Source organism: Acipenser ruthenus, chromosome 12, assembly GCF_902713425.1.
Source record: "Acipenser ruthenus chromosome 12, fAciRut3.2 maternal haplotype, whole genome shotgun sequence".
Lineage (NCBI taxonomy): Eukaryota > Metazoa > Chordata > Actinopteri > Acipenseriformes > Acipenseridae > Acipenser > Acipenser ruthenus.
Window position 1 is genome coordinate 30,064,243 of NC_081200.1, and position 267,738 is coordinate 30,331,980.

The window sequence follows — 267,738 nt, forward strand, 5'->3', positions numbered from 1 at the left end:
TAAATTATCAAGTGCATTATGAAGAAATAAAGAAGATTCTCCTAATGCACCTAAGGGACACAAATATTTATATATACACCAGCACCATCTGCTGGACAGTTATCAAATACAGCACAGTTAAGATAAATGAAATTCATAGAGTACTTCAGATAAGTTTGTAAATTGTAAATGGGCCCATACCTTGTGTTGTCTTGCTTAGATAAGAACTGGAGTGAGTAGATACATTTGAACAATTGCAACAATTGGCTTCTGGCTACAAATACTTCAGCCTTCACTCTGCTCATTTGAAAATGTAATCTGCCCTATTGAACCCCTGTTGCAGCTTGTCAAACCCATGGAAGTCAAACCAATGTCATGAGTGACAGAATAAGAAGGAAAGCAATAGGTCACTGATATGACTGTATAACAAGCATAGCTTTTGCTATTTAACTATCTTCTTGTTTTTAGCCACGTTATTGCCAAATTAAATTATTATGTGTGAACATGTTTTACTTTTCTCAGTACATAATAACTGCCAATAAAATTGTATCATTTATTTAAGGCGTATCACTAATAACGGTTGGTAACACACACCGGCACTATCCAAATGGTACAATTAAATGAAACACCTTTAGACTAACAGTGCATGGGTTTGATTCCCAGCTGTCTCTGATTTTGCCTTGACAAAGGTATCAAATATAATAAGCTGCAGAAGAGTCCTGTGTGGATTTATTTCCTTCGACTGGTGTTTTACTGGCTTTCAACATGGACAACAACTAGCAGAGGTGGTTGCCATTTTGACCTTTTGAGAAACAGCTTTTTGTGAAACAGCCTGATAAAGTTATTACTGCTTTTAATACTTGTACATAAAAGGGCCTGAAAACGAAAACAGTAAATAATGTACTGTACTATAAGGATATACAATGAATATAATACACTTGCCAATTGTGGTATTACATTCTGTCTTGTCATGTAGGAAGAACGGGCTTGGATTTTCTCAGTTCATTGTATATACATTGAGTGTACAAAACATTAGGAACACCTACTCTTTCCATGAAATAGACTGACGAGGTGAATCCAGGTGAAAGCTATGATCCCTTCTTGATGTAACCTGTTAAATCCACTTCAATCAGTATAGATGAAGGGGAGACAGGTTAAAGAAGGATTTTTAAGCCTTGACACAATTGAGAAATGGATTGTGTATGTGTGCCATTCAGAGGGTAAATGGGCAAGACAAAAGAATTACAGTAAGTGCCTTTGAACAGGGTATGGTAGTAGGTGCCAGGTGCGCCGGTTTGAGTGTGTCAAGAACTGCAATGCTGCTGGGGTTTTCACGCTCAACCGTTTCCCGTGTGTATCAAGGATGGTCCACCAGCCAAAGGACATCCAGCCAACGGCAGGCCAGTGGTCGAAAACGGCTCATTGATGAAAGAGGCCAAAGGAGCCTGACACGAATTGTGCAGAGCAACAGTTAGTCAACTGACAGTCCAGTACAAAATTGGTGCCGAAAGACCAATAAAATAATGCACAACTCGTCGTACCTTGACACGAATGGGGTATGGCAGCCGACGACCTAACAGAGTTCCACTTCTTTCAGCAAAACACAAGAAACTGCGGTTGCAGTGGGCTAAGGAACGAAAACACTGGACACTGGAGGATTGGAAAAACATTGCCTGGTCTGATGAATCCCAGTTCCTGCTGTTTCACGCTGATGGGAAGACTAGGGTATGGAGAAAACCACATGAGTACATGCATCCATCATGCCGCGTGTCAACATTGCAGGCTGGTGGTGGTGGTATGATGGTGTGGGGTGTGTTTTCATGGCGCACATTGGGCCCCTTGATAAAAGGGGAGCAACGTTTGAATGCCACAGGATATCAGAACATCATTGCCAATCAGGTGCATCCCTTCATGGCAGCAGTGTATCCATCTGCTAATGGATTTTTTCAGCAGGATAATGCCGCATGCCACAAGGCTAGGATTGTCCAGTAATGGTTCCACGAACATGACAGTGAATTCAGTGAATTCAGATCTCAATCCAATTGATCATCTGTGGGATGAGATGGAACAAGCTATTCGGAGTAGAGATCCACTACCAGCCAACTTGACACAACTGTGGGAAGCATTGGAGTCAACATGGGCCAGCATCCCTGTGGAACACTTTCGACACCTTGTAGTCCATGCCCCGACGAATTGAGGCTGTTCTGAGGGCAAAAGGGGGTGCAACTCAATATTAGGAAGGTGTTCCTAATGTTTTGTACACTCAGTGTATAATCGCCTGCATTTCACTTCCAGTTTCTCTTACTCAGTCGTTGGGCATCCTCACTACATTAAAAAAAAAAAAATCCACAAAACATCTGCAAGTAACACATGATGCAGTATCCTTTCAACTCTGGTGACCCCAACAGAAACAGACCATTTCATTTATTGTAAGTCCACGAAAGTAGTCGGCAACATGGATTCCAAAGGCACTGATAATACCAGGTAAATTCTGTTACAACTCGTTCTTCCAAAAGATGGTGCTCCATCACATGAGCAGTGGAAAGCACTTTGAAAGGAGTTTACAGAGGAATGCAAGAATCTGGAGACATCACAATAAGAAAACATGTGGTATCTTCTCCCCAATAGTGCAGTTATCATAGCTGCCTTAGTTCTAATCTATAGTTTATAAGTTTAGCATAGTTATTTGCAGCATACACTTTTCTAATGACAGGCAACATTTTTATGGTTAAAAATAAAGTTGCCAGCAGCCACACTGACAAGGAAACGGCAGACAAACAAAAGAAATGTGGGTGTGCGTGGTTCTGCTTTTTCTAATCGTATTACGGCGGCCCTGAAATGCAAAACACAAACAATAAAAAATTGCATGCAACAAAATAGGACTAGAGATTTCATACAGTTATCCCCCTCTATAAAAGATTTTGAATTAACAACGATTTCTTCTGGATATTTTAAACATTTAAAATGATCATTTTTCCGCAAACTGACTTAAAAAAAAAATCTAGGTCTTTGCACTTCAGACCGTTTTTAAAAAATCATGTTTTATAAAGTTTGGCTGTATAAAGTGGATCAGGCTCGGATTCCACTTACCCGTCTTGGCATCAACAGTAGTGCTGTATGCACCGTAGCAAGGCAAATTGACCAATGAAAATCAACTACATCAACGTCATTCAGTTGCTGTTTTTCAAACTGTTATTTTTTTTATTATCATCGGAAGAACATACTATACTAAAGAAAAAAGAAATGAAGACAGAACATTGAAAATCCATCGTAGCTTTTTTAAACAGCCCCCGAGCCAAAGACTGGAACTTTTACCCCCAGAGTCACCCGCTGAGCAGAGTGGAAAAAAGGCCAAGATAAACAACAATGAACTCCTGCTGATTAAGCTGTTAAAATACCTATGTTGTATTATTGTTCTTACACTGCAGTTATCAATTAGGTTATGTGTAGCAATGCAAGTACTTGTCATTAGTGCATTTTAAAATTATTTTAGTTGCTGTAATGTAGGTAGTTCCCTTTCAATTCAAAGATGACCGCCAAACAATACTTTCGGGATATGTCTGCTTGTCAGGTATTTGCTGAGCATTTTATATCAAAGCTGCCGATAGGCCCCTCCATGAAGTGACGTCCTCGGTCCCGCCTCCCGAGGTAATAAATATTACCTGCACGGAGCCTTCGATCTCTTTTGTCTTTCACCAAGTTAGGTAGGGTGGGTTTAAAATTAACTTCTTCTAGTTGTTTACGAGCTTTCTCTCGAGTTTTTTTCTGTAGTTCCCTTGCAATTTTATTGCTGGAAGTAAGCTTGCCGGAATCAGAAACTCGGCAGCTGAAGGCTGAGCTAACGCTTCGCAACTGCGTTTCGTTTTTTTTTTTTTTTTAAATCTCTTCAACAGCCTACATCGCATACGATCGTAGTCTGCTTTTCTAACCTTGCCGCTTGCTGCGTGAGTTTTTCTGTATTTTCCTCTGCTTTTTGCAGCTGTAAAAAAAGAAAAAAGAGAAGGGAGAACACCACCGAGTCCAGCCCCGCTCCACGCCGCTGTTGTCTTGAGGGCTCTGGGTGACCTCGGCACACCCACTCGCTTTGCGCGGCCTAGTGCCCCTACAGGTTGTTAGTTACTACTGTTTTTTGGTTACTGCTTACAGTAAAAAAAAAAAGAAAACCTCACACTCCCGTTCACTGTCAAGTGTTTCTTTGTACTACTGCCTTGCAGTTTAAATCATAAATAATAACAACCGCGTGCTTCCTCCATTAGGGACGATATTTGCCCCGCTGCTCCGGAGCCTCGGTACCTCTGTGCTTAGACACCCTCTGTGCCTCGAGGACTCCCAGCCTCGACGCCTTTGAGGCTTATAAGCCCTGTGCATCAGTGCCCCATAGCCTCGGTACTTCGGTGCCTCAACACCCTTGGTGCATTGAGGGCTAAATGCCTCAGCACTTTGATGCCTTTGAGGCTTATAAGCTCTGCAGATCGGTACCCTAGGAGCCCAAACGCCCCATAGCCTCTGTACGTTGGTGCTTCGACACCATCGGTGCATCAAGGATGATACGCCTCAGCGCTTTGACGCCTTTGGTGCCTTGAGGACTCGTCGACTCAGCGCTCAACGCCTGCGACACTACAAAGCTCCCTACAGTGGTGTCTTTCAGCACCCCCCACCCCTGTACCCCGGAGCCTCAGTGTTTTGACACCCTTGGTGCCCCAGGGCTCAGACGCCTCGGTGCATCGACACCCTCGGTCACAAGTCATATATTGTACCAGCGCACTCGATCCCCTCAAGGGTTTAGGTGCCACAGTGCTTATAGCCTCGACTCTTCAGTGTTTTGGCTCCGTCGATGCTCAAGAGCTTCGACACCTCAATGCTTCGGCGTTCGGTGGCAGAATTTGCCCCCGCAGGACAAACACACCCTGTGTGAGAAAACCTTGCAAAATAGAATGATGCAATTCACAGACAAGACCCTTGCGGCTAGCCTTAGAGAGACGTCTTCAGCCTCGGGAACTCAGGTCTCCCCCCTGCGCCAGCCCTCGAGCCCAGCGCACAGCATACCTTGCACACAGACTCCAGCCCGTTCGTCCCTCGAGGAGTAGAAAGAGAGCGAGGAATGCAGATCAGGCGAGGGACATTGCTGAGTTAAAGGGCCAGATGGCCCAAATACTCGAGCACTTAATTATTATTATTATTTATGTATTTCTTCGCCGACGCCCTTATCCAGGGCGACTTACAATTGTTACAACATATCACATTATTTTTAAATACAATTACCCATTTATACAGCTGGGTTTTTACTGGAGCAATCTAGGTAAAGTACCTTGCTCAAGGGTACAGCAGCAGTGTCCCCCACCTGGGATTGAACCCACGACCCTCCGGTCAAGAGTCCAGAGCCCTAACCACTACTCCACACTGCTGCCCACACTACTCCACAATGCTGCAGGAAGCAAGCTCCCCCTGTGCCTGATTAAGAACTAAGCTTGGAGAAACAAACCAAGCCTAGGTTTTCGGATATGGTGTTACCTGAATCCTGTAAAGTGCCTCATTCTTTTTCATTGACCAGAATGCCTTAGCCCTAACACTACATCCATTCTCCTGCCTCTTAACTGTATTTAGAAAACAATTAACACATGCTTATACCAAACCAATAAACCTGAAACAATACAGAGGCTTGATATCAACATCAATATTAATTAAAGTAAACGTTCTCTAACTAAAACTGAGAGATCTAAACATATTTTACGAATCTAGTATAGGTTAGTAGCTTATTCACTTTCCGATCACAAATACGCTTGCTAATTTATCTTCTACTTCATGAATATAACCCTCGATCCAATTGCTGTACCTTTTCTACTGTATGTTTTTTTGGAATCCTCGCATTATTATCTGCCCAATTATCAATTTCTTCAACTTTTATTTGAGGAACACATATTAAAGATTTCGTCCACATAGTGATATTATCAGTTGCTGCGGCGGCCATGACAGTTGCTCGCACACCAAGCCTCGTTCTCAACCAAACATGGTTGCTGCGTGAATAAGGCGTATAGCGGCTTCCTAGGATGAGGAATCTTTCCTACGGGGAGAGACTCAAGACCCAGACCTGACCCAGGTAATGGTCCCCAGCTCTGAGCTTGCCTCAGAGCCTGAGGTTCCAGCGCCGCCAATTTCCTCCAGGTCCCCTGGAATGCAATCTCCGAACAGCGCAGGTCTGTATTCAGACCAGCGCAGACATTGACCCCCCAGCCCTTTCCAGTGTTCCTGGACTTTCTGGAGGAGGTCAAATCCTCCTCGCAACACCCGGCCTCAGTGCCCAGTGTATCCAAGAGCGCTGCCGCACTTGCCTCCATGGAAGGTGCAGAGGCAGAAGGGCTGGCACAGTTCCCTCTGGTGGACTCCACCATAGTGGCCCTAGTGCGAGTCCCCCCAGTAGGAGGTCTGTCCAAGGATCCTGTATGCCCTAACGACGAGGGTCCCGGATACGGACAAGTCCCCCTTACTGGATGCGCCTATCTCCCCTGGCCATACCTTTGGACCAGCGGTAGAGGAGATACTGCAACACTCTCATAGAGAACGAGAGGAGTCCCAGTAGGTGGCTGTAATGCTCCCCTCCCATGCCCAGGCAGGGGGAAGGGGGAGTTGATGGCGTCCGGCAGTCACTACGGTAAACCGGACGATTCCAATCCCTATGGCGCCACGGGGTGACCTGAGGCACTGCCTCCAGGCCTCCGCAGGAAGGAGTCGTCAGCAAGGACAGGGAAACGCTGGACGTGGGGCCCCAGCGCACCAGCGCCCAAGGATACAGTTCCAACAGAACCACCCCAAGGCACCTGTGGTCAGGTGCAGTGGTACAGTGAATAAATCAGGTCCAAACAGCGTTTCTCCCAAAACAGTCTGTGTGTTTAATAATAAAAATAATAACAATAACACAAATAATTCCATCCCTTTACCAACGATGGTATTGGGGGGTACACGGCAGTTCTCTCAGTCCACAAAACAAAAGTAAACAAAACGGGACTTTGTTTGTCCCCGCTCTCTCCGTGCACGGCAGTGCGCTCGGCTCCTGGGAAGCGTGGTGCCCGTGAGTGGTGCGGTGTGGTGCGGTGCGGTGCTGTGCTGTGCAGGGAAGTGCTTTGTATTTGCCGGTCTGCGGCTCACTCCTCCTCTGCAATAAAACACAACAAAGTGAAAACAGTACAGGCTCCGGCCATCTGTACACGTCAGCGCAAGGCGGTGTATTGACGTAGCTGCTTCCCCTTTGTATCCACAAAGCCCTCCCTGCAATCAATCCATTGCCATGGTTTCTCCAATAGAGGGCCGTCCCGCAGCTGATTGCAATGGAGTCTTTCCGGCTACATGCAACTACGCGCTCACCCTAATATGGTCACCTTCCGGTTTCCGCCTACCGTCCAGGCAGTCCATCTAGGAGGCAGCATACCACCGTCCTTTCCAACATCGACTCTTTCTCTCTTTATCACACACCCCAACACCATCTACAATACTGGCGCAATTGCACCTCAGACTCCTGGGTGCTTGCCACCATGCACACCAGCTACGCACTGCAATTCCACTCGGGACCTCGTCCCTTTCGAGAGATCACGGTTACATCCGTGAACGACCCTCTCTAGGTCTTGGCTCTCAGACAAGAGGTAGAAACACTACTTCAAACACAAGCCATCCGTCTCGTAGAACATATCTCTCAAAGAGAGGGGTTCTACTTGAGATACTTCTTGGTGCCAAAAAAGGACGACGGCCTTCACCCCATCCTAGACCTGAGACACCTCAACGGGTTCTTGAGGGAGAGGAGGTTCCAGATGGTCATACATTGCCACAGGACGCGTGTTTTCACATTCCCATCCATCCAGCGCACAGGAAATATCTCTGCTTCGCTTTTTGTGGAAGCATCTTTGAGTTTTCAGTGCTGCCATTTGGAATCTCCTGAGACCCCCCGCACATGTGGTACTTGCAGCTGCAAGGGATCAGGGCGATGAACTACCTGGACGACTGGTTAATTTGTTCCCAGTCCCAGGAAGAAGCAGTGGCCCACACAGCGACTGTGACGGAGCATATGGGTCTCATCCTCAACGTTGCAAAAAGCCAATTAATACCGGTGCAGTGTACGGTCTACTTGGGTCTCTGGCTGGATTCCCTCATGATGCGAGCCTACCTGTCGGACGACAGAGTAGCTGCCATTCGCAAATGTCTGGCCCTGTTTCAACAAGGGTCCACGTCCACATTGCAATTGGTGTTGTGCCAAAAGTTCTGATGGGTCTGATTATTATTATTATTATTATTATTATTATTATTATTTATTTCTTAGCAGACGCCCTTATCCAGGGCGACTTACATTTGTTACAAGATATCACATTATTTTTTTACATACAATTACATTTTTTTTTTTTTTTTTTTTACATTATTTTTACATACAATTACCCATTTATAGAGTTGGGTTTTTACAACAGCAGTGTTCTCCACCTGGGATTGAACCCACGACTCTCCAGTAAAGAGTCCAGAGGCCAGAGCCCTAACCACTACTCCACACTGCTGCCCCCTAATTGCCGCATTTGTCTGATTGCCGCAGCTTCGTCAGCCATCCAACTGGGGTTACTTCACATGCGCCCACTTCAAGCGTGACAGTCGGCTGACAGTGTCTCGCCTATGTTGGAGAGTGCTATGCTGGTGGAGGCAAGCCCCTCACCTGAGCGAAGGCGTAAGGATGGGAATGATTTACAACCAAGTGGTGACGACAGATGCATCTAACTCTGTTTGTGGGGCGGTCTGGGCAGGCAGAGGACAGTGGTCGGGTCGCTGAACATTCCTGCACATATAAACGCGCTAGAGCTGAAAGCGGTTCACCTCGTGCTGTAACATTTCCTCCCTGTGCTCCGCAGCCAACATGTCCTTGTCCGCACGGACAATGTGTCAGTAGTTGCGTACGTGAACCACCAGGGAGGGCTTTGGTCTCTGGGGTTACACCGCATAGCCTTTCGGCTACTGATCTGGGCACAGAGATACTTCCTGTCCCTCCAGGCTGTACACCTCCCAGGAGTGGTGAACTGGGCGACGGACCTCCTCTCCAGGGAGGGTCCTCACCCGACAGAATGGCGACTGCACCCTCAGGTGGTGCAGTGCATTTGGGAATGCTTCGGGAAGCCCAGGTCGATCTCTTTGCCACGGCAGAGATGACCCATTGCCCCTGTGGTTCTCCCTCCGCAGCTGCGGAGGTCCACTAGGCATCGATGCCCTAGCCCATGAATGGCCCAAAGTGTTTTTGTACGCTTTCCCGCCTATACCGCAACTCCCTGCTTTCCTCGAGAAGGTCAGGAGAGACAAGGCGACATTTCTCTTGGTGGCCCCCAGGTGGCCCAGGATAATCTGGTTTTCGAACCTCTGCCAGCTGCTATGAGGCCAGCCCTGGGAGATCCCGCTGCGCATGGATCTCCTCAGTCAGGCGAAAGGCACCCTCTGGCACCCAGAACTGGGCAGACTAAGCTGCGGGTGTGTGATATATATATATATATATATATATATATATATATATATATATATATATATATATATATATATATATATATATATACACACACACACACACACACAGAATATTTTGTTAATTGAATTCTAGACCATGGAAATGGAAGTACCCTGATTTTCCATTTTCCTTGATATGTTAGTTTAATAGTAGTACTAGTGCGAAAAGGCATCTCTGCCACTCTTAATGGAGAACCCATTCTGGAGAACCCATGCAGATGACTGCAAAAGCGGTGTAACATCAAACGTTTTTCGGCGTCATACACTGTCTTATTATTTACTTCCCAGCTGTTGTCCCCAATGAAACACTTTTTTTCCAGACTAACTCTTAGGCATTTCAACCAAATGCATTCCAAGGGTGACATCTAGCTATCTGTATTTTAACTGCATGTGAAAATACAGTCTTGGTTATGTTTTTGGCTAATCGTATCATTCACACATACATTCTGATTTTTATTTCACTGGCAGTACATTCTAGTCACACACAAGGCGGTGCTGCTGCCTGTGACATCTTTTCATATTTTGTCGCAACATCTAGGCCTAACTGTATGTCTATGGTATTAGCTGCAGGTTTCCCCAGTGGAGGTGACACAGGCCCGGTTTTTGGGATGGAACCGCATAACAGTCTCGCGTTTTGATTGGTTCATGTCTGTCACTTGAATATGTCGTCACACGAGTGGAAAAGCTTGCAGGCATACTACCTTTTCTGTCAAGTAGCATATATCTATAATTGTTTTTGCGATATATTTTAATATAAAATGTACACACTATTGCAGTTTTGTTACAGGATACATTAGTTTATCTCAAATGTAATCACAGTTTTACATATAGACTGCTCCTGTTTTCATTTACGTCGCAAATTCTGGGCCGCTTTGCTTTTCAGATAATGTCCCAAATTCTGGGCCAATTTGGTTTGCAGATAACATCCCAAATTCTGGGCTGCTCTGGTTTTTAGATAACATCCCAAATTCTGCATTTTCGAATTCAGGCCAGTTTTTGAGATATTCTGCTTAGCTGACAGCCGAGTTTCTAAGTCATGCATGCACAGTTTACCATAAACTGGACCGTTAATTCATTTAAGAGTAAGCCTTAGTACATGAATCAAAGTTAATGTATTTTTTACACTCCCAGAAAACATTTAGGAACATGGTATACCAAAAAAAAGGACATCTCATTTGCTTATGTAATGTCCATCAATAGATAGTGAGGCGTAGGGGTTTATCAGAACTTCTGGGTTTAAGAGACCAGTGCCCTTCAACAACTTCAAATAAATCCTATTGTATTGTATTAGTCAACATTTCCCTTATCTATTCCTGATAGTTTATACTGTAGGTCAGGGGTTTTCAACCTTTTTTTGAAACTGTACCCCTTCTATCTGGAGGTTTCAGCTCGAGTACCCCTTTACAATTTTTGCTCAACTGAACAGTATCTCAGTTACAATAAAATGGAGAATAATCTAATGACCCCCCCCCCCCCCCCCCGTTTATTTAATAAATTTGGGTGACAAACTGCTGGTTTAGGACAGAACAACAAACAGTAGGCTTAATTCTTAAAACTTTTAACTACAAGTATTTGGATGCACAGAATTAAAAAGACAAGTATTGGGTTAGAGGCACACCTATTTTTTTGTAACTTTGACTGCCTTTTTAAAATTTTGACAGCCTTTTGTAAAAGTGAAGGCCTTTTGATAACCAGCATACACTGCAATACCCAGCAAAGTTATACACTGATATTCTGATAGCATAGCAATTCAAATGAAGTTTGTAATTGGTTGTGTTCCTCAAGTACACAATAAAAAGTGATATTTATAGGGTATACAGTGATGCTGTGGTTTCGGACATCTAAGAACAGGTACTGCGTGCTGGATTCATACCCTGAGGTACTCTGTAGGCTCCTAGGACATTCACAGCTTGTATGACACCCTCTTGTAGTTGCCCGTTTCTGCATATAAAGCAAAATGCTGTTTGTCAATCTCTCTTTTTTCTTATAAATCAGTCTTTGCAAGAATCATTCCAAAAAACACTTGAATCAGTTAGGGACTACCAGTCTGACACTACAGGCCTTTAAATTGCAGTACCAATTTGCAAGTTGCTAAGTGGTTGCATTCCTCAAATTTGCACTGCAAAGTGATATTTTAAAGAATAGGGTATATAGTGCTTTTTTTCGCCTCTGCTTGCTTTTGGTGCAAAACTATGCTCCGATACACTCAATACTGTGATACTGTGATCACAAAACACTTGGAATGGACTTAAATTGGTGCTTCTGTTGCATAAATACACTACAAAATGTGCACATTTCAGGTCTTATATATAATGGACATTTTTTGTATGTATTTTGCTATAGGAAATCGCGGTCGGGGGGGGCGGGGGGGAGTCCTCCTGTCGTAACCCATGAGTCCACAAATCCTGGGCCAACAAACTCGCTAGTACTCTCTTTAGATGCACAACAGTCTTAGCTAAAGAAAATGGGCTCCTTCGAGTTCGTACGTCCCACGACCGCCATTGGCCGAGCCTTACCCCGATGGTGTTTTTATAATGGGATTTGCCATAGGGAAGGGGGTGGTCTCTTATCGTACTCGTATCTCCACGACCCCTGGGCCAACGAACTCAGGGCACTCTTTGCGTGCACAAGAGTCTTAGCTAAAGAAAGACATCGGCCACGGGTTCATACGCCACCCCACCGCCAGATGGTGGGCGTTGCCCCAAAGGGGTTTTATAATGGGGTTTCCCATAGACATTTTTCAGGGTGCTATATCTCGGGTTCCGGGGGTCCCCGAGAATTGAAAATCGGTATGGAGGTCCACCTCGGGGCCCCTGTCGATCCCTCCAAGCGACATGTCCCCAGCTAGAAAGGACACCAGTTTAGACTTTTTTTTGCCAACCTGGAGCTCAAAAGCTATTGGAAATGCAACCTTGACATGCCATCATGCTGAAAATGTGTAAATTTGTTGAAAATGTAGGATTTGAAAACGGGTGGCTCCCTGTGAAAGAGGGCCCCCAGACATGACCCTAGGAAGTTCAACACGGTTTCTAGGCCCCGGGGTCATGGAGATATGACCCCGAAAAGGGTAGTTTTTGGACATTTTTGACAGGGCGTATCTCGGGTTCTGTGGGAGTTAGGAACTTGATTTTTTTTTTGCGGCGGGGGCCCCATGGGGCCCTGCACAAGGAGTCACCATTTTCATGGTTCAGATGCCAGGACGGCTTGGCAAAGTGAATTTTTTCGTCATGACATGAGTTTTTGGGTGAACCACCACACTGTTTTAGGGGGTGGTTTGGGGTGCTCCCCTGAGTCTATATCACTTTGAATGGTGGTTCTACGTACTCGAGTTCGAGAGATATGCCTGAAATGTGTTTTTCAACCCTGCCATAGACATGAGTGAGGCTTAACCCCTGAACGCCCTAAAAATATATTTTGCAAAGAATTGCTACGGTGGGTGTATGCGTGCAGGGGTTGCATGGTGGTGTGTGCGTACAGGGGTTGCATGGTGGTGTGTGCGTGTAGGGGTTGCATGGTAGTGTGTGCATGTAGGGGTTGCATGGTGGTGTGTGCACGCAGGGATTGCTTGGTGGTGTGCATGCAGGGGTTGCATATTGGTGTTTGCATGCAGGGGTTGCATATTGGTGTGTGCATGTAGGGGTTGCATGGTGGTGTGTGCATGTAGGGGTTGCATGGTGATGTGTGTGTGCAAGGGTCTTATGGTGGTGTGTGTGTGCAGGGGTTGCATGGTGGGTGTATGCGTGCAGGGGTTGCATGGTGGTGTGTATGCGTGTGTGCGTGCTGGGGTTGCATGGTGGTACACGTGTGTGGAGGGGAATTGGAGTTCAGGTTTTGCGCAAAAGAAGGGCGGGGAAAAGACTGGGAAGGGTAGGGTAAAAGAAAAATTACTACAATCATTTATTTTCACTTTCGACTCCCAGTCTCTTTTCCCTCACTTTATGATTTTATTTTGTGATTATTTAATTATTGTCAAAATAAACGACCTTCATCTACTCACAGTTGCAGTCTCATTTCTGTCCAAAAAGAACCTGAAACACTACAATATATTGATGGACGTTACATAAGAAAATGAGATGTCCTTTTTTCGGAATACCATGCTCCTTCCCAAAAATGTGTTTTAATATTAGCCTTTAATAAAGGAAAACGACTGCTTTAATTAATTTTCATGTATCTATTTCAGTGCAATGTAGTTTCTTCACATAATAAGAAATACGTTTTTTTTTAACATTTACATTTTATTTCTGTTTTTCATAAAAAAAAAAAAAAAGATTTCTGGGGAGAGTAAAAAATACATTAACTTTGATCCATGTACTAAGGGTTACTCTCAAATGAATTCACGATCCAGTTTATGGTAAACTGTGCATGGATGACTTAGAAACTCGCTGTCAGCTGAGTCCCCAAAACTGGGCTGAATTGCAAATGCAAATGAAAAGCGGCGAAGAATTTGGGGCGTTATCTAAAAACCAAGGCGGCCCAGAATTTGGGACGTTATGTAAAAACCAAAGCGGCCCAGAATTTGGGACGTTATCTGCAAACCAAATCGGCCCAGAATTTGGGACATTATCTGAAAAGCAAAGCGGCCCAGAATTTGCGACGTAAATGAAAACAGGGGCAGTCTATATGTAAAACTGTGATTAAATTAGAGATAAACTAATGTATCCTGTAACAAAACTGCAATAGTGTGTACATTTTATATTAAAATAAATCGCAAAAACTATTATAGATATATGCTACTTGAAAGAAAAAAGTACACCACCACAGAAAGCCAATTCTTACATTCGTGCATAACATGATAATTCATATAAAGTAATTACTCATATTGTTATATCAGTACAGCGTAATACCACATTATATTTTAATGGTAAGGTTGTGGAAAGCAGATCACTCTCTCTGATTACAATGTTAAAAATGCCTGCAAGCTTTTCCACTCGTGTGACAACATATTCATGTGACAGACATGGACCAATCAAAACGCGAGACTCTTATGCGGTTCCATCCCAAAAACCGGGGCTGTGTCATACCTCCCCCCCCCCGTGGGTCTGAGACACACAGAGGGCGGGGAGGACACGGTTTATAAGGATATGAAACTGCTCCCTATGTTCGCCATATTGGCTCCATTTGTGCAGTGGTTTACGACACGAGGTTAACTGACGTATCCAAAATGAAGTCAGTTTCATAATCACTTATACTATAGAAACCTGGAGGAGGAGAGCGGGACTAGCAGCTGCCCGTTAGTAACCTAGAAGACCGTGTTGTTAATGTTATTGACCGGGAGCGCGAGAGTAAGCGCGAGCCTTTAAACGCTCCTTCCTTGAAGCCGAAACGTTAAAACAAAACAAACAAACAAAAAAAAAACAACAAGTAAACGTTTTCGTTTTCTCTAATTATAAGATGGTTCTGACAGTCTGTAAATAAGAGACTTGTCTGTTCTCAGTTTCTCTCTGTGCTGGTGCCTGGTTTTGTTTCAAATTCCCCTCCCCTCCTCAGAGCCCGGAGATAAGTTTCTCTGCTCTGGCCGCTGCTAGTGACGGAGAGAGGAACAATATGGCGCCGGGAGTTGCTGCTGCTTCTGGTCCAGTCCTAGACTGAAGCCGGGGATGTTACACGATGAACCTCTGCACACAATATTTACGGTAAATGGCGATTTAAATGTTTTATTTCAAAACATGGTTGTTTGTTTTCAGTCTAAGGGCAGTATTTGGATGTTTTCCCGGGTAAAAATTAGCATATATTTCCGCTAAGATGAATTGTCATACTATGCGATGCACTGACAGGTAATAAATAGCATGATTATCGTATTTAAATATATAACGTAATGTAAGAACCTTTCATTTCAAATTCATTCTGTGAATTTGTTATTGGAGTGTATTTGGTTGACTTGAACCAAATTAACTGAACTACAGCCGGTCCCAAGTTTGAGCTGCAAAACACGCAAATCCAGGTACTGTGTTCTGTTATGTCTGTGTGTATTCTATTCTCTTCCTTTACTTTCCATTGTGCAGCCAGCCAGTACTGACTGTACGTGTCAGTGTATAGTACTAGTAGGACACAGTACAATCATTGAGGGATCCATTTCTTGAAAGTGATTTTTGGCAGGTTTTATATTTAAAAAAAAAAAAAAAAATGCCATAAATGCATTACTGTGTGTAGTGTTTCTTTTTAAACCCTGGACCTGAATGTAAATGTGTATGATATAATATATAACCAGCACACGCTATTGTGCAGTAGTTATAAATTTATTTTTGTTTATTGATTGTTATATCTTTTCTCCAGTACCAATTTAACCAAACTGATATGTATAATTGTTACCGGTATAACTTAATTTAGAGGTGGGAAATGATAACAATTGCCGATTGGCCAGGTTGCTGCCGTAAGTCTATTTTAATTAGGGAATACTGTCATTTTTGTACTGGTTCGTTTTTTTTTCTTTCCGTTGTTTGTTTTGTTTTACAACCCTGTGTTTCACCTATACATACGAAACCATTACAGTCCAGCGACACAGAGAAAAATAAATAAACACCGTCGCAGAACACACATGCAAAAAAAAACAAAAAAACACATTATTTGTATCTGCAGTATGGTGAAATCCGACAGGTACTTCAAGAGTGTACCGACGTGTATTGATTTCGCTTGATTTGACCCACACGTTTAATATTGCATGGAATATAGTAAGTAGTGATTTGGGAGGTTTGCACAGGAATCGTGATTTCCTCTGTGGCCTAGTGTGACTGGTGGAATGTGAGTTAAGTCACCGTGGTTTTGGGCGATTTGCCTTTTAAAATGAAGTAAAGTGAATTGGCGAAGAAACAAACAAACTATTATCTTACACGTTTGAGAAATAGACTACCATGACAGTGTAACATCAATGACTATACACGTATGTACAACAACATACAGGGCTGTGATGCATGGCTGTACACGGTTAAGGCCTGAGTGATATGGAGGAGTATGTTTATTTTCATTTTGTAAATTGTGTGTGTGTGTGTGTGTGATATATACTTTGACATGTTAGTGTTGTTTTCTTTGGAGAAAATGGTTACATTAAACATGGCATTAGGGATGCATAGCGTTCAGTTTAGCAGTAAGAAACTGCCGCAGTGGTCTGTTGCTAAAAAGTGAGACTGTAGTCGAGTTACGACTAGGAGCTTCCTGTCAAATAGTGTGCTAGTTCTATTCTGCTTGCAGGTGATTGTTTTATGCCGATTTATTTTATCTTCTGTTTATATAACTATCGAAAAGAAGGAATGTGCTGCTCAAAACCACCTTATTGCTTTTTATTTTAAATGTCAAATTGAAACTAGCAAATTGGCTAACTTAAACTTTTTTTATTTTATTTTTTTTATATATAAATCATTTCACCGTCAGGTTTTTTTTGATAAGAGCAAAGCCAGTAATCATAAATGCATATAAAGAACATACCCTCCACCATTTGTTTGAAATTTGAATAACTGCTATATTTATGTATTCATTTAGACTGTGTTCAGGTTGGCAACAACTAGCCTAATATTTCATAAAAATGTTTGCTTATGAAGCTGGATTTTAAACACAATGTGCTACAGAAGTTGGCAAGGTATTGTATCATACACCAGTGGATGTTTTCACAGGCATTCCACACTTCAGTTAATTAACAAATGTGTAAACTTGGTCCAGCTGATTTTTAAAAAGTTTCCTTTTTAACCACCATTTTGTTTAAGTGAAAAGTACATTTGGTGGCTTTCAGACATATTTGGTATTCAAGAGGAGATTATGAGCAGCTAGTGATAACTGCTTTTATATATTTTTGTCTAGAAAGGTTGGTTGTAACATGCTCGCCATATGTATTAAAGCTTCATAAGGTAATGTTTTGTTTTGTACTGTGCTGCAGGTTGTGTAAATGTAGCCCAGTAGAGTTATTCCACATCAAATGGACCAAGGATCCCCACCCAGGGTTAAAAACTCCCGCTCACCTGCTTGCCAGAGGTGAATTAAATCTGATGAGGACTAGCTGATGGCTGTGCCTCTAGTCCTCTGGGCGAGTACTTAAAACAAATGTACAGATATACTCTCACGTTCAGTCTTGCTTTAAAAAAATGCAGGCAAGTCAATTTTCTAACGGTGTAGCAGTGGTGAATAAGCATTCTCAATTAATGCTTAGAAAACAGCCACTCGGAACAGAAACCTCCTTTCATTTCCCCTGCAATGCTAGCCCCATGTAATGATGTTTTACATTTGTGTTCTCCCTCTGCGCGCGATGCGAAGTTTATCATCTGAATTTACTGAAACACGTTGCATCTTTTGAAGTAAGTGTAAAGTCATTTTACAAAAATGTGTTGATTTACACTGGGTTACGACCTTGACTGAAGATGTCATTAGCAAAGGGGGGCGGTTGTACTAACAAGGTCAAATAGGTCAATAGGTAAACATTTTAAAACTAATAAACAATGACCATAATGAACATTATTGTAGTATGTTGCTTAAAAGCTAATAACACAATATATTCATAATAAAGTTGGGTTCTTATCTATAAACAGTAACACGTTTAAAGCTTAGGACTCACTGTCTGTAGCTTGGTATTTACATTGTCAGCATATTTTAAGTGATTGGAAGCTGAAATTACTTTTTTAAAACCCACTTTTCTTAAACAAATACAGTAGTGGTGAGCGATAATCAGTTTGTTCAAAAACCAGACTTTAATCACTGATAGGTGCACAGGTGGGAAAGTAAAGGGGAAAATGAGGTCCCGCATTGTGCAAATAAATCACCTGTTATGTTAAATTATAGTGTGGATGCTTCACAATGAGAACTTACTGCAGCGTTTAAAAATATAAAAATCCATTTATACAAAGTCTCCCAGCTTTCTTCAAAAGATCTGCATTTTTTTATGCTCATTAGTATCTAAACCTAGTAGATACAGCGTCTGTCAGTTCTGGCAGATTCTACTGTACTTGCTGAAGCGTTTTTCTCCCACTGCTAATTAAAAAAAAAAAAAAAAAGCCACCTAGCTAACAATATTCAATATTATCCCGAGGGCTACAGTGAAATGTACTCTCGTTAAATTGGGACTTTAATGAAGACTGCATGTGTACGTGAGTACATTAATTATAGTAGATAGTAATTCATAGCCAGCCAGCTATTTTTGTAAATAGCAACATGTAATATACAATAAAATAAACATTTTACATTATAAACATTGACGGTGTCAATTTCATACAGAGCTTCATGGTCAGCAAGGTGACACAGCTGACAGAATCTTTTCCTCTGTCATCCCGTCTGGTGCTGTCGGTGTCAGTTTCTCAGCACACAGTACAGTAGTCGCTCAGTAATGATCTGTATGAGCGTTTACAAAGGTGCCTTGTAAAAAATAAATAAATAAATCTAAAATTTATTTATTTCGCAAAATAAAATCTAAGCCTATTTTTAGGGACCCCAACTGTTGTTGATTCCAACTTAGGCACTTCCACGTAAGGACTAGAAAGTTTGCATCAGGACTAGCAAGTTTCAAAAGGTACTAGTAGCACAATATTGTTACTTTTCTAACCCTGTCCCCACCTCACCATCTCGGTTTCTATTAACATTGCATAAGAATGTAACTGGAAGTGTTTTGGGAGGAATACTAAATATTAACCCTCATCTCTCATTATTTTTTTAAGTTATTGGCCTGTGTTGGGAGGGTGCTCGTGATGTAACGGATGAAAACGAGCACTGAGAAGGGGCCGTGTTTGAGTGATCAGATCTTCTTCAAGATATCATCTTTATTTGTTGCACACAGGGCTGCTCTTCTAGTTATTTATGAAATTGGAATTCCAATATTCACACCTTCCTTTTATTATCGCACAGTCATGACCACTCTTTAATTTGCGGGTTTCTGTCTGTCCAGTAAGAACCGTGGTTGTCGTACTTAAATTCAGTTTTGAGCTTTTCTCTGAGAAGCACCACACGAGGACAGAGCTATGGTTAATAATTTGTGTCCCTTTTGAATTTAGGTTTGGCAGTCCTGGGTGTTGAGTGTTACTGTTTCTACCTTGTGCATTGTTTACAGCAGGGTTTACTGTGTATTTCACCCAAAATGGTTTTTGTAGAAATTGAAGTGTTGCTTCTGAAAGACAGATTTTTTTGGACATCCCTCGAATATCCATTAAGAGCTTAGAAGGAAAAAAAAAGGAAAGATGGAGAAAGTCAAAACATCAGTAGTATGTTAACTAGGGCTGCAACGAAGGGTATATTTTGACCTTCAAAGGTGCGGAACACATTACCGAAAAAATTGTGCTAATTTGCATAATTTGCATAATCTACTGGTGATATCATCATAGCTACTTGTTTATATTTGATTGAAAATCCTATTTTACAGGTAATCCATATGAATGGAATAAAACATTCACATGCATTTTAAAAATACATTGTATAGAACAGTAATCAGATTTTTATAATTTAAATAAAAATACACATTGTTTATTTACATGTAATTGATATATAGAGTAAGCTTACATTGCAGTAGCACCAACTGCAGTTGACTTAAGCAAAACAAAGCTATATTTAGCAGTCGCTGTTCCAAGCAGGTTACCAGTCACATTTTACTACTACTAAAAATATTAATATGAGTTTACGCTTGCCAAGTGACCCCGGAGATTGGTTGTGCATTTAACAAAAAAAATATCCCAAACTGGGTTTTGAGACATTTCTTTCAATACATTTAACACTATACAACGCATTGCTGTCAGCATCAGTGGTGCCTCCCACTGCAGCCTCTCGAACTGGTGCCTGTTGCTTAAGAGGAACCTAACTGGTCTCCTTTCATGTAGGCCAGCAACATGCAGTCTGTTCCTCACAGTTTTTGATGTCACCTTTGACTTGTGCGTAGCTGAGTAGCCAGAAATATTGTTTGATTCCATCTCTGGCTCGTGGAAGAGATGACCTGATCAGGGCCCTCAGTAGTACAGGGTTCTCCCAAGGCCTTTTCAGCTAGACAGTGCCCGGCTGAAAAACTCTGATCCGCCCGTCATGCAGATGCTACTGTGCCTTTAACAATAAGGATTGATTGCGCTTCTCGCAGACTAGATCAATTGCGCATTGCTGGGTGAAAAAAATATTAATCTTGGAACCACATGACAGCTGTGTTACGTCTTGACACAACATTTAATCAATCAGAGAGTTGAAGGGGTGGGTTTTCTGTGTTAAGCGCTTCGAGAGGCTAAAATGTTTAAAAAAAATAAAAAAAATAACCAATTATTTTCAAAGCAAAGTGACAATGAATGCAGGCAATCCACCGCCTAATACTATATTTGTGCCGGCTACTTTATTAAAAAAAATTAAGATTATTTTCGGGTATTATCATTTTGTCATATTGTACTGTAAGGTGATATACAGACGTGCTCAAATTTGTTGGTACCCTTACAGCTCATTGAAATAATGCTTCATTCCTCCTGAAAAGTGATGAAATTAAAAGCTATTTTATCATGTATACTTGCATGCCTTTGATATGTCATAGAATAAAGCAAAGAATCTGTGAAAAGAGATGAATTATTGCTTATTCTACAAAGATATTCTAAAATGGCCTGGACACATTTGTTGGTACCCCTTAGAAAAGATAATAAATAATTGATTTATAGTGATATTTCAAACTAATTCGTTTCTTTAATTAGTATCACATATGTCTCCAATCTTGTAATCAGTCATTCAGCCTATTTAAATGGAGAAAAGTAGTTACTGTGCTGTTTGGTATCATTGTGTACACCACACTGAACATGGACCAGAGAAAGCAAAGGAGAGAGTTGTCTGAGGAGATCAGAAAGAAAATAATAGACAAGCATGGTAAAGGTAAAGGCTACAAGACCATCTCCAAGCAGCTTGATGTTCCTGTGACAACAGTTGCAAATATTATTAAGAAGTTTAAGGTCCATGGAACTGTAGCCAACCTCCCTGGGCGCGGCCGCAAGAGGAAAATCGACCCCAGATTGAACAGAAGGATAGTGCGAATGGTAGAAAAAGAACCAAGGATAACTGCCAAAGAGATACAAGCTGAACTCCAAGGTGAAGGTACGTCAGTTTCTGATCGCACCATCCGTCGCTTTTTGAGCGAAAGTGGGCTCCATGGAAGAAGACCCAGGAGGACTCCACTTTTGACAGAAAAACATAAAAAAGCCAGACTGGAATTTGCTAAAATGCATATTGACAAGCCACAATCCTTCTGGGAGAATGTCCTTTGGACAGATGAGTCAAAACTGGAGCTTTTTGGCAAGTCACATCAGCTCTATGTTCACAGACGAAAAAATGAAGCTTTCAAAGAAAAGAACACCATACCTACAGTGAAACATGGAGGAGGCTCGGTTATGTTTTGGGGCTGCTTTGCTGCGCCTGGCACAGGGTGCCTTGAATCTGTGCAGGGCACAATGAAATCTCAAGACTATCAAGGCATTCTGGAGCGAAACGTACTGCCCAGTGTCAGAAAGCTCTGTCTCAGTCGCAGGTCATGGGTCCTCCAACAGGATAATGACCCAAAACACATAGCTAAAAGCACCCAAGAATGGATAAGAACAAAACATTGGACTATTCTGAAGTGACCTTCTATGAGTCCTGATCTGAATCCTATCGAACATCTATGGAAAGAGCTGAAACTTGCAGTCTGGAGAAGGCAGCCATCAAACCTGAGACAGCTGGAGCAGTTTGCTCAGGAAGAGTGGGCCAAACTACCTGTTAACAGGTGCAGAAGTCTCATTGAGAGCTACAGAAAACGTTTGATTGCAGTGATTGCCTCTAAAGGTTGTACAACAAAATATTAGGTTAGCGGTCCCATCATTTTTGTCCATGCCATTTTCATTTGTTTTCTTATTTACAATATTATGTTGAATAAAAAATCAAAAGCAAAGTCTGATTTCTATTAAATATGGAATAAACAATGGTGGATGCCAATTACTTTAGTCAGTTTCAAGTTATTTCAGAGAAAATTGTGCATTCTTCGTTTTTTGTGGAGGGGTACCAACAAATTTGAGCACGTCTGTATAGTACATAATACATATGCACCAAAAAAAAAGCATATTCCTTTTGTTGTGATATCGTAACAATATGTACCCAGGTGCTTGTGAGAGATATTGGGGGTTCATTTATAGAGGCTGTATGCCTTTAAGAAGAAAGGTGTAATGAGATATCAGCTGTTGTCAGCTGACATACTAGTGCTTAAGTGCAGAGGTGCTGGGTTATTACACTGCTGTTTCATGGAACAGTTGTGATGGTGACCAAACGTGTGTCAGAACTGTTGTGTTAAAAAATGGTTAAAATGAACAGTTGCATTAAAAAATGTAGAACAGCGAAAAACTTAGACGTGCATTAACAAAATGCCCTGAAAGCTTAACATAGAACAATTTAAATGAAGCAGTAAGGTCAATAATTAAGCTAAAAAGGAAGTGAAAAGGTTATGTTTTTTTTTTGTTTTTTTTTTGTGAATTCCAATAACCCCACGTTATCTTTCCCCAGTCAAGTCGTAGAGTGCCTAAATAAGCATGGTAATTTACTGGAAATGTAGAACATTAAAAACAGCAACTAGATAGTCAACGAAAGACAACACATTATTTAAGTTCTTTGTCGTATTATATATTTAAGGTAAGGCAAGTTTATTTTTCCGTTTAAAAGCTCCCGGCTATAATGTTCTGCCGCACGGCTGTACAGAATTCCTGGGGAGAACCCTGTAGTAGCTCTGGTTAGATGATGGCCGGATTGAGCATGATCACCAAATTGACAAGTGGCTTTGTAGCACTGCTGCGCCTTGTCGTTGTGCTGCAGTAAACATCCAAACGTTCTACAACAGTGCGAGTGGGTCCTGGCTACTGAAACCTGTGAATTCTCGGCTTGTACTCGTGGGGTTCCTGGCACCCATTTCAGAAAGGTTATGCGATTTACAATGTGCTTGCTAAGATGCGGAGGTTGTTGATGTGAGCGTTTCATAAAACACATTGCAAGTGCTGCCACTTTCGACCACTCTTGCGATTTGCTTTGAGAAAAATCAGTAACTCGGTAATCAACTTTAAAGCCCAGTGACCAAATTACAATGGCAGGTGTGCCAAGGAAAGCCCATTTTTCAAAAGAATACATTGATACAGTTATTGAAATGGTTGGTCAAAACAAATCTGTTCTATTTGGCAAGTTGTTGTCGGGAAGTTTAGTCACAAAGAAAAGAAAAAAAAAAGGGCAGATGATCACGGATGCTGTAAACACAGTTGGTGTTGAGCAGAGAACAGTATAGAAATAAATGGATAGATCCAGTGAGCAGAACAAAATTAAAAGGGAGATGAAAAATACCTCAAAGGAGGAAAAAAAGGTCAATGTAATTGGTTAAGTTGTAGTTGCTGGTATAGAGAGAGGATTGGATACAAGCCAAAAAAGAGAAGCAGATAGCGAAGCTCTTCCTTCTGCCTTTGCCCCAATGTAAGTTATTTGTTATCCATCTAAGTAAGCAATAATAAAAATAGAAAATATATACTGATACACAAGGAAAACACAACAGTCTATAACTCATTGGGCACATATATAATGTCATTTGCATTTTAAATAGTGAGCAGATTATTATTGATTGGTTGAGTAGTGTTGTTCCTTGGGATAACAAAATACTGAGCTCTAGTCATGTGATTTCATAAAAACGGCAGGTGCTCAGTGTTTGGTATTTGAGTGGAGTTAAAATTGCCAAAATGAGTTGATTTAAGAATCTGTATAAATAGCCATTCAAAGACATGATTTTAATAAATGCAAGAACAGCGAAAGAAGGCAGAGGGTCACCACACTGGCCCAAAAACCTCACGTCCGACTGATCCATCTGCGTAATTGCGTAAAGACAACCGCGACCAGTCAACCTTCAACAGCAGTCTATCCTGAGGCTGATCAGGTCTGTGCGTCACGCTGCCAGGATTGTGTTAATGTTCAGGTAGGTCATACCCAATACTAACTTTGTAATGTTTTCATTTTAACAGTGCGTCACATTTCATACTAAAAACTTATGATTCTTTGATCTGTATTTTTGTTAACATTTTCTGTGATTGTTTTGATATCCTGTGTTTAAAATATTTGATTAAATCCATTAGACCCCAGTGTTGCGTTTCTTTTGTGCATCAGTATAGTTATATTACACAACTTGTTAATAAAATGTATTATTATTAAATATCAATAATAATATCTTACCCACTGTCTCCCAAAAGCCATCCATCACCAGTATCTCCACTCGCAAAGCGATCGGCGATACAGTAGTCTCCGGCTAAGATAACACCCATCGGGAAGCAAGCAAAGTGTTCTCTTAGTCGAAGTGTTTTTTAAGATGGAGTTGACCACCAGACACTATCAATAAATATATAAATAAATAAATAAATAAATAAATAAATAAAATAAATAAATATTTATTACTTGTCATGACTAGTGTTCCACGTTATTGATACGTACTGGGTGGTGTGTTTTTTTTTTTTTCTTTGCGTTTTTAAAACAAAACTCTTGTGTACTTTTAAAAACAATAAACTAAACTTACTCATTTTCGCTTAGTGGAAGTGACCAACTACTCTGCGCATTCAGGGATTTAAATTACTGCAGCAGTCATGGCGAATGCTGGAGAGAAGCTTCATGTGGAACTATTTTGGACTTCAGCCAGATGACGACAGCAATCTGGTTGAAGGTGGACAGTCAAAATGTGTGTAAGTGAAAAACAAAAGAGGAAATGCCTCCAATTTATTGAAACATCTTTTAGATAGCCACCCAAATCTCTTTGCTGAAGTTTACTTTTACTGTTGTTTCTTCCTTTCTTTTAGTTTAAGTGAATCCCAGTGCGTATTACTTATCAAAGTCAAAGCAAAGATAACACATAAAACAGGAGTGCGCTAGAAGCTGATCAAAAGGGAGTTCATTGATGCTTTTTTGTTTCGTCATTACACTGCATTTGTTAGAAGCTGCAAAAATATAATTTGCCAACATATGTCATTAAAACTCTACCGCGTCAAAAATGTTAGCGATGTTTGTATGTTCTTTGGATTTTGTGGTAATCCATATTTCATGTGCATGTAATGTGATAGCTGTGAAAATCCTGTGTTTTGAATTGGATGCATGAGTGGTGGAAAGACCAGAATGAATACAGACTTCTTTGCCAGCATATCAGTTTCCCTAACAGGATCAATGTGACGCTTCACCAGCAGAGGAAAGCACAGGACCAATAAAGCTTCCGAGTCGCACTGCAAAAGTCCGCCAATGCAGACGGCTACAGGTTCAGCATGAAAGCAATACAAAGTACTTAGTTTATTATAGTAGCCAAAGTGGTTGTCTTTTGTTTAATTTACTTTCTTTGCAAGATTAACAACCAAACGAGCGTGGTGTGCCGAATGGCCTCCTCTCTCTAGTAAAATGTCTTATGTTCTTATTTAAGGTGCTCTGGGGAGTTGTTTTGACGGAGACATTTGGCTTGAATACGCTTGCAACAGAATTCTAATGGCACGTAAGAGGAAGGCAACTACATTAGTGGCCCGTTTGTTTTCGAAATGTAGCATTAAGTATAATTTCACGATTTGAATTGCGTATGTTAGCAGTGTTTTTAGTAAAGCAGTTCTTTGCCAGAAATACTTTTTATCCGCTGAAAGTGGTGATTTTCAAACCCTATAACATTGTATCAGCTACAGAGTCACTTACAATTACATCTCACCCGAAAGATGGAGCACAAGGAGGTTAAGTGACTTGCTCAGGGTCACCCAATGAGTCAGTGGCTGAGGTGGGATTTGAACCGGGGACCTCCTGGTTACAAGCCCTTTTCTTTAACCACTGGACCTCACAGGTTAGATTCATGGAGGTGTTCTGTTGTATCTGACTTTAAGAACATATGAAATGTTACAAACAAAAGGAGGTTCATTTGGCCCGTCTTGCTTGGGTCAATAAACAACCAAATGAGCAAGAACTTCATCAAGCGATTTCTTGAAATAACCGTGTAAGTCAGCTTCCACAACAGTGCTTCATTGCTTACTCACATTTTTAGGGCACTTCTAAGATACCCCTGTATTTAAAACACCTGTCCTAGTTATAAAAAGTCTGCTTCGAGGAAAGTATTTCTGTGTTATTTTGATATATATAAGAATTGAGAGATACCTTGTAATTGGAGTATTTGAAGCCGGCCGAAATGCCAGTTTTCTTTTTATTTGTAACTTGCAAAGAAAGGAATTTGGCAGCCATTTAACATGTATTGGACATAAGATCCAAAAGTATTGTGATAGTATTGAATATCATATCTTTGTTGAAACTGATTTAATAAAAGCCATTTAGGTGTTCTGTTTTAAATCTAGACTACATTTGACCACCCTTAGATTTAGTTATTTCCATTCTTGGCAATTGGTACTTTGATATTAATTGATATTAGACTGCATACGCGTCAAGACGGGTGCCTAAATACTTTTTCACTTCTGATTTCTTTGCCATGTCGACAGCCAGCTAGTTGTATTAGCTACATGGTATATCCTAAAACGGGATTTGTGATGAAAATTGCTACTTGTGGTTGCTTTCTGGTTGTCGCAAATTTCAGTCAAAATCAGCGATGTCACAGCACTTAGTTTTATTCAACCCAAATTTTAACTGCGAGGTGTCTGTGACTGCGATTCAGTGCAAATCGCTTTTATGAACAGGGCTTGAATTTCACTGCAGGAATTGCGCATTTTCCAAGTTGCTCCTGCATATCTGCAACTTTCAGTGCAGGAAAATCCCACAGAGATATTTTAAGACTCCAAGTCTTAAAATGAAGTTTTGAAAAAAAAAAGACGATATTAAATTATTAAATCTATCTAGGTGTTTTGCAAGCAATGACTAGCTTTTAAAAAAAAAAAAAACGAAATGGAGCGCTGTTTAAGAATAAGGTTAAGGCAAAAAAGATCAGTTTCAGCTAAACTGGCTGAAGATTTACCCATGGCTGGAGTTTAATAACGATGAAATGAGCTGTTCAGTCTGCAGTCTCTATGCAATTGTAAAGTTTACTAGCCTTTGTTACAAAACATCTACATTATTGAGACATTCTAGTGGCAGTACACACAACGTAGCTTTGAAAAAGAAACAAAGTAGAAACTGCACGTCAGGCAATGGCAAAAGCAATGGAGAGTGCTCTGTCTCACAGTGATGAATGGCTGTTGGGTCTCCTGAAAGCAGCTTATTTTTAAAGCAACATCAGTCTGAATGATGCAGTAAAATATACATAGTTGTTTATATGCAAAAGTGCCTTTTTTTGCCATTTCCCCCCTAAAATCCCTCCAGCACACACAAAAACAGGCCACTGATCAGTAGGTGTTGCTAAAGCGCAAAGGCCAATGCAGAGCGCCCTGTTGGACCCCAGCCAAGATCTGCAACTCAACACAACAAACCAAGTTTTGAATCAAGAAGCTCCTGACTAGGACACACTGCATTCTTATCATTGCTAATATGTGTACTTAACTTTGAAAGGCTCTAGTAAGCATGGGGGTAATTTTAAGGAATGTGGAACATGTAAAAAAGGGCTATTCTTTACTGTTCTACCTTCAACTGCACAATAATTGCAGTAAAGTGAACATGATAGTGAAGTTAAGGAGAAATAACCCCCCATGTTTCAGTCCAATTTTTTCTCATGAGAACAGGTGTAATAAGTCATCAGTTTCTACTATTATCTTTTTTTTTTTTTTTTTTTTTTAGTATAGTAAGAATGTACCATCTCCACACGAGTCCTCCATCTTTTAAAATAAGTAAATAATAATGAATTAAATTAACACGCATAAACAGACACAGTCAGCGCCGCTTTATCAGGACGCGACCGTCCCAATTAAACAAGATGCATCTGAGACGACCTTAGTCACACTTTTTTGTTTATAAATGAAAAGAAAAAGAATGGAATTACATAACATTATGATTAAATGTTAAATACATAATTTACAATACGAGTCCCTTTTTTTTATTCCTAAACAAAATGAATCACTTTTTTTATTTCTACATGAAATGGAAAAGAATGAAATCCTATCACAAGGCGAGGCACCTGCAATGTTGAAACGCCAACTTTCTTTGCCACAGCAGCGTGAGACTCCAGCTCTTTCAAGAGTTCAACATGGTTTACGCAATTCACAGCATAATCATGTACTCTCTGCACTGTGCTACGCGAACCTGTCTTGCTCTGAAAAGTGATCTCTGTTTATCATTTGAAAATACTGTATCCCAATTGAATGAAGTCACATCCCAATTAAACAACATAAATAGCACTGGGAAGAACCATCTCCCAGAGTTGCATCTCATTTAAGCAGATATCCTGATTAGGATATATATATATATATATATATATATATATATATATATATATATATATATATATATATATATATATATATATAATAAATTGCACAGTGCCTTGCATAAGTATTCAGCCCCTCGGACTTTTCCACATTTTGTAGTGTTACAACCTGGAATTAAAATGGATTTAATTAGGATTTTTTGTCACTGATCTACATAATAGTCCATAATGTCGAAGTGGGGAAAAATATTTACATATTTTTCAAGATTATTTACAAATAAACTGAAAAGTCTTGATTGCATAAGTATTCACCTCCTTTGCAGTGACACCCCTAAATAAGCGGTGGTGCAACCATTTGCCTTCAGAAGTCACATATTTAGTTGAATGGAGTCCACCTGTGTGTAATTAAAGTGTCACATGATCTCAGATTAAATACACCTGTTTCTGGAAGGCCCCAGAGTTTGTTAGAGCATATCTAAACAAACAGCATCATGAAGACCAAGGAGCTATCAAAACAAGTCTGGGATAAAGTTCTGGAGAAGCACCAATCAGGGTTGGGTTATAAAAAAAATACCCTAAACTTTGAACATCCCCCGGAGCACTGTTAAATCCATTATTAAAAAATGTAAAGAATATGGCACAACCGCGACTCTGCCTAGTGAAGGCCGTCCACCGAAACTCAGTAACCAGGTAAGGAGGGCATTAGTGAGATGGGAGAAACCATCCATGGGACAACTATAACCCGGACGCTCCACAAAGCTGGGCTTTATGGAAGAGTGGTGAGAAGAAAGCCATTGCTGAAAAAAACCCATATCAAATCCTGTTTGGATTTTGCCAAAAGGCATGTGGGAGACACAGCAAACATGTGGAAAAAGGTTCTCTGGTCTGATGAGACCAAAATTGAACTTTTTGGCCTTAGCGCAAAACGCTATGTGTGGCGCAAAGCCAACACTGCTCATTACCCTGAGAGCACCATTCCCACAGTGAAGCATGGTGGTGGCAGCATCATGTTATGGAGATGCTTTTCATCGGCAGGGACTGGGAAACTGGTCAGGATTGAGGGCAAGATGGATAGAGCCAAATACAGGGAAATTCTAGAGGAAAACCTAGATTTTCAAAATAAGCCGCCGACCGGTGTGATCCACCATCTTTAAGCTGCATCCACACTGGACACGAGCGACGTGAGCGAATAATTTAGAAGTCACTGCAGTCAAATGGAATATCCACACCAGACGTGAGCGACGTCGCTTTGAGAATTGTGCGTCGCTAAAATAGAACCTGTTTCTATTTATCTTTTCTTTGTGTGGCTGGAAACTGACCAATCAGAAGCAAGGTTAACACCCTTGACACACGCCTCAAAACAAGTTAATCATGGATGAAGAAAAGTTAATTTATGTGCAGCAGTATCCATTATTATATGATTGCAAATTGAATGACTACAAAGATATCCAGAAGAAAGACAATGACTGGGTGGCTTGCAGGTGGTGCATTTAGCATCACCAAGATCAAAGAAGGAATTTGTAAAGAAACACAACTGAGATTGTAGTAAGTTGTATATGAATGTATAACATTAAAGTAATATTATTGAAAGTATCGGTGAACTATACTACTATTGTCCAGCTGTCTTCTGACAGATGTACCGGGCTTAAAATCAAACTACTACTACTGCTGCTACCACAAAAAAAAAGAATACTATGACTACAACATAATAAAAGTTTATTTTATTATGAAAAACAATTTTATTGAGGTTTAATATTTGGTATGTTAGACAAACCATGTGTTATTTTTTTACTTTTAAGTATATTTAAAAATCTTGACAAACGGTGCACATGTCATGAAAAGAAAAAAAAAAAATATAACAATCGCCAAAGTTTTTATTTTATTGCGTCTTTGTAATACTGGCTTTATGCAGGATTCTGTTTAACTGCATATTCCACATTGGTGTCCAACATTTACATCGGCTGGATATTTTTTTTTTTTTTTTTAAAGTCTATTGTCTTAGTTATATTCACAAATTGTTATAAATATTGCTTTTGATTTATTTTTACGAAAGACAAGATACCTTTGCAGGGCATGAAGTTACGGTCATGAAAGGCAAGGCAGTATTGCCTTCGTTGGGCTTAAATTCAGGGGCACGAAGGCAGTTCTAGGGGGCAGAAAGGCAAAATATAAATCCAATCCAAGAGCACCAAGGTAATTTTCATAAAACAACAAAAATAAATACATAGAGCCTGTTATGTTGATGAAATGTTAATTGAAACAAACACAAATCATCAATGTTTTCTGGGTGATTCACACACTAATTGTTACAAAAATAAAATATAGGTCACTTTTCCATTGTAAAAAAAATGCTATAAAAATATCCAATTTAAAAAAAAAAAAAAATGAAAAAGTAAAGGTAAACATTCAAGGTATTTTTTACTAAAGTCTGTCACACTGTTAACAAGAGTTAAATATAGCGCTTGTCTGTATCCTGTAATTAAAGCTTTTTTAAAACCCTCTGACTTATAATTTAGGGTAAGCAAGTTCAACTGGATTTCATATAACAAGTTGTCGTCTGGTGAAACGAATGTTTAATCAGTGCATTTTTAAATGCTAAAAATAGTATTTTTCCGAAATTGAGATTTTCATGGAGAATTGTATATTATTACATGGCACTGGTTCGAATTCATGGAAATTGTGAAATCCATGCTCACCATGAAAAATACAGACTTATACAACAGCGCAAATAAGCGATGTCAGTGAAGGGAAAGTTAGGAGATTTACCCATGGCTGCAGTGTAATAATGATAGTGGTCAAGTGAGTTGTTTGGTCTGCAGTGTGTCTGCACAACTGTAGTTTGCTAACTGCTGTAACCTGTACAACTTGTACAAACAACGCGGCTTTGAAAATGAACAGCTGGACGTACAAATGTTTAATGTTTACATTTGAGAGACTGTTTATAGCTTCACAGTTCTTTGAAATTTACAGTTGCAAAGAATTTACAGTTTTGTTATGGTGCATTGCTGGACACGCGATTCAGGGTGAAAATAATGCTGTTTTAAAGCATTCAAACCCCTTTCATGAAAGCACACGTTTTACTAGTTAAAAAGCAGTACTACGTGAGATAGTTAAGGTATTGCACAAAAATAAATAAACAGAAATCGATCCACTTCTCTGTCGTGTTTCATTCACTATTATGTTCTCTCCTACTTGTTAAATGCAGGGAGCTGCTACTTGACCCATTTGTTTTTTTGTGTAAGGATTTGAGCAAAACTAACAATTATCTACCTGTTTGTGTATTTTTAGCGTTTGATGTTTTGGGGGGGGATAACACCGAATTACAAAACAGCAACAGTCATTGAAATGTCTATATAAATTCAATGTATACACTGAAGACATGGAAGGAGTCAGAATGTGTATTGCACAGTTGCATTTTAAAGTGTTGCAATTTTAAGCATAGAATCAGATCTCCTTATACCATATATGATCATAGAATATGTGATTATGTATAATGTGGTATACATTATATGTGTGTTTTTTAGGAAGCTTTAAATTTAAAAGGAAATTTTAAATATACAGTAGGTCTACATTATTTGAAGGATAGTCATGTGTATGTGAAATAGCGGACAGCGAAGCATCAAACAAATTAAATTGCAGCTGCTAAAGAAATGGCCTGAAAACCCTCTCCTGTTTTAATATTTTTTGTGAAATGCCTAAATGATCCAAACGGTGTAATGTAAATTGTGCAAGTGGCTCTTAACATATGAAGGCACAACCAATTTCTGCAGTACTTGATGTAAGTTCACTTATTATTATTTATTGTTGTTGTTGTCAGGGACAAATTGTTGTGCACCCATTTCTTACCTGAACGTAAGTTGTGGTTTTTTATATTTTTATTTATTTATTTATTTATTTATTTATTTATTTTTAATTGAGAGGCATTGCAACAAGTGGCTTGGGCACTGAGGCAATTGCTGCCGGTGCTGTCGGTTATTTTGCGCCCTGCCTTTGTACCTACAGATTTTTTTCAGAAGCAGCTTTAGCTACTTGCTTTCTATACAGTATTGTTTTGTGTTTCATTCCATTCATATTCAAATAGCTTAAGCCTTAATTCCCTGTGTGTTGTATAAATCCAACGTTGCAAATATTATTGTCTATGTATTTACATATTGGGTTATTGAAGCAAAATAAATAATAATCAATAAATAGATGGAGGCAGCTAAATAAATAATACAGTAATATGTTGTCAAGTTACCCATTAACAGTATGCGTTGAAAGTAATATTCAACTAAATTCAGGAATATTAACTTATTTATGAATGGCTTCAGTATCGAACGATAATAAATTAAATCACGGATAATCTCTGAAAAGACTATTTAAACTATTGATTTATATATAGATGGTTTCTGCATTCTTCCGTAGTCCTGCTATCTGTGCACTCGACTTCATTAGAATGCAGACTTTTACTTGCATTCCAGTTTGTTTATAGCTTCCAAAGGTAATTTTTAGTGCGGTGGTCCCAAAGTTGTGCACACTACTCTGTATAACGTGTGTGATTCAAAGCAGTAGGGGTATATTTAAGTTGAGTGAAAGAGAATATTTTGCATCAGATTATTCATTGATTTTCTTAGCAAATGCCAGTTTTTTTCAGCCAGTCTTGTCTTGCAGGGATCTTGATGATCCTAAAGTAAATGTTTTGTTCTTGTTGATATTGTCTTGCTGTGAGCAGTGCTGACATAAAGCTTCTTCAAGCATCAAGCCGAGTCTGATTTTCATCCTGTGTTTGACGAGAAAGAGAATGGGGGTCATCCATGGTTGGAAAGTGTGTTACACCTCAACTCCGACGTTGTAGCATACTGGGCTAAAAGACGAGTTACTGTATCGTAAGTGGGAGGTTCCCTCGGGTGGGCGCTGCAGGTATCCACTGTTAGTTCCAGGGTCCCTGTGAAGTGAAGTGCTAACCATGGCTCACAGCCCCCGAGCCGGTGGGCACTTTGGGGTAGACAAAACCCTGGGGAAGGGGAGTGCTTCTGTTGGATGAAGTATCAGAAGGACTGTGAGAGGTGGTGTAGGAAATATACATACTGCGCCGCGAGGAAGGATCCCCGGAGGCGGGGCCATGCTCCAAAGCAGCAATTTGTTGTGGACCAACTCCAGCGTGTGGCGGTCAACATCGCAGGCCCACTTCCAAGGTCTGAGTCTGGCAATAGTATCTGCTGGTTGCTATGGACTACCTAACTAAGTGGCTGGAATCGTTCCCCATTCCTACCCAGGATGCCAACACAGTGGCCCAGACAGTGGTCTCTTCAGATGTTTACTCAGTGTGGCATGCCCGGTGAACTGCATTCAGACCAGGGCCGCAATTTCGTGTCAGATTTTCTCCAGGGTGTGTCAGCTGATGGGTGTGCAGAAGACACGCACCTGTCCTCTATGAGGCCTCTATCTGATGGTGTGGTGAAGAGGTACATCTGCACTCTCAAAAACCAGTTAGCCATGTTTGTAGAGCAGAACCAGCGGGATTGGGGAAACTCCCATCCCCTTACTGCTGTTCGCCTGTAGAACTGCTAAACATGCAATGAGTGTACACCTGCACTACTGATTTTTGGAGAGGCGCTCCATTCACTAATGAGGCTGGTTTATGGAACCCCTGACGCTTCTCTTAGCTTTGAGGATCCCCTGAACTATGCTGACCTGCCTGCAGCAGTCTCTTGAGCGGGTACACCGGTTTGTAAGGGAAAACTTAATCTGCTGCTGACCAGGTAAAGCAGTGGTATGATGCAAGAGCTGTGACTGACACTTATAAAGTGGGAGACAAAGTGTGGTTTTATAATCCACGCAGGTACAAGGGCAGGTTACATAAATTACAAAAAGATTGGGAAGGGCCCTGTACAGTGTGTAAGAAGGTAAACGAGGTGGTGTATGGCATTAGGAAAGGTAACAGGCCCACCCCTAAAGTTATTCAATAAGACTGCCTTTGGAGATACAATGGGGATTAGCCCTGTATGTTAAAATAAATAAATAAATACATATCGGAGCAATGTGGTGTTAATTCCATTGGAGTCATCGGGACGATTGACCCTTAAGAAGGAGGTATGGTTATACTAGTGGGGTCTAGTGTATGTAAAAAGTCTCCCTCCTCCTCAGAGTCTCTTACATTTGTTTTTTTTTTTGGCGGGAAGGAGTCCTGCTTAAAAACCCAGAGTATTTGTGCTCTTGATTTCCCAGTTGCGGTAGGGAGAGGTACTACTGGACTGTGCTACCGTTGGAGTGGACTACATAGAGGGCCGTAGTCATAGGGACAGGCCTTGCAGTGCTGATTACAACCTCTGTATTTTTGTTTTATTCTGTTAATAAACCGCACTATTTGTTTAATATAAACTGGCTGAGTCAGTGCAGTATTTCCCACCATGGAATAAAGCAGGCCTTTGGTCTCCAGCCACCCTTTGATGATCTGCGCAGCAAGGGCCTTATTGCATTTATAGTCCAGGTCAAGCAATGGATTGGAGGGGGGAGGGGGGAGCAGAAGTAACTTTTTTTACAGCAAATAATTGTTTTTTACTAAATATCCTTGTGCCAAGAAAGGGACCACAACAGTAGTCCCATTTATAACTTTGAACTGCACACTAAGTTAAGCTGAGTAAATTGATTTAAGTAAATATTTATAGTAAGTAAATAATTATTTTTGTTGAATTTTGTTGCCATTGAAAAGATCCACCAGGAGGTGGAGTTGAGATGGCACTGGATTTTTTTTCTACGAGTGCAAGATGCTGTTCTTTCAGCAGAATGGGAGTAGAAAAAAATAACGTCTCCGAATTCAGTAATTTTTCAAGATCTGTCAGAGGGGTTGATAATGTGCAGAAATGTCTGTAGCGTTGAAGTGACAAAGTCTGGCTGAGAGTATAAAGATGTGTGTGGTGTGTTTTTTTTTGTTTGTTTTGTTTTCTGTTTTGCTATCTTCCAGTTCATTCAATTATTCTTCATCCAAATCGGCATGTCTACTTACTACTTTTAGGATTTTTGCTTGTAAGTAGTTTTATAGTTACTGTACATCCTGTAACTGTAAACAAGATGACTACCGGTACTTAAAATTCTGTGAGACGGCACAGTGATTTTGATTATGTAACAAATCGACCAATCACATTGCTTGTTTTACGTTCCATTGCCAGTCCTGCATTTTTATATAAATATAATATAAAAAAGGGGGGGTGGGATTGTTCTATGGGTATGTGGGGGATACATACATAACAATTTGTTGTACTTAAACTTCCTTATGATGTTCACTTACCTGCCAACAGTTTCAATAGCAAGATATCCTGTCACTCGCATGTTAAGTGATTTTTGTTTTCCACAGAAATGGTCAATCTGTTTTTAGCCAAGGAATAAACATGTAAATGTAGGGATACTGTGAGTTCTGTAGAACATGAAAATGTAAAAATGTCACAGAGTAACGTAGATGTTTTTATTTGTGGATTCTAATGAATAAATCTGACTTTATTTTAATAGGCAGGCAGAGGCCCTGAAGGCAGACATGACAGGTACGGTTTCTTCTACCACACCTATTAATACAAAAACACAAAGCAAGCCTTACTAGCTCTTTTAATTGCTTTTTTGGCAACAGTAATATATGACAACTGGTTGTTGGCACTGCACTTGTAATGGTAGTGAGAGTATTATTGTAATGAATGGTTTTTCTGCATTGTCTGTTACACTCTAGACCAGGGGTGGGCAATCCTGGTCCTGGAGGGCCGGTGTCCCTCCTGGCTTTTGTTCCAACTGTGCTCTAAATTACTTAATTGTACTGATTATTACCAATTATTGGTCTAATTAAGTAATTTAGAGCACAGTTGGAACAAAAGCCAGGAGGGACACCGGCCCTCCAGGACCAGGATTGCCCACCCCTGCTCTAGACAGTCTTTCTTGTCATTCTCGAACAGTGGTCCTGCCAACTTCTCCAAAACCTTGTAAAAGTATGCATTGATGTAACTTAATTGAAATGCAAAGCATTGTTTACAAATCAATGAAAATATATAAATGTGTTTATAAATGTGTAAATACAGTACCATTTGCTGAAGGTAAAGTCATGTCATGTCTTTTCTTTCATAATATGACACAGGGATTGACAGCTGGTGTTTACATGTCTATCTTAAAGGAGATCAAACTTTTTTTATTTATTTTTTAAAATTAGATTCAAAGTTAGGTCCAGCAGAGGTCTGGACATCAAGGCAAGCACTGCAGGACCTTTACCAGAAAATGTTGGTGACTGACCTGGAGTACGCTCTGGACAAGAAAGTGGAGCAAGATCTGTAAGCAGTATTTATTTAAGAATGCAATAAAGAAGCCACTGTGCATTTAAAAAAAGAGTCCTCGTTTGTATGTATTAAAATTTACTGTCACTAGAAAACTTTGATCATGTCTACACCTTCTAGTGATCTTCCTGTTTTTGTTTACAACTGATATCCCTGTAGTCCCAGCAGTGGCTGTCCTTGCCTTGTGCAAGATACAGTTGTGGGTCAGGTGTCTTGCAGTACCACAGTGTGTACCAATGTATCTGTCATATAGATAATAAATTAACCTTTTACATTTACCTTTTTTACTGTAAAAAAACAAAAAAAAAACAACAAACATTTAATGTCTAAAGAACCAACTCATCTACCTACATAGCAAAGTGCAATACATTATTTTTTTGCTAATATTGTAAACCACTTGTATAAATCTGTCTTTACAGCTGGAACCATGCTTTTAAAAATCAAATAACAACACTACAGAGTCAAGCAAAAAACAGGGCGAATCCCAACAGGAGTGAAGTGCAGGCCAATTTGTCACTTTTCCTTGAGGCAGCTAGTGGCTTCTACACACAGGTAAGTAAAGTGGATGATGACTAAATATTTTCATTTACAGAAAAATTATCTTGCATGATAGTAATTTAGTCAACTAAAGGGCATTAGAAGCGCAATTTGTGTTTAAACTGCATTTTGTACTGTTATTGTGAAAATATCTTTATTAAAAGATTAAAGTGGGAGGAAAGGTCATTGTTAGTTGGGCTAATTATGTGTGTTTTGTTAGTTGTTACAGGAGCTGTGTACAGTGTTTAACGTGGATCTGCCTTGTCGGGTGAAATCTTCACAACTTGGAATAATAAGCAATAAACAGACTAACACCAGCGCCATCGTAAAGCCACAACCTAGTTCATGCTCTTACATCTGCCAGCATTGCCTTGTCCACCTAGGGGACATTGGTAAGTCAAATACTGTTTTAAATATAAGATGCACTAAAATATGTGGAATAGAAGTGTGGTTTTGCAGGACAAGTTTACAATTTTAATGATCTTAAAATATTTGTAAATTCTACAGTAATATCAATAATGTACCTTTTTGTATTTTTATTTATTTATTTTTTACAGCACGCTACCGTAACCAAACCAGCCAGGCAGAGTCATATTACAGGCATGCAGCTCAACTTGTACCTTCAAATGGTGAGTACAGCTAACAAAAATCTGTCCTCATACAAACATGTTGATATTTTAAATGTACTTTTCAGATGGTTTGGACAAACAGATGTATTTGAATATCTAAAGTTTTGAAATATAGCCTTTTAAAAAGTGGATAGGGCTTTTGTGTTATAAAATTGCAAATTTTTAATATTGTTATTGCCTTCATTCATTAAGGTCAACCTTACAATCAGCTAGCTATTTTAGCTTCCTCGAAAGGAGACCACCTCACAACAATTTTCTACTACTGCAGAAGTATTGCAGTCAAGTTTCCTTTTCCAGCTGCTTCTACCAACCTAGAGAAGGCTCTGTCTAAGGCTCTTGAGAGGTAAGAGAAACCATACAGCAGTAATATCGAGCACATAGCATGAAACTAATTTATACAGTTGTATCATAATATCTAAATGTTTTTTTTGAATATATTTTAAAGAGTTTTTATTTACTATTCCATACCTCCCATGTTAATAGTAAATCAAGATTTTCAAAAACCCACAGATGCATAGAACCTGTACATTTTAACTTATTCAAGAAATTAATATCTTCCTGATCCATAAACCACTGAAATCTTTTTGTTGTAGCCGGGATGAAATAAAGACCAAGTGGAGCGTATCAGACTTTGTCAAAGCCTTTGTTAAGTTTCACGGTCATGTGTATTTGAGCAAGAGCCTAGAAAAACTGAACCCCCTGAGAGAGAAGCTGGAGGAGCAATTTCAGGTATGATGACCATTTACAAAGAAGCTCTTTGAGTTGTGTGCTGGTTTTGTTATGTGGATTACTCTTCAGTAAGGGCTAAAGTGAACAGCTTGTGCATTTAACCATAGTGACATCTATTATTGTTATGATTTTCTTCAGAAAAAAGGCATCTTATTAGCTTTATTAACGCTGCTAGTCCTGTTTATTAATGTAAATATTCTAGATACAATGCTATAGATACATTTATGAATCCTGGTATCTTTTCTGAAGATGCCATTGTCTGATGGCAGCTAGGCCAGTGGCTCCCAACCTGTGGTCTGCGGCAAGTTGTCCGTGAGTAAACTCCAGGTGGTCCACAAACTCCCAAAAGTTACGCAGTTCATGCAAAAACCCATTTCTACACAATCACACGTTGTGCTACTATTATTACTAAGCAACACAACAAACAGCTTTAACCTCGTGATTATATAATTAAGATTGTATGTAGTCTGCATTTTCCCCTTTATCTGTTTTCTTGTATTATGGGTGTTTTTATAAATCAATATATATTACAGCTTCAATTGATGCAATACCAAGCATGGCCTTCAAAGCCGCCATTAACTGAAACCGCTTTCTAATGTGAAACAAATACTAACTAAATAACTTGCACATTATGAAGGTACATTTGTCTTGTCAAAATTAGACTCTTTTTTTTTTTTTAGCCAGCATTTATTTATTTATTTATTTTTATTTATTTTTTACATCTAGCATTCATGTAAATGCACATTTTTCTACTGTGCTCATTCTACTGCTTGTATTCGCTGTTCAGGGGGAAAAAAAAACGTAATCTGCATGTCCAAACCTTTTCGCTCCAAGTAGAAGTAGCGCACTGGATTTAAAGTGGATTTTTTGTCTGAATGACAAAAAAAAAAAAAAACTAAACATCAAAACCACAGTTTTAGTACTTTTAATTTTCAACAATATAAAATATGTGCTGCACAGTGTTTCCAGGGATATAAGAATGTACCTATTTCCAAACGTTTTTTGGAGCGGCTTGCTGCATATAGTAACAGATGTTAATGTGAAACAAAAAGAGGCTATATTTGTAGCTTGACTAGTGAACTGTACCTTGGTGTGAATGATCGATTTCAGCTCCATGCTGTTATATGGGTTTATTCTGCCAGGTTTAATCTCACAAGACTATGTCAAAAGCAAATGTTATTAACACTACTTCTGGAAATAATGTGTACAGTATGTTCTTTACGCTGTCATATTTAACAAACATGCAATAATGCTGTGTGCCACCAATCCTGTCAAAACACTAAATAGTACAACGAACAGAGAAACAATCGGATGTAATTTTTTAATTTTTATTGAGTGTTACATAAACATCTGAAAAACTGAAGTATGCATATATTATATATATATATATATATATATATATATATATATATATATATATATATATATATATATATATATATATATATATATATATAATGTAATATACTGTATGTATGTGTGTATGTATATATGTATATATATATATATATACTGTATATACAAAGATAAGCGGTAAACTGCCAGAGGTTAAAAAAAGTTTAGGTTACCAAAAACTGAAAAATAATGTACATTTCAGAGTTATACAAAAAGGCCTTTTTCAGGGAACAAGTAATGGGTTAACAACTTACAGCTGTTCTGCAGCAATGGAAGTAAATTAAGCCTTGAAAGTTGATGCTAACAATTCCTACAGGTGTCCCAACTTTTGTTGATTACTTACAAACCCTCTGTCTGTATAAAAGCAGTGTTGGAACAGACTGTGTTACTACACCCTCTTAAGCATTATTTGGACAGTATTGTACTGCAGGAAGTAGTATATTGCTCTCATAATAGCGAGAAAAAGGCAATTAACAAAGGAAGACAGACAGACCATTATAACCCTTAAGTGTAGGTCTTTCCTTTAGAGAAATTGCAAAGAAAGCCAAGGTGTCAGTGAGTACAGTTTCCTACACCATCAAAAGGCACTTGGAAACTAGAGGAAACTCTGACAGGAAGCCACAACAGAATCAGAGTCAACAGCTTGCGTGATAGGCGACTCACAGGACAACAGCTTCAAGCACAGTTTAACACTGGTCGAAGTAAGCAAGTCTCAGTTTCAACTGTGAAGAGAAGACTTCGAGCTGCAGGTTTGACAGGTCGAGTGGCAGTAAGAAAGCCATTGTTAAGATGGCAAAATAAGAAAAAGAGGCTTGCCTGGGCCATGAAGCACCGCCAGTGGACTACTGAAAACTGGAAGAAGGTCTTATGGACCGATGAATCAAAATTTGAAATCTTCGGTTCATCACGCAGGGTTTTTGTACGCCGTCGAGTAGGCGAAAGGATGGTTCCTCGGTGTGTGACACCAACTGTCAAACATGGAGGAGGAAGCGTGATGGTCTGGGGCTCTTTTGCTGGATCCAGAGTCGGCGACTTGCACAGAGTGAGTGGCACCCTGAACCAAAACTGCTACCACAGCATTTTGCAGCGCCATGCAATACCCTCTGGTATATGCCTAGTTGGTCAGGGGTTCATCCTACAGCAAGATAATGACCCAAAACATACCTCCAGGCTATGTCAGTACTACCTTAGAAGAAAAGAACAAGACGGTAGGCTTCAAATCATGGAATGGCCAGCACAGTCTCCAGACTTAAACCCCATTGAGCTGGTTTGGGATGAACTGGACAGAAAGGTGAAAGCAAAGCAACCTACAAGTGCAACACATTTGTGGGAACTTCTGCAACAGTGTTGGGAAGAACTTTCCGAAAAATATTTGATTTCCATTGTAGAAAGAATGCCACGAGTGAGTTCGGCAGTTATATCTGCAATAGGTGGCTACTTTGAGTCAAAAATTTAGATTAAATTTTGTTAAACAAAATGATTCCATGATTTCTTTTTTATCTCCAATTGTTTATTTGTTCTATGCTTTAATTTCAGAGTACATTGAGACGTTAAACTGCGTAAATTTCAATAAAAACTGGAAAAATTGAGGTGTTCTAAAACTTTTGACCGGTAGTGTATATATAGGAAGCTAGCTTTCACGGAGTACTTCTGTGCCATCTGATCCAAAACATCCACACCATATTTTGTTGCGTTGTAATAGTCCACGGTCTCTGGTATTTATTTTCACTAGTCCTGATGCTAATTGACTGACCCAAAGCAGCGCAGCTGGCAAGCAGGCGCCAGCCTTCAAAAGGCTGATTGAAAAACAATAGACTGTCAGTCATTCTCTCAGGCAGAGTAGAGACTAATCTAATTACAGCTAAACACATTGCGGATTGGTAAATAAAAATAATAAAGTAGAATACCGTTCTGTATAATGAAAATACAGTTGTTTTATGTGTGGCCGTCAATGTGACTGCTCCCGGGGCTTTTAGGTATAATGTAATATATCCTTTATTTCTGCACTCCCGTGTTTCATACTTTGTGAGAATATTTAATACATACAGACAGAGGTACACGAACGCACAGCCCCATATATGTTACATGAATGGAGAAAATTACATTTTAAAACCAAAAACTGGCAAAATGACCGCCGCGGGGCTTGCAGTGTTAATTTTGCACATCACCCACAAGACGTGGTAAACATCCTATACCCTCTCCAATCAGTTTAGTTTTTCAAATTGCTTCCCATCCAGCTAGTCTTCATAATCGGGTGTTTTTTTTTTTTTTTGTCATATGTACATCGAGCGAAGTTGGCGAATAATAAATTTCATTAGAAATGGATAGATTTAATTTTCTACACGAGGTAACTGTTGCAGGGACCAGCACTGGTATTTACATTTACTGGATCTGAGGACGACCCAAGCCCCAGTGCATTATTTTATTTATTATTTATTTCTTAGCAGACTCCCTTACCCAGGGCAATTTACAGTTGTATACAAAAAATACATATCAAGAATTACAGTACAATTAAGAGCAAGATACAAAATACAATGACTAATAAGAGCATTTGTCAAACAAAACTCTTAAACCTGCAACATTCATGGGGTTTCCATGTAGGTAAATTTACATGTAAAATGGCGATATGCAAGCACGTTTGGGAGAATTACTCGTGTAAATCAGGTTTGTGACCGAAAAAACGTCCAAAGAGAGGGATAGGGAAAATCTCATTTACTCGTGTAAATGACGAAAAGCACGGGAAAATCATGCCCAGTTTCGCACGGAAACCTGCATTTCACGTGTAAATGTTAATGAGTGTGTTTATCCTTAACTATACATATTGCAAGGGAGCAGGTCAGTTGTTACTGTGGATTCCAAGACTGCAGAAAGTAGTGGCTGATGGGCGATTTTTATGGTTAGCAGTGGTGTAGTTCACCTTGATAATGCAGACAGCTTTTTTTTTTTTTTATAGTTTTTTGCTGTGTTTGGTCTGGTCATGTTGTATATGTCTTGTGGGTTTACAGTTCTGTATAAAACCACTTGCCATGAACAGTGTTATGCCCTTGTTATAGTATTAAAGCAGCTGTCTGAGAATACCCTTGCTGTAAAAAATGTTAAACACTAGAGCAAGTGAGCTGCTTAAATGTCTAACTGAATTAATTCCCATCCTTTTTCTGATCCCAGCTATGTCTCAAGACAACGCGTGTCTGCCCTCCACATTAATAAATATAGTTGGTGGACTTGATGTCATGAGCCAGCTCGATCGCCCAAAACAGCGCAACAACATCCAACAAGTTGTTGATGCCCTCTCAGAACTGACCAAATAAAATTGCAAATCAATGTTTTGATTGTTTCATTTGTTTGCATCATTAATATTTAACACAACAGTAAATCCAACACAACTTAAAAGAAAGGAGAGAATCTCTGACAGCACGAGCCTCCTCAGATTGCTGCTGTCCATTTGAAACTGGCGGCTGAGGTAACCTGCACAGTTGCCAAGACCGCTTATAGTAAGCGGTATTGGGCTTGTTGTTTGAGAATCGCGGGTTGCAATTTGCATTAACACCCATACTCTAACATGGATTTGCTTGTTTTGAAAGGCAGTGCTGCGCTTCAGCCTGTTTCCGTCCGTTTCAAGTGCCCACTACCCGTATTTGCCGAAGTGTGGTGTTGAATGCTTCTTCAGGAGCTGTCAGCCGTCTGGACGGGTAGGGTTTCTAAGCCAGGGTAGTATACGCAGCATCACCTGATCCCCTATATGCTGTATTGCCTGAAATGGAAATAGTATAGAATGCCTCCGCCAGTTTTCAGCCATGGTGATCTGCAGTACCTGTTGGTCAGTTTCATTTTATACTTGAGTTCATTTTTAATTAATGAGTCGCAAGATAAATTAGTATTTATTACTAATCACATGGCACCCCACTAATGACATTTGAAAAACAATGTGGGCAAGAGCACATTATTAACCAACCAAGCACAAGGTATTTTTGCTTTATTACAGCAGTTTAGATTCACTCGTGTACTAGTTTTCTGCGCATGGAAACCACATTTTCACAAAATTTTACTAGTTATCTTCAAAAACAGCACGAGTACTTTACGCATAGCTAATTTACATATCAACCTCCACCTTTCCCATTAATTTGAATGACGTTGGGTGAAAAGCCCGGTTTACTTGAGTAAAATAAACTGAGCAACTGGAAACCCAAAAATGCATTTTACACAAGACATTTTTTTTGAGCAAATGTCTCAAGCTAAAAAAAAAAAACATGCATGGAAACCCCGTGATTGAGATGCCATTTATCTACAAAGATTTCAGAATGTGAAAAAAAAAAAAAAATGTAAACAAAAGAAACAGGAACTTTGCCATCCGCAACTTTCAATGCTCAGAATGACAACATACCTTGCTGCTCTGGTAGCGAATATAAATACTTTACTTTCTACATGTACTTATACATATACACAAACATTAATTTCAAAATGCTGTTGTGAAAAAATGCACAAGTGGTCCATGGGAAAAATCCATACACCAAGGAAAAAGGTTGGGAACCACCGAGCTAGAACATTGGACTGAGTTTGAACTACAATGTCTTTCAAATTTGAAGAATAAAATACAAGCGAAGAACCAACATACTATACATTTTTTTTTTTTTTTTTTTAATTTGTATTTCTTAATGCATCAAAATACAGATATTGAATGCTATATCCTGACATGGATTGACTCAAGTTTATTACACAAGATATTACATATGTATGCTACATGTATATAAAATCTGCAGTATTTAATTTATTTTATAATGTTTTTTGCTTATTTTCATTTTTTTTTTTTTTTTTGTATCCTATTTATTGCAGAAACTTATTCTTCAGAAGGCGTTCAGCTCACAGCAACTTGTTCACATCACTGTAATTAACCTGTTTGAACTGCATCACTTGCGAGACTTCAGCAGTGAGACTGATGATCATAGCTATAGTCAGGATGAACAGCTCAGCTGGATCCAGCTATTGGCACTTTTTAGTAAGTAATTTTATCATAATAAATATATTAAAAAATCTTGCTGGTAAGTTCAGGTTTTGGTACTAAATTGCACTAATCAATTTCCCTGCTTTATCTTTACTTTTAAGTTAAATCGCTACTCACTGGAAATGTTCATATGGTTTCAATGAGCTAGATGTGTTAACATTGAGAGGGGGAGTGGGAGTGGTGTTAGACATTCACCCTGCATGTTTCTAGTTTATTTCTAGCAAATTAACATTTGGTTTGTTTGTTTGTTTGTTTGTTTGTTTGTTTTTTATTTTATTTATTTTTGTATTATAAAGTGTCTTTCCTTGGAGTCATGTGCAGTCGAGCATTGCTGAATAAGAATCTGGAGGAAACATTAGGTGAATGTCCTCTCCCAGCTATCAAGGTTTCCTTGGATTGGATGAAGCTTAGACCTGTGTTCCATGAGAGTTCTGTAAATGAAAGACAGCAGTAAGTATTTAAAAATTTGACTGACAGGAGTAGTAGTGTGTTTATTATTTTTTTTAATTTATTTTTTTTAATAGACAATGCAAGTGTATTAGCATGTTAAAGTATTTTTTTTTTTCTTTTAATATAGTATTTGGCCATGGCTGGTTTCTCTCTTGAACAGTTTTCAGCCAAAGGAAGATGATGTTTCTGGGACCTCAGGTATACAACTGCTTTATTATTATTATTATTATTATTATTATTATTATTATTTAGACGTGACTTAACATCAGATTATGACACTAGAAAATAAATATTTCAATGCATATTTTCAGATAATTCAAGAGAGATTTTGCAGTTGTTAAACATGTTTTAACTTTTTAAAAAATGTTTTTCAGAAACCCCTCTCCCAGAAGAATTTGAGCTGCAGGGGTTCTTGGCCCTCAGACCTGCACTCAGGTGAGTGCCTTAAAACTCATGTTTTGAACGGGGGAATTTAAAGGGGCCATACACTACGGAGCAAATAGCATTTGAAATTTCCAATTTGGTGTATAAAGTTAATTTATGCCTTTTTTTCAATCTGCCACTGGGAATAAATTGAATGTGATTTACAATCAATCCCACTGGTTTTCAGTGGAAGAATGGTGATTTGAAATTGGACATTATGAGTTTGTAATGTCGTCTGAGATGTTTTGTGCCGGCCCTGTCCCTCTGATAGAGGATGTGACATTCTAATGCTAATGGCGCACCTATGACATGGCTAGACTCTGACCAAAAATATAGTTGGGAGAACAGTGTATATGGTTTCTACCAGCAGAAATGTATTGTAACATATTGCATTATGTCTTCATTTGACATACCTGCATGACTCTGAATGTCTGTTATCTTTGGTGATCCAAGTTCATAAAGGGAGAGCACAGTCAATGTGACCTTTGCCAGATATGTTTGGGACCAGGTTGAATCCTTCTCTTCTGATGAAAACCGTGCCAGTCTGACTGGCCACAGATAGCTGAGACGGAGTTGTTTCTAGTGCCAGATGGAAACAAGGCATTATAACCTGCTCCTCTTTTTTATTAACCCTTTAAGGACAAGAAACAAGTATTTGTATTTGGCCTTAAGTAGGTCAGGAGGACTGGAAGGACTAATCTGAGTATAAAATCAATAACTATGTACCCCAGCCTACAGCTGTAGTAGGGTATAATTAACTTGAATGCTGTTGCTAATCACCCAAGACCACATATAATTGGTCAATAGAAACCAAATGGTAGCAACTTCCAGACACGCAATAATGACTGATTTTCTATGCTCTGGAGAAAATAGAATACTGTAGTTTCTTTTTATTTTAATTAATTCTCAACAAATACAATGTGTTAAGTAACTTATGTTTTATTATTTCTTGTGAGTAGTTGCATAGATAGGAGAAAATATACATATTAGTATTAAATCCTGTATGAAAGTACAGTAGATAATGGCTGGTGTATATGCGTTCGTCTCAGGTTTTCTTTTTAATTTAACAGGTATTTTTTGGAATTCCCATTGTCAATTTCACTTCGTGCCAGGTAAGATAATAGCGTTTAACTAGTGCTGCTGCTTTTCTGACTGCTGTCAAAAAACTGGTATTAAAGTACAGGATGACTGCTTCAGTTTAAGGTATGACTCGAGTTGACATGTTGAAGTATATGGAAGTTTGCTATATGGGCTTTACCATTTTAAAAAGTAACAGCAGTCCCAAGTCAACTTGTTTTTCTGTAGTGCTGTGATGGGCATGTACAGCTATGGCCAAAAGTTTAGCATCACCAAGAATTTTAGGATTGAGACAAACTTAAAAATATATATATATATATATATATATATATATATACCCCCTTTCACCTTTTGTTGCCTTATAGCCTGGAATTAAAAGTTTTTTTTTATTTATTTATCTACACATCCTACCCCACGACTTCCAAGTGAAAAAAAATATTCTAGAAATTTGTAGAAAATTAATTAAAAATAAAAAGTGTCCACCCCCCTTGTAATAGCAATCCTAAATTAGCTCAGGTGTAACCAATCGCCTTCAAAATCACACACCAAGTTAAGTGGCCTCCACCTGTGTTAAATTGTAGTGATTCACATAAATTCAACAGTCCCTGTATGTTCCCTCTGCTGGTTAGTGCATTTCAAAGCAAAGACTCAACCATTAGTACCAAGGCGCTTTCAAAAGAAGTCCGGGACAAAGTTGTTGAAAAGAACAGATCAGGGGATGGATATAAAAAAAATATCAAAGGCCTTGAATATCCCTTGGAGCACAGTCAAGACGATTATTAAGAAGTGGAAGGTGTATGGCATCACCAAGACCCTGCCTAGATCAGACCGTCCCTCCAAACTGGGTGACCGAGCAAGAAGGAGACTGATCAGAGAGGCTGCCAAGAGGCCAATGGCAGCTTTGCAAGAGCTACAGGCTTTTCTGGCCAAGACTGGTCAAAGTGTGCATGTGACAGCAATATCCCAAGCATGTCACAAATCTGGCCTGTATGGTAGGGTGGCAAGAAGGAAACCATTACTCCAGAAAGCCCACCTTGAATCCCGTTTTGAAGTATGCAAAAAACACTCGGGTGATTCTGTAGCCATGTGGCAAAGTTTTGTGGTCTGACGAAACTAAAATGGAACTTTTTGGCCTAAATGCAAAGCGTTATGTTTGGCGCAAACCCAACACAGTGCATCACCCAAAGAACACCACCCCTACTGTGAAGCATGGTGGTGGCAGCATCATGTTATGGGGATGTTTCTCGTCGTCAGGGACTGAGGCACTTGTCAGGATAGAAGGGGAAATGAATGGAGCAAAGTACAGGGAAGTCCTTGAGGAAAACCTGCTTCCCTCTGCAAGAAAGCTGAAACTGGGACGGAAGTTCACCTTTCAGCATGACAATGACCCAAAGCACACAGCCAAAGCTACACTGGAGTGGCTAAGGAACAAAAAGGTAAATGTCCTTGAGTGGCCCAGTCAGAGCCCTGCCCTAAATCCAATCGAAAATTTGTGGCATGACTTGAAGATATCTGTCCATCAGCGCTTCCCAAGGAACTTGACAGAGCTTGAACAGTTTTGTAAAGAAGAATGATCAAATATTGCCAAATCTAGGTGTGCAAAGTTGGTAGAGACCTATCCCAACAGACTCACAGCTGTAATTGCTGCCAAAGGTGCTTCCACCAAGTATTAACTCGGGGGTGGAGATCTTTCAGTTTTGTATTTAATATATAATTTTTTCTCAAACTTTTTTCCCCTTAACATTGTGGAGTATTGTGTGTAGATAAGTGGAAAAAAATCCTCATTTAAATGCATGAAACTCTGAGGCACTGACACAACAAAATGTGAAAAATTTAAAGGGAGTGTAGACTTTCTATAGGCACTGTGTGTGTGTGTCTATATATATATATATATATATATATATATATATATATATATATATATATATATATATATATATATATATATATATATACAGATGTGCTCAAATTTGTTGGTACCCCTCCACAAAAATCGAAGAATGCACAATTTTCTCTGAAATAACTTGAAACTGACAAAAGTAATTGGCATCCACCATTGTTTATTCCATATTTAATAGAAATCAGACTTTGCTTTTGATTTTTTATTCAACATAATATTGTAAATAATAAAACAAATGAAAATGGCATGGACAAAAATGATGGGACCCTTAACCTAATATTTTGTTGCACAACCTTTAGAGGCAATCACTGCAATCAAATGTTTTCTGTAGCTCTCAATGAGACTTCTGCACCTGTTAACAGGTAGTTTGGCCCACTCTTCCTGAGCAAACTGCTCCAGCTGTCTCAGGTTTGATGGGTGCCTTCTCCAGACTGCAAGTTTCAGCTCTTTCCATAGATGTTCGATAGGATTCAGATCAGGACTCATAGAAGGCCACTTCAGAATAGTCCAATGTTTTGTTCTTATCCATTCTTGGGTGCTTTTAGCTGTGTGTTTTGGGTCATTATCCTGTTGGAGGACCCATGACCTGCGACTGAGACAGAGCTTTCTGACACTGGGCAGTACGTTTCGCTCCAGAATGCCTTGATAGTCTTGAGATTTCATTGTGCCCTGCACAGATTCAAGGCACCTTGTGCCAGGCGCAGCAAAGCAGCCCCAAAACATAACCGAGCCTCCATATTTCACTGTAGGTATGGTGTTCTTTTCATTTTTTCATCTGTGAACATAGAGCTGATGTGACTTGCCAAAATGCTCCAGTTTTGACTCATCTGTCCAAAGGACATTCTCCCAGAAGGATTGTGGCTTGTCAATATGCATTTTAGCAAATTCCAGTCTGGCTTTTTTATGTTTTTCTTTCAAAAGTGGAGTCCTCCTGGGTCTTCTTCCATGGAGCCCACTTTTCCTCAAAAAGCAACGGATGGTGCGATCAGAAACTGACGTACCTTCCCTTTGGAGTTCAGCTTGTATCTCTTTGGCAGTTATCCTTGGTTCTTTTTCTACCATTCGCACTATCCTTCTGTTCAATCTGGGGTCGATTTTCCTCTTGCGGCTGCGCCCAGGGAGGTTGGCTACAGTTCCATGGACCTTAAACTTCTTAATAATATTTGCAACTGTTGTCACAGGAACATCAAGCTGCTTGGAGATGGTCTTGTAGCCTTTACCTTTACCATGCTTGTCTATTATTTTCTTTCTGATCTCCTCAGACAACTCTCTCCTTTGCTTTCTCTGGTCCATGTTCAGTGTGGTGCACACAATGATACCAAACAGCACAGTGACTACTTTTCTCCATTTAAATAGGCTGAATGACTGATTACAAGATTGGAGACATGTGTGATACTAATTAAAGAAACTAATTTAGTTTGAAATATCACTATAATCCAGTTATTTATTATCTTTTCTAAGGGGTACCAACAAATGTGTCCAGGCCATTTTAGAACACACACACACATACAGTTGTAGTTCAATGTTTACGTAAAATTTATAATTTCTAGAAATTTCTTGAAAACAAATTATTTATAGGTAAAATCTTTTGTAGCAAAAGTTTTGCTTTTCTGGATGAGGAAAAAGTTAGACATAGATGTGTGAAATTTATTTCAGCAATTTTCTAGCAAAACTCCAAAAATGTCAAAAGTATGAAATGAATAGCTAGTTGAGGCACCTTTAGCAATAATAACCTATTTTTTAAACGATTAGGATATTTGCCAATGACTTTTTGGCATGATTATTTAGTTATTATTAACTTTTTTCTCACAATTCTTCTACTTGTTCTTGGTGAAAGAACCTTCTTTCTTCCAGACCGAGGGAGTGTTGTGACAGTATCATGAGTCTTGTACTTCTTGATAATAGAAACAATAGTTGAAATTCGGATTCTCAAATGCTTGGAAATCTTCTCGTATCTTTCTCCAGCTTTATGACAATACATTTTCTGCCTAAGGTCTTCAGATAGCGCTTTACTTTTTCCCATGTTGACTTATTGGTAATTACAGCAACCATCCTATGCTTAACTCTTTTATACTCTCTAGGAATGTTCACCTGCAATCCCAGCATTTTCTAGAATTAGGTTCTGCATTATCATATTGAAATTTGTAGGACCTTCTAGACAATAATATCATAGCATCAAAGGGTATGAAATACTTTTGAATGAGCATTTTTGGAGATTTCTTATTTTTTTTTTTAAATAAAATAATAAATTCTCATCCATAAAAGCAAAACTTTTGCTACACAAGATTTTTTTTCTAAAACTCTTTGTTTTTGAGATTTCTACAAATTACAAACATCCATTGGGGTATGTAAACCTTTCACTTTAAGTGTGTGTGTAATATTAATATATATATATATATATATATATATATATATATATATATATATATATATATATATTCATTTATAATTAAATGAAAGTAATTTAGATATTTTAACATCATGTAATCCAAGAAAGTACAAAATCATATTGTAAACGTCTACCAGAAGCCATAATAGTAGTACATTATTGCATGTTTTATATTTCAAATTGTCAAATTTTGTTTTAATACTTGTTAAAGACAATACGAGTATGAGAAGCTAGTATTCTGCACACCCCCTATTAGAGATGTTTTCAGTACTGCATACAAATTGTAAAGCTCATTAACAAGGAGCAATTCATTGCCCACCATTGATCAACATAGATGCACCACAAAAAAAAATCAATTCAGTCCACCTGACCTAGTGGCACAACCTTCAGTCCGCAAAGGGTTAATTTATTTATTATTTCTTTCTTAGCAGACGCCCTTATCCAAGGCGACTTACAGTCGTAAACAAAAAATACATTTCAAGAATCGCAGTACATGTGACAAACTGGTTAATGTTAGTTATGACTGACCAATTTTTTTAAATTGTTTCACATAGCTTGTCTCCCAGTTTGGGCAAGAATTATTATATATTTTTTTTTAGATTTCCAGTGGCAAAATGTGTCTTCGATTTCCTGTAATGTGTGTTTGTTACTTTTGCTCACGATAGGAACCTGGATTTCTTGAAGGGGCACCAAGGCATTGTAGTAGACAAGGAAGGTCAACAATTGAGGACACGTCACCAGAGACTGATCTGTCTAGGAAAATGGGTGGCAGAAAATCACCCCAGGTACTGTGCTAGCTATGACTAACTTCTGTTAATCAGTGTTTTGGCATTAGTAGAAATGGTTGCCACTTGATGCATCGCCTTTTTAGCATGAGAGTTGGCTGTATGGGACTCACACTTGACTCTCTATCCTATTGCTCTCCTTCCAGACTGCTTCAGTGCAGAAGTGAGGAGGATAGACTTGTTTTTGTAACTGACATCCCAGAACTAGTCATTGAAGAGCTGCCTGAGAACAAAGATGGTCCAGTCTTGCAGGAATCTTCCAATGCAGAGCAAACTTCCAACGAGGGCAACCAAGGACTTAAATCAGTACTTTCTATTGGCAAGACCCAGAACTGCAGTTTAGAGAGTGGAGAGAAACCTGTTGTGACATTCAAAGAAAATATTAAGCCCAGGGAGCAGTCCAGGGATCCGACAAGAAACCACCATCCTAAAGAAGGGATGAAGGAAAGGAGGGACTATAATAAAGGCAATATTATGTCAAGCAAAACTGATTTAAAGAAAGACAAGAGAAAGAGTGAACCTAAGAAAAACGGCAATGAGAAGACAACAGAGCTAGGAAAGCAGAACGTGGCGGTGCAGGTAAAGAGTTTCCTTCTAATTTACTATGAAAGCAAGCGTAATTATCCAGATGGAAGAACAGTTAACATATATGAATATGTATGCATGTAAATACATTAGATTAAACAGTGTTATTTTTTTTTAGGTAAAGGCACAATCTGAAGTGAGGAAGACTCCAGTTACTCAGACTCTGACACAGACTAGCAGCTCCTCACAGTTCATCCCAATTCACCACCCAGGAGCTTTCCCCCCTCTTCCCAGCAGACCAGGTGCACTGAAAACTGTACTATGGATTATCAACAATTAGACTTAGAATTAGATAAGCTAAATAAAAATGTCTTTTAGGACTTGGACAGAAACTCATTTTATCTTGATTGACTGGTTTATTCTAACCAAGTCGTCTTCTTCCATCAAGTCAAGTGTAAAATTCATGATTTAATAATATACCGTATTCCATCAAAATTAAGACCGCTTTTTAAACCAATTTTTCCTTCTAAAAAATGACCTGCATCTTAAATTGGAGTGCAGTATAGTGATGCGTGTATTAAAATCGCCAACAAAAGATGAGACTGCCCGAGCACACACACAGCAATGTGACTGACTCCGTAGTAGTTATTCTGCGAAGCGGACACTCTCCTCCTCAATATAAACAAAGCAAGCTTTCACTGAGTGCCTGTCTATGTAGAGGCCTTGCAGTAGCTTCGAACTGGCACTGCTGCCTTCTTAAACAGGTGTAGGCTCCCCAGCCAATCAGGACCTCTGCTCAGCTAAGCTCAGCTCCGGGCAAGCCTTCCTGTTTACCACAGCAACAGCACAGTTGAACCAGCGACAGGGTCCTCCCTGTCACAGTGTCATTGCTTCCTGAGGAATTCGGAGAGAAGCTTTTACAATTCCAACATTTCGTTATTAGGCTCAGTGCTAATCAGACCCCCGTATTTTTCTATTTGCCAAACAATACTGCAGTTCACAAAAAGGGAGAAAAACAAGTGCGAGTAATCCTGACTGGAAATGAGAAATTGTGCATACCTGTAATGCTCTATAGGCAGAAAACTTGTATGAATAAATGCATCTTTTTTTTTTTTTCCCCTGGGTGGGAAATTTGGGCAGCGTCTTAAATTCGAAGGAGTACAGTAATTGTTTGTTATTTGACAAATTAATCTGTATATTTTTAATGTTAAGGGACCTATAGTATTGTAATTTGTTTTTAATGTCATTTGACTTTAGTTAAACCTAGGGAGGATAGGATTTTTCTTTTCTATAAAGTTTTTGTGATGTAGCCTTGTTTGAAAAATATGTAAGTTAAATAGATTTTTTTTTGTTTTAAAAAGCAAAATACTATTTATTTATTCTATTCCTATTTATCATGCTCTTCCAGGATTCCCCCCACCTGGGTATGTTATACCTCCACCAGTTGCTTTTTCAATGAGCCCTGGTTACACGTTCTCAACTGGGGTATCTGTACCAGGACCTTTCCTCCAGTCTGCCACCCATTCCCAGACAGGTAATCCCGTCCAATCTGGGAAGCAATCGCACATTCCCTACAGTCAGCAGAGGCCATCGGGGCCAGGGGCTTTGAATCAAGGACCTCAGCAGCAACAGGGTCAACAGCAACCACACACAGCACCACCACCACAACAAGGGCAGCCTCCAGCTCAGCTTCAGGTTCAGTCTATGTTACAGCAACAGCAATCGCCAACTAAACTAGTGCAGCAGCTTGGGAAAAGCCCCCCTTATCCTGGGATGCAGCAGGTAAAGCAAAGCTTTTTTACATTTTACAATTAAAATGACAAAAGGTGTCTTACAACCTGCAGTAATATTGGAAAGCCACTATGTACTTGTATGTCACCGTTCAAGAACAGTTTAACCCTATGCAGTGTATATGTTGAATGGATAGATAAAGGGAAATGTTATCAAATCTGTTTCTCTGCAGTACATGCAAGCTGACCAATCCAACCAGCTGTGGAATCAGCACCAGACACAGCCTCCAATCCAAAAGTTGCCATTACAGATGCCTGTAAAACAGCCATTTTACATGCAGACTCAGGATCCACTAAAGCTGTTTGAGCAGTCTCTTCAAACCATACAAGTGCAGCAACAACAGCAGGTTAATATGGAGAAGAAACTGAGGCAGTTCCCTGTGGAACCCTTCCCCCAGAGCACTTCGGATGTTAAAGCACAGGATTTTTACTGGGATTCTCCATACCGCATGACTGAGAACAGGCAGATGATTGGACAACAAGTAAACAATGAGCGCTTGGTCAAGAGGCAACAGGGGGTCTTCTGCCCAGACCAGGACAGTGTACCAAGGGTGCCATCCTTTGAGGTAAAAGCCTCCTTTTATACTCTCTCCTTTACTTAATTGCAGGGTTGGCTGATTTTTAAATCAAGTCGATTTGTAAATCACTTGATTTTTTTTTAATCATTGATTTTAAATCATTTTTTCATTTACTACATATTTTATATAGTTTCTCAAGGAAAAGACATGAAAAGTATGTTTTAAAAACCTTTTCTTAACACCAGCATCTTAAACTCTTACTGTCCTATAAAATAAAACTTAGTTTTTAAGGTACAGAACTTTTTGTATAGTTTCTGTTTGTCACATCCGGGTGACTTAAGTTTAAATCATGCCTAATCTCTAATTACATAAGGTACACCAGTGTGTGACCATAGACCTGTCCCCCTGCAGCACTCTATGGCTTTGTGTGCTTAGTTTAGACATGATTTTGAGAACTCCAGAAGTCAACAAGGTGTGATGACTGAAAAAGTCAATATAAACAAGAATAATGCACACGTGCAGTTTATTTTAGACGCGCTGTTTAAAAGTATTTTTTTTCACAGTAAAACAGGTTTAAAAGGCCCTGCATATCAACAGGACACTCAGTACTGCATCTCCAGCCCTGCCCCACCCCTCGTTCGCTGTTTTTTTCACATACCTCTTGATAGTAGTGCATACCAATAAATCATCTCCTGATCACTCGTTTTATCACCAAACTTCTCAATAATGCAAACCAAGTCATTATTTTATTACTATAACATCTAAAAAAGCTCTGCAAATGTCTGTGATATTCTTTGAGCGCTGAATGCAGAAGCAGCTATGTTTGTTTTATGTCCGTGTTATCTATGTGATGCCGGGGCTATCTGTATTAATGAGATACGCCCCCTTTTTTCCGGCTTCTCTCAGCTCCTATCGATCTCACTCGGCCATTGAATGGTTTTCTCGGCTTTTTCCGGAGAAAAAATGACTAGAGACTTGTTTTTTGCGTCTTTTTGATGATGTCGGACCGGGTCCGACATAGGACTGCAAAGGGTTAATGAGTTGTGTGTGGTGGTTTGTGTGGGTGTGTTTTTTTTTTTTAATTATTCATCAAGGCAGTATTATTGGTTTGTACAATCTTTTTATTTTTTTGTATCTGAGTGTGAAGGCATTTCTCAGAATTGGTACTGTTTTTTTCTTCTGAATAAAACCTTGTTATATCTACCCTGTTCAACTCCTCCAGCCTTTCTACTTGTCTGATTCCAGTTCTCTGTTTTTTCTTCCTACTGTTCTATCACTCTCTTTTTGTAGGACACCAAGAGCTCCCCTCTTCTACCTCCCGATCTGTTAAAAAGTTTAGCTGATTTTGAGGAGGAAGAGCTGGCCTTTACTAAACCTCATGATTTTTACCAGGCCTTGGCCGGCCCTCTAGGCACTGCTCCCGGAAGAAACCTATTTGTATGTAGTCTTCCTGCCTTGCCGGTTTTATTCTGTGTCCTCCTCCTCCTCCTTTTTTTTGACTCCTGAGTTACTATTCATATGCTGTCTTTACATGTTCATTTCAGCAGCCTCTCCAGGATAAAATGTTGAGGGCAGTACTGAATAATGTTTCTGGCAATGGGCATTCTTTTGTATTTTGTTTATGCCATTTTCAACTTCCATGTTCCATGTTTTGAGTATTTAGAATTCATAACTCCAGGCTCATTGTCTCTCCTTTTTTTTTTTTGTTATATTTTTTTCTTTAGTAAAGCTATTAATATACATTTGTCTCTTTCTAAAGAATGGCAGCATAATTTGTAGAGTTAATTTGTTTTTAGTATTTACTGTTTTTGTTATGGCAAAAGATCCACTTTTTTATGATTTTTTTTTTTTTGGTTTGTTTTTTGCAGCAGTAATTGTATACTTTCTCTCTCCTTGTAGTTGCCAAACCAGTCAAGGCTGGAAAGACCATCAGAGCTGATAGCACAGCCTTCATCACTTCTCTCCTTGTCTGGGTTTTCGATTCAGGTCAGTTAAAGATGCTTACAGAAGTCTTTACAAGCAGTGAAAGCAACTGCCATGTGAACCAGACATGGGTTTCATGCTGGGAAGAATTAGTTGCTCTAAACTGGTGACATGAATTAAAGGGGGGGGGGGGAGAACCTAAGAAGACAGTTGATTATAATGAGAGTTAACTGTTCAAAAAGTTGCAAGTGCAATGTATGAACTATGAATTTCTTATATAAAATGTAATGCATACATACTTTTTTATGCATACTTTGTATACACTTTTTGTTCCTGTTATCTCCTGTAGGAGAACATCTATCAAAATAACAGCATTTTCAGTGAAGCCTATGGTAAGAACATGGCAACCAGCACAAAGCCGGAGGCAACCTGTTCCCTGTCACACCAGGAGCCTTCACTGTACTCCCTTTTTGAAGGAACTCCATGGTCTCCATCCCTTCCTGCCAGCTCAGGTACAGGCCAGTTGACTTTTGATCCTGTTTGTGCATCTGTGTAGACACTAAATGAAGGAATCTTGTTGAAAAATACTGACCAGCAAAAGTAACGCACCATTAATAAATACAATTTGCTCATGATATTTTGTAATGTGAGCTGCTGCTTCAAAATCAAATTCCCAGTAATGCATAAATGTTGGGCAGACATGGGTGAAATAAAGTTTGTTTTGATCTGAATCTGAATTGAGCCATTATATATTAATGGGCAGTTTAGTTTGACTGGAGCACACAAGAGTTCAATGTTGAAGTTAGCATTTTTATTTGACAAAATAAATAATGCCCTGTCTGTCACAGGGAGAGACATCCCAGACAATTTGGATATTGAGGTGGCATGAGTTCTCGTCAAGTTTCTACTACAATTGTACTCCACAATTTGTAGGGCTCCAACAACAGGAAGCACAGACCAGATGTGTAGATGACAGACCCAGAGCAAGCCATCCTAGAGTGATTTCCCCTGTCCAGGACCAGCACATCCACCTGCATCCCCTGAGAGATCGTTTTAGAACAGCAGAACAAACGGCCCGAGAAACAACTGATTATCCGCACAGGCGCATCAGCAGTGATACAATATGCTGCCGAGGTAATATGATGAAACCTCCTAGAAGAGCAAGATTTTTTTCTGTGAGCCCAATAGCACAACTCGTGGATACCTTGTCAAGAGGTCCTTTTTATTGATGTGTTTCTGCTTCCACTGCCCAGACAACAGATTCTCGAGAAGGCACAGTGAGTGATACAGGGACCCCTGTGGTGTTGGCTCATAATTTACATTTTTGCCACTATTTAAATATACAGGTTTTATTACAGCAGAAAAAAGATATGTTCTTACCTGTGTTCATCTGAAATTTAAACCCCACTGAGCACACCTGGAAGGAATTAGGACAGAGACTTCCGTGCTGCTAAAGACAACACCATGAGAAGTAGAATAACATTCCACAACCTTGAGATTGATCGGTCAGTTTCATGAGACACAGTCTCAATACTGACTTGGATTTTGTGTTTGATGAATTTAAGTGTACTACAGTTAACACTGCACATATTTAAATTTATTTTTAAAATTTACAAATAGCAGTTAGTTTACATTTCATATCTCTTTTGTAATAGACAGGAGTGAAATATCTGGTGCGCTACTTTTGCTGGTCAGGAAAGCCTAATGTTCTTTCAACTTGTGTAGGATCAAGATTTAATTGACTGTTTTACATTATTCTGTTGAGCGGTATTAGGTTTTCCTAGTAAGCATGCATTGTCTAATTTGTCTGTTGTATTTTAGGTAGTTTTAAACTTTTAATTTTTAATTGGTTAAAATAAGTGTATGGTTTGAGTATTTATGTAGTCTTTGCAAAGCTTTATTATTAGAATGTGTGTTTAATTTTATCTACAGATCACTCAACACCAGCAAGCCAGTCTCCTCACTCCTCCAATCCCAGCAGCTTGCCATCTTCCCCACCAACTCACAATCACAACTCCATCCCTTTCTCTAACTTCGGACCCATAGGGACCCCTGACAGTAGGGATAGGAGGATGGCTGATCGCTGGAAAATGGAAAAGTCAGGTAGTGGAAAAGTTAACTTTAAACTGATGTGCAAAGGGTGGTTTGCCATGGTGATATTAATTGCTTAATAGCCATTTCCAACAAACAGTTACTAGTTGGTAGACAGATTTTTTTTACCAAATGTGTGATCATATTAAATAAAGTAGTCAAATTTTCAGAAATTATTATACCAAGTACTTTTGAGGAAAAGTTGGTAAACACATTTTATTGAATTTGGATGCTAAATTAAAAATTGGTGTTTATGAAGCTGTATTTTGTTTTGTTTTTTTACCTAGTAAATGCAAAAACAAAACGTCTGCCATTGTAACCTTTTTTTTTATTGTCACATGTTTTGAACTGTACAATAAAATGTGCTCATCCCCATGTAGATGTCATGGGGATGGTGTACAGTCCATAGCAGAGGTAGTTTTTAATAGGTGTACGAATCTAGACTGCCAGTCATATGCCAATCTGTTTTGCTTGCAATCATGTTGGAAATGCTGTGAATTTGAGATAACATAGTTGAGAGAGTGGTATATGAGGGTATCGAAGGTGTCACTGTGATATTAAGTAGTAGATGAAAAGTAAGCATGGAATTAAACTAGCCCAATGTGCTTCGGGGTCCACTTTGTTCCACTGCTTGCACTCTACTAAATCTTGTGCAATGCAAAGGACCCTGGATTTTATGTATTTACATACATACATATACAGTACTATAAGAAATTATATAACTTATGCACCTCAGCCTAACTACTGACTTAAACTGTTGAAAAGAAAAAAAATATTTTTAAAAGCTACAATCTGTATAAATATTAATTATGACTGTTTTTACAAATCTGCACACTTATTCATGTAAAGAGGTGCATGAATAAATCTAGGAAGTATTTGCAGAGGAAGTATAGATAGTAATTTTTAAAATTAATGTTAATTAAGTTGCACATTGCTTTCTTTAACTTTTGTGGTGTTGTAACAGTGCTGGTTGTTTTTGGTTTTAGACATTTTGGAAGGAACTGTACAGCTGTACTCAGCTCAGCTGTCAAACATTGGGTTGACACCCATTATCTCAAAATAACCACCAAAATTAAGTTTTTCTAGGTTAAACTTGACATTATACAGACTTTACAATGGCAGGCATTTTTGTTTTTGCGTTTACTAGGTCAAAAACTCAAAATACAGCTTTGCAAACACCAATTTGAATTTAGCACGTCCAGACTGTTGAAAACAACATGTTTATCTCCTTAAATGTGAACGATTCTGAAAAATCAGACCAGTCTAAAATAAATAAATACATGATTAATTGAGCTTGTTAACAATATTTGGATTCTGTATTCTATTGTTTTCAGTCATGAGTGGATTTTGTTAACAATATTTGGATTCTGTATTCTATTTTCAGCCATGAGTGGATTTGGATTGGACTATCTGCCTGCTACTTCTTCCTCTGCTTTGGAGAACAGCTGGCATCAGACTAGCACTCCCTGCAGCACCTGGGCTGCCCAGGAATCCCCCATGGAAGAATCCTCCACTGTCCTCCTGGACAGTCTGAAGGTAAGGGCAAAGACAGTTGTGGACATTTTGCTTTTAATCTATTGACATGTGTGTGTTTTTCTTTTATTTGTCCTTTTTTAAATAGTATTACACTTTTTTTTTTCAAACATTAATGGGCAAGTTATCCTTATTTTTTGCTTCTGACCAAAGCATGTCTCAAAGCATGTTCCTCACTCCTTGTTTCCGCTCCAACTGTTTCTGAAGCCTAGGAGATTACTGTAGAGTAGTCGCACTGCTTAGAAGTTGAAAAACCAATACTACTGTCCTATAGAGCAAACGCTGAGGTAATTTCCCAGCCTACCTGCATTGCAGCCCATGGGCTAATACCTGGGAAAACCAACAAAAAATCAATAAATATATATTTTGAAAAGTGTGTCTTTTTGCTTCTCAGTCAATCTGGTCAAGCTCGATGATGCATCCCGGACCTTCAGCGCTGGAGCAGCTGCTGATGCAGCAGAAACAGAAGCAGCAGAGGGGGCATGTCACAATGAACCCACCACACTGAAAGGCAAGGATGGGCACAACTTGTGAATCCAAGCTCCACTGAATTAACGGCATGTTGGGTTAGCAGTAAATGACCCACACGGTCCCTCGATGCGGGTGGCAGCCCTCTCCTCTCTCTCTGTGTCTCTGTGACAAGAGGGTGTAAGTGCTCTACCAAGCCGCTGAGTGTGCACGAAGCTGTGACCTGAGCAACAAACAGATTTTTTAAGTAGAAATAAAAAATCTGAACACTCATGCTTCCTGACAACCTCCAAAGGAAGGATCATCATCCGTCTCACTCGGTTACCTAACACCACTCATCCACAGAGCCTCTTCTTATCCTCTCTACATTGTATGTCCAGAAGACTGTCGGGCTGTATAGAGAAGTGAAGAAGGTGGAAAAGACATGCAGACTGGCTGGTTAAGTTAGAGAGAGCTGTAAAGTCTTGATTTCTTTTAAAAATAAAGTAACGAATGCTTTGCTCGTTAAGAAAGTAAAACTGAATATTTTAACATCTTTATTATTACAGTAGGAGTACACTTTATTTCTACTGAACACATCTGTTTGTGATCTGAATGCAGATCCAGCAGACCCATTCGATTCAATGTACTGTCTACTGAATGATGGGCACTGGGAGATGCTTTTGTAAATGTATTTAATTAAAAAGGGCATCTCTTTAGTCTTGAAAGGTATTGTGTAAAAGAAGAGCAGATGCCTCACAGCACCATTAGCTAAACATAGATGTAGTTGGTAATGTTAATAGCTGCAGTAGAGATTGCAATTAGTCAATACTGTATTTTTGTGTTTTTTTTTTTTTTTTTTTTTTTTTTTTTAATTTTTATTCTGTAGCAATCCAAAAAAACAAAAATCCTGGGTAATGTGCACTGCAGTTAACTGGTTAAGCAGCTGTCTACTTATAAGGTTTTAAATGAGTGTTCCTCCTTTATTTCTCCCCCCTCCCTTGTTTTGATTTATAATATCTGAAATTGTACTATTACTTACCAGAGATTTGATTCTTTATTTAGTTCATGTTCTGCCTTCTTTTAATAGTCTATATCCAGCTTTAGGTGGCTTTCTTTGTGACTGGCTCGTAGTTTTATATCATGGTGAGCAGTGTCTTTTAAAAAAAAAAAAGTTAAAAATAAATATAAGTAGATGGGTCCAGCAAAGCTGCTGGTTCAGCAATACAGGGCACAAAGCCAGGTCTGAGGGTAAATAGTGATTGACAGTAATGCAGCCGAGTGCTTGTTCGTACTTGCAATTCCCCTTAAAAAAAAAAATAAATAAATAAAAAAAGACCGGGTTGGCACTGCAAAGCCGCAGCACAATTCAAGAGATTAAATGTAATTTAATATGGGCATCCTCTAGTTTTATCACAGGATCAGAACCTACGGGTCACAGGTGTACATGGTTAAGAAAAGTATATATATATATATATATATGGTTATTTCTTTACAATCTGGGCAGCAAAGGAGACATTTTTATTTGGTATTTAAAGGGTAAAATAAGAATGAATCTCATGTGTACGAGAGAAAACTAGCATTTCTTTATATTTTCATGTAGGAAAGCATTTTATTAAATGGAGTAACTATAAATGAAATGTCTACTTGCTGTGTGATCATGCTTTTCTTGTTGCATTTCACATTTAAAAAAAAAAGAAAAAGTTAGGGTGCTGGGACATGTTGGGCCAACCCCCCCCCCCCCCCCCCCCCCAATAATCGCATCTTTACAACTGGGTATTGTTTCAAGATCGCCTTGTTTTCATTGGCCAAAAATCCTGAACTTAGCAAAAAAAAAATCATCCAGCAGTTGTGTATCTGGATCATTGAAAAAATAGTTTTTTTTTTTTGTTTTTTTTTTGGCAGGTACATGGAAACAATGCATATTACTGCGAATGCCTGACCTTGATCTTGGAATAGTCTGGCTTCACTTGTTGTGGCTTGATAGTTCTAGGGTTATTGCTTTTTCTGTGTCCACTATAAACTGATAATCTTCACTATTTATTTAACATTTTGGGCCTTCAAACACAATAACATCTTGTAAGATAACATGCAGAAAATATTCTGCATTTGGGCAGCTATAACATCCCAGTGTTCAAATTAAAGAGCATTACTTCCACCCTAAATAATAGAGCTTCGCACAGTATTAAACATTCTTTATACCAGCCATACTGTCACAGTTACCCCGTTGTGGTACAAAGAGAGAATCACTTAAACTCTGCATGAGAATATGGTGTTTGGAATCTTTAGTGGTTTTATTTTTTTTGGGGGGGGGGGGGGGGGGCAAAAGAGCCCCCAACACTCCTGAGATGAGCCAAGGGGTTCCTCATCAGAATCTGGTTTGTGTTATAAGCTTTTGTGTTTTCTGTCTTTCTGTGCAAGACATTCTGCAGAAATTGCTGGAATCAGCTATGCCTTTTAATAAAGTAAACCTTGTTCTCCCTAAAAGTCAGTGTGTGTGGATTTTTTAATACATTTTTTATATATATTGTAGTAAAGTACAGGGGAAGGTAGTGGATAGTAGGTATATAGGACCACATTTATTACAGAACCCATGTATAGTATAAGGAACATAGTGATGATATGTAAAGCCCAGAAGGGACTACATCTCCCAGAAGACCCAGCAGATAGAATTGAATTAAGGTACACCTGTTGAGGAATTAAGGGATAGATAGATTATATATATATATATATATATATATATATATATATATATATAATATATATATATATATATAAATAAAAATTTATTACACACATATACACATACATACACAGTGGTTTGCAGAAGTATTCACCCCCCTGCAAAGTTTTTACATTTTGTTGGCACCTTAGCGTGCTCCACGCCGCTTTCAAATTAGACTTGCATGTAGAAGTTACACAAACTACTCCACACTGATAAAGTATATAGAATATAAATAAGTACGATTTTACAGGGAAAAGGAGATTAATCTAAGTTGCATAAGTATTCAACCCCTTTGCTACTGCAACCCTAAATCAGCTCAGGTGCAAATGATTTGTTTGAAAGGTCACAAAATTTAGTGAAGTGGTTTCAGCCTGTGTGTGTACTCAGTAACTTGTAGATAATTTCCCTCAAGTAGATAAAGACTTTCACGCTGCAAAGCAACCATGATGACCAAGGAGCTTTCGAAACAAGTCAGGGATAAAGTGGTAGAGAGATTATCCCTCTCAGCACAGTGAAGTCCATCATTAAGTAGTGGAAGATGCATCATACCACCCAGACACTACCCAGATCAGGTCGCCCTCCCAAACTGAGCAGCCGGGCAAATTTCTGTGTCTGGGAGTCAGTGTTCACACATCAACGATAAGCCAGTCTTTACACAAAGCTGGCCTGTATGGACGGGTGGCAAGAAAGAAGCCATTACTCAAAAAGCCTCATCTTAAAGCATGTAGATGATACTGCAGACATGTGGAAAAAGGTTTTGTGGTCAGACGAGACAAAAATGTAACTTTTTTGTCTAAATTCCAAGCGTTATGTCTGGCACAAGCCCAACACTACATCACCCAGTCAACGCCATCCCAACTGTCAAGCATGGTGGTGGCAGCATCATGTTATGGGGATGCTTCTCTTCAGCAGGGACTGGGAAGCTTGTCAGGATAGAGGGGAGAATCCTTGAGGAAAACCTGTTTGAGCCAAGACTCTGAAACGGGAGGAAATTCACGTTTCAGCAGGATAATGACCCGAAGCACAAAGCCAAAGCCTCACTTAAGTGGTTGAACAAGAAGAGAATTAATGTTCTTGAGTGGCCCAGTCAAAGTCCTGTCTTGAATCCAATCGAAAATGTATGGTGAGACTTGAAGATTGCAGTCCATTGACAATCCCCAACAAACTTAACAGAACTGGAGTAATTTTCCTGTGAAGAATGGGCAAAAATGTCACCATCCTACTGTGCAAAGCTAGTAGAGACTTATCCAAAAAGACTCATAGCAGTAATTGCCGCAAAAGCTGCTTCTACCAAGTACTGACTTAAGGGGCTGAATACTTATGCAACCAATAAATTTCATTTTGTACATTTTCTTTGCGAGTTTTGCTGACATTTAACCTCCTCCTCATATAAGTGTTTAACCACTACAGCTTTGAATAAAAAATGTTTGTTTGAAAAACTGTGCACACATTATTTGTAATTCAACAAAATGTGACATTATTGGTAGGAGGTGAATATTTCTGCAAACCACTGTGTATGTATGTATATATTTATATATATATATCTCTATATATATATATATGTGTGTGTGTGTGTGTATATATAGAGAGAGAGAGGAGGTCGGGAGGTGAGCTCAGGAGTGAGAAGGACGGGGAGAAAAGTAACAACATTTTTTTTTAAAAAAGGAAAAGGAACAGAAAGTTTGGGGGAAACAGGTTAGCCGTCGGTTTAGTAGCAGAGGGAAAACATGAGTTGGTTAGTTAGCGCTCCAAAAGGAGTTAGTCATTTGTTTTCTTTTGTTTATTTTTATTGTTTGTTGTATAAATAGAAAAATACAGGCCCAGCTCTGTTTTGAACCTCATACTGTTGGTTGAGTTTTTTTTTTTAAAACACACAGTATATATATACACACACACATTTGATAAACTGGAAACTAACTATTTTAATAATTAGCTGCAACATTTCAGCTTCTGCCTTAAAATAGCATGGATGAAATAACTAGGTAGACTGCGTGTGTATATCTTCATGATAGATTTTCATCCTGGTCTTGTGCAAATTATTACATTTAAGTGGTTATTGGATTTTTTTTGGGTTGATAGGCTAGTTTAGTAATAAAATATAGTCATGGAAAACCTGGCCCTTTTTCTGTGTGTACTCAAGGGCAATATGGGTTTTCACTTTCATGAATTCTTACAACATGGTATATGAGTAACAGTGGATCAAATCCATGTATTTTATTTTTCATTTGAGAACAAAATGATTAACGTAATATGTATTTATTTCTCATTAAATAGTATAGTAATAAAGAAGTACATGGAGTACACAAAGCATCACCAAAGATAATACATTGATTGTTAATAATGGATTGGAGTACAATATTATAAGTTTCAGTCTGTAATAGGATATGGAGAAAGATATCACTTGTGGGAGACAGATGCAAAGGAACAGTCCTTTTGTGGGGGAACTTGAGCAGTTTCAGATTATTCTGTATTCATTTAATGTATTCTTCAACAAATGCAGCTGGGAAGATGCCCACTTTTTCTTTACACTGTCCTTCGAACCATTCTTCATTTACTGTTGGGAAATATACATTGGAAAATCTGTCAGTTTCTATTTTATTAGATGCAATATTCATTTTCAGCTCTGCAGGATTTTAAATCTTTAATAGTTTGTAGTTAAGTTTTATTACACTAGTAAAACACTCACTTTTTGTGATTCAGACCTGTCCTTCAAAATTATTGACATTTTAAAAGTAAACAATATTGCATTCATTCACTGTTCTGTTTGGACCATGAAGGATCCTATTTTATTGATCTAATACAATTAAGAAAAGATAAAACAGCCAGAAGCCATACCTTTAGACAGGAGAGTGATAATGTCCCCTTCTTGGAACTCCAGATCCTCTGGTTGTGTGGCCTTATAGCAATGAAGAGCAACTAATTGGGTGAGATCTTCTTTTGGCAACTTTTCATTGTTCTGCAAATTACAAATATTAATAATACTGTAGATATAGAAGATGGTGATCTATTTTGACACACTAATATAGAAACTGTTGGGAAAGTGTTTACTATGTCTACTTACTTCTGTTAACTCACACCAAAGAGTAAGACGTCCCTTTTCGGCTTGGCTCCAAGCAATCTCCATTTCGGATTCATACAGGCACACTTTTTCACTGGTGCCGTTTTTCTTGTATCTGTTTAAGAAAAAGAAAAAAAGAAAAGCACTGTTGTATTATAATTATATACATTTTTTAAACATACCTATCTAAGTAAAATTACACAATACCAAATAGCAAACTAGAGGTGAAAAGCAGGTCCTACCTCAGGGTTATTCCTCTGGGGTGATGTTGCAGTTTCTTGCAAACCTGCTCTAGGAGGTCACTGTATGAGAGTCCTCTCTTCACTCGAATGGTCACTGTATATGTAAAATGCACTTTAATAATGCAGGTTTTTAATTCCTCCTGTTCTCCCTCCTGCAAAAAAAGTCCAATACAGTTTCTGTATGGATTGGAACATCATCCCCAAGATTTACAATTAAAATGTAATTGATAGTTCTATTGTCCTCTAAATAAATATGGTATATCGTGTGTACAGTTAAGTTGTTTAAGTAAGCCTCTGCAAAACTGCTTAAAATCTCAATTACCCCCCGCAAAAAAAAAAAAGGTTTAAATGCAGACTGGATTTAAAAAGATTATTGTAAGAGTATACCTTGGCGCTTGAGTCTTCAGTGTCCTTTGCATTTAGCGTTGAGCAGTCCAAAACTAAAGGAGAACCAATAAGGGTTTATTCACATATATGCAAACCTAGTTCCACTGCCATGTCAGTTTTCAAATAGCTAAACATGCAATACATATGATTTGATTATGATAAATATTGTAAATTACCTGCTGGTCTTTCTGGTGGTTCATCTTTTGGTGGCTTTGGGATATCTTCACTCTGATCAGTTTCCTACACAACACAGGGTTAACTCAGTGTATTTTAGTGTCATAGTTTAGCTTGATTTCTGATACTCGCAGCCTTGTTAGAACTGATTCTACATAATTACCTGAACCCATGAGGGATAACAAATGAAAATGAATACGGAATTTTAAAAAGAAAATGTATGGCTAATATCTGTTGTCTGCCTTTGAAACATTGAAATATGCAAACCAACTCAAACAACACTTTACCTGTTCTTTCTTTGATCTTAGTGTCAGTTCCACAGGCTCCAAGTAATTGTAGGGAACCAGTCCTTTCTAAGGAGGGGAGGGGACGGACACAATAAAAAAACATTAGCGCTGTACAAATCTTGAAATAGCTATGTTTTTATGAGTTCACATTTTTGTAGTGCTTTGCTGCGGGTGCCTACCTTCCCGTTAAAGATCACGGTAGCCCAGTTGTCAGCCCCTTTCTGCAGCACAAAGACAATGTTTCCTGGCAGCAGTGACAGCTCCTTTGCTGTTTCAGGGAAGAACTCATAGCATACGCGATGAGGCTCCCCTTCCAGCGCTCTATAGAGCATAGCAGCAGATCAAAGCCATGAGTTTGCAGCATTTATTTATTTATATTTTTCAATTTTGCACATTGAGTTGAATAATCTTGGTTATCGTTGTTTAGATTGATTTTTTTTTTATGGGTTTATTTAAAAAAAAAAAAAAAAATAGATTGATCCACTAGGGGACAGTGCAGCCTCTCTTATTTGATTGTTTCCCCATGACTCACAGTTTATCTACATAAACTACATAAAATACAACACATGATAACTTACTGTAATAATGGATCAATTTGTGTCAGTTGTAAAACAAGTCAGATTTCCAATGTATTTCTTTACAGTGGGTATGAGCACAGTTGTCTTGTTGACCTCGCTCATACAGTATTGGCATGTTGATCCGGTTTGGTTTGAAGAACACAATGGTAAGCTATCCACTACCTCCCCTGGTGCCCCCCCCCCCCTTAATCTCCCTGAGCTGCTGTTTCATTACCTTAGTATTTCTGGTGTTTTGGGTCTGGGAGGGACTGATTGAACCTGTTTGTCAGAAAACAAAATGCTAATTACTGCAGATCTTTTAGAATAATAAGGAACATTAACAATGCAAACAAGCACAGTTCAGATATTTTTAAATACAAATAAGCTATATGGACTTTTTATGTTAGTTAATCCTTGTTCCAGTGTAGTCATTCAAATTAGAATTCATCTTTACTTATGTCTTTCTGAACCCTGTACAACATATCCACAGAGAAACAGTTTCCACTGGGTCTAAAGCTCTGATCAAGCAGAGTGAACTGGCTCAAAGTTGAGAAGTTTAGAGTGTGCCAGATGCCTATGATTTAAAGTAGGATCAAACTATACACACAACAGCTTACTTGTGGTTGAAGAGGTGCAAATCCTGAGAATGCATCTTGATGGACTACTGAAGCCAGTACCTAGGAGTAGAAAATATGTACGGTCAAGCAAGACAATACTAGACCACTTGTTCTGAAAATCAAAATCGTAAGTTAACTGTCAGTGTCAGGCCTTAAGTTTCACTATCAGATAACCCAGCCTTATCGAGAAATCTAAGTGAGTATCATTTCACTACAAGAAATAATGCTGGATCAGACAAAATAAAAAGCAACAAATAAAATAAAAATATTCCCCCATCACAAGGGACAGAAAAATTTGCAGTCAAGTCCCTCACCTTGGCCTTGCCCAGGTAGTCCTTCTTCTCCAGCTGAGCCACGTGGTGTTTGTTTGGTCTAAACAGCTCACCCATGGGCAGTTCCACCAGATCAAACAGCTTATGTTTCTAAAGAGAACAAGAGGAAGTTATAAAAACAAGTATATCCTGATGTATTTATTCTTTCTGTTAGTGTGTTTGGCACATTGTTTGGTACACCCGATTGAATGTATTTAGCACACACGAAAACTGACTTTGAATGTTCCAGAATCAACCAAGCGGGAATGCCTACCAAAATGGATCCCAGTGCCCGATCAATGTGGCTGTGCTTGGCCTCAGTCTTCAGGTTTAATGCCTTCAGCAGGTTCTCCTCAGCCTTCTCCCATTCATTCAGCTGTGCATGAGCCAGAGCCACATTGTGCAGGACCTGGGTGGAAGACCAGATTGAACATTCTTATTACTGGAGAACATAGCTATTTAGAGGGGGGGGGGCTTTATGTTAATGGGTAATATCTTTGTTGTACATCTTCATCCTTGAGCAACAGTATCGTTATAGACTCATTCATTAGATTAGAATTGTAGCAAAGGTTATAGTCTGGTCGGGGGACTAACAGGAGTTTGCAAGTATGTAAAAGAACAACAATTCCATGAAGGCTATACTCTTTACAGACTAAACGCGTTTCCACGACCAGATGTTAAATACCAATGCATGTTCTTGCACCGCGACATTTTAATTGGGAAAGATGTTTCATTTATCTTTATTTTTAGACATACCTCACAGGCATATAGTTTGTACCACAGACCAAGCAACTTGTAGTCTATCAGCTGGTTCCCCCGAAGTTCATGGAAGGTTTTCTGAAAATCCCTTAGTGCCTCCTCGTATCTGTGGCAGACGCAAATAATAAACTTTGTCATGAAAGCGACAGGGAATGTATTGCCAATGTTATGCTAATGAAATGGAAACAAACCAGTGCTGTAGTTTACAAATCGTCCTCAAACTGTCTCGTAGCAAGTGAGTCAAGTATAGAACGAACAGAGCAGCATTCAACTGATACACTTAAAGGGTACATAAGGACCTTTATATTTTATTGTGTTACATGTTCCCATTTGTTGCTACAATTGTTTACGTAAGGTGTGTGTATTGTTTTAAAAAATGTAAAAAAAAATAAAAATACATAAAACAATACACACACCTTACGTAAACAATTGTAGCAACACATGGGAACACGAAACACAATGAAATAAAAAGGTCTTTATGTACCCTTTAAGACGTTCTCAGGGTAAAGTTCATTATATATTAAAAAAAAAAACCCAAAAAAAACCCCATCAACTTCCATTTGAAATCCCTTTGGAGTAAGTCAAGTCGTGTTTATATTTAACTGAAATGCAAATCTGACTGACTTACTTTTGTTTTTTGTAAAACGTTATGCCCCTCTGGAAAAAGGCAACAGCTAAATGTTCGTCCTTGCATATGCTGTTGTCAAAGGCCTGTGAAAAAGGAAAAGCAGTAGTGATTTGAGAGAAAACAAAGCCTTGACACCTGTCCACAGTGATGAAAACAGTTCCATGCCGCAGTGCAAGACACTTCCACATCAGGAGCCCATTTTCTAGGACAGTGGATAATAGAAATGAGTAAAAACTGAAGCTCAGAATTGAGCAAATTACACCATGAAAAAAGAAACTCTAATGCTCTGTCCAGAAATGCATTATGAGATTGAAATGAACCTATTTTCTGCTGGATCAGTTTTGCAAAAAACATTCACAGTAACTGCCTTTAAACCATAAATGCAAGCATAATTTTAGAAAGAGCATGTTTTTTTTGTTTTTGTTTTTTAATACATGTACTGAGAGAGTTAGGGGCCATTATGCCTATATCATATGGTAAAACTCTAAAGGAACAAAGTAAAGTAGTTTGTCTACTTGCCTTAGTTTCTTAAAAGTTTAACTTTAGAATTGTACGTTCACTTCCTTTTTTATAATGACTTGCATTTTCTTTGTTACTCCACTGAAACACATAAAAAACTCTTTCACTTTACACTGAGATAAGTAACCGTTTCTGGTTGTGATTAATATGCTTGCATGGTTTTGGTAAAGAATTCACAGAAAAGAGGCTGGGGGATGGGACTATATTATTTAATAACCATTTCAACATCAACAATTAACAAAACAAAAGAAAAAAACTAAACTTGCCTGTGGTTCATTTTTTTTTTATATAAAGTATATATTGATACTTCCCCTTTTGAACACAACAAATCTTCCACATGCACCATTTTGAGTACTGAAACAGTATGCTAAAGTGAGCCCAAAACTACACTGGATCCAAACCTGTTACTTTCTGAACCCAGCTGTGACTACTGTTTACCCTGCACTTCAACCCCAAAATATAACTCTCTCTCTCTCTCTCTCTCTCTCTCTATATATATATATATATAATACTCACCTTTTCAGTCGCGTTTAGGTCTCCATTTATCAAGCACAGGCAGCCAATGTTAAAGTAAATTTTGGAGTTGGGCTCCTGTATCTCAGAGAAAAGTTGGAGGGCTGCTGGCCAGTCCTTCTTGTCTGCCGCAGCCACCCCTTCATCCCATTGCCTGATGGTCTCTACCAGCGACATGGTTCTGAATCAAGGCTGGGAATGTGGTCTGCTTCAGAACAGCTTGCTATTCGTAGACCGAGACTCTGCTGCAGTGAACGATAACTTCCTCAATCATTCTATTACTACATTTACAGGGCCTGTGAGGCAAGGGTTTCAGGGAATGTCCATATGCTCAGATTTTGCATACAGGAAAGCCATAAATGATCAGTTGAGACTGACTGTTTTAACCACAGTAAGTCTGGTGATTAATTACGACCATTACAGTATAATGCTGCGAAGGTGATGTTTTTAGAATGATCTAAAGTAGGTGAAAAGTTTCTGCCGTATTCCCTTACCTTACTATTACTATTAAACCTTTGCATTTTCTTTGCATAGCTTTCACTTCTTATCAGTTAGTAGCAAAAATCAATACTTGCGGCAGGGCAGAAGTGTAAAGTGTTTGTGTGGGAATGGAAGAGGTTGGCAGGGATGGGGTTAAATCTGTCCCTTTCAGCAATCAAAGGTGTGGCCGTTCCCCACTTAGGTAATCGGTGAATGCTCAGCCTTTATTTTGTCTGAACATTTGTTTTGGCCCTCTTGCCATGTTTATTTGTTTTATGTTTAATAAAGGGTGCGACAACTCTTCACTGCAGCTTCTGTCTCGTGAGTTTCTAATTCCTCAGGGTAACATCGTATCTATCCATATATCTATGACAATCCATCCCAAAGGCTCTTTACAATAAGAATAACAGGTGTTTTTTAATGAACATTAGAAGTTAATCCATAGAAATGTTACATTTCTGAACATACTGTTTTCATAAGTAAGTTTGAACAGCCCCAAGAGAAGAAAAGCAGTATGAGGCTGTGGCAGTTATTGTGCTGTAACCCTGAATAGCCATTGTGTCAGATGTCTGACTAGTTTTTCCATCAGTTGCCAAGAGGAAGTAACTCTGTCTTGAGAGTTACCATGGAAGCAGAGTGAAAACAGAAGTGTGCAGAGAAAATCAAGTGCTCAGATTTTAAGCAAGCCTTGCTGGAGAAGAAGAAAAGAAATCAAGGTAAACACAGATCTCTTGGTAAGTAATGATAACATTCTGTAAGATCAGACCATAAATATCTTCAATTGCCACTGCTGTGTTATGTATTGGTATGCGTATTGGTATTGGTATTTTAACCCAGATACGTTAGAATGCTTGTCTCCAGTAATTCTCATTCTGGTCAGGAAACAGTCCCATTGAAATGACAACAGTTGTTCTTGTCAATATCATTAGTACTCACTACTAAAGTAATACAAATTGTTGTATGACTTTGTAAGTGTTGATATTATTATTATTATTATTATTATTATTATTATTATTATTATTATTATTATTATTATTATTATTAATTTATTTAATTATGTATGTATTTATTTATTTATTTAAATTCATTTTTTACTTTTGCCATATTCCTGACAAATGTATTTATTTATTTCTTTATTTTTTATTGGTGATGAGCTATTTAAAATGTGTTAATTGGAATTTTGGGTTCCACTTTTTAAACCCTGGTCTTAATATATATGGTTACAATCTTTTTTTTTTTTTTTTTTTTTTTTTTTTTAATATAATGACTATTGTAAATCTAATGACATATTTTTATGTGAGTGAACGTGCCTGATTTCTATTTTGTTGTATTTCTTGTTTTTACCTCTAGATTATGGACACGTTGACAGTGTTTGGTGCTGATGCAGAGGAAGGACACAGTGTTGCAGTCCCTCTGCTTCAAGATGGTAACTTCAGGGTGCAAGTAGTGGTTCAGGACCTTAGCAGCCCTTTGGAACAGCGTCTGCAGGTGTCCGGTGCCAAGACAGTGGGTGTGGACTTCAACAACTCAACAAGCATTCAGGGAGCTTTAAAGGGAGCAGCCAAGTGCTTTGCTGTGAGAAGTACTGATTTCACAGCCCCAGATCCCTTACAGTTACCTTGTCCTTAGAAGAATTCTATTCACTATCACATGCAAGTGCTAACAAACATTTTATCTAACTAAACATTTTAAAACATCATGTATTGCTCTATACCATATTATAAGGATCCACTATGTTCTACTTGGTTTGAGTAAGAGGATTTATCAAGGAACTTTTTGTTTGCAGTGCGAGATTCAGTGAGGGTACTGAATTGCTGATGCTTGTAAACAGCACAAGATAAATCACCTGGTGTTCTGAGGCAGTCACCATGTGCACAGGACGTGCGGCCTGCCAGCAAGACACATGCATGCCAAGGCCTGCGTTAACAACTACATGAACGAAATCACACTGCCCAAGACTGAGCTTGTCACTCCCTTCTGTTACAGGCACTTCCTGACTTCCTTCAAACCAGTACAGGCTGGGCTACAAGATAGGTAAGATGAAACAGACATCAGACCTGTTTTTGCAGCTTTGAAATGCAAGGAAGCTGGCTCCAGTATTTTATGCTTCTCATAGTCATCTCATCATGATACTAAACCATTACAGCTAAGGTGGTGAAGTTTTATATTAACAGTTACTTTCCTTTTAATTAAATAATATACTCCTACATAATCTTCTCCACTATATTAAACTGGTACTGAACAGGCTCTAAAAACACAATCAGAAACATTTGATTGGTTCCAGATTCCTCTCCCAAAGTTCAGCATTTTGATTGGTCCTACCTACTCGCTACAGCACAGGTTCACAGGGGTGGGAACAGGTTTATGAATATGCATTACTGACTGAACATGTTTATGAATATGCATGCCTGACTGAACAGGTTTTTTTTTTTTTTTTACAGTTCCAGATTTCTGTAAGAACATTTGTGGAGGATTATAAAGGCACCGGAGTCCAGGATTTTGGCAACATGTTTGAATTCTGGAAAAAAGGTGCCCAGAAAACGAACGCTGCGATAACTTCCTCTCTGTGTCCTGAGATACAGAGGTTCTCTGAATGGGTCTCGGAAAACAGGGAGTTTATCATTAGCACACTTGAAAAGGAGTCTGGAGCTTCATAACTGTCTTACACAATATCTACATCTACATTTGTGTGAGTTCTCTAGCATTCTTTAGTGTTGTATCTGTTTTATCATTATTTACCATGCTCTGTAACTATTCTAGCAAAAATCTCCCTTTCCATCCACTGGGTCTGTGCATAAAAGCTGATGTGAGGTAGTTTGAAAAATGACCACTAGGGGCAGTGTGAAGTAGTGGTTAGGGCTCTGGACTCTGGACTGGAGGGTCGTGGGTTCAATCCCAGGTGGGGGACACTGCTGCTGTACCCTTGAGCAAGGTACTTTGCCTAGACTGTTCCAGTAAAAACCCAACTGTATAAATGGGTAATTGTATGTAAAAATAATGTAATATCTTGTAACAATTGTAAGTCGCCCTGGATAAGGGTGTCTGCTAAGAAATAAAATAATAATAATAATGTATTTTTCCATTGACACTGTGATTTTTGGTTGGGGGAAAAAAAGGACCATTAGTTAGTAATCCTGGTAAATAATGATGAAAGAAGTAAACACTGATAGAGAATTATGGAAAATGCACATTATTGGATAGATAATGAATGAAAGGTATATGGAATAATCCCATTAACTACCAAACCTTTCTGATATAGTTGTCTGCCCAGAACCAAGTCTAAATAAAATGTCATCAATCTGCAAAGCCTGTGATATCAAATTTTGTACAGAATGATACATTTCTTACAATGATGAGAAGGATCAAAAACACAGCAGCCAAGTTGTTAATCTTGGCCGGAGAGCTACAGTACATTGGCTCCTGTGGGGTTAGGGAGGTAAACCAATAACTGCTCCTGAATAGAACTTTCTGACCAAATATTCCAAACTGCTTTAATTTCCTGCGCATCCCAAGGTAAAGATTTTATTGATTTTTTTTTTCTTTCTCATAACTCGCTAGCGACCGCGCCATTGTAGTGCAGGGGTTCCCAAACTGTGGGCCTCGGGAGCAATTGCATTATGCATTTTTTTTTTCTATTAATAGTGAAAAGCAGGCGCCGGCGGCAGCTGTAACTGTAGAAAAAGTAAGTGTTGCAAGGGAGTATTGGCTGACTGTCAATCAAAGCAGAAATTCACAGATCAGAGCCAACAGATTTAGCCAACAGATTGCCTACCTGTAGGCGGGATGTAAAGCGAGAGCTCTGACAGTGTTAAGGTCATGTGATCGTCCTGCTGGCAGATCTAAACAGTGGGTGCGTTCACGGAGATCATTCTTAGAAGGTCATGGTCTAAATTAGTCAGATTCTGCGATGTTGCAAGCCACCTGAATGTGATTTTGCAAGTTGTATTTGGTTGTACAGAGTAGTGGCGAAAAAGTAACTTATGCAAGGCACTCGTTTCCTTCTGTATTGTAAGAATTCGTCTTTTTGTGCATGACAGTTAAGCGTGAGAGGAAACGGCTGGACGTTTTAGTTACAGTCTTCAGAAATTTGGATTTAAGTTATGTTTTTGTGCACGTTGTACTGGTTTTACTCAAAGTGATTCCTGTTCAGGTGTTTATGAATCGGAATAATAAGAGACATGCACTTCTTTCTTGTTTGATGACCAAGAAAAATAACTGCATTTCTAAAATGTTCAATTATACAAAAGTGCCTAATTTAAAGGTTTGATAAAAAAAAAAAAACATCTGTTTAGTTTTTGCAATTTATTTTATTTACTAAAATTAAAGTGTTTAATTTTTTTCACTCAGTGCATATTCTATGTGATTTCCATCTTTCACAATATTCAAAAGAATAAAGGACAGTTTATTAGGTTTATTTATAATGTTACAGGTTTAAACATATAAAATGTTTTTAATTTGAAATTTTCCCAAGGAGTGCTAATAGTGGGCCACAGTGCCTAATGCAGCTGAACAGGTGGGCCTCGGGTAATAAAAAGTTTGGGAACCTCTGTTGTAGTGAAATCCAAAAACACACTGATGGTTGCGTAACATGCTAAGTAATGATACTTTTCACCTGGACCAGTTGGGACTTGTCGGGTATGTGATACGAAACAGTACCTGGACTGGACTCGCTGAAGTGGAAACACCCTAGACTCAGACGGACTCACTGAGGTGCACCTAAACATGGCTATTGAAAACGAGACAGAGTATAGAACTATAGTGACACAAACAGAAGAGCCAACACGTCTGTGTTGTTTATTTTGATGGATACTGTACACAATATCCATCAAAATAAATTACATTATTGAAGAATAATGTAAGCCCATAAAAGTGAATGCTGTGTACCTTACATTAGACTTACACAACCTACCAGTAATTCAATGTTAACGCATCATTTATTTTACTAGTATAAGTGAAAACAGTTATTTCAGGAGCTGACATTTTTGATGTCACTCGTCATAAAGGTACAGCTGCACTTCTGTGACAAAATTATTTTGGATGTTTCCATGGATACGACGTGTGGTATGTTGTGATGTATGTTACGAAAACCACATATGTTGGCAAGTTGAAAATCTGACTTTGAAGGTGTGGGAAGCTTGCAGGAGGGAGTGCATTATTATTGGTTGAAGATTTTATTTAAATATTAGAAAAAGATGTAATCTTTTATGGTTAAATAGTCTACGGTATAAGGATTTCGGAAATTTTATAGAAATATTTCTTCAAGACATAGAAAAAGTTAATTCATTTTATTATTTTGTACTAGTCTTATTATTCTTTTTTCCCTCTCTTTATAAAGATATTGTTTACTTTATTATTTATTTTATTATTTTATGACATCACTGCACCATGGAAAGAAATGATCAGTGTGTGACATCATAGCTCTGTATAACAATATATAACCTACTTTTCACAGTACTGACATTTTGCCATGGAAACAACTTGTTTTCTTAAACGATGTATGGGCATTTGCTATAAAATACAATTCTACATGCTGTGGATGATGTTTCATAGTACTGACAACTTCTTCTTTTTGTAGGAGGAAAGAGTTACTCATCCTTTACCATTGTTGCCAAAATGCCCTGACACATATAGCAGGCCTATCACTCCAAGTGACGCTGTACCCATTGAAAAATCTACTAGGAAGATGGAAAGAGCCTTCTTGCTTCTGCATCTTTAAAAGAATATCTGTCTTGATGAGGAGAAACCGGGTTGTTTGATTGCTTAAGTGCCAAGGCTTGGGAGCCAAATAGAGCCAGAGAAACATGGTATGAAGTACAACTGATATTCTTAGAGCACAAAAAGCTTCATTTTTTTATATTTCTCTGTCTATTTTAAAATAATATTAAGTAAACAAACATCTTGTGTTCTACTGAGTATTATTATTATAAATTTAAGAAATATTACCATGCAGCTTTCATACAAACTGTATGATTTGTTCAGTGATTAATCTGTGTGTTGTTTTATGTCTGTGTGTTTCAGATGTTTTGGTTAAATCCACTTCTGTGTGTGTTCTGTGTGCCCAGGTCTTGGCTATGAAGAGAAGATGCATGCAGTATTGTCAGAACATCCATGTACACACATCACAACACAGACAGGAGCTGCTAAATCAGCCGGTGCATGTTCCAGCGAATTTGAGCCTGTTCAGTAAAAACAGTGACATTTACTAGGTTAGATTACACAAGACTGTCAAAATGTATTTTTGCATTGGGATGTAAAAGTCAAATATCCACTTCTCTTTCCCTGTATAATGCTTTATTTCATTATTATTCATAAGCACTATGGTAGTATTAGGAGATATGAGTAACATAGTTTGGCCGTAGCGTTTGACACACATCATTGTAATACCTGTGGGAAAATATACCAGTGAAAATGTTTGTCACAGATATGCTGGAAGTGCTACAAATGAGGAAGTGCATTGTGGGATTAGAACTTTGCATCATAGGGGGATTTTTCTTCTTTCAGATTTTTGTTTGGTTGTACTTTGGATTTTTTTTGCACAATTGAAACTGCCCTTAAATCAGGAGACACAGCCTTTTTAGACAGGCCCATATTGTGTTGAAACAAAGGCTTAGAGTTTCCTGTTGCCGTTTTAACAGGTTAAAAAATGGAAAACACAGAGTTTCATAATACACCTATCACCTCTAGGCCATTGAGTTGTACCGGGAATGTGTTAGTTGCCATTGTTCCTCAAAGAAAGCAGTAGTTGTTCATCTGAAACATGAAACGCACTTGACAATGATCCAAAACCTGCTTTTCTTTGTTATCACACCTTGGAGCAAAATGTATTAACAAAGTTGTGAAATTGGACTGCCACACCCATGACATTAATCAGGACATTAAACTGTGGATGTACTGTGTGTCATACTTGAAATGGCATGTTTTAACCCTTTACTGAACAAAAACGATTTGAATTGAAATCGGAATGTCTGGGAAAGGAGTTGTTTGCAAAATATTCTGATATTTACCCGTACAGTGAGGTTTGGTTAGTATGTAAAACTGACAGCTTGACTTGTGTGGGGCAGCGCAGTCTCTTATGGGTTTGCTGTCTTAGAATGTAGACTCATGTAGTCAAGTATTTGGTCAGCTGAACAATTTTATTGCTTTACAGTAGCGGTACAATAGCCATGTATATTTACTCAACTTACAAGGCATTTTACAAAGTAACTACCTTTAGGGAATAACGAAGGTTAGCCCTTCAATTAAAATGAATTAAACACAATTTAGTTATTCATCATTAGTTTTAGAGCAATGAACAACTCCAGCCCTCTCAGAATGGAGAGATGTATTATGTTTTATATTTTATAAATGGAGTGAAACAGAGTGATCATGGTAGACTGATCCACTTTTAATATAGTTTGGTTAGTCTTCTCAACCTAATTTTAATTGCCCTAAATTATATTTCAAAAGTATTATGATATTCTTAATTGTAATGTACTTATGAAGATTATCTATGAATTGTGTGTGTGTATAATATATATATTGTATGTGCAGACAGTATTTATAACATTTTATATTAATTTAATAAGAAATAGCTATCTATAGAGTAGCAGGTATACCTTTAAATGTATGAGGTCTGGCTGAGCCTGTGGGTGGAGCTGCAGTATACATGTACTACAAGATGATCATATCTTAGCAGTCTGTAATAAAGGCTGCCAGAGTTCTGGGAGTGCTCCCACTGAAGACGCAAGAACAGGTAAAGCACATATATCACAAACTACTTTAGTTAGTTCAACGTTGTAATAGAAGAAAAACTGAAATGGTGGGGAATTAAATTAAATGTTGTTTTAGCACTGTACTTTATATATTTCAACAAAGACTTATGATACATGTAAATCAGAATGGCATTATGTAAAAAAAAAAAAAACCCTTTCCAGGACATGATATTTAAAAATAGTAATGAATAATCCAAGTATACTTATTACTATCTTTAATTAATACAGATGTGCAAGTTACTCATTTTAAAAAAAGTCTTAGGACTAATTTCACATTTATAATGAATACCAGTGTATCTAATGCAATAATGCTAATAAAAAAATAACCTGTTGCTCACTGCTAACTAAATGACAGTTTGCATTGCTTTTCCTTGGAAACCATTGCTATGGCTTTTTACTGTTGCAGGTATAATTTGTCATAATTGTTATTTAACTGAATTAAATACCTTTAAGGGCCAAGAAACGATAGCATTGTAAACCAGTTTTTTGTTAGTATTATTAAATGTATTTAAAGTTAATTTTAACCACCCTATAACATGTGGACACAATGAATTAACCAAAAAGAATTTTAGTTAAAAATGCACATTGATAAACACAATGTTTGGAGTCTACTGTCTGTATAAAAAAAAAGCAAGTATTTGTGGATCCTGTTCTATTTACATCACCTGCCCTACCCTCTTTTTAATAATCATTCTATATTTTTTCACAGTGTATGATCTGACTCCACTCAACAGAATCATGACCTACTTACTGAAAGTGAGAAAGTCCACCAGTAAGCTCCAAGCCCAGAGTATTGTAGTTTTGGGACTCTATTTCATCTTCTGTACACGGTGTGTGCCTGCAGAGACAGAACATGTCATTAACTGCTCTGCACAGAATTACCCCACCACTCCTTGTGCATTTCCATCAGACACAAAGACTGTGGACCTGTCTCACAACAGCATGGAAACAATACTTCGACAGGATTTCTTAGGTGTCAGAGGACTGAGGAAGCTCTATCTACAGTTTAATAAAATCAGTGCTGTAGATCCTGAGGCTTTTCAAGACAACCTAGAGCTGGAGTATCTGGACATTTCAAACAACAGACTGCATGATATTTCCACCTTGCCCTTTAGAAGCCTGCCAGCTCTGAATCATCTGGATATCACCAACAACATTGACACAGACATTATCTTAGGACCTCAGTTTAGCAGCCTTCAAAACCTCCAGACCGTGAAGCTTGGCAATCCTCAGATCTCTTCCTTAAGAGAGAACAGCTTCCGAGAACTTGAGGGCCTCCCTCTGAAGGAATTCCATCTTATTACAGGAGACTTCAGTGAATACGAGCACTCTCTGAAATCCCTCCATGGACTTGAGAAGATCACTCTGGAGGTAAACATGTGGCAGAATTTAGAGCTGCTCAAATCTTTGTTTGAAGACATTAAAAATGCCACTAAAACATTAAAGATCATGAGCCTTGATCTTGTCAAAAGTGGGAAGTTTGTCTCTTTATTTTCTGCCTTGGAACGCTCACAAGTGGAGTCCCTTGCTCTTCAGAATATTTCTATGACTGATAACAACATTGCCAATTTGTTAAATGCTTCTATAAAGTCAGAGATTGAAGAACTATCCTTTGATAATATTCTTGTTGACACTATAGGAAACTGGCGCGCACAAATTGAGCCATTTGAACAAACACATCTGAGAAGGTTCTTTATTAAAAACATATATAACCCTAACTTTTACAAGTTTTACTCCCTTGAATATATGGTGAACTTATTTAGGCCACTTATCAAAGTATCTATAGTTAATGCTGGTCTGTTTTACGTTCCATGTATAATATCAGATAGTCTGGAAGTGTTAGAGTCTTTCAATGTGACCTCTAATTTGATTCAAGAATATTCACTGTTTCCAGGGTGCCACAGGCCACTGCCTTCTTTGCGATCATTAGTGGTTGATCACAATAAATTTGTAGACCTACCTAAACTTGGTTTAATGACATCCCATATGAAACAGTTGATGAACTTGTCTGCTGAGTACAACAGTTTGGTCTTCCACTCCAGTACAACATGCCATTGGACAGAAAGCCTTAAACGTTTGAACTTGAAAGGTAATTTCCTCCTGAGCAATGTCTTTGACTGCCTCCCTGCCTCTTTGGAGGTTCTGGATTTGAGCATCAACAACATCACTGTGGTTTCTAATATTGAAAAGATGAGAAACTTAAAAGAGATCTACCTCTCTGGAAACAGTATATTCACCCTAGCAGAACTGTCCCCTTTGCCCGCTTTGAGAATCTTGCATGCCGATGGGAACAAAATAACTCAAGTCAACTTGGGTATGCTGAAAGCTTTCAACCTTAGTGAACTGAAATTTAGCAATAATCCGTTTGAGTGTTACTGTGATATACAAGATGTCTCCAAATATTTTGAAAACACAATGACCAGTATTATAGGTTGGCCTGAAAATTACCAGTGTCAGGTCCCACTGAGTCTTAAAGGAACGTCATTTAGTTCTGTATCTCTGTCTCTGGCACAGTGTAATCCAGGCATTATTGCTGGCATAACTGTTGTCTGTATTGCCATACTTGTGGCCTTATGCATTTTGCTTTGTATAAAATATAACGTACCCTGGTACTTAAGAACTCTATGGCTTTGGGTTAGGGCCAAAAAAAGTACAGATATTGACCTTGTGGAAAGAAATTTGGAATATCATGCTTTCCTTTCCTATAGTGAACATGACTCCACATGGGTCAAGACTAATCTTCTAAAGCAGCTGGAAGAAAGTGACCCTCCATACCATGTCTGCATCCACGAGCGAGACTTCAAGCCTGGGAAGCCTATAATCACCAACATCATTGAGTGCATCTCAAAAAGCTACAAGACCATTTTTGTTCTCTCAAACAACTTTGTGAGCAGCGAGTGGTGCCACTATGAGTTCTTTTTCGCACACCACCAGGTTTTTGACGAGAAGAAGGACTCGCTTATTCTGCTGCTGCTGGAGCCCATCCCCACCAACTCCATTCCAGACCGCTTTTGTAAACTGAGAAAACTGATGAACAAGAACACCTACCTGGAGTGGCCACATGATGAGACCCGACAGTCCATGTTTTGGAAGAGATTGAAGGCAGTGCTGAACCAGGAAATCAAAGCACCAAGCCAACAGGGCTCCACTGGAAAGTAATGGGCATTCTAATAAACTGAGACTAAACCATTGACTCTCTGGCTTCCAGTCAAGCAGATCATTGTTTATAAAGCTTTGTATCTGACATACAGTTCAAGGCTTTGAAAAAAACTCACTGTGGTTTAATGATATAACTTGTAAACTGAAATACGAGGGTCATTAATTAGAACAGAGATGGAGGGAATATAAATTGCATGTTCGTTACATTGCATGGAAGGCCCATCTGGTTAATTATAGGCTCTGGTGTTGGCTAGATCATCATATTATTCTAATTTCATTGAATCAAATAAAAATAACCCTAGATTTATTTGTGCTACCCTAGACAAATTAATTACCTCCCCACTTAATAGTCCCACCCTTTACATTGGCTCCTCTCTTAGCTGCAATGACTTTTTAAACTTTTAAAAATAACATACTGGAGATCAGAAATCAGAGTACACAGACACCTTCTATTAAAAAGGATTCTAACATAATATTACCAATTAGAACTGTTAAGGCTACTATGGAGGCTTTTTCTTTGATTAATTTACATGAACTGACAGCGCTAATTCAGCATGTGAGAGCTACCACATACTCTCTTGATCCTATTCCTACAAACTTTTAAAACAGTACTATTAATACCCACATCTTAACAATTATAGATGTTTCACTTTCCTCTGGTATAGTTCCCTCAGAACTTAAGGTAGCTCTGGTAAGGCCTATGCTTAAGAAACACAATTTGGACCCTAAAGTCCTGAATAACTGTAGGCCAATCTCCAATTTACCATTCTTCGATAAGGTTCTAGAGAGAGTTGTTGAAAATCAATTACAAACATTTATAATTCTTAATGGTGTATCTGAGAAGTTTCAGTCTGGATTCTGTGCTGCACATAGCACCGAGACAGCCCTTGTCAGAGTTGTAAATGATCTGCTGATAAGCTCTGACTTGGGCTTTCCATGAGTTTTTAATTCTCTTAGACCTAAGTGCTGCCTTTGATATTGTGGGGGGGGGGGCCGCATCATTTGAGACTTATATTAAGGAAGTTACAAAAGTATCTTTTTACCATTTGAGAAATATGGCCAAACTTAGACCAATTATTTATGTATTTGTTGCTGAGAGACTAATGCATGTCTTTGTTTCATCTAGAATTGATTATTGTAATGCACTTCTTTCTGGCATCCCAAAAGGGGTGCTGTCTCGCTTACAGCTCGTTTACAATACCGCTGCTATAATTCTGACTAAAACCAGGAAATGTGAACATATTACACCTATTTTAACCTCCTTACACTGGCTCCCTGTGCAGTATACAATAGATTTTAAGATTCTGATGTTAACCTATAAAGCCCTAAATGGGTTAGCACCTAGTTATTTAAAATATAATTTCAGGTAACAATATATCAATTATATTGTCCATGTATTTTCAGAAATGTATTATTCAATATATTTACTAAACATGTATTATATAATGTATTCACAATATATTACATAATGTAAAGTGCCTGGACACACACCATATTTTGCATGTGTTCCACCAAACAGATATGAAGCAAATAAATAAGAAAGGAATGGAATTCCGCAATTTCACTTAAAAATAACTATTATCTTTAAACATAACGGAATATATCAACATTTTGTAAAAATTCAGTGTATATAAAACACTCAAGTACAAAAATGAAAAGCTTTCAACATATGCTAAAAGGCTGTTTGCATTACAACAGGTGTTTGGGCTGCTTCTCTGTAGACCTGCTAACATTGTTCTTCTGAAACTATGAGACGTTACAAAAAACTGCTGCTTCCAATTAAAAATTCATTAATAGCTATGGAATTGTTGCTGAAAAAAGAGCTATGAAAGTAAAAAAAAAGAAAAATCCACTAATAAACAGGAAATACATTTTTACAATTTCATTCTTTTTTTCATATTGGTGGGCATACAGTTTAAATATAAGGTGCCTTAAAATATGAACAGCCTATTGTGTCCTTGATTGTTATTGACCTCTCTTTTTTTTCTTCTAAATACTAGGCTTAGCCCAGTAATTTTTTATGAGGTATCTGTAACACTTCGGTATCTGCAGAAAGATTGATTAACGACCATATTTGTTCCGTCAAGAATAAACTTATTTACCGAATTAAAATCAGTGTCTGTTTTTTTATCTGCTGTACATGGATAAACTTATGAAACCTTGTTGTTTTAAATTTAGTGCTGCCTGACCGTCGCAGTCTCCCATTATATGCAATATATAAATATATTGTTTGAAAACACTGGCTACACTTTTAAATATATTAATGTGAATATATTTATTTACAACATATTTTACAATGTATTTTGAATATAATTTAGAAAAATAAAATGTATAAATGTGAATATGTTGATTTACAAAATACATTTATAGTATATTATAAATATATTTAAGCAACATGTCATGTTTAAGAAAATATATTATAAATACATTTCAGGTTTAAAAATATATAATTCCATATATTAAAAATATATTTATTTTCCGTATGGAAATTATATATATATATATATATATATATATATATATATATATATATATATATATATATATATATATGCTGTTTTTCAAATATGCTATTTAATATGTAGCAGTTGTGTGTGTGACAGTGCTTTGTGATACTTTGGGTTGAAAGCGCTATATAAATGTAATACATAAATAAATAAATATTATATTGTGTTCATCATAACTGCCTGCCTCTTGAATTTCTGTACCAGGCCACTGCTTCCAAAGGGTGTTTCAGTTTGTGTTCTTAAATTCTCTTTTGAGTTTTTTGTGCTCTTACATTCCACAAACTGGATGTGGAAATGTTAACATTCGTCACTCGAAATCCTAGTCCACAATTTCTTTATCTGAGTGACTTAAAAGAATGTTTTTAAGATATATTATGTAATTACTGTTACCTTGTATTGTAGATTTGAAAGATAAATATTGTGTTTTGTTGTATTTATTTTTGAATAATATTCTAGTTATGGGTTTGCTGCCATCAGTTATGTAATTATATTATTTGTAAATAAAGGTTGAAGAAGTGGGTTTTGATAAGACGGTAGAAAGCGGTAAAAGACTGAACAGTCCTAAGGATAACCGGTAGCTGGTTCCACCGCAGGGGGACAAGGGAAGAGAAGCATCGAGCACGGGAGGAAGGAGAGTGAAGAGAGGGCATAACAAGGCAGCCAGTAGAGGATGAGCGGAGAGGGTGAAAGGGAATATAAGGAGACACAAGGGATTGGAGATAGGAAGGGACAGTATGATGAATAGTGATAGGCAAGAGCAAGGGTCTTAAAATAAGTTGAAAATCACAACAATGACATATTATCCTCACTGATGGGAACATATTCTGTACACAGAAAAAACATGCGGCTAGATCATCACCAGTTTAAAAAAACAAAAATATCCACTAGATATCACTAAAACCCAGTTTTAACTATGTCCAGCTATGCAGGTATATTGCTTATTGTGTTGATGGTGAACATGAAATGAATCATTCTAAAGTTTTTGGTTGAGTTATTCTAGTATTCAAATGACACACACACACGCACGCGCACACACGTGCACATTATGAAACTGTAGATTCGCAGAGTCCGTGAAGCCTGATTACTTAACTAAATGTCATTTCAGTTTCTCTCTCTCTCTCTCTCTCTCTCTCTCTCTCTCTCTCTCTCTCTCTCTAGTGAACTGAAACGACATACTGTATATATAGCCTTTTCAACAACAAAACAAAAAAACAGGTATATATTTTTTTTCAAATTATTTTTGCTTTTCAAAGATTTTTAAATAGAGTAATATTCTGACTCTTCAAAATGAAAACTAGTGACGTGAGAGAAATGTCAAGATGTTAAAATGGGCTATCCTCCTGCCAGTTAGCGGGTTCAGATTGCGGGCAGTTTACAGGCAAACCCGCAAGCGCCGGGCCAGACTACAGGGGTCGCTGGTGCACGGTAAATCGAGGACACCCTGGCCGACCTAACCCTCCCTCTGTCCCCCCGGGCGACGCTCGGCCAATTGAGTGCCGCCCCCTGGAAGCTCCCGTCCACGGTCGGCTGTGGAATAGCCTGGACTCGAACTCGCGACGTCCAGGCTATAGAGCGCATCCTGCACTCTAGCGAGTGCTTTTACTGGATGCGCCACTCGGGAGCCACACAAAGTTATTTGACTGGATTTTTACACAGATGGTAAACAGAATGTCAACATCTTGTATAGTTATGTTAGTTTATTAAACAGCATGTTCTTTATTCTGTACAAAACCCAGCTTTGTGCAACAAGGGTCACAGTTGGTGCCTGGCTGTCAAGATTTCATAGAATTGTCTGCCAGTTTCCTACAAAACACTTGAATGGAACCTTTTGTAATACTTAGTCTTTGCAATTGGTCATTGTTAGAAGCTGTACACCTGACAAGCAGTGGCTAATTATATACCGTAAGAACTACCAATCAGAGCGACTCAAATTTGTTTGCAAAGAGTATCAACAGTTAGAATAAAACTTCACACAGAATGGGCATGAACGGAACAGTGTGATCACAAAACAGGTAGGGTGCATTGTATAATTTTACTGGCTTTAACTTTACGCATGTTCTTGCTGCATTAATCCCATATTTGAAGATGCAATAGTCTGCTTAATTACCTTCTTGATATTTCCAATACAAGTGAAGAAAAGGCTTCACAGTGTTTCTTATAATGTGGTTACATCATAATACAGTGTTTACACTAATTAGTGAGAGCTGTGTTAGCAGTAATACGGTAAACATTGTTCGCTGCACCTGCTGTAGGTGTATTATACCTGTTTTTGTGCAAATCCCTTGAAAGCAATGACGTCAGATACATTCTCTCGCTAAGGTTTTCTTCAATTAAAATGTAATTCTTTTTTGACTCCGTAGTCAGCTATGAGGAAATCAGTTAAATAAATGTTTTTGTCAAGGAGACTGGATTTTCCCAAATTTGACACTGTTGATGAAGAGGTAAACAATTGAACAAACACATGGATTACTTTATTTTCATAAACTATAAAGAAGTAATGCAATAATGAGTAGATTTGTCTCATGTAACCCATCCCTGGAAACTTGACCAAGTGTTCTACTCAGCTGTAATGCTTTATTATTATTATTATTATTATTATTATTATTATTATTATTATTATTATTATTATTATTATATTTATTTATGTATTTATTTATTTAGCATTTTTATATAGCGCCACTCGCCAATGGCATTGGAGCATTGTACAAGGCAAATAACATTAAAATAATTTAACATACAGTACCATGTGATAAAAAACATGGTACATCATAAAGAATTCTAAAACACACAGAACAGTACAATGTAAATATACTGCACAAAATTATACTTAAAACCGTTCCAGCTCTCTAAAGTTACCCAAATATTCTTTGATAAAGCAGTTTTTAAAAGCTTTCTAAACTGAAGAAGGCTAGACGAGGTTCTAATTTCCACTGGAAACAAATTCCATAGATAAGCTGCTCTGACCTGAAAGGTGCGGCCTCCCAAACTTGAGAGAAAATAGGAGGGGAACTATGGAGGGAACCATTTGAACGTAAATTCCTGGTATTGATTCTAACAGGAAGAACAGCTTGAAGATAGGCTGGTCCAACTCCATTTAATGCTTTAGAAACAGTGCAAAGGATCTTGAAATCTATTCTCTCACAGACTGGGAGCCAGTGTAGTTCCCTCAAAACTAGAGTGATGTGGGAGCATATTATCATTAGTGTCAATCAATCAATCAGTCAATCTTTATTTTATATAGCGCCTTTCATAGAGGACCACCATCACAAAGTACTTTACAAGATAGTGAGGAACAATGCATAACACATTAAATACAGTGAAATACAGGGCATAGTACATTAAATACAAACAATAAAAAACAATGCAAATACATTAAATACAGGCATACTACATTAAATAAAAGGCTAGGATGTGAATTCTAAACATGTGGATGCATGTGTCATACAGAATCAAATGAATTATTGTTATTATTATTATTATTATTATTATTATTATTATTATTATTATTATTATTACTACTGTACATCTTGTCCCCCGCATCCCCTGTGTAAATTACACCTATGATTTAAAGTCTTTATTTAAATAAATAAATCAATAAATAAATAAATCAATAAATAAATAAATAAATAAATACTACTGATTAAATAACACTTGACAGATTACAGTACTCTAAAGTACAGGATTAAATGCAAAAAAATAGGGGGCAGATAAGAACAAGTAAAGCACATTTAAGGAAGAGCGATAAGTGTCCAGAGGGAAAAAAGAGGAGTTCTACAGGTGCTGTCTGAAGAGGTGAGTCTTGAGGAGGCGCTGGAAGGTGGTCAGGGACTGGGCAGTCCTGAAATCTGTAGGAAGGTTATTCCACCACTACGGGGCGAGGGTGGAGAAGGAGCGGGCTCTAGGGCAGGGGAGTGTAGAGGAGGTAGAGCCAGTCTTCTAGTGCAGGAGGAGCAGAGAGGTCGGGTGGGGGTGTAGGGAGAGATGAGGGTCTGGAGGTAGCTGGGTGCAGTCTGGTCAAGGCATCTGTAGGCTAGTACAAGAGTCTTGAACTGGATGCGTGCGGTGATCGGGAGGCAGTGGAGTGAGCTGAGCAGTGGAGTTGCGTGGGAGAAGCGAGGCATAGAGAACACCAGGCGAGCAGCGGAGTTCTGGATGAGCTGGAGCAGACGGGTGGCGGGCGCAGGGAGGCCAGCCAGGAGGGAGTGGAATAAGCTACTACCAATATTGACAACTGGTTTTGACAATGTTGACCCAGGGGACTTTTTCAACCTGAAAAAAGGACCAGGGGTCACAAATGGAGATTAGACAAATGGGGCATTCATAACAGAAAATAGGAGGCACCTTTTTACACAGAGAATTGTGAGAGTCTGGAGCCAACTCCCCAGTAATGTTGTTGAAGCTGACACCCTAGGATCCTTCAAGAAGCTGCTTGATGAGATTCTGGGATCAATAAGCTACTACCAAACGAAAATGGCCTCTAATCGTTTGTAAACTTTCTTATGTTCTTATGTTTTTTATTATAATAATAATAATAATAATAATAATAATAATAATAATAATAATAATAATAATAACAACTGGAATTGGTAAAAAGACATTTCTTACTCACTTGTACCCCAGAACAGAATAACATCAACTGCGCCAATAGTACGTAAGGGGTTAGAGTGAGTTGCCAAAAATATTGAAAATAAAGTCCAGAGGTTTATTTTAAGTATCGTGGATTCCCTATATTGATTAAAAGTCAATTATGTGTATACAATAAATATATATATGATGATATTATAAAATAACAACACTACCGTTACTTTAACACCACGTCTATATTTAAGTTCGTCCGTGCTATTTTTAAAACGGGTAAAAAGCAGTGACTGCTCGTATTTCGATCACGCGCTGCATCAAGCGCACAGCACAGCAACTGTTTTAAAACGTCAATAATAGTAGTTGTGATGTTGTATTTTAATCAGGCTTCTTCGAGAGTTTTTTTTTTTTTAAATTGTCTAAGGGAAAGAGTTTTGAAAACAAACGAATGCTTTATTAAAACTGAGTTCGAGTTTTCTTTTCTTTTTTTTTTTGCTTTTTTACTCGTTTGGTTAACTTGTTTGGAATGTGCCTTTGGAGACGCCATAGCAGTTGATCCGTGTTGTCAAACAGGAATGTGGGCGGGGCGGCTGAGTAGTGTTTCATGAAGCAATAAATTAATATACATATAAAGTCAGGTAAGATATTTTTCTAGCGTCACAAAATGTTATGTGTTATCATTAAGTTTAAAAATACATGTGCAGTGTCGTATATTAATTAAGAGATACCATACTGCGAATGTCAAACTAAGTACTCTGTTTGAAGAGGTAAATATGTCGGTCTTTGTTTATCACAGTGTATGTTAAAATAAACAAACAAACAATCAGTGGTTGGAAACGATAACTTTTTGTTTGAAAATATAATAGGTTAGGGTATCTAGTAATTATTTATTGATTTGTTATTTCAGACATCATTTAAACTGCAGTTTACATAAATAACTACCACGGAACGGCAGAGAAAAGGCATTAGGTGTACTTTTTTTTCTGGTTTAAAAATAGCTGTGCGGATGGGAAGAAGGTATGTTGCACTTATTTAATATTGGAAAGGCCTGCAATGTTAGTAGATTGTACATTTATATATCGATTTCTTTATCAATCCAGCACTTGTGTGCGGTAAAGAGAAATGGGGAATACATCCAGTGACAGGGTCTCGGGTGATCGTCATGGGGCGAAATCCCACCGCAGTGATGGGGTCTCAAGCAGCCAGGCAGTTAAAGAACAAGAAACGAGCAAAATCATGGTGGACAGCGCGGACGATCCCAACATCTTCAACACACACATCCTGGAGTCAAAGGTATTTAAAACAAGCATGAGCTGTTATTGGTGGTAAGTATGCATCCTGCTATAAAACTGCGCTTGAATCTCCTGAATAGTGGGCTCACAAAAGAGAAAAGTGCTTTTTTTATGTGTAATATGCAGAACGGTGGTTTGTTGATGTTGTATTTCAACTGATGGTTAGTTTCAACTTAAATGCATGCTCAATTGCAAAAGTGCACAATAATTATAATGTGTATACTGTTATATTGGTTGGTAAAATAACTAGTGTTGCCATAAAAATTGACTAATCCAAGAAATAACATGATTAAGTTGGTGTTTTCGTAAAGTATTCTAAAATATGTTTGCCCTCAATCACGAATGATTCAGTAAATCTGTGTTTAATGTTTCAGGCTTCAGCGGAGAAGGAGTTTATGCATTTTATACCTGATTCCGAGGAACCAGTAAAGCCACCGCAACAGGCAAGACCCACTGTGATTCGCTGGGCAGGAGGTGGGAAGGAGGTGTATATTGCAGGGTCATTCAACAGTTGGGCCACTAAGATCCCACTCAACAAAAGGTATGTCCACATGTTACTGTTTTATTCTATAGCTTTTAAAACCTGATTTCTTACAATTTCATGTTCATGTTATTCACATTGTTGGTGCAACTTCATTTCTCGTAACTTAACAAGTAGCACCATTATCTCACCTACCTTCAAGAACTGTCTTTGTACTGCAATTAATGGCTTGCTTACACTAATCCTGAAAGATACACTAAAGCCTGACATATCTTTGTATTCAGCCATTCAACTTATTGCGGCAAGAGAAAACCGTCTGAGACCATGTTGTGTTTAATGGCAGAGAGAGCACAAATAAAAGCAAATATTTGTAATATAAATTGGACTATGATTACTTCCCCAATAATCTAGCTACTCAGATGCCTTTATGTAAGTGGATATCCTATTAAACATGTCGTAGAGTTGGCTGGTTTAGTATTTCGTTTTTTTAACTAGATGGTAAACATCGATTATAAATGCATCACTTGTATTTGTCCGCAAAGTTGTTTTGGTTAGTATAATAGGTGTTATTGTTTTCAGATTTTGTCAGCCATAATTGAATTAAACAAACATCAAGAATAGTAGTTAAACTGCTTATGAGGCTGGATTGGCTATGGATTAGTAGAACATTGCATTGAAACGCTTATTTATAAGACTAAATCTCAGATAAAGATAGCATCATCGGAACAAGTGAGTCAAAATGCCTTGGACCTAGGACAGCTTATTAACTTTGAAACCAGAGTGCAAGAAATAAGAAATAAAAACTTGAAACTAAATGCTTCTTTCGCTCTGCGACAGCAACAAGATTTAAGGTGTTATAACCAAGGCTTTCAAATCTGATTTCCTCCCTTATTAGAACTAGCAACATCATCATCACTGGTCCACTTATCTTTGTCCTGAAGGTCTTTTTTCTCTTTGCTTGATGTGTCAGACTGTGTTACATTGTCTTCCAGAACAATGTAAAGAATTGCTCAAGCCAAGAAAATGAAGCAACCGCCCTTAAATTGTGTTCATAGACTTTTTAATTTTTCTGTGTTTAGCCTAATTAGTACAATGTTCTTATTTGTATTCTCTCTGCAGCCACAATGACTTTGTTGCAATCCTTGACCTGCCAGAGGGCGAGCACCAGTACAAGTTCTTTGTGGATGGGCAGTGGGTGTACGACACCTCAGAGGTAATGCACAGGGACTCGGTCTCACAAGAACCAAACACAGTGAACTCTTTGATTCTGAACCACCGTTGTGTTCCACTGCAATCCAGTCGTGTGTATGACTGGGTTATTTCTAACTTGTTTAATTTTAGCCAGTGGTTACCAGCCAGATGGGAACTATTAACAACCTGATCCAGGTGAAGAAGTCTGATTTTGAAGTATTTGACGCCTTGAATGTAGATTCTCTTGAGTGCTCCGATTCATCAGGTAAATACAGGACCGATTATGCAATAATTGAAGTATTCGTGGTGAGGGGGGGTACAGTTGGCATTGCTAACTGTTGTCCATTTTGTGTCCAGACCTGTCCAGCTCTCCCCCAGGCCCCTATGGCCAGGAGGTCTACACATTTCGGCCTGAAGAACGCTTTAAGTCTCCACCCATTTTACCTCCTCACCTGCTGCAGGTTATCCTGAATAAGGACACGAATATTTCAGTGAGTAACCTTTTATGTAAAGTTTATTTGACCTCTTATTAATTTATTTTATCTACCTTTTATTAATTTAAAAATAATAGGACATTCTATTATGAAAATATTAGTTAGAATCAATTATTACAATATATATATATATATATAAATATATATAAAGTGTACTCAAAAGTTTGAGTACACTTGTTGGAAACTAGGTTTTTTTCATAATTGACAATGTTTTACGTCGTTTCTGTAAATACATGAAAATGAAAACACATGTTACAATATACAAAACAAAACATAAGGAGTATCAAAGCAATGTTCAAGAAAATTGAAAATTGTCTCTAAATCTTGAATTCCTCAAAATAGCCACCATTTGCCTTAACCCTTTGCAGTCAATTTATTAAGTGCGCGTCAGGTCCAATTTATTTTCACACGCGCAGTTAATTTTAGACGCGCTGTTTAAAAGTATTTTATTTCCACAGTCAAACGGGTTTAAATGGCCCTGCATATCAACAAAGCACTTACTAGGCATCTCCAGCCCCGCCCCACCCTTTCGTTCGCTATAGTTTTCAAATATGCTAAGAATTAAATAATAATAATAATAATAATAGTCGTACATACCGATCAATCATCTCCTGATCACTCGTTTTATCACCAAACGCCTCAATAATGCGATCCAAGTCATTATTTTATTACTATAACATCTCAAAAAAGCTCTTTCAAGCTCTGTCCGTGATATTCTCTGAGCGCTGATACACTACCAGCCAGCTTGTTTCTTTATGACCGCCCCTATCTGATGCCAGGGGCAAGTATGACTATTCATGGGTTAATAACAGCCTCACAAACACAAGGCATTTGGTTAACAAGTTTCAGCAGGAAATCACCCGACATGTCTTCCCAGCTCTTCTGCAGCAATTCCCAGAGATGTAGGACATTTGTGGATAGCTTTACTTTGACTCTTCTGTCCAGTTCGTCCCATACAAGGTCTGGAGGCTGGGCAGGCCAGGTCATTAGATTGAGTTGTCTTTCACTTTCCTTCTTCGCCAGATAGTTCTTGCACAACTTTGAGGTGTGTTTCGGGTCATTATCTTGCTGAAGAATGAAGGACTGCCCAACTAGCCATAATCCTGATGGAATGGCATGCCTCTGAAGTATGCTATGATAGCCATGCTGGTTGAACTTGCCATGGACTTGGTGAAGATCACCAACTCTGTCACCAGCAAAGCAACCCCAGACCACGACACTGCCTCCTCCATGCTTGACAGTGGGAACCACACATGCAGAACTCATGCGCTCACCCTCTCTGGGTCTTACAAACACTCGGCGGTTGGACCCAAATATTTCAGATTTTGACTCATCGGTCCATAAGACCGACTTCCACTCCTCAAACACCCAGTTTCTGTGTTTTTTGGCCCAGGCAAGTCTCTTCCTCTTATTCTGTACTCTTAACAATGGTTTCTTTACAGCAATTCTTCCAGTTAGGCCAGCTTCATGCAATCTCCTCTAAACAGTTGATGTTGAAACATCTGTACTTCTAGTAGCATTTAGCTGAGCTTGTATTTCAGGGGCAGTTAATCACCGGTTTCGCAGACTTGTGACTCGAATGAACTTGTTCCCTGATTCTGAGGTCACCCTTGGCCTGCCTGACCTTGTTCGGTCCTCATGAGTGCCAGTTTCTTCAAATCGTTTGATGGTCCTGGCCACAGCAATAACAGACACCTGCAAAGTTCTTGCGGTTTGTCTTAAAGATTGACCTTCATTTCTTAAAGTAATTACAGACTTTGTTCTTTGCTTAACTGAGCGTATTTTGCCATTTTCTGCTCCCTTACATTCAGGAATGACAAACTTGTGCCTATGCTACCTATATTTATAGTAATCATGGACCTTCACCTGTTAACAATAATTGGTGACAAAAGGTTAATTAGGTAACATGCTAGTTAACTCGGAGAACATCTAACAAAGACACTTTTATACTTAGGCCAGTGTTCTAACACCTTTATACACATTTCAGACTTTTAACTGACTTGGGCTTCAGACTGAAATCCACTTGCTTTGGGTGACCGTTTCATTGAAATTGACAAGATTTACATTTTCATTTAAAAATAAAATTTTTGAATGCAATTCACTTATGATTATAAACTTATATAAGTACACGTATCATATAATGAAATATTAAGTGTTTATAGACAAGTCTATAGAGTTAAAAGCATAGATAATCATGAAAAACCTGGTTTCAAGCAGGTGTACTCAAACTTTTGACTGGTACTGTGTGTATATATATACATATATATATATATATTATGAAAAGATTTTTTCATAACTGTTTGTGCACGTGCAGAATAAAGATGATTAGAAGATACAATAATGCCCATTAAACATTGTAACTGACTATGTAGACATAAAGTATATTTACATGGTATTTTAGTGGGGGTTAATAGGCAAAGAAATCCTTAAATTGCATTGCTGTGACTTCATTTAAATAATCAAAAACAATTAAAAACTCGAATGGGGTTTAAGTCATTTTAATGATCGCCTACCTATGGGCTATTTTAATGATCTAAACCATAACAGATTTTAAAATGGACCCCTATGTTACTATCTGTGTAATGTATAAATTGTGTTTTGATTATTTTTCAGTGTGACCCTGCCTTGTTGCCTGAGCCAAACCATGTGATGCTAAATCATCTCTATGCACTTTCTATTAAAGTAAGTTTTACCTCTAAAAGTCTGTATTTCTTTGTCCAGAACAAGTAAATCATTTGAGTAAGCCTTGTAGTCCATGCAGTGCACGAGTTCCCTACAGTATTTCTAGCATAGTATTGACAATACCATAGCCTAGTAAGCTCAAGCTGAAGTGCTTATCATACATTTCATATACTGTAAATGTTGTTTTGTATTCTTTCAGGACGGGGTGATGGTGCTGAGTGCGACCCACCGGTACAAAAAGAAATACGTCACTTCTTTACTCTACAAACCTATCTGATCTCAACTCCAGTAGTTTATTTTCTCGGCACGTTCATACTCTGATCAGTATCACCTCTGTCTGCTGTGATTGCACTGAAACTGGTTTTACAATAGGGATATGAGGCTTGCATCAGCTGATAGGTGGTCATGTTTTGGAAGATTGACAGCACAGTAAAACCTTAATTCTACAAAACCCTACTAAATTGTCTTGTTAAAATTTGCTGTCTTTGACATTTACATCATCTAAACTTTCAATGCATGTGCACTGGAGCATACAGTAGTGTGCACATTTTTTATAACACCTCAAGATTTGTCATTTTATATCATTTATATACCTACCTGCATGAAAACCACTTGTGTGAGAATTAAATTTTGGTCAGTAATCAGTATTTATAGAAACAATAGGCTATTGTGTGAAAATGTTAGACCACTTTGTACTTTAATTAGGCATCTTAAACAGCTTCTAAAAAGTCTCATGCTATGTGTCCCTTTTCTCTTACTATTTTAAATTAATTGCATGTGTGGCCTATTAAAGTCATCAATTAAATTAGATATTAAAGGCTGCTACCCACCAGACATGATGCAGCAAGCAGAACTGTGCAATGATGCGTCACAATCAATAGAACCTATGCTTTTGCTAAGTATCTTTCACATTGTAGCCAAAAGTCACTACAGACAGATGTTACCATGGCAAGCTGAAAACATGACAATTACTGGTGATCAATGCCAATCATCAATGTATTTGTACTTCCTTAGTGTTCATTTGGGAGGCTTGAAAGTTCAAGTCAACTGAAAAATATATATAAGCAACACAACATTTTACAAACTTAAATGGAAACTAACATTTAAAGATAATAATTTTTGCTGAACCAAAAAAACAAATATATATGTTACAATATGGCAATTGCAAATATACTTATTTGGCATGAATCATGGGTAAGGAATTTGTGAAGGGTGCGTGCAGGCCTCATGTTACCTCTTTCTCAGAATGCTGCAAGCACATTACCTGTGCATTTGTCAATGCTGTGATTATGAATGTTAAGATATAAGCTTTAAACTATGCAGATGAAAAATCCTGTACTCTTATTATTTTAAAGAGTAATGGGTCCTCATTAACTTTAATTGCAGTCGTGGCTATGATATAAATCCTAAAAACTAAAGTAATAAATCATCCAAAAATGTCATTTAAAGATTAGTAACATTTTAAGACACAGTTCCTGTATTGCCAGTAGTGTTTTACAGAATTTAGAAGGGCTCATGATATAATTAGGAATTGAAAATTGTATTTTACACATGCCATCCATATTGTGCCTTTCCAATCTGATATGAATTATTATAATTTATTTTTCAAAATGATTGGCTCCCAAAAATAGCTTTAGAAAAGCTTCACTTTATCCATTGTGTCCTGGTTTGTTGGACAGCAAGCAGTTGTAGCAATGTATCTTCTGACCTGATAATGGTGTAGCATGCTGAATTAAATCGGGGCATTGCTGGATTAAGATGCAACAGTTCATACCAAATAGATCAGTATTAATTTACTGAACATGTTCTCGTTCATTTTTATTTTAGCCTAAAGGTACAGATGTGCGTATTGTCACTGAAAGTTATGTTACTGAAAGTAACAAGAACCAAGCAAAATTTCCTAGTAACAGCACATTCAGACATCTACGTGATCAAGTATCTGAAACCACAGGTGTGAAGTTTGTGCCTTTAGTGTATACACCACGGCGTGTGTGTGTTTGTTTAGAAGAAACCTGAACAGCAGAAATGTAACTTAAAATAAGTGGCTTGTACTGTATGCCTTATTAGCATCCATGTGTTTCTGAAGATATAGAATGCTGATGTGTTTTGTAATTTATTGCACCTGTTTACACCTAATAAAAAAGGGAAGTACACTCTGTGTCATTCCGTCTGTCCAGATACATGAGAAAAACCAATGCTTTTTTCTTCCAAGTTGAAATTTCCACTGTTGGTTCTGAAAGAGGAAAAACATCTGCCTAAAAAACAAAAAATTAGGAACACTGAAAAGCTGTTAAATTAAATTTCCAGTTTTAAAACTTTGCACTTTTAAAACCATTTCCATCTGCTGGTGAGGAAACAATGACATAAGAGCAACATAAGAGTTACCGATTTTATTTTTAAACTAAAGCTTCAAAAACATTTTCCAATCTTCTTAATTTACAGAACAAACACTTTTTTTCTTTTTCGGAAACAGTCAACAAGGCCTGAGCCGGGACGCTTATAAACAGTTTGTCTTTTCACACACTCAACACAAACAGCTTCAGTATCAAACCACTCTCCAGTCAGTATATACATATCATACAGGGTTCAAACAGACAGCAGCAGAAACCCATACAGCACAAACAAGGCTTTGCTTTACTGTTAATTCCCTTCTTTTACAGCACACACAATATAACAATGGCTTTATTCACACTGCTCCTGTACAATGTACAACAGTTAATTTTTCTCCTCAGCACATTTCCAGATATAATCCTAACAATCTTTTGATGCATCAGAAACCTGGAGAATAAACAAAACCTTCATGGTAGACAACAGAATATCTGATGTGAAACATTCCCACTCACAATTAAACTACCTAGCTTCTACCTTTTAACTGAATTCCATGTCAAAAGCTTTAAGCAGAAACATTAAAGCAACACATAATTATAGATTTAAATAGACTGAATTTTGCCCCCAAAATTTATTAAGGGAAAGGCAGTTTATATATTAATTGATATATACGTATCCATAAATATGTTTCTAGATGAAATATGTATCAGCTTGACCAAATATAGATAGAGGACGACATACTGTATACACCAAGCGGGAAAACATATGGCACTTTAAAAGCAAAATAGAAGATGTTACACATCAGGAAAAAAGCAAACAGTATGCCATTGCAACACTACCCTGAAAGTTCAGTTTTTATGTGTGTTAAATATACATTACACTTACAAAGCACAAAAAAAACAACACTTGTAACAGCCTAATACAATTTAACTATTAAAATATTGGAAGCATATTATGTACAGCAACAACAATGCTTAATGTACAGCCAAAGCAACACACATGAATTGAAGAAACACCAGTGCATGTACATTAGATGCAATGTGCATGTATTGGTGTCACTTTAGGCTTCAACCAGTCTTCTTCTAAAGTTTGTATGTGACTACAAATTTCTACACTCGGGCAGTGTATGGGGTAATACACAAAACACTGCATCCTGTTTTTATATGATTATTATTATTTAAATGGCCAAATATATATTAGTCACTCTGGATTCAATCAGTTTAAAAACATATAAATAAAAACATTAAAAAGTAATTTATCTTGCAACCAGCAACATACAGGCTAGTTATTTAAAAGTGCATTAAATACTGGATTAAAAACTCTTTCTTGATCCATTAAATCCCTGTGCTAGAACAGTGTAATAGTACATGTGACAAAATAGTAAATCGGACCAAACCTAAAAGATCAATTTTTCCCCTTTTTCTTTTATAAGAGTTTTTTTTCCCAATAGCTAAATTTAGAGCCCAAAGGACTGTACCGTTATACCTCGAGCTAGCTATGCCAACTGTCAATTGAGACAAATTTCATATCATTGATCAGACAGAACCATATTAAATAGTCCAAACTTTAGCAGTAATCTGGTGATCCTCAACCCAACACCCCACCATGCTACACCCTTTAAAATATATATTAGTTCAGTCAGTAGTGTTTACTAATATTGCACTGACGGTCTTATATTAATACTTTGTGTTCCAGTGTCTGGCAAAGCTGATGCTGCAACAGTCATTGTACAGCCCTATTGCACATGCTCATGTTTAGAACTCAGTAATATACTACATTTTCAGTAATTCATATCAGTGATTGTATATCTATGAATGTTGAGATGTTGGTGAAATTCTCCTGGTTCCTCACATATTTACAGTCACAAATGAAGCTTGATTCTCTGCTCAATCCATTCCATTCAAGTTTTGTTTTTTGCCACATTTTTGTTTCCAGTGTTTTCAAGTGAACATCCTAGAGCAGGAGCTTGTCAGAAAGATTATAGTCTTTAAGCCAAATCATAACTTGACATGCCATGTGAAAAGAGCCTTTAGTTAGCAGTAAGTTTGGAGGATAAAAGAAGCTTATTGTAGTGTTAGCACATACTTTATCTTATGACTTTTTTTTTTCATCAGTTGACTACGACATGCATTGGAACTAACCGTCCACAGACTACAAAAATGGAAGTCTACGCCAGTCAGGACGCACACATTCCCTTGAAAGAGATATAACTCAAGTCTTCCTGCGCTTTTGTTTTTCATGCAAGGAATTTGAGAAAAAAATCCTTCATTCAGATCCTCATGAAAGAAATGAAATATGTAAGCAGTCTCAAGAGGGCTGTCCCAGGCTTTCCAGCTCTCCCACGTTGAAAAGGAAATTAATACAGATTGAGAGAGCTGGATGATGGGAGACCTGAAATCTGTGAGGTGTTAATATGTTACTACTTTCAGCAAGCACTGCCCACTCCTCTCCCGCTTTTTGGTGATCCGGTGGCTGGATTTCTTCCTTGGTGGCTCGTGGCAGCGAGGGCTCACACAATCCCAATCCGTGGGACGCTCTGAATGGCCTCTTGTGATTTCAACTAGGGACAAAACAGGGAGAACAAATTCATATCAGACCCAGAGGATACCTAGCTAGTTTTAATTAGTGAATTCATGAATTATGATTGCAAGGAAATAATTCTAATTATAAAGGTTATTTTAATATTTTCATTCATGAACCTGTTCCTTTAATCTTTTTTATACTGTGTCAACAAAATTATCAATATCTGGTTGTGCAGCAAATCTGAACAGCTGCCTAATATATTTTCCTCCATAATATAATTTATAGTTGCATAATACATTCTAAAAAAACACTATCTGAAGCAACATATGTGGTTTGCATAGGGCAGGATCACATCATTATATAAATCATGTTAATGAACAACATCTGCTGGGACAAGGTTTTGACAACGGCTCCACTGTCCATGCATACAACACTTAGTTTTGAATGATGCCGCATTCGTTAGCAGAACACAAAAATTCTAATAAACTACAGTTGTCTGGCTTGCAGTCCTGTCAGATGATCTCATGCCTTACATGTATCATGTTTCAATAGATTTGCACTGGAAAGTGACTTAAGTCTTAAAGAATTGTGCTACTGGATGCATCATTGTTATATCTAGCAGGAGCAACTGGATTGAACAGATGACTAGATATTATATTCTAGCCAGTGATTTTACCTCACAATTCTACTTAATTAATACTAATAAATTAGGCTGTCACACTTGGGTCTCCCAAACCAGATTCACATGATGCACAGCCAAAGCTAGTGCATTTCTAATGTGTTAGTTAATAATGTGTTAGCTTGTGCCAGGCTAACTTTCTAGATTACATCTTTTAACCCAGCAGGTGGTGCTATTTATGAATACCCGCTCAGCTTCCCCAGTGATAGAAACAATGCACATAAAATCAACCATACAGCACTAAAATGAAAAGGGCTGGTTACACACACACACACACACACACATTCACACCGCAGCAAGACGATGGATGTGGAATAGCTAGTGTGGGCACAGGCAGAGCCAGAGTGCCATACCTTTACCAGGGCAGGGGGAGGAGTTTAGAAAGGAAATCTTGTACTCATTCTTCTGGACATACTCAGGGGAAGAGAAAAGCAGAGACACAAGAAGAGAGTGAAGGATACAGGAAAAAAAGCAAAAGAAACTAAAGGATTGCATGCATGCAAAAGGGTTATCACCCATCAGGTCCTAGGCACTAAATGAAGGAAAGCAACCCATTAAGCAAAATACACTTTGGCTGCAGAATTCCTTTATTTGTTTAAAATAAAACTTTTTTAAAAAACGTTTTACTTAAATTGGACATTAAAAGCTGTGTCTACTCACCTCTAAATTGTTTTTTGCTTTCTTCAACACATCACGTGTTCTTGATACTGAAAATGCAAAGAAACAAGTGTGTATCAGTTACATATTCTGAGCATGGAAATATCATTTTATTAAGACTTGACATAATAATATAAAAGTGCAGGTACAGCACACAAAGTCCATCGGACCGAAACCCACAAAGAGCCTTTGGATAATAATCCCTATTGATAAGTAAAGGCTTCCCATTGTGCTACCCTACCCCTTAAGTGTTAACAGTACAACAGTATGTCGTGACTGGGGAGTATTCAGAGACATACGCTGGCTGACTATGAAGTGCTCCATGGTCTCCTTGCTGTGGTTCATGCTCCTCAGCCTCTCACTAGTATTCTGTAGCAGAGCCTCTTGCTCTGTGATTTTGTTCCTCAACATCTGGATCTCTTCTTTCATGGATTGTTCCTGACAAGACAAAGATTGTAAAATGAGCCCTTTTAGTTTCCATGCCAACCTAACTCCTGATGTATGCTGGGATGTGCCCCTACCTTTTTGACATGCTGAACGCAGCTCTCGGCATTAGGCAGAGCCGCCCTCCAGAACATCTTGAGAAGAGAGGCGGCTTCCTCCAGGATCTGCTGCAGGGTCTTAGTGTTGGAGAGGAGCTTCTTCACAGAGCTGTAATCCAGAGCCTGCAAACACACACAAGCAAAGGGAAGGTAAAAGGTGGGCTTACTGTAGAAAGGGTCGAGTGAAGCTGTGACACGGCTGATGTGCACTGCTTTGATGGTTACCTTGTTGGAACTGATCTCCAGGAAAGCAGCACTGAGAGAGGGCTGAAGCATGGCCTCCATCCTCTGCACCAGCATTTTCCCCTCTAGGATCTGCTGCTGCAGGGCACTGAAGTCATCCACGTGCCCAATGGTGTGCCGCCCGTTCTTACTGGCAAACGAGCCATCTGGAGCATCCCCTTCTAACAAAGACCTTGGCTTCAAGATATCTGTAAACCAGAACAGTCTGCTTTAGACACGTACAAATGAATTTGGATAAACGTATTTCCAAAACGTAAGTATGACCTGCATCGGGGATTTCAAAAAGTTAAAAAATTGTGTTTTTACTCACAACTGGTAATTAAGGTATTTTTCCTGAAATACTAAATAAATACTATAAATCAAGCTAATGGTGAAATTCTGATTTTTGTCTGGCATATTGATAAACCATTAAGCAAGCAGGCTTCTCAGGACTAAAGTTTTACCCTGATTTGCTGCGATTTCAGGATCTTCCACACCAAGGTCAGTATATTTTGAGAACATGGAGAATGGAGAAATTGAGTTAAACAAGTCTGTATCTCGGACTGGGGGAGACGGAACTGAATCTGGAACAAAAAAGACAATAAATAAAATAAAATAACAGAAAAAGATAACTTAATCCAGTTAGAACTATTCTGATAATATATATATATATATATATATATATATATATATATATATATATATATATATATATATAATGAAAAATCCTTTTGTTTTATGATGAACCCTTCTCTCTTAATTACAAGATATTTCCAAACTTTTTGTAGGCTTTTATTTATTATTTTTTAACCAGTGTTTCATTGGGGTGATTAGAGGCCTTCATGGCATCAACACATTTGAGTCATGGTAATATTTTATTTATATGGAAAAAAAACGTGCAATGTCTTTTTAGTTTTTAAGGACTGCAATCTCCATGTGACCTCCGTACCCTGGAAGAGCTGCCTCCTGCAACCTGTCTCTCTGGGTGTGGAGATGTTGATGCTGGAGGGGCGGCTGTCGATCTTCACAGAGCTCCTGACTAGCTGCTGCTCCAGCTGTTGTCTGAGGGAGCTGTTCTCCTGGATACTCTGCTCCAGCTGGACCCGCAGGCTCCGCACCTCCGACAGCAGCTCACTCAGGTCCAAGGAGGAGGGCACGCTGTGATACTTCCCATCCCTGCCATACCCTGAGGACACAGGCAGGTACACAGACAGTTAGTGCTGCAACTGATCAGAGCTGGTAACCAAGCAATTACCACATATTGTAAGGTTTGCTGTAATGCAGTTTCCTGTTTGCTACAAAGGTGAAACAGGCATACGATTTTACAAGACATGGACATTCCTTTCCAAGTCTCCTATAAGGAGTCTGCAAAAGCACACACTTCCCCTGTGCTGCTGGCCTTCCTAACAGAATGAGACAAGTCCAACGGCTTTCAGTTCTGCATCAGGGAATAGATTTACCTGAGAGAGACGGCTTGCCGCTCCCATAGACTCTCTCATACACGTGGAGTTCAGACTGGAGCGAGTGGAGCAGCTGTCCATTCTCAGTAAGTTGCTGCTGCAGAAGGTTCATCTCATGCTGCAGCCTGGAGGGCAGAGAGAATTATAACAGGACCACCAATAGCCACCTACTTTAACACAACACACAGACTCTACAACTTGAACGAATAATGTACTAGTATGCAGCACAGCAGAATTTGACCTTTTTCTGTGAATAAACTGAAAATTCTCATTCCTTTTTTTTTGTGTCTTGTGAAGTGGTGCTGCACTAGCTGAATTATATATAAGTGTGATCTAGTCAACAAGTGTAATGTTCTAGTATTCTTCTTGCATTCCATTCTTAACCATTAGTGTGCTGTGTTGCATGTGCACTGGCTTGTGTGTCCCATGTTACCTGTTGTTCCGGTCCTGACCAGCCTGTCTTTCTAGCCGGAGCTGATGGATCTCTTGCTGCTGTTCACAGCTGTGTGCCTGCAGCCTCCTGCTCTCCTCTCTCCCCTGCTCTGCCTCCAGCTCCACCTGCTTCACCCGCTCCCTGCCTGAAAGCACAGCATCCCGCAGCTGCTCCACCTCTGCACAGCTCTCTGAGACCGAACAACTGAGGTGTAACAGGCAGCAAGTACCGGACCATGACAATCACAACGTTCCAGGTGTCAAGACAGCCATCAGCAATGGCAACATGGACATTTCTTTGTTTTTATCCTTTTAGCGTAACCCATTAAGTACCAAATTAAGTTTTCTTTGAAATAAATCACAAGCTGGATTTATGTAATTTGATACATTCTAAATTAATATTTCTTCACAGAAAAAAGGTAAATTGTTTTGGCTACAAGCTGCTGCATCCTATTTTGAGGACAGTCAAGTTACACGTGACTGTAATCAGACCATTGAAATTTGACGTTGGCTATGAAGCTCAACACAGAAAATTGAGCTTTATCATCACTGTGGGTAGGAAAACACCAAGAAATTGATCATTCAGTTTCTTATTTTATATCGAGGCGTCATACAAACATCTGAAGGGTTATATTAGCAGCACAGGTACATTTAGACTTAAGTTATCATAACAATATAGTTAAAGAGAAAATTACATTTCAGTTAAAAATGCTCCAAAACATTTTAAAGTAACCTGTCCTTAAATGAGGATAATAGCACTTAATGGTTTACAACAATAAAACCCGCCAGAGAGCAAAGAAAAACAAAGTAAAGAAAGATGGAACCAGTCAGTTCCTTACCTCTGCTGGCCTGGTTTAGCCGGGCCTTAAGACCCAGGTTTTCCTCCCTCAAGACTTGGTTCTCATTGGACAGCTGGCTAACTGACTCAAGTCCCTGGATGTAGATGTTTGTAGGAGGCCCTGTGGGAAACAAAACAGTGAAGACAGAAATGTCACACAGTGGTAATAAAAACCAGGTCCTGAGATGTATTGTATCAACTCCACCTTACCGCTGTCTCTCCCAGCCAACACTAGCTTCTCCTCCAGCTGCTGTCTCAGACGTTCATTGGTGCGGATTGAGTCCTCCAAACGCTGGCGTAGACTGCGGATCTCAGCCAGGTGCTCATCAGTCAGACGTGTGCCTGAAACACAGAGTCATTAGGAATTAGGTAGAAAACTTTACTTCATATTGCTGCACACTGACACCTGCTGCATTGATATCTTTACCTATGTGGCTGGTGCCAGACTGATACCCGGATGATCCTGATGACACGTCCCCATAAGTGTTGGTTCCCATGGGTCTGACAAGGTGGCTCATATCCCAGACTGCACTGCTGTCAAGCAAGCCAGCCTCAGCTGCCTTCAGAGTACTGTTCCCAGGAGAGGCCTGGTGAAATGGATGATGGGACAGTGGGGTATAGCTGGAGGCTTGGGGTTGTGACTGGCCAGTCAAGGAGAAGTTGGCTGTGTGGGACAGCGGTTTGACATGAGGAACAGCAAACCCTGCGGCTGAAGGCAGAGACAAAACATCAGGAGGTGGAACAGCCTGTTCTTTCCATTTACAATACAGCATTATACAATAACAAACACTTAATAGCTGTGCATGCATGAAAGACTTAATTGAAATGTAAGCCTGCAGCGTTTAAAATCAGACCACAATTGAATGAAATCGAATGGGCTGGATATAGGGCCGATCCATATCACACTTCTGTTTTTCTGTATGGTTTGAATGATATATTATCATTTGTTTTATATTCATGTTTAATAATTTTGGTTAGATATGGAAGACTTTTTTTTTAAGTGTGTGTTTAAGTAAAAAAAAAATGATTCTGCTCAAATGCAATGGACCACTTAGCAATAACAATAAGAAAACCATGGGATTAGCTCCTTTTACTGAAAGCCTTCCAGTCTTTCTTCCCCTCTCTATCAACAGAAGAATTAGATCAGACCATTTGCGATGGCTAATCTAGGAATCAGCAAGCCCACCACCATTTGCACTTATAATTACACGCAGCAACCTTACTGCACCTTGAACTCAACAACAAACAAAAATGTCAGCAATACTGAGCAAACCCCCAACTAAGGCATCTGTGTTAAATCTCTCAGGATACCTCAGTGCAGGCAAAAAGTATAGCACCAGCCATAATCTGAAGCCTAAAAACCATAGAACAAAATGCTGAGTGAACAGACAGTGGTTAAAAATAGGGCCCATGCCTAGGCATTGCAGAAAAGAAGTCCAGCATTCAAGACTATGTTATGGCAGCTGCTAATGTCCTGCCATGCAAAGCTGCACATGCTGAGTGGATGAAAAGCATGCCCACTCCGTGATCACACACACACACACACACGCACACACACACACACACACACACACGTGCGAATCAAAGGCTCTCACTTTCTCCCAGCTGCCTTTGCAGCATCTGAAGTTCCTGGTGCACTTCCGCTATGGAGAACGGTGACGCTCCACTGAAACTGGGGTCAAGCAATGGAGGTCGGGGGTCAAAGGGCAGGGAACTAAACTGACTGGAGGGGTCAGAGCAGTAGTGGGTCTGAGGGAAAGTGGCAACGCTGGACAAGGGGCCAGAATAGAGGTCTAGAAACAAGGGAAATAACAAAGAGATGGAATACACTGGAAAAGAAATAGCCTTTCTCTGTGCACTAACCCAAACCAAATCAAACCTGCGACACAACCTGTTTACTGATGATTATTTCAAATACAACTAAAATGTAGCTTAAAAATGTAAAAAAAAATAAATAAATCATTACCCCAAGTGTGTAGAATAATTAGCTTTTCCCGTATTACATCTACAACCCATTGAAGTTTGAGTTTCTTGGGAATTTGCTGTAGATTAAATGTCCAAAGCATATACAGTGGGAATGTATGGTGCACTGCCTTGTCAGTCCTGTCCTACAGGATTAATATGTTTTAGAAGCGGTAAACCTATTTTTGCTGTTCCAGGGAAGATGTAACAATGAACAATTAGGTGTAATGCATAATGATACTACATAGACCACCACAGTAAGGAAAGTTCTATGGAGCAGAAGTGATGCACACCCACCCAGCCCTCTGTTGTTACCCTACCTTTCTGAGCTGGGCTTGACTCCATGGGATTATGTTGTGAGCATGGAATTTTTGTATTGTTGTTGGACTGAGCCCCATGGGATGCAATGGTGGGTGATGGGATTGATGGGTGATGTGGCGCAGCGCCACCATGACTCTGAGAATCTGAAAGAAAATGGTGCTCAACGTAGAATCACATTACACTGATATGACAGGCTCCTGCTTTGTCTGACTAGAGGGTTAGCAATGGAGGATAAAAACTTGCTGTGTTATTATTTTTCCCCTGGAAAAGTGAATATTATTTTTATAACCTTTATTTGTATAGTGTTGTTTAGTTTTGTAGCAACGGAATTGAAAAAATATATATCACATAAAAGAGTTATTGTGACTGTGTTACTGGCAACCCTCTGTGTTTTGCTAGGTCGAGACAAAAATTAGCCAAATAAAAACTACAGGAATACTGTTGTAGAATTGTCGTGATTTGCTCTTACCTGTGCTGGCCTGTTCTGGGCTCATGGTGCCCCCACGCTCCTCCTGTGTGTACTCGCTGGCAGCGTCGATGTCAGAGCAGAGCTCCAGGTCATCATTGGTGGAGGCATGATTATCTGACACGAAGGAGGTCCTGTCCGAGTCAGAAAGGGCGCGGCTGCTTGAGGGCGTGTCTGGGCGTTGCTGCAGCTTGGCACGGAGTGACTCGATGATCTTATCCTTCTGCTGGAGCTCCCTGCTTAGCCTGGAAAGACAAGAGAACATAAATCATAAACTCAGAAACACATGAGGGATGGCAAGCAGCCCTTTCTTAGCCATGTTCACTTAAGACCTTGCTGTCTTCTAATGCTTTAGAAATCCCTCGCTAACCAACATTGACAAATGACTACTTTTGTTGTGACAGGACATATTTTTGCCTGAAGCAATAGCTTCCATCACAAAAAAAAATAAAAAATCTTTAAAAAAATACGAATCAGTGAAAAGCTAAACATTAAATCTTCAGTAATTCTAGAATCAAAAACACTTAATATTTAATGAACTCATTAACAATACAGTTCATATGGAAAGCAATTTCCCCCTGGTCTGGTACCGTGCGTTGATGTCAGCGACCTTTTAAGCCCCTTAAATAAGAACCTTACAAACCTAAACTGATTATTAAGTCACTAAAACTACCACTCTGTGGGTCATAATATGCATGTGAAATTCTGATTTCATTCACCATTTCAGTTTATTTCCTTTCTTGCAAAGGAAAAATGTCACGGTTGCACTCCTCTTCTACATTAAGTCAATAAACTAGAGTAAAATGTTTCCTGTGGCTGACGGAGTCCCCATGTAAATCCCTCTCCCATTCCCGGATTCTTACTTGTCGAGCGGCCTCTGCAGGGCCCTTCTCTCTTGGTCCAGCTGTTTCCGTAGAAGCACCAGCTCCCGCTCGTGTACAAGGGACTCCCACAATGTGAACGAGAAGAGGGATTCGCGGTACAGCGGGCTGCTCTTTGAGAGCATTGACTTCCACAGTGGGGCCATACTGACGACGCAGTTACTGCTACTACAGGAAACAACTTCCACCGCTGCTGGCTGCTAGGTACCACCGACTGTATTCCACAGAATGGTGTTGGATGTGCTCATAACATCTTTGCTGAGTCAGGAGACTAAGCATGCTAAATTGACACACTGGAGAGCAGAAGTTATATACTCAATATCCACAGCAATCCTCTGCAACCTTCATTAGCTTCTATGCTGTTTGAAAATGCTGTTCTAAAATATGCCAAGCGTAAAAAGGTCAGGGAGAACACTTGAAATCCACAAGGACTTTGTATATGTCTTCACAAAAATCCTTTTCTGCAATGACTCTCAAAGGTTCTTCTCTGTGTCTTCCCACTTCTCAGGCTGTCCCATCAGTACAGAAATCCAAACAGCCCCGTAATAGTATCTATTCAGCTGTGCTAGAAATCCACCTGATTAACGTGACTCACCTACTCAGAGCTCTTATTGCGTTTAGAAACCCACAGCATTATACACACAGCATATGTCCTCTAAGTCAAACTCTTTATTCTGCCTGTTCAAAGTGCAGTTTGTATGCGAATTGTTCACAGGCCTTTTGGGAAAAAAGCCCTAATTTTACTAAGCCTTTGGGGCAATTCCATTCAATAAGCAATCAAAGAAAGCATCACAGCAATCAGTTTCCATTCCACTTAATGTGAGCCAGCTGACAGCACCAGTGGCCTGACCTTCTGCTTACTTCCGCAGCTTATTACTTCCACTGAAAATACTAATTACTCGTTCCTTAACGCTCTTGATATTCGTAGATATTTGAATCTCAATACTTTGTAATGTAGAAATGTTTTTTTTTTTGGTTTGTATTAGAGTCCCCCGTAGTTAAGCAGCATGCAATTCACATTTTGATGTTTTGAAACTGAAAATAATATAACCCTCATCCAGTGCTTTAGAAATCTCTCAATAACCAGCAGTGACAAAATACTGCCCTTGCTGTGACAGAGAAGTCTTCCTTTCTTCCCTGAGGTAAAAGCTTTTATCACAAAAAATCATTTAATCAAAATCAGAGCACAATTACTCTCATAAATGGTAATTTTCACTGATTTAACAAATAAAAGATGCATCAAAGCACTTCACAAAATCTAAAATATTTTAGAAATTATTTAACAGTGCCACAGTTCACAAAGGAGCCACTTTACAATCCCCTCTGCTGAGACCTTGCAATGCTACAGCCTATCGTGACCTAATTTAATTGTGTTTAATATGATACTAACAGCCTATTAAAATGGCAGGTTACCACCCGTCAGGTCAAAATATGTATAAGACACAAGAAAATAGTTAAATCACAGTAATCCGCTCTAATGCACTGCACTACATCACATTAACAACCCCAACCAAGATGAGTCTGCTAATATTTCAACCTTTTTTAAAAGTTAAAAGTTAAAGACAAATATATTTCATACATTTCCTTCACTTGCTTAATACAAAGCTCTATACACTCAGGTTTATATTCAACTCCAAATATGAAATAAGCAGCAGATAAGAATTCCTCTCAATTCACTGAAACAGGCTGTTCTGACAGACGGCTTCCTCCACCAGTGATAAATTTCACCCCCAGATAGAGACTCGGTTGCTATGGTGTGTCCCTGTGTTACCTGCTTCTTAAGCTTAATCACAGAGACCACACTGAGATAAATCAGCTTGCTGTAAACCTGCGTCCGTCTGCCTTTCTGTCACAGCCATTGTTGTCACCACCATGTAGTCCCCTGAGAGACGGGATTTGCACAGCAAACGTGGTGTGTTCAGTAAGACCTACAACATGGCATTTTAAATTTATAAAGTGAACAAGATCCTCACAGCACCAACAAGGCAATCCATTTCATCAGAACCATCAGTGCTCCAAAAACACCACATCAAGCCCAATCACCCTTCTTTTACAATCAGTATCCGAAAGTGTCAGACTATAATAGGAACTGGACTGATCCTGGGCATGAGATAAACCTTAAAAACAAACAATCCTCAATCAACGTGCTTCAGAAATGTCTCAGTGCTTCTGAAAGTCCAAACAAGACTCACAAAAAGTCTGAACCTGATCCATACATGCAATCCTTCAAGCAGCAAGCATCATCCACAGATCTGCCCTGTAATATGGAGAAACACTGTGCTGCTTATCATCTGTAGATTTTCACACAGCATTCAACAGAAGAATGAAGCTGAATGGGGTGCAAAGACAATCCCTTCCCTAGAAATAAAGAATCCTCTTCTTGATGGCTTGATTCCCAAGACGCCTCATAGTGTAATCAGAATTACACAGAACACTTTTAGAGCATGCAGGAGACCACGAGCAGCAATTATTCCTTTTAAGAAAACCAAATGGACTGCATAAATATTCTCAGTGCACTGCACTGCTTCTAAGCTCTGAGTGCAGCTTGGACAACTGGCTAATGCCCAGAACAGATGCACCATGGTAAAAAAAGGTCTTATCAGCTACTAAATCCCTCTGGGAATCTGCTTTGGCCTATTAGTGAGGAAAATGATCCAATCAAAAAGCTGGTCATTGTCATCTCCCCAAGAGAGCCTTGAGACCAGTATGACATTACTCAGCAAAGCAGCCATGCTTCATATTAAAACATGCTCAATGACAGGCCCTTTATAAATGCTAAATAAATGAAGACCTTGTACAGTACTATTTATTATAATAATGGTAATGATAATGAAAATGAAATTTATATAAAATACTATCTGACTCTTTATTGATATGTTGGTAATAAATCCCCATTTTATTTGTCAGTTATGGAATCTCAATCTACTGGATATGTGTCAGTTACAAATAAAGTAGCCTGAGCCTTTGGAAACATGCCTTGTTTCACAATGGCTGAGAATTTCTCCTCTGTGTAAAATTAAACAGAGCTTGGGAGAAAAGCAGCTTTTATGAACGGATGCAGATTCCTGTACCCCAGTTTAACCCCCACCCTGCTGATAATCCCTTGATTCAGCTCCAAGGTGGGCAAGGCAATCTGTATACCAGCCTGCTCTTTGTCACCTCCACTGTTTCAGATTTCAACAACAGAAACCAAGCTGAATGATTCAGTCCAGGCATTTCAATGCTGGGAAACAGGATGCCTAATTTACCTTAGCTCACCGGTAAGGTTCCATTAAAATATCATAAACTATGAAGGGAAGTCTGTACTGAGAGTTCTGTTATTTATCATTTCTCTATGTCCCTCTGTGCTCTTACCAGCAACCAGATAGAAGCAAATCAGGCGTTTGACAGAAAGTAACTGATCTGTCTAGAAATCAATGACTCAAATGCCCTTCACCTCCCCCAGCAGGGTCATGCAATCACACAAACTTAATCAGCAGGATGTTTAGGGTTCAGTTGATGAAGAATTACCAGGAAAAGTACTGGCCTTGGTAATGAAAACACAAGGCTGATATAATATGCACAAAGATGTTCTGGACAATCAGCTGTTGTAACCTCCTGTGTACTGATGTTGAAACCTGTCAACTGAAACACAACTGCAATAGTTTTATCCACATATCCTGTGTCATTAATCAAATGCTGCTGGTAATTTCACTGCCCAACTGCCTGACTGTTGCCATGTACTTCAGTGTATAAAAAGTCTTTGTCATCCACTGGCATTGCAAGTGTAACAGGGAACACAGTAATGTGGCAGAGAAGGGAATTCCTGTGTGGTGTTTAGCAATATGATGTTGCCAAAATGCAGAAGTAGTAATACTATATCTAGTTAGCATGTGTGAAACTGAAAACATCACAGACTGCCTACCTCAGAGCCAGCAGCTCATGTCCTGTCTTGTCATCAACTTCTGATCGATCTCCTGCAAACAGAGAAACAGAAAAAGTTTCAGACTTGTACAGAATACCCTTACAACAGAGTTTCGTCAAGGTTTAAATTGATGAAACTGTCATTTCATAAACAGTTTTATAAAACAACGTGTCTTCACAAAATAAAAGGTTTAAGATGTCAGAAAATCACCTTAACACATGTTTTTTTTTGTAATGTTGTGAGTACAGTGCCATTAATGTAGTGCTGAAAAAACTAAAGTGATGGGGATTCCCAAATCTAAAGGAGAGAAGACTCACGGCCGCTGAGTTTGCTGCTGACGCGTTCTGCCAACGAGGTGTCCTGTGCCAGCTGCTCGCGGAAGCTCTGGCCCATGTAGTAGTCGATGTCGTTGGCGCGCAGCAGCTCCTCGAAGGACTTGGTGGTGTCGCCGAGGTGCTGGGACAGGATGTGGCAGACACCTCGGCTTTCCCGCATCTTCTGACGGAGGTGGGAGAGCTCCCGGGCCTGAGCCTGGATCAGAGAGTCGTATTTCCTGAAAGAGCAAAGTCACTGCCCTTAACTGTGGGGTTCAGCAATGACGCCTCATGTGAAAGGGGTGCAAAAACTGCTTCAGAACTGAGGTCCTCCCAGGTAAACAAGTAAGCACTGAGCATGGTCTTGCAGTGACTGACTCATTTACACTTTTGGAGTGCACTTCAGTTTATGAACTATTGGTGATCTATGCTTCTGCACTGAACTACCTGTTGGATGCAGTAAATTGCTACTTGAGATTCTATGTAACCATGGCTCTTTTTTGTAATAGCTTAATAGTTTAATATGTAACAACAACAAAAAAGAGCAGACCTTCATACAAGTCCTGAATACTACTTTTTATAATACCAGATTGTTTCTGTCTGCATGCTTAATAAGTACTGGCTGTTACAGAGAGGCTGAGAGAAACAGAACAGTTTATTTTAAAACTGTGCAGTATCACATATTACACCTTGCCATATCAAACAGCAACACAAGTTAAACAGAGAACCCTATTGCTGTGCACAACATTGTTAGCACTGTAATACCATGCACTACATTTTCACCAGTTGTATCTACCTCGGCCAGGTGGCAGATTTGAGATCTTCAGCCGCTGCCTTGCCCTCGAGACTGGAGGTCTTGAGCCGAGTCTCCAGGGAGGCCACGCGAGACACTAGCTCCTGGAGCTCCTTGTTGGGCTGAGCAGCTGGGATGGCCACCTCGTCGGACTGCCAGCCCTCGTCGTCCTCCAGGCAGCTGTGAGCAGGCGAGGCCTCGAAGCTCCAGGCTACCTTGTGGGGTCGCTCCAGGCTGGAGGCGTAGTCACTAGTGGTGGAGAAGGAGCGGATGCGGGTCTGGAGGTTGCGGATCACCTTCTCGGATCGGCACAGCTTGGTGCGCAGGTCCTGAATGTGCTGCTGCAGAGCTGTCACGTCTTCGCACTTCACTGGCTCCTCCTCCGTCCACAGCTGCACCTTCAGACTGGACTTGAGAGGGAGCGGGGGGGCACGGGCCTCTTCCATCAGGTTGGCATCACTGTACAAGTCTCCATGCACATCCAGTTCGTCATATTCTGGAAACAAGTACCGTACAGAAATATATAGGTCATCAAAACTACTTGTACATTTCACCCAAACAAATAAACAAACAAATAAGAAAATCTGACCACATTCAGCACCCATAAGTGCAAAATAGACTTTTCTGTATCTGTTAATCAACACAAAACAAAAAAAGCCATAAAGGTTATGTATTGTCTCCATGATAGGTCGGGGGGTTTCAGGGCTCAAAATATACTAAAGCTTAGGTAATGTTTTCAAGAGGATCCTTGCACAAATGTTGGGTTTTTCCATTCTAGTTTGAGAAATACAGCAACAGTTCCCCCTTGTGGTTATAAAGATACAGTGCCATATAAAGACTTTTTTGAATGGTTGCAGTCAAGCATTGCAGGTAAAACTTTTATTTCTAAATGCACACCAATCTTTTAGAACATTAAATTGGTTCTTTTTTTGTTTATAGTTGAACATTTCTCAATCACATTCCTCAAGCATATGTTCTAACGCATACATGGAAAGTTTCACAATAAATCTAAAATGTTACTGTCCCTCCAGAATGATTTCATTGTAGAGCACTGCACTCGTCCTCACCTGGGCTGCTCGCCTCCTCTCTGTCAGCCTCGGTCTCACTCCTGCCACACGTCTCGTAGCCCAGGTCCTGCAGGTCCACCTGCACCTGCTTATTCTCCTGTTCCACTGACACCTCAGCTGTGGGATTCAAACAAACCAAGACATGGAGCACAGCCACGTGGAAAACTACAACATCAGATCCAAGTTTAAAAAACTGACATTTGTTTACAGTAATCCAAATTAACCCTTTCATGCATAAAATATTGAAAATAGCTGATAAAAACACACATAATAGATAGATTTTTCATTTACATTTCTTTTTCACTGCTTTATATGGGGGGAAAAATGGCATCCTCATATGAGGTCATCATGCATTTGTGTCTTCCATATGTTCCCATATAAAGGCTAGAAGAGAGTTTTGTTTTTATCCGTCCCCATATGAAGTCGCCAGGCATGAAAGGGTTAAGTTAAATGTCTTGATTTTATCAGATATTTTTTCTTTAAGCCTGTGCTTATGTGACAGTAACTCACTGATATACAAACAGTGACAGGGTGTCGGTATTTGTAGTCAGAGGGAGTGCTTACTGAGCAGAACGTGGTAATGCTTGAGCTGGTCGGACTGGGCCTGCAGCGTGGCCTCGGACACCTTGAGCCTCTCCTGCAGCTCATGGCTCTCCTGGCGACTCAAGGCCAGCTCAGATCGGAGCTGCTGGGACTGCTCTGAAACACTCGCCTCTACATGCTCCCAGAACCGTTCTGAATCCATCTGCAACCCCGCCTGCAGGGGTGGAAGAGAAGGAGCGGGGGTTGAAAGTAAAGCGCTCCCTGTAGTGGCTGAGAATTAGAACACAATTTGGCTGGTTTCTTGCCAGTGACCTACACTGTTGGTGAAAACAGCAATAACAACTTGATCAATTTAGCTCTGCATTTAATTCATTCAACAGTCAAACCTGCGCAAACATCTCTAAAAATCTACTTCTGTGATACTCTTTTTGGATTCCTTAAATCAGAAACTATAACACTTACACATTCCCTAATGCACCAGTAATAAAGGTCAATATCAATAAAATATACCTAAAAACAAACCTATTTTTGCTATAAAGAGCTGTTTTCTCCGACAGTGATATGATGAAGTTAAGCAGGAACAGAGCCCCCTGATTAACAGACTTCTTGTCCTTTATAAACTTCGTTAAGGTTCACTGTCAGTAGTTTTTTCAATCAGTAATAGGAAGCCTTTTCTAAAGCTTGACTCCACAAGCACAAGAGATCAGTCTGACAAAAGGCACTCTGTCTCCCACTCGCCCGTGTCTATGTTGTACAGAAAGGCCCTTTTATCTCCACTCTTTGGCCCTGAACACTTTTCCAGCCTTATGTAACTGTTTATGTAAACCAGCCACTGAAAACAAAATCCCTATTCATCACCCTGGGCCAAGGTCAAAGACTATCCTTACAGTGGGTGGTGACCAACAAGCAACATGTTTGTGTTAGGAGGAGATGTCTGGCTCACACCCATCATTTTCCTGTGTCTCCAATGACTACCACTTCCTGAATTGCTTTCCTGAGTCCAGTTGAATGTCAAATCTTTATTAAGAGCAGCTTCAGCTTCAGTGACTGGATGGCTTGGTTAGTGACAGGCTGTAGGAAAAGACTAAAAAGCCAGTCACTGCCATGGCTCCAAAAATATTTTGGCAGAGATTTTGCAAGATAAATATATGCATTTTTAAAAGGCAATAAAAACCAGCACTGTTCACCTGTAGAGAGGACTCGCTGGTGGACTGGGACAACAGAGCGTCCAGGGATTGAGGCCTGGTACTGCGCTTCCTCTTCCCACTTCCCTCTCTGAGCTGCACTTCTGGAGCTGAGCACGTCCCCTGCACCGGGCCCTGCTCTTCCCGCAGCCGCTCTCCGATCTCGTGGGCCATGTTCACTATCAGCTCTGGGCTGAAGACCCCTTCTTCCCCACAGTCCTGGCAGTTCAGCCTCATCTGCTCCTTCAGAAGTCCCACAATGGTCTCTGTAGTCCCCAGCCTGCCCTTTAGTCTCCCCACTTCCTGCCTCAGACCCTCCTCGCTCAGCCCCCCGGCCTCGCCCTTCTGCCACCATCCCGACGTCACGTGTCCCGCCAAACTCTTCAGCTGATCGTTCTCCAGCCGCAGACTCTGCAGCGCGTTCCTGAGCAGAACAGACAAACACAATGCTTTTTCCAATTTCAAATGTCATGCTATTCTATGCTAGCCTTTATACTTGAAATGTAAAACAACCAGATAGCCAGTGCAGCTCATTTAAAAAACAACTTTTGGTAGCCTGGTTAGTACATACTGTAGTTATGAGCCATCAGACCAGCAGCACAGTTTTTGAGAAGTCTGTATTTAAAGCTGTACCTCATCTGAGAGAGGGAGGCATAGCCGGTGTTCTCCAGCTGTGTCTTCAGTTCTCTCAGTTCACTCTCAGCTGCCTTTTTTTGCTCCATCAGCTGCTGAATCTCAGACCTCATCTCCAGCAGACCCTCCTTGTCCACCTGCGATACCCCGTTACTCGAACCCGAACCTCCTGCCATCTCTCCCTGCTCACAGGTTACCACATTCTGGACAGACAGAAAGACACAATGCTGTGGTTACTTCCAATGACAATTCAGGTTTTTGTTTGCAGTTATGAACCCCTCATTCACCTGGCTTTACAATACTTTTTTTTGAGTATATCGTATTTGAATTAAAATTGGTTACCAGCTCTACCTGGGACAGGGCTGTCAGTTTTGAGTTCTCCTTCTCTTCAATGCTGTCTGTGTAGTCAGTACTGCCATCATCATCATCATCCTCATCCTCCGCCACCTCTTCCGCTGAGCTGAGATCTGAGGGAAAACAACAGCAACTTGAGAAGAGATCCAAACTCCATTTTAAATTCAGTCTTAGTCATGCTTCTTTTCTAGTGTTTTTCAGGGATAGAGAAAGACACTGGCATCACTCCGAAATTCAAAGAAGAAAAACACGTCATCCCTTTTGAAAAATAAACACCACAGCAAGTAATTTGACTGCACTGTAATAGCAATTTAAATCTGCAGTAATTTGCAAACCTAATGGTAACATAGAACAGCAATCACAGCTTTAGATATGCAATCACCACTATCAGGTAAACTAAAATAATTCACATACAAAAGCACATAAGATAATAGGACACTCCTACAGTTATGAATCAGCACTATCAGGATCACTGTTTCCCAGCCTCAGGTCAGGGCAGGCAAATATTATCTATACAGACATGCAGTGATAATTCCTCACAATAACCAAATTCAGCTTGAATGCTCCAGTTGCTGACAAAAGACTAGCTGTGTCTGGTTCTAATTAGTGAAGCTACTTGTTAGAAAGGGAGGTCATTTATTGTCAGAAACAGTGTTTAAGCATGAAGACTAAAAATTAAAAGCTTTTAACATAACAAATAATTAGCATTACAAGAGACACGCTATGATTTTGACCTTTTGTGTCTCGAGTTTTTGTTTTGTTTGTGCAGTTACCAAGGTTACATTGCTGTACACAATTGAAAAACCATTGATCCCAGGACTCGACAGAGGAAGTTCCTGATAAGATGTATTCGTTTAATTCTTATTTTCTCAAAACAGCTAACCAGTACACATATCTGTACAGTCAGATTCTTGTCATTTTGATTAAATTGAAAGTATTCTTTCCCCAGCTTACTGTTGCTCTCCCCTCTGGGCAGACATATTACAATGAGGCTGATTAGAGTAAATCGAACAGGACTGGGACTTTTCAATTTCTATAGGGCAGTAATAATCTAACACTATAAGAGAGATAACGTGGGGTCAATTAAAAGAGCTTATATTTCTCTAGTTAAAAACTCATCGTGCTTCAATTTTTTTTTTTTTACAGTATTAATAGGGTTTCTGTTGCTGGTAAAAGATATATATATTTTTTTTACAGCCGTTTCACAATTCCACAGCCACTGACAGTATACTCTGTAGAAGCATATTTGTTTTCTTTTTAAACTGGACTGAAGCAAACAATTTGTGAATGTAGCTCAGTGTCTATTTTTGAAATTAGACGCAAATCTCAGGGATACTTCCCGAAGTATTTCCCCAGTAAACAAGATAATGCAAATTTATATAAGTGCTGTCTATTACAAAATTGCACTTTGACTTCTCCACTTCCCCATTGCTTCTTCAAACAACGTCACGCCCTAGTTTTAAATAGATATGACTTGGTTGATTTCCATTTGGTTCATGAATAGAAGTTTGCAGTTTTTGTGCTTTCAATTTCATTTAAAAGACATTTGAAAACAAGAATGTGTTCCAATTCTCATCTGTTCCTTCTGAAAGCTGCTGCAGGGCAGTAACTGATAAGAGAGACCCTGACTCAGTAAACAAACTGTAACATCAGCAAACACGGCAATCCCTGCCTGCGCATTGCCATTAAAAAGGCAGTCAGTGATGTCAATAGGTTTTTTTTTTTCTTGCTTGAAAACATTTAGCAATATGAGGGACTATTAAATGTTGTCTTCAATACTAATGCAGTAATCTGTCCAGTCGGGGTTATAATCATTAAAACTCATAACAACTGGTTGCACCCTTCCCAGGTTACGATTTTACCACTTATACTAAAACCAAACATTTTAGTACACTCAGAAGAATCCTACATTTCTTAAATGCTGCTATTGTAGATACCACAAGTTATAACGCAGCGTTCTCATTTTACTTTACTTTCAATGGGATCAGAGCAGCAAGATGTGAGCAGCTCAGGTTTGGATTAAGGCATCCGTACTTTTGTAAAGCTCTGTTTAAAGCTTTATCTGTCTCTCCCTATCATGGCGACAACATAACAAGTTCCAGCCATATGGAATGGAAAAATTAATTAAAATATTTATTTGGCTGATTTGGACAAGTTCCGTTATTAGATGCAAAATAATGACGCATTATTTTGTGTTACAAGTCCCTTAGACACACACTCTAAGGGGTCTGTTGTTTAAATATACTGCGCTAACGTGAGTACCATACCTTTTACTGCTGTGTGCACAATTGTGGTTTGCAGGTATTTTGACCATATGCAATTACCATGCAGTAACCCAAAACAAATGTTACTCAGATTAACACTATTAAATGAATCTTATTTGTTGATAATAACTGGTTTTACATCTTATTTCACTGTAGTGCATAACCATGGTGCAGTGTGCATGAACTTGAAAGACATTCCAGAGAACCCTTTTACAGTCCTTTAATGCACGTTACTGTATTGAGATTACCAGATGTTACTTTTGTAATTCATCACATATCAATACAAAATAATATCCACACATAAGAGAATGATGAGCATACCAAGGTTAAAGACAGCATCAAACCCACTAGTATCACTATATTCTTGTTTAATGTAAAGAAGGCCATTGCACAGAAAGGGCTTAACTAAAAGGTATAGAACTCATAATTTTTTAAATTTTTTTATATTAAAGCTCAGTATTAATGTACTCCTAAAAAGTACTAAATCAAATAAATGCCTGTATACCTGTATATAAACGGCCTGATATGTGGTACAAACACTTAGACCATGTCTTGAATGTCTATAGTGTATTTACTTACCTTTCAGTTATAAGTTCTTCTGTTGAAATCAGTCGGTAATGAGACATAATCCTGAGTTTCTGAACCGCTGATCCTGACCCCACTTAGCCAGTAGTAATGCCCTGGCCTGGGCATAGCATGCAGGGTTTAATACCCTTCTACCACTTTGTAACAACTGCTATAGCCAATTTAAAGGTTGCTGATAAGCAGAAAGGAAAGTTGTATACAATCCAAAAAAAAAAAAAACCCACTCAGGAAATAGCCATGCAAAAACTGAAATTCATGCAGTCTGAAAGCTGCAACAGCACTGCCAAAGCACAACACAAATGGGTGAATATGCTCCCATTAATGTTTTCATGCTAATAAAGAGAACGTGTCAGAATGGTATGTGATGCTAGTTAGACCCTCTCTCTTGTAAGAACTTATCAGAATTAGCCAACATCCTCAAAAAAAATAAAAAAATAAGAATAATTTAAAAACGTATTGCTCGATCAAGGACATTTAGCCAGTGGGGAGTGAGCTTTTCATAAAGTATCAAGACAGACAGAGAAAGCTACATTTGAAAACCTGGATCTGATTGTGACAATGATACTTCTTTCTGAGTGTATAAAATACCAATTAGTAACTACAGTATATCCCCCTTTATTCTGCATCAAGCTCACTAGATCTGAGGACTGCCCCTCTATACCTGGCACGTGTGACATGAGGAGGACATGGAGGTGAAAAAAAAACAACTGTAGAGGTTGGGAGCCGACTGCAATGGGGATGGAGGTATAGCTACTACAAGCTGATAGCAGGGAAGGTATTGGGCCAGGAGTAAAATAAGCTTTTACAAACTGGGGAGATGATAGCTGCTTATGGTTCTGTAGTACAACATGCATCCCATATATGTTCAAATGTTCAAAAACACAAGTCGTTTCCACTCCCATTCCAATAACCAAGGTGTAGGGATTCCAATGAACCTGTTCAATTCAATTCACACGTGACATCAATATCGGGGAAACACAGCTGCAGTCAGTATTGGTAGCAATTTATTTGTTGCAAATTCTTACATAAACGTTTAAACTCAAACCCATATTTTGCAAAATAAATAGCGTGGAATCAGAAATCTCACTTGATTAGGTTTTAAATAAAGGGCTCAATTTTCCAGAGTGGGAAAAATGCTCATGTAGTACATTTACTATGGAGCGGGCAATAAGCCAGTAACCTCCCCACACTGGAAAATAAAGGCTGTCGATTCAGTGAAATTCTTGTTGTTTTGCAGATTATTCATCCCCAGGTGCCCCGCAAACTATTTTTATCTATGTAATGTAGGTAGATACATTACACGCACACGCACACGCACGCACGCACGCACGCACGCACGCACGCACGCACACACACACATAAATTAAATATATTTTTAAATATAAATCAGACTTCTTGCGTTTCACAGCACCACGAATGGTGCAGCACAGTTGAAAACTAGCTGTCAATGAGCTCTGGGTTCCAAATCAGGCTTTGCAATGGAAGGCAGTTTTGGTTTATGAATACAGGTGTAATGAACAGCCTAAGAGGGATCTACAAACAGAAGGAAGACTGGCAAAAAATGCTCTGATAAGACAAGGGATTAAAAATATCTAGAATTTTAAAGTTTACTGCAAGACAACGTACAGTGGTGCTCTACATGATATTAAATGATATTTGTACAACAATATTCTAAAGTATCACATAGTACATCCCCATCCCTCTTACAAACTACTATGAGAGAACTCAATAAACTGCTTACACTCTTTCATGCAAATGCTATCATGATGTACCTACTTGAATAATAGGGTCTCTTTATCGGACATCTATCTTTAAATTCTATGTTAATTACGCTTACTGTGAGAAAACATTTCTAAACTTTTATGAGTCTGAAGTGTTTCTGTGGATTTCTGGTGACTACAAGGTGAACATGAGGTGAACAAAATATGGAACTGTATGGGGAAGTAGTGTTCATAGATGAGTTCACAGAAATAAACCTGATATGCAGTATGTGAATTAAAATGAAATATGGCAGAAATCATTTTTATTTGGCCTGAAAGTGGATGGATGGATTAGAATAACTCAAAAGTGAATAGTTTTGGTCTTGTGTAAATACATGCTATACCTACTGACACCTTTTGGAAAACAAGACCAGAACATAAATATAGGACACAAAAACAAACAAATGATACACATTAATTGCACTGAATTTCATTTGCAGGCAATTCATAATAGAAGAAATAGGAATTGAAAGAAAAAAAAGAGATTGCACATGTCGTCACTTCGGTTAGTAAATTCACCAAACAAACCCACAGGTCAGAGTAGGTACTTCCTGTTAGTAAAGATGACTTCTGTGTAAATAACAGTCGCGTCCCACAGCGGCCCACTAGGCAGTTTTCCCACCTGACCCCAGTGCAGCCCAGGAGGCAAGCTTGTGCGGTAGGCTCAAATTCTGTTGTTCCCCACCTCCAAAATCAGACTGCATCCTGGCAGCCCTCTCCAGACGCTGAGCGCCATCTCGGGTCCTCGCCAGGGCCTCTTCCAGTTCTCCTCGGAGTGCCTGAACCGCATCCAGCTCCATCTGCAGAGCTTGGACGTTCTCAGAGCTGAGAGGGAAACGGCAGGCAGAAATGTACATAAGAATAAATCACCATCCAGACTTGCTAAGCTCATTGCAGGCTCTGGATGAGTTGCCCTCACCTGTCTGTGTTGGTGTGGAGTTGTACCAGGCTGCTGTAGAGTTGTCTCTCTGCCTTCAGAGCTTCATTCAGTCTGCTGTGTTCTGAGAGTAGCACCTCCAGCACACTCTGCAGAGACACAAAGCAGTGTTACACACAATCAGAAGGCATCAACATCATTGTATAAGAATGATTATTTAGCAAGTCCCACAGCTAGTCTAATTACCAGACTTGGCTGACCTGTTATCAACAATTCTACAATTTCTAAGCATGCAGGTAGATTATTTATGTGTATATGTATATATATATATATATATATATATATATATATATATATATATATATATATATATATATATATATATACACACAGAGCCAGGTTTAATATTTAAAGGGAGAAACTGAAAAGCTGGCCCCCTCCCAACACCTCTGAGCCAGGCCCAGTACCTGGTGGTCTGGGGTCTCCAGGAGTACGATGGTTTCTCTTAGCTCCTGAAGCTCTTGGGTCAGTCGCTCAACCACTGGCAGCCCAGTGGGCTCCACCAGCTGTCTCTGCAGATCCTGTTTATAAAAAAAGAAAGATTAGAGGTAAAATTCTGACAAAAAGGGGCACTGGTGCTAGTAAACCTGAAAAGCATGTTTAACCATTTAAAAATCCTTAATGCACAAGCATTGCACTGCAGTGGTTCAGAGGATTCAGTAAATTAAACAATATGTAAACCTCCTCTATGACACCAGTTAGCAATCAAACCTTTATGAGCTCTTCCTTGATCTGCACATTTCTGGTAAGGGATTCAATATCTGTAGCTTGGATCTGCATCTCCTCCTTCTGTTTGGCCAGGGAAGACTGCAGAGCAGAGAGATCCATCTGGAATCAGAGCAACATACGCAGTTTACACAAATAAGCCTTCTCCCAAGTTACTTCTATACTGTATGTGGCTGAATTACAGTTAAATGTCTTGATAGCCCCCCTCTGACGCACAAAGTATCTTACTGAATTTGTACATTACCATAATAAATTCAAATGCTTTCCCTTTAATAAAAACATCTGATAAATGTGAACCTGTGGCCACTACAAATTGCACTACAAAAATGCAATTTCCCCTACAAGTTTCATTATGAAAGGATCCTTGAACTCTGGTAAGCATCCCGGTTAAAATGAAATGCTGCTAATAGAACACCCACAACAGCCACTTGATCTTACACGGGACTCCTGTTCTTTCCTCATGACCAGTTTCAGCTCCTCTTTCACCGCCACTACTTCCTGGTCCTCCCCTGTGAAAAGCAGGCAAAGTGGAGACATTTTACATTTGAAAAATGCTTTCTTGTAGCCATAACACAAAACCGCAGCCTCCAGGAAGCCGCTGAATAAAAGCAGAGAAACGAGCCAGATATTCAGTCGTGACCTACCTTCCTCTCCTCTGTTGGCTGTCCCTGTCTCGCTGGGTTTGGAAGTGATCATGTGCTCCTCTTGGCTGTCTGGGCTACTTTGCATCAGCTCCTGTACGAAAAGAGGCCGTAACAAAGTGAGGGGAGCCGTTACTAGGGTGTTATGATTTGTATCCAGCATCAGCTTTATTGTTCTTAGTTTTTGTTTTTTTGTATCTAGGTTATACCATACCATTTATACCAGACACCGTTCATAGTTTTCTATTAATGTAATACAATGATACAGCTTCGTTATAGGAGTCAGGCTGATTAGAGTTCATACACACACTGCCAGTCTGTTTCCAGCATGTTACTGCCATATTAAATGTATGTGCAGTCAGAGTCTGTCAAGAAATGATAACCAGACAGGCAAGGAATCATGCGCTGACAGCTTTGGCATAACACACTCTTGTTAAGAATCCCCAGCCAGCTTAAACTCATAATTGGAAGAAAATAATGACAGAAACCATTTTTGGCAGGGAATGTACACTCTTTCATAATAACACTTTAGGTCTTTGATTATTTTAATTATAATTATTTGAAATTACAATTAATGTATATCTCAGAACAAAGCTTGTCTTGAGGGCTGAGCAGGTGTCAACTTGTCAAAGCTCTTGGGAGTAAAGGGAACCCTCACCTCGATGAAAGCTTCCTTTTCCTGCAGCAGGCGTCTGAGGCGGCTGATCTCGTTGAGGGGAGCCAAGGCAGGCTGCTCTCTCTGCCTGAAGAGCTCACACACTTCACGCTCCCTCTCAGACAGCTGTTTCCTCAGCTCTTGCAGCTCTCCAGCCCGCTCCCCAATCACCTGGCTCAGCCTCTGCGCTGTCTCCTGGACAGAGAAAAGCAAACACTTTACGGGGCTCACTACCACAAGATATGCACCCTAAATTGTATGCACAATTCGCTCCAATCTCTTTCGCTGTTATTAAACATTCCAGAGTGATATGATAGCGTACTGTGATCTGCTGGTCTCTGGCGCCAATGGTCTGCAGCAGCCTCTCGATATCTCGCTCATGCTCAGTGGCCTGACGGTTCCGGTCCGCCAGCACCTCCTGGAACATCCGCTCTTTCAGTTGGAGGCGGAGCTTGAGCTCCTCTGTCATCTCATTGGCACCCACAGTCATCTTGCTTAGCAACACAGCGGTTAACTCCTGTAATAGAAAATAAATGGGAATTGAAATGTCTGAAGAATTTGGGAGCAATTTACTTTTCTGCCTACTATAAGTGGCCTACATGTGAAGTCCCTGCTGGTGGAAAGATAATGCCACATTGTGTCCAGTCCCAGAGTGCTAAATGACCCTCACCTCAGCCTCTTTAGTGCAGCTCTGTAGTGAGGTCTGCAGCTGGGTAATGATGCCATCTCTCTCCCTCAGGCAGTGGCCGTATTTCTCCTCAACTTCTTGTTTGAGCCACTGCTGATTCCGGCATGCCAGCGAAGTCTGCTCCAGCTCTAGTTCCTTCACCTTGACCAGCCCATCCAGACTCTGAGAGAGACACAGAGACAGAAACACTCAAACACAATAAGCAGTTTCATTTCTTTAAGTATAACTCTGCTGCCAATCTAGACTTACTGAGCTTAACCCTCCCCTTCCCTTCCTTCTTCACAGTGACCTACATTGATGGTCTCTTCGTTGTTGGACAGGATGCAGCGAAGTCTGTCCTGGTCTCTGTCTTTCTCTCGCAGGGCGAGCTGCAGCTCACGCACCTCGCTCTCTTTCTCCTCCAAGGTGCGAAATTTCTCATCAGTTGCTTGCTGTCAACAGAAAGGTGGTTAGAAAAACACTCAGAACATCTATGGGGCTACTCTCCAGCTTTTCATATTAACACTTTCCTGCCTCTGTCAACTTGCACGTGTATAATATAAAATGTATCCACAGTTACAACTTTGCCACTTTAGCTTATTATTATCTGGTATGTCCGAAGGTGTCCATGTAACGGGCAGTGTGATAGTTAAAAACTCTATAACTAGTCATTTGCTTGTTTGGTTCGCTGCTTTGATTCTAGCCCCATTGGTTACATCATTAAAAGCCAGCCGTCTCCTACCTCCAGTGCTCTGTCCCGGTTCTTGATGCGCTCTCTCAGTTTGTCCAGCAGGGCATCCCGACTCTCGCTGCTCTGTCCTGAGTCCTGCTGATGGTCCAGGAGCTCCATGTACTCCTTCAGCAAGAGCGCACAGTAATCAGAATACTGCTGGCATATTTGTTATGCCAGTCAGTGTAATTAAGGACAGAGTACTGTACTTCTGCCCCCTATCCCCCTACCGCCCATGCTTCCAATTTAACATCTGTAAGGGTGGAGACATATGCCTTGCTGTACAGTATAAGGGTTTGGTTCAGGTGGTCAGTAGCACAGGATCTCCTGGCTTCAAATGGTCTCTATAGTGCATTCTAGCAAACATTGGAACCGATCCCTGCTAAGTTTAGCCTAGAACGGAGAATGATTATCTCAAAGTTACCGGAGCAAGCTTCTCTTTGCGAGGCCCCTCACCTGCACCAGCTGCTCCTTGTCCTTGAGGGCAAGGCTCAGCCGCTGGATGCTGGTCTCACGAACCTTAATCTCCATCTGCTTCTCACTCTCCCTCTCCTTCAGGAGCTGCTCCTTCTCCTGGAGCTCGCCTCGAGTCTTCTGTAGAGCACTGCGTAGCTCCTGGCACAGAGGAAGAGAACACCCACATACATGGAAAAAATGAACAAACAAAAGACACAGTGACAAACGGAATTAAAAAAATATGTAGTGTAGGATGTAGTATCAATATTGGATCAATTATGCAACAAGCCACATTCTTAAAACAGTTTTTATAACTGTGTTCTGGTGGTAAAAAAGCCCTGCAGTTTAAGTAATAAGAATCAGAGCCCCACCTGGTTGTGCAGAGCTGTGACCTCTCTCTGTTGTAGCACCTCCTGCAGGTCACTGTGCAGGCGGTCCTGGGCGCGGGTCTGGTCCGCAGACTTGCGCTCGCACTGTCTGTGAGCTCGCTGCACGCTCTGCAGCTCCAGCTGGGTGGAGAAGAGCGAGCTCTGGAGGGTCAGGAGCTCAGCCTGGAGCTGTGGGAGCTGAGCGGGGTCCAACTCCCCCTCTGAGACCTGGACAAGAGGGTGGAGAAGCTGGTTTAATAATCAGACTTAAGGGGGCAATACATTAGTGTGGAATACAGAAGCTACGAGTACAGAAAATGTGCAATTTGCCTTTCCTTCATTGTGCATGCACTCTCACCTGCAGCTGCTCAAGCTGGTTCCTGTGAGCCATCACTCGCAGTTTACACAGGGTCTCATTCTGGCCTTCGATGACATTGTAAAGTTCTTCAGCCTGAAACACAATAGTCCACTAGTTTGACCTCATCCAGAATATAAGCCTTTCAATATTGTGATGTATGCTTTGCAGCTCCTTGTAAATGAGTGTTATTTGCAAGTGAAGGTTGTTTTCTGGAGAGCAGGGGGGTTTGCTATTCTCTCCTCACCTCAGAGTCCTTGCTGCTCACAGCCTCGCTCAGCCCCTGGATGGTTCGCTCCTGTTTCTGGGATGCCTGTCTGATGGCACGGAGTTCACACTCCATCTCCACCAGCTTCTCGTGTAGCATCTGGGGGGGCATAAAACATCCATAAACATCCCAATAAAAACACTTTAAACAAGGGAGTCAAAAAAACCACCAAGAGGATTAACAAACCCAATTAAAAGAAAAAGTATTTCAATCTCTTGTTGTCTAAGATGGCTGAATAACTGAGCATACCGCGTACACACCTTGTTTGTGGCCTCTGTCTCTTGGATCTTTGTTTGCAGGGACTGCACCTGCAGCTGCGCTTTCTGCAGTTCACTGACACACTGCCCGGCTGCACACTCATACTGGTTCAGCTGGCTCTGCTGCTCCTCGATCAGATTCTGTGCAAGAGAGAAAACAAGCTCAGTTAGACAGGGGCGTCAGAGTAAGAAAAGGTCAATATCAAGACTTGTACTGCTGGGTTTACATTTGCTATTATTATATGTATTATTTAAATTCAAGCTTATGGCACTTTCCCTCCAACTTGCTGCACTGTTTCTGGTACTGCCCCCAGTGGCGTCTCGTCAGTAGTACACATTGCTTTGTTTTTAATGAGGGACAGGGTTCCTGGCTTGATTCACATAGACAGACCCTCAGACCCTATTACATAACTTCGTCAGTAGGGCTTGATGAACTGGAAACAAATTCCATCAATAAAAACACTGGGTTATGAAAACATACTGATCAGTAATGGCCTGCTAACAGGTTTGTTTCACAAGGTACAGTGACACTTTAGAGATAAACCAAACCCATATCTGAATATCAGGATTATATATAAGGGACAAAACAAAACAAAAGCTAACACAGTTAGTTTTATTGAAGGTGTCTGATAGGTTACAATCTTGATCACATACTTCTAAGACTGTAGTGCTAATATACACTTGGGTTCGCAGAAAGGCTATTCAGGGGGAAACTTTGACGACACACAGAAAAAATGCAACTTCTAAAAAATCCAGAATTAAAACAACACAACAAGGTAATGATAATTCAACACTCCTCCACTACTGTAGAACAGTACAATATTTTTTATCATGGCTTAGCCCCTAGAACGCGAAACGTGTTTACAAGAAAAATACAAGACAAGGGTCTGGTTATCTGGTAGTAGTGCCTCCGGCTGAGACTGAAATTAGGGCAGCATTTGAACTGAATGTGCGTCACATTGACCTACTTTGGAGGACACTGAAAATACAAAAAATACAGAATTATAGAACGGGGCCTGACAGCTGAGTAAATAGTCATGTGAAAGACTTTCTGTCGGATTCTATTTTTGTCTTCAATAAAACAAATAACAGAAATGAGCCACACCTTGATCCCTCAGGGCAACGCATTATACCAAGACTGTGATCAAAGCATACAATATAGAACGATTGTCAGTATTCTTAAATCTGTGTACAGAGCAGGAAAAAGTGGCCAGCATTTTAAGCAATAACACATTCTGAATTATTGGTGCCAGCAGACACAGTTTGGGTAGTTCCTGTACAAGCATTTGTACATAAAACAACCATGTCGACTAAATACTAAACAAGACTATCTGGGCAATCCAGTATCTGCTGGTATAGGGATGACTTTAACTTAGCTGGCAGCCATGAGAATAATCAGGGAGGTAATGAGTTTGATAGCAACATACTGGTAACTCTGAATACAGAAAAAGATCTTGCAAATAAGAACTGCTTACGGATAGCATTGTGGCATGAAGTATGCCCCTTAGAGATGCAATATTGTATTGATTTATGAAAGTAAATTGAAATGATATCCGTTTACTGAACAAAAAACCGATCCAGTTACCAGCACTTCAGTTATCAGGTGCAAATATTTACATTTCTGTCAGGCTAATTATGGAGTTACATTACTGATAATCTACCTGTCAGTTAAGCCAAAATAAAAGAAAACAGCTTTTGAAATAAAGTGCCATTAATTAAGACAAAACGTTGAGCAGTAGATGACTGAGGTGCAGCTGAGAGGATGTGGCATTGAATGTCGTGTTGCATCACTTCACTGAGGTAACGGTTGCTATGGCAATGCAGGCGCTACTAGGCAGTGAACAAGAGGGTGGAATTTTATCAGTGAAGGCATAAATTACCAGTTTGCTGTTGTTAATAGCTAATTATCAGTGATGCTTTATACACCTGACTGAAAACAAACTACTCTATTTGCCTTTACAATCCCCAAAATGTCAAGAATAGAATACTATTAACAGTACTGATAATATAGACTGATAACCATGTAAATGCCAGACAGACCCATACAAGCGCTACAAGCAAAGACGCCCTTAAATTATGATATTAAATCAATTTTACAAGAATACTAGGACTAGACACTAACTGACAGCGTCACAAGGTCTGCTTCAGGTTTTTTATGAATTGCCATTAGGGAATGGGTTACTAAGCAATTAGTGAACACCTTTAGAATGTCAGGAAGCCATTTTGTGAGATGCCTGTTTTCATTTGTTTTTTTTATCCCTCAAAAGAAATAAAAATAGTTGGAAATTAGCGGCATAGGTTGCTGTAGATGAACACCTGCATGTGTGCCCTGGCATTGCACTCTTAACACAGCAGGAGGAGGGAGGTCTACCTGAGAGCGGAAGGGCAGATACTCCACATAGACATCCTCCCACAGCTCCTCAAGGTCTGCCAGCTCCAACTGGAGCTCCTGCTGGACTTGGGGGGGCACCAGCTCCTGGAACCTTGAGGGGAACTCACAGATATTGTTGTGAGGCGTCCCGCTGGGCATGTCTGAGAAGACCAGCTTGCAGTTACAGCCTGGAGATTTGACCAGCACGGGCAGCTTGCTCCCTTGAGGGCTTTGGATGGGCCTGTATTCAAATGTTTTCACTAGCATCAGAGCTTGATCCAGCTTGTTGGTGTGTGCAGCTGAGCTGCATTGAGCCAGGTGTTCCTCAGACCAAGAATCAGACTTTTGGTCCTCTTTCAGCTCCCTGTCAGTTTCTTCCTCTTTCCTGGCAGAGCTCCCCATTTCAACAGTGGTGTCCAGAAATTCCACAGAGGAAGCAGGGCTCATCTTCTCCAAAAGATCTGTGTCTTCCAGAGTTTTATCGCTTGGCAAGGATGCTATCATTGACTCAGGCAAGGGGGTCATATTCATCGGGTCCTCGCTGCAGACACTGCCTAGCACGCTAGTTGAGTATCGTGTAGAAGGTCCACATGAAATGCTCCTGGCCACCTTTCTGGGTACCTTGCACACAGCTTCATAGTCCGAATCTGACACCCGCAGTGCCGCGCAGCCTCGGCACTTCCTCGACTTGTGAAGAGAGATCTCGGAGACATTGCTGTGGACGTGGTGTTCTACGGTTTGCTCCTCATGTTCAGCCCAGGACTCGTATCCTGAATAAACGAAGTCCTCCTGAAGCAAGGCGTTGTACTTCACATCAGACAAGCCAGAGATGTCCACAGTGCAGTCCACAGCCTTCTCCTGGCCCTGCTCATCGCTGTTGTTCTTTCGGTAGAGACTGGTGACACAATGCCTGAGCCTGTGCTTTTCCTGTAGGAGTTTATGTAGCCTTTCAATGGACAGCGCCTCAATGCGTGCAATGACAGTGTCGAAGCGGTATATGCGGTCTAGCATGAAGCTACACTTGCTGCAGGCGAACTCGCCCTTGCCGTCACGGCTCAACTCCCTGCCCAGCACGTGGGACAGCAGCACCTGCAAGTTGAGTTTAGAGGCTGGGTGGAAGATCCACCTCCGCTGGTTTCCACACAGGTCCCGTGCGCAGATCCGACACGCCTCCTTCATCCTGGTCTCCAGCATTGAAGCAGCTAGTTGCACCAATTAGTCAACTCAGAATGTATTTTTGTGCAATGTAAATACAAAGTACCTTTCTTAAATCAGCAGCACATTGCTTTAATAGAATATATATTGATAGATATTTTTAAAGTAATACATTAAATATATAGGCCAACCCCTAGCCATTCCGTTTCTATAAATACATTTGCAACAATGTTTGGTTCAATGAAGTAGATCTGGGTTTCAGTGCACTTGATAGATGGAGGTTTGTTTTTCCTGTTTTTGCACCTGTTATCCTGAATGAACCCCCGTTATTAATATCAGCCAATCGTTGTATCTCCATGTAAACGTGAAAACTGGGCATGTTTCACAAAAAATAATATGTCAAACAATTATAAATAGTCCGAAGATAATATGGATATTACAAACAGCCAGTGTGCGTTAATATCCTTTAAAAAATGAAATGATACTGAAAGCATTCCCTTAGGCTTTTTAATACGAATATGGCAGAGGCTGGACTCATTATTCGTATACATAACAGAGACAATTCACTGTTGGCAGACTGCAGTCCTGTGTAATGGAAATCCTGACGCAATGTGCTCCGGCAGGAAAATGAATAAAAATGAAGCGCTTCAGTATCCGAATGTGCAATAGCACATAGGAAATGCAGTGATTTATGACTCCTCCTCTGTCTGTCTGGTTTAGTTCAGTCCGTCAGGTTTACAATGTCACCACCTTCATTATCATTGTGCTTGTGGCAGAATGGTTCGATCAGCAGTCTGAAATCCGGTTCTTTCTTAAGTCTCATCTTCAGGTAAACACCAACAGAGACCGTTATGTTTAATCTACAGCCGGTTTGAGCGTTATTAACAAGATAGCGAGACCGCTATACAGCCATTATGCTTAGTACAACCATTTACAGCCAGACATTATGTGACAACACTATAACCAGTGAGCGCCGCTGAAGCGGAATATACCAACTAAAATAGGGGGACGTATATGGGAAATTCTTTCAGAAACGTAGAAAAAGATATGGCTTGGAGTACTTGTGTTCAAATCTAAATTTTTTTTACAGCAGTTTTCAACAGTCACATTTATATTCCGATACATCAGAAGATGAAAAGCTTAAAAAAAATCCCCCCTCGCACGTGGCACAGTCTGAGTGCAAGTTATTTGCATGCACTCTGCTGTTCCCTCTGATCTAGTCTAGACTATATATAGAGGTGAATTGCTAAACTGGTAAATGTAATGAAAACACTAAAATAACAGCGTCTTTATAAATGTTACATTTTTATGTGATATTCTTAGATATTCTTATTTTGTGAATTGTATTGAGTGGGAGAACGATTCTGCCTATGGAGTTTTGCTCACAGCGCTCTGTGGTGCTTGCACAAATTACCAGCTTTTGTATTTTTAGCTATAGTTTCATTATTGCGAGTAGACGTTAATACAGTAGTGTGCACATATTATATTAGTTTCAGTCCTGACATATTTAGAACGTGGAAAGAAGTTACAAGACGTTTCATGTGATATTTCTGAATATAAAAATGGTTATAAATCTGCAATTGGCTAGTTTATTGCTGACGTTTAATGCAATGTGTTACATACAGTATCTGAAACTCAAGTACAGTAGCCTACTACAACAGGTGTCTTGTGTTGGGGATCCCTCTATGCATTGACTTTGCTTATGAAGTTTCAATTACATTATATATATATATATATATATATATATATATATATATATATATATATATATATATATATTTTAGCTCAAAGAGCCAGCTGCCCTATATAATATATATATATATATATATATATATATATATATATATATATATATATATATATATATTTTTTTGATCAAATTAAATGCATTCGGGTGAACAACTGCCGCGTTGTGGATTAGTTATACCTGCTTTAGTTTTCACAAATGACTAGCGTTTGCCTAAAACTGGACGCAAAATTGGCATCTTGACAGAGCTAAGCAAAAACGTTTTTTTTATTATTATTATTTTTTTTTTTGTTCTCCAACATTAAATAATTTTGGTTCTCTGCAAACGATACAGCAGAAACCGGTTTTATTGATCGATCAATGCTATTTCTACCTGTGCCGCTGTTTCATCATGCTGTGCTTTTCAAATAGTAACATTCACAGATTGCGCGTCTAACCCCGTGACTGCAAAGAGAGTGAATGGAATCTTTCTCCCCCGTCTTTGTCAGCACTCTGTCAGCAACACACAGGCTTCCATCTACGCGAGGTTGTGGAAAAAGTCCCTTCACCATGGATGAGCAGTTAAAACGAGGAGCCGCGACTCATCCATTTGAAGATATGAGCGAGGGAACAGGAGTAACTGACTGTTTCTGTTTATTGTTTACTTAGGTTTGTCTATTAAAAAAACATACATCTCCCTGGCTTGTATAGGATACAATGTTATAGATATTTGACAGTATACACCTTTGAGGGATCTTTGTGTTTTTAAATTTTGGTAGGGGAGACTGGGGACAGTTGTAATATTTTGTACCTTTCTATCCATTAAGCACAGATGGTTTGAGTTAGTTTGAGCTTTGATACAAACAACTTACACATCTGTCCTCTACCAATCCCCTTAGTTATCCTGTTTAGCCAGGGCCAGTTGTAAGAGGAGGGGGGGGGGGGGGGGGGGGGGGGGGGATGTCAGATGTAACATTCTGTGAAGAATAATTAAATAACATTTCAATGAACTCAATAATTGAATGTTTTATTGAATAAGATCAATTTGCACATGAAGCAAATATGTTTGTTTTTATTTAACTCAAAAACTGAGTATTTTTATAACTTTTTAACATCCCTAAGGCCTTATCAAGCAAGAATATATCACTCTGAGTCACAATTGTGATATACGAACATTTTGTTTCCTTCAGTGCAAGATTCATGTCCCCAAATCTAGTTCAGCTAATGGTGTATGGGGTCAATTTTAACACGTTACAACTGGCCCCAACCCAGGGAGCCATTACTAAACCTCAATGTGTCAATTATAAGTACAGAGATCAGAGATGAGAATGCTAAAAGCCTGGATCCATAAACTGGATAACACAGGCATATATCACAAAAAGAAAATTGAGAAAACAATGCATTCTGCTTGGTAAAAAATTGATTTTTGTAATCAAATCTCAGGGCTTTGGCACAGACAGCTCCTCTTCAACAGGCAGACAAAGACTAGAACTGAGCATGTGCAGAGTGAGTGATGGCACTCTAGCTTGCTTCTGATTGGAGAAATTCAACCCTTTTACAACCCTCCCATGTTACAACTGTCCCCGGTCTCCCCCTGTGTGTCTGTATGATATATTTTGCGCTCAGCATTCCAGGACTTTGCCTATTCAGGGTAAGAGTCCTGGGCCGAACATGAATAGCAAATCCTTGAACCCACCTCCACTGCAATGGCTCTGAGAGCTCTCTCGTCTAATTTATTTTTTCAATTAAAATCTTTCATTAGGTTGCTTCAATTAGGAGTTTATGATTAATATTGTGCCATTACTAATTATATTTTTCAATATGTAAAAAAGTGGTTGTTTATTTCGATCCAGCAAGTTGAGCTTTCAATGTTTTAATAGTGTCTGGAATGATTTATAACATTTTCCTTTGTTTACATCAACCATCACCTTCAGAAAAACCATAGGGCCAGGAACAGCCACAAGAGAGAAAGGAAACCAGACCAGCTTTCACGATGAGAATTGTAATTAAAAATCTATTTGTTGTAATCAGTGGACCTAACAATGCAAATCACTTACAGTACATGTTCTTAAAAATATAAATAGTATGGGAAAAAAAAGACAAACTTCACCTTTTAACCTGTTTGAAAAATAAACATGGCATTATAAAGCCATCAATAAATAAAGTATTTAAAAGAAATGAAAAGCCACCACACATTCACAGGTTTTAGGATATTTCAATACTAGGCCTATTTGTTTTCATTTGTTTTGTGATCTTTTCTCTCTGCCTACATATCGGGCTGGGTTGGCATGATCTATTTATCTATACACCATTTATTATCCTGTATATTTTAAATAAACCAGGACTATGCAAATTGAGGGTTGTTTGCCTGTCCACACAGTTCATGCCCTTTAGCTCTGTGATCAGCTGAGCTGCATTCTTTAAACAGCCACAGATACCTGAGCCAGCATAGAGTAAAACATTGTCTTTCACTGAAACTGATGACATTGAAATGACAGCACTGGAAGGGGGACCCACATCAACAAGCTCAACATGTTCAGGGCTTTGTGTTAATCCATTAATGGCACCAATGGGTTAATAAGGACATATCTGCAGCCTGGTTTCATGATGACAATTTGATGCCTGTAATTGCCACAAGCTTTAAATTCAGTGCGACAGATCAGAACATTGTGCCTTTGCCACGATTCCTTCTGCAGTCGGTTTTAGGACCTTAGTTTTGTTACACTACCATCTCACACCAGAACAGTGGACACTCGCTGCAGCCTTATTTAGACAACACCTACCTAATCAGAAAGGTAAATCAGGTGTTTGTTTTGTGAGCTTTTTCATTTAAAAGTCAAACAATCATTTTACTAACTTTACCTTACTGGACTATATTACTGCATCGTAGTTTGTATAAGAACATTGTCCACCCCAGATGACTTTTCTTCCTAGCCAGCAGGAGTACAAAAGCCAATACAGGCCTTTGGGTAAACAGGCAAGATCAGGATTTGAACCCACAAGCTCTTGATCACATGACTCCACCCACACTATACAGAAGTGTCTTCACAAAGTGATCCACTGAGGACTCCCACCAAAACATATTTCTGGGAAGGTTAAGCAAAATGAATAATAACAATAATAACCAAGGTTACAGATCTAGACACCTACCTTTTATCTATTAGGTCAACTAGGAGTCAGAGCCTGTGCTTTAAAGCCAGCATTTCTAATTCTGTTCAACACATTTGCATTTCTATGGAAGCTGTTTTACATATGAAAACTCCAAAACGAACTGAATGGAGGTGCAATAAAACTACTAGCAAGAAACAATAGCCAAAAATGTGTAGGTATATTGGTTGATTGGTATACATGGTTGATTTACACTCATAAATGTGCTTGTCTGTTTTTGGTATGCCATACTGACATTAAAGAATGGATGCTTTTATTACTTTTGATTCCAGTTTTATAACATCCTGTTCAGGCAATACATAATCTAGACACTGAATGAGTTTTACAAACGCAAAGGGCGGAATGTCTTATGTGGTACAGCTGTACTACACTAAATAACACAATGTCTCTTTAGCTAAATCTTATTATAAACAGCAATTGCCAGAATAACCATGGAATGTAACAATGAAAACAATACTATGGAAATCAACTGCACAAACTTCCTCAAACATAAAGCATTCTGCAATCCCTTTATAAACAATGCTTACTCTGTCATCCTCACTTAATTATAGTTAGTTTATGTTGCATAATTTGTTTTGGGAACTGAATTCAGAACAAGCGTGTCACCCTTATCTTGAGAATAACATGAGTTTTCTCAGACGCTCCAGCAGAGGGTGTGCACTCTCCACTGGAACACAGAGTAATGCTGTGAGGTCCTCAAACTGCACTTCAACACTCAGGCAGACTTGAACTCTATCTGCATACCTGCATCTCCTGCTGAATCCGCAGCTTCTCCCGGCCCAGCTCATCTTGAAAAAACTGCAACCACAAAGAAGAGAATATTAACTGGACGAATCATACCTGCATTCTACAAGTCAATGGTACTATCTAACTATGCTTTTTAAAAGCAGTGAATTCATCTAGAATCATATGCCTATGAGGAGAACCAACCTGTTATTAAATACAAGATTCTGCATGAGTTATTCTGTTCGACAATTTAAGAAAAAGTTGTAGATGAATGTGAAACATCGCTTTAAATTACATACATAAAAATATACTTGCTGGCGACAAATACAAAGTTTTAAATAAACTGAAAAAAATAAATTGATGTACGTAAACAATAGTTTAATTTTTGTTTATGAATGAATGGTTTAATTTGTGCACATGGCAATGTATCTATCTCATAGCGGCGCTATACCCAGAGAGACACAAATCACAGTCCGGGTGTATCATTACAACTGTAGCCTGTGTCTGCTCAGTAAATCATAAACTGCTTCAATAGTCGGCTTTCAGCTTGAATCTTTCAAACAGCGCGTTTCTTTCAGGAAGATTAAACAGTTCCTGAGTGGCATGGACTGGAAATGTGGGTTAGAAAAAATGTGTCACTGTATCATTTCAAAATAGATAATAAAAAGGGTTAGCATTTTCTGTTTTATTTTCTAAATTTGAGTAGTTCCTCAATTGACCTTGACCCCTTCTAATGTGCTCCAACCCTACAGAGGAGGAGTTGTTCTGTCTTCACACTACCTAGAGGTGGAGCTACTCAGCCCCTTGCATGCCAGTGTTTTCAAGCACACTGTGATATCTTGAATCAGGAATGTTGATGTCAGGCTGTGCATGTCACACATGTGCATTATTTCTCTTGTCACACACAAGATTATTTCTCAGAATCAACTGCTAGGTATTCATGTAGAACATTGAAATTGCACCACTTGGAAAACTGGAACTTGATAAAAACAATAATCCCCAGCCCAGTATCGGAGTTTCTGAAATATTAAAAATAGCGTAGCAACTTTATTTATACTGTCTTCTTATGGTTTTGTAATGTTTTGAGACATTTCTGGTGTTTTTCTACTGAATATTCTATATTTTGTATTGTTTAAGTTCCTTTACATTGTGTTATCTAGAGGGAGGACGTGTGTGGTATATTATAAACTGTATAACATAGACAGGTGTCCAAGCCTACTTTGCAATGAGTAACAGCCACCTTATTCAAGGTCATGTCTTATGTACGTTCTTTGTAAAAGGAAAGCCAATTCTCAAACCCTTGTGCTGTAGATTTCACAGCTATAAAATGAGAATTGCTGCAGCAGTCCCACCTCAACATCTGTCTCTTTCTCCTGCAGAGATGAGGTGAGTTCCAGGACTTGCTCTCCAAGTCCTCCCACCCTCTCATTCAGAAAAGTCTTCTCGTCTGTTAGTTCGGTAATGACAGCATCTTTGGATCTCAACGCCTGTGTCAGCTGATCGATTGTCCTGGAAACAAAGGCAGGGAGAGCGTTAGAAAGAAGCTTTTCACATCAATTCATAAAATAGGTACACTGACGTACGGCTGTCAAGGGCATACCTGTCCTTGTCAGCCAGGGCATGCTGGTCCCACAGGCTGGGGTGGTCTGCGCTCTCTTTGGGATTCTCATTTAGTCTCTTCTCAAGGTCCAGGCAGCGGAGTGTCTCAGCTTCTGCAAGAGCAGCCATTCTCTCCGCCTCATTCTTCGCTAGCTTGGCTTCCTGGAAACACAGTGGAACAGGGGTAAAAGAACACTCAATTGGCTGGTTTCACAGACCCTGATTATAACCAATAATGGGACACTTTATCTAAGGTAACATTAGACAATGCAAGATGTGTGCTAATCAGTGCCTAACTGAAACATTTATGGTTGGTTTCACAGACCATGATTATCAGTGATCTTAGACTACCTAATGGTAAATTGGGTAAGATAGTCCAAGATTAGTGCTAATCAGCGTCTGTGAAACCAGCCTTTTCTCTTTTATAGCCTAACAGACTCAAGGCTTCTCTTCCAACTACAAAACACTACAAAATATTTATTGTCATCCAAAAACACATTCATGTCATTAGATGTATTGTATGATGTTGTTTGTGAAAAGACAGCTGTTGCAACCTAAAGGCCATTTTCATTGTTAAGATCTCAGCAAGTGATTTTTTGTTTCTAAAGGCTATTTTGGGTTACTTTTGACAGATTCATGTGTGCAGTTGGTAGCCCTTTAACTCTTCGAATCAATGCTGCCCACCTCTTGCAGAAGCTGGATCTTGGTTTCCAGGATCTCCTGCATGTGGTCGATTTCCTGCTGCCTCTCCTCGCACCGTCGCTGCAGCTCAGCCTCATTGTGATTGGTCAGGCTCTCTGCTGTAGTTCTACCAGGGGAAACGAAGGGGCCAGGTTATAGAAACAGACACTCGGCATATACATTTTCATGTTTCAATCATAATACATTATCATGGTATTGTACATCTATGACTTTGAAGATACCTAACCAGTATAAACATGCAGTTCAGGAAACAGCAACAGCGAGAGTGTGTGGTTCATCTCCTCACTCAACGGCAAAATCGAACAGAATCTCCAATCATACTGGAGCTTCTCTCTTTTGGGTTTCATCCAAGGATTACATTTCACTGCTATTGTTTTCCATCACGTTACTAGCTTCCTGTATGAGCTAGTTATGGCTATTACTGACTCAACAGCAGGATAATGAAAAAAATTAAGTGTATCCTGTATGATCTTTTCTATTTGCAAATTAGTTACGACAGTTCTGGGTTGTTACAAACCTGCCAAAATGTCATGCAAAGTGTTATTTTTAATTAAAATACAATACATTTTGTCAGACTTGCTTCACTGATGGCCATAAGCCATAGGTTTTAGGTGATGTATTATCCTGAATTCTTGTGGAAAGCCCAAGGTTTTAAGTTCTACCCATGTTGTGCCAATGTCAATCCATTACAATCTCGCCAATGCAGCCTTGATCAGTCTCAGGTTATGCTAAAGTCAGAACTGAAAGTTCAGTGAGCCAATCAGCTGTTGGCTGCGTGCGTCAAGCCTGACTGTTATCCTACAAAAGGGCATATAGCAATATCTGAAATTCAAGTGGAGCTGTTTATTGACTTACATTATAAACTTACAAACACAACAGGACACTGAGGAGGCCTCAATTCCAGAGGTGCAAAACCCAATCTATGAATTAATTATCCTGTACTTTCTCAGCTCTTTTAATGGAAGCACTATGGGCTAATTTACAGTACAAATTTAAATAAACAGTCATACATTATGTGCTCTGTATATTTTATTTACTGGGTGTAAAAAAACCCCAAAACATACTGTATGTAATAAATTTGACTATTACTTGACTTGTGTCTTTCAAACCCTTTTTACACCCATGTTTGTGTGATGTCAGTCTTCATAATCCTTTTTAATTCTATAGTTCAATTGACCTTCATGGGGTTTCCATGCAAGTTTTTTTTAACTCGAGACATTTACATGAGAAAAATGTCTTGTGTAAAATGCTTTTTTGGGTTTCCATTCGCTCAGTTTATTTTACTTGAGTAAACCGGGCCTTTCACCCGACGTCATGCAAATGAATGGGAAAGGTGGGGGTTTATATGTAAATTAGCTATGCGTAAAGTACTTGTGCTGTTTTTGAAGATTACTAGTGACGTTTTGTGAAAATGTGGTTTCCATGCGCAGAGAACTTGTACACGAGTGAATCTAAGCTGCTGTAATAAAGTAAAGTACCCTGTGCCTGCTTGGATAATAATGTGCTTTACTGCTCTTGACCAAATTGTTTTTCAATTTGAGGAGGCTCGTGCTGTCAGAGATGCTCTCCTTTCTTTTAAGTTGTGTTGGATTTACTGCTGTGTTAAATATTAATTATGCAAACAAATAAAACACAATCAATATGTTCATTTGCAATTCTATTTGGTCAGTTCTAAGAGGGCATCAACAACTTGGATGTTGTTGTGCTGTTTTTGGCGATCTAGCTGGCTTATGACATCCAGTTCACAAACTATATTTATTAACGTGGAGGGCAGACGTGCGTTGTCTCTGGACATAGCTGGGATCAAAAAAAAGGACGGGAATTAATTCAGCTAAGCAGCTCACTTGCTCTTTGTGTTTAACTTTAGCATAGTTTTTAAAGCAAGGGTATTCTCAAACAAATGCATAATGCAGTTCGTGGTGAGTGGTTTTATACAGAACTGTAAACCCACAAGATATATACAACATGACAGACCAGACACAGCAAAAAACAATAATAAAAAAGGCATTAGCATTATGGTGAACTACTCCACTGTCCATCAGCCACTACTTTCTGCTGTCTTGGAATCCACAGTAACAACTGACCTGATCCCTTGCAATATTTATAGTTAAGGATAAACACGCTCATTAACATTTACACGTGAAATGCGGGTTTCCATGCGAAACTGGGCGTGGTTTTCCTGTGTGTTTCGTCATTTACACGAGTAAATGAGATTTATCCTATCCCTCTCTTTGGCTGTTTTTTTCGGCCACAAACCTGATTTACCCGAGTAATTCTCCCAAACGTGCACGTGCATCACCTAAAATGACCCGCATGGAATCCCCATGCTTCACGCCTCCATCTGACACTAATTTGGTGAGCCTGGGAAAATAAAGTTAACCCCTCCTAAAGTATAATTCAGGCCTGGTCAACAACACAAATCAGTATTGGGGACCTAACGGAATAACGCCACAGCAAGACAGCTAACATGGCAGGCAGCACACCATGTATGCACGCAAATACACAAGGAGAGGGGCCTTGACTTATTAAAAGCTACATAATATGAACAATTCTAGCTGTCAATTGATTAGATCACCAAAATGTCTTGATTGAAATGGTAGCTGATCTAAACTCTTAATAGCACCCCCTCTGTTGTTTTATATATTTTATTTAGACAGAAATGCAATACACCCTTGTTTACTCATTGGCTCAGGAGGTCATGACATAGCAATCACACAAACACTTTGCGATTCCACTGAGAAATATTACACAGCCTCTATTCTTTCTTCTTATCTTCTCGCTATACATGATTTCACAGTTACTTGGTTTACTTGAGTCTCATATGTTTTATATCGGCTTTGGGAAATCAGTGCCTGGACTATCCATTGAATCTCTGTGAGCACTGATTGATAGTTTTGATCAGTGAGCCCCCCTGACAGCAGGCTGTGTTGTTGGCAGACAAGGAGGTTTAATAGTGTATCTCTCTACAGAGTAACCATGGATGTCTTGCCTGTGTAAAAGAGCCCCTTCTGTTGTGTTCAATCAAGGTTTGAACAAATATCTCCCAAACCAAAAGGCATGGCAGTGAATCAAAACTCTGACCTTTCTCTTTGGCGAAGTACCTCACACATATTGGCACACAGTATTGGGTAGGGGTGGCCAAAGTTGTCCCATCGAGACCCTGAAGTAGTTCAGTATCTAATGTTACCTTTTAAACCTGGAGTGGAACTGCCCTCCAGGACCGTGACTGGACACCCCTGGTATATGTCCTAACTAAAAAGTAATTCCACTGGAAAGGGCATCAGCTTCTGTAACACTTTTGGGTTACTTAACACCTTGATGTGATGTGGAATTAATATGTAAGTTTAGATTTAAGCACAATGCAGCTGTTTCAACAGAAACATATCTGTCATTTCAAAACACAAACAATATGATTTCCTGTAACTAGAGATATAAAATTATTAACAACATGTTTTCAACTTACAAAGCCTTGTCAAGGAGTGGTTGTTTCTCCTGTAGCTCCTGTTTCAAGCTCTCCACTTCTACTTTCAACTCAATGTTCTGAAAACAAAAGAACAATTAGAGAAGGGGACAGAGAAAGATTGGCTTAGAAGGATTTTTTATTACTGAAAACATACCCCTAATTTACATTTGAAAGACGATGAATTAATACATTTTTCAATGAATTACAATGTGTTTTATGGCTTCATGCAGTAGCATTTACAACATTAATAGGCTTCTTTTTCTTGGACGCATTGCTTTACTGCACATGGTTCAGCAATGGCCACTGTTTCATGTCAGGGCATTCCAGGAAAAAAAAAAAAGTTGTGTCTTTATATTGATTTAAAGATGCAATACATAAATTACTTATACAGTTTAGATACCATTTATTGTAACAATATAAATAACAAGAAAGCTATCAAGACCACACACCCAGAAGGTCTCTACATCAGGTGAAATTGAAAGTGAATGAAAACCCCAAATGTTACATCTTGAGTGCTGTACAAAACGTGTGCGTTCACACGCCATGATTTATTACTGATGGGAATAAATGTTAGTGGCTGTATTGCCGTTGTATATCTGCATGGGGAATGTTTCACTTCTGTCATCGCCTTTATATTTATACTGTACACATGGAATGCAGGTCAGACCTTAGTCTGTAGCTGCTTGTTGTTACTTGTTTACCTCAGATAATTTTTGTACATTCCATGTGCTATTTTGCCAATGTTCCTCTTAGATTTGCAGGATGTGAAATTAAACCTACAGTTCAAGAACCATCTGACAGCATGATGTTCAAGAAGGGCAAAATGAAAAAAACTGGTTGCTTAGCAATAGACTAAGACAGAATTAAGGATTTTTCATGGTAGGTATTTTATAAGTAATATTTTGCAGTAAAATGCAAACCGAGGCCTACCAAGAGCCAGTTCCAATTAAAAACATGAATTATAATTATAATAATTATGACAAAAAGCTTTGTGACTTTGCTCATCTCATGTGCTGCAAGCCTAAAAATAAGATTAAGTAAACCACACATTCTGCCTGCCTGCTATTTAAAGCACCTCAGCCCACAGCAACAGAGCCAATTTTAGCTACTCACACAGCTATCTCATATTATTGGTTGGTTGTTCAGAGACCCCTTCTGTCAGGTCTGTTACAATCAGAGAGTGGCATGAGCACATTCATGGCACTCACTTACACAACAGCCCAGGAATGAGAGGCAGGTGGGGCTAAAAAGGAGTACAGGATGTACAGTCATGAAGTGACTTCACTCAACCATTCTTAATAATACTACAAATAATAATAACCAAGAGTACTAATTATAATAATAATAAAAAAAAAATGAATGTTTTATCAAACAGCTGATTGTGGAAAAACTACTGTTACTTCTGCAGGTATAAGTACGTACTGTAAAATGAAAAATGGGGAAATAAATCCGATTTTATATTTAATATTATATGTAATAATGCAGCTTCTGACAAAGTATTATGTGTAATTTACTACTGTATATTACTCCTATTACTATTACTACTATTCTCCTTTGCTACAAAAAAGCCTCCTTGAAACGATAATGTTGGCATATTTATTTTCCAGTTGAGTTATAACGTTGATTTATTGAGGCCAGTTTTCTAAGAAAATGTGTACACGTCGACTTTTGAAGCAGCCTGTGATGTGACATTTTTAGAGGGATTTATTTGTTCTACAGGTTAAATAAATCAATACCTGAATAGTAAAATGCTCGTAGTTGTGGCATGCTTCTACATGCTATATAAATGTAGAAACTGTGCCTCAAGGCGTCTAAAATATACAGCTGTTTGTGCTTCAGTGTTTAATGACATTGCTTAGTAACACTGCATTGACACGACAGTCACAAGGGCATAGCTGAAGACAGATATGACATTCTTTTGAGGATAGCTGAAGACAGGATTTTTATTTGATATCAATCTATATAAACTGTAAAACTTTTCTCAGAGCCTTGATTCCCATAAAGGCATCTGCTAAATAAACAAATAATAATTACTTTTCAAACCAACCCAAATGTACTCTGTTGTACTCTTAACTATGTATCTTATATTAATCAAACAACTGACATCTTTGTGGTTATGTGAATATACAGGGTGATTACAAAGTAAGTTTACCACATCAACGCACCATATCTCATGAGTTAAACTTACTTTCTAATCACCTAGTATATATATATATATATATATATATATATATATATATATATATATATATATATATATATATATATATATATACTGAGAGAGATAGAGAGATAGAGAGAGAGTGTAGATAAGTCTGTATCAGATGCGTCACATTAAGATTAATAATGTTAATGTTTCCTTTAACAAAACCCATAAAAAAACTAATGCTAATATAATGACCAAAAACGAAAGATAACTTGTACCATGGTGACCTGATGACAGCGAAAAATTCAACAAGGAACAAGAAAATACAAACACTGCACAGGAAACATTTGCAGTCATGTTGCTGTGAAATATGGGTAAAACAGCATACTTCAAATCAGACCATTAATAGTCTTAACCCATTTAGATTAAAATGAATTCAGATGAAACAGTAAATGGATTATGTAATATGATAGGACAGCATGGAGGTTGAGGCACTAAGAAAACTCAGGCTCCAGGGTCAAATCCTGATTACAACATGACAATTACCAAGATACTTACTTTAATTTTTTTGGTACAAGTTAAAATTATAAACAAAAAAAAAATCTGGTTACTTTCCTGCAGTCTTCTTGTGATTCACAATCACATGCCACAACTATTGATATGTATTAAGCATCACAATCTATCTGCCAGCTTGACATTTGAAAACAGTCCTGATTGCTGCCATCAGTAGTGAAACATAATCAAACCTTTCACAGAGGACGTGAACTAGTAATGACAGATGTCAGAGGAGTAGGGTTGCCATCTGGCAAGTGGCCTAGCCAGTTTTATCTACTGCCTCACCAGTTGCTCGTGAAAAGCTTTAATGTGACTTTTTTTTTACTTGTGACTTAAGCACAGTGATCATACAATGATGCATATAATGATGCATGCTTTTGTTCATCTACAGCTTACAGCAGTATACCGACTCAATTTAACCTAGAGACGATAGCGGATGCCGATCATCAATTTGCTGCTTCGCTGTGTAACTACCGTTGTGCTCTCTCCAATAAACTTAAGGTAGGAACACTGATAAAATAGCACTTGTTGTATTATTTTTGGTGTAAAACTTTTCTCTAAAACATTTTTAGTTATCATTTTTGTAATAATTCAGCACTAAGACCCTATTTGTTGTTGGTGGTGGTAGGGGTGGCCAGTGGTTGTTTTTTTGCATCTCAGCGGTGACACCCCTACAAGAAAGATAAGTAACATGCAAATTCAAACATAGAACCACACTGATAACTGATTCTGCAACATGCCTACTATCTTTGACTTGTTTTAGTTTGTAAAAAGAAACATGGTTTAATGGTGCAGGTGCAAATGTGGCTGACCTAATACATGTGTCAACTAACAGCGGCAAGAGATTACTGTAGCAATACAAATATTACAGGTTGTTCAGGTTTAACCCACAACACTGAAACTGAACTGCATAAAATATAGTGAAATATAGTGGCAGGTGCAGTAGGTCAGCAAACTTTTGTATCATCGGTTTGGCCTCAGATCTGAATTCACTCTGGCTATATCACACTTTTGAGGACTGGACCCTTAAATTAGAGAGAAAATAGAGCTCAGTTTCTCTGCTCCGGCAGAGAATTCTATTGCAATCAGTGGTCCCCAGCAGCTCCAATCCCAGCCCCTCTAAAGAGGAAAGAACAGAGAAATCTACTGAAATCACTGGAGTCCCCAGCTGCTCAACTCTCAGCCCCTCTAAAGAGGAAAGAACAGAGAAATCTACTGAAATCACTGGAGTCCCCAGCTGCTCCAATCCCAGTCCCTCTAAAGAGGAAAGAACAGAGAAATCTACTGAAATCACTGGAGTCCCCAGCTGCTCCAATCCCAGTCCCTCTAAAGAGGAAAGAACAGAGAAATCTACTGAAATCAGTGGTCCCCAGCTGCTCCAATCCCAGTCCCTCTAAGGAGGAAAGAACAGAGAAATCTACTGGAATCAGTGGAGTCCCCAGCTTCTCCAGTCCCAGCCCCACTGAAGAGGAAAGAAGTATATTCTACAGAGCAGCAAAGAGTAGCTTGCCCTTAATAAACATGGCTGATCCTTCCCACCCAAGGGTTACCAATTTGGTATTGTTTCTTCCCTGTTATAATTTTTATCTCAGCAATGACCAGCACTGGTTTATCCTGGTCAGATGTTGTTGGTTTTCAGCTTAATATGAAGGTTAAAAACTGGCTAGGTTCATAGTAAGAACCCATTTAATGTGTGTTTTAGTTCCCAACTTGAGCTGGTTCACTACGTCATTACTGTAATTTTTAGCAGGGTTCATGAAAGCTCATCCACACAGCTATAAAAACAGCAAAAAGCCCTTCTGAAGCCATATGTCCATTCTAATCATTTGTATAGCCTTTCAGTCAGAACAAATCATAATTACTACCAAATAATCCATAATGTTTAAACATTAATCATAAAGAAAACCAAAAAACTATTAGCCATAAAATAACTTTCAACCAGAAGCAAATAATATTAATTAATAGAGAATAACATACATTTATATAAATTCATACTTTGCCACCTCTGTATGTTTGCAAATTGTGATGTTATCCTATATCATGAGTTTACCATAGTAAAAGCACAGCAAAGTCTAGTAAAGCATAACAAAAGCATGGTAAAGCATAGAAAAGCACTGTAAAGAACATTGAGGTATGGCAAAGCATATTACTAAACATGGCAAACCAGAGTAAACTATGGTAAATGCAGAGTATAACCAATGGAAAAGCACGGTGCAACTGCAAAAATACCGTTGTGAACTTTCAGAAGGGATTAATTAACAGTATGTATGGTTGTTCTCTATTTAAAACTAAACAATAATAATAATTCAAGCACTGACATATCTTTATTCCTTTTAAACTGTAGGGTTAATGAGTGCATGTATGGCACTGGTGCAGGTGGGCATTATGTGGAAATATGAAGTGGAGCCACATATACTGCAATATAGTGCAAGAAACAATTTATTAAAACTAAGCACCCTTCCTTCCCCTCCTAACCCAAACCCAACCTCCTTGCTCACTCACCCGCTTGTAGACTTCCCCACTGCTGTCCTCATACTTCTGCTGCATGCGCTCCTCCAGAAAGTAGATGCGGAGCTTGAGGCTGAAGTTCTCCTTCTTCAGGTCATTGAGGTGCTGTGATATAGTACGGTAACCGTTAGACATGGCGGGTCCTACCGGGGGGGCATCTTGAAGCCCCATTCATTGAGCAACATAGCAACACAGGAAAAAAAAACAGACAAAGCTTCCTAAACCTACTAAAACAACACACGAAACTAAGAAATGACACACATGGTGCTGTGTGGCACTCCTGTCAGAGCTCAGCCCCTGCCATCTCCATGTCTTGCTTTGGGGTGAAGGAGAGGCTGCGATTCTTTTTTTTACTTTGGGGAGGTATCTGAGGAATCCCTGGCAGACAGGCAGGCGGTCTACAGGATCACAGGCACAAGTGGGATGTAAGATGATCCTGCCATTAGGCTGGGCAGAGAGAGGAGAGAGAAACGGGCTGAGGCATTAAAAGCCACTGGCTGGCTGCTTTTTGACTTCCACTGGGAGTCTCCTCCTCTCACTAATCTCAAGGGGCTGGGATTCACAGCTGCTCCACACTGTTTAGATGTAACAGGAGAGCACTCTTAAATAATGTGTTCCCTTCAGACAGACATTGGGGACATAGCTAACCTGTGCTGGACACAGATAATCTACTGTAGACAACCACAGCTGACTATTGCTTGAGACTGAGCTGACCCAGGCAAACTAAGTGCTGTAGATAAACTTTTACACAAAAAATGCCCTTTGTCATTGTTTTCAGGCAACATTTGTCTACTTGACATTATTACAATATTTAAATGTATATATTATTACAGAATTTAACAGAATTTGAAACTTGATTTCTTTATAGTAACAGCCTTCAATCTGCAAATCAAGTGGCAACTAGTGGTCAACTTCACAAAATATATAACAAATAATGAAAACTAATAAACTAAACTAATACTACCATAATCATACCTGGAACATGCGGGAGATGAAAAGATTAACAGATTCAAAGAAGACTATTATCAGATGACTCCCAAGCGTAAGTTGAATGATGGGAGCTTGAATGTGACCAAGAGAATCACATAAGACCACAAGCACGTTTTAGCAAATGTGTTTATATAGTCCTGAAAATATACAGTATTTATATCAAATGGTTTATGAGATATGGGGTGCTGAAAGTGTGGCAGTGCAGGCAATAGATAAATTAAAGCATTTGTTTCCTAATAAGATAAATGCAGAGCCTGTTGACGGATACAGTACCCCTCAGACAATTTAGCTAACAATCCAATAGGGGTGAGATTATGTCATGGCAACCCACCTCGGCCCACTCTCATGGTCTAGAATATCCTGTATGAAAAAATATAATCTGCACAGTCGCCAGAAATAGTGGTCAATCTATAACTTCTTGATAGGATACTAGGTAGAAGGAGGTAGCAATGAGTGTAAAAAACTAAGAGAGTAAAAGAAGTCTGTTTCAGATTGATTTATTCTGCGAAGAGGAAATGTAAAAGCTAAACTAATACTGTCATTAAGTGAGTGGCAGCTAGTATAAATAGCAACAGCTGTGCTATTGTGGGGCATATAAGTAGCAAATCCCCAATAGAATACCATGGTAAAAGTACAGTATTAGTAAAGGGAACTGAAAGCATGTATATTAAACAAGAATTTCCATGCTACGTGAAAAAATATCATAATGTATTTCCCAATATATATATATATATATATATATATATATATATATATATATATATATATATATATACAGTACTCCCTCGCTATAACAACACGGGTCTAAGGGACACACAATATGAGAAGTTATAACCGAAGAGTGTTATAAACGGGGGAGGGGGTAGGGGGCGCTGCGGGACACATAACACACATCTGACTAAAATACAAAATAAAATAACTCCCTCTCTATAATGCACATATAGTAAAGCAAAAAAAAATAACCATGCATAAAGCGCCATGTAATCAACGCTGTTGGAATTTGGAATGTCCAATTATGTTTTTATTTTATTTTTTTCTCCTCACTGCAGTGAGTCCCCACACAGCACAAACGTTCAGAGGGCATGTGAGCGTCCTCCGATCTCACAAGCCTAAAGCCAAAATCGCAGAGGTGGGCAGGCTACCGATCCTAGAGAACAGAGATCAGCCCTGCCTCTTATCCACTCTGAATGTGCTCTCTCTGGCCAGTAGGGTTCTTTGTTGCGCAATGAGAAGCAATCCCTGCTGGTTTCCTATCCCCCACCCCAGGAGCGTCAGGCCAATGTGACGCCCCCCACGGGGTCCCCAGCAAAGTTCAGTCTCTGCACGGCCTGGACGCGAACTGGCGCTGTGATTCATCCTGTGCTCCCAACGACATCGCTTTAAATGTATGAGCCACTCAGGGACCCCACAAAGCACTGTTTTATACAACTTTGGATTAAGAGAATGGTGAATAAGTAAAGTCTGAGTAAAGGAAGTTTTACTCTATTTGTACAATATTATTTATAAAAACCTTTCAGAATGTATTTCCAGAATACAGCACATACTTTAATATATATATAATTTCTCTTGCATCTAGGATACATTGTTAATGTGCTGGCACTGTATGTGCTACAAGCAGTAGAGTTCAGTAGTTGTTTAAAGACAAAGCACCTGCATTTTAGGTGCACTCTAACTATATTTTAACTGCAGTCTAAGTGGTTGTTTTTCCAATTGGTTGTCATGAGGTCCAATCCAATTCCCTAGGATCAGATTGGTGAATAATAACAGCAGCGAAATACCCATAGTGTTGAAACCTAGACCTAATAGAGTGGGCTAGCCTTACACAAGACAGCTGACTGCCCAACATTGCAGATTTCCTTAGTGCAACTCCTGGGCTGGTTTAAAGGGGAGAGCTCTGGTATAAACAGAATCCTTAAAAAGTACAGCATTTAGCAATGGGCAGAGCAAAATGTGCAGATTTCCATCTGAGGGGGGCACTGTGACTCCACGAAATCGAGCACTTTAATAACTCTGTCAAGTTAGTGATTAATTCAGCTCTGTAATTCAGCCTATTTTTAAACAGACTTCCTGGATTTACTGTAACTGCCATCTCCAACTGTCAATACCACCACTTACGCACGTGGAGATCTGAACATACAGTATCTAAAGCTGTTTTGAAATCCGATAGCCCTGTTTATAAGATGTCATGCTTGTTGTGTGTGGCAGAAACACTCTATAGTATGTGCTTTCCCTCTAGCGGAGAGGAATACAAACAGCCTTAAATGATTCAAGGAATACTATAATGCCTTAACTGTTAACTGAAATCTGATGAGTGGTATTTGAACCCAGTATTGTATTCCTTAGCTATATAGAAATATATTCCTATTACTCTTTTAAACAACAGAAAGATTTTAAAAATATGAACACGAGGTGAGACAAAATAAGACTCTCAATCAACCTGCTTCCTGCAACAAACCAATGAAATCTATGAATGAAATTTCAGCAGGCTCAGAATGGATGTTGTTTTTTTTACCTTCTGGATTCAATCAGTGAGAAATGTCTGAGAAAAAAAATACAGAATGGCATCATGCCTTGATTAAACAAATAAGAGTGGTTGGAATTCATTTTTTTCCACTCAATTCTGCCTGTTTCCTAATTTCTTCAGTGTAACTTTATCAATACAAGCCGCTATGCAAAGCAGGTTCAGGTTTCAGTGCCCTGGAATAGATCTCTTGATTTAGGAGAAACAGCAAAGCCTGGCTAATGTCTGACACACAACTCCAAACCCTTTGCAGGCATGTCAAGCAGCGGAGACAAACTCTGAGTTTGACGCTGCTGTCACCACACAACACTGCACAGACAGCCAGGCCAGGAAAATCAGCCTGTCCTGGCGTAACCACAGTAACCCCACTACCTGAAATATTGTTCATACACGTTTGCCTCATTCAAGACAGTTCTTGCTTCCACCTCTAGAGTCTGACAAATGCTGTTATTGTATATAAGAACCTCTGACAGGTTTTAATGCCATTGGTGTAGATTGTGTGCTTAGTACCAAACTACCAAGCACATTAGGGAATTGAATTGTTTACCTGTTGTCTGCGTATTTCTTTTTTAAACTTAAATTTAATTATTGATTTAATATTAACAACTGATAATGGGGTGTAAAGCTATGTACACTGTAGATTTATTGATTCCACACTGCAGTGTCCATTAATTGGCAGGTCAGTGAGGTGAAGTCTCTTTGTCCTGTTGGACCTGTTCACCAAACCCCTGCCCAGTCAAATACTGAACAAAAGATGCAGCCCCAGATTTATTAAACTCTTTTGCAATGTAGCTCACTTTTCAAACACTGCACAGCTCTCTGCAATGTGAATAAGGGGAGTTTTGCACAGCAGGTGACAACATTTGTGAAGCAGATGTACCAGAGAGTTCTAAAAACCTTTTTGTTTTTATAGACTACAGAACAATATCCTTTGTTGTGGTTGAAACAAAAGAATTGTGTCTCAATTAAACCATTGGGTAAACTGCTTAGCTGAGCTTGCATCTCTGGATTATGCTGATATTGTTCTTTCCACTCCTACTAAATCATGCCTTGAGAAACTGGAAGTGCCTTTCAACTCTCCACTCATTGTTTAATAATCGAGACGGGCTTCCATTGCTAAATACTGTAACGATCCGTCCTTCAAACGGAATCCAAATTTATTGCGAGTTCACCCCAAGGAATCCTTGAACATGAGGTTTTCCATATTTAAAATAAAAAAAATCATATCCCACAGTCAACTCTAATTTCAGGGCCTATTGAAAAGGTGCAGTTACACTTGATTCATTAATGACGTGATCATTCAGTACAAATACTGTAGACATAGTTCTGTGTTTGCTTATTGTTTATTGAATGAGTGTGTGTGTAATTCCCCTTAACGTCTCGTAAAACTAAACAGGAAATGGAACGGGCCCTGGGCTACACTGACTCCTGAATGCTGGCTGTTTGTTCTTTGTTTTGAACTCCCCGTGTTAACATTGCTGTTTGTGAGTGTCTGTCGGTCACTTTGGAAGGCTAGGAGGTCTGCAGCGTGATTGCTACACTGACATATTACTATTACTCACAAACAATACAAAGGGGTTCATTGGAGGAGACATCCAGAGGGGCTGCTTGCCTTTTTTCATCAGGCGACTTTCTCTCTCTCTCTCATTCCCTCGTTCTTCCCTTCTCTCTCTAAAATTGTTTCCAGATGGGGGTGTGTAGGTGCCAATTGCGTGAAGGCACAGCGCTGGGGGCGGCCTAAACTGCCTGCCAGCGGCTCGGCAGAAAAGTTTTCCACTGCACCTTGCCAAAAACGCTTGCACAAGTTTCCAAAAGCGAATGAAAAATTCTTCCTTTTAATTACCAAAAACATAATCTGACTCATCCCATGTTTCAAGGTGTGACAGCTTCACCAACATGTATTAGAACAAAAATAAATAATAAAAAAAGAATTCCTAAACAGTAAGGACCGTGCCAGATACATTATTTTGATAGCTGAATATAAGATTGCATATAATTAATGTAATTATTCGGATAATGGTACCAGTTGAAAAAACAAAACCAAAAAAAAAACAACTTCCAAAGACTTGGGCATATGACAACTCAGAACAGCCACAGCATCCCAACAGACTCTACAAAGGGCAGCACCAAGAAACAACAGCTTGTGTTAGCACGGGTTGTAATGAATCATATACGAATTATAAAAAACAACTTGTCCTTAGCCACCCCAGTGTTTTATAGACAGTGTGAGCAGTGTAAATCCATTCCGAAGGGTTATTATTTTATTTACAATAGTCTCAGTGTAATAATTAAGTACCATGGACTATCTGCTAACCTGTGTACCTTCATTCTCCACAACCCTGGAAACCATGGAAACCATTGACTAACAATGGTTTCCATGGGCAGCAGTGTAGAGTAGTGGTTAGGGCTCTGGACTCTTGACCGGAGGGTTGTGGGTTCAATCCCTGGTAGGGGACATGCTGCTGTACCCTTGAGCAAGGTACTTTACCTAGATTGCTCCAGTAAAAACCCAACTGTATAAATGGGTAACTGTATGTAAAAATAATGTGATATCTTGTAACAATTGTAAGTCGCCCTGGATAAGGGCGTCTGCTAAGAAATAAATAATAATAATAAAGTTATTTACATTAAGGTCCATGCGCAGATGATGTTACTAGTAGAAAAGCAAGAGTTGTGAGGATGTCACAAGCTAACTGAAAAAACTGATGATAGTGGTCCACTGGGAAGGGAACTAATGTATAATTCCATGAAGAGGCTTCACATCCAGCTCCTCTAACAGAACTGTATGTGGGCATTAGTTCCTATTCTCTCTTAATGTTAGTGTTAGTACCCTTCTTCGGCAAATTAAGGTCAGTCTGTGTGCATGAATTAGTGCTATTGACACGTTTTCTTAATAGTGCTTTGTGAACTCATCTGAGGAGTCCCTGTGCTAATTACATATTCTGTGCAATCCACGAAGATGTAGGACACTTTTAGCACCTTCTCAAAGGAGCATTGTTAAAACCAGTAGAAGACATGTTTTTAAAAGGAGGTATTAACCTCATTCTTATACACACGAGTAGTAGAAAGATTTCCAGATGACACATTTGTTAAAAGGTTTTGCCTCACACAGCAGGCAATATCAAAATTATGCAAGGCGCTTAGACCTGAATTGGAATCTACTACCAGGTAATCACCTGCAATATCTGTTGAGGCTAAGGTTTTATCAGCAAGTTTAACCTGTCACATAAATTATTCAGTTTATGTTGCAGTGAGAAATTACCTGTAATTTCATCATGTTTGAATCAATCACCAAACAATTTATAGATTTGTTGATTAGCCTGTTAAGTAGGCTGCATGGGATAATTTAAATAGATTTAACTTTATAATGGGAAGGGTTGCATGTAGTTGTTTTGTTCCTTGACTTCCAAATATCATTTATAGTTATTAATAATCTCTTCAACTAAAAACAGTTCAGCTGTAGCAGCATGCATGTTCAATAGTAGTGCTTAACGGCACGACCAAGACAAAACTGCCAAGCGTCTTGAAAAATATACCTGGCGATTACTCCACAGTATGAGTTTCTTTTAGTGCCCTGTCTGAAATTGTAATCACTTCAACTAAATCAGAGATTGTTTGAATGCTGATATCTCAGACATGCATTTTCTCTGTGCCTCAACATGTAAGGAAAACAAACTAAACAATTTTTTTATCTCACTAAACAAACAATCATACACAGCATGTAATAATACGTTTCACATTACTGTTGCTTAAAACATTATAAGTAACTCACATCACAAACTTATATTAGAACATGAATGTTTTTAATGAAAGTTTAAAAAAAAAAAATACAAGCTATATTATCCCACTATGCCTGCAGCCAGCTGTACTGGAGGTAGCGCCCAGCAATGTATTTGAAGGAGATAATAAGGTAAGAGTCCCACTATCATGGTCAAAAGTTTGGTATTAAACACCCCCCGTATGTGGGATGTGGAACACCCCGAACCCTGACCATGATAAAGTGATAATGTAGCTTTTCTTCAATCAGCGTTGAAGCTTGATACTCCCCCAGGGCCACTGGGATAGCTGTGGAACATTCACAACAGGGGGGTCAGGGGGATCCTGCAATAGCTGGCTGGAATTTCAGTGTTTTTGTAGATGGCAACTTAAACTGCAGAGAATATTTCAAATATTTTCTTGAATGCTGTGCATCCATGGAATTTGTTACCTTCCTTTGTTACCAAGTGACTTGCTCAGGGTCGCATAATGAGTCAATGGCTGAGCCGGGATTTGAACCAGGGACATTCTGGTTACAAGCCCCTTTTCTTTAACCACTGGACAACACAGTCTCCATAATTTATGTTGAAATCCTATCCATCACTGCTTCATTTTTTCTTTGAGGCTTTCGAACGTCTCCACTGATGGCCTCAACTAAATTTTAAACTTTAGAAACACATTGATAATACTCCTGGTCCAACGAGTGGGTACAGATTGAGATTTTTGTTTTCAATTTTCAGAGAGAGGTGGATAAGATTATTTATTTTCTATTCATATTGTACTTTTGATGCTCATATGTCATTATATTACATTATTACCCAGGTCTGCAGCCTAATCATGCTGCAAAAGATCATTCAAGCAGTATTTCTGAGTACTAACAGTAGAAATGCTTGGGCCAAATTGAGTTGTACACTGTAGAACTTTTGAGGAAAACCAGTCAGTTCAGGTCCAAAAGCCTTGATCAGTGAGCGAAGCATTCTGTAGCACACACCCCCAATACAAACATTATTACTGATAGATCTGAATGACTGTAGTACAGGAGTCAGATGCGATATGACTTCATCAGGAGCCACGCTAAGTTCTTGGATGAAGTCTAATAGTGCACAAATCTCAGCAACCTCAGCCATTAATGCCTATTGTTACGAGCTGCTGCTGAATTATTCAATAGAATTCAGTTTAATAATGTTGCCGCACATTACCCAATGCAATGGGGGATTGCATCATCATCTTGCTGATAAATTATTCACACCTGACATTGACTGAAAACCAGCTATAGTCAATAAAATACGATCTGCGCAATGAGTGCTCCAGGAGATTCTTGTTGTGGGGAAAAAAAAAAATCTGTGGTTCAAAATGAGACGTTTTGCGGTAAAAGGAGCTGAAGTTTGCATACTATGATACTGGTGTCCTAATGCCAGGAATGGGATAGACACCTTTCACCTCTAGGTTGCTAGTTTAATTCCAGTCAAGGTCAGCAGTGATAGAAAGTTATTTCCATCTGACAGCTGTTGGGAGCCTTTATGAAATTTGTTTTGGCAGTCGGCCCAGTTCCTAGTGGACAGGTGTCCACACCGCAAATAGCACTAAGTGACACCTTTGTAGCCAGTCTCTCGTTCCCTCTGAGGTAGGGTGGAGGGACAATGGATTGTTGTACATGGCTGTCTGTGCCATAGTGATCTTCAGATTGGCAATGTTCAGGAGCACAATCTCCTCACTAGACTGGTTTGTCAGCATATCAGATGGAGGTGGCAGAAGATTCATATATCTTACTCATGCATCCATCCGGTGGATACATGTGACACATAGTTCAGATCACTAAAGGAATAGACAACAGATCACAGCTGTTCATAGAAATGTCTCCATCTCTCAGGGCACTTATCGACAGTTTCAGAAGAAAAAGACTCAATAAAACAGGCCATAAAAAAGTATTCAACAGTCTTTATGGACATTCTACACATTAGGGAGCTGTAATAAAATAAAGTAGAGATTATTCAGAGCAGAACCTCAGCACTTAATGGTCACTTAGGATCAATGAAACAATGAAACTGTTATCCTGTCTCTCTCTGCATTAACCGTATAATTTGCTGTTTTTTCCCCTCTATAACTACAAAACTTGGTAGTGAGATACAAAATGTTGTATTTTCCCTATGAAAACTGCTATTGTATTTCAAACATAATAGTCCTTTAGCCATGGTAGTTCACGCTTCCAGATATAAGAACATAAGAAATTCAAGAACGTTAATAGGCCATTCGGCCCACCTATGCTCGCTCACTTTGGTGCCAGCGTGGTCCGTTAGCACTCAGGAGAGGAAAAACAAAACCCCCTGACCAGGTTAGTAGGGGGAATGGAACCTCTGGGAATCCGTGGCTAGATGGACAGCCCTTCCTCCAGGCAGCTAGCCATATCTAGCTCCACTAATATGCATGTGCTATTGCTGAGGAAAGTGTGACACAGCCTCTTGTGACAGATGACAACTCACATCCTACTCAATCAAGCCCACTTGCCAACTCAAGCTAGTCACCTGCTGCTGTAGCAATGTGGCCAATGGTTGTATTTACATACACAAACATGGTGTACTTTAAAATATACTATCTCAAACTAGAAATAAACAGTAAAAAAATGCTAGTTAAATAGCCTTAAACCATCTCACACTTTCTATTTAGAATGTTTCTTGTTGTATTTTCTTTGCTCTGGTTAGTTATAAATAATAACAGCTGCTTCGTTAACTCTTGTAGGGAACACATGACTTTATAACCATGTTGTTTCCACATTTAGAACTATTTCCGATAAACAAAGTTTTAACAAAACACATTCTTTAAAAAAAGGAAATTCCATACCAAGTACGCATTTATTCATAAATAATACCAGCTGACTTATGTTGTAAAGCAGTCCCACAATCTCAAGGGTTCAGACTTCCAGAACATCACTCCTGTGAGTAATGAAGACGTCATTAAAATACCATTGTAACATGCACCAAGCCGTCTGTTATTACCTGAACAGTATAATACATAGAATTATTACATTAAGAGACGTGCTGATTGTTCCCATCCTATACGTTGTAAACTGCTTCCCATTGTGTAACTTTTCTTGTTAGCTGTGGAAATGAACAAACAACTGGAAGGTCAGAGTGATCTCAGTTTGTGATTAAGTTGAACCTAGTGTCTGTAGATTAGCTTGCCACTGTGAGGATATGCTCAACCTGCCACTGGAATCGAGGCATAAAATGCACTTAAATGAAAGTCAGATCTCTGGAGGGGAAAGACAGAGAATTACAACACTGAACAAACAGATTCCTCAAGCACTCATTTCCTACTGTTTGTACTGCCTGGGGAACAAAATGGCTTGTGTGTTTCTGCATCCATCGGTTTCCATAAAAGAGTGCCTTTAATGGGATTACAGTGGGTCAGTTCACAGCAAAAGGGAGCAGTCTGCGGAGTGTTACCCTCTTAAAAACACAGGAAACACAATCTCTGAAATCAGTTTCTGACTTTATCACTTAGTCTGTAGATGTAGGCATATGTATGCCTTGTATAATCAAAAAAAGAAAGAAAGAGGAAGTAAACAAAAATGATACATTTAATCACTACTATTGTATGTACTGTCCTATACAGAACAGAGGTCCTCAAAGACCTTGAAATCCAGCATTACTTTGCTGTTGAGATATCAATGAGGTCATACTAAAAGGTGAAACTGTATAAATGGAAGCTAAGTACTCAAAGAGATGGGATTCAAACATCATTTTATTCCTAGCTACTCAGTTTGTCATTGTCTGTGCCTTTCTTCAATGGTATCAGGTTGCAGCAAAAATATATACACTGCTGTACAAAAGTCTTAGACATGCTGCATTTCTCTACTCTGATGCACTATGAGCATCAACGATTTACTCAAAGCCTCCACTAGTGTTTTCTACTATTATAACAACCTTGACTTGCATAAAGAAGGAAAAACATTGAGTGAAATAGCTCGCATCGCGAGGTATCTGAAGCTAATCAACAAGTACAGAGAAACATCATCTGTAATTGACAAAAAAAGCTGTCTAACAAGGATGAGCAATACTGAAAGATAATATCTTTAAGGAATAGAAAGAAGACAAGTGTTGAATTGACAACAGAACTGGAAGAAGGTCATTCTCCATCCATCAACAGTCCAAAGCACCTTTGACCATTGTTCCATAGTCCAATTTCTGTGTTCTTGTGCATATTTTAGCCTTTTAGTCTTGTTCCCCTTTCTTAACAGAGGTATTCTTACTGCAACACATCCTTTAAGTCCTGATTTCAAGAGTGACCTTTGTACTGTTGATACAGTGTATTTTTTTAACATTTCAACATGGACGCTCTTTCCCAGACCAAAAAAGTGAATCATGATAGGCCAGTGTAAAGGAAGTGTTTACTGGGGTTCTAGGACTGAATTTGAATCATGCCTCACTTAAATAAACAATTCCTAAACTTGCAATCAACAAAGACTGTCAGAATTTGAAGCTTCTGAATGACACATATTATATCATGATAAAACCTTTTACTGAAACACCTACAGTAATTCAATATAAATGCAAAATAACAACATCTGGAAATGTTCCAGGCAGACCCACCCACGTGACAAAAGGGTACATTCTAGTGAGGCTGAAGGTCCAGCTCAATTCACTTTTAACAGGAGAGAACCGTTACATGAAACCATATACTGTATGTCCCTGCAATAAACTTAGAATGTGAATGTTGTTTTTTTTGATCAGGATAAATATCACTCCACTTTCACTCAATTTAATGCAGGAATGTATCATTTCCTAAAACATTTCCCTGAAATTGGCCCACAGCCCAGGTTGTGTCCCTGCAGTCCAGTGTACTCTCAGGTGAGCTGGGTTCTAACAAAGGGCTTCTTAATTCAAGTCACGCCTACTTCTGTGTCCCGTAGGGCCTGCGTATCTCATACAGCTGTCAATACCGTAGGTCCTCCCTGAATTTAATGTGAGTTTACAGCCCTCCTCTGGCGTATGGGTTAGACAGACCATTCTGCAGGGGATAGCACATCCACCAACTTGTAATTATGTGAGGAGAAAAAAAAAACAAGCCTGCCAGTTCCCAGAGCATCAAAGCTTTTCAAAACGGCTGCTCTAGTGCACTGGGGTTTGAGATCTGTCCTCTAAATCACTGCAGGAAGTGTTACCTGTTTGACAATGTGGGCAATAATCCTTGCACTAGCAGTGCACTAGAGCGGACATTTTGAAAAGAGCTATGAAAGACTTTAAAGTTAAAAAGTTGGCAGGATGTTAATAATTAAAAGAAAAATTACAGGTACATTATTAAACAGTTGTAGCAACACGTGGAGACATAACAATATATTTTTTGTAATCTGGCTACTTACTCTTTGAGACCCAACTATAGAGCTGTGGGATTCTTGAGTTATTCTTATTAGCTTTTTTTTGGTTTGTTTGTTTGTTTTGTATTTTTCATGATGGTAAAATTTCAAGGCAGCTGGAAGAAATACAGTGAAATAAAAGGCTGAGAAGAAATGTTCCCATATTGAGGGCAATCTAGGGAATAAAGTTTTGACTGCATGGTTTTCATGTGTTTGACTTTACATTTATGAATAAACTTAAAACATATTTCCGTCTGAACTGTTATAACTGCCTGAGCGCTGCCAAAACTGAATGTTCAGATTTAATATGCACTGTTAAGCTCAAAACTGCACGACTTACATTTTAATCAGAAAATGGTTTGTGGATTTTAAGAATTTGGATTCACACTGGATTGTTGACCTCTCTGTCCCCCATAGCACCTGATGCCAAGTTAACTCAGATCTAGAACATTAAACGCCACTTTGATTAATCTTGAAACAGGTCAATTTAATATTAAACTTGTAATGACAGACAAAGCCCAGTTTTCGGCTTTCATTTTCCCTCATGCTGAAACCAATTAATGGCGCCAGGCTCTCACTATGGGAAAATCAGATTGGGACTTATTAATACCACCTTTGCAATTCAAATTAAATAAATACCCAGCTGCTTCAGATTATGCCCCAATTAAAGATAATTGAAACAGTACTAATGGTACCTCTATTTACTGCTGATTGTTTTTAACATTTTTTTTTGTTAAGGAGAAAATTCATTCTAAAACAACAAGTAATTATCCTACATAATGTCCTCTGCGGGTAACTTTACTGCTTACATGCTAAAGTTTTACAAGGGCTTTGTGTAAAAATTATGTTTCATAGGCTATAAATGCATTTTCAGAGGGAACATCATTGATGTTGCAAGAAAGGGACATTATATTAGAGAGTTATGTCTAATATTAATTATTGGAGTCTGAATTTTGTTTGCCTGTTTAAGAGATTGCACAATTTTATAAATATGCTTGCCTACCTTTCTTATCCATACTCTGGGTGTGCGTGCGTGTGTTTGAAATCCTGTGTGGTTAGCCCCTCAAAGTGAAAAGGTATTACAAATTACAACCACGACTGTATACCACTCTGGGAAACTGAAGCTTCAATCTTGTAACCCAAACTATATCCCTAAAAAAAGGATTTTTATTGATTTCTTGAGCAATGGAATTACAAATATCAATGTAGTCTACGGATGTACAGAACAGGCTTATTAAAGACATCCCAGAATGAGCTGGATGCTTAAAATCTATTCCTGAAATGAAAGCTTTTGTGGATACTATTTAAGCTATCCCAGTACATAAACTACAAGGACGAAGAATTATTGACAAACACCATAACAGATCATTTGATTATAGATTTTTAAATGATGTTTTAATGTTAGTCCGAATTTCAACAATGGAAATAAACAAAACTTCCTTTTGAGATGTCCTAGACAAAATCAACCGCAAAAGTGCATATTAAAAACATTATTTGCAGTAATGGAAACTATTGCTCAGTATTACCAACAACTGTGTGCCATCTTCCAAGGATAGCAGAATGGGTCAATGAGTCTGAAGCCAGCGTCTCCTGGCTCTTGCCACATCAGTAGTTTTAATGGATAAGACATCGAGCACTGAAAGACACTTTCTGGTAAAGAAACAGTCAAAGAAACAGCACACCTTTAACCAATTTGAAGCCACTGACTAACTTGAATGCAAAGGTCACGCAAACATCATTTTTCCATGGTAATATCCCTCCTCTACTTCCCAGCACGTTATAATTAATAATACAAATTTCCCCTAGCGTGTGATTCAGTTTTGTTTTCTCAAACGTTACAGCAAGTGTTGGTATGTGGAGCGAATAAGCAAATCGACTTGTGCAGTCCCGACCTTCCCAGGCTCGCTCGACACATGGCCCAGATTACATATCTGTCTAATTTGAAACAGAATCAAACTCTGCTCTTGATTAAGAGTGAAGAGTTTCAATCTGTTCTGTACAGGGATGCTAAGGGGAATAAAAAAAAAACTTGTTTGTGGGTTTTTTTCCCATTTTTTTATTGTATTATAAAACATGCATGAGCAAGCACAGAAAAACATTTTTCAAAAGGTTTAATTTTGAGAAATAAAGTGGAGGTCATCATTAGCGATTCTCACAGAGAACAAAACCAGCTTTAAAACACTGGTGAGACACCACAGTGCTAGGAGATATAAAGAGGATTTGTGTGCAGTGAAGCTCACTTCAGTCTTACTCTACTGCATGAACACAATTAACTGAGTTAGAGGGGCTAAATAACAGTAGATGACAGCATGTACAGTATGCTAGGTAAATGATATACACATCTGGCTCAACGGGTACAAATAGGACACTATACAAGTAAGTGACTGAACGCTTTTCTCTGGTGATGTAACCTTCATAGTAAATTTAATTACTTGATTAAGCCTACAGTAATGCAACCAATTGGAAAAACATGCATACAACTTAAACCTTCTTTAAAATGACATGGAAACCAATATGGATTTAGAGGTGAAAACAAGTGCCCTTTGGTAGGAAAGGTGAACAAAAGTGGACAATATGTCCACAGCCCTCAGCTTTAAGAATCATCATAACTGACTGCTGGTCACTTCTCTGACCCACAGAGCAACAGGTTAAATTAGTATCATATGGTTTTCTGCAATGAACTAATTACACATGTGAACAATTAAACAGTGTGGGACTTTTTCTACCTCTTCTGTTTATAATAAAGGGGCAGAGGATTTAATCTAATATCCTCCAGATGGTGGCGCTGCTGTTATTCAGACCCTAGCCGTCGTCTGTAATGGCTCTGATCTGTGTTCTATCTTTGCCATCCCTTAAAGGGTACATAAGGATCTTTTTATTTTATTGTGTTACATGTTCCCATGTGTTGCTACAACTGTTTACATGTGTATCTTTTTTTTTTTTTTTTTTACAGTTTGACCACTTTTTTAAACTTTTAAATTGCATTCCCTGCCTAAAGATGGCTTCACATGTACCCGCATGGACCTCTCAGAACTACATTTCCCATCACCCTCCTGCTCACATATGTAACTGAGATGGATATACCGGTGAGCAGGAGGATGATGAGAAATGTAGTTCTGAGAGGTCCATGCGGGTACATGTGAAGCCATCTTGAGGCAGGGAATGCAATTTAAAAGTTTAAAAAAATGGTCAAAATGTAAAAAAAAAAAATTAAAACAACACGCACCTTATGTAAACAGTTGTAGCAACACATGGGAACACATAACACAATAAAATAAAAAAGGTCCTTATGTACCCTTTAAATCACTCCAACCGTGCACAGTGCACAGAGGCCCAGGCCAAGTATCTCCCCTTGCCTGCAATATTGGAAATGAGAGCAATTTAGACAAAATGTATTAAGTATCACTCACATGTCAGGAAATAATAACCCACAAATCAAACTGAATTTGCATGACATGGAAGAAAATGAAATATAATTCAATCCAGATTCACTGTGCTAATGATTACCATTTAAAGAGATACAATCTCAAGTGTGTTTTATAAATGATACACCCAGGGACCAGGCATGTACTTTTGGGTCGTGCCTGCCATCAACACATGTAATATATGTAGTGGACTATGTTTTACTTATGCCAGGAATACCTGCTGCTTTCAACATCCAAGGTCAGTAATAAGTGGATTAGATTCCTGATCTGGTGTTCAAATACAAGACTGTCCCTATCAAATCATCCCCTTACCAAGCAGCAGCTACAATGACAGCTTGGTGGCCAACAGTGTATGATATGAATCAGCCTTCCTGTATTTCTCACTACTGTCAACTCTATAAAGCAACCTACAAATACAGCTTTTGATAGCTATTTGTGTAATTACTTTTGTATTTGTATTTAATTTAACTGAATTAAATTTGGTATGCCATTGTATTCTTTCAATTGATTTTTATGTGAATACACAGAAAGAATATAAAGACACTCTCAAGAAGCCCAGGAAAATAACATCTCCCAAAAGACTGATCAAATAGAAGTCTTGACTCTGAACTCAAGCTGAAGGGAAATATTTTTTTAAATGCTTCCTGTGGCATAAACATAGCATCAAAACAGGGTTTCCATTCAGGAGAACATATTGGGGGGGGGGGGGGGGGCTCAGTTATTGATTCCTCCCAGATGTTCCAAATTGACTGTTCTTCATTTTCTGTGAATCCCTAATTCAATCAGACCGTACAGAGCAGAGACGTACAGATGGGATACAATTTCTGCAAGGCTCTGGACGTGACAAAAGTAGCAACAACTGCCTAGCTTCCCCCAAGGGGCAACAAGGGGCAATAAGCCTGAGCTTCTTGCTATACATGCGTCAATAAAAAACATTCCCCAAATGAAATTCAGCATTCAATATTCCTTCTCCTGTACAGAAAATGGGTCAAATGTCAAAGTGGTCCAAATAAATGCTTTTGTAACAACATAATGCAGGAGGATCCATTTATTACCCAGATGTGACTTCTCACAGGACATTTGATCTTTATACTTCTGTAGCGCATGCAGAAATCTGAACGTCAATTTAAAAGAAAGAGGACAACAACTCTCTCTATAGCACTAGTACTTTATTTGACCTCTAGGTGGTTGTACCTGTGTTTTACACATACTTTATGGTACACTCAAGTATACATTAGACCTGAAAAGTGAGACGTAGCCTTTGATTCAAGAAAGTGACTACATGTCTATTCAGTGCTATGGGTGTGGATTTTTTATTTCATGTTCATCTGTTATGTTCTATGTGTCTCCAAAAGATCTATTTCCAGTCAAGTACTACATTAGAACACGACGTGAGCTCATATTGTTTGCATTCTTACAGTACTCTGTCATAACAAGACTCTTGATAGCTACACTGATATGCTATCTCTCCATCTATGCCATTTTTTTTTGTTACGGTAAATCTATATTCCCATTTATAGGAACCACATACTTGTATTACAAAAAAGAAGAATAAAACATAATTAAACAAATCAAATTAGTTACAGATAAATTGATACAAGTGTCCAGGGGTGTGCAATTTTTTAAAGAAACTTGTTGTCCAAGGGACAAAATGCTAGAAAAATCTACTTGTCCTTCTTAAAAATCTACTTGCCCCCTCCCTGTCACACAAAACACACAAAAAAGTAGAAATCAAACCCTGTGGAATTCTGATTTTTCTTGACGTTCTTTCAGTTTTGTAACTGCTGAACCCCAGATTTTTAAAGGGCTTGTGTATAACCTGTCACGTCTCTCTGCATTTTTACTGTTTTTCTACCAAAATGCACGCAATATTTACAGTAGGCTCCATCAGATATTATATACTTATTTTTTTACAACATTTACAGCTATTTTTCCTCATCTAACATCTTGTCCCATGATGGCTAACTGGAACACTGCTGCTGCAGGGTGATCCTGGTTTCATACCATGAGGTTTCTTTTTTTTTTTGGGGGGGGGGGGGGCAGGGAGACAACATTCTTTCTCTGCACTACTCTCTCTGAAAAATAAATACATAAATGAATGAATACATAAACACATTGCCATGATATTTAAAGTCTGTATTTCATTTTAAAATAATAAAATATTGTACATATATATAATCTCGTATATATGCATTTCATTTCTATCATTATAAACATATTTGACAGTCTTCATGTTTTAATAGTTTCACAAATCAATGGATTGTGCATGTCCAAAAATAACTAATATCGCTTCTGTTCGAATCTAGTAAAAAAGAAAAAGTATATATTTTTTTTAATTGCATTTCATTACACTTATTCCTTCCAAAAACATAGCACCTTGTTCCATTTATAAATGAACCTGCCCAGTCAGACTCTTGAAACTGGCAACAGATTTCTCGCAGTTTCAGAGAGATAATTGCACCAAGTTGCATTAAAGCAGCAACATAAACAATCTGACATCTTTTCCAGAATATATTTATAGACGTCTGCAAGACAAAGAAACAGTCGACACAATTTAACCTTCTCGATTCAATGTACTGTGCAATTTACACGGGACTGCACATCTATACTGTACACCGAACAATACCTGTAACCTGGGACTACATTTGATACACACCGCCTCCATAGTTGATGACAGCTAAACAGCTGTGTAACAACTTTGCTTCGGTAAAAGGCCTTTGCTTAGATCTATGCAAACTCCTTTTTTGCATTGGCTATCAACACAATCATAATGAATTTACCAAAATGCAAACAAGAAAACCAGAACAACAGCAATGCCACTATTCAGAATGTAAATGTGCTAATAGAAGCTCTTGAAAGTAACTATGGCAACCACAGAGTTTCCATATGGCCTGTTCATTTCTTCTTTCCCATTTAAATTAGTTATGAAGATTGAGTGAAATAACATGTCATTGATGGGCTTCATAAGGTGTTCATTGTCTATCAAATTATCTATCATTCTGTCAGCTATTTGTGTTCCAGTATTACACCCAAGCTGGAATCAGACTCATAAAATGACCATACATCTTACATTCAGGTACCCTACCCTCAATCAAGTATCTTTATGAGTATGCGTTATTGACAAGCATATCCACAGAAGCATCTCCTACCTTCTCAAACTCCCTCAGGGTGTGTGTTTGGAGCGGGGGGCCTGTCTCCGTCTCGTCACTTAGAAAAGCTGTGAGTGCAAAAGCAAAACATGGAATTAGATATGATATTAGATATTTGTTAATTGTTAGGTAACTCCTTGGTGGGTATATGTGCTGTAAAATTGACAGCAGTATTACATTTACTTATTAAAAATGTTTAAAACTGATCTTAAAGCAGGCCAGCACAGTGAGATGACGAGGGTGCATGGACTTCAAAGCAGCACTGATCTTACCTGTCATGTGGCTCACAGTCCTGGAGTGCATGTCCCGGTCCTCCATATAATCCCTGCAATCAAGTAAGATGGTGAGCCTTCATGACCATTACAAAGCAGACACAGAAAACAGAAGCTTCATGGGATCTGCCTCTTTGTAAAGCATGACACAAAGTACATGTGACACTGAGGAAAAACTAAAGCTGCCACCTGATTCCCTGATTCATGTCAGGAGATGCTAAATTCACATCCCCCTCTTCCCAATACTAATCTTCCAAGTAATACAACCCTAAAGCAATAAAACAAACTGCTATCAATACCGTCAGTGATTAAAACAAGTATGTTTAGTCTTCCCCTGTTCATTATCCTGCCTTCATCACCAGCATCAATCTCTCCAATGATTGAAGAACCCCCCCCCCTGCCCTCCCCAGATAATTGGTTTATGTGAAGTAGTCGCAGAAAACATGAATGTTCTCTCTCACAACAAACAGTATTATCTTTAACACATTCATTTTGTACTTTATCTATATAGACCTTCTTGCTATTGCTCAACTTTGATATCAAGTCATCATCTGAGGAATTTTAAAGTGTTTCGGAGATATAACATGTTTTCATTTGTTAAAAATGTTTTTTTTTTTAATCAAAATACAGCATTTGGAACAGCATCTGGAAAAAGACAACTTCATTTTTACATTTTTGTATAACTAAAAACAGCATTTGGAAAAAGATCATTTCTGTGTTGCTTTGTGGCATGTGACAGAGCATGAAAAGATCATTTATGACCTTCTGTTGCAAATGATATCAGTAGTGTACCTATTTGGATGAAAGGGGGAGGATGCATGTGTATAACAGGTAAAACAAGGGTTTGATTTATTATAAAGAACAAAGAAGGCTTTACCCTGGAAGGAATGATGTTCTAGAGTGCAAATTGATCCTGACTGTGGGACTCAGCAGCTCTGTCTAAATCGTGCCATGTGAATAATGTTTTTTCTTTGGTTGTTACCACATTGGCAAAACTACAAAAACCAGAAGGACAGAGCAACAACAAAAGCAAGACTTACAACAGCAGCCAAACTGAAAAACAGTTTCATCCCTCTGCTCACACTTCAGTCTCTTTGAACCACACGCCTCTCCCTGGTCAACTCTCATGAATGATTTGATTAGTATTTAGTAATTTGAGAGGCTTCAGCCAAGTCTCGGGCTGTAGGCTCCTCAAATAAGGAGTTACAGTTATATTAGATTAGCTCCATTAGCAGATCAGCATAAAGCCACACTTCACCCTGGGGGCAGGCACAGCTGTGAGCAGCATACATCTGCAAAGTGCAAATGAATCCCAGTGGCTTTTAAGCCAAAGGCTGTGGGACGGCCTTTGTTATCAGGCCTTCTGCAACACCACGGGGGTGCCATTGTTTCCAATGTCCCATCCCAACCGTGACAAGACAATTACCTGGCAGCGAAAAAGCCTCTGGGCCTGAGCTAGCTATATTGTACACCAGCAGTGTGTGTCCTAAAGACTTCCACCTGCTGGCACGCCTACCTCTAACAGGATCTCAAAATGAATACAGCCACAGCCTGGAAGCCCTAACCCTCCAAGAAATCAACCGGAAAGCTTGTCTTTACTGACAGTTATGTTGATTTGGAACCTTTTTTCTTTTAAACAACAGCAAAGAAATAAATAACCAATAATTTATGAACTTAGCTGTTATATACCTAAGCTTAAACATAAACAATATCAGTGCAAGAAAATAAGGCATAGCCTGTGAAGGCTCAAACAGTATCAGCATGTACATTCCCTCAGGACTGCATCTGATCTAATTGCTTCTTAAATAACCCAATGTTTCAGCTTTAGGAACTCAACCGTTATCACTGTAGCACATTGAGTAACGCATTGATTTACTCTCTGACAAGTGAAAATGTGCTCCCTAAATTATGTGTGGGATGTTTGTCATTCATTTTCATGTATTCCCTCTGGTCCTATCCTCTTGATTTAAGGCAGTAAATCAGGCTGCTGTTATCAAGTCCACTCTGTACAGTTCAGCTACTGTAAACTCCCCTTTAAAAAGATTCAGGTTGTGCATTTGATACCATGGGAGTGCCTGCTCCTTTTCGCTTGCACTATCTTATCTTTTTCTTTTAATGATTATGAAGTATGTTTAGTACAGCTGTACATTCCCTGCATTCCTTTCACATAAACAAATGAAAATGCAGCCATATTGCTATATAAATCACATACAGTTTTTGTTGCTTTTATACGAATGAAAACTCCATCAGTCTTGGAAATTGTGACAAAATAAAAATAACAATTTGATATTAAGTTTAAGCTTTTATATTTTATTTCCAAATGTATAAAATGATAGAATGTTTATCAGTCTAATAATATTAATAAAAGCTTTCCACAGTCGTGTCCCGTTCAAAATATTACAACTTTGTCTACTGTATTTATAATTTATAATGTTATTTTAAAAAGTTTGAAAGTTTGGCCAAGGAAAAGAAAGAGTACCATACCGAAGCATGGAGATTACTGTATTACTGGTATTATTAATTATTATGCTTGCCACTGAATAAAAATACAACAACTTGGAATAAAAACACAAAACCAACAAAGACATTACTAAAATGAATATATATACACACACACACACACACACACACACACATCACTTAACTATAATCTGTCAGCAATACATTACTTTTTCTACTAGTGCACAAACCTTTTTTAATTTAGGTAACAAAAAATATGTACTTAATTAATTAATTTGCATTTATCATTATCAAGCTTTCCAGTCCAAAGTAGAGTCAGAATCAATATGGACTTTTCCCACACGACTGTTGTCCCTTTAATTTAATCACATTTTTGTAATTATAAGATTCTGCACTTACCTTTCCCTGTACAAAAACCCACTCATCATGAAAAAAAGTCTCTTCTTCAATGGCTAAACGTTTGACACATGCAGCCCACAGACAACTTCAGCTGATGAAGATACAAGTTATTGTTTTACTTTTGTGTAAATAAACTTTATGATATTACATCATTCCAGAAATCATGAAGGCGATACCTTAAATCAGGGGTCGTGTTTCTTTAAAAAAAAAAAAATTAAAGAAAATCAACAGCCGCTTGACGTGGACGAGTTTAAAGGTAAGGATGGCGTGTCACTCCACAACCAGACCTGTGTAAAACAGATGGTGTGTATAGTAGGTAGTGAGAAGTGAATGGCAGGTCTGTTCAGGGGCTGCCTTGTGGCCCAATGAAACGATATTGTGTTAAGGCAGTGAATTCCAGTCAGGGCAAGAAGTAAATAAAGCATCTATTACAGTTTGGTGTGAGTACAAAATGAGCTGTCAGCGACAGCCAAGATAGAGCACACCCAAATTCTGCTTTACTCATTTCGACAGGTTCAGACCTGCTGGCCTCACAGGCAAAGCTTGGTTTTAAACCAACCAGAAAGTGGCTCTGTAACTACTTTGTACTAAAGCGAGAAACTGTAGTGACACCTTTATCTCAACAACCAAAGCTGAAATTTGGAATCACCTGGTCTGATATAACCAAATGGTAACTAAAAGTATTCACAGATTAAGACAAATGTCTATACATAATGTACCTTTTCACAGTGCAACTCAATACATGGAGTATATTTTCTTACTGAAAATCATTAATTGCATCCCAAGGCATTAAATATTTTCCAAATCCAGCCCCGTCCTGTACTTGACTTATGATTTTCCAATAACAAAAAAAAAGAAAACCCTGTTTAGCTTTTAAGGTTACACCACAACTTTTTAGACTACTTTTATTCTGGGGGGTTTTATTATTAAATTATTTAACCAATTAATTTGGCCAAGGCAGTAAAATTCTACCATTTATTTAATAATCTCAAATTGAACAACAACTCCCAGATAGTTTTGAGAATATAATGTCAATGTCAAACTGCAATAACTAAAAGGCATGCCCGGCTACAGTATAATACAATTTGCATACTGGATTTTTATCAGTGAGGCCCAGCTGTTATGAACTATTATTGAAACTGAGACTACACAAGATACATACATTATCACAAAGTAAGGGAACAAAACTGGGGCTTTTATTGGAAGCAGTTTTCAATTAATCCCTTCAGACTTCATTAAGAATTCCTGCTGGTTACCATTAGATATCACACTGCTGTGACATTGTTTTACAACTGGGAGTTGAAAGATGACCGCAACTCTTTCACGTCATGTCCCTGTCAGTTAAATACAATAAATTCAAGCCTTGTTTCCTTCTGAAAAAGTGTATTTTCCCTTTATTTTGTAAACCCTTTCTTTTGGAACAAATTGCTAGACAAATCTCTTTTGGCAAAATAATAAAGCTGCACTAATGGAAAAAGCATGTGGAGCTTCAAGGTGTCTTAACATCTTGATTAACGAGGGCAATTTTGCTTGGCTTCTTTTTCAGACCCAAACCTGGGTATTACAGTTCTCTTTCTTGCATTTGTAAACCTATGAATAAAACGTAAAGCCTTTATCATAAATTGAGTTAATGTGGTTGGTGATTAATGGAAATTTTGTCTAGACTGGGCTTTCAAAAATATGGTTCGTGTTTAACCCTGGTGTAGAAGTGATTCTGTAATTACCTTGGCTGTTTTGGCTGAGCCCCGCCTTGCTCTTCCTGCTGTGTTTGAGCAGCTCTTTGAACTCAGCTGTTCTGAAGACCTTTGCTTTGCTCTACTGGGTCCTAAAGAGTGCCCATTAAACAAATAGCTGATTCCAAACACAGACCCCATCAAGAAACTCTACTGAGATGTGTTGTTTTCTTCCCAATGAAAATAACCCAGGAAAAGAATACTGAAAGCAATAAAGGAAAATAGCTATTACAGGACTCACATTTAATATATAGCTGCAAAAACTGCCTAGGGACCACCCTATGCCTCGCTGTGATTTGGTCAAACTACAAATTACTTCTACAGAAGCCCTAAGGAGCAGGAGAGAACATGACCAGACAAGGGCTGGAGACACCGGTTTCAAGCTTTTTCATCTAAAAAAATATTCATGATACCCATTTCTTATGAACTGAGACTCCTTTACTGGCTCCCAAAAGCCATCTGACTAAACTCTCTTTCAAATACAAACTGAGAATTCAGAATTGGCAATTGGGGTTACGTTTTCTAAAGTTTATAAAATGATGGTTCTGAAAGCTCTGAAAGCTGCAAGAATATTATGCCTCTTTTCCACTGTACAACCAAGCTCCGCCAGGGACGTACTGAGCCCTCACGGTGCGGTTATAAGGGTTGTTTTTCCACTGCAGCGCCAGCCGTGCTACTGACATCACATGAAACAAAAGGCAGTTGTTATTCATTATTGTTATTAATTAACTCAGTTTGCCAAAAGATGCCAAAATTTTTTATAGACCAACTGTACAGCTGTATCTTGTATCGCTATATTTTGTAAATATATTTAGGAATGTCTTTATAATCCACACATTTTACTGATTATATTGTCTTACAACAATTCAGTTACTTTATGTTGAAGGGTGAATAAGGTTTTAAAAATATGATTTACCAAAGATATCCCGTTTAAGCATAGTTGTTGTTTTTTATATATATTTTTTTTTTATTTGGGTGTTTAAAAAAAAGAATCTGGATGAGCGCAACGACAGCCGTAGTTGTATGTATGGTACAGCTGTACGGTATTTTGTTTGACTATATTTTTTAAAATAAGTTTAGAATTGTTTTATTTTCCGCATTTTTTTTCTTTATATTAATATAACAAAGGTCAAGGATGAGACATTTGGTAGAATGTTGTGTTCCCTTTCAATTCGAAGATGACCGTCAAAACAATACTTTTGGGATATGCCTGCTAGTCAGGTATTTTCTGAGCATTTTGTGCGGCCTGGTGCCCCTACAGGTTGTTAGTTACCACTGTTTTTTGGTTACTGCTTACAGTAAAAAAAAACAAAAAAAAAAACACCTCACACTCCTGTCTACTGTCGAGTGTTTCTCTTTACTACTGCCTTGCAGTTTAAATCATAAACAATAACAACTGTGTGCTTCCTCCAGTAGGCCCGATATCTGGCCCTATTGTTGAGTAGACAAGCACATTGTTCCACTCACCCATAAAGCGGTGAGTAGGTATATACTCTTTTCTCCCTTTTCCAGGTCTGCAGGCTGTGCCACCCCGCTGCAAGCTACGTGCTTTACCAACCGTGTGCTGCACGCGGTCCAGATGCCATCTTAGCTCCACTCCACTGCAAGCTTTGCGCTGCACTGGTTCTGTGACTGCACTGCTACAGCTACGCTCCACACCGTTGCAAGCTACGTGCTGTTCCTGGTTGCAAGCAGCCCAGACACAGTCACACAGCCCAGTACCTTGGTGCTTTGCCCTCGGTATTTGGTGCTTGGTGCTTTGGCGCCTTAGTGTCTAGGCCTCGATGCCCGCGTACCCTCGGGTCCTCAGTGCCTCAGAGCCTCGGTGCCGCAGTGCTTCAGTGCCCTCCCCTCGGTACACTAAAGCCTCAACACCTCTGTGCCTCGGCGCACTCGGTGTTCAAGTGCTTCCCGACATCAGTGGCTTCGTGCCTCGGTGCTCTATAACCTCGGTGCATCGGTGCTTCGGCATCCTCCGTGCCTTGGTGCTTCGACACCCTCAGTGCCTCGAGGACTCCACGCCTCGGCGCTTCAACGCCTATGAGGCTTGTAAGCTCTGCAGATCATTACCCTCGGTGCCCCAACGCCCCATAGCCCTTAGTACCTCGGTGCTTCGACACCCTCTGTGCCTCGAGGACAATATGCCTTGCCGCTTCAACGCCTTCGAGGCTTGTACCTCTGCGCATCGGTGCCCCGACACCCCATAGCCTCGATACCTCTGTGTTTCAACACCCTCGGTGCCTCGAGGACTATACGCCTCAGCGCTTCGATGCTTCAAGGTCTTTTATGCCTTGCGCTCCAGTACCCTCGAGACCATCGGGTCCCTTGTGCTCCATAGCCTCGGTACCTCAGTGCTTCGCACCCTCGGTACCTCGAGGACTCGGCGCTCGACGCCTCCATCTCTCCACAGCTCCCTGCAGCGGTGTCCTCTGTGTTTCTCAGCACCCGCGACCCCAGTACCCCGGAGCCTCTGTGCTTTGACACCCTTGGTGCCCCTGGGCCTCGACGCCTCGATGCATTGACGACCTCGGTCACAAGTCACATATTGCATCAGCGCACTCGATCCCCTCGAGGGTTTCGTGCTGCGGTGCTTATAGCCTGGACGCTTCAGTGCTTCAGCTCCGTTGACGCTCAAGAGCTTTGACGCCTCAATGCTTCGGCATTCGGTGGCCCAATGTCGAATTTTCACCGGTGCACATCCTGCAGGCGGAATCTGCCCCCACAGGACAAACACACTCTGTGTGTCAAGTGCCTGGGCAGAGAACACGCCTCTGCTGCCTTGGCAGACAGGGCGTTCTGTACTATTTGCGCCGGATCCAAGGAGAAAACCTTACACAATAGAATGGCGCAATTCACAGGCGCAATTCAAATTATAAAGGTGGTATTGTTTTAATTATGTGATTTACTGTTTGTGATTAGTACCAGGTGAGTGTGGTTAAACTGAATAGAGGCTGACTTTGCAATTTGATTGGTTTACACACAGCTTTTATCTATCTAGTTAGTATAATAAACAGCTAGCCTATTTGTGCGCCAGCACGAAGCACTAGCCAACCAAAGAGCCTCATTAACAAAGTTAAGCTAAGTTTAGCTGTGGGAGTCCAGCGAGGAGAGACCTGCGAGGAAAGGCTGATGGAGAAATTCCAAACCTACCAGCGCTCTGGAAGACGCCAACTACTAGACAGGTCTGTACCCTCCTTCCACCGCTCCTGCTCCCACTACTACTGTACCCATCTGTCTCACCTGTCCTGCTATGACTGTCTCTCACATCCCTGTTATTCTGTCCTCTCCCCCCTCCCACTCTCTCCCCTCCCGCACTCTCTCTGGTGCCCTCTGGAACTGTCACTCTTCTGTCTTTGCCTCCCACCTCTCTCTCGATTTCCTTGCTCTCACTGAAACCTGGGTCTCCCCTGATAACACTGTAACTCCTGCTGCCCTGTCCTCTCTCTACATCCTGTCCCATACTCCGTGTCTCACTGGACAGGGAGCTGGGACTGGTCTTCTCCTCTCTCCCTCCTTACTCTTTTCTGTCCCCTCTGACCTCTCCTCACTCTCTGTTAACACCTTTGAATTCCACGCTGTCCAACTAACCTCTCCCTGTCAACTCTTGTTAATTGTACTGTACCGTCCCCCTGGACCTCTCACTCACTTTCTCGATGAACTCGACTATCTCCTTTCCTCCCTCCCTTCTCTGTCTACCCCAACTGTCCTGTTAGGTTATTTCAATATCCATCTCTCCAACCCCACCCACTCTGCCGGATTCCTTCCTCTCCTTCCTTCTTCAACTTCTCTCTCTCTCCATCTCCTCCTACCCACAAAGCTGGCCGTCAACTGGGCCTCACCTTCTCCGGGGCCTGCTGCCCCTCCACTCTCTCTGTCACTCCTCTGGACCTCTCTGATCACTATTTCATCTATTTTTCTCTGTCTCTCCCCACTCTCCCTACTCCACATACCCCCACTGTCACCTCCAGCCGTAACCTCCGCTCTCTGATATCCACAAACTCTTTAACACCTCTCCCTCCCCCCCACCCACTTCCGCTCCAACCCCAACACCCTCTGTCTCCCCTACTAACTCACCCCCCTTCTCCTCCTTCTCTCCCCTCTCAGACTCTGACCTCTCCTCCCTCCTCCACAAACCCACCATGTGCGACCTGGACCCCCTCCTCACTCACCTCTTTCAAGCTGCTGTTCCTGCTCTACTCCCCTTCATCTCCTTCCTTCTCAACACCTCTCCTCTGGCCTCTTTCCCTCTGCCTTCAAACAAGCCTCTATCACCCCCCTCCTCAAAAAAATAAATAAATAAATAAATAAATAAATAAATAAATAAATAAATAAATAATATTCACTTCTAAAGCACATGTGGTGCAGTTATTCAGAGCTGGCGCTTCAGGCTGTCTGGACTGAAACTTCAACTGATCAGTACAGTATAGTCTTAGCAATGAGTGTTTGTCTGGAATTGACTGTTATTATTAAGGGCATCTGATGGTATACATGCCAGTATTGGAGTGTGGTCTAACTAAAAGAAAAATCACTGCTAAAGGTGCAGTACCCTCAAAACATCTGGGGCTTGATAGCTTTAAATATAAATGTCCATGTTTGGTTTGGTAGTAACAGCGACTTGATGAGACATATTGTAGATTTTGTTCTGTGTATATACTGGTCTGTGAATCGTTATTTCTGGTATTATAGTGTATATGGATTCCATCTGCATACATTCATGCATGCATTTGGTAAACACATTAATAACTTAACTAATTTCAGAGCCAAGATAGATCCTTTTGGAAATTTAGACGTGATTGATAGGTTTTCTACAGCAAAATGTTTAGGTTCTCTCACTATGGAGTGCTTTCTTATTTTCTTAAACCCAAGTTGACCAAATTCATCAGAGACTGTGGTTAATTACACCACTATAAATACTCCCCTCTGTATATGTCTGCCTCTGTAAAACACTAAATCATGGCTAAGTATCTACATAGGGCAGCAACCATAGAGTATTGCAGTCTATTGTACTGGCTTTCCTTTATGACCATTTAACAAACTGAATCTTAAGGTAAAATCAAAGCAGATAATGATCGCTGCAGTTTGACATCTGCCAAGTCAAAAGCAACACTTCCCCTGTTATACATAATCAGTCCATTAAGAAGTTAATAATCTCTCAAGTAGAGAGCATCAGCATGATGCTGCAAATGATGCTCCACGACATTTACCCCACAACATATAAGAATAGTGTACAGCTTCAATACAGGGCTTTTTAGAAGTAAAATAGTGACTTGCAAAACACGCCCAATAACAAGGACCACCAATAGCTGAACTGTCATAGTGATTCAAGCAGTAGCTATGCTGGTTTAATTAATCCCTTTGCTTAACATTCTAAAATCAACTGACAGTGGTCTGCAGTTATCAGCAGACTTAAATAATTGTATGTAAATCTGTGTTGAAAATCAGCTTATTATTTAACTCTCTTTCTGATCACCACCTCACCAGCATTTGCTGGGCAGGGTAGTGTATAAACAGGTCATTTTGGAATTATACTTTCCCACTCAATCTCTATTCAATTTAAATAGTTTACAGAATTTAATAATCACTAACGTTGCCACCTCGATCCAGCTCTGCTCTAGACTCCAATAGATTATTCAGTGTAGTTGGCGAGTTACTTTATAATAAGTACCCTATTAATAAAGGGTAAATTATGAGCCGTTCAGTAAACCAAGCAAACAAACAAACAACATCTAATATAATTCAGAATATTCAGAAATGAAAGTATTTAATTATGCGTATTTTACACTTTAATTCTGAGGCGTCAGTCGCATTGTTTGTTAGCATGGTTCATTGAAGCTATTGTGGGCTACGACTGTTGTTGGAGTGTTCATTCCGCTCTGTGTTGATTTCCTTTCTGGATAGCAGAACAAGTGCAGTCTACTGTTTTGTGTAAAAAGACAGCTCACACCTAGACACTGAAACTAACTGAAAAGATGGCAGCAATTTGAGCACACGGTTACAACAATTGTACAGTAGATTCCACGGAACGTAAAAATAGGATTTAACACTCGGATGAAGAATATAAACAGACTTTGCAACAACCTCGGAGCTTTAGCTGTTATTTAGTAATGCATAGCCATGCAGAGACGTGCCAAATCAATCAATCAATACATACATCATCATCATCATCATCATCATCATCATCATCATCATCATCATCATCATCATCATCATAATAATAATAATACTTGTGTCTCATTAAACGAAAATGGCTAGGTATAGTAATTTACTGCATATCGTGTATTGTGCCTCACTCCCGCAGTATCGTTTAGAAATAGCACAGAATAAAATCTACTGGAAACCCTTTCATATTGAATCTTTTAAACTGAGCAGGCATTAGGGCCCTGAAGATGTCTGCCCCATTCAAAGGTATCCCTTACTGAGAAGGCATGCTGATGTACGTGGAATAGGAATATTCATGCACATAATTATTGCTGTTAGTGCATAGTAAAAACAGTGACACACACACACACACACACACACACACACACACACACACACACACACACACACACACACACACACACACAAATAAACATTAATAAAACAAACAACAATAATATCAATAAAAGATGTATGTACTGATCCAGGAATTCAAGAGAACATTTTCGAATATACTTTCCCTGATAAATCTGAAGTCGAATCATGAATTTATTTTACCTTTCTGTAATTCCGCAGGACTGCTGTTGCGTGAGAGCCCGATCTATGTAAATATAAATATTGGGTAACCTTGAAGGATACCCCGATCCCTCGTATCATCCAGCCATTAATCCACTGATAAGTTACTGTTGCAGAGAAAGCATTGTTTTGTTCCAACTGATAATTTCATTGAAGAGGCCGCATAATGCTGCCTGGTCTAGACTGGATGCGTAGCTCACTTCATTGTTAAAGAACCCCAGCCCCCCTATCTTAATTACGCATGCAGCCCCGTTTCAATTCACACGCGTCTGTCAGTTTTCAGGTTTGACCTATTGCCTCTGAAAATCACAGCAATCTCTTACGGCCGTGGATGTGCAGGGCTGCAGGGCATTAGCTCCTGTAGTCTACTGTCTGTACAGCTCCAGAATCTGCAACTCGGTATGTTCATTTCTGCAGCCACTTACAATCTAGCATCGCCTTGCAGTCGTGCTAATAGTGGGCCACCAATGTGAAAACATTGAGAAAAACGGTGACCTGCGTATTTAACCAATTGTGCATGTACTGTGGTGTTTGTTATGTTCTTTGTCCTGATGAAGATATCTGGTAGATCGAAACGTTGATCTTGGGTATAATAAAATATAAACACTTTGGAGCATAATATGTAAGTGTGCGGTACTGTGTTTGTTTAAATCCAATATAATGAAACACAGCAAGGTCACATTAATAGGAAACCATACAAATATAGATCACATGACTGTATGTCATCATTCCTAGGTAAATATCAGCTCAAAGGAGACACATATTTATTATGAAGTGCTGTGTAGTGGAGATTTATAAAGAGGATTATTTTGATGTGATGACGTCAATACAAGTGCTAGAAAAGATCGATAGCCCAGAGAATAAATGTATCAGTATCTCTCAGGCAAAATGTATCCATTTGTTAGTTACCTGAACCAGATACAAACCCACAGATTCAAAACTTACATCCATATAAAGCTTTACTATCTCCCTCTTACGATTAACCAAGCAAATATTTGTGCAACACAACCAGAGATCTCTGCAGTATATATTGGAATAAATACATTTAGCTTTGGTTGAGTGACACATCTATTTTATATAGTCGTTTATATAGTCGTCAAAGCTATACTACTTTTCTCTTTGCTGGCATGTTGTTGGGTTTAAGATCAACACATATCATGTAAACAGCCATCTTATTAATATTATGTCAGTCTATAAGGGCAACTCTGGATAATAAGCAGGATATATATATATATATATATATATATATATATATATATATATATATATATATATATATATATATATATATATATATATATATCAGAGAGTTCAAGAAAAAGCTGGGATTTTTAGTGTATTTTTCAAGGAGACCTGTCATTTAAACCCAGAACACAATGAGGATGGTGTTAAATGACCTCAGTTAACAATTGAACTCAACTATACTAGACTATATTGGACTAAATGGCACCCAATTGTACCAGTACTTGCATCATCTTGTATTTGCATCTAACTCCATATTCTGCCGTATTCTACTGCTGCTCTTAATTATAACTGTTTCCTGTGTCTTGTACTTGATTTTACCCTTAAAGTTATCCATGTTCACGCTTTTTGTAATTGCTCTTATTTGAAATCATTATTATCCATTTATTATACTTACTACATGCTCTTAATGGAATCTACTCTTCTAAGCAAATATCTTTACTATAAGTTAACTGCTCTTAGTCGAACTCGCTCTTAAATGTAATTATTTACTGAATTCTTTATTTTGCTCTTATTTTAATTTCATCTTATTTTCTACTGATTTTACTGTACCTTATAACTGCTCTTATCTGTAATGTGATATTTTGTAATGTGATATTGTGTAATGTGACATTTTGCAATGTGATACTTTGTAGTGTGGTATTTTGTAACAGCTGTAAGTCGCCCTGGATATGGATAAGGGTGCCTGCTAAGAAATAAATAATAATAGATAATATGTACGAGTGTAAAAAGAGAAAACAACTTGTTTTTTTCTATTTCGTTTTTTCATAAAAACAAAAATCGACCCGTTTTTCATTTTCCAATTTCTGAGTTTAAAGTACAAAAACTGATTTAGGTTTGTTTCCCATTTTTCATATTGCTTTTGTAAAAAAGTATTCAAAATGGAATAATCTAATACAAAAATAAATAATAGGCCATTAAAAAAAAAAAAGTAGTACTGATGCTGCTCTACTCATATCGAATGTGTCTCGTTGTTATGACATCAGTGTGGCATAGTGGTCAGGGGCTCTGGACTCTTGACCGGAGGGTCGTGGGTTCAATCCCAGGTGGGGGGACACTGCTGCTGTACCCTTAAGCAAGGTACTTTACCTCGATTACTCCAGTAAAAACCCAACTGTATAAATGGGTAATTGTATGTAAAAATAATGTGATATCTTGTAACAAGTGTAAGTCGCCGTGGATAAGAGCGTCTGCTAAGAAATAAATAATAATGATGTTTTCTGCATCAATACATTGATATCTATATCTATGGAGATGCACCCCCCCCCCCCCCCCCCCCCCCCCCCCCCCAAGTGAAACAAATTGGGTACCACTGAAAGGGGAGCTCTAAACATACGTGAGCATCCTGGACAAATGTGCTATGATAATATAATCCAGTTAAGTTTATAAAGCCGGATATAAATATTATATCAACCGTAAATGAATTAATAAATAATGTTGGTAAACAGACAGAACACTTCCACGACAATAACCACAGGCCCGAAATTATCTCATCGTAATAACAGCGGGACACGGAGAGTTGGCCGTGTCTGACCTTTTTTTTAAAGGTCCTGAAGGAGCTACATAATTTTTAAGATATTAAATGTTGTGGAGTGTTTTCATGCTGCAGTGGGAGGTTCTTTTGTAACAGAATATGGAGAAGGGTGGGGGTGAATTCTGTTTACAGTTTCGCACTCTATCGCAGTTCCGTCTTTTGTAAGAGCTGCAAACCGCAGGGAGAGGACATGTTAGCATCTTACAGAGCTTGCCATAGGATCACTAAAGGGGTCTGGCACGCTTGTTTGAATAGGTCTGTCCCTCTTCCGATACGTTCGTATATCTATCATTGTTTAAGTGTGTACCTGTTAGAGAAGCATTAACATATTTCCTGCGAAGTATTGTCTCTCCAGATATCTGCTTGAATAAAGACTACCTTCTTTATCACCGACTCTTGGAGATTGATTTCATTTTCCGTCCCTGCAGTCTGTTATTTATTTTTGTATTAGATTATTCAATTTCGAATACTTCGTTACAAAAAGCAATATGAAAAATGGGAAAACAAGTCTGAATCATTTTTTGTATTTTAAACTGAGAAATTGGAAAATGAAAAACGGGTCGATTTTTGTTTTTAAGAAAAAACGAAATAGAAAAAGGAGTCGTTTTCTGGTTTTCCGATTTAGAATGCAAAAAAGATTGGCCGGAATGTACACAGACCCTAGAGACCCAGTATTGTTATATAACTGTACCAGCAGTCTATTCTAAATGAGCAGCTTCATCAGTGCCCACGGGGAATGTTAATGAAGGGTTTTGCTTATGGGATATTTTCACAGGTTTGACATAAACTCGAGTTGCTGATAGTTCCTGGTGGCGACTCAAAAAGATTTTCAGGAGACACGCATTTAAAGAGGCAACGTACTGCTGTAACTCACAAACATAGCCTTGTAAAACAAATCACCTGTTAGAGGAAGCTTTCCAAACGGCTGCCAGTGTCTCTGATTTAGAGAAACAATCACACTGAAAAATCAGGGCTCAGTTCCAGAATTTGATCTTGAGCTTCCTTGTAGTGCTCTGCCACCGAGCTCCCTTGCTGGTCACTCCTTTATTGGACAGTTCTAGTGCTGTCTCCCTTCCTGACAATTTTAGGTTGTTATCAACTGAGATAATAGAGACAAACCATATAACTCAGGTTAGTATGGGGGATGGAACATGTAATCCAAGAATTAGACTGTCTCACTCAATCCAAGAAGCTGAAGAAAATAATATAAACAATAAATACATTGATCAAATAATAAATGAGCACAGTGTTCCTGTGCAGCCCTCCTTGTATAACCCATCATTCAATGTATATCTTATTTTGACGTATTCACTCTGATTTATTGTTACCACATTAGAAACTCCATACTGCAGTCACACAGTTATAAGACAAAATAAGTATCAAGTTCTTCTTGAACATCATTCCCTACCCAATACTAATTAACTAATACCTCTGTAGAACTGTGCTGCTTGAATGTCCAAAGTTTTCCAATCAGCAGTCAGCATACTGTGGTTCTTCTATCATAATCTGCATGAAAATAATAGACTGTGTAGAGCAGGGCTTCCCAACCCTAGTCCTGGGGACCTATGGGTTTCATTCCAACTGAGCTCTCAATTACTTAACTAGACCCTTAATTGAACTGGCAATTTGCTTAATTAAACATTTTACTTGTTTTCAGCTCTTAAACAGTTGCAGTTTTTAAGTTAACTGTAACATTTTATAAGTAATCTATTTTATAAGGTCTAAATAAGCAATTATTAGTTCAATTAAGGGTCTAGTTAAGTAACTGAGAGCTCAATTAGAATGAAAACCAGAAGACACATGGGGTCCCCAGGACCAGGGTTGGGAAGCCCTGGTATAGAGGGTACCTGAGAGACATTTTAGGTTCAGCTGACAGATATCTATAGTGCACTACACATGTCGAATACAATAATTGTCTTCACATTTGCAAACCAAAATTTGGCAGCAAACAGTTTCTAAATCTGTATAGACTAACCCAATATAAACCTTTGCATACAGTCAGGGTTACCCAGGATTACCACATATTTTTTAAAGTAAGAAAGATGAAAGTCTATTAGTTTTTAAATGGTATAGCTGGGTGACTCACAAGGTTTCTGTAGGTCAACCATTGTATTGAAGAAGTCTGGCAATGTTGATAATGTTGTTTTTCTGAATTTTGCAGCTTCATGCTTTCAGAGCACCACCTTGTGGTCAAGCCTAACATTGCCTCTATAGGTACTGTTAAGAGCAGAGTCACTGTAGGGTTAAGAAACCAAGACCAGCAGGTTACAGATATAAATAAATACAAACGAACAGTTCAAATAGAATAGTACAAATAAATAGAAACCTATTCCCACAAATCATCAGCTGTGATGCACGTTTCTTTGTCTCACCAGTACCTAGACAGGTACCAATACTGTGCCAATCTATTTTCCATTGACAGAAAGAGACTAGTTTTGGAAAATGGGTTTATAACAAAAATAAGTTACACCAGAAATGTTTTTTTTTTTCTTACCCACATTCCAAGGACTGCTTAGTTGATACACCTCGTGGTTATACACACACAAAACATATTAAAATTATAATGCCTAAAGTGAAAAGTGGGCATCCGGTCCATTAGACATCTTGGAAACATTACAACTGTAACAGGGTACATGGCAAAAGGAATTTGTATACAGCATGATTGTGATTCAAGCCTTACGTAACTTATGTAACCCTTTTTTGTATTTAGGGCAAGGGATACTTCTGAAAGAAGGAAAGGTTTATGTCATGGGCTTTGTAACATAAATGGACATTTAAGAACAACACAGATGTTAATGGTACAAAATCATGCATCATTCTCATTGTGATTTGGTTCCAATCAAATCTGTTTGGGCATCCAGAGTTCAAACGGGTTTGGGAATTTTAGAATGGAATGTACCCTCCCCCCATTTAAAATAAACACATTACCCTTGATAGGATTAGCCAATCAAACCTCTTTCATCGCCAGTTGCTTCTCAGTCTTTCTGCGCTGCATGGAAGTGTCATAACAAACTGTGATATTTCAATTCTTTGAAAGGTAGATGTTAATATTTTGCCTTATTTGGTTCATTACCATTCCTCAGTTTCCGTGGAAACTCTGCTGGGAATAGGTCACATGACACAGGCTGGAGCCAGCCTGGCAGAGAGCTCACAAAGGGAAATGCATTGCATTCCTCAGCTCTCCCTTCAGAGAATCTTTTGCTCTGGACTGAAACAAATATCGATACTGCAGATGTTAATACACAGCATGACAGTCATTACCAGGTCACTGCATGATTTTTACACTGACATGCTTGGTCTAGCCCAGCAATAATTACTTCTATATGGCTTAAAAGCCTATATTTTTGTTTAGCATCACTTCCTTAACTTCCAACACTCATACATTCTGCTGTAGGTTTTATATTGTAAAACACAAAGCCAAGTAGACAAAGGCTTCATCAGTATTCAACACTGCTTTCCAGGACAAGTCCTAAGAGCTTAAAGGGCCTGTATCATGAACTGTAGTTAATACAGGTGTCAGTATCATGAAAAAGCCAGGCACCATGACATCCATCCGCAGTATGTACAGTACAGTAGAATATCATATCAGAATCATACATGAATATTACAAGAATGACCCCTGTGGTGTACACTGTATACAATATTGAATAGGACATACAATGTAAATGTATGTATCTCCAAAGATTGAAAAGGTTTATCCCAAGGAGTTTTTTTTTTGTTTTTTTCTTCTTTCTTTTTATCAGTCAGTCAAAACCTTTTTTTTTTTATCCAGATGAGTCAATTGAGAACAAATTCTCATTTATAATGATGGCCTGGCAAGAGGTTCACACCACCACAGCAAACAACATAAAACACAATACAAAAGGAGTACAAAAACCACATAATCAATCATAAAACATAAAACCTAAAATATAAAACTCAGCAGCAACTTAGTAGGCACAGATGTCAGTCAGCAGTGAGTCGACCCTACGGCTAAAGCAACCTCTGATATGAATCATTTTTATTTTAACTTTTGTTGAAATCCATTCCAGTCATTGGAAACTCACTCCAGTCCTTCCTTTAAAGTCCTATATGCATTGGTTTGGGGTCAGTTTTAGGTAACAGACCTTGGGGTTTGCGTGGGATTCCGGCTGACCAAAGACGATTGTGGCTGGTGTACTGGGATGTGGGTTAAGTCTTATGTCTGTGTGAATGAAAACACATATTTTTAAAAGTTTGTGATGGCGCTGTTTCTTACTTTCATTCATTACAAAAATTGGCAGCCGCTTTTTTCAACAGGATTTATTTCAACAGGATTTATTTCAACACTTGTTAGTTTTCAACACTGTGGCGGTGTGGCAGAGCTAAAGCCCTGAATAATGGGTTGGCAGGGAGGGGGTTAAATTTCTCCCTGTCAAAACATGTGGGAATGTGGCTGGAGCCATGAATTGAATAAATTACTAAATGAAAAATGAAGGCTCCAGGCACAGGTGTATAAATAGGGTGATCATGGGTGTTAGTAATGGTTAGAGTTGATGTTAGTGAGCTGTGACGTCACGTCTCGTTTGTTTGTTTGTAAACCTTTTGTTTTGGCCCTTGTGCAGTTTATTTTGTAAATGTGTTTTGTTCTGTTTAATGTTTAGTGTTTTGCTTCTGCATTGTATTTGTTATTAAAGTGTACCTTTGCGTCTGAGTCTCCCTTCCTGGTACATAACAGTAATGTCAGTGATGCTGTCCTGTCACACACGCACACACGCACACACACACGCACACACACACACACACACACTGACACACGCACGCACACGCACACACACACGCACACGCACACACACACTCACACTCACTCACACACACACACACACACTCACACACACACACACACGCACACGCACACACTCACACTCACACACACACTCACACACAAACACACACACACACTCAGAAACACACACACAAACTCACACAAACACACACACAGAAACACACACACACACACGCACACACGGACACACACACACACACACACTCACACACACGCACAGAAACACACACACACACACGCACAAACGCACACACGCACACACGCACACGCACACACACTGTGGTTCCCAGTACAGTACATTATTATTGGTTGAGTCATAGTGTTAATTTAACCTCTCCCTAATGTGTGGTAGAAACTGACTGCACTACTGGAGGACAAGTGGGTTACAAGAAAAAGAAAACATGCATAACCCACAATCCAAAGACTGCTTGTTATGCCAGTTGATGCAGCTCGTGGTTAACACACGCAAAACATATTACAATTGTAATGCTTGAAGTGGGTACATGGACCATTAGACATCTCAGAAACATTGCACAACTGTAGCTGGGTGCATGGCAAAAGGAATCTGTATGCAGCTTTATCAAGCCTTATGTAACCTTAACCCGTTTTGTTTTTAGGTCAAGGGAATACTTCTGTAAGCAGGAAAGCTTGTTGTCATTGGCTTTCTGCACTGACTAATAAAGGATCTGATGGATAGAGTGAGTTTGGTTTACATGGTGACAGATGGGCGCTCGTTGGGAGGGGTAGTTTGGGTTAGGGGGTGAAACTCTTACTGTGAGAAAGATTTGATGGATACATACTGTAGCAGTAGGGGAGATCTTTTTAACATGAACATTATTTATTTGTAAAACAAAAGAACATACAGAGTAAAAAACACAAGAAGCTTGTAATAAAATAAATAGTAGATCTTCTTAGATATTCCAATACAGGCTTTTATTATCCCATGGGCAGGTACAGTACTTGATCTACATTTGTTTCTTTGTAAAAATACCGGTACACAGAGAAAGTAAAAGCATAATTTAAAAACATCTCAATGCTGTGTTAGTTTCACAGCACGTTATTTCTGTATTTATGGGAACAGAACATTATGTCTAGATTGCAATCTATTTTGATAATCTGGTAATGTTGTTGGAGAAGCTCTGCAGGGTGTACCAGTAAGTGAAACAGTGTTATTGCCTAGAAACACTACAAATGGATTACATTACTGGCACCCAAGTAATTAAAATACATGACTAACAGATTTAAATAGGAATCATCCACACAAATTAATGGTTGTAATATAGCTCTGATGCTGTGAAAGAAGCGCTTTTTGGCTCTGCATCTTTGATGCCCTGCTTAGATCTGTCTCTCTGAGGTGCGTTCAGTCGTCTCTCAAGAAAATAAAAGAAATAGACACACAGCCAGTGCAATAAAACAGAAGAGGGATAGTATAACTTAGAGTACTCTGCATTGTCAAGAAGAGCAAAGGCAAGGTATTTGTAACTAAAATAAAGCACTCCATTGCTTGATGGATGGCCGTCTTCTCCGTGCCTGGCTGTCAGGGGTTGAACTAATCATGGCTCTAGAAGACCTTTCATTAACAGACGCAATTGTTTGTTCAGGAAGAAATGTATGCAGAACGGTTAGGGGGCGAGCAATGTTTATTTATAACATTCACTGTGTGCCGCCTGTGGCAAGCTTGAAGGCTAGCAAGAGCAAACATTAAAACAAGAAGAGACATATAGGAAAATTGCATTTTATATGTTGTATATATAAACTCATGGCTGTGGGAAGAGTGAAGGAGACTGTACTGTATTTTCATGGTAAACATGCGGAAAAAAATTCTTCTGCTTACCATATTCATATAGAAATATATGTTATTTGTTATGACAATTTTTATTATTTTTATTATTAAACTGGCTTTAAAATGACACTAACATTTTTTCTTTTTTTTTTTGTCAAGGGCAATCTCCACATGGAATAAAATGAGGTCAAAGTTGATAAAATAGTTACCTTGTTTTTTTTTTTACCTCCTATGCAAATGTTTCCACCATGTTGGACATGAGTTACACATCTCTTCTTTTGCAGGCACACAACAGCTACCCTCAAATCCTTTTTCACATATCATCAACCGGGAATGCAGAAAGCATCTCAGAAAGCAGAATGTGGTCCCCTTAGGCAGGGATGACCCACAGCGGATGCTCAGGTTTGAAACATGTAGCTTCATCAGGACTGAGAACCATGAGATGGCTGCCCAGTGTGTAATGTGAAGTTGCCTCTGTTGTACTCTTCAAGCCAAATTTTGGATTTATAAGAAGTATTTTATGGGAGCTTGTGCACTAATTCATATTCACTCTTTACAGTACAACTAGCCTCCACTTGGGAAAACAGACTTTCACTCTCATGAAAGCTAAAAAAAGTGTAGTGACTCTTCAGTACTCTCATTCAGAGTAGTCACAATTTCCAGATGAAGAGGAAGTATTTTTTTATGCACTCTTAGTTACCACTTTTTAAGCAGACTGGGTTTGTCATGTTATGTGGAAAGAATCCTGTGCCTCAGCTTTATTATTTGCATCACACTATAGAATTAAGAAATTTAACAAATGAAACATGCTGAATAATGTTACGTTTATATATTGAATTACATACTGCTTTGTAGTTTTCCATATACAGTACATGAAAAACTGACAAAAAACTGAAAAATGTGACATTTCGATATCTAACGTGAAATACTGTACTACTATTTACTTTTGCAATAACACTTTGATTACATGATGGTAAATAAAACATCTAAATTATGTTCATATAGTTTTATGGTTTTTTTTGTATTATTATTTCTCAATTCTAAAATTCTAGCTGATACAAAACTTTTTGGCCATAGCTGTAGATAAAATCTTAACATCTGTAAGGCTTTTTAATTCAAACAACCTTGTCAGGGTTAACTGCCAGCACTCTACATGAAATGGGAATTAAGAAATCTTGATAACCTAACATGTAAATAAAATACACATGCACAATGGAATTCAATTTAAAAACTGGCTCAGTCAGTTGCCAATGCATTTGTGAAATTTGCTAGAAGCCCTCTTAATCAGTTTTAATCAGAACCGCGTTTCTTATTTCAGCAGTTGTTCTACCACATGGATAGAAAACGTAATTAAAATACTAGTTCATCCATTTTTTCTGTGTTTTCCTCAAATTTGTGTTACATTATTCAGAGCTGGGTTCAACCTATTTGACTTTTCTCTTTAGGGTGTACTATCATCACCCATTTTTTGACTTGGCCAGATGTGCGATAGGCTGTCTAGAATGTTTTTTCTTTCTTTCAGTTGCAAAACTGAGTTGAATTGATTTGGAAAAAAAAGGTTTTCCAGCCATAACCAGCTCCTGCCTTTAGACTACGGTCCAAATCGGTTCGACCATAAAATAATTCCTACAGGGAATTCCGCCATTACACTTCTTTAAAGTAATACACAGTTTCTCCTTTTTTGTTTTCAAAATGCATCCATATTTTTTGGTCATTGTGTTTATACAATATATAACATGAATAAAAATTCATGAGGAAACTGGATTGTCATTATTTTTACATCCCCACTACTTCGGACCACTTAGTATTATTCCATACCTATTTTTGCATGCCTATTTCAATTTAATGTAAATCATCACCAGAGAACTTCAAATCCCACCTCAGCCACTGACTCATTTGTGTGACCCTGAGCAAGTCACTTAACCTCCTTGTGCTCCATCTTTCGGGTGAGATGTAATTGTAAGTGACTCTGCAGCTGATGCATAGTTCACACACCCTAGTCTCTGTAAGTCGCCTTGGATAAAGGCGTCTGCTAAATGAACAAATAATAATAATAACTGAGCTACTGCAAACTGATACTGACTCCATTAAAAACTCTGATTTGATTCAATCTGCCACTGCCACTGTGACCTTTAAAAGAAAATAGATTAAAAGCATGTAACTAAAATAAAAGCTGTATGACTGTGGCCACGCCCTTGTGCGTAGTTTGTGTTATATGTTGTATGTTGCGTGTGTAAATGTTGGTGTATAGTCATTGGTACATGGGATACAAATGGGTCTGTGTAACACGAGTGATTTAAGATGTAATTGTATTTAGGCACGGGATTGCACATCACTGCACGTGCATTTAAAGTAAGTAATATGCGCGCACGAGGTTGCACATAATTAATTCACGTGCTGGGATTCAAGTGAATAATTAATTAGTAATTGAATCCCAGCACAACAGTATAAATAGATGCACGTTGCATTCAATCGGGGTTTGGGTGTTCGAGATTGGAGAACGGGAGAGAGAGAAGGAGAAAGAAAAGCAAAATAAAACGTAAAGTGTTTGTTCTCACCGTGTTTGTTTGTATCCGTGCACCGTTTGTTATCAGTTCATTTTGTTTGACTGTTTATTTTGGCCTCAAGTGCCGTGTCCTGTTTTGTGTTCTGTCTGTTTAAATCTTTTATTTCGTTTAATAAACGCTGAGTGCTACCCTTTGCACTCAGCTTCTCATCACCGTCTGTCTGTGTGTTTTTCTCTCTCTCTGGTCTGAGTTCCTCCATGCAGCCAGCCTGTCACAATGACGTTAAAAAATGAAACAAAAAATAGTATCAGCCCTGTATGGTGAAGAAACAAAAACAGTATTGAAACCCAACAAAACTACATTTTCAATGATATGTCAATGGCTTAAAAACTCAGTCCTGTGATGTTGTTTTATAGACATGACCAAGACTATTATTATGCTCAACTGGTATATAAATAAATCAGAAGAAACCACCTTTCTTGACAAAAAAAAAAAAAAATGGGGTTAGATTGTTATCTTTGAATTTATTTTAGAGCATTTAATCAGGTATAAAGTAAAGTGCACTTGTATAATAATAAAATGTCCTTTCAACAGATATTTCATCTTAAGTGTGCCACTTACACTTAATGGACAATTGAAAAAATAAACTCTGGGGTCCAGTTTCCAATCACCAGCTGCCTGCTCTCCCCACGCTAGTGGAAATGAGTAAGTCAGCCCATCAGGGAGCAGCCAGGAGGGAGAATTACAGTCAGATTTTGTAGGCAGGAATCAGCTCCAAATTGCCATGTTTGGCCTGAATTTGCTCTGGCACAAGATGTGACAATTATATTAATTTAAAAACCTGCACAATTTACACACAGAGTTTACAAAAGCTTTAAACAATAAAGTTATTTATAGAAACCAGCACTGTCTTCAAAAACGTGTTTGAGCATTAATATTCCTTTAATTAAAACAAGAAAGATTTTTCAGTATTAAATACGTTCCCAAGGAAAACAAAGTCCACACTGCAAATGGTAATGGTGAAGCAAAATTGAATTTTGAAAGAGCAATTCGTACTGAATATTGAAATCCGTTAATGAGTGGAAAGATGTAATGTAAACCCTGTGAGATATCCAATGTTACTGCCTTTTTAACTGTAAGATTTCAAGGATTTATGGTTTGGGATTCTTGTTAGAAAAACAGCTTTGTTCTGGCCCTCCTATACCACGCTTTGTTTTCATTCTCCTGGTGTTTTAATGTGGTGGAGCTTCCTCTGAGAGGTCAGTCTGGGCTTGAACTTCAATAAAACCTCTTGCAGGCTCTGCTAAATGAGTGCTGTTTTAGGAGATGGTGATATGGTAGGAAAGAGCCAAGAATAATGAAGGGAGGAGGTACTGTAATGTAAATTAGTAATAGACTGTAGTTCAGTGGTGAGGTCAGTCAAATCAGCCTGTTTCAAACTCCTTGAACACCTCCACAGAAGTGTAACATTTTTCAAAAGACAATTATTTCAGTACAGACACCATGGTTTTAATTGCTTATATTCAAGTAATATTTTCTAATTTTAAAAAAGGCACATTTTATTATTAACTTCAGTGTGCTCCCCTAGGTTGACAGAAAACAAACCTTTGTGCCAAACTTTCAGCCCTGTGTGACCAGGGCAATACCAGTTAATAGAAAAAATAGTGTTTTATCCCATGGAAATCGGACTGTGCAGTGCTCTGCCACGCAGATTAAGCTAATTGGTTCTCTGACCCAGTCTATAAAGTCACCTCCAGATTTTCTTGTATAAACAGAGATGTGTATCTGTCTGCTTAATTAGACTTGTCAGGAACCTAATATGCAAACCACATTTCTATTGGCTTTTAATTTGCATTTTTTTCTTTCTTATATGCTCTAAGGAAGTTGTGTTTGTTTGCTTTGATGTTGTTTAATGTGATCTTTGCTAAAACTGTTCCATAAGGCATATTGTTCTGAAATGTTAGTATTGCGCTTATTAAACCTACTTTAGAAATGACATGTATAACCTGTTCATGGAGGTCCCTTCAGGTCAAACCTATAGCACATTAGGCAAACAGAGTGGGAAAGCAAAGTGTCTAGATATCCGTCACTGATCAGCGGAGAGAAAAGATACCTTTATTTCAAGGGATGTTAATCCATCGCCTTCGTGATTGTTAAATTAAAGCCAGAAACAAAAGCAGACAGTGTTTTAAAACATTTCTTGAGGATTTGGACCTGCCAATAGCCGATTTCAAGATGCTTCAGTCCTGACTTTACATTAACAAGACATGTGCCCTAAATTATAATACTTTAGCACACATCAAAGTTATGCTAACTGCATCTTAAACTCAACCAAAACACAGAACTTTATTTGTTTTTCTTTCTAGCTCGCAACAATTTGATGCATTTTACTTTGATTTAAAAATGTACCCACTAAAAACGTTATTTCATGATTCGATAACTCAGTTTCAGTTAAATCCTGTTGAGGCCACATTGACAGTAAATTGTAAATTTTTTCCATCTAAGGGCCCTTCACTGTTTCTCTGTCCTCAATATTTCATACAATGTGCTGCATTAGTAATACTTGGCACACGTATTGCATCTGTAAGTTTCTAGGCACTCTCCTTCATATTTCATGGAATTATTTGAAAAAGTAATTTACGCCAAACTATAGCTGCAAAAACTTTTTTTCAGTTTTTGAGTTGTTTGTCACTGATATCACTTGTTCCATGAAATTATCTTGAATTCAGAAATATTTGATGTTAAAGCAAAGATTAAATTATCTTTATGCCAAAACTAATAGATACATTGTTTTGTCTGAATGGCTGCACCTAAAAACACTTTTTTTTTCTTTTTTAAGAACTCACTCCAAAAATATAACTCACTGGCAGTATTGTTCAGCTCTGTCAAAAAACTCACTGCTCTCAAAAAGTCTGTTTTACTTCCCTGAGAAATGGGGTGTGACAGTAGATATTTTTTAAGGGCTCATTTTGCAGTGAATGACAGATCTAACTGTACATTTGTTTAATTACATAATTAAGTCTTCATTAACAATGTACAGTATATATGTTAATGCTTCCTTAGTAGTTTGTGTTTTGACATGCATTGGAGTTATAATGTATTTGTGTTGGTTTCCAATGACTTGAATGGACTATTCTTTTTTTTTTTTTTTTTTTTTAGGTCTGACCGTAAGGATAAGTAGTTTCAATAAAATTGCCTACATATATAAAACATATTTAAAAAGTAAAATTCAGAAAAAGTAATTCACGCAGCAGAAAAAAATCACAAGCTAATTAAAACTGCCCTTGTTGTTAATCATAATGATATACTCTCCAACAAAAGCTGAAATGGAAATCTGGTCAAAAATTTAAAGTTAAGATCCAACTCAATCTTCAAGCAATCCCTGCTGAATTACACTGTCACATTTTTAGATGCTAAAATGTATGGAAGAGCCAAGAATAATGAAGAAAGGAAGTGCTGTAATTTAAATGACTAATAGTTAAGTGCTGAGGTTAATCAAACCAGTCTTGCCTTAAGCTCTTTGAATACCTTCAAAACACGTGTGACATTTTAGAGATTAACAGATAAAACACCCCTCTCTTTTTGTCCAGGGTCATTACAGAAATGGGGCTTATGAGCTCAGGTTATATCACCACCCAGAGGAGTGGTGGTGGAAGCAATGATTGTCCTCCACTGGGTTGCATAACTGAACAGATTCTGAGCACTGGTTTTAAACCTTTTGAGTTTCAATAATGCAGACAAAGGCCCCTATTCTAAGTCAAGGCTAGTTCCCATAAGATGAAAGGACCTAGGGAAGGGACAGTTTGGAATCTTTCTAAACTCCCCAGCTTATCATTTAAATCCCCTAGGTGGACCAGAGATAAAGCTGTCTTCCAGTTGGTTATATTAAGTTGGGGAGGGGGGGGGCTGCTGGTTAAAAGAACATAAATTGCTGGTATCACAGCAGTCCCTCAGTTGAAACCACACCCTCGTCCCTCCTCAAAGTCCTTTCCTCTTATGGGAACTAGACTGAACCCTGTTCTAGTATATCTTAAGAACTGGTCTTTTGTAACAAGTTTAGATTATCAGTATGGCACATTCTAAGAAACGTTTTTCTTTCAGGACAGAACAGAAATAACGTATGTGACAAAAGCAGTAATATACGTCTATGGAAATCTGGTTTAGTTATTTGAATAACAAGTGAAAAGGTTTATAACTAAACATTTCAAGCCATTTTTCTAGCACTGAGTAATCCCCAAGAAAACAATCAAGTGACTTTGTAGAGCACGGTTTGTTGAACTGCTGTGTCTTGTAAGTCATTGTAATTCAGGAGATTTTTATTCTTGAATTGTATGTGGATCACCAGTGAAATAATTCAGTGCTGTATGCGGAGCTTGCATTCAGTGTACTGCCAGCATAATATACATTTACATACTGGTATTTGTTTCAAACAAAACTTTTTTTTTTTTTTTTTTTAACTTTAATTATTACTTATTACATTTCGAAGGTGTAAAAACAGCCTCAGATGCCAGCAGTGTGGAGTAGTGGTTAGGGCTCTGGACTCTTGACCGGAGGGTTGTGGGTTCAATCCCAGGTGGGGGACACTGCTGCTGTACCATTGAGCAAGGTACTTTACCTAGATTGCTCCAGTAAAACCCCAACTGTATAAATGGGTAATTGTATGTCAAAATAATGTAATTGTATGTAAAAATAATGTGATATCTTGTAACAATTGCAAGTCGCCCTGGATAAGGGTGTCTGCTAAGAAATAAATAAAATAATAATATTTTTCTAATTCAATATATTAAAATGTGTATTTGATGAATGATGCAACCATTTTAATATATCCTGCTATACTGTGGTTGAAAGTAGTGTTTTTTAAAAACATTTGACATACTTAAGATGCAGAGGAAAATGCAATTCTAATTGTATAAATTAAAAGTTGATTATATGGTAATGCTGCCACGAATGTATGCCATGTCCCCAGCCATAATAACAAATTGCTCCCCTCCAGACTTTATTTAGTGTGAAAGAACCATAACAGCCATTAATATTGGTTAATGTATTGTGTGGTGGTTACTAAAAAAAAAAAAAGAACAAAACCCAATACACAGGGCATTTAAAATCCATGTCTGAATAGAAGTGCAGGACTGAGTGTCGCAGGCAGGTCAGGGTGTGTATGAATAGGAAAAGTGTTGTGGCCGGAAATGTGGTAAACAGAAACACTGTGCCTGGTCTTCCTGCTCTGAGCAACATCCTTCCACCAACAGCAAGCTTCAGGGATGGGGATCTACACCACATTATGTGCCCCTGTGTTAAATATAAAAACAAAGGTTTTTGTGAACCAAGGCTATGATTTTTTTTTTAATCTTAACAGTGCATGTGATTGTCTTTAGTGTATTTTTGTCTGTAAAAGTATATGAAATATGGGAGGACAGTATTCAAACAATGGTGGCATTTAGATCTGCCAGCATTCCTCTATAAGAGAAATAGAATATAGTCAGTTAAACCGCGAGAGACTAAGTGGTGAAGTTTTTTTTTATATATAAATGGGTCTGTTTTCTCTTTGGTAAACTGGTAGCTCATTGTTATAACCAATCCATTTTTCAAACAGATGTCTCATGACTACATTTGATATGGTTAAAAAAAAAAAGTATTTTTTTTAATATAGTGGATCAGTTTGTCAAAGTCATATCAGCTACCAAGCCTTCGCTAGAATCTGTGTTTCATAACTCAGTCTATAACTGCGCTGCATATAATTGCCTCCAGATGCAAAGTTGAAGAGGTGAACTCCCTGTATGTCATCCAGCAGTGGAAGGAGCCAGCTGTCCGAAGGGACGCTGTCAGTGCTGATAGAAGGCTGTGTTTGGGGTTAGGAGCAGGAGAGACATCTGGAAGCACTCTGGGCACCCTGCAGCTCCATGACACCTGAGTCCAGAGTGAGGCGCAGTATGGTCTGGGTGCTGCACAGGGAGTGGACTGTAAAAACAATACATGTCCAAGCAGTTTCTGTCCGCGGTAGTCTTTAAAGAACCTGTCAAGGAGGAAGTGTTTGGCACTGTCTTGCATATTACAAAAAAAGCCTCTGAGGGCTAAGTTTTTTATTCTTTGTACCTTTTCTAAAAGGTTAACACAAAGTTTGAATGACAGTCCAGAATTTCTACACGGTATTCAAAATGAATGTAGCTGTGTTGCAATGTTAAAGAAAATATCTTATTAAGAAAAATATAAATATACAGTATGTGATGCAGAACTGTCAGTATAATCAATGACAAATATATCTGTGGTTAAGTAATTATAAAAAGCTTTTCCATGCTGGTTACACATGAGAAACAGTCTACTATTTTACACCCGGCTGGTGGGTATGGAGCCTGCACCTCTGCTATGCAACTAATCCTGCATGGCAATGTTATCAATAGAGAAACAGGTACCTGACAACCAGTGAAAATCGTTGACAAAACTCCAAATAAAGAAAATTCTAAGTACTGTAACGTCTTTGTGTACGTTTAGTTTTGAACTGGTGTGACATAATAACTGGCAAGGGCATAAAGATTATATTTCCAATTCAATTAACTTGGACTTGCAACTAGGGAATATAAAAACTCACCATCATTTTACTTTTATAAGGAATGTATTATAGGTCTTACATTTATGTGAAAAGAGCTAATGGGAATAACATTTTAATATTTCCAGTTACAAAAATTATGTTTCAATAATCTTTAAATACTTATAGCAGTGTCCCAAAGGACTATACATAAAAAAGAGTTGCTCTTTAATGATTAAGTTTAACTACTGAAAAAAATAGTTTTTACGATTTACGTTTTTACGAATTACGATTCAGGTATTTTTTTAAAATTTCACACGTTAGTGCTTTTATTGAAATAACTGAAACTGAAATTCTTCTAAATAGCCCATACAGTATTTTTCTACAAAGACATTCTAAATCGAGTTTCAAGTTGAGTACAGTAAATACATCCTGTTGCTTTTTGCTACCCTGCTGTTCAGCACAAGAATATTTTCCAAAAACAGTTTGCCAAGGAATGTTCTCACCTGGGAAAATTCAAAAATATGTGGTTACCAGAAACCAGGCTATTAGTGAGCCGGCAAGTAGCGGCCACACAACGGAGAAAAAAATAATATGGATATCCACTAATGTTCACAACTCCCAGTGGTTAAGGTTAACAAGCTCCCTGGAGACAAGGACAAGTTACAAACGAAGCATGAGGGCTCTAAGGCAGGGGTATCAAACAGTTCCTGGAGGGCCGCAATGTCTTCTGGCTTTCGTTCCACCCGAGCTCTCAATTACTTAATTGGTCTAATTATTTGATTAACTGGACACATTTAACACTTCTCTCCAGGCCTCAAAATTGTTTCATAGGTAGTGTACCTTGAATCACTGCATTTTTTAAACCATTAACTGTAAAAGATAAATTAAATATATCTAATTGAATAAATAATCAGATCAATTATGTTAATTGAGAGCTTAAGTTGGAATGAAAACCAGAAGACTGTGGCCCTCGAAGACTGGAGTTTGACAAGTGAAACAGGCGTTTACAGAAGGCTGATTGATGAACTGGCCATCAGATTGGGTTTAGCTGTAGAGTCACTGCTATAACGCAGCCCTAACTGAGCTCATATGAGTCATGTTGACTTGCTTGAGGTTTATGAAGACATGTTTTGTTGAAGTCAACACATTTATTTCAGGGTCTGTCTTGGTCTTCATCGGCCAAGCATGTCATATAATGCTAATGAGGCTTTCTATTTTCCCTGCCTGAGAAGGGCAGTGCACACTCACCGCTTATAATGGACTATTACAATATTATACTCCTATAACTTGTGTAGAGTAATATACTGGAATATGTGTAATTTGCTATATAGTACAACTGCATCTGTAATAGTAAGTGGCTAAGATGAAGTTTCACTGTACCTCAAAGCAAGATATGACTCCACTGAAAATGTGTACATATTATAAGGAAGAACAGGGTTTTAAATATTGACAAGACCACATTTTCAGTTCAGAACCAGGCCGCCTTCTTGCACAGCTGTAATGATTTCACTCTGTGATCAGGGAGCATTCCTACTTCATTGCAAACACTGCTGCGTACCATGGATTTCAAAAGAGAAGTGCAGCTAAAATAGCATTAACACAATGGGGCAAAGCAATAGAACCGTGATCTTAAATCACGGTAAGCTGATGCTTCAAGCTGTGAGGGACTCCAAGTCTTAAAGACCATGACAGTGCAACTTTCACAGACGTCCCCATCTTCAGAGACACTGGACCCGGCTGCCACTGACTGAACGAATTTAAACTCACTTTTGAACTATGTTACAGTATATCGCAATTCCACTGGTTCCCTATGTTGATGGTTCACATAATTTCTTGGCTGAGCAGCAGAACAATTGGTCTTGTTTTTTGTTTCCCTCAGTCTTATATTTTTAACATATTCTTGTGTTGATCCTTTTTTAGGTAATGTGTAATTTAGAAGCTAAGACTGAAATGTGGATGCAGAGAATAGAACACAAACGCTCCCTTGATCAATCCCTCCGCCAGGTACCTGTATGTTTCTGAAGCAGTTTGTATAGATGTATACTCAGCATCTTGCTTAATATATTGAAATCAGTAAGTCATATGTACTATATACGGTACTGTAAACCAACAGGCCTTTACTCATCCAGACCATGAACTGGGCAGAAATATGGGGAGATGTACTGAACAATTGAAAACTTGAAAATAAAACATGCAGAGGAATTGGATGAATTGTAGGAAAGACATGTGGAAGAATCGGCAGCTTAAAAGTTTCTTAGAAGAGAAAGTGAATAATCTCCCTTGCTAGTTTATAATATTCGGTGCTCCACATCAGTGTGTATAAGGAAAGTATGAACTATCACCTTGGCTTATATTACACATGCAAGTGGCAAAATTAGAAGAGCTTTTGTTAGAAATAACATTACAACTGCATTTAATCCAGATGAGACCACAGGGTCCACGTCTAAGAAAAAAGGATTTCCTGTGTCATAAAAAAAAAATGTTTTTAAAATAAATATTTCCATTCACCAAAGTCAGTAGCAGCGTTAACAAGGGAGAGCTGGGCTCCCAGAAAAAGATAACAAGCCAAAAAAATAACCAGCAGCCCCAAAACACTACTGCGAAAGACCCAGACTTTTTACCAGCACTGCAAATGATACCCCCTTCTCAAATTCACAATGCATTTCTATACCAAGCCATGTTATACAATTTCACCAAATTGTTTTTACAGCATATTTTATTATATTCAAAATTGTAACCTTCAGTAAGAAATACAGATATAATACAAAAAGAAACAACTTTTTTTTTCAAAAGTATGGTTTTGGTCGTTGAAAATGCTATAACATACATTATATGAAACAAAATGCTTTGTTGACATGTGTTAGTCAGTGGTATAAAATGAAAAAATAAAAATAGAAACAGTTAATTAAGACAACCCAGTCTATAGCTTTTGTATTTTTCTTATAATTCCCAGCGACATGAGTCGATAAAATCCAAAATCTTGCTTTAGAGTTGTTTGAGACAGAAAGGTTGTGCTTGTTTGCTGTCCACAAGGACAGGGTGATTGAGAAGGTTCACGTTTTTGATTGAAGCTTCTTAAATCCATGGTCTTCAATAAAGGTGTCTCTGAAAAGGCAAGGTGAGAGGGGGGAGGGGGGGTGGCACTATTTGTTCTAATTATATACAAATGTATTAGTGTTACAGCATCCAAAGAAGCATGCCATGGCATAATATTCTTAACACTTCAAGTTTTATTCAGTCTTTTACTGTCCGATTGGATTTCGCATCTTATAAATGTTCATAAATTGAATGATGCACCAAGAAGAGTAAGCTTTAGTTGTAATTCCCAGGAGATTAATTTTGCCAGCCTTGGTCAGTCTTGGACAGGTCTTCTTTGTGAAGTCATAATCCTGTGGTGTGTATTGATTGTTGCTTTCAGTTCACTGTTGGCACCTGGTTTAAGCTGTACTCCTTTGCTTTGAGGCGCAGGTTGGCGATGCTATTTGCCATGTTCATTCCCTGGGTGGTATTGGTGTTAGAGCATGTGGGTGGGTAGGTAGCCATGGCACTGCAAAAGAAAAAGAGAACAAATTGTTAAAAAAAAATATATAAGCAGTCTGACAGCTACATAGTGTAACAGTCCTGATGTACACTATACTGTACCTATTTCATTCAAGATTGTTAAACATGCAAACATTTTTCAAGTGAGACTCTGACGCAGCACAACTATATTTTGTATGCCAGTACCCACATATTTAAGATGGGTAAAATCCTCCTTATCTTAAAGGATATTGGAATTTGTAACCAATACTTTTATCTGAAAAAAAAACTTGATTGGTGTGTGCATATAACAGTAGTAACTGAAACTCTTCAAGTGTATATACCTCAGTGTATAGGGAATGTAGAGGTGCATCTAATTTTATTAATAACAACCTGCACAATATGATGGCTGAGGCTCTTTTAAGTGTAATATGAGGCACAAGCTAGATGTTCCAAACTGTAACTGTAACAGAGGCAGAGCTGCCAACCCCTTTAATACCATTGAGCCCATTAAAAACACCTTTTCTTAATTTAATCAGCGTTTACAATGTATCTGGTTGTTTTATTTTTATTATTTATTTACTGTTTTTCTTTCTTGTTTCTCTTTTTTTCCCAGTCTCCTTATTAATTTGACCCAAGTAGACAAAAGAATAATACATCTAAACAAGACATTGACAGTGGTTGTATATCTAAACGAGACATTGACAGTAGTTTTCGGTCACTTGACATTTCTGTTTTTCTGATTCAAAAGGTAGAAAGCTAATTCTTGGGTGTAGAAGTAAACACCTGAGAAACTGAGAGAAAAAAAAAGTGTTATCACTGATTGTAAACTTGCACTAAAATTATGAATAATTTTCAAGCTCCTTGGTTGTTGGGGGGAATGGGTTGTGAAACACATAAACATAAAACTGCAGTTAATAAAATCAAAAAGTACTTGCATTCTGAAGGCAGCATTTTCTGTGAGACTCTCATTGGCACGCCTTCCGGACTTGGATACCAGCTTGAAATATATAAATTGTAACATGTGATGGCTCTGTTGTGCCTGCATTCACTTGTTTAGGGGGTTTAAATGTTAGTGGCCGGTTTGCCTATTTTTGTAAAGTACCCCTTACAAAAAAATAAAATAAGTAACATTTGAGAAATGAATTTTGACAGAATTATAGTAAAATATATCTTTCTTTCAAATGGGAGATAAGTCAAGCCAATGGGAGTCACACAAAAATCTGTGCCAAAAATACTTACAGTATATATAGTCTATATTCATTATTTAAATATATATATATTTACATAAAGGTTGGCACCCCTGTGTAATTAGAAATGACCAGCACTGGTTTAGGGCAGACAGTGAGGGATTTCAACCTATTTTGCTGGTTCAAACAGTTTTAATTATGGTTCAAGATTTGCTTATCCTGGTTAAAAAAAAAAAAAAAAAAAACAGCAAGTTTTTTTTTCTTTTCATGCCAATACCTAGAGCCCATTCAATGTTTTCTTAAATGAAATGTGCTGGGTAGTGCTGTATATCAAGCTGCTGTCAACTTGTGCTGCTTTCTATTGTAAACCAGCTGAATGACAAGGGGGAAACCAGTAAAGCGGCAGCAAGATAAGAGGATGACAGAAAGAGAGGGATTAAAGAAGAAGCAGAGCAGAAGAAGGAGCAAAAAGGAAAGAAATAGGCAGAGATGGTGAAGGGAGCAGAAAAAGAGATGAGATGAAGGCAGTGGAAGATGGAAAGAGCAACAGAACTGTTCTTACCTGTACGGAGAGGCAGTGCCCCAGGACAGGTAATCATTGGGTCGGGGTGCAGGGCGAGGCACTATTGGCTGTTCCACCGCCGTCACGTCCCCAGAGTAGGACTTTAGCAGGGAGGCGTTTTTACTGGCCAGCATGGCTCGCTCATTCCGGCGGAACTTGGCCCTTCGGTTCTGAAACCACACCTGTAAATATTGTTCAAAGAAGATATATGTTTACAATCTGATATTGGCATTTGTTGGAAATAAATGAAAAGAAAACATTAAAAGATGATCCACACACACAGCAAAATGAAGGCAGATAAATGGCTTAAAGACCTATATTAATGGTTCCCTTGTCACCAAAAATATAAATTCTACCACCAAGCTAAATAAACTGCTACACTAACTTAGGTCAGTAGAGATATTTTCATTGCTTTGACTGAACTTTTTACAATTAGTCTCAGCCCACTGTTACAGTGTTAGCGAATTTGGCTGCTGTGGTTTATGTAAATTGAGCTGCAAAAGAAAATGCAATATAGGATAGTTTAGAAAACACTAGCAACTTCTTAGCCAATTTATAATTAGACATTGGTTCAGGGTAAAGTTGAAACAACTGTCTACTGTTGATATTGGTTGTGAATTCCTGTGGTCACATTTTACCTTTTACACAGGTCATTAGTTTAGATTCTAGCTTTATCTGACATAGCAAGTAATGTCTTGTGTCCTTTGACAGTCTGTAACAGGCACATGGCAGACTTACAATAAACTACTGAGCACATTTAAAATGCTGAGCTGTTTGATTAAGGCAGAGAAAAATAGCATTCTATGCAATGCTGACACAGCTGACGCCTGGAGCGTTTTATATCAGTTGCATAAAAGTAAAAGTATGCCTTTTAGTCTGCTGGTTTTGCCAAATACAATGATGCATACAAATAGAAACTACAAAAGAAAAAAGCACATCTATGTAAAACATTTTCCTTATGCTGAAGGGTCCCGCGTGTGTGTGTTACCTGGACTCGGGCCTCGGTCAAGTTCACTCTGCGTGCCAGGTCCTCTCGCACAAAGGCATCGGGGTAGTGTGTCCTCTCAAACACTCTCTCTAGTGCCTGCAACTGGCTGCTGTTGAACGTGGTTCTGTTACGTCGCTGTTTCCTTTTCTTCTTCTCCTCTGAGTTTAATTGATCATCTGGAATTAAATAATATAAAAAATACGTTTTCATAAATATCACTTGTGTAAGCCAGAGAACCCCGAGTTACATTAACATGTATGTACATATTTTCTGAAATATATAGGCGACAATTAAATAGCACAATTAAAAAAATCTAACCATTGCCATTGCAGCCATTTAGATTATAAAATAGTGTAAAGAAAAGTTGTGGAATTAATATCTCTTACAATATTTGACTGCATTTAGTGTTTTGTTAGTTGTAAAGGTACCAGTATGGAATATTTTATCGATCAAAAGGTAAACACATGCATGACGTTTTCTGAAAAATATCAAACTGTTTGATCAATATGGCTTTAGTGCAACATATGGGTTGCCCCCCAAATTACTACTTTCTGCGACTAAAGCGTACATTACACACACAAACACGCACGCACGCACGCACACACACACACACACCAAATGTGACTAGCAGCCAATCCCCACTTTGAATGTATCAATTATAATAAAATTGTAACATAAATACAAATGCATCTTCCCCAAAGTAACATTCATTATCTAAATGTTGACAACGCCCCATGGGCATTTAGAAGTTTTGATTTGTACTTGAATAATACATGTAATTGTTCCACATAAGATCATTTCTGATGGATTATTATTATTATTATTATTATTATTATTATTATTATTATTATTATTGAAAACTAAAGTGACTAAAACAAAGTTGTCACCCAAAACGCAGCATTATGTGATATTATATACTGACTTTCATGTACTCCAGCCGTGTATATATGTTAAAATCCTAAAGAAGTTGTTCACTATAGGATCTCATAGCATAGCTTTTCGACAGGCTTGGCAGTGACTGATTGATTTTTACTCAACTAACACAAACGTTGAATGCATTTGAATAGATATGTTGAGATCAGTGCCCCTCTGAAAGGGTTTGCATTTATATGGCAGCTTCAAAAATACAGGCTACCACTGTGGCTTATGGTTTTCTAGAACTGAGTACATTATTGGGGGAAAAAATAGTTTGCACCACAGCAGCACAGAGTATCTCTCTTGTAAGGATAATATTATGCGATTTTAGATGAAGGGAATAGTGGTATCAGTGGTAAAAGTCTCCTTAGTGCAGCCACCGTTTGATGATGGACTTGTTTGTACTAAACTAAGCACATTTCATATATAGGGCTGTATTAACATTTTAAAATTAGAATATAAAAGACAAAAAGTAGACTTATACGTTTTATTTTAAATGTTATAATACTACTATACGACGACTACTATTGCTATGACTACCACTACTACTACTACTAATAATAATAACGCGTTTTTGAAATGTTCGTGATATAATCTATAATCCGGATGAGTGCTAATTTTGGAAACGCATGGTTTGAATTTTTTTTTTTTTGTCTTATAACTATTTAATTTATTAAACTGGTTTAAATATTAGCAACGTGTGTTTGTATAGGGTAACTTGGTGCTGTTTCTCGCATAGCTTCTTTCTTTGCTTAGTGGTAGGCTATGCCTACAACCATATTCTTCGGTACATAAAGGTGACATGTTAAACTAACGGCCGCACATTCATACGAGCAGCATCTGAAAAACACACGATTTGGGTTATTTTGTAATGATAGTCCTCTATATGACTTTTTTAATGCCAAAAAATCGTAAGAAATTGAAGTGGAGCCCCACAGGAATGTCAGCTAATGCGTTGGACTTTATAGGAATTTGCCTCCATTATATTAAAGTGTAACGGAATAAATACAAGTGCAAATCACAACTGCATAAGGAGCTCACGTTTATTAAAAAATAAACCAACCTGCTTAATTTAGAGCAATACTGGTTTTTCCTCGGCCTATTTCAAGCATAGACCTTACTCCCAGTAGCCCTTTCAAAGGACCAAAGGGAAGTTTGTAACAGCTTTCGAGTGTCTCGTGTATGTTTAATAAGGCTAATAAATTATTCAAACTGTCAAAACTGTTCTTTTATTTCTACGCGACATATTAGAAAGTGTTAAAAGATGGGTAGAAAATGCAAGTTTCTAAAGTGTTGAAAAGTAAGAAGTTATTTTAAAATTACTAATAAATGACAATTTACAGTATGTCTTAAGACTATGGACGATATTTATCCACGTTACTTATTATTAATAATAATAATAATAATAATAATAATAATAATAATAATAATAATAATAATAATAATAATAATAATAATAAACTGGAAACCGTATAGAATTATAAAACAGAATTTAAGTTCTTTACCCGCACCTCATAGATGTTGTTTTCTTGTTTGGTTACATCCCATTATTTTAAGAATGATAAAAGCCCTGTGTATATATATTTTTTGCTGGAGATTACCTACAGTTTTTACAGAATGTTGTTTATATATACATTTCTTTTTGTTTGCCTTTCAATGTTATTTGTAGAAAACAAACAGTTAAAATGACTGTTCAATGTATATTTTAAATAATTTAAGACGCTCAGAAAATAGCGTAATGATCTTTATTTCCACACATTTAAATAATTGTAATAGCACTGACGGTTTTATAAGGATAGATTTTAAAATCTCGGAGGTGGAAGTCTCCCAAATCTAGAGTTGAATATATAGGCCTACCCCGCGGAATTATCTTAGAGAATACAGTCTACACATATTATGAGTTACTAATGAATTACTTAAATACAATAAATCAAAAATGTGTTTAGTGATTAGTCTGACTGCTTTGGCAAGACAGAAGCCTAAATTTAAGTATTAGCATAAAGCATATAACCTTTAGCCTAATTTAATCGATTAGGCTAAAGATTAGGAATCCTCTTAGTTATTTACTTAAATAATTAGTTAAACTGGGGGTTGTAATATCGCGTGCATTCTCTCGCAGTCCACAAGTTTCAGTTATCTACGCAATACCGTAGATAAAAAGGTTTTCATATACTTCATGGGTTATACAAAGGTAGGTTATAGTTACCATTTAAAATGCAAAACTGATAATGGAAGTGAGACTGTATCAGCAACGCTGCCTCTCTCCTGAGATCTTTCGTGTTCACTTTACCAAATGACCAAACCCAGCCTCCCTTTCATCTCTGTGGTTTGAGATAAAGAGGGTTTAGAGTTCAGCGTTGATCCATTCATCACGAGTGACTTTTCCCTCTTTGTTCTGAAGTTTTATTACGGTGATTTAAGGTCTGATTGATGTGTATAATACGGAGTGTGTCTGTGGCACGACTAGCTTTCTCTTGAGGCTTTTCGTCTGTCGGGTACATTTAGAAAACATTTTCCGTTTCATTTAGTTCTGTTTACTTCAACGATGACAGGCCTCTTGTGTGCAATTGTCTTAATAAACAGAGCATGTAGGATATTGACGGAGAAATGCAGATAACCCAGAGAAAAATAAAAATTATTCCAATGAAATTGCCAAGTCCGTATTACTCCCTCGGGAAGGTCTAACTGGTATTGATACAGTTGACAGCAGAAGTGAAGTGTCTTTTCTGGATATGATCTCACATGTTCCCCGCTCTTAAAATGTTAACATAGTTCTAGTATAGGCTACGTTAAAGAAAGACAGATTAATATTATTTTCAAAATTGCAACATTCAAAGACCACTATAAAACCTATAAAACATATATTAGCTATAAAACCTTTGGGGCCCTATTCACAAAGCATCCACCATCATTCTAAAATGTACACATGTTTTTGTAAAACGAAAAGCAAATTGCGGTGTTACAGACGCTGAAACAGCACCTCCCATGTCACAAATGTTACTTCTGTAGTCCTTACAAACACTGGTTCAGGAGGTGGCATAGTCCGGTTTTAAACTAGTACGCATTCATTGTAGAAGTGCATGCGTTATGTCTACGATCAGTTCGTTTGAAATAGATTAAATCATAAAACATTTTTAGGTTAAAACATTTCATGTATTTTAAAGTGTTATTTTCCGTATGTTATTTTATTTCATTTAAAAAGCGGAACTGGGGGCCCATGTTGTTGTTTTTTTTTTAATTAACTATTTAACTTTTAATTGTACAATAAGAAAACAGAGACTGCGACGAGTCTACGATCTATTGAACTTTAGGGGCCTGTACAGCTTCTCAAAACAGAAGTGTTTAACTATAGGCTATAATGAAGGCACGACACCCTTAATAGTTTAAATCGTTAATTAATTGCTATTACATTCATTATTTATAATTTAAGCAAATAACTTCAACTATTGTTAAACATGTAAGAGCAAGATGGACCGAAAGGCCTCCTCTCGTTTGTAAACTTGCTTATGTTCTTCTTATGTTTGTGTGTAAGTAGGCCTACTGAGAGTAAAACGAGAAATAAAAAGCAAATAGGAAGACTCACACCGTGTAAAAAACGGTGTTGTTTTTCTTCTTTAAGTGTAAATTCGTTCTACCCAGAGAGCCCGTGTATTAAATGTGATTCATGACTAATCGATGTAGCCTATGTAATCAGATTAGTGACCATTTAACCCCAACTGCGCACGGACATTACATTGCGAATACCTCACCAGCTGATTCTTAAAATAATCTGTTTCCACTAATTTAGGAATTCTATACTGTGAGAGACATCCTCATTTGATTATATGCAGATTAAAAGTGGCACAATAGCACACAGTTTCTGTAATGGAACAGCTATTGCACACAGATCGCGTGCGTAACTCTTGTTGTTGTTCTTTTCTCCATTGTGATACTACATTGCAATCTTTATTTCCGATTTTACCACTGCCATACAGGTGTTACTTTAGGCCAGCTCACTGTCATTGCTATAAGCTGCGCTGGTTGATAAAACATACTGGACACGTTTCTTCTAAACCAAAAAGGCAACTTCTACACTTCTAAGTACAAAAATGCCTCCTAATTTATTTTTATTAATATTTCATGACTAACCTAATAAATAGGTCTACTAGCAGTTCAATTGCAGTTAAACTTCATGGCAGAAATGTCTCGTTTGCACGAATTCAAAGTTCTGCCAAGTTAACGCTGTAGTAGGTGTTTTTTTTTATAACAAGAAAATTACAAGCTTGTTGTTTTTCGTTTATAATTTTTAAACTTTTTTTGTTTTAAGTGGGTCGTATCTATATTAACAAATAAGAAAACTGCATATCTGTACGCTGTATTTATTCAAGCAATTGGTGATACTAGTTACTGATGTTAATTACGCAGCACTTCATCAGGTACAGTAATTGTTACAAATGACTGTTTAGGTTTGCTGAAATGTTTGACAAGTGAAAGAGACCACAATTGATGAAGCTGAACTGGACTATTTAGAGGCGATTTTGCTGAGCTGTGCCGAGTGATTTCTTCGATCGAGCCACTGTTTATATGACACGGCACCCTCTCTCCTAATTTAAATATATATATATATTTAAAGGTAGGGAAACGTATGTTAGTAACACATTCTATATACATTAAAATAATTAATTAAATCACAATATTTATTCTCCGACTTTTCTTTTTTCACAAATGTGAACCTGATTCCAAATCAGAAACCATCTTTACCACTTAAGACAATCTTAATAAAGGATGACTTTGGTCTTTCTGAAAAGTTTGATGTTCTATAGCACAGTACACAGAAGTTCACTAAAGCAAGAATTAAAATGAAGTCCATACAGCGCTGAAGTGTTATTAACCGCTGAATATGCTGGCATCTTAGCTTTGTGCTCTACTTATTCAATTAGTTTACTTAAATTCCGTGACACTATCTGGAGCCCACTGGCTTGACACACTGGGCCTTTTGTTAAAATACAAAGATCGTAAGGAGCATCAGATTCCAATTAGGAATATCAACCTGCAAATGTAAATACCTACATACTTTTTTCTTTTGTACCCATTCACCCGTAGGAAGACTCGAACTGATATCAACTCACACTGCCACGCTTCATTGACATCAAGATGTTAATGGTAAAATAATGGCCAGTTCTTCAATGGAGGCAAAGTTTGTATGGCAAACAAATGACAGAGAACATTCAAGCACTTTAGGTTGCAGTCGTATTCGAATTACAAATTCAATGACTTACGTGGAATCTACTGCAATGAACCCTGCTGTGTAGATGCTTTTATGTTTTCTAAATATGTGTGTATGAAAGAATACAATGCACCCAGTTATGTTGATTTTATTCTCTCGTGTCTTACAGATGTCAGCTCATTTGGCGTCGTCTAATTGACATGTATGTACTAATGTGACAATCATTTCTGCATTAAGATGTTAATCACAGCTCGAACCCCCAGATATTTCCCCGCGAGTTTAATTCGCACTTACTCTCCTGCTGAGTGGTGTCACTGCCGCTTGTCAGCCCCGGAGACTCTAGCATACTCCTGCCCGCCTCTCCGGCACCTTCCTCCGGGTGTGTCCCCACCATCTCCCCTGCCTCTTCCAGATCCAACAGGTGACTTACAGAGAAGTTCTTTTTAGCCTGAAGATTTTCCAGATTTGCTGTAATCGGGCTCTCCAAGCGACTGGAAATCGAAGCTTGCCTGTCCATTACATGGGCATAACTAGAAGTCATGACTCACACCGTTCAATGTAAAGGAAAAAATGAAATCCGCCAAAATATTCCTTACATACAACAACCACACGCAGCACCAAAAAAACAAAACAAACAAAAAAAAAACACCAGTCTTTTTTACTTTTACTTTTTCAAAACAAAGGACACCAAGTTCAAAATAGTAGCTATCCAGATGGAATGACGGTTACCAGTGAGCTCCCAGGTTTCTTTAACTTGTTGATCACGGGTCTTCTTGTCACACAGATCAAGAGCGTGTTTTTGCAGAGATTGGTAAACACGCTGTTTTCGCTTCAGCCCTTGCTTACTTCCACACACAGAACATTCGGGACATAACTTGAAACGCCTCGCCTCGTCTTCGGGAAATCGTTCCTCCTTTCTTACTCCTGTTGACTCACATGGATGACTAAGGTTACAGAAAAGATGATGTCTTACAGATGTAGATATGAGTAAACTCCCTCGGATTACTCTCGCGGAGGAAGAAGGCTGGACACTGCGCTTTTAGGAGCGAGTTCTTCTCTCAGCTGGATCAAGGGACTCTCTTGCACTTCAAAAGGCACAAACTGGCATTCTGGTGAGCCTTTACGGGGAATACATGAAAATGTGAGACCCCTGGGAGGGTAGATCGACTTAATAGGAGCCTGTAATTACGTGGCAATGCCTTTGTCCTGTTTCTGACGTTTTACAGACCCCTCTCTACATCACAAGCCACCCCTCCCATATACACACACGAACACAGCACCATTACCACCAAAACAGTCTGATTAGGAAACCTTGGCAACATCTGAGCTGGGCAGGGAGCCCCGGGGTTTCGTAAGGAGACCTAATTAACATCTAGCGAAATAATATAACAAAGAGCAACTGACAGCTAGGATACGCGGTCCACTTCAAACACAATGATTATTTTGATTTGGAATTAACTCCTCCTGATTTGTTTTAGATCCTGGTCAAAAATCTCATTTGCATGTTTTGTTAAGAGCTGCAGGGAGACTTTTGGAAAAATTCCACATCCAATGCAATCAACTTTCTTGTTTCCTGCTGTTTCTATGCTTTCCGCTCTGGGCTCGAAAGAATATAAAAAGCAATATATTTCTAAATAGACACGGTGTACAGTAAAAAGAAAATTAAGTTTAGTTCAGAGGCGCGCTATAGGGACCATGTTGCTCTGGATGTGTGTTCTCACCCGACTGACATTCTAATGAGAATCCAATTTACCTACCTATTGTACCTCAATAACCCGTTCACTATTCTAGAACTGCACGGCATTATTTTGACAACCAGTAAATACATTTCTGTTTTGCCGTTATTTATTTATTTATTTTAACACGCAATGTATAGAGCTGGAAAAATAGCTACATAGTAACAAAAAAAAACTTTACATGCGGTTGGATCTCTTTATTATTATTATTATTATTATTATTATTATTATTATTATTATTATTATTATTATTATTATTATTATTATTATTATCCACCGTTAATCTTGTCATTATAAATACATTACTATGTGGCAAGCAGTTAACATTTGATGTCCTAGTCTGTGAGCATTTTGTCGCGTTTCTATTAAGAAATGCATTAAAAGTAAGGATTGCGTGCGCTTGAATGAGGGCCTCGACAGGAGATGGGGGTCCATGTGTTCAAATGGCAGAAGTCTGGACTGCAAGATGCCATAGACAGCCCATGGCTTCCAGCCCCTGATCTGGGAAAAGAACACTTGATGCCATCAAAGGGATCCAGATTGAAACCAGATGTGCCTCTCCGTTCATTCCATGCATTTAATTAAGGCGCTGGGATGGAGGAGACCTTTTTCATCATTAGTTTTTCTCCAGATCCCCTTTCTCCTTTAAGTCTAAGCGCACATGTTGGTGCCAGTACAACATGTCTGTCTTTTTCATCTAGTGCAAATCTGCCCAAATTCAACCCCCTGTCAACGCGTGTTTGGAGAAGGTATTCTTTCTTTTTTTTGCTTACACAAAGACAAGGAAGGAAACGTCAAATGAACTCTGCAGGAAGTTTATTAACTAGCTTTTCCTTGATTTTTTAATCGCACCTTTCAGAGATATGTTTATTTTTCAACAACGTTAAAAAAAAGCTTTGTATAAAAAAAGCTATCGAATGTTAGAAATGTTGTTATTTTCTCGCGTAAAGTATTTTTTAACAGGGCAGTCAGTTTTCGTTTTAAGATTCGACTATACCACTGAGGAAAAATTACATTTTTTTCAGCAGCTGCTATACAAATAGATTATGTCCTCTTCTGGATCCAGTAAGATAAAATAGTCAACTTCAGTAATAATAATAGTTAATTCAGAAAATTCAGCTTGGCAAATAGGTAAAGGAAAAAAAAACGTTGTTTAAAAAGAGTGTGCAACTATTTAAATGTATTGGGTTGTTTTTCTTGGTATCCCACAAGTAAACAACAATTACACATATAAAAACAGACGTGTTTAAATGTAATGTTGAGAAAATTATGATTTTACAATGTGACTGAGGCAGGCTAGCGCCTATAATTTAAGGCCCCTTTTAGAGCGTTCTTCTATCCGAGGCAAAGACTCAACACAGGGCTATAGATTTGGGGAAATAAAAACAATAATAACATATGCAATTACATCATACGTACACTACATACACGTCATTGCTACAAATCAGCATGCATGTACTTTTCTGTGGGATATGCTTTATTTAAATCTTTTTCCATATTTCAGAACCATCCACAATTGTGTAATTTGCACAACATTTCCGATTTCCCTATTATTTAAATGTTGGACGATAATAAATAATAATAATAATTTTTAAAAAGCACACAGTATACCAATAGACATTTCATAATTAAGACAACGGCAGTAATTAGCTATGAGGACACACCGAGGTGGTGTCCTCGGTTTTTTTTTCCATCATCAATGCTGATGCTCATGTAAAAATTCTGTTAAAGTTCAAAAGACTCCTTTATTTTCTCTGTTGGTTTGCCGTGTAATATAGATTTGGAGGTTGAATAGTACCAAGCAGTCATATGAATACTGCCCACTATAGCTTGAAACCTCAGTTTGACCTCGGTAGAATGTCAGCTCTGGTGACGACGCTGATTAGGACCTACATAAAATGTAAACATTTCATAAGTCTTGATATTCCTGGTTCTTGAATATATTTTGACACATACATCCCAAATATGTGCTCTGTTCAACCAAAGTTTGGGTCACTCAGAAACCAGAATAGCAGGCCGAATCTAGTAGACGAGTCCCCATTGTGTATTTAAAACCAGTCCCTAATTATCAATCGTTATATTGGTCAGAGTGCCTGGTACAGCCTTTCCAATTGTTTGATGGGTAACAAGATCAGTGAACCACCCCAGGGTCACCGGTTGATCCCCATGTCCCTACTCGGTTAACGGTACGAATGATTAAAGCAGTCACTTCCAGACGTCTCTGGGCAAGGCGACGCCAACCTACAACACTACTCTCTCTGTTTGAGGCTTTGAAGCTACCCTCAGGCGACATCCCACCATCTTGTAGACGTCATGCCGAGGCGTGTCTAAGCTGTTGCAGGAGGTACCCCTAATTTAGTGAGAACCATTGGGGGTTTGTACTAATTAGTAATGTAAATACCAATACAGAGCAGAAAATATCACTCTGCGCCCCGCGACGCCTAAATTTTTTCGCATTAAGAATCAGCTGTGGCTGCACTTGACCGTGGACCAAAATATATTTGTTTATTTAGCGCGCGCCTTTATCCAAGGCGACTTACAGAGACTAGGGTGTGTGAACTACGCATCACCTGCAGAGTCACTTACAATTACGTCTCACCTGAAAGACGGAGCACAAGGAGGTTAAGTGACTTGCTCAGGGTCACACAATGAGTCAGTGGCTGAGGTGGGATTTGAACCGGGGACCTTCTGCTTACAAGCCCTTTTCTTTAACCACTGGACCACACACCCGCCTGTTGTCATAAAATGAGGCTATCCGTCAACTACTTTGCGTTCCCACTTTATTTTAAATACACACCAACATGTTATGAGGTGTAGTACATTTGGAAGCCTTTTGACACATATAGATATTTGGTCAGAGATTGTAATGAAACAATATAAACTTGTTTCACAGGGCGTAGTTTGCATTAATTTCACACCGGGCTTGGTAAACTATATACTTTGCTAATTCACAGCAGATTGATCTCATGTGGGAACACCGCAAGCAGTTTGTGATTAGTGTTTAGAATTAGTGTTGAACACAGTGAGAGTAATACGGACAGTTTTAATGTGTAGCCGCCCGGGCTCAACCAGCAGAGATGAACCATGCAGGAGCACTGCGCTACACAGATTAACAAAGATGAACTGTGCTACTCAGAGACAGACAAAACTTCTGCTTCAGTGCAATATTTGCTCCTCATTTGAATGTTAATAAAAAAAGATTCCTACACACACCTAAATTGTTATGTACAATCGCTGAAACATCAGTAGTTTTTTTTTTTCTTTTACTGCACTTAAAAACAACCCATATATTGTAATCAGTCATTGTATTTCAGTGTTCTGATTATCCCCGATAATATGCAGCCGTGGATACAAATCTTCATTATAGGGATTTAGCTTTACTTAAACGATTACAAATCTTTGCCTGTTACAAACCAGAATGTCTCTGAAATACATTACACCATTAAATCATTACACGTAAAGGAATAAATATAGCTTTTAAATATTACTTTTATTGCAGCAAAATCAAACGTTTAAGAATTAAACAAACAACTAATGGGACATATTGTAGACACATATTGGTGTTTATTTTAATTATTTACTTCACGCGCCGAAGTTCGGGTTACCAAATTAATCATTACAGTGGGAAACAATACAATGCATTTATAATCTACTGCAAAATATACCTATCAAAAAACAACAATGTGTTTCTTACCAGCATCATAGAAAATGTTATCGAGCAAAAAAATAGAAAGAATTAGGAATTCGATTTTTGTAAAGGAATTCATATTTTTGAACAAGAAGAGGGTGCAGCATGACAGCGAATCGAGGAAGCACTTCAAACTGTCTTTGCAAAAATAGAACGTGACTGTCACATTTTAAGTTTCGATAAGCAGCAAGCTCCACGAGGCAGCAAGGACTGAGTTTTATTGCCAAATGAGGGAAATAAAAACAGTCCGAGGTCACGGCGCTCCTTTAATCAGCACCAGGGGTCACTGGACAGCGCTGTTCCACGTGAAGAGGGGCAGGCGAGAAGGGTAAAGGGATCAAATCAATCTGGTCGGGTTGGAGGGAGGGGGAGAAACGCGATTTGAACATCGAGAAAAGTCAAAACTAAGATAATTGCCCAACGGAAACTGTAGATCTGATACACATTTAGTCAAGAATGTCATACAAGTTTAGTTGGGGAAAAAATGTATTTTGAAGTTTGGCCCCAAACCTCGGTCCTGGTTGAGTATCAGGTAACGCTCCCCCGGAGGGACAGAATTCCCACCAATTTCTCTTCACTGAAAACTAAAGCCCAAAAATGAGTCTGGGCAGACAAATTGGCACCACTGTTTGTTTTCCAGAGGAAAGAAGGCACTGGATTTGTTTTCTTAAAAATTACATCAATGAATGTATTAGGATCTTTATGTTATATATATATATATATATATATATATATATATATATATATATAACATAAAGAAATCATTATTATCGGTATGTGTTTACACACTTGTGCGTGTTCAAACGTATATACTGTATATATATATATATATATATATATATATATATATATATATATATATATATACACACGTTTGAACACGCACAAGTGTGTTAACACATACCGATAATAAAGTGTGTGTGTGTATACACACACACACACACACACACACACACACACACACACACACAGTTTAGTGCAAATATGAAATGTAATGCTTGAAATGTCACCTTGGATTCAAATCAAATTATATTTAAATGTAAATTGAATGTGGTAAAGTGCAAAATAATATAGTCTACTTTATGTCCATCTCTAATTTATCATAAATACAAAATATCATACCAAGTGCACTTAAAATACAGCAACATCAAATACACTTTTTATTTTTTATTAATAATTATTACAAGATCGTTAGGAAGGATTCTGGTGTAGAATAGACTCTTATATCAGGCAAAAACAGTTTTGTTTAATTTTATATGGGAAGCCGCTGATGACATTTTAAACAACTGTGTACGTGGTCTTCAAGTCACTGCATACATAAGAACATAAGAAAGTTTACAAACGCGCCATTCGGCCCATCTTGCTCGTTTGGTTGTTAGTAGGGTATTGATCTCATCAAGCAGCTTCTTGAAGTATCCCAGGGTGTCAGCTTTACTGGGGAGTCGGTTCCAGACCCTCACGATTCTCTGTGTACATAGTACAAGGCCTGCTCGTGAATGGTTTAAAAAATGCATTGAAAAAACATTGATTTATATAATAGGATATACATTTCAGAAACGGCTGCATTTATACTTATGGGTTTAAATACTGGTTTGCTTTAGAGTATAAATATGATTTTAGTTAAAAACAGCAGAACTGTCCCTCAGTTTTATTTCAATTAAAAATAATAATAATAATTAAAACAGGAACTGATTTCTTTGCAAACGATTCCAATTTTACCCGTACCAGAATATGGGCCTACTATGTGCATACTGCAAACCAAAAACAAAGGTTCACGGAATCCACTCTGCGAGGAAGTTCCACTTGACTAGAATTTGAAGGACGCTTGGTCTAATTTATTTACGCAGTTGTTTTACTAGAAAATCTAAATCCATATTTACGACGTTCAGATTGAATTGGATTATGTTAATATGATCAACATGCTTAATAATCGTAACCATCATCATCGCTATTCTTTAATGCATATATTTAAACTTACATAACAAAACCATTGCTGGTGGTTTGAGCCTTACTCAATACGTGTTGAGATCTTAGGATGAAAATGTTTTAAAAGTTTTACTGCCAGTGTGTGTAATAAATACCAGGATGTTCCTTCCTTCTAATGCTATAATTACCACCCGAATACATTTCAGTTCCCAATTTAGGTATACGTGGTTTATAAGGCGTTACCAAAAGAATATATACATATTGTTAATCAGTAAGCTAATGCATTTGTGGGTTGAGGTACTATTCAGCAAAAAAGCTAACAATTTATTTGCGTTCGAGTATGTATTTTTTCTGTCCTTTTAAAGACAACACGATTTGGTTACATTTGACTCAAACCGTACTGCCTTATCGTACACATGTTAATTAAAAATGTGTCTTTTTAGGATGCACATATAGTCGAAGAGAAGGGTACAAGCACACACATTCCGGAAATCAAAGTATCCCTTGTGAAAATGTCCCATGATAATTGTTTTTGGTTTCTGGGATTCAGCGTTTGCTATACTGGAAAATCACAATTGAATAATTGGGCGGCTGAATAACATCATATAGTAAAAGCTTGTGGTTGTGATTTCATGAGCGATGCGTATTAAAATATGACGACTTCGGTCTTCATCTAGTAATTATCCATCACATTGTCTCCTCATAACTATATAGTATTTCTAATGGACTGGCAACCTATTGGCTATTTTTCCATGTTTATTTTCTAGAAAGAAGTCCAATGGGGGGCATTAACTACATACATTTTAAATAACCTATTACATTCAAACCCTAAATGTCAAGTTATGGAATCTGTTAACGATAATGTTAATTATGCGACACCTGTTTTTACTTTATGTAAATAATTCCAAAATGTCACTTGTATGTGTGTGGTTCATGGCTTTACTGACAGGTGCCACTTTGTATTCTTATGAAAGCTAAAATTATTATTCGCTTTAAATATGTTTCAGATTCTAAAATTAAATGGTATGTCTATATTAATTAACAATGACGGTGGAAATATAGAAAGTGCTATTACTGTAGACAGGACTGCCACAATTAAGCAATTTATTGGACTCATTCGACGTTAAACAGCTGATTCGGGTGCTTGTTTGTTACGCGTATCTGTTTTTTTGTCGGTTTAAGTATATTATTTAACTTTTCTCGAACACGTTATCCATTTCCTTACTAAATAACTTGTAATGTTTCAATTAATAAGATTGATAGTTTGATGGGACAAATTCCTATTTCTTAGCGGCAATGTTTTATTATTATTATTATTATTATTATTATTATTATTATTATTATTATTATTATTATTGTTGTTGTTATTTAATGAAAAAAAAAAAAAAACGTTTGCCAGCATTTTTTGGAGGGTTGTCCGCATGCCTAAAAAATGTGTTAACTTGTCATTATGCTAAAACATTATTTATTTAATACCAATACTTTTCGATATAACCCTTGGTTCTAATCATTTTATTCAAACGTGTTACCCAATTGGTGGTTGTTGATACTGTGGGGATTTTGTAAAATTGCAGATCACAAATAACGTATTGCTTTTACTATTTAAAAAAAAAAATCAACATTAACAACACTAAAGTAAAAGACGATAATGTAATCTTGTCCAGGCAACAAAAGCCCGACATATTTGTACGCGTTTATAACAGGGTCGGTGTTTCAAATCTAAACATTAAAATTAGCAAAAAAGGCACAGAGTAAACACATCACGTTTAACAATTATTTAGAGTTCCAAATGACTAAACACCAGTGTTACATCTAATTACGTACTAAACACTACTGTTTAGGAATAGAACGTTTCTATATACACACATTTCATTTAGATATTAAACGCGTCGCACGTTCTTTGGTTTTACAGTGCGTGTTACATCTGTGCAAGTAGGCATGGTTATAAGGGTCTATTTTAATAATAAGCCCCCCCATGAAACATTTACCTGCATGACAGATACGTCTGTAGCAGATTCCGCTTAATCTGCTCTAATGTACTGTTTACAGTAGTAATTTATATAAGTACTTGGGCATTGTGGTATTCGTTTTTAAACTTCCTGTTGCCTTGTCGGGGTAAAAGGTTAACAAAGCAGATTGTCCCAGAGTTAAATGCACCTCAAAAATACCCAACACCAAAAATGCGCCTATTAATGATAATCCAATTAATGTAATTCATTTCGTATACACAGCGTGTTAATGTTTAAATTCTGCAACTAATTCTTGGCCAGAGGCACAGATTTCAGTAAAAGTTGATCTCACCATGTTTTCACTTCTCGGGTTACACAGCCTTTTCCAACCTGTCTGGCGAAACTAGCTCCACATAAATCAGGAACCGTTAGAAAGGAGAGTGGTCCTCTGAAGTCAAATCCTACATTTTACAAAATGTTATACCTAATGTATGTTATAGCTATACAACCGCTCTTCTGCGCCGTCGTATGGTTTTCATTATGCCGAGGAAAATTCAAGTCATTATAATCAAGTTGTTAATCTCCCCTATTTATGTCTAGTGCACTGATGATTATTGCTTTGAAATAAGGTGATTGTATTTGTGTAGGCAATACAAACGTTACAGAAGTTACAGCCCTGATTAATTCTTGAAGATAACAAAGCTTGTTCTGTTTGGAAACGTGCGCTGATAAAGGGGTGTCATCTTTATTGGTTAGTAGATTATTTACAGGTGATGTTTGTAATGATTGAAAGCATTTATATCTGTATGTATCTCTATATTTATAATCGGCTGTTAAATAAGTCAAAGGTAAATTAAGGGGGAATGGAAAATAGTGGTTCTTACTTTGTGTAAAAACAAAAGCGATCTGTGCAGCTTCTTATTTTTTTCCATCATACACCATGCAGGGCTGATGAGCTCCAAACAACGTGTAAGGAATATATTTATGTGTTGTTTACATTTCAATATATTTTTTAAAAGTATAAACTACACTAACTACAAACCGAGTGGATTAAGGACAACACGGAGTGTTTTGTATCCATATATTGAAGCAAGTGCAAAGGTCGCTAATAAGAATGAGGGGGTAAATATTTTCAAATCATTTTAACAAGAAACAAAACTTAGTTGCACAAAAGACTAGTTATATTAATAATTTCTTGCTTGTTTTATACAGGTGCCTTTGCCTTTATCTTTGCACTGCAACCGGAATTTTATAAAATCCTTAAATTGTAAGCGCAGGCTATCTATTTATTATAATTTATTTATTTATTTATTTATTTAAACTAAAACATTAAAAAGTAAAATGTGTATAATTTGTGTATAATTTGTAAATACTTGATTATCTACAATTTGCATTTATTATTAAAAAAAAACATATGGCACTTACAATTTAAAATAATATTTTGTAAATATTTTATTATTATTATTTTTAAGAAATGAGTATTTACAAAAAAAAGTGCATCAGAAACACAATGTACGCGGATACTGCCACAAGTCCAAATTATATGCGAGCATAAGAAATCGGTAACCACACTCTTAGAACAACTGTGTTAAATGTAACACAGTTCTGAGTTCATGCAGGGACAACACAATTTTGTGTTGAAATTAACAAACCACAACACAATAATGTGTCTTTTTAACACAAGTCTGTATGGCTAAATACAGTATTGTGTAAGAAAAGCACATTATTGTGTTGTGGTTTGTTAATTTTAACACAGAATTGTGTTGTCCCTGTACCCAGAACGATGTTACATTTACACATTTGTTCTAAGAGTGCATAAACCTGCGAGCCGCTGAAACATACAAGTTATTCACATTTTAATAAACAACTTTTAGACCAGAGATTGTGTGCATATAGAACCGTTTGAGGAGGTAAGCAGTCCTAGACCCAGAACATTTGTACTAGCACCATAATTCTAAAATGTACATGAAACAATAAGTTTGTTCATATAAGGTAGAAACATTTTAGTAAATATGTACATGTTAAAAAAAAACTCGTAGGGCTCTATTTAGCAACGTTTGCAACCCCCTGAGGCAATCGCAAAAGACTTTTGCGCACAGTTAGCATACCAAAATCGGGCGCATGTGTGGGCAAACAGACTTTACCCACCTATGTGATTTAGCAACACGTGTTTTTGTGCCCACGAACGAACATTTGGAATCCTCAAAATGCGATTCCTCTGTTTGGATGTCTGTGGCGGAACACAACAGTACACTCCTGAGAAGGTTAGCAATATCATCCTGGCTTCTTGTGTTTTACACAACATAGCTCTCCGTAATAGATGTTGAATTTACAGAGGGACGATTACAGGGTTTGAGGGAAGCAGAAGCTGAACTTGAAGCACCAGTGTTGGAGATTGCAGATGCTGCAAGTGCCAGGCAGGTCAGACAAAGTCTTATAGACGGGTTCACAGATACGCATGCAGACCAATAAAAAATGCGGACTTTGTTATTATTGTATAAGACGCAAATGCGTACCACCAGTAATTTTATATTATATATATATATATATATATATATATATATATATATATATATAGGTTTCAAAATACCCTCCGTTCGCTAGCGCAGACGCACAGGTCCTCTTAAATGGAATGTTGAATCCTTATTGGTTATAACTTTACTCCGTCTACTGTGCTTTGATTGGCTATTTGATGTGCTTTAGCCCACGCATTAGACCCGACTTCAAATCTATCGCAGTGCTTCGCAAACGCAGTCCTTTTTGCAGTAGTGCCTACAAAAGTACCACGAAATGTTCCTGTCAGGACAACTGAGGAAGTCAGCACCTCCAGTCACTTTTTTTTTAAAGTAACAAAAACTCTTATTCACTGCCAAACATCATTAGATGTGTAATTGGCTGCAGTATAGGATACTGACCTTAGGTTTAGGGTTTCGGTGTAGGGAGAGGATTATTCATTGTTTTAGTAACAATAATATGATAACCAATCAGAGTGCAGTGTCCTGACAGGAACATTTGGTGGTACGTTTGTAAGGACAGCGTCATTTTTGCCCTAGCGACAGCGGCTGCGCACATATTTTCTAAATAGGGCCCTTACTCAAATGTTTTAGAATGTAAATGGAACACTATTTAGCAACATTTAAGGGATTATTTACAAAACTAAATCTTATTTCAACGTGTATTTTAATTAACGCTTTTATAACGATATTCAAGGTAAGTTATCATGCTTTCAAAATAGTTTTATGTTGTTACAAAAAATAACTCAAAGCAAAAATAATATTTTATTTACCAAAACACACATTAGTGTTGCTTACAAATACTTTTCAAGATGTACATTTTTTACATTAAGTCTGTGTAAGCAAAGTAAACCCACAATTACTTACACACTGATATTGGTGTTGCAAAATGATTTTATCACTGGACTGTAGAATATTTATTTAAAATATATTTTGTTAAAATAATCATCATCATATCGTCGTTTTCATTGTAAAACAGAATCAAAGCACAATCCTGACAGATTAAATCTTACTTGGTAACATACCTTATCATCAGGAACAGTGTTTTCAAGATTAGCCTGCTCTAACCCAGAAAAGCAAACGTTCATGGCACGTTTGTATAAACTGAATGTCAGGTTCCCATACAAGTGCACAAAGATAACCTCTTTAGTCACACCTCCTGCAGTCATTTGAACAAGATATAAATCTCTCATGTAATTTCACTTTAGACAGAGTGACTCAGAAGTCACTGGACAATCAGAGGCTGCTATTTTAAGTCAATGACTTATCAGTATGTGATAATTCATACTTAAAAAGCCTGTTCACACTTTCAAATGTGGTATAGTTATTACTGTAGAACATGTATTATCATTTAGTAGATGTTTTTATCCAAAGCGACTTAGAGACCTGGAGGTGAACTATCCATCAACAAATGCTGCTGCAGAATCACTTACAATAGGACCTCGGTTTTTAAGCCTCCTCTGAAGGAGGTTAAGTGACTTGCTCAGGATCACACACAGTGAGTCAGTGGCTGGGATTGAACCTGGAATCTCTGGTAAACAAGCCCCTTTCTTTAACCACTGGACCACCAAGCCTCCATAACACACATCATAAGATACAAAAGTACTAAACTAAAAATAAATCTGTCGAATTTGTCAACTAGTTGAATGATAAGTCTAAGTAACATCTACATCAGCCAATTGTAATGTAATGTAATAGATGTTAGCGGATTAGCAGAGGCAGCAGAATAAAACATGCAAGGCATCAAACATTTATAACCAATACCTATTAACATTTATTTTGTACAACCCCTGATTTTAGCAAACAGTTTTGTTTAAAATGCATGTATTACAACTCAGAACCAAAAAGTCTGTAAAGAATTAAGTACAGTGCCTTAATTGCTATCAAGCAATTTATTGGCACAGTCCTAACTTTTGCATTTGTTGCCAAACTCAAGATGCCGTCATTGTTGTGACAAGGTCTGTAAATGAAAATACCCCCTTCCAAAGATATTGCAAGAGTAATTATAGGAACACAAATAATACAGGGGAAATAATGTCTAACAAATGCCCATGAACCATATTACAATTGAAGGGTTCCCAAGATAAAGCCTTCAGTAGCTCGGGACATTAAAAAAAGCAAGTTAGCATGGTCTACACCCCCAGTATGCAGAATCATTTGTTACAACCATCCATCAAATTCAGGACGCTAGTTCTAACCAATCAGAGCTCTCAAGAAACTCGAGGAAAAGGAGGCAACCACGATCTACATTCTCAAATGCTGAAGAACACAATTCAATACCAAACTTCATCACAATAGAGAAGCGTTTTTTAAGATACATCGTATAGCCATTCAAATGTTTGTGACGTATGGATGAGACTTCCATATACTGGCAGATAGAAAAGAAAGATGTATGGAAGAGTATACATTCAGTATTTACACACTTACTCATATTTGTATCAAATATTAGATACAATATATAACTTTCCACCACCTCCTGCTCAAAACAATTAACAAGCAAAACATTGGTGGATGTGTGTGTAAAGATTGGTTGGAAATAATGTTATTGAAAATAGTGTTATTGAAAATAGTTTGGATTGACCTTACATTGCACCATAACATATAGATATATGTTCATGTATACTACATAAATGTACATTACAGTAAATGTGCTTCTTTTATGTATTAAAGAGCCTATGACATGGAATTTTACTTTCACCAAAAACATACAAAATTATATTAACAGGTCTCACTTGAACATATAATCACATTCATTTTACCAAATTATGTTTAATCTCACTACAATTAATCAAATAATACCTGGAAATACACAGAGGGCGATCTCCATTTCCTGGTTTGGGTTCCAGGAGACTGTGACGTCAAAGAGGGAGATACCCGCAGGCTTGCATCTGCCAGTATGGATGACAGCGACAGTGAAAGTGAGAGTAGCCTCATTTTATCAGTTTCAGACACCTCTTATGAATGCGAATCATGTAGTGATTGATCTGCCGTACAGAGAGAAAACAGGGATTGTCTCCCGTATCAATTCGAGCCTTATGCCTCTGAATCAGAAGGGTCAAACTCGGAGAGAGACTCTGACAACACCAATGCGGACGGACCAGAGGGACAGCAGACATCCGAAGAATCAGCGTTTTGGCAACATGGAATGGTTAATAAAAGCCCTTACGTTTAACATAGACGGATACTAAATTGTATTGTTATGCCAGTCCTTTAGTTAACAATATTGATACATGAATTACTGATACCAGCAGAAAAACCGAACCACTGGCATGTATTTAACATATCTCTATATATACATATGTACAGTATATTAAGGATGTGCACATTTTTGGATTTTATGAATATTACCCCTAATCATAATCCGTTGTGTAACTTTGGTTTCAAAAGGGGGAGGGGGGGGGGAGGACAGTTTCTGTAGCTGATGCATGCATAAAGATGATTCTATCTGAAATAATGAAAAAGTGAGGGAGACATGTCCACTGTGGAAACTACGCCTACGATCATAATGCAGAGATGCCAACGGCAAAAAAATCAAAATTCTCTCTGCCATCATCATCGGTCTTTCTTCAAAACTATCTGGCACGAAATGCACACTATATATGTAGGTGTACTTCCAGTTTGACGCATAGCACTTCGCTCTGGTTGTTTGAACTTTCTCCCATATGTGCTGCATTTTTGTGTTTTTCGGAAAATGGTGAATACTAATATTCTTTTGTTCGTTTGCCTGACTGGAGCAACCAGCTTCAACACAAATACGAGGCATTTAGTTATTCAAAATGGGCCTGTCTCTGTGAATGTCAATCTGTCTTTTGTTCACCTTCTCCCTGTGTGATGTCACTACAGGTATCCTGAGGCTGCTTTAAAACCGAGACAGGAAGTTGCGAATGTCACATTAAAAATTAGCATATTATGAAAAAACTGTATCACTGCCAACAATTTTAAATCTTGTTTGTGAATCTCTTTAGTCATACATTACGTTTCTTAAATGGTTCGGAGGGTGTCACAGGCACTACGCACAAATATAATACCCCCACCACCCTTCTCATATTGTGCAGGTAGACCCTTCAGTCTTTAGCAGCTTGAATTTCACAATGCATATTAACATTCTGTGATTTAGTGTCTTCAAAATGTTGCTCCTTTGCAGAGTCACACAGCTTACTGTCTTCTACTTTCCTCTCCTCCACTTGCACTGCTGCTGCAGTCTTCCTTTGCTTGGTCTCCAATATGTGCGCTGTTCCCCTCCCCATTCCCAGACTGGGCTTCCTGATGCTGCAACAGCCTCTCAACCTCAATCTCCAGCTCTAGCCTCTCCTCGTCGGTCTCCATCTCCAGCAGCATCATGAGCTCTTCCAGTTTGTAGGCTTTGCGCAGCTCATTCTGCTGGATAATGGTGTACAGGTGCTCTGTAAGCTGCTCCTTCACATCCATCTTCTTGTGCAGGTCCAGCTTCGCTGACACATACTCCACCTCTGCCTTTTCAAAATGCTTCCTGGAAAGAGCACACAATAACCCAAACAATACAATAGGTCACAGACTTAAAATGCTTAGAATGTTGTAAGCAACTGAATAACTGATTTGTTTATGTTTTCCTTTTATTTATACATTAGCATACATTTCACCCACCTTTTTTAATCTTCCACTGCTTGTAGAAACCCCAAGGGCTTCTTGTTTATGAAAAAAAGGGAACTCAGGTCCTCAAATATGTATTTATTTGTTTTTTAGTAGAGAAAAAAAATGTTCAGGGGATGTCCTGTTGGGGGACAATCAAAACAAACTGCTTTGTGCACGGCAGTATAAGGATATGCAAGCAGGCATAAGGACTAGCCAATACTGCTATTTCTCTGTAAAAGGTCCAAAACTGTTATTGAGAAACAAGAATAGGTTGTCGACCCTTGACATACAGTGGTAAAATATGAACTATTAATAAAAAATAAGGTTATCATACAAAGAAAATATTAACCCTTAGCAGTCCATTTATTCAGCACGTCAGGTCCAATTTATTTTCACACGCACAGTTTATTTTAGACGCGCTGTTTAAAAGTATTTTTTTTCACAGTAAAACAGGTTTAAAAAGGCCCTGCATATCAACAGGACACTCAGTACTGCATCTCCAGCCCCGCCCCACCCCTCGTTCGCTGTTTTTTTCACATACCTCTTGATAGTAGTGCATACCGATAAATGATCTCCTGATCACTGTTTTATCACCAAACTCCTCAATAATGCGATCCAAGTCATTTATATTATTTTATTACTATAACATCTAAAAAAAGCTCTGCAAATGTCTGTGATATTCTTTGAGCGCTGGATGCAGAAGCAGCTATCTTGTTTGTTTATGTCCGTGTTATCTATGTGATGCCGGGGCTATCTGTATTCATGAGATACGCCCCTTTTTTTTCCAGCTTCTCTCGGCTCCTATCGATCTCACTAGGCCACTGAATGGTTTTCTCTGCTTTTTCCGGAGAAAAAACGACTAGAGACCTGTTTTTTGCAATTTTTTTTTTTTTTTTTTTTTTAATTTAGTCGTCGCCAATTATTTTACCCCGATTTTCACCCCAATTTAGCATTCCCAATTATTATCTGTATCCCCGGCTCACCGCTCACAACCCCCGCGCTGACTCGGGAAACGGAGGCTGGAACACGCGTCCTCCGAAACACGCGTCCTCCGAAACGTGCTCCTGCCAAGCAGTCATTTTTCGCACTGCAGATCCACAGCAATGCCACCAGACCTATTGTGCCGGAGGACAACACAGATCTGGCAGCTCCGCTGCAGAGCCACAGGCGCCCTATCGGCCACAGGGGTCGCTGATGCGCGGTGAGCCGTGGATTCCCCTGCCAACCTAAGCCCTCCCTACCCGGGCAGCGCTCAGCCAATTATGCGCCGCCCCCTAGGAACTCCCGGTTACGGTCAGCTGTGACATAGCCTGGATTCGAACCTGCGATCTCCAGGCTATGGGGCACATCCTGCACTCCGCGCGGAGCGCCTTTACTGGATGCGCCACTCGGGAGCCCCTTGTTTTTTGCATCTTTTTGATGATGTCGGACAGGGTCCGACATTGTACCGGAAAGGACAAATTGCAATGTCGGACCAGGTCCGACATAGGACTGCAAAGGGTTAATATATGCTTCCCTACATTTACTTTTGGGAAGCCCCGATCTAAGTTTGGTAATGTTTCAGATCAACACACTAATGGAATAATACACAAATCTGCCAAGTCTTGTTTTAAAAAGAAAACTACAGCCCCCAGCCCGTTTAAGTGCTTACAGTACCTCGCTTGGGAGTATTCCCAGCTGGCTTGCTCTATGCGGCTGCGCAAGATCCCAATGTCATTGGACACCATGTCATCCAGTGTCTGTAGCTCCTTCTGAATTCTTTTCAGTTTCACAGCCTCTGCCTGTGTGCGCTTAGACCTACAAAAGAAAATCAGTTTTTACTTTAGAACAATAGAAAAGAGTATTCAACATTTTTGTTGCTGACAATCTCATCTCGAGTCTCTTGTTCCATTAGTAATGTGCATTGCTCCTACCTTTCTGCAATGGCTTTTGACAGAAGCGCCTTTTTCCGTTTATTCTTCTCTTCCATGAATCGCTGTTCCTGCTGAAGATGCTGCAGACCAGTCTTCTCTCTCCTTTAAGAGAACCCCAACACAACAGTGTGAGCAGCATTCATAATTAAATCACAGCTTTACAATATAGAGCAGCTACAATGTTGTTATGTTATGCACCCTGCAATTAACTGAAGTCAAAATAAGACAGTCATTTTCAATTACCTGTTAACTAAATTAACAGGATTGCCCTATTTCTTATATGTAGTACAGTAATGGAAAGTCATGTATGTAAAAAATAAATCTGATTAATATTCAATAGTTTCAATTTGTAAGAAATTCAGTCTATGGCTCTACACATAAGGCCTATGAGGAAAGTCGCTATTAACCACATGCCTTACATTTTTCAAGCACAACTTAGCCTTAAAAGTCATAGACTTACTAACAATTCCACCTGCTGCTTCTCTGGTTCTTCAATGACTGGACACTTTTCTGCTTCTGTTCCTTGTGGTTTGGGATAGCCCTGGACTCTGGGCTCATTCTGCTGGCTCTTGGCTGTGTGAATGGCCTCCTTCTCCTGGTTTAGTGCTGGTGCTGGAGCCGTCTGGATAGAAGGCTGTGGTTTGGGCCTGGAGAGCTGCTGCTCAGGAGGGATTGAAGGGGCTCCATTCAGCTGAGCTGCCTGCTGCATGGCTCTCTCTTGCTGCAACTGCTGACGGCTCCTATTGGTCGGAGGTGGTCTTCGGCCCCGCACTGGGACATTAGGTGCAGCTTGTTCTGTAAGAGAATACAGAACAAATTAGCTGAGACTATCAAACAATAACTGGGCATTTTGGAATGTGAGCATTAAGTTAAGCAATAAGACATACTGTAGGGCACCAGGAAGAAAAAAAATCATCCCAAAAGTAAGAATTACTATACTAATAAAACTGGAGCACTTTGCGATGTTTACTTTTGTGTGCTTTCATAAGATACCAATAAATCATTACAGACAATAAGACAAGCCTCCTGTGTACATCATAGTAGGCATGCCTCAATTAAAATATTTAACATTTCAGAGAACCACTTCCACGCTCACAAAACCCCCAATATACAACCCTAAGATATATCACGATTTGTTTTTTTCACTTATCACTGAATTGTGAGAAGAATTTCCCTTCTGGTTCCAAACACAAGAACCCTCAATTAACGCAGGCTTTGCTTTAACATATTATCCAAAGTTTAATCAGAAATTTAACAGCAGAATGTTATTATTAGTACAACTCTATTGGCCAAAATACCATCAATTACATAAAAAAAATGCATACATAAACTCATTGATTGCTGCAGTACACAGGCCGGTACTTTGTTTTTTAACAATACGCTAACTCTTAAAAAGTACCTTGTATGGACATGTATTACATTACAGTACACAGATTACTGCAAGACATTGTGCATATTGGCAATTAATAATTTGAAGCAAAGCCCTAATCAATAATTTTCTAGTTTCCGATACCTTTCTGCTGTATTCTACGAAGTTCTTCCTCTGAAAATCCAGCCCAGTCAGCCATTGGCGAACCTCACAACAAAGTGCACGACAAAATCCTTGAATCTCAACGACAGAAAAGTCATAAGAATAACTCAAAATTACTATGCTCTCTGCTTGCTAAGCAACCACCACAGGCACGTACAGGACCCAAACAAGGACCCCTGTTGCTGTCAGGTATGAAGCCTGACAAAGCGATTGATTTAAGTGAATTGTACAACCCTATCTCAAAGAAAATCCTTCGTAACAAATTAATACGTGGGTGGATTTTATTTATTTATTTAATTATTACTTTTTTTTTATTTAAGTGATATTTTTGACAGTCAAAAAAAACGATCACGTGCTTCGAGCAGTTCCCATGGCAACAGGACGCTGGCCGACATCAAAACCATTGCGACTTTCTTAGCATTTTCAGTTTACAAAAGCTCCCGTATTTTGAAAACTCGATGTTAACAGTTATGCATTTATTCATACAGTTTTCTGGTGTCAGCTTTTGAGTATAAAAAAGGAATTTACACGACTAGAAAATAAATGTGTTAGATGCTATTGTGAACATTTCCTAAAGAAAAACAGACTTACTATTTGATAACGTTTACCGAAATGTTACATTATATCCAATAATATCTCTGACAATTTTGTATTTAAGCTACACCCTTTATTCATGTTAAGACCTACCAAGGTGATCTTATTAATGGTCTGCACAGTATATACAATTACAAACAAACGACGACAACAACAACAACAACAACAACAACAATAATAATAATAATAATAATAATAATAATAATAATAATAATAATAATAATAATAACTAGATGGTAACTTTACAAGTAAAGTTGTGGGGCTTGCTTTATTGGGAAAGTGGTCAAAGTAGCTGATTTGTGTCAAAAGTCACATTGTTTACTAATTGTCTCATGCTTAGAATGTGCTAGAATTTGAAATTTCTTAACGTTCTATGACAGTTAATTCAACAGTGGGAAGTAGCCTACTGAAAGAAGTTGCTGCGGTTTCTAAAACAGGTGTACCTCTTGATTGGTAGACGCCATTCCTGTTTTGATTTCATATTTGAATAGCTGAGAAGTAGAGGAAGATTTCATTTGCTCTAAGTAGTTGTCTAGCTTGTTGGGAAAGTGGTCAAAATTTTAGTTGTTTACAAAAAGTTAGAGAAAATTGAGTTGGTGCGGTTACTAAAACAGCTGTACCTCTTGATTGGTATTTATGTTTTAATTTCAGATTTGAATAGCAGAGAAGTAGAGGAAGATTCCACATTCTCTAACTTTTTGTCTTACTTGTTGGGAAAGTGGTCAAAGTAGCTGATTTGTGTCAAAAGTTACATCGTTTACAGTAAATAGAATGTTGGAAGTCTGGGAGTTTTTAAACAATAGGGAGCTTTAGTGTTGAAAAAAGACCCATTAAAGTGAATGAAGATGGACAAAAAAAGGACAAAAAGTTTAATAGTTTAAAAAGTATAAAATATATCAAAAAGTTGTATACAAGCACACTATTCCAGACCGGTCTACACGTTTTAAAGTTTGAACGGCGTTTGTAGCTTAAACGGTGTAAGAGGAGTAGCGTGCCAAAGAAGAAGAAGAAGAAGAAGAAGAAGAAGAAGAAGAAGAAGAAGAAGAAGAAGAAGAAGAAGAAGAAGAAGAAGCCCCACTAATAATAATCACAAAGTCAAAAGAATGACTGATTGTCGTCACCTTTACGTTTCAACAGCAGGCAGAGTGTGTAGTATCTGATAATGTCGGACAAGTTGTTTTAAAACGAAGGAACTCGTTTTTTTTTTCTCTTTGATCAAACATTATTTTATATTGTTGTTTTCTTATCTAAACCATCGCTGTTATTATGCTGTGCATCGAACACAGTTTAATAGCGAAGTTTCAAATTCCAAGACTCCCCGGAGATCTGACGTTGTTTGAAATTGGGCTTATTCTTATATTAACCTCTAAACCAAATGTTTGCGAGGTTCAAGAAATTAGTGCAAGGAGCAAAAGGTTAATTGGTAGCTGTGTTACAGTGGGCAGATGCCGAATTAGCTTCGAATTTTATGTCAACTGCCCACAGCCACCCGTGCTGATGGCGAAGAAAGACTTTACTGCAGTTCTCAATTTTGTCGGTCGAATAACTTTATTTAATCATTAGACTGACTCAGTCGTTTATATTTATTTTTATGTATTTATTTTAATGAAATGCTGAGGCATATGTCTAATTGTCTGAGATCTAATGTCAATTAATGTTAGACATGAAATAATATTGTTTGAATGTGTAAAAAATATTTTCTACAGAACGAAAACTAAACTTTTTATAAGAAAACGTTTTCTTCTGAGTGAAATTGCCGTTCATATTTCTAAATAAGAAAAATACAAACTTTATGCAGTTGAAAATCAAATGGTGCTAGCTATTTCACTCAATGTTTTATCTTTGTGCAAGTCATGGTTGTTATAGTAGAAAACCCTAATGGAGGCTTTGAGTAAATTGTTGATGCTCATAATGCTTCAGAGTAGAAAAATGCAACATGTCTAAGACTTTTGCACAGCTATTCCAACTATTCCAAAATATTTTAACTTTACTCAGACTTATTTTCTATTAATATTTTTTTGGAGTGAGGCAGTTAATTGCACCAGGAGACAAGGTTTAGTGCTGTCTATGGATTCCTCTGGGATGTATAGTAGCTTTGTTTTCATAGAGGTGATTACTTCAGGACCCATTACACCATGTTTAATTAAATCACTACAGCTATGAATTGTCTTTACATTTCTGCATTGCTCTACAATAAAACCTTTTTAATTCAGTAACACTCCGGTCTATGACCATTTTTAGGTTTGGTATTTTTTATCAATACACCTTGACACGTGGACAAGCACATGCCATTTATATCAATCTTGACATGGAAGTGACTTTGACCATTTTACATTTGTGCTCTTCAAATTGCAAAGTACTGATTATCGCTGGATTGTGGAAAGCCACTTGTGTTATTTACAATGGGCTCCCTTTGGTACAGTTTAATATTGCTTAGTTATCAAAACCACGGATACATCACTGGTAAGTTTTATGCTTTGCAGTAACGTCAAGTATATCTTCAAACACTCCTCTATGTATGTACAAACTGTTTAAAATATTTATCCAAGAAATGTGCAGTATATAAACAAGTACACCGTATATTATACAGCCTGCCCCTCTACTTGCTTTTTTGCATTTTTTTTGTTTGCCTGTGGTTATTCTTGCCTGTTTCAAATTGAAGTGGTTTGTCCTCATTTGCATTTCAAAAATAAGAGCCTTCATCATTGGAGAACTATTAGCAGGAAATGTTTCAACAACAGTGTAAAGGTTAGAGCCCCAGACATTGCCCTTAGGGTTGTGGGGTGCCCAGGCGCCTATGATTCCAAGGAGTAATCCACTGGACACCCGCAGCATGACTCCAAAGCCTCTGAGCACTAAAAATGGAGGAAAGAGGGGTATTTTTAAAAGGACCATTACTCAATATTTTCTACTGTGCCAGACTTTACTGGCAAAGCTGAGACTTTGATATGGAACATCTGGGGCCAAGTTAGGTTGGATAAGCCAGTTTGGGGAATTCAACAAAAGCATTCTAAGGAACAAAAACACACACACACCATATAAATCGAATCTCACTTGTTGTAATTGCACTTTAAATTGATGGGAAGTGCAGTTGGCAGATGCAAGTTTAAAATCCATTAAAGCAAAAGTCACGCAATATTAGATCTAAACTACTTTGTATTATTATTATTATCACCCTCATGCAACAGCACTGCAAAGGGTTATATCTGTGATGTGGAAAAATGAGTAGGGTAGTGTGGAAGGGTAGCATTGCAGGCCCAGATGTTAATCAGCAGGCAAAGAGACTCAGAGACCAGGAAACTGCAGTTGAAGCGCTGCTGCGCGGTTTAATAAACAAAAGGAAATCAAAAAGTTGATCAAAACACTGCTCACAGAGCAAAAATAAAACAGTTAAACAAAAACAAAACTTTCACAATAAACAATTATAAAATAACCGGCACAAGGGCCAAAACAAAAGGCTTAAACAAAAATCCCCAAAACATAGGCTGGGCATTAGCCTTCACTATCTTTTCCTCCCCCCCCCCCCCCCCCCTTGAAATATATATCACACCCAGGGATTTTGCCCATCAAGCATCAGCATGGCGCAGTAATTTACTAAATTTTAGTCTTACAACATTGAGATATAAAACAAAACAACACAGTAATAGACCAAACAACATACTAGCAACAATATGCATGTGTATTTGTGACCTTTTTCAACCCTTAATACCATTCATCTCCAGATTAGCTATCCATGTTCTCATCTGTCCTTCACAGTAGGCTTTCATCACACTTAGAAACAGAAGTCTGTTTAAAATGGACAATATAAAAGGTAATTGGCTCATTGCTGTTTTTTTTTTTTTAAAATGTCTATGAAATCCCAGTAGTCTTAATAAAACGTGGTAGTGTATTGTGGTAGTGTAGTGCACACAATTTATTACCATTCATAATTTCAGGATGTAATATATATATATATATATATATATATATATATATATATATATATATATATATATATATATATATATATAGTCCAAACAAATAAGTACTTATTTTTTTAAAAACTGAATTTTTCTTTTCTTTGTGTGACATCAAATGCAAAAGTGTCTCATCAAAACATTTGACTTATTTTAGTACTGCAGGATTGGTTACAGACCTTTTCATCTAGTTTTATAAACACACATGGATATCTGTTATCTGTAAAGAACCACAATTATTGACTGACAGCACCTTTTGCAATTAACATCAGAACACATTTTTAAATAATTTTCTTCTTTTTAACTTATAGCTGCTTAGATGTTAGTTCCCTTATTTCTATGTGCCAAATCCAGGGATCCTACATAACTGTTGTGAAACCCATCTTAGGCAAATTTCTTCATTCATCTTCAGATTCTCAGTTTTTTATTAAAAACACAAAACACCTGGAACTTTTCAGCCAAAAAAAAAAAACCGATATGATTTATAACTCAAAACTCCATTATCTTTGAAATTGGTTAACTCATGGAAATTGGCAGGCCTTTTTGACAAATGTGTTGTGGCGTGTACCCTATCCCTAGAGGGGATGTGCCGTAGAGGTGTACTTATTCAGACAGGAAACAGGAAATGGGGTTTCATAACATCTTACCCCAGACTGAGCATTCTAACTGTTCCACTGCCTGGCAGCAGAATGCATCATACTGGGATCCCATAAGACTCGTAGCACCCAATCCCACTCATATACATTACTGTACCTCCAGGAAAACAGAAAACCTGTGCTACTTAATCAGACAATGTAAAACATTCTTTCACAGACAGTGCTTGGATATTATTTCCTCCTGTTGTAACAGTTATAAGTGAAAACTCACAGCAAATGAGGGAAATTCAGTGGGCATCATTTCCACTTCTCCAGGAAAACACATTTTTATTAACCACTCCTTGTTTAAAACTTGCTCGTTTAATAGACGGTGGAGGCATGTGGTTAATAAATCTAGCAGATGGGAAAATGTGATGTTAAATATAGCAGACATCACAGTGGTTCTCAAGGCAGGTTATGCAGCTCAGCTTCTGGGACAATACCCAGACCAGTTAAGTCATACCCAGACCAGTTAAGACTAAACTAACAGTCACATCTATCATTACTGTTACATTTATTTTAAACTAATAATGACCAGTCACACTTCCCCAACTTGGAACAGTATCTCTCTCTCTCTCTCTCTCTCTCTCTCTCTCTCTCTCTCTCTTTATATATATATATATTTTTCTTCTTTTTTCATGGTATCGCTTTGGTCTACCAAAAACAAAATTACAAACCAGGCATGTAATGTTTTACACGCTTTTGTGTTCTTTGCAAACAAAACTATAAAACAAGTGCCTTATAAAACTAAGCACTGCATCTTTTTCACATCTGGCAGCCAATTATTTCTGTGCTAAAAATGTGGAACACCTCTGGAGGGTATAAATCACACAGACCACTGAGACACGCTTTTACATGGGATCCAGATGGCAGGAGATTTAACGGTCATTTGTAGCACCTTCCAGGCGTCACTGGCTGTGAGCTGGGTCTATAAGAGACTAGGCAGAATGAATTCCCTGTTACACATGAGCAGGCCTGTCCAGAGTATTGATCCACTGGATTCTCAATAGGATCTCTAATAACCTCCTTGTCCTTAAAAGCTCACTTTTTAATGAAAGGTGCCGTTTAACCAAGGACACATCCAATAAATGTTTGGTTGTGTGTATCATATTGGCAGTTGCTTTTAGAATGTGTGTACTCACTCTTAGATTCTGTGAGCTATCAGTAGGAATATCAGCCAAAAAAAAAGAATCCACTGTTTTTATATGAATTTACAGGTTACATGTATTGACATGTATTTATACAGTAGGTTGAAGCAACATCTGATTTAGCTTATTTGGATTATTCACTAAAGAAATGCACACAGTAGTTTGTTTTGTTCCTCAACTAGTTCTCTGTTGACAGCAAACACAGAGACAGACAAAGGCAGATATCAACAATACAAATAACGTTTTGGTATACCAAGTCTCCCCATGTTGTCTCCTTATTGTTTTTTTTTTTTAGATTACCCCATTGTTTTAGCTTCTCTGACCTCTCCCAGTACTCTATTCAGAGCATTGATAATTCTCTGACTTCTGTTCTGAATTTGTTCTTTTGCTTCTATCTATGACCCTTGGTCCTGCCATCTGTGCTGAGTTTGAAATAATAACTCCAGTTGACATCAAGTACAAAACTCATCGCCTGCATATCAGAGAGAGCTTGAGCTTGTGGAGGCTGGGATTGTGCCAGGGGGTCGATGGCCTGTTAACTTGACCTGGTGCCTGAGATACTATTGCTAACAACAGGATTGTAAGTTTATTTGATTATGCCTTTGCTTTTTCTTTGACAAGTTAGACGTGCTCCCTACAGAGAATTGGTATAGCGTATGTGCCCTGCAGCTCCCTGTTTCTAAATGCTTGTATCCTTTAGTGCCGCTATACACAAGTAAACCTTTGATGATTATCCATTTACTTCAACAGCTGACTTGCTGTTTCTTGAAATTTGGCATTGCTACACTATACAGAACAGTTTTTTTTATATAAAAAGGGAGCATTGATTCTGGATATTTGGTCAAGTGAATTGCATGTTTCACACTCATAGAAATAAAAATAATTTTCTGCAATACATTTATTTATTTATTTATTTATTTATTTATTTATTTATGGTAAAACTGTCTCTTTACCTGTCCCTCAGGCTGGCAAGACCCCATGTGTGATGCATGGTTTTATAACATGTAATTACAGCTGTAGTAAACAATATTCATGCATCATTGAACTTTTTTTTTATTGCAAACTACTTAAAAACACAACACAACACAGTAATTGTCAGGTGCTAAATTGCAGGAATAATTGAGGTTTGAAAACCAGTAACCTTTTTTTTTACAGCTGCAAAATTGTCTTGTTCTGTGGCTGGTTTATTGCTTTCTCTTAGCCTAGCAAGCGTTTCTCTCATAATTGCAGGTTGGCATAATTAGAACATAAGAAGAACATAAGAAAGTTTACAAACGAGAGGAGGCCATTCAGCCCATTTTGCTTGTTTGGTTGTTAGTAGCTTATTGATTCCAGAATCTCACCAAGCAGCTTCTTGAAGGATCCCCAGGTGTCAGCTTCAACAACATTACTGGGGAGTTGGTTCCAGACCCTCACAATTCTCTGTGTAAAAAAGTGCCTCCTATTTTCTGTTCTGAATGTCCCTTTATCTAATCTCCGTTTGTGACCACTGGTCCTTGTTTCTTTTTTCAGGTCAAAGAAGTCCCCTGGGTCGACATTGTCTATACCTTTTATGATTTTGAATGTTTGAATCAGATCGTCGCGTAGTCTTCTTTGTTCAAGACTGAATAGATTCAATTCTTTTAGCCTGTCTGCATACGACATGCCTTTTAAACCCGGGATAATTCTGGTTGCTCTTCTTTGCACTCTTTCTAGAGCAGCAATATCCTTTTTGTAACAAGGTGACCAGAACTGAACACAATATTCTAAGTGAGGTCTTACTAATGCATTGTAAAGTTTTAACATTACTTCCCTTGATTTAAATTCAACACTTCTCACAATATATCCGAGCATCTTGTTGGCCTTTTTTTATAGCTTCCCCACGTTGTCTAGATGAAGACATTTCTGAGTCAACATAAACTCCTAGGTCTTTTTCATAGTTCCCTTCTTCAATTTCAGTATCTCCCATATGATATTTATAATGCACATTTGTATTGCCTGCATGCAATACTTTACACTTTTCTCTATTAAATTTCATTTGCCATGTGTCTGCCCAGTTTTGAATACTGTCTAGATCATTCTGAATGACCTTTGCTGCTGCAACAGTGTTTGCCACTCCTATTTTTGTGTCGTCTGCAAATTTAACGAGTTTGCTTACTATACCAGAATCTAAATCATTAATGTAGATTAGGAATAGCAGAGGACCTAATACTGATCCCTGTGGTACACCACTGGTTAACTCGCTCCATTTTGAGGTTTCTCCTCTAATCAGTACTTTCTGTTTTCTACATGTTAACTACTCCCTAATCCATGTGCATGCATTTCCTTGAATTCCTTCTGCGTTCAGTTTGAGAATTAATCTTTTATGCGGGATTTTGTCAAAAGCTTTCTGGAAATCTAAATAAACCATATCGTATGCTTTGCAATTATCCATTTTCAATGTTGCATCCTCAAAAAAGTCAAGCAGGTTAGTTAGACACGATCTCCCTTTCCTAAAACCATGCTGACTGTCTCCCAGGATATTGTTACCATATAGGTAATTTTCCATTTTGGATCTTATTATAGTTTCCATAAATTTACATATAATAGAAGTCAGGCTTATTGGTCTGTAGTTACCTGGTTTGGTTTTGTCTCCCTTTTTTTGGATCGGTATTAAGTTTGCTATTTTCCAGTCTGTCGGTACAACCCCTGTGTCAAGAGACTGTTGCATGATCTTGGTTAGCGGTTTGTAAATAACTTCTTTCATTTCTTTGAGTACTATTGGGAGGATCTCAAACGGCCCAGGGGATTTGTTTATTTTAAGAGCTCCTAGTCCCTTTAACACTTCTGCCTCTGTTATGCTAAAGTTATTTAAAATTGGATAGGAACAGGTTGACATGTGGGACATGTTGTCCGTGTCCTCCTTTGTAAAAACCTGTGGAAAGTAATCATTTAATATATTTGCTATTTTTTTTTCTTCATCTATGATTTTGTCATTTGTGTGTCTTAGACATTTAACCTCCTCTTTGAATGTTCTCTTGCTGTTATAATATTGGAAAAACATTTTGGAATTGGTTTTTAGCCCCCTTAGCAATATTGATTTCTATCTCTCTCTCGGCCTTTCTAACTTCCTTTTTGACTTGTGTTTGCAGTTCCAAGAACTCTTTATGTGTACTTTGTTTTTGGTCCCTTTTAAACACTCTGTAAAGTGCCTTTTTTCGCTGAATATTTTTTTTAATTGATCTATTAAACCATTTTGGCCATTTTGTTTTAGATTTAGATTTATCTACTTTTGGGATGTAATTGTTTTGCGCATCTAGTACTACATTTTTAAAAAACAGCCTTTTTCTGTGGATGTTTTCTCTATTTTACTCCAATCTACTTCTGTTAGTCTCTGTTTCATACCTTCATAGTTTGCTTTTTCTAAAATGGTAAACCTTAGCTTTAGTCATTACTTTTGGGGTTTTAAAAAATACTTCAAATGAGACCATGTTGTGGTCTGAGTTTGCCAATGGCTGTCTGACCTCTGTTTTAGTTATTCTGTCTTCATTATTTGAAAAGACTAAATCAAGGTATGCCTCCCCTCTAGTCGATGCCTTAACAAATTGCGTTAGGAAGCAGTCATTTGTCATTTACACCATTTCAATTTCGTCCGTCGTGCTCCCCACCGGGTTCTCCCATTTTATAGTTGAAATCCCCCATTAGTATGGCTTCTCCTTTTCTACACGCATTTCGAATGTCATTGTATAACAGATTATTTTGCTCAGCGTCTGAATTTGCCGGTCTATAGCATGCTCCTATTATTATGCCCTTTGAATTTTTGTCCATTATTCTGACCCATATTGATTCTGCATTGTTTTCTTTGTCCTGATTTAACACCTGGGCTTCAAGACTATTTCTTATGTATAGTGCTACCCCTCCGCCTCTTCTGTCCTGCCTGTCTTTCCTATGTTTCTGGCTACAAACATAGTAAATCAGCAAGTTATTAAAGAGAACATCATCCCCTCCTGGTAAACAGGTTCAGCTAGACATTTGCTTTCTTTGTTACTACACTGTCAAAGTAACATTTCGAATGAATATTAAAGTGGTAAATGTCTACAGTTTGCACAGTTTATCTTCCACAGTTTATACTAACACTGAGCCCCCTCAGTATTAACTTCTGGCAGCCAGCAGTTCTAAATTATGTCTATACCTGAATAATCTGTACTGCTGTGTTAGGACTGAATGGTTTTAACTGAATGGAGTGAGTGGGTTCCTTATGCATATGCTGTCAAGTTGGAAAGAAACAAAAAAAACGTTTCTTGAGATACATCAACCTACTACAAACAGCAATCACTTTCGTTGAGAAAGAAAAACAGAAAAAAAAATGTTCAGCCTATTTTGATGAATATTGCTGTTTGCTCCTCTTTGGCAGAACAGAGAAAGGATGTGTGCTTCCTTCCCACAAGGATTAACACATGAATAGCTGACCGCAGGCTTCAGAGCAAAACCAAGCAGGGATCAATTGAAAATAGTCCATTTGTGCAGAAGAGCCAGTGAGGAGCTCTTTCTTCAATGGGTTTTGGCAGAGAGTGAAAAGAAAATATCTCTAACAGCTAAGGGGTTACAAAATAACTCTATACCATTGCCATTTAACTTACATTTGAGAAATATGGTACCGTATTGTACCTCAGTTCTGTCAGTTACTAAATAAATGATGATGGTTTTGGCTGACGCTGCATCTCTTTTATTCTTTACCTTTCGCTCAAGCTGAGAATATGCAGACATCTGGAAAGAATAATAAAAATCTTGCCCACCAGCAACAGAAGCTTGGCATAGAAACTCAGGTACTGGCCCTGTGATCCCTTTTGTGTGTGCGTGTGTATCTGTGTGTGTGTGTGTGTGTGTGTGTTGGTGCATAACAAAAACTAGTAATGTGATAAATTAATTACTATTTTATTATTTAAAAATGAACAAACAATAATAAATAAATAAACAAGGAACGAATGTACTATTGAAACCATGTTGAATTGATTTACATGAGATGAATGTCTAATTAGAGCCTCCCTTAGACAGGAAACTGTTCTGCATTACCAAGTTAAGTCAGAGCACCCCTATCTGTTCTACGATAAGTAGAAGAGCATATTTATTGAAATGGTAATTTACACTCTCTGAAAGAAACTGCAGATACAACCTCTAACACTGTGACTGTAAGAATGAATAATGTAGTCAAGCCTATTTAATAATAAATCTTCAAGCAGTGAGAGAAAACAGGATTTCCTTGGCCAGGCTAAATGATGAATGTGATCATTTATATCAACATGAGCTACCATCTGAGCATAGCATTTAACAGTGCATGAAGAAGAAAACCAGAGAGTGTGTGATACAAACATCAACACACCCAACAACGTATCTGTTCCATTTGATGCTTCTAATGTATTTTATGATATTACAAACCAACATAATAACAGGCCTTTTATATCTACAATATATAGTATCCTATCAGATGTTTATGTGAAAATAATGTGAAAAAACCTCATATGGGATTGTTACTCGATTAAAAACAAAAACAATAAGGAGATGACAGTCTGCTTAAGAGAAGTTGAGACACATTTTTCCAAACTTATTTAAGGGTAACTTATTGTTTTTATTTTGCTGTTTATTTATGAATAATGAAGTAACATGCAGCAGGAATAGATCAGCACTGGAGACAAAGTAATAGCTTGTTCTTAAGACTACCAATGTTTGGTAATGATGCTTCAACAAAGATGTTTGTATATCTAAGTAAAGACTTAATGCAAAACACTGGAATCTTTAAAAACAGTACGATATAAACACAATTAAATAAAAACAAAAATTCTCTCTTGTACAGATTAAAATAACTTGGAAACATGGAATTGCAATCCAAGTTATTGTGACACTATAACAAAAAGAAAAGAAAATAGAAAATAAGATATTTTTTTAATCTCCAAACTTGCCCTTTACACAGCTAATGAATAAAGTGAAGCCACATTGTCAAATTCTTTAATCTGTTAAACCAGACTATGGGCCATTTTTCTAGTTTCAAAATGCTTGCCAGTTCATTATAAAATTCAATAAACCAGTTGACTGATCCCACCCAGTGATTTCAAATCACTTCTGCACAAACTCTCTCATGAAAACCATAAATCTTCACACATAAAGTATATATGTTTTTATAATATTGATTACAAACACACATTCCTAATCAACCCTGTAACTTACTACATTTATAAAGGGGAAAAAACGGTTTAAATAGATATGGGTATATATCCAGGGCATTAACAGGTTAAGGGTTGACTCTAAATCAGATCTAAATCATGGCACCATTTAAATCATTAAATATGTGTTAAAGACGGTGGCAAAGTGGTTAACAGTGTGCAGGTGCAGGAATGCAATAAACAGACAGACAATGATCCAGCTGCAATGATATTTCATTTGTATTCCAATTGGTCTGATGACACAAAGACAGTAAATAATAACAATGATAACAGTCAATACAGCAGCGTGTTTTGCTCTGTTTTAATCCACAGGTTGGTCTCGAAATAATAATAGTCCAGATCTTTAAGACCCACACGTAACACAAAACACAAACACAAGTCCACAGTGAGTGATATGGTGCTCGTGGTGTAAATACAGTTTATTTGTGAAACAATTGGTACAGTGATGTCCGGGTAAGTGCTGGCCTTTGGTAACAGCTCCATATTGTGTTCAGCTGTCTAATAACAACAAACAAAGTGGTTCCTTAGACATGACAAAACAAACAAACACTCATGATTACAATTCATGTTCCCCTTCTGGTTCAGCTTTAACCATACAAAGGAACAGATCACTTCGCTACGTCCCCTTTTGTACCATCAATCATGACCCCTTGGTTAACGAGTGCAACCGCTCCTCCAATCCGCAGATGCCACATTGTTTCCCTTCCAGATCGATGATTTTGTGTATTGTAGCTCCGCCCCCTTTCTAGATGGCCGACTTCCGTCTAACCCTGGGAACGAATTGTCTGGCCATCCAGTCCGGGGCACTCTGTTCCCTTTACACAGCACCCTCACAGGTCGGGAGGGAGATTTATCACCAAGAATCATTCTGTCTCTGTCACAAAGACACATTTTATAGGGTTTCAAAACCCAGACACAAACCCCTGTGGGCAGTGGCCAGTGATGCAATCGCAACAGGAAGTGCAGGTGAGATCTGTCACCTGCACAATGTGAAGGGTTCTTTCAGCTGTACTGTCTGAGCTTCCTCAAAGATGTGTCACGAAGGATTACTGTGTGAGCAAAATAGAAACAGAGAGACAGACAGACGTTTCTAATGGGATAGGCAGCTTGTTCTGTAATTAGTTATATCTGCATTCTTTAAGCTGTCTTTGCCCTGTCAATCAATACAAATATACATGACATGTACTGAAAAATACTCTTCACTGATGGCTAACTAACATTCTTTATACTGACGTGGAGAACAACAGGGAAAGGCAACCCAAACAAAACAAACTGGAATACAAATTTATAACGGGGAAAAACTGACCGCAAAAAGCCACGTAATGTGCATGTTCAGTACGGCCGCACTCAGCATCAAAATAACGACCTATTTTATAAGACTAATTAAGTGAAGCATGTGATTCCACAATCAACCAATTTAAATACCCCTCACCACAATTAGCGGTGGAGAAATACACACCTCTCACAATAAATAGCGGGTTTGGGTCAACCCTGCGTGTGTAGGCTACACATTCCAAAAGAAAATGAATGAAACACAAAGACCGCAGCCTGGTACTAGCCATGGTGATGAGGATGCTCAGTAGCGAAAACTGAAATTTACCAATATGGAAGTGGAGATTTTGGCACAAGCAGTACTTGTAACACATGAAGATGTGTTACAAGCTCGAAATACATCACCAGGACAAAAGAATAAAATATGGAATGTGCGGTGGCTTCTTAATAAACAAATGTACCACTTCAGTTTGTAGTCTAGGTTGCTTATACATTACGACGCATCATCCAGTTACTGTGCTTCACATATTAGTTCAACTTCTTATTTCGTATTGAATAATTCCAGGTGTATAGACTTTTCAAACTTCAGAAACAATACGTTTTATTTACTTACATCCATGGCAGTCAAACAGGTGGATAATCCTTCCATTGTTGTACAGCAATATGTTCAGCAACAATACAGCTTCATACGAACAGTCTTCAGTTAAACTACGACTTATAACTTCTTAAAGTCTTATGCAGTTACAATTCTCCTATTTCTTATGTTTGTCTGTATTTCTTACTCTATGTATGATTTTAAAGCATATCTGTATGGTATATATGGTTGAAAAACTGTACTTGCTCTAGCTACAAACTAACTTTGTGATCTGTCCCTCCATCCTTTTTTTTTTTACAGTTTTCTTTCCATCTACTCCACTGTTCTTTTAATAATGCCTACACTCTAAAAGTAAAGGCTCTCATTAGAACCTTGCTTTGCCACTGTGGGGAGACCGTTTCAGGCGCTTCTCAGAACCTTTACATGGCTTCTATATTCTCTATTTGAAGACTTTCTGTTTTGTCATGTAAGCTATGAAACATGTATTGAAAATTGGAGTTTGCAAAATGTTATTAAATGCTTCTTTGTCCTTGAAAACGATGTCTCCTTCTTACTGCAGACAAGTCTCCCACATCACCTTGCCTTGTATATAGCCTCCTCTCTGACTGCGGCAAATTAACACCTGCTTTTCAGAGTTCTTAAAATAATCAAGCAAATACGAGGCCCGCAATTATCGGCAGCTTTAATAAATTAGACTGAATATTTAATAGACTTCATTTGCAAATCCCCTCTCAATTTTAGCGGTTTCATTCAGAAACGCCCCAGAATTACATATGCATCAAGTGCTAAAGTGCACAGAGACATTGCCCCTGCAAATCAAGTCTTAATTGCGTGTTTATGCCATTGCGTGTGTTTTATAAATCCCATCCAATAATTCAGAACCCTCAGCAACCGTTTATCGGTTGTAAAACATGCACAGTCCTTTTTATAAATCTGGGCCTCAGTGTCTTACGCTCTGCTTCTTTGTCAAATAGAGCTTTTGTGCAGTTTTAAAGCGTTATACAGCTGAAATACTGCCTGACGTGTACTGCCTACTTTACACCACAGGGTTCCGTTCCATTTCCACTCTCACTTGGTAACTTTAATTACGTTTGGTACCCATGAGAGGTTTCTCAAGTGTTTGAAATAAAGTGTGAGCGGAAAGTTTCTCTTTAGTGTGAGTGTAAATTCTCTCTCTCTTTTTTTTTTTTTTTTTAGAAAGCAACGACTCAATTTCAGAAGTCTCTAATGCTTGGTCAATCTTCTGCACCTTTCTCAGTTTCAGGCAATATCACTTTTTACACTTCTCCTCATGTAAAGAACATCCAGACTAAGCCCTGTTCAGATCAGATTCCCTCTGGGCACTCTAACAGCTCATTCCCTGAAAAGTTTTAAAAAAAACTCCTTAATGAACATCTGCTACAAATTACTAAATCGTAACCATCAGCACGACACATTTGGCAAACAAACTGCAAATCTGTGTGGTTCGACTTTATTTCTTTATTTCTTTATTTTTTTTTCCCCTCTGAAAATAGTTTACTCAGTGTTTTATATATTAATTAATAAAAGGAGCTGGCTTGAGCCCCAGTGATGCTGAGTAATGCTGTATGATCCATGGCCCCTAGGACCAGAACTGATTAAAATGCTCAATGCATTTGTACTCCATGATATAGTGCCCCACCCCTCCAACCACACATAAACAACACACACAGGCCGTTGTGATTTACTATCTAAACTTCATTATGTACCTAATTAAATGTTTGCAACGTTTTGGAAAAGAATGCTTGTTTATCTTGTGGAAAATTAAATGTAACCCAGCATCATTCAGTTAAGGGATGGGGGCATGGTGTTTACTTGTCTCAAAGGCAACAGTAACACTCAGTTTTAGCGACTCATTCTGACATTTTACTGTCAAGCATTATGGTCAGGATGGGGTAATCTGGTCATGTTTAGTTTCAAATGTGGGAAGAAAAAAATGCTTTTAAAAATATGCCTCAAACTCCTCATATAGAACTCCCATATGCCTCAAGCTCCTCATATAGAACTCCCTGTATGCATCAAAACAGTCCATATAGATTTAGCTGGCATATGTATTTCTTTCCCATTCGCTCAACTTTAAAAGTAGGCTACTTTATTAAAGTTCCCATATGGGTAAAATAATGTTGTCTCTCTCAGTACCAACGTTTTAACAATTATATACATTTGATACCTTAGTCCAGAAAACTTCTTACAACCTTTTCAACAACTCCCCAATCCCCACATGCTATTTTAACTGTCAACATTTACCATCCAGATGGACAATATTAAAATGTGTATTGGTATCAACTGTAGATCGACTAACCTTTCTGTCACATCATCTGTTATTGAAGGGTGGACTAAAAAGCAATTTCCGAGTAATATATTTAGCCATGATTTGTCTAGATGATGTATACCTTATTATTTGTGGCTGTCAAATAGGAATGTTCCTTTACTGCACAAAGCCTAACGTGGCTGCATTTAAAAAAGCAGCACCGACACGGCACTTCTCTGCGTGGCAGAAACAGGTTTCTTTCTCATTCGATTGATTTCTGAGGTACGTTTAGTTTAAAAGCCAGGCTTTTGTCCAGGAAAGCAAACTTACTTGTCACATAATATATCAAAACATAGTACTAACCTCAAGCAAAATCAGTGATCAAATATAGAAATAATGAGTAATTATCATAGTAGTAACCTGTTATTTTCCCTGCTGGCAATGCCTTTAAATAAGGTTAAGGGTTATGGCTAGAGCTAGGGCTAGGATTACGGTAATACAATACACTAGGCTCCATAGTAGATGGCTATGGTCAAAATGTTTATACTCCATTGTATTTAACTAGGAAAACATGCTCTTGTTTTTTTTTTTTTTGCTTTTTTTTGGTTGGCTATGAGAAGTTGTGTGTTCCCAAACAATTCACCCTGGTTCCAATTGCACTCTATTTGTTGGGTTTTGTATTATGGAGCTACAAACCAAAGCCCAGACAAGCTAAATTTGGAACCCTGGACCTTCTATACACCCTTGTCTAGTGTGTATTACCACTACAGCTTTTCAGCTTTTCACATGGCAAGATGTCAGTGCCACTGCCAAAAAATAAAACACAAATATATATTTAGTATACATTTTTTTCTCACATTTTTTGAGTTGTAAGTACAGTCCCTGTATACAGCTATGGCCAAAAGTTTTGCATCATCTAGAATTTTAGGATTGAGACATAATTAAAATAAAAAATATATATAATTTAGATTTTATCATTGTGTAATTAAATAAACTACACAATGATATAGCAAAATTTAAAAAAAAAGTTTTCAGATTACTGTGCCATAATAGCAGTACAGTATTTCATGTTAGATTTCGAAATGTCACTTTTTTATTTTTGTCAGTTTTTCCTTAAGTAGATGGAAAACTACATGTATGTAATTCAATTTTATTATTTTATTTCTTAGCCAACGCCCTTATCCATGGCGACTTACAATTGTTACAAGATATCACATTATTTTTACATACAATTACACAGTTGGGTTTTTATTACTAGAGCAATCTAAGTAAGTACCTTGCTCAAGGGTACAGCAGCAGTGTCCCCCACTGGGAATTGAACCCACGCCCTTCTGGTCAAGAGTCTAGAGCCCTAACCACTACTCCACAATATGTTAACATAACTTTTGGCCATATCTGTACATTGTGAGTAATGATTAATATTTTCCCTTTGAAAGGAATATGTTGATTCTTGTTCATCATTCACAAACACACCCAGACTGCGGTATAAAAGGACAATTAACTCAACTCTCATTTATGACAATCTGACCAACAGTCTGTTTTGCTGCAGATTATTAAATACCAGATTTATGCTTGGTTCTAATATATGTTACAGTAAAATCCATCAATCATGTAATATTTATTTCAATAACATACTAAAGAACATAGTGATTAACAAAAAACAGAAATGGCACAAAAATCATTAAAATACAGGCCATTATTATATAACATGAATTTTATATGAATATTATATATCAATGATATATTTTGAAAATGTAACTTAAAACCTAGTTTTCTAGACATGTAGGATTTAGCAGTAGCAATAGTCATTTTTTATTTATTTATTTATTTTTTTACGGTCAATAGTCTTCAACTGCATTTAAAAACAAAAGTATATATATATATATATATATATATATATATATATATATATATATATATATATATATATATATAACAAACTGCTTGGTAAAGGGTTGCCTGCTATTTCCTGTGCGCACAAACTTTTCACCAGAGTATTCCACAGTGGATTTGAACAAAGCTGCTATGGTCCAAAGAAAAACTGCAAGAACAAAATGTCAATAGGTTGCTGTGACACTCCCTGACAGTTTTTGTAGTTTTTGTAATGAGCTTCTCCACAGTGGGTAAGCTTTCTCTATACTATAGATTGAATATCTAGGGATATTTCAGACTGATTTGGAATGAAACTGTTGAGACATCTGCAGTCCTTATGCCTGGTGAATCAGCATACTTATGAGAAGTAAAGGTTCTGAACAGACTTAGAGCCAGTATTACATTTCATTTTTATATACAAATGCTTTTCCTTGTATTTTTTCTTCATCAACATCATATGGCATCAACAGAGACAACATGAAAATTGCAACTCTTACTTTACAGAACATCTCTTTGTTCCCAGCATTCCATGATGCTGTTCTGAGAAGCACTGTCTCACTGTTTAATCTTCTTACATTAAAATGTACTGAGAGATTAAGTATTTTTTTTTTAAACTCTTGTCTCCACTAAAATATAAAAATGCACCTGTAAAATAAATGCAGAGCAACAAATGTAGGCTGTATTTGGGATATAGGGCAGAAACATTTAGCTTTAACTTGGCTTTAACTTAATAATAGACAAAAAATCATGGCTCTCCACATTTTAATTCTCAAAGTGTGAGCCATGTTTTCCCAATAACCCTTATTCTCCTGAATGTTCCAGTGGTGCCCTATTCCTCTCATCTCTGCTTTGCAAAAAGTGCATCTCAGGACAGCTGCTGGTGGGTCCTTCTGACTTCGTGGTGTTATGCCCTTTAAAATCTTCAGTTTAGTAAACACAAAGGCCTCACAGGGAGGGAAGCTGGGTGGGTGTAGTATTTGTTCTGCATTTTTTCCTACTATTGCTTGTGTATTTTGCCAGCACATGCCTTTCTGATGTGTTGTTCACCATACATTTCATCTTCAAAAAATTCCATCCCTGGACCAGAGAGCTTGAATTCTCTGAAATGACTACATTCCATTATGCATTGCCACACAATTGTTGATCTATTAGTATTAGTCAAGTGTTACTATCCTACATTAAATAAAACAATCCAAAATGATACCCCCAATATACTTTACTTACATTGAGGAAATCAAGGCTAACAAATGTAACTTTCCTTTATGTTGCCGGATGCTTTGACAATAAACCACTTTTTTTTTTTTTTTTTTAGCTTTCCTCACTCCAGTATTATCTTTAATATCCTGTCCTGTCTATACAGCTTCTTCTGTAAGCAGGCCTAGCTTGAACATTGGCTTGAACGTCGTTATGCGAAACAGAATCTTGGTGTAGTATCTAAATGCAATATTGTTGTCAAGACTTTATTTGGGCCAAAAGACATTGGTTTCAGACAAGGGATACTTCCCTGTGGCTTTCCCTGTGGCAATGGTCAATGTCACTGATCAAATTAAAATCAATTTGCCCAACTGAAATATTGGCGTAACTAAGTTACAAATTACATGAACTGCCTTTTTAAAGACACAAAAACACTAGTTTTTAATTTTCTTTCAGAAATATAAAATCTTTTATGCTTTTCATTGTAATTGTTTTTTTGCATTGTCTTTAAAAATACTTTGTGTAGATTGTACTAAAATATAAATTACATTGTGTTCTTGTTCCTGATGAGGATTCACTTGTTTATGAGCCACAAACAAGGATTTTTATAACAAATATAAGAGATGAGCAATGGAACCAATGCCTCGCTTCGCAGATATGAGGTTGCTTTTTGGATTACAGTGCCATTATTATTATTTATTTCTTAGCAGACGCCCTTATCCAGGGCAACTTACAACTGTTACAAGATATCACATTATTATTACATACAATTACCATTTTTAGAGTTGTTTTTTTTTTTTAGTGGAGCAATCTAGGTAAAGTACCTTGCTCAAGGGTACAGCAGCAGTGTCTCCCACCTGGGATTGAACCCACAACCCTCCGGTCAAGAGTCCAGAGCCCTAACCACTACTCCACACTGCTGCCCTGAATGCCATGAATGCCATTAGTTTGCCAGAGGGCTGTGTTTGTGTGCCTTGCAAAATGAATGAATAATTCTGGAACATCAAAACTACATCCAACAAGATAATGTTTTTACATGTGTCTAGTGATGATGGGATTTAATTTTCAGTAACATCTTGGTCACTGTCTGATTTATAGGAAATCAGTTCAACAGAAACATCCTGGGATTTATGGAGCTAAACCATTAAAGATGAAAATATGCTAATTTGGAGCTAGACTCAAGACTAGGTACAGCATTGCATCAGTGAAGACATTACATTATATCACAAAACCACCCAACCAGTACTTTCTATCTTATTTTATTAGTTAGGACAGGCAGCCTCATTTCAAGATAAAGGATTCCATAATAAATCTATACTAAAAGGAAGTCATTGCATTGCCCATCAATGTTAAAAAAACTGCTGTCATTTTCATAGAGCTTGAAGGATTGTGCTTTCTATGATGTTAGATTGAAGGCTATTGAAAAAAAAAATCTTAAATTGGTGTCTGCTGTCTACATGATGTTAACTTAAAAAAAAGTTGAAGGCCACAATTACGATGTAAGGTGCTCACATAAATTGATCTCTGGAAGATTTCAGCAGGATAAATAAAAGGCCTATAGGCTGTCAGTTCAAATAAAAACATAAGCATGGCAATTGGCTGTGTTTTGAAACCAGGGATGGAGATAGCTCTTTTGTTGCAATTTTCTTGAAATCACAAGATTTGTAATAAAATGTTTTTGAAGGAATATCAAGACTGTTTGAAATGTTTAATATTTTCCACTCTTCATGTCCAGGACATTTACAGTTGGCGTCAGAACATTGAGCCGGTCTAAGGGAGGCTCTTTGAAGTGTTTGTGGTATCGCCACATCTGCAGGCAAGATGTGCATACTAGGGGATCAAGTTTTGTCGGTATTCGCAACATCATGTGACAATGAACAACATGTCTTAACTCTTTAGAGGCCACTGAAGCAAAAGGAAAATAGTAATCTAGTATGTGCTTATATTTCGTGTATGTGTATGAAAACAGAACAGTTGGAAAGTTAAAAAAATACAATGCAAGTTTAAGTTTTGTGAATGGGGCCCCTTCAGGCACAAGCACAATACAATACACAACCCATAGCTTCAAACCATGCAATCAGAATTCTAAGGTCAAATTATAAGACAAACATTTGGCTGGTGCCTTCTTCTTATTGAAATAGGCCAAAACTTAGTTTCATATATAATAGAATATTTCTTAACTGCCTATAAAATTTCACAGCATTCTAAGAAAATGGATGAACCTTCCAACAAGAGAAAGCCTGTCTGCTTCTAATAGTAGGGCTGGGCAATTCAGATGTAACCCTGCTCCTTTTCTAGTCCCATATGGGAGACGAAGTGGAGACTTTTGAATAAACTTATGGCTCACGACAACATCGAGAAAAGAATCCAACACGCCTCTGCTTCAGGGCTCCAGCCGGGCTCCACATTCACATGCAGATCACACTCACTGGGGTTTTCATTTAACATTGACGTAGATTGAGGCGGATTACCTTTTGTTCATGTGCAAAGGTTGAACCAGAGATTTACAAAATGCTGCTGTTTCAAAACTTAACAACACCATATTTTAATTAAATACATTTCACAGTTATGTGTCTACATGCACAGATACATAATTACATTAGTTTATATATATATATATATATATATATATATATATATATATATATATATATATATATATATATATATATATATATACATATATACACACACATATATATATGTGTGTATATGCCTACCATTTCTGTGTTGTCATTGTATTTTACCAGTTTATATATATATATATATATATATATATATATATATATATATATATAATGTGATAACGTGTTTATCCTAAAAAGCTTCCTTTTTATCACAAAATAAACTTACAAAGGAAAGGAAAGAAAACAAGCAGGCATGCAAACATGTAACACCTAGAGTAAATCCTACCTCAGACATGTGGTTGTTGGCACCATGTGTCTGTCTGCCTGACACTTAGACTGCATATATAAAAGTGTCTTTTATTTAATCACATGAAACCACAGGACAGTGATTTAATCAAGGGTTCATGGAATGAGTTTGCAATACTCATAACAGGCCCACCACAACTATTTACACATTGAATTAATAACAACGAGCTGGCCAGGATGGTTGGCCTTACATAAACTTCACCAAAGTATTTATTTACCAGACAGCAGTCTTGACATTTGGAACCATATTTCATATCTCTGTTATAAATAGATACAAAATGTATAAATTGAAGACGGATTGCATTTCTCCTCTTGGCTTTGACAGCATCAATTGGCGCAATGAAAAGCCATATTAAATGTGATTTCCAGTCTAGCTGTTGAAAGCATTAGCACAGTTAACTTCAAAATGTTGACTAATTGATTTACTGCCATTGAAATGCATCCATGGTAATCTGAAAAATAAAATAAACAGCGCTTGTTTCTTAACAGTACTGCTGATGAGATAGCTTGTGCTTTTAAATTGCCTTTGTATGTGGCATAGTATGACCAAGAGCTTTACCTAACTAAACTCACCATGGAATGAAGCTTCCATGGTTACCTATTCATCCTCATACTAAAATGTGTCTGTCTGTGTCTCCTATAATGACAAGCTGCCCATTATCAAGCCAAAACAATTTGCTTTTTATTAGTGATAACTGTTGGTAATGGAATTGGCCTTCACTGGCAAATCCCAGAGCCACACACATTCTTTCATGAAAAGTTACTGTATTATGGTATAAAATGCTCTCAAACACGGTCAGAGCTACACTCACTAATTTTAAAAAAGAAACATTTAGATTGCAGAAACATTTGTCATTTTCTAGAAAATAAAGAAGTGTGTTAATACTGAATTCCGCCAGAAAGGATGCCAGCTTCCATAATCCTCCAGCACTGTTATTAATATGACCTTGCAATCCTATGACTTGATTCACTTATTTGTCAAGCTTAGAGATACTGTCTTCTGTCGTAGTAAGTTGTGTCGTTGTGTCGGCACATTCTTCTGGACAGGACTCTGTACCCTGACTAAAGTTATCTGACATTCATTAGAATGCCTTTCCACCTATGTTGGGTGGACTTCGGGTCTATTCCTGTGTAACTATATGGCTTATGGGGCTTTGCACCATTTTGCACACTTGTCAATATACTGCTGGTGGAGCCCTGCAGCAGGACAGCAATGTTGCTGAAAGGCTATTTTTTAAAGAAGAAGAATAGTCTCCAGATGATTGACAAAAGTGTTTATTTTAGACTTGAATCCTGTTATAGTGTATGAAAAATGCATTCAATTTTGGGTAACTGTGGTCCATTGTCCATGTTTACAATGCAGGAGAAAAACACGAGTCAAAGCCGGTGTAACGAATTGCATTTGTAAATCAACTCTTACAAACCAAACAGCTCCCTGAATTTACCTCATATTAATATGTACATCAACAGATCTAAATAAATACTGCTGTTAAATGTTTAAGTTTTGTAAGTACATTTCAAATAACATAAAAAATAATAATAAACTACAACACGCTGCTACATATCAGATGCCATGTGCAATGCTTTTTTTAGAATGCTGTAGAACATTTCCCATAATTTAGTATCTTTGTATCTTATAGAGGACATCCCCTGTCTAAGGTCTATGGTATCTTCTTACCCTTATATGAAGTTATGCCTCAAGTACAGTATTGCCAATCTATCACTTGTAGGTAGGCGGGAACTGTTATATCATTTACCTCAGTTCTGTTGATCTCTTTTAAATGGACAGCTCATTCTAAACTTAAACTTACTGTCTCCTTATATTAGAACAGCCAGACAAACCACATTTTAGGTTGTCACCATTGTCCTTGCAAACAAGACTCAACTAATTTCTCCCCCATAAACCCCTGAAGGGTGATCTTAAAATTCACATCCTGTTTTCTTCATTCCTCTCTCTGAATATGAAAAATGCTTTATATAAGAATATCTGAGGAGTTCAAATGTTCTTGAAGCCACTGTATAAACTCTGCAGTGTGTGGGAGTGAGCATTATTGAACGCAGAAGAGGTTTTTTGGCCATCTTGCTTTCAGCCAGACACCCTCATGAGCCACAAATTGGTGTAAAAATCCTTGCGCTTTTGTGCTGAGCTGCTATAAAACTTGTTGTAGTCTTCTGGCATCAGACAACTTATTATAAGCTGAACCCTGTGGAGAGAAATGTGTTTTTCCTGCCTAGATCAAGAGATAGGAAATACCTGCTATTAAAACTATTCTTTTTTTAAGTCTTAGTTGATTTAATGGAATGGCTTTCCCTTTGCATTCGTTTAGCACCAGAACACACACCAGAAATTTCCCTTTGCTTGTCCAAATCTGCTTTGGCTTTGTGACTCACTTGGAAAAAAAAATTAATCATGGAAGTAAATTGGTTTGGTGGAAAATGATTCAGCGGGCATAATTTTGGCTCATTATTTCGTGCCCTAAAAGGCTATGGAATTGAAACCAGCACAAGGAGTTGTGTTTCCAGAGGTAGAAATTGCCTTGTAATGTAGTTTCACATGTTTTATCCAAGAAAAGTATCCAGTATGTTTTTTGTTTTGTCTAATTGGGTGGCTTATTGTTAGCTCTGGGTAGTGAAATTAGGTATTTGTTACACCAAATCAGAATATATGAATGCATGTACTAACACATGACATTTTCATCCCACCATTGCCATTGCTATTAATTCCCAGCTGTGAAAGTAAGTTGAATGAAAATGAACAGCTTTAACAGCACAGATAAGCACCAGGCCTTTTATGCCAAGCCAGCTGAGCAATTTAACTAAGAGACAGTGTGCCTGAGTGCAATGCTTACCATTTTCATTCTGTTTCTAGTTGGTTTTGCTAATCATTCCTCCTACACACAACACAGTACAAACCCCCTCAAATATTGTCCCTTTGCCCAATTGCATCTTCGAGCAAGACAGTCACCCAACTGTGAGCCTTTGTTTGTGAAAAATTCAGTTCTATTATGAACATATGGTGTAGATATGGCTCATATTAAAAATGGTACACTGTGGCTTGGTATACAGAGTGTGCTTGCTTTAAATAGAGAGACCCTTAAAGTGTATTTGGTATTTTAGTATGGATGGTCTGGGTCTCAAAGCTGTTTCTATAAATCATAGCACATGGGCTTAGTTTTCTAAAAGATTGCCATCTCCTACTTTTGTAAACAGATGACACTGAAGAGAGTGTTTTAACTAAAAACAAAACTATTTGAAATTGTTACCTATTCAATCATTAAACATTTAAATAATAATAATAATAATAATAATAATAATAATAATAATAATAATAATAATAATAATAATAATAATAATAATAATAATACATTTTATAAGTATCATTCAATACAAAACCAATTCAGCAACATGCAATCTTACACTGATAACCATACAAAATGCTTTATAAATAAATCCCACTGTTGCAACCCTAAGCCTATGGGAATTTCCTATGAGAATGCATTTTATTTCAGTAAGGAAGTTTGTTTTCTCCCACGCTGGGAAATGTAACATATGCCCAAACTTAATTTTTTTTCAAGTTCCCAAATGTGGGTTCCTGAGGTCACGGGATAGGGCACAGTAATCACAGACAATTAACTTATTGTTCACCAATAAAATATAGAATTATAAAGCAAGTTCTGACAGATATTTGAAGAACAAATTTATAAGGAACTTCTATACCAAAACCCAACTTCAATTGGTTTGCCTATTTATAGACACACAGCCATTGGTGATGTGTTGTCATAAGAACATAAGTTGATCAAGTTTCTTAGACTAATCAAACCTGACCTTGGTTATATATATATATATATATATATATATATATATATATATATATATATATATATATATATATATATGTATATATAGTAATAAAGACATTTAAGGGCACTGTATAAGCTTGAGGATGGAAAGAGCTTTATGCCCTGTGATCGCACTGTACAACCACTAGAGGTCTTGGCCTGGCTACAAGGGAGTCAGGAAGAAACTACATTGCCCAGAAGGCCACAGGGTTTGGCTTGTTGGCCCAGTTAATTGATTTATTGTTGACATGTGGACTTAAATGAAGTAATTACAAGCCCTTTAAAAAGGGACAGGTTCAACCTGTCTAAGGGAGGTGTATGGAAGAAGGGTACGTGTATGTCGAGCTGGAGAGAGAAATTAACGAGAACAACAGAAATTAACGAGAACAAACACGTTATTGAAGAAATTAAGTTTAATATTTGTTTTGTTAAGGGTAAACGGCTAGCCGTTCCATGGTTAGATAAGGCTTCCTTACAAAAGTTAAGTTAGCGCTCCTTGCCAGAGTTAGGCTTTTATTTTGTTTGTTTGTTTTGTTATAGCGAATTAAAAATAAATAAATAAAGAACACCAAGAGTGTTGTTGAACTGCAATTCAAGTCTCCTACCTGTGTTTTACTACAAGACCTACTACACCTCAGGGTCACGTCATCACAATATATATATATATATATATATATATATATATATATATATATATATATATATATATATATATATATATATATACACATACATACACTCAGTATGTGACTCTTCAATACCCCCAGCCGCCAACATTGTCTCCTCCTCGGACCTGATCGCGGCTCGTCGAGCCTCAGGCACTCTGTATGGTCTCATGCTCACTTTTCTCCCTGGTGGAGAAATAATATCATGACCTGAGTTCACCCTGGTATCCCCGAAAACACCTCCCTATTTCGATGCACAAACCTCCCTTGTGCTGGGGAAAGTGTAGGTGAAACATGCACTTCTGCTGTATCCAGTGACTGAGTGGGGTAAGTGACAATGAGTGCTTCCCTCTTCCTCCATGCTTTCAAAAGATTTATATTTGATAAATCTGTTCTGGGGGCCGATGACCTGGCTGTTGGACCCAATAATTAACTTCTCCTATTTTTTCTATTACGTCATATGGTCCTTTCCATGTGGCTATGAGTTTGCACTCCACTGTGGGGACCAACACCAACACTATATCCCCAGGTTGAAACCTCCTAAGTATAGCCTGCCGGTTGTAAGTGTGCTGCTGGTGTTCTTGTGCTTGCCTCACGTGCTCTCTGACTATTGGCGTGACTGTGGCTATCCTGACCTGCATGGCGGTGACGTGCTCTATAATGCTATGAAAGGGGATGGACTGGTGCTCCCAGGTTTCCCATGCTATGTCTAGAATCCCCCGTGGGTGTCTCCCATATACCAGCTCGAAAGGTGAAAAACCCAGTGATGCTTGGGGAACCTCCCTAATAGAGAACATCAGGTACGGCAACATAAAATCCCAGTTTTCCCCATCTTTGTCTATTACCTTTCTGAGCATGGATTTAAGGGTGCAGTTGAATCTCTCAACCAACCCGTCTGTCTGCGGGTGATACACAGAGGTCCTTAACTGTTTAATTTGTAAAAGTTTACAAAGGTCCGCCATAATGTGGGACATGAAGAGGGTCCCTTGGTCTGTAAGGATCTCTTTTGGAATCCCCACCCTGCTGAACATTAGCATAAGATCCTTGGCTATATTTTTAGAAGCCATGGTCCGAAGGGGAATGGCTTCTGGTCAGTGGGTGGCATAATCTAGTATGACTAAAATGTATTGGTGCCCCCTAGTGGATTTGGGCAGTGGGCCCACTATATCCATAGCTAACCTTTCAAATGGTGTTTCAATTATGGGAAGGGCACTAGTGGGCTCCTAAAAGCTGGTCGGGGGGCTGTCAGCTGGCAGTCGGGGCACTCTCCGCAACGTCGTGTTACCTCAGCCAGAACCCCAGGCCAATAAAACCTCCTCAAAATCTTATCTTGAGATTTATCAATCCCTAGGTGACCCCCCAGAATATGCCCATGAGCTAAATTCAGCACTGTTCTTCGGTACCAGGTGGGGACTAGTAGCTGCTCAACCACATCAACCCCTATCTTTACTACTCTGTACATCAAACCATTTTTTATGATAAAATGGGGAAAACTAGTAGGCATAACCCCATCATTTATGGGGGCCCCAGCTATGACCTGCACATCTGCTCTGGTTTGCTGCAAGGTCAGATCCTGGGTCTGGGCCATCCTGAATTTGGTCAGGGACCCCCAGGTCGGTTTGTTCTATGGGGTCCCCCTCTGAGCCCTCTGGCTCCAAATCGAGCCCTGCCCCACTAGTGCTGGGCTGCTCATTATACACAGGGGTCGCTATTTCCCCCTCATCTTCCCCCACTTGTACCTGTGATGCTGGCTCCTTGGAGACTACACCCTCTTTTGGCTATGGTTGAGGGCTCGAGGGCCTGCGTGGTCAGGGGTTTTGAAAATATGCCATTCTTTTAGCCTAACTTGGCAGTTAGGAAAGTATCTACCCAGTATTATGTCATACGGCATTTCTGGGACCACACCAACCTCGTGCTCCAGAAAACCATTCTCAGTTTGTATGCTCACTACAGCTGTGGGGTACATGCATTTATTAGCTCTGCCCTCACATACCTGTCGTTAATCATCCAGACCCGTGGTTTGCCACAACGTATAGTTCTGTTCGTATAGTTCCATTTTCGGTATAGCAGGACGTCTTACAGGAACCAGAGTACGTGGAACACCAACTCGACAGCTTTGCAACCATTTTGAAGGGGCCACTTGAGTAGTGGCACGCCTTACTACAACTTGGCAGTTATCTTGAAGGGATAATTTTAAGTTGCTAAAACTCTTGTCTTTAAAAGGATTTTCTGAACAAAGGTGGGCCAAATAGGGTTTCTGATTGGCTAGTCATATCAGGGCTGAAGTAAAGGTGTCAAGTGCCGATTCCTATGTCAGACACTTTGAGTAGGTTACCTTGATTAATTGGAGATAACCCGTTTCTCTGCATTTGCATACTGAGTAAATGATCTTGATTAATTGGGGTTAGCCAGTGTCTATACGGCGCTCAGTATTTTATTAATAAACAAAAATAAACAGTTTACACAAAACACAATAATAAACAAAAGGGCACATTGGCCAAAGAAAAATAACACAATTATACTACTTCTAAACAAACGAGTACCTTGTTCGCTGGCTGGTAGCATTCGTTCTTTCTCTCTCCTCAACTCTCCTCTCATGAGCCCGGAGTGGGTCTTTTATATTCTGTGGCTGAAGCCCTAATTACCCATTAAACAATTACCTTATTAAGGCTCCAGCCACATTCCCATGAGCTTTATATAGGAATGGGGAATTAACTCCATCAACCCAGCTACACATTATACAGCTGGCTTTTTGCTGGTCTCGAATAATATATAATAACGGACGGCTTTCGTCCGCCCGCACAAAAACACACAATACAATAATAATAATAATAATAATAATAATAATAATAATAATAATAATAATAATAATAATAATGAATAAAGACTTAAAAAGTTAATGACAAACCTCTGAGTCTGCAATTGTTGATCCAATTATTTTCATTTAAATTCTGACTATAACAAAAATGTTAAATATAATAGTCTCATATTAACTGTACCATGCTTGGACTAAGCCTGACCTCTCTCTGTTTCTAAAAAATCTCCTGTGCAAGCAGGTTTCAGACACCCTGTTTACCTGCCAAGGCTAGTTTTTTAATTAATATGAAACTCTAAGCGCTTTCCAAATTCCCCACATGAAGTCATGCTTTGGCTGGATTCAAGGGACGCCTCGGACTGGTATCTTTTCAGATAAGAAAAAAGCTTACATCCTAATTTTTATAACTAAGCTCTCATTATTTTCTTAATATAATGAGGTACATACTCCTGTTTTTCTTAAAGCACCTTCCGTTGGTTATCATTCAAGGCAGATACACAGCAAATACAAATCCCACTTTTAAGAGCCAACAGCAAAACCCTGCTTTGAGGTGCCAAAGACTAAGCCTTATCTTTGATGGTCTAATGCCCTTCCAGAATTCTACTGTGTGTCTGAGATAGACTTTTAATTCTTTCACTTTTAAACTCTACAGTCTCCCTGTAAATAAATACCTCTATTTATTACTGTAGTAAAAGTTAAATAAATTCAACATTGTGCCTTTTTTAGTTTTAAATGTAATTCTGTCTAACAGTTGCTTTTTCTTTTATAATACAAAAGCCTCTGTATTTTTGGCTCACAAACATCATCCTAATTATAGTCGCTACCTTCCTGATAAGAACTTATACTGTAGACAACTTTTCTGATTTAAATGCTCGCTTCGGCTGCCAAGTTTTCATTAATTTCTATAATATAATGAAGAGAACCGACATTACACCATATACTCCCTTATTCTGTTACCAAAAGGTATTTCGTTAGTTAATTTTAAAAAGATTGCTCATTATAGAAAGGCCTTGGATTCAAAACTGCTGACAACCAGCGAGTCTCACTTTGACTGCTAAAAAGCACTTTCCATGCCCATCCTCACTCTGCTACAAGCAGGTAAATGCGAGGTCACCAATTTAATTATATTTCTTTAGTAGGTCCACTCTATACTACAGTTATTAAATCCAGTTTACACTTTATTGTCTTATATTCAAACTTATCAGTTCCTCTGTTATAATAAAACATTTACACTTATACTAGATTAAAATACATGTGTTTAGCTTAGAGACTACTTTCAGATCAAGCTTACTTCTTTTCTAAATAAGAAACTTGAATATGAATATAAGCTTAAGCAAAGTAGATACTCGATTCCTTTCTATTTTTTTAGTTTCAAATATAATCCTGTCAAAAGGGTTGTTTTTTTTCTTTTGCAATACTAAAAGGCTCTGTGTTTATTTCTTTAAAAACTATGACTTCATCTTCAAGTTAATTAAATGAGATGCCTGCTTCAACCAAGGTTACAGGCTTCCACACACAATAGTCTTCATTAATTTAAAGATAGGTGAAGACCCGTTTTTAAGTCTGACTAGCTTCCAAGAATTTATATGCACTCTACTAACAAAGACACAAGCTTGTTTCTAACATTATTATATTAGGTTTATTATCTTTAAAATTTCAGTTTTCTTGTTTATTTCAATACTTTTTTTCTTACTATAATAGAACCACAAACCATAGAGTTTGCCATTCTGTTCTCACTGGATCAGAATGTTTTGTGGCTCTAAAAAGATGCTTTTGCCTGATGGGGGAGGTTTTGAACTTTCAGCAGGTTGGCCTTACTTTTTGATACAAGGAGCTCTCTTTTCAGACCTTACACTTTCACTAATAATAGTTTTCTACTGTTATACTAAAATAAACAGGAGTATAGAATCCTACAATATTCTCATAGACTAATACAGACTACACTATAACATTTTTTCTGAATAGTGTGTTTTAACAATTTGTTTAATGTTCCTGCTGGCTTTACATTCTTTAAAATACATTACAGTCATTACAGTATTTGTTGCAGTTTCACAAATGTTCAATTTGTATCCCAAAGATCAGCCTGCTTCCAGTAGCTGTGACAGTCTTGGGTCAGTTTCTGCTCTCAGTGAGTCTGTCAAAGCCACCACAGGTGTGGGTGACAGTCTTTAAAAGCCTGATACCTGCAAAAAACTTAAATCTTGTTAGCTGGGCTCCCATCTCTACATCTCATTTCCCTCATCAGTGGGAAGACTTCAAATAAACTAAGCTGTTTATATCAAAGAGCCATACATCTCTGTCGCATACACATTTCACTCAAAAAAGGTGCTCACACTTTGTACAAGGGAAGATGGGTTTTAGGGTCACTTGTGACAGTTTAAATAACTGTTTTGAATAAGGACCAGAGCCTCTATCTTGCTTTGTATCTGACTTGCCTCAAGGCTTGCACAAGCCAAGACCTCCCAGTACAAAGACATACAGCTAGGCTAGTCGAATTGCCAAAAAATATGAAATAAATTTATATATGTTAAACGGCAGTAAAACCACTTGCTATTTTTTATTTTCTTACCAAAAATAATCATTTTGAAATCATCTCAAGTTTGTGTAGTTTTTATACTTGCTGTCTGTCCCGTCTCCGTTCCGCTCTGAATGGCTGGGGGTCGCTGTCAGTCAACTCAGTGGTCTGTTAGTACTGTAGTTTCACCCTGTTCTGACAGATCTCATTGACTGAAGCAGTGCTAGAATGCTCTCATTTGTTTAAATGACTGTCAATCATCAGGACCTGCACCGACTGTGCACTTTCATTTGCCAGCTACAGCGTCTATGCATTATGCATCTAAATAAAATAGATACACAAAAGCCCTGTTTTCCTAAAAGTTAAATCTATGTATACACCTGAACTTATCAGAATTGTAATTTGTTTGTTATTCTTAGTTGTCTTCATCAGAATACAAATTTCTAATTTATTCAGATATATTAGTTTTCATTTCTGATTCATTCCTTTTTGGGAAAATTTGATCTCAAGCAAATGTACTGAATGTTTAAAAGAGCATGCATAAACAGAGTTAGAATTACATTGTTCTGTCCTTATAGTGTCTTGATGAGTTACAGTAATTTCCATCACAATTTTGGCACAAATCGTGGCCCATATCTATCCAGTATTTTTGGATGCCAGCATCAACAGTAAACCCGCCGCTGTCTGTGTGGTTGGAAATGGCCATACTTTAGGTTTGTAATGGACATTTAAAAAGTAATTTACCACACCAGGCTCTAGACCTGCAATAGATAATGTTAAAAAAAAGCGTAAACTAATTATGACCAGGGAAAGTTTTACTTAGAAAATATAACTTTTACCATTGTAGTGTGTTATCCACTTCTGGGGCGTTGCTTGTGTAAAAATAGGTCTCTATCTGTTTAAGTGTAAGTACCAGGTTCTCAATGACCCGTAATGTTTGTTTTCACTGAAAAACCTGATGTTTCCAGTCATCTGCTTTGACATCATACACAGAGTTGGATAAGATTGAGTTTGCAGTACAAATATAGTACAGTATGTAATTATCACCTCTAACCCGCACCCCCTCCCTCACCCTCTCACAGAGGTTGTTTCCTCCAAAAATAAAGAACCTTACAATGCAGATCATATTACAACAAAAGACTTTATAAAGACAACACCGTGATTTGCCTTCTACAGCTTGCATCATGTTCTTGGTTTAAAAGATTAAAGATTAGAATTGTGGCTCTTATGTGCATAATGCCTTTGTCTTTATCTACACATGGATACATTAACTGGGCTATTGTCTATTGGTTTATAAAAACAACATATATTTTAAAAGATAAGTGAAAGTTATGTAGGTTTATGGAATAATCAGTTGCTCTAATAAACAGTTCAAACCTCACAAATGTTACAACATATTATAAGACCATCTATTCAAACTTGGACAATATCATTTTTAGACTGAATTGTATCACATATCTAAAGAACCTGTTCCAACAAGAATGACTCTTAGAGAACAGTTTAAATCATGGATATAATAGAGACCATGTTACCTGTCACCTAATAGCACGATACATGGGGCAGGATTTTCAAAGGTTCTGAAGTGATAACTCCAGTGTTAATCAAGAAATCGGTATGCAGCACTGATTTTGGCATTTTCAAGTGGCCGTTGTGGCTATTTTGTTATTAAATAATCACCCTAATGTGATTTCTGAATTTATGCTGATTTACGAAAATAATGTTAATATCTTAATGAGCAGTGCTTCTTTCGACTGTTTCTTTTGTTTGCGTGGGAATTTAAAAGAGTCTTTTAATTAACGAAAGAGTATATAACTGACCTTGTGATGTTGACGATACAGAGAGAGAGTGTACTGCACCAGGGTTCATTTCTTACAGACTACCTCGATAATTCACTATTTGTAGTTATGAAAATATTTGAGCCTTTTCTATACTGGTGGTTATGAATGAGATGTATTCACTTATTGTAATCATTTGTAACCTTATGGAACGTTTGCTGTATTGTTAAAATAATATACCATTATTTGCACCCAGTGTAATGTTACTACCAAGAAATTATCAATGCAACTGTAGCCTATTTGAATTCTGCATACATACATTATATGACCGCTGACATCTACTGTAGAGTTTATTTGAATTATACAACTGAAATCCTGGTATAGAAAACGGCATATTAGATATTACAATAACGTTTCCTTAGGTGATTGCAGATTTGCAATGCATCCATGGCTTTTAACACCTGTGTCTTATCCACACAAGAACGAAGAGCAGGCGTCAAGGACACACAGCTAGGAATGTGATCGAGATCATTAACATAGATTTTGCCTAAATGTATTTGTAATGTTGTCAGACTCCCCCCACACTGTATGTAGTTTGTACACTCTCACCTTCAGACGTCTGTATGCACATATTATAACATCTTCTTATAATACTGTAAGTGTTCGGTGGCTATTTCTAATCATGTTGAGTTTTTTTATCGCGGAGGCGAGTAAACCGTACCAGAGAAACTGCATGATTAGAGAAATTCACCAAACAATTATAAACAAATTGTGTATTGGGTTAGGGAGTTCTATCGTAATTTTAAAAGCTTAGTAAATATATAATGAAGTGTTACATACATGTATACACAGGGGTGAAATTCTCAACAAACAAGTGCAGGTACTCATATGCACAGCAGGGTGTAAACATTTAAAAAATGGAGACAATTTGAGTGCCAGTGAATAAATACTTTTAAAATGTATACATATTGGTACACAATACATTTATGAATACAAAATAAGCCTTAAAAAATAACCGATTAATTATAACCAATTCACCATAAACAAGGAAGCTGAAAATACTGAAAGCTTTGTACCCTCTGCATGTATCACTCAGTCATGTACTGTAATATAACACTTAAGTTAAACCTTAAATGACAAGCATTAAGAAATATTACACTGTGCAGTAACTGCTGTAGAGAGGGAGTTTTGTTTCAAGATATCCTAAAAAAGGATGACGTTATAAAAAATGGTATAAAAAAACTGTGCAATGAAAGAATGATACAAAAAGGTCTAAGTCAAACAATGCACAACAGTTGCTAAAATATCCCTCACTTTTTTATGTAACAGGCACTACTACGACTAATGAAGTACTTGACGTGGCCATTTTAATCTCCATAGTATTCTCAGCAATCATTCCCATACTTTCCAGACCATGTGTACTCACTTACAACAGGACCTGGCCATGGTACAATAATAGCCTTGGATTAGAACATATATGCCTGTTTCTTTTATGTATTTTTTTTTTACTTATTACTTATTCTACAAAAATATGTTCTGTGTGCTTCTCTGTTGTGTTTCTGCGTAGATTAATTACCATGATCTATTCCATAAAAAAAAAATCAAAAAAAAAAAATCCAGGCAGAAACAGTATAAAAGTACTTAAAAAAATGTATTCCTGGTATTGTGGTTTCTGCACAATAAACAAAGTGGTAAAATACATTTTCATAAAATAATAGGAGGCTGTGTGGTCCAGTGGTTGAAAAAAAAGGGCTTGTAACTAGGAGGTCCCCGGTTCAAATCCCAACTCAGCCACTGACTCATTGTATGACCCTGAGCAAGGCACGTCACCTCCTTGTGCTCCGTTTTCGGGTGAGACGTAATTGTAAGTGACTCTGCAGCTGATGCATAGTTCACACACCCTAGTCTCTGTAAATCGTCTTGGATAAAGGGGTCTGCTAAATAAACAAATAATAATAATATAATTACTGTAGTTTACTTATGCCGTTTTATTATTTTTTTAGATGTACACACAAGTGAAAACTCATGTTTAACTTAAATAAAAAGGAGGGTTTCGTTTATTACAGACCTCATAACAGAAAATACTAGGATCACAACAAAACAAAACGTTGATCACTATACTTAACATGTACTTTGAAAGTTGGGCCCGTGTTTGAAAAGCCTGAAGCACACCTACACCTGTATCCCGATTCTGACTCGCTTACCAAAATCTGAAGCAGCATTTTCTTGATCCTGTTTTTTTTTAATGTTAATCTCTACTGTCCCACACTTCACTTGCCATTTTAGAAAGTTTCATGCAAATTCTGGAAATGTGGTAAATCGGTACAAGGCAAAACACGTTATCATAATTATTTATAATATTTATCAACTATGTAATTTATGATGTGTGTTTTTGCCTTCAAATTCATGTGCAACAATGTTCGTTTAGAATATTTCAGATAGTTTCTCTGCCGCACCAAAGATTATTTTAATAATCAAAATTACTCCATATTGTTGCACTGTAAGATCTTCTCTCGTTGATCAACACGAATGAGCACTGACACAAAGCGAAATGGCCAGAGATTTCTGACTCATGCCAAAATGAAATCTGATCAGAATGAAAGCTCGACCAATCAACATGCAGTGATTATACTGACGTTCATAGT

The 267,738-nt window shown here is 38.3% G+C and overlaps 7 protein-coding genes across 39 annotated transcripts; 3 read left to right on the forward strand and 4 right to left on the reverse strand.

The window, feature by feature from the left end:
* The first annotated feature begins 14,539 nt into the window (after nt 1–14,539).
* Nucleotides 14,540–62,846, forward strand: smg7 (SMG7 nonsense mediated mRNA decay factor). Of its 7 annotated transcripts, XM_059034800.1 has the most exons (25): nt 14,540–15,128; nt 36,200–36,231; nt 36,882–36,999; nt 37,422–37,554; nt 37,760–37,931; nt 38,097–38,168; nt 38,361–38,511; nt 38,762–38,897; nt 45,123–45,285; nt 45,588–45,741; nt 45,869–45,939; nt 46,116–46,176; nt 47,235–47,276; nt 52,196–52,315; nt 52,462–52,894; nt 53,019–53,142; nt 54,249–54,622; nt 54,804–55,196; nt 56,439–56,585; nt 57,048–57,134; nt 57,421–57,583; nt 58,005–58,205; nt 59,004–59,174; nt 60,547–60,698; nt 61,090–62,846. In XM_059034800.1, exons 1-25 carry the CDS (start codon nt 15,103–15,105, stop codon nt 61,201–61,203), a joined length of 3,810 nt encoding a protein of 1,269 aa, XP_058890783.1. In that variant the 5' UTR covers nt 14,540–15,102; the 3' UTR covers nt 61,204–62,846. The 7 variants fall into 7 exon arrangements, with proteins under 7 accessions (XP_058890783.1, XP_058890786.1, XP_058890785.1 ...); XM_059034803.1 differs by lacking the exon at nt 58,005–58,205; XM_059034802.1 differs by lacking the exon at nt 56,439–56,585.
* A 3,204-nt stretch (nt 62,847–66,050) lies between these two features.
* On the reverse strand, nt 66,051–72,177 carry LOC117416873 (neutrophil cytosol factor 2-like). Its single transcript, XM_034028325.3, has 15 exons — nt 71,923–72,177; nt 70,888–70,970; nt 70,257–70,365; nt 69,775–69,909; nt 69,504–69,611; nt 69,190–69,249; nt 68,808–68,851; nt 68,195–68,336; nt 68,016–68,081; nt 67,731–67,794; nt 67,555–67,607; nt 67,168–67,319; nt 66,929–67,040; nt 66,703–66,823; nt 66,051–66,421 (listed from the first exon to the last, which is right to left on the reverse strand). Exons 1-15 carry the CDS (start codon nt 72,094–72,096, stop codon nt 66,339–66,341), a joined length of 1,506 nt encoding a protein of 501 aa, XP_033884216.3. The 5' UTR covers nt 72,097–72,177; the 3' UTR covers nt 66,051–66,338.
* An 828-nt stretch (nt 72,178–73,005) lies between these two features.
* On the forward strand, nt 73,006–85,550 carry LOC117416631 (toll-like receptor 2 type-2). 8 transcript variants are annotated; one of them, XM_034027905.3, is made up of 6 exons: nt 73,006–73,133; nt 73,750–74,433; nt 74,841–75,088; nt 77,975–78,203; nt 78,418–80,131; nt 80,860–85,550. In XM_034027905.3, exon 6 carries the CDS (start codon nt 80,889–80,891, stop codon nt 83,307–83,309), a length of 2,421 nt encoding a protein of 806 aa, XP_033883796.1. In that variant the 5' UTR covers nt 73,006–73,133; nt 73,750–74,433; nt 74,841–75,088; nt 77,975–78,203; nt 78,418–80,131; nt 80,860–80,888; the 3' UTR covers nt 83,310–85,550. The 8 variants fall into 8 exon arrangements, with proteins under 8 accessions (XP_033883796.1, XP_033883791.1, XP_033883792.1 ...); XM_034027900.3 differs by having other exon boundaries at nt 73,750–73,974; nt 74,386–74,433; nt 78,418–85,550; XM_034027901.3 differs by having other exon boundaries at nt 73,750–73,905; nt 74,386–74,433; nt 78,418–85,550.
* A 4,210-nt stretch (nt 85,551–89,760) lies between these two features.
* LOC117417146 (5'-AMP-activated protein kinase subunit beta-2-like) lies at nt 89,761–98,687 on the forward strand. Of its 6 annotated transcripts, none has more exons than XM_034029016.3 (9): nt 90,369–91,032; nt 91,302–91,411; nt 91,495–91,687; nt 92,061–92,227; nt 93,287–93,380; nt 93,509–93,623; nt 93,716–93,849; nt 96,466–96,534; nt 96,734–98,687. In XM_034029016.3, exons 3-9 carry the CDS (start codon nt 91,517–91,519, stop codon nt 96,809–96,811), a joined length of 828 nt encoding a protein of 275 aa, XP_033884907.1. In that variant the 5' UTR covers nt 90,369–91,032; nt 91,302–91,411; nt 91,495–91,516; the 3' UTR covers nt 96,812–98,687. The 6 variants fall into 6 exon arrangements, with proteins under 6 accessions (XP_033884908.1, XP_033884907.1, XP_033884906.1 ...); XM_059034819.1 differs by lacking the exon at nt 90,369–91,032 and adding an exon at nt 91,039–91,161; XM_034029017.3 differs by lacking the exons at nt 90,369–91,032; nt 91,302–91,411 and adding an exon at nt 89,761–89,949.
* Nucleotides 98,688–98,909: 222 nt separating this feature from the next.
* Nucleotides 98,910–180,594, reverse strand: LOC117417223 (myomegalin-like). 13 transcript variants are annotated; one of them, XM_059034815.1, is made up of 49 exons: nt 180,180–180,594; nt 168,892–168,944; nt 168,620–168,687; nt 149,420–149,530; nt 144,217–144,293; nt 140,736–140,859; nt 140,053–140,213; nt 139,805–139,961; nt 138,471–138,524; nt 129,310–129,447; nt 129,029–129,148; nt 128,785–128,877; nt 128,430–128,654; nt 128,059–128,217; nt 127,615–127,728; nt 127,187–127,324; nt 126,876–127,055; nt 126,528–126,722; nt 126,209–126,400; nt 125,554–125,644; nt 125,348–125,418; nt 124,895–125,011; nt 124,591–124,704; nt 124,166–124,272; nt 123,932–124,071; nt 118,626–118,750; nt 118,284–118,486; nt 117,654–118,074; nt 116,488–116,680; nt 115,924–116,040; nt 114,860–115,352; nt 114,067–114,302; nt 113,750–113,801; nt 108,968–109,209; nt 108,498–108,641; nt 107,811–108,008; nt 106,643–106,924; nt 106,426–106,557; nt 106,217–106,336; nt 105,379–105,568; nt 104,946–105,070; nt 104,435–104,671; nt 103,950–104,069; nt 103,489–103,694; nt 103,243–103,386; nt 103,021–103,159; nt 102,725–102,771; nt 102,418–102,469; nt 98,910–101,422 (listed from the first exon to the last, which is right to left on the reverse strand). In XM_059034815.1, exons 2-49 carry the CDS (start codon nt 168,935–168,937, stop codon nt 101,271–101,273), a joined length of 7,362 nt encoding a protein of 2,453 aa, XP_058890798.1. In that variant the 5' UTR covers nt 168,938–168,944; nt 180,180–180,594; the 3' UTR covers nt 98,910–101,270. The 13 variants fall into 13 exon arrangements, with proteins under 13 accessions (XP_058890798.1, XP_058890797.1, XP_058890792.1 ...); XM_059034814.1 differs by lacking the exon at nt 180,180–180,594 and adding an exon at nt 171,751–171,956; XM_059034809.1 differs by lacking the exons at nt 138,471–138,524; nt 139,805–139,961; nt 140,053–140,213; ... (4 more) ...; nt 168,892–168,944; nt 180,180–180,594 and adding an exon at nt 131,678–133,803 and having other exon boundaries at nt 128,122–128,217.
* A 20,697-nt stretch (nt 180,595–201,291) lies between these two features.
* LOC117416991 (paired mesoderm homeobox protein 1-like) lies at nt 201,292–212,330 on the reverse strand. Of its 2 annotated transcripts, XM_034028528.3 has the most exons (5): nt 211,268–212,330; nt 204,853–205,028; nt 203,865–204,046; nt 203,051–203,112; nt 201,292–202,140 (listed from the first exon to the last, which is right to left on the reverse strand). In XM_034028528.3, the coding sequence occupies exons 1-5, from the start codon at nt 211,512–211,514 to the stop codon at nt 202,085–202,087; spliced, it is 723 nt and encodes a 240-aa protein (XP_033884419.1). In that variant the 5' UTR covers nt 211,515–212,330; the 3' UTR covers nt 201,292–202,084. The 2 variants fall into 2 exon arrangements, with proteins under 2 accessions (XP_033884419.1, XP_033884418.1); XM_034028527.3 differs by lacking the exon at nt 203,051–203,112 and having other exon boundaries at nt 211,268–212,311.
* An 11,207-nt stretch (nt 212,331–223,537) lies between these two features.
* On the reverse strand, nt 223,538–231,008 carry LOC117416902 (RAB6-interacting golgin-like). Of its 2 annotated transcripts, XR_009330753.1 has the most exons (6): nt 230,823–231,008; nt 229,774–230,104; nt 229,310–229,411; nt 229,053–229,193; nt 227,409–227,535; nt 227,179–227,274 (listed from the first exon to the last, which is right to left on the reverse strand). XR_009330753.1 is itself a non-coding variant. In XM_034028380.3 (5 exons), exons 1-5 carry the CDS (start codon nt 230,875–230,877, stop codon nt 226,941–226,943), a joined length of 963 nt encoding a protein of 320 aa, XP_033884271.3. In that variant the 5' UTR covers nt 230,878–231,008; the 3' UTR covers nt 223,538–226,940. The 2 variants fall into 2 exon arrangements, 1 of the variants encoding a protein (XP_033884271.3); XM_034028380.3 differs by lacking the exon at nt 227,409–227,535 and having other exon boundaries at nt 223,538–227,274.
* Nucleotides 231,009–267,738: the final 36,730 nt, after the last annotated feature.

Excerpts from the sequence above, each read along its gene's own strand:
- smg7 (XM_059034800.1), top strand. The coding sequence starts at position 15,103 with ATGAACCTCTGCACACAATATTTACG. Across the intron at positions 37,555-37,759 it reads CTAGTGGCTTCTACACACAG|TTGTTACAGGAGCTGTGTAC; the intron begins GTAAGTAAAGTG and ends GTGTTTTGTTAG. Across the intron at positions 53,143-54,248 it reads CCCTCTTCCCAGCAGACCAG|GATTCCCCCCACCTGGGTAT; the intron begins GTGCACTGAAAA and ends ATGCTCTTCCAG.
- LOC117416873 (XM_034028325.3), bottom strand. The coding sequence starts at position 72,096 with ATGTCGCTGGTAGAGACCATCAGGCAATGGGATGAAGGGGTGGCTGCG. Across the intron at positions 67,608-67,730 it reads ACCACCAGAAAGACCAGCAG|TTTTGGACTGCTCAACGCTA; the intron begins GTAATTTACAAT and ends GTTCTCCTTTAG. Across the intron at positions 67,041-67,167 it reads CCCAGAGGAATAACCCTGAG|ATACAAGAAAAACGGCACCA; the intron begins GTAGGACCTGCT and ends TTTCTTAAACAG.
- LOC117416631 (XM_034027898.3), top strand. The coding sequence starts at position 80,748 with ATGTTTGGAGTCTACTGTCTGTATAAAAAAAAAGCAAGTATTTGTGGA.
- LOC117417146 (XM_034029017.3), top strand. The coding sequence starts at position 91,517 with ATGGGGAATACATCCAGTGACAGGGTCTCGGGTGATCGTCATGGGGCG. Across the intron at positions 92,228-93,286 it reads AAGATCCCACTCAACAAAAG|CCACAATGACTTTGTTGCAA; the intron begins GTATGTCCACAT and ends TTCTCTCTGCAG. Across the intron at positions 93,624-93,715 it reads TGAGTGCTCCGATTCATCAG|ACCTGTCCAGCTCTCCCCCA; the intron begins GTAAATACAGGA and ends TTTTGTGTCCAG.
- LOC117417223 (XM_034924797.2), bottom strand. The coding sequence starts at position 132,871 with ATGCTGGAGACCAGGATGAAGGAGGCGTGTCGGATCTGCGCACGGGAC. Across the intron at positions 108,642-108,967 it reads CCCAGAACAGGCCAGCACAG|ATTCTCAGAGTCATGGTGGC; the intron begins GTAAGAGCAAAT and ends ATTTTCTTTCAG. Across the intron at positions 106,558-106,642 it reads GTCTGGCACCAGCCACATAG|GCACACGTCTGACTGATGAG; the intron begins GTAAAGATATCA and ends TCTGTGTTTCAG.
- LOC117416991 (XM_034028527.3), bottom strand. The coding sequence starts at position 211,514 with ATGACTTCTAGTTATGCCCATGTAATGGACAGGCAAGCTTCGATTTCC. Across the intron at positions 205,029-211,267 it reads TGACACCACTCAGCAGGAGA|ATGATCAATTAAACTCAGAG; the intron begins GTAAGTGCGAAT and ends ATTTAATTCCAG. Across the intron at positions 202,141-203,864 it reads GGCACTGCCTCTCCGTACAG|TGCCATGGCTACCTACCCAC; the intron begins GTAAGAACAGTT and ends TTTCTTTTGCAG.
- LOC117416902 (XM_034028380.3), bottom strand. The coding sequence starts at position 230,877 with ATGGCTGACTGGGCTGGATTTTCAGAGGAAGAACTTCGTAGAATACAG. Across the intron at positions 229,194-229,309 it reads TCAAAAGCCATTGCAGAAAG|GTCTAAGCGCACACAGGCAG; the intron begins GTAGGAGCAATG and ends TTTCTTTTGTAG. Across the intron at positions 227,275-229,052 it reads TGGGAATACTCCCAAGCGAG|GAAGCATTTTGAAAAGGCAG; the intron begins GTACTGTAAGCA and ends TGCTCTTTCCAG.